At 38.9% G+C, this 288,358-nt stretch overlaps 11 protein-coding genes across 14 annotated transcripts; 3 read left to right on the top strand and 8 right to left on the bottom strand.

Moving 5' to 3' along the window:
- Nucleotides 1–4,148: 4,148 nt before the first annotated feature.
- pnx (posterior neuron-specific homeobox) lies at nt 4,149–6,086 on the bottom strand. Its single transcript, XM_063014754.1, has 2 exons — nt 5,948–6,086; nt 4,149–4,555 (listed from the first exon to the last, which is right to left on the bottom strand). Exons 1-2 carry the CDS (start codon nt 6,084–6,086, stop codon nt 4,149–4,151), a joined length of 546 nt encoding a protein of 181 aa, XP_062870824.1.
- A 15,797-nt stretch (nt 6,087–21,883) lies between these two features.
- ash2l (ash2 like, histone lysine methyltransferase complex subunit) lies at nt 21,884–37,135 on the top strand. Of its 2 annotated transcripts, XM_063014399.1 has the most exons (17): nt 21,884–21,942; nt 22,254–22,320; nt 23,465–23,610; nt 24,140–24,228; nt 25,116–25,210; nt 26,052–26,147; nt 26,232–26,327; nt 26,413–26,488; nt 26,667–26,684; nt 28,577–28,679; nt 28,773–28,990; nt 30,228–30,395; nt 31,411–31,604; nt 31,714–31,806; nt 31,908–32,006; nt 35,252–35,311; nt 36,465–37,135. In XM_063014399.1, the coding sequence occupies exons 1-17, from the start codon at nt 21,884–21,886 to the stop codon at nt 36,570–36,572; spliced, it is 1,785 nt and encodes a 594-aa protein (XP_062870469.1). In that variant the 3' UTR covers nt 36,573–37,135. The 2 variants fall into 2 exon arrangements, with proteins under 2 accessions (XP_062870469.1, XP_062870470.1); XM_063014400.1 differs by lacking the exon at nt 26,667–26,684.
- Nucleotides 37,136–39,077: 1,942 nt separating this feature from the next.
- Nucleotides 39,078–57,794, bottom strand: grk5 (G protein-coupled receptor kinase 5). The gene is made up of 17 exons (XM_063013604.1): nt 57,723–57,794; nt 57,429–57,581; nt 52,713–52,808; nt 52,508–52,620; nt 51,511–51,588; nt 51,302–51,402; nt 51,118–51,210; nt 49,976–50,039; nt 49,734–49,874; nt 48,863–49,053; nt 47,720–47,757; nt 46,521–46,610; nt 43,814–44,022; nt 41,286–41,423; nt 40,411–40,548; nt 40,159–40,332; nt 39,078–39,370 (listed from the first exon to the last, which is right to left on the bottom strand). Exons 2-17 carry the CDS (start codon nt 57,478–57,480, stop codon nt 39,278–39,280), a joined length of 1,809 nt encoding a protein of 602 aa, XP_062869674.1. The 5' UTR covers nt 57,481–57,581; nt 57,723–57,794; the 3' UTR covers nt 39,078–39,277.
- Nucleotides 57,795–61,164: 3,370 nt separating this feature from the next.
- On the top strand, nt 61,165–73,828 carry mier3a (mesoderm induction early response 1, family member 3 a). Its single transcript, XM_063014358.1, has 14 exons — nt 61,165–61,218; nt 62,160–62,184; nt 63,070–63,215; nt 63,296–63,430; nt 63,540–63,660; nt 67,382–67,455; nt 67,595–67,664; nt 68,564–68,703; nt 69,706–69,787; nt 69,869–69,963; nt 70,812–70,939; nt 71,081–71,226; nt 71,580–71,964; nt 73,521–73,828. The coding sequence occupies exons 1-13, from the start codon at nt 61,210–61,212 to the stop codon at nt 71,957–71,959; spliced, it is 1,551 nt and encodes a 516-aa protein (XP_062870428.1). The 5' UTR covers nt 61,165–61,209; the 3' UTR covers nt 71,960–71,964; nt 73,521–73,828.
- Nucleotides 73,829–78,395: 4,567 nt separating this feature from the next.
- Nucleotides 78,396–94,797, bottom strand: setd9 (SET domain containing 9). Its single transcript, XM_063014318.1, has 6 exons — nt 94,700–94,797; nt 93,446–93,780; nt 92,424–92,547; nt 79,965–80,080; nt 78,611–78,716; nt 78,396–78,508 (listed from the first exon to the last, which is right to left on the bottom strand). Exons 1-6 carry the CDS (start codon nt 94,795–94,797, stop codon nt 78,412–78,414), a joined length of 876 nt encoding a protein of 291 aa, XP_062870388.1. The 3' UTR covers nt 78,396–78,411.
- A 1,502-nt stretch (nt 94,798–96,299) lies between these two features.
- pdxp (pyridoxal (pyridoxine, vitamin B6) phosphatase) lies at nt 96,300–112,866 on the top strand. The gene is made up of 2 exons (XM_063014562.1): nt 96,300–97,006; nt 111,909–112,866. The coding sequence occupies exons 1-2, from the start codon at nt 96,403–96,405 to the stop codon at nt 112,232–112,234; spliced, it is 930 nt and encodes a 309-aa protein (XP_062870632.1). The 5' UTR covers nt 96,300–96,402; the 3' UTR covers nt 112,235–112,866.
- Nucleotides 112,867–132,876: 20,010 nt separating this feature from the next.
- LOC134332750 (myosin-IIIb) lies at nt 132,877–236,272 on the bottom strand. The gene is made up of 30 exons (XM_063014542.1): nt 235,879–236,272; nt 233,506–233,571; nt 219,150–219,280; nt 208,101–208,203; nt 195,691–195,793; nt 193,267–193,423; nt 191,462–191,564; nt 191,248–191,373; nt 180,330–180,438; nt 178,894–179,010; nt 176,380–176,480; nt 166,714–166,800; nt 164,767–164,832; nt 163,691–163,804; nt 162,647–162,758; nt 152,940–152,983; nt 152,346–152,411; nt 152,129–152,248; nt 150,663–150,748; nt 150,525–150,572; nt 149,496–149,543; nt 149,208–149,299; nt 144,416–144,580; nt 144,197–144,315; nt 141,916–142,112; nt 140,946–141,035; nt 140,657–140,822; nt 134,839–135,165; nt 133,194–133,260; nt 132,877–133,083 (listed from the first exon to the last, which is right to left on the bottom strand). Exons 1-30 carry the CDS (start codon nt 235,978–235,980, stop codon nt 133,076–133,078), a joined length of 3,240 nt encoding a protein of 1,079 aa, XP_062870612.1. The 5' UTR covers nt 235,981–236,272; the 3' UTR covers nt 132,877–133,075.
- A 2,092-nt stretch (nt 236,273–238,364) lies between these two features.
- Nucleotides 238,365–239,757, bottom strand: LOC134332722 (piggyBac transposable element-derived protein 4-like). Its single transcript, XM_063014476.1, has 2 exons — nt 238,738–239,757; nt 238,365–238,572 (listed from the first exon to the last, which is right to left on the bottom strand). The coding sequence occupies exon 1, from the start codon at nt 239,703–239,705 to the stop codon at nt 238,746–238,748; it is 960 nt and encodes a 319-aa protein (XP_062870546.1). The 5' UTR covers nt 239,706–239,757; the 3' UTR covers nt 238,365–238,572; nt 238,738–238,745.
- A 13,553-nt stretch (nt 239,758–253,310) lies between these two features.
- On the bottom strand, nt 253,311–261,000 carry wu:fb59d01 (uncharacterized protein LOC322379 homolog). The gene is made up of 7 exons (XM_063014803.1): nt 260,934–261,000; nt 260,642–260,656; nt 260,240–260,434; nt 259,979–260,143; nt 258,649–258,708; nt 253,578–253,656; nt 253,311–253,463 (listed from the first exon to the last, which is right to left on the bottom strand). Exons 1-7 carry the CDS (start codon nt 260,998–261,000, stop codon nt 253,406–253,408), a joined length of 639 nt encoding a protein of 212 aa, XP_062870873.1. The 3' UTR covers nt 253,311–253,405.
- Nucleotides 261,001–266,630: 5,630 nt separating this feature from the next.
- Nucleotides 266,631–269,327, bottom strand: nxnl2 (nucleoredoxin like 2). Its single transcript, XM_063014013.1, has 2 exons — nt 268,925–269,327; nt 266,631–267,090 (listed from the first exon to the last, which is right to left on the bottom strand). The coding sequence occupies exons 1-2, from the start codon at nt 269,224–269,226 to the stop codon at nt 266,922–266,924; spliced, it is 471 nt and encodes a 156-aa protein (XP_062870083.1). The 5' UTR covers nt 269,227–269,327; the 3' UTR covers nt 266,631–266,921.
- Nucleotides 269,328–275,106: 5,779 nt separating this feature from the next.
- On the bottom strand, nt 275,107–287,112 carry LOC134332408 (spindlin-Z). 3 transcript variants are annotated; one of them, XM_063014046.1, is made up of 6 exons: nt 287,012–287,112; nt 280,105–280,379; nt 279,967–280,015; nt 278,999–279,249; nt 278,299–278,532; nt 275,107–275,807 (listed from the first exon to the last, which is right to left on the bottom strand). In XM_063014046.1, exons 2-6 carry the CDS (start codon nt 280,154–280,156, stop codon nt 275,608–275,610), a joined length of 786 nt encoding a protein of 261 aa, XP_062870116.1. In that variant the 5' UTR covers nt 280,157–280,379; nt 287,012–287,112; the 3' UTR covers nt 275,107–275,607. The 3 variants fall into 3 exon arrangements, with proteins under 3 accessions (XP_062870116.1, XP_062870117.1, XP_062870118.1); XM_063014047.1 differs by lacking the exon at nt 287,012–287,112 and adding an exon at nt 286,927–286,973; XM_063014048.1 differs by lacking the exon at nt 287,012–287,112 and adding an exon at nt 286,704–286,768.
- Between the last annotated feature and the right edge of the window lie 1,246 nt (nt 287,113–288,358).

Genomic DNA, 288,358 nt, shown 5'->3' with positions numbered 1-288,358 from the left:
GTGGAGTGGTGAATCACACTTCTCTAGCTGGCAGTCTGATGAAAGAGTCTGGGTTTGGTGAATGCCAGGAGTTACCTGCCTGACTGTATTTTGCCAACTATAAAGTTTGTTAAAAGAGAGATAATGCTATGGGGTTGTTATGGGCGCCCTTAATCTTAATGCTTCAGCATATCAGGACATTTTGGACAATTTTATACTTCCAACTTGTGTGAACAGTTTGGGGAAGTCCCTTTTCTGTTCCTGTGCCCAAGTGCACAAAGCAAAGCCCATAAGGGCATGGTTGGGTGAGTTTGGTGTTAAAGAACTTGACTGGCCTTCACAGAGCCCTGACCTCAGTGTCATAAAGGCTCCAGTAATGTAATGTATAGGTGTGCCAATACTTTTGTCCATACAGTGTACTTTGAAGACAAAAATTGGCTCCTTATTAGATAATTGTGGGTTTCCTTAAAATATAATGGACCAAAAATACATGGCCGAATGCATGTGGATATTCCTTCTACAAACAGAGTTCAGGTTTTTGTGAAAGACCTTTTCCCTGTGCACAAAGTGGAGTCCATAAGGACCTGTTTTGATGAGTTAGGTGTGAATGAGCTTCAGTGGCCTTCGTAGAGCCCCAACCTCAACCTAAGTGAAGACTTTTGGGATGAATTGGAGCACTGATTAAAAGTCAGGCCTTTTTGTCTAACCTTACATATGCATTTTTGACCCAATGAGCACAGCTCTCCACAGACCCACACATCTCGTGGAAGGCCTTCTGAGAAGAGTGGAGGCTGTTAGAGCTACATTTTAGAATAGCATGTCTAACAAACTTATGGTCACATACTTCTGGCAATGTAGTGTAATAAAACCAACTGTACTTTTAATGATGATGGCAAGAAAGTGTGGTAGGTTCTGTGGTATTGGGTTGGAACCTCACCACCAGTCACTGTATGTGAGAAATTTGGTATGTTCTTCATGTGTGTGCAGGATTTACCTCTGAGTACTCCAGTTTGCATTCACCTTTCAAAAACGTACAGAGAGTAGATTTGCTGCTGTAAATGTGTGAGTTGGTGAATGGTTTAGTAAATGCTGAAGAGGTTGAAATGGTTACCAAAGAAAAAAGAAGTGATAAATGCTTGTGATGCTACCTACACCATGCTTCACTGTTAGTATGAAGTTTGGTTTTGGTGTGAAGTAACTTCACCAATAGTAACCCACATCTTTAGTTTTATTTCATAAAGTTTAACCCTTTACTTTTAAAGAATGCTGTTGGCTAAGACTGGGCTGTAAATATTTGAATGTAATGTAATTAGTAAAGACGGAGTCTATTCCAATTATATAAGAAATTAATTATGAAATTAATTAATTAGAAGAATTCATAAACTTTTGCTTCAACTCTTACTTTTTACACTGTCAGCAGCTTACCACAGCTGCAAACTACAAATCACTGCACAGAACATTGCCAGTTAAATCACCACAGACACTAAATATGCCTGTCACAATAAAATGAAAACTTCAAAACCCTGATGGCTTCTGCTAGAAAGTTTTTTTACTAAGATATTATTCAGGTTTTGAGGTCAGACTTAAAATGTTTAAATTTGATGTTTTTTTCTCTAGTGAGTGTTCCTAGTTATTAACAGTGTTTTATAAGCTCAAATGTGACATAACCCATAATGCAATTCATGGACTGTGGGAGGAAACCGGAGTGCCCAGAGAAAACCCATGCAGACACGGGGAGAACATGCAAACTCCACACCTGGGAATCAAACCCAGGACCTTCTTGCTGTGAGGCGACAGTGCTACTTAGCCACTGTGCCGCCCCCTTACCCCAACTGCTTTCACTATATACAATCACAATTGTAAGTCTCATGGGATACAGCATTTGCTAAATGCCATACATGTAAATATATTTGACTAATGAATAAAATACCACATCAAGCAGTACCAGCACTTTGGGTCAATAGTAAATTATTCATTCTCATTGTGAATATTTGTGCTTGGTATGGGAAAAGAAGCACATTATTGCTTTACTGGCACACAGTAAATTGACCAATATTCAATCCTTATGGTATTCTTTGGACTATGGAACTATGGAAAGTTGTGCAAAGATATGTCACTGGTGCTGGCAGACATCTGAATGTAATTTAAACCACATGCCAGATTGAAGACAGATGTGGCCCTTCTGGATTTATTTCAGACTTGCTTTATTGTAATTCTGTCTCTGTTTCACTAAAACACGGACAAGGGTAATGGCTGGACTCTTATTTGCAATTCTGTTTTCATGTATATGAGCTTTACAGCAGTATTTTCTGATGATCTTTCATGCAGATTATGTTTTTGCAAACAATGCTGCACAGTGAAAGTGTGCACCACCAGTCATGACTCAGCTTAACCTTCCTGCAGATCCTTTACTGTCTTTGGGAATTTTGTTTTGCCTTCATGGACAGCATACAAACAGTTAGTTCTGGGAGTTTTATTAGTATTTTAGGTCTTGCTGTGATTATTATAGTTTTCTCTAACTGCCAGTTTTTAAGGAGACATTTTAGATAGAAGAATTTACATTCAAGAAAAGCTCTAATATATTTAAATAGATTACCCTATCAATTGGCTTCATTTTCATATTATTAGACAGTTGCTTAAAGTAGCTCATGGCTGTTGAGTTTTAGCACAAGGTTTAAAAACTCAGTGCTGAGAGCTTACAAGTAAGTATCCAAAATTTTGCACGACACGACTTTGCTGATCTAAACTTTTGTTTTAATATGAACTAACGTTGCATTTGCCGAAAACATCTGTAACAGCTTGCTGCAGAGGCTGTGTTTACATCTTACTAGTTATAAGAACAAATTATATCATTTCATGGTGCACAATCTTTTTTTTGCATACAGCTGCTTGTTACTCTCACCGTTAATCACATCTGACTAATAGTTGTAACTTACCAAAACTGAAAAGCTAGACAGGAAAAATTGTTGCAATTCTTAATACAATACTTAATACATACTACTATTTTTATATTATTTTCATAATACTTAATACATAATACTATTTTTAATACCAAATTAAAATTTATTTCTATTTTATTTACTTTAATTACTGTACTTACACTGTACTGGAGCTTCTTTAACGCTCGAATTTCCCTCATAAAGTAATCTTTAAATTCTTAATACTATTTTACTAATATTATTTAAAAACTTACATTATTTTATTTATCTGGATTTGAAGGGAGCCAGAATGATTTATGATGGAAGATTTAAAAAAAAATAATAAAAACTTGATTCATTGTAAAAATAAACCTTTATTAAACATAGAAAAACTCAATATTAAAATATAGAAAATAGTTAACGTGACATAAAATATTAAATGATAAATATGAAGCATATTTAAATACATGATTTCAGTGTTAAATTATTGTAAAGAAAAACAAGTTTTTGTTTCTCACACTTGCAAGTTTGTAAAAGAGTACATCACTTAATCTGTACAAAAGAAATACAAGCAGTTCAAGTTAACATTACAGTTGTGCTGGCATTACAAATAAATGTTCATTATTTCCAAATTAATTAAAAAAGTTATAATTACATCTGAATTATATCAACTTGGATTAAACCCTCTAAACGGTATTTGCAAAATGTTGTGTTTTGTACTCCTACAACAACCCACTTTATGGAATAATGCTGCTCACAAAAACTTATTTTCCTAAGGAAAACGACAATAATTCATATGAACGTATATAATATGAGGCACCACAATTACAGTTAGCATTTAGGTGTTGTATATGTGTTTTAATGTTTTTTAAAAGAGCCGAAACTCCTTCGAAAAGATTAGATTCAGAGTGTCGAGTCTTAAACCACTGGATTTGCCGAACTTTAAATCGCATGAACAATATTTTTAAAAGAATACATTTAAGTAACCTCCAGACCACCCAAGAAGGATTGGACCTGCTGAGTCTGGTTCCTCTCAAGGTTTCTTCCTGTAATTTTCAGGGAGTTTTTCCTTGCCATAGTCGCCCTCGGCTTGCTCAACAGGGGTTTTTGTATCTGTTGGTCCTGGATTTTGTAAAGTTGCTTTGAGACAATGTCTATTGTAAAAAGCGCTATATAAATAAAGTTGACTTGACTTCACTTGATTTATATAAGGTGATTTAAATGGCATTATTTGTTTATGGATTTGTTTGATCAGAAGAGTGCGAGTGAGTGATAATCGTGAGTGGGCAGGAAAGTCTGCGATGGGTAGAAATGCAACGGACTCGGTCTGTGGCACGAAACGGTAGTGAATTGCAGTGTTGGCGGCACCATCAAAGGCTGCATCGGGCCGCAGTGATATTGCTCTTCCATTCCTCGACCCTCTTGCTCTTTTTTCCACTTGGTGCGGCGATTCTGAAACCAGATCTTGACCTGGGTCTCAGAAAGCCGAAGAGCTGTGGCGATGACGTGGCGCTCAAACACTGACAGATAGTGACTGTTCTTGAAACTCAGCTCCAGGACACGCAGCTGGTCCAGTGTGAAGGCAGTGCGCATGCGCCGCGTCTTAATGCTTTTCTTACTGGCAGTGCGCGGGCTCGTTGCGGCTGACTGTGTAGAAACTTCTCCAGAGTAAACGTCCACTATTTCTGCACACGCATCACCCGATGATTCATCTAAAATCAGCACAACATAACATTAATGCAAAGTAAACAAATGTTCAATTCTATGTAGCCATAGATGTCTACTAAAAGTTATGTTAGGGACCAAAGGCCCCTGACTACACTGACTACACCACACAAAGGCCCCTGACTAACCCAGATGTTCCCCAACTACTGGCTGTAGGAGGATGTGCATAAGAACGAAGTTGAAGTTGTTTAAAAAAAGCACTGCTCTGTGTCCTGTTGTAATAATGCTAAATGTTTAAACAATAATATTAAAATTAATATCCAGTAGTTTTTTCCTCATTATATGATGCTTTAATCACATTGTTTTAACAATTAATTAATTGTGTTCTCCTGTTCTTCAGACACTTCCTCCCCAATACAAAGGGTAAGACCAATAAAGTATTGACCTGTGCAATCTTAATGAGACACACAATGAATATATAAAAAGTACCATATAGGACAATAAATTAAGTAACCCAAAATATTATATTTAAATATTTTAATGTTATATAAAATATTACATTTAGACAGGAAGGAAGCAAATATAGTCTGAGATAAGGTTATTCTGAATTACACCTTCACTTATCCAATACTCAAAGAAGTATTTCATTTTCATTATTTCCATATTAAATACAGTAATATGATTAGGTTGGTAATGCCTAAAGCAACATGATTGACAACATGTACATAATTTTACTCTGAATTTTTTATTAATTTTTTATTTTTGTATTTAGCCAATTTCACAGGTCCTGCCAACAAAGTCAACCAAAAAGCAGTTATAGAACAAATGGTAAGCTGTTTTAATGTCTTTTTCTTTTTTACAAAAACTGTCTAGTATATAACCTGTGCCGTAAAAGCATTGTGTTTAAATGTAGGCAAAGTTTGCCATCTTGTGGCATCTTGTAAACTAAAATAATATAATTAAATTAAACTAATGTAAACACACGTAACTGTAGAAATGGCTATATATGGACTATTTGCTAAATGTAGGCCTCATGTTAATAATGAAAGCATGATAGGCGTCATGTGCATGTTTAAAAATGTAGGCCTACATAAAATGATTGCAAAACGTCTTACTTTAAGTCTATTGACAAAATCAAAATATGACAGAAATTCAGAATAACTCTGTGGAGAAAAACAGTGTAGCACATCAAGCCTTGTGGAGCACTGTAGGGAAAAGTGCTGCTCTGTAAAAGTGTGATATTTAAGTTTCTTTTTCTTTTTAAATTATTCTATTATCTTTTGTTCCTCTAAAGCTGTATTGTGAATCATAGACAATACAAATATACAGAATATCTAATGATGCTTTACTTTTTTATATGCAACATATTATAAACAAATACTCACCAAATGTTCCTTTGCATTTGCAGTCCGTATAGTCTGTATTTTGTGCATCTCGATGTCTTCCTGTAAATTTTTTCGGATCTAGTATATTTTCTACAGTAAAAGAAGAAATTTGAGAAGGTTTTCTGTTTTCCTGCTGCATGTTTTAAGTCACAGCACGTCTGAAGCGCAGAAAGCTCAAGTTTTAAGTGACAGCACCAGTGAAGCTCGACTGAACAGGACTGGGTTTTATACTGGAGGACCACACGACCCTCTCATGAATACAATTACCATGTTAAAGGAGTGAATTTAAACAAAACCACCCCAAAAATCCTGTTTTCCGATGGCATAACCCCCTGTCAGTGTCATTATTTTAAGCCCTTTCCCCCTCAACACACACAGAGTTGGACTTTAACATGCAAATGCTGCCTCTCAGCGGGTAACACAGCGCCCTGGCTATTTATTGCCATGCATCTGGGTAAAACGTGCCCCTTTCTTAACCAACGTGTACTTGTTTTGTAGAGACACATGTCCTTATTTGCAACTGTGTGATTTTATGACAGTAGGACGCGTGAGTGCAGGTTGTCATGGTAATTAATGGACTATGCGTAACTGCAATAAAGGAGAATTGTGGATTTCGTTGCATTCTGCATGTATCCTATTGTATGATTATATAACATCCAGAGTTTGGATATATAGGCCCAGAATCAGCCCCGGTTCTGGACTGCTTTGCTTGGGGGGGCAGTAAAACCTAATGAGGGGGCATGTTGATAGTCATGTTTTTGAAGCCAGAAATATATTCAAGGCTTGATTTGTGCATGAATGATGACAGCCAAGCTATTGATACTGGCTTAAAGTGATGTAGCCTATAAGGTAAAGAAATAAAAATGCATGTTTTCGAACTTAAACTTAAAACCCAATGATTAAAAAATACATGTTGATTATGTAAATGGAGAAAAAAGATTATCTAATTGTATTTCATTTTAATACGCCCCCTTAATTAAATTGCCATTACTAATAGAACAACTCTATTTCTTGAAAGGCTTTAATACAAATTTAAGTCAAAGCTGACAAATGTACCTACACACAGACTGAGAATATTCAAACGTGGAAATAGGAATGAGTGAGAATATTTATATTATTGGGAAATTAAAATATAAAGAAAACAAAAGAATACTAATTCTGTAAAAAAAAAGTGTTTACCAGTATACCTGCCTCTCGCTCACACTAACAGAACATATACTGCCGAACTGAACTGTTTGGGGCAGTCTGCCGATTTTTATATGACTCAAAGAGCCAATCAGGAATAAGCAAGGAAATATCTTCACACTGTAAAACAAAATGCATTTTTGTGATTGGTTCAGAGATAATTTTAAAAATAGCCGTTGCTTGCATTGTGCTTGGGGGGGCAAAGACACAATTTGGGGGGGCAATGCCCCCCTCAGCCCCCCCCCCCCTAGCGCCGGCCCTGCCCAGAATACATTCACTAACTGCTGCTTCCTGAAACTCTGGGTGAGCTGGGCCCCAGACAAGCTACCAAACTGTACCAAGTGCCAGCACACACCTGTAGCACCTTTTGGGAAGTCAAAACTAAAGGAAACCCTTGTCGACACAGATAGTGACCAAAGGTGGGCTGAAGACTAATGTTGCTGCACAGCATCCACTTTACCAGCTTAATCACCATCCAAAGTAAAACAAACAACCTCTTTTAAATTGCCTTGTTTTCTTGTGATTACTTTTTTTTGTTAGTTTCTTTATTTATAAACCCGAATTATTCATGTCATACTCACACAGCAATTGGGTTTTTTGAGATCGTGGAATAATTGTTTTTAGGTCTTGAAAAACAGAAACTGATCAGTTTACAGTTTACTGATCATGGTAACAAAATTTCTAAATATAATATTAATTTTAAAAGAATGCTTTCTGAATAGGCTACTGTATGCATAAAATGTGTATATAATAAAGAAATGTTATATTACAAAAATACAGTGTCTAAGGTTAATAATCTAAGGGAAAGTACATTTTTAAGTAGTTTAATAATACACCTGCACTTACTTGTCCCTGTAGATACATTTTGCCACAAAGCTGGCTTTTCCCCAAAAAACGTTTAATGTTTCTTGAACTTTTTTGTTTATACGCTGAAAGTTGCATGTTGTAATAGAATCTCATTTCAAATGCCAATAATGTTGCCATTTGTATCATTAGGTATAATACCTTGTGCATCAGAACTAGCCTACTTATTCACATTGCTGTTTTTTGTGTTCATTTTGAATGGTCTACAGGAAAACATCTATTATTTTACAGGACAAAATGTTCCTTACATTTACTTTGACTTTTATTTGATTGCAGACAGTTTGAACCCAAGATATTTCATGTTCTGTCTGCTCAACTTCATTTCATTTGTTAATATAAAACTTGCATAGTAAAACTTTACTATGCAAAAAAAAGCCGTATGTTAACTATGTCCAGAAGCGGCGTTGACTTCTCTGGGCTCAGAGGCATCTAGGACCATCACACAATGGAAACGTGTATTGTGGTCAGATGAATCAGCATTCCAGGTCTTTTTTGAAAAATTAAATCATCACCGTGTGCTCCGGACCAAAGACAAAAAGGACCATCCGGACTGTGTGAGGCTGGGTCAATGCCATTGGCAAAGGTAATTTAAACTTCTGTGACGGCAGCATTAATGCAGAAAAGTACATTGAGATCACTGAGAACACGTCATCTTTTCCAGGGACGTCCATTCATTTTTTAACTAGACAATGCAAAACCACATGCTGCACACATTACTAAGGCATGGTTGCGGAAGAAGAGGGTACGGGTACTGAACTGACCTGCCTGCAGTCTTGACCTGTCCCCAATAGATAATTTTTAAAAATGCGACAACAACGACCCTGTACTGTTGCACATGCTAAGATGTGTTTGCAGGAAGAATGGGACAGAATAAAACCTGAAACACTAAATCGCTTGGTATCCTCAGTGCCAAAACATATTTTATGTGTGGTGAAAAGGAATGGCAACACTACAAAGTGGTAAATGCTTTACTGTTCCAAATTTTTTTGGAATGTGTTGCAGGTCTGAAATGCAGGAATTAATGTACTTCCTCATGTTAAAATATACAAATATGCAAATATATGGTCATTTCTAAAACCAAGAGCATTAATATGGATTTGTACCCCACCCTACCCAGAGGTCTTAACAGTCTTCACTTTTTTAAAAGAATTTTTTACAAGATTTTGGAGTGTGCCTGCTGGAATTTTTGCCCATTCAGTTAAAAGAACATTCTTGAGGTCCCGGATTGACACTGAACAAGAATGCATGGCTTGCAATTAATTGACCTATTAACTTCAAAGATGTTGACTAGAGTGATAAGGTCAGTGTCACTTTGCACAATAAACTTGCCAAGCGATGTCTTCATAGTTTTTGCTTTGTGCACAGGGTTTTTTAAAGAGTTTTTTGCAAACTGCTGCCACAAAGCATATAATTTAGAGGAATATAATCAATTTAACATCCATGCATTAACTGTCTGTTTTTACCACTGTCCGTTTTATTGGGCTAAAAGCAGGAAACACTCAAGTCGCCAGTCCATCACAGGGCAGACACACACACACTCTTGGGGCAATTTTTAGTAGCTCCATTTGGCCTGACTGCTTGTCTTTGGACTTGTGAAAGGAAACTGGAGAACCCAGAAAAAACCCACATGGACACAGGGAGAACATGCAAACTCCACACAGAATGGACCCTGGCCACTCAGCCAGGGAATCAAACCCAGGCCTTTCTTGCCACCGTGCCACCCATTTATTTAACATACATTCATTTTTAGGGTTGTGGTGGGTCTGGTGCCATACAGAATCACTGGTTGCAAGGCAGGAATACACTCTGGGACAGGTGCAAATCAAATGCACAGCAACACACAATTACACATTTACTTACCTACTGACACTTTACTTACTTACTGACACTGACACTTGAAAGCCAGTTCACACTATGCAGGTTTATGAGAGATAAAAAAAATTAAAAAAAATCACAAAAAAAACCCCAAGTGGACACAAAAAAATATGCAAAACTTCTCACAGTAAGTGACCAAAGGCATGGATGTAACCAGAGTCCATTATGGTTACCCACCTGCACTCTTTGCGCTCTAAAAGGTAGCCAGGCTTGCGAATGAAATTCCGATTTCTTTTAATGGTGTTCAGTGAGGTGTTACCATAGTGTTAAAAGCATATAATTTATTTCCTATAATTAATTGAACACACCTATTAGCAGTAGGTGTGGCTGAAACACCTCAGCTCATTAATTAGTGAAGGTGTCAACATGCTAGAGGTCAGACCTCTGTGAGACCAAAATAAATGTTCATTATGTTAAATAACATACAACAAATTTGGATGAGTGAGTGAGTGTGTGATGCTTTCCAATAGACTGGCGCCCATTCTGTCTAGAATTTATTGCTACCCCACTGCTACTCCAACCAGATTATAGAGTAAAAGTGTTACTACAAATGAAAAAGTGATCAGGTGGCACAGCGCTAAATTGCACTAGCCCACTACTGCTGGGCTCCAAGGTCTGAATTCCGTTGCTAACGGACGGTCGGCATTTACATACACACACACACACCTCAGGCATAGCCAATCATATCTGATTGGCTATGCCTGAGGTGTGTGTGTGGCCAAGGATTCGCAATAGACTGAAGTCCTCTTCTTGGTGTGGTCCCAGGGAAACTGTACCCACTTCAACCCTGACCAGGATAAAGTGGTGGTAAAACATGAAAATTAATTAATGACTAAAGGTTAATGAATGGTCCAAAATATATTGTGGTACATGTAACAGATTTAAACACATAACTCTTTTTTATCACTGAATTGAGTGACTACATTTTTTTTCATTAATGATGGAGGTCCAATGTTTACATACATCATTTATTAGCAAGTCGCCCTATTCATTGCTGTTTAACAGACAGAGGATTGTCGCCAACACAGGGGGTGTTGAGTTTGCTCTAGTGTTGTAAATAATCCGTAAAGCCTCCAGAGGTGGTCTTCTGTGGCAGCTGCCACAGTCCTCCCTGATGTCAAAACCAAGTGAAGTACTGGTATTCAGGGCTCGAGGCTAAGCCGGCCCACCAGGACAATTAGCAGATGTCACCAGTGCTGCTGACCCTCTCTGACCTCCCTCATTGTTCAACAAGATGATTATTTGGAGCTTCACCAGCAAGGGGCCAGTCATGAGAAGTGTGCCTGAAGATCCCTGGTTTAAGGTGCAATTGAATTCTCCCTAGGAGAGATGGGCTCCTTGAGTTAAACCTCAAAGTTGATTAACCTTATTAACCTTTGTGGGTAAATGATCTTTCAGCTTTGATCTTTTTGAGCTGAATATGCTATGATCATGTCTTCATTGTGTTAGGGGTTTAGAAAGTACAGTTGATTCGATACATAAATTACCAAAAAAATTCTAGTTTGTTTGATGTATGGAACTCTTATTCTGTATGAATAGCTTGTAGAAGACAAAACAAGAAATGTCAGTACAGTGGTTTACCATGGTAAAGAAATCTAAACTACAGTTGAAGTCATAGGTTTACATACACATCTAAAGGACATAAACTATAAGGCCAAAATTATACGTACACCCCTTCTAATTATTGAGTTTAGGTGTTTCAGAAACACCTATTGCCAGGCCTGCACAGTGCCCTAACCTAAACCCTATTAAACATGTTTTGAATTAATCATAATGGTGATTGCTTGACAGGCTCTCACGTCCAGCATGTCTCCATTAAGATGAGCTAAGCAAAAACAAGAATCTGGGATATGTTCATTCTCCTGAACCTTTAACCTAAAACCCCAAATCAGAAATAGTTGGGACAGCATGGATAATGCAAATAATAAAAAAAACCACATTCTTACATTCACTTTGACTATTTTTTATTTTTTTTTTCCCCCTTTTTCTCCCCCTTTAGCGCATCCAATTGTTCAATTTGCATCGTGCTTCCTCACTGTCTATGCCAAACCCTGCCCCGACAGAGGAGATCAAAGCTAACCCATATCCCCTCCGAAACATGGGCAGCAGCCGGATGCATTTTTGCCACCCGCACATTGATGAGTTTGGCGCCACCTAGCGTTGCATGCGGAGAGACACACCCTAAGGGCACTCTTCCTCATATCTGTGCAGGCGCCTCTAATCAGCCGGCAGAGGTCGTAATCGCATTCTGACAGAGAGACCCACATCCGGTTCTTTGTCCCACCCCCCAACTGAGCAACTGGCCAATCGTTGCTCATACAGCCACTCAGCCTCGAACCGGGGAGGCAGAGCTGGATTCGATACGATGTACTCAGAATCCAGCTCTGGTTGCAGCGTGTCTTTTTACCGCTGCGCCACCTAAACTGCCTTTAACTATTATTTTATTGCAGACAGTATGGACCTGAGATATTTCATGTTTTGTCTGGTCAACTTCATTTCATTTATTAATAAACATCCATTCCTGCATTTCAGGCCTGCAACACATTCCAGTAAAAGTTGGGACAGTAAAGCATTAACCACTTTGTAATGTTGCCAATCCTTTTCACCACACTTAAAAGATGTTTTGGCACTGAGGATACCAAGTGATTTAGTGTTTCAGGTTTTATTTTGTCCCATTCTTCCTGCAAACACGTCTTAAGATGTGCAGCAGTACGGGGTCGTTGTTGTCACATTTTTTGTTTCAAAATTCATCACACATTCTCTATTGGGGACTGGTCAGGACTGCAGGCAGGCCAATCCAGTACCCGTACCCTCTTCTTCCGCAGCCATGCCTTTGTAATGTGTGCAGCATGTGGTTTTGCATTGTCTTGTTAAATATTGCATGGACGTCCCTGGAAAAGATGACGTCTTGAGGGCAGAATATGTTGCTCTTAGATCTCTATATACTTTTTTTGCATTAATGCTGCCATCACAGAAGTGTAAATGACCTTTGCCAAGGGCACTGACACAGCCCCATACCATGACAGACTCTGGCTTTTGGACTTGTTGCATATAACAGTCTGGATGGTCCTGGATGGAAACGTGTATTGTAATCAGATAAATAGTATTTCAGATCATGTTTGGAAGAAATGGACGCTGTGTGGTCTTCCGGACCAAAGACGAACACAAACATCCAACTTCCATGTATTTTTCAACAAGACAATGCAAAAACACATGCTGCACACATTACAAAGGCATGGCTGAGGAAGAAGAGGGTATGAGTACTGAGCTGTCTGCAGTAGAGAATGTGTGGAAAACAAAATATGAAAATACTAAAACGTGACAATATTTGCAGTTGTGAGAAGCAATGGCAACATTATGAAGTGGTAAATGCTTTACCACCCTAACTTTTTTGGGATCTCTTGGGTTCATAATGTCTGCAGTGAAATAAAAGACAAAGTAAATGTAAAAGACAAAGTAAATATATATATATATATATATATATATATATATATATATATATATATATATATATATATATATATATACAGTGTATCACAAAAGTGAGTACACCCCTCACATTTCTGCAAATATTTCATTATATCTTTTCATGGGACAACACTATAGACATGAAACTTGGATATAACTTAGAGTAGTCAGTGTACAGCTTGTATAGCAGTGTAGATTTACTGTCTTATGAAAATAACTCAACACACAGCCATTAATGTCTAAATAGCTGGCAACATAAGTGAGTACACCCCACAGTGAACATGTCCAAATTGTGCCCAAATGTGTCGTTGTCCCTCCCTGGTGTCATGTGTCAAGGTCCCAGGTGTAAATGGGGAGCAGGGCTGTTAAATTTGGTGTTTTGGGTACAATTCTCTCATACTGGCCACTGGATATTCAACATGGCACCTCATGGCAAAGAACTCTCTGAGGATGTGAGAAATAGAATTGTTGCTCTCCACAAAGATGGCCTGGGCTATAAGAAGATTGCTAACACCCTGAAACTGAGCTACAGCATGGTGGCCAAGGTCATACAGCGGTTTTCCAGGACAGGTTCCACTCGGAACAGGCTTCGCCAGGGTCGACCAAAGAAGTTGAGTCCACGTGTTCGGCGTCATATCCAGAGGTTGGCTTTAAAAAATAGACACATGAGTGCTGCCAGCATTGCTGCAGAGGTTGAAGACGTGGGAGGTCAGCCTGTCAGTGCTCAGACCATACGCCGCACACTGCATCAACTCGGTCTGCATGGTCGTCATCCCAGAAGGAAGCTGACGCACAAGAAAGCCCGCAAACAGTTTGCTGAAGACAAGCAGTCCAAGAACATGGATTACTGGAATGCCCTGTGGTCTGACGAGACCAAGATAAACTTGTTTGGCTCAGATGGTGTCCAGCATGTGTGGCGGCGCCCTGGTGAGAAGTACCAACACAACTGTATCTTGCCTACAGTCAAGCATGGTGGTGGTAGCATCATGGTCTTGGGCTGCATGAGTGTTGCTGGCACTGGGGAGCTGCAGTTCATTGAGGGAAACATGAATTCCAACATGTACTGTGACATTCTGAAACAGAGCATGATCCCCTCCCTTCGAAAACTCATGGCAGTTTTCCAACAGGATAACGACCCCAAACACAACCTCCAAGATGACAACTGCCTTGCTGAGGAAGCTGAAGGTAAAGGTGATGGACTAAACCCAATTGAGCACCTGTGGCGCATCCTCAAGTGGAAGGTGGAGGAGTTCAAGGTGTCTAACATCCACCAGCTCCGTGATGTCATCATGGAGGAGTGGAAGAGGATTCCAGTAGCAACCTGTGCAGCTCTGGTGAATTCCATGCCCAGGAGGGTTAAGGCAGTGCTGGATAATAATGGTGGTCACACAAAATATTGACACTTTGGGCACAATTTGGACATGTTCACTGTGGGGTGTACTCACTTATGTTGCCAGCCATTTAGACATTAATGGCTGTGTGTTGAGTTATTTTCAGAAGACAGTAAATCTACACTGCTATACAAGTTGTACACTGACTACTCTAAGTTATATCCAAGTTTTATTTCTATAGTGTTGTCCCATGAAAATTACAATGACTGCAATTCATATAGGTAATTTTGGAAAATCTGAGAAAATATTATTTGCATAATAATTTGGAACACAGTGTATATACTGTATTTATACAGTGTATCACAAAAGTGAGTACACCCCTCACATTTCTGCAAATAATAAAATATTTGCAGAAATGTGAGGGGTGTACTCACTTTTGTGATACACTGTATAAATACAGTATATTTTTCCAGTCATCAACTATTAGAGTACAATTGAAAGGTTTTTGAACAAACTGCCAATGATAACAGTATATTTAAAAAAAAATAAAACTCAAAATGCATGTTCCAAATTATTATGCACAGCAGAGTTTTCAACCTTTTCATTTTTATAAAGAACAAAAAAATGGTCATTTGTGAAATTATAAGCATTAGCAGGTTATTACAAACTGAAATCAAACAGTTTTCAAGTCAAAACTTTATTCTAGGTGATGTTACATTTGCACATAGGACCCCTTGTTCGAAACGAGCTTCTGAACTCTCTCGTCCATTGAATTTGTCAGGTTTTGGATGGTATCTGCTTCAATTGTTTTGCATGAGGACAGAATACCCTCCCAGAGCTGTTGCTTAGATGTGAACTGCCTCCCGCCATCATAGACACTCCTTTTGATGATGCTCCAGAGGTTCTCAATGGGGTTGAGGTCAGGGGAGCATGGGGGCCACACCATAAGTTTGTCCCCTTTTATGCCCATAGCAGCCAGAGATGCAGATGTGTTCTTTGCAGCATGAGACGGTGCATTATCATGCATGAAAATGATCTTGCTGCGGAATGCACGGTTCTTCTTCTTGAACCATGGCAGGAAGTGCTGTTTGAGAAACTCCACATACATTATGGAGGTCATCTTTACCCCTTCAGGGATCCTAAAGGGGCCGACAATCTCTCTCCCCATGATTCCAGCCCAAAACATTACTCCACCTCCTCCTTGTTGGCGCCGTAGCCTTGTTTGCATGGGGTGTCCATCAACCAGCCATCCTCCACTCCATCCATCTGGACCATCTAGCGTTGCACGGCACTCATCGGTGAACAAAACAGTTTTGAAGTCAGTCTTCATGTATTGTTTGGCCCACTGGAGCTGTTTCTGCTTGTGTGCAGTGGATAGAGGAGGTCGACAGGATGGCTTACGCACAGCTGCAAACCTCTGAAGGACCCTGCATCTTGTTGTTCGGGGGACGTTGGAGGCACCAGCAGTTTCAAAAACTTGTCTGCTGCTATGACAAGGCATTTTTGCAGCTGCTCTTTTAACCTGACGTAATTGCCTGTTGGAAAGAGTCCTCAATTTTCCCTTATCAGCACGCACACGTGTGTGCTCTGAATCAGCTACATACTTCTTGATTGTGCGATGATCACGATGAAGTGTCTTGGCAATGTTGATTGTAGTCATGCCTTGACCTAAACACTCCACAATTTGTTGCTTCTCAGCAGCCGACACATCCTTTTTCTTTCCCATTTTGGCTGAAAATGTAGGCTGCTTAATAATGTGGGACAGCCTTCTTAAGTAGTCTTGCCTTTAATTGGACACACCTGCCAAACTAATTAGCACAGGTGTCTGCAATTGCTTTCAGTGATATAAAGAGCCCTGACACACATCACCATCAATGAGTTTAACTGACAAACAAAAAAATTCTTACCTTATCACTCCTAAACACTTTTTGCATAATAATTTGGAACACAGTGTATATATATATACAGTGTATCACAAAAGTGAGTACACCCTTCACATTTCTGCAAATATTTTATTATATCTTTTCATGGGACAACACTATAGAACTAAAACTTGGATATAACTTAGAGTAGTCAGTGTACAACTTGTATAGCAGTGTAGATTTACTGTCTTCTGAAAATAACTCAACACACAGCCATTAATGTCTAAATGGCTGGCAACATAAGTGAGTACACCCCACAGTGAACATGTCCAAATTGTGCCCAAAGTGTCAATATTTTGTGTGACCACCATTATTATCCAGCACTGCCTTAACCCTCCTGGGCATGGAATTCACCAGAGCTGCACAGGTTGCTACTGGAATCCTCTTCCACTCCTCCATGATGACATCACGGAGCTGGTGGATGTTAGACACCTTGAACTCCTCCACCTTCCACTTGAGGATGCGCCACAGGTGCTCAATTGGGTTTAGTCCATCACCTTTACCTTCAGCTTCCTCAGCAAGGCAGTTGTCATCTTGGAGGTTGTGTTTGGGGTCGTTATCCTGTTGGAAAACTGCTATGAGGCCCAGTTTTCGAAGGGAGGGGATCATGCTCTGTTTCAGAATGTCACAGTACATGTTGGAATTCATGTTTCCCTCAATGAACTGCAGCTCCCCAGTGCCAGCAACACTCATGCAGCCCAAGACCATGATGCTACCACCACCATGCTTGACTGTAGGCAAGATACAGTTGTCTTGGTACTTCTCACCAGGGCGCCGCCACACATGCTGGACACCATCTGAGCCAAACAAGTTTATCTTGGTCTCGTCAGACCACAGGGCATTCCAGTAATCCATGTTCTTGGACTGCTTGTCTTCAGCAAACTGTTTGCGCGCTTTCTTACGCGTCAGCTTCCTTCTGGGATGACGACCATGCAGACCGAGTTGATGCAGTGTGCGGCGTATGGTCTGAGCACTGACAGGCTGACCTCCCACGTCTTCAACCTCTGCAGCAATGCTGGCAGCACTCATGTGTCTATTTTTTAAAGCCAACCTCTGGATATGACGCCGAACACGTGGACTCAACTTCTTTGGTCGACCCTGGCTAAGCCTGTTCCGAGTGGAACCTGTCCTGGAAAACCGCTGTATGACCTTGGCCACCATGCTGTAGCTCAGTTTCAGGGTGTTAGCAATCTTCTTATAGCCCAGGCCATCTTTGTGGAGAGCAACAATTCTATTTCTCACATCCTCAGAGAGTTCTTTGCCATGAGGTGCCATGTTGAATATCCAGTGGCCAGTATGAGAGAATTGTACCCAAAACACCAAATTTAACAGCCCTGCTCCCCATTTACACCTGGGACCTTGACACATGACACCAGGGAGGGACAACGACACATTTGGGCACAATTTGGACATGTTCACTGTGGGGTGTACTCACTTATGTTGCCAGCTATTTAGACATTAATGGCTGTGTGTTGAGTTATTTTCAGAAGACAGTAAATCTACACTGCTATACAAGTTGTACACTGACTACTCTAAGTTATATCCAAGTTTCATGTCTATAGTGTTGTCCCATGAAAAGATATAATGAAATATTTGCAGAAATGTGAGGGGTGTACTCACTTTTGTGATACACTGTATATATACAGTATATATATATATATATATATATGTTCTAATTTTCTTGGAACAAGTGTAATCCAAAGGATACATTAATTCTATTGTGTGAAATTAAGCCTCTTAACTACAAGGTTTTTAATATTTTTTAATTAAGGGTGCCAATAATTCTAGATTTAACTGTTCTATGTCCTATGAATGTGATAGTTTCACTTAAGCAGCTATTACTCTGGAAATGACAGGACATGCTTATTTACTATTATCTTCCAGTTTCCCTGTGGATTTATAGCTCCAAATGTCACTGACCCTTAAGCGCATCATAAACTTGTTGTACATGCCTCAAACATCTATTACCACTAAAAGTGTCATTGTCTTTCTAAAAGTACATGACAATTATTACTCACACTATTGTTAATTGTGGCACCCAGACGACCAACGAGGGAATTACACTATTTGCAGAGTGTAAAAAGTGGCCAAATGAATACAGGAGAGGAGTTGAAATACACGATTGCTTGCATGTCTTCCTTTGTGACCTATTGTTGGCCATCTGTGAAATGTTGACAATGCTGGGAGGCCAAAGGGGAGGGTGACTCATGTTATAGTCTGTAATGAAATACCCCCTGCATATTTTTTCTGAATGAACACTTCAAAAGGCACTGCTTAACCACTCAGCATGGCACAATTGTGTCATTTTATCCTCCGTTTTACTTTAAGAGCAAGAATGCATCACTATTATAGACTGTTTTAAGAATGGTTTTACTTCAATCTGCTTAATAGTAAATCATTTCCTAAGTCATTCAAGCTGGATAATCAGCTTTAAAGGTTATAATTTTAGATTGTATGTTGAATTGAAGAAAATGAATAAATTCAAGTTGGAAAAGGCAATTAAAGCATTTCTAAAAATCTGGGTGTTCGTCAATCCCCACCAACACCAATTAATTACATTTGGAGAAAATTGAGAATTGCTGCTCTCCATAGGTGGATGTCCTGCAGAACCACACATAGAGTACAGCATGCAGTAGTTTTGAAGGTAAAAGACCTGCAGCAATCTCAAAAAATTTGCAAAAAGTCTTTGTCTTTCTGTCCGTTCGTACAAGACGAACCGGCTCATTAAGAAAACCGCTGCTCTATTTGTCACTGTAATTATAATTATAAATACGTTTAGTCAACAATTGTATTTGTTAAAACAATTTAAAGAAGTATTGATTTCCTAAACACCAACAATACAATTACAGATCAAAATAATGTATTACAGTATGTGTCAGTAATACAGATATTACTAGACAAGTAATACATTAGGCGTATAAGTTACATACTACTGTGCAAATGTATGCAGTAATTTTGCCCATATAATGGGAGTTTTTACACACTCTTGGTTGATAACAAGACTTTACCTGCATAGTCTATGATCTGAGATAAACAGGACCAGAGAACTCAGTTTCTATAAAGAAGTATGACTTTCTCTTTGCTTAATAGATTTTCGGGTTGCATTTACTGATGCAGCAGCATGGGCCATCCCAGATGTCTCACACCCCAGAAAACTTGATGGTTGCTTCTGGACATCTGGACATTCCATTCTGCTTGCTTACTACTGGTTATTGGTTTGTGACCAGTGCACTGTTTTGCCATTTGTTGGTTATGTTCAGAATGGATAGAAATGACAGCCCTAATGGTGCTAGTAATTAGAACTAGCCCTAACATATTAACTTATAGTAGAGAATGCCTTTATTTGTCATATATACATATACAAATGTGCAGCACAACGAAATTCTTTCTTCGCGTATCCCGGCTTGTTTGGAAGCTGTGGTCAGAGTGCAGAATCAGCTATTGTACGGCACCCCTGGAGCAGAGAGGGTTAAGAGCCTTGCTCAAGGGCCCAACAGTGGCTGCATGGCAGAGCTTTGATTTGAACTCTCAACTTTCAAACGTTTTTTCATCTGCCCGAACATACCAATAGAAATTACTTGTTTTTCATTGGTTTAAAGCTGCCACTTTCCATGAGGACATCCACACATTTTTTAGTTCATTTGGTTGCATCACAATTCTATCAGTTGATGTTTTAATTTTGTGTGCTGTAGACACTTCTTAACAACCTACTGTTATAACTTCCTTTTAGGGGTCTGATGTCCTCTGTTATGGGGTTATGGAATTGGCCACACTAATGCTCAAACATTTACATTGACATTTTCGGCATTTAGCAGACGCTTTTATCCAAAGCGACTTACATTACTGTGACAGTATACTGTCTAAGCAATTGAGGGTTAAGGGCCTTACTCAAGAGCCCAACAGGAATAACCTGGCATTGGTGGGGCTTGAACCAGTGACATTTTGATTACTAGTTCAGTACCCTAATAATTAGGCTACAACTACCCTAGTTTTCAACCTGTGGGGCGCGAGTACTTGTCTGGGGGGGGCGCGAGTGCCTGACTAGGGGGTGTGGCATTACGAGATTTTTTTTACTTCTAAAACTAAAGCAATTCATTTTTCACCCACATATTTGATTAGTCTCACTGACCACTCACGCACGCACGCACGCACGTTTAATGTTATTCATTAACAGTGAAGATAAACCGTTTAGCTAAAACGTGTGTGTGTGTCTTTAAGAGAGACGCTCTGTTCACAGTATCGATATAAGTGATTCAGGAGTCGATTCATTTTAAGCGCAGCGTAAGTTTCTCTTCTCAGACATCTCTCTGTTTTTACTGTTATTAATGAATGTTGCAGTTTTAAATAAACACCAACTACTACAGGACATTTTGTGTGACTCGCTTACCTTAAAAAGCTCAGGCTTAATTAAACTGCTATTATCACAGAGCGGTAACCGAGTCAGACTCGTTTTGTCTGTGGCTCTGTGAAGTAACGTTTTTGCTCTTATCTACATGAGAAGCAAGAACCGTTTACGATTTACAAAAGTGAACCACAAATTTATATAATGCGCTCATAGAATCGACTCAGATCGGGCTGTATTATCTTTTTGAAGTAATATTTTCAATTAGCAAAATCGGCATTTAGCAGACGTGTTTTTATCTAAAGCGACTTTTAGAACTGTGACAGTACACAATCTAAGCAACTGAAAGTTAAGGGCCTTGCTCAAGGGCCCAACAGTGGCAACCTGGCAGTGGTGGGATTTGAACCAGTAACCTTCTGATGACTCCAGTACCTCCAGTACCTTAACCGCTAGGCTACAACCACCACATTTCTAACGTTTAAAGCAAGTGAAGCACCTTGTGTGTGTGTGTGTGTGTGTGTGTGTGTGTGTGTGTGTGTGTGTGTGTGTGTGTGTGTGTGTGTGTGTGTGTGTGTGTGTGTGTGTGTGTACGTACAATGTAAATGGCAGAAAAAATGTGTGTACGTACAATGTAAATGGCAGAAAAAATGTATCACTGCCAGCCTGGATTAGGCTGGTTTTTAGATACTGCTTCTTGACTATGATATACTTGCTTGGATTGAATTGTTTTAAAAGTTCTGTTCCTTATGCCTAGTTCACACTAAACGATTTTTGCCCTGATTTTCGTTCGCCAAATGTAGAAATACAGACGTTCCCTGAGTGTTTACAAACTTTAACCAACAGGCTGTTTAATTCTGTTGTTTCAGTCGCATGGTGGCGGTATGCACCTGATAGACCGCGTGCCTATTCTCGCGAGACTTTTATTTCGAGATTTCTTTTTCAAACAAACATGGCTTCCGAAGCTGAGGCGGGCAGTGGAGCTGTTGTTGAGGGAGATTTAGGCGATGGGTGAGTAAAATAATACATTTTAATACTAATGTTGTCTGTTTTATCTTTTATTATTATTTATACATACATTATAAATAAATTATTTAGCGGACTTTACTAAATTAAAGTATTTAATGCTGTTCTGTTTTGACTGGTACCTTTGTGCTAACTGGCAATTCTGTTAAGGCAGAATACAGCCTTCTAAAATTATTTAGTTTTGCTTTTTATATAAATAAAATATTTATAAAAGCACGAATACTTATGTTGATATGCCTTAGATTTAATATAGCTGCTGTTGGGTTGAATCGTTCTTTTTGTGTCCACAAATATAGAGATGCATCATTAGGAGAGCTACCAACAAACATGGAGACTGAATCCTCCAGTGGTAAAGAGACTGCAGTAAGTCACAGTGTTTATCAGTACTGTTCTTTTCTAAAAACCTATATGCAACGTTTTATTCAAGTTGTGCATAGGTTGGCATCAAGATCATGCAACGCACTTATTCACAGGGTTGTAAATATGATACATTCAGGTTGGTAACAACATAACATTGTGCCTACTTCACATGAACTTGTAAAGCAAAGTTGCACCTCTGTATTCTGCATGTTGGTGCCAATATAACCCGATGCCCGAAACATATTCATGATTTTTATATTCAGTGAGCACAATCAAATTTTAAGCTTTTGTAAGTTAGTGAGTGGTGGCTTGGTGGTTAGCACTATCGCCTCACGGCAAGAAGGTCCTAGGTTCAGTTTCCAGGTGGAGCGGTCCTGATCCTGTGTAGAGTTTGCATGTTCTCCCCATGTCTGCGTGGGTTTCCTCCGGGAGCTCTGGTTTCCTCCCACAGTCCAAAGACATGCAGTCATGTTAATTGGAGATACAAAATTGTCCATAAATGTGTTTGGCATTAAAGACTTGAACTGATAAATCTTGTGTAACCAGTAACTACCTGTCCTGTCATGAATGTAACCAAAGTGTGTAAGACATGACGTTAAAATCCTAATTAATAATAAATTTGTCAGTTAGTGATAACTGTTTGGCTGCCTTCTTAATTTTTTTTAAACTTAATTGTTTAATGTAAACTTAATTACCATCTCAATTGAAAACTTATAATGCTATTTCAATACACAATGTGTTTATTAAGAACTTGCTATTATTCTCCATTGCACTCTAACGTCCTCATCCTTATATGCGGTTATCCCTTTACAATTGCACAAAGATAGCTGCAATTGTAGAAGGAGTTAGATAAAGGTGAGCAATCCATAAATGTGGAACCACTGATTTAAAAACCTACCCTACCATAAAGTACCATGCAGTGGAAAAAGAGCATTTATGTGTATATTAATGCCAACATTTTTGGAATGGAATGCCCAATGCTAAATGACAGGTGTCCACATACTTTAGTTAGTGTAGTGTATCATTATTAAAATTTGTTCACTATTTATTTTACTTTAAATGCAAGATTAGAAAAAGAGAACCGTTCCACATAAAAACGGCTTACCTAGACACTGATTCTATTGCTTAACCTTTTGCTGTTTGTCAGGTGGCAGCTGATGAAGGTGCTGAGACTGCAGACACAAACACAGGCTCAGGAGATGAGGAAAATGGTCGACAGCTGGGTAAAGTGGAGCTGCAATGCGCGCTGTGCATGAAGTGGTTCACAGCCAACACATTCAGCATTGATACTGCGTAAGACCACACCTTTTAATTTACTTTTACATTTCTAATACAGTCTGTAGCAGGCCTGGGTAATTTTGAACACTAACTAAAATGTCTAATCAAAAAAATAGAGATGCTGCTGGTATCTCAAAACTCTTTGTGACAACATTAGTTCAGTTATTACAAGATGATAAGCAGTGTTCTTCATTTATACAGGGACATGATGCAAAGTATCCACATAATTTTACTAAGCATATTTTGTAAAACAGTGAAAATCAGTTATCTTTATTGGAGGGAAGAAAATGCTATTAATGCAGCCAACTCTGCTTGCTATGCTTATCGATTAAACCCTCTGCTGTGCTTTGCCGATATGCGTATAGGCATCTATACAGATACACACATCCTTCACAGAGGTTCCGTGGCAGTATCCCTAGGGTTAAAACTCACGCCCATTAGTTATCCGCACAGAACCATAAACTTTCTTGATGCTTGATTTGTTTTTCAGTGTTGTAGAACTATAAATTTTCAATGAACAAATTTTTGTCTCTTTCTCTTATAGTACTTGCCTACCATTTATGACCAACTACGTATTTCACTGCAACGTGTGTCATCACAGTGGAAATACATATTTCTTGAGGAAACAAGCAAGTAAGTGTGTTTTTTTTTCTTTCTTTTTAATACATACAAATAAAATATAATTTAGTTGTGCATGAGTTAATCAAGCCATTATTGTATTAAAATAATTAAATAATTGCTTAAAATATTTGACTAATTTAAATGCTACAATTATAACCACAGCAATACAGATGACCTCAGTTTAATAAATACAGTGGCTATTAGTAACTAACTAGCTGGCTTTATGCTTACCAATATCTCAGTCTCGAACTGCTTTCTCATAATATGCTGCAAAACCGCTTTTGTGCTGGCTGTGCCATTGTGTTGTATGACACCTGTTTTTTCCTGACTGAATTTTGACTCAGTTTGCTGTTGACCTTTTTAAAGCATTACCAATAGTTAATTGCTTATATGACATAGAAGAGAAGCACAGACAGGTCTGAGTGAAACTGACTCTCACTGTTTCACATATTTCATTCAACCTTAAATCCAGGATGACATTTGAAGGAAAAAAACGGTATGCCGACTAGTGAGCTGTGAAATGTGAAGACCGTATTTGCTTTTTACACAGCAAATGTTCTAATTTGGAATTGGATTTGCTCTTAGATTAATGAAACAATGTGGGTTTTTAATCTTCTAACTTTTCTAAATGACAATCGTTCCAGTGTTACTGAATAAACTAAAGTACATTTCATACTAACAAGACTGCATGTGAACAAACTGTCAATCAATTTTGTCAGTAGTGTTTATTATTAGAGTTTGAAGCTCTGTGGCACACCCAGCAGGTGAAAGGCTAAACAGCATGATAAGCAGCAAATGTGCCCAACCACACAGTTAACGAAGCTCAAAACACCAAAAGTCTCTGTCCTGCATCGAATAATTTTTTGTTAAACTTTCTGTGAAATGTGGACATTTTCCAGACTTGAAAGAAATGTGCCTCACAGCCTTGGCTAATCTAACCTGGAGGTCAAGGACACGAGAAGAGCACCCAAAGACCATGTTTTCTAAAGACAAGGTAACACTGGAAATGTTGTAATCTTTAACAAACAAAGTCTTTAACAAAATCTTTAAACAAACTGTTTCAAGATCTTGTTTACGTTGCGCTAATTAGAAACACTAGTAATGTAGGATTTGCAATTTTACGTCACTTTGTGTGGCTTGTGAACGTCTGAGTTCTGCCTGTCATAATGAGACTTTCTTTTCACTTTAAATGGCTTTCCAGATTCTCATTATAGAGAAGTCTGGTCCATTCAGACTATTCATAGTTTTGCTGCAATGGATGGTTTCGTGTGTGTGGAGCAGAAGCATTAAACTACAGTAATAACTTATGTTATTTGTGTTCAAACATGTGAAACGAATGTGAATACTCTTCTTTTTGCATGTTAAGTCTTATTCTTAAATTTACACACTCTTTAACCAGACCTGATTTGTCTTTTTTTTTCTATTTTATTTATGCATTTTCTCCCAATTTAGCGTAGTCAGTTTGTCTTCCGCTACTGGGGGATCCCTGATTGCAGTCGAGGTGGGTATATTGCTGCTCATGCCTTCTCCGACCCGCGTGCAGCCCCTTGCAAAATCCTTTTTCAGTCAGGTCATCCCTCCCTAGCAGAACCGTGTCTGCTGCAGACACTGCCAATTATACCCGCTAGATGGTGCCCAGCCATCTGGTGGCAACGCCAAGTTTCAAACCGAGGAGTTCTGAATCTCGATGCTGATCCCGCTGCGCCACCTGGGTGCCACAAGGCCTGATTTTGATCATCATCTGTGCCAAAAGAGAAGAGGAACAGCAACTAAAATAAGTATTCACTTATTTTGCTGTATTTTAGGGTCAACCTTATTATATGGTGTCTTTTCAGGATATCATCCCCTTTATCGACAAATACTGGGAGTGCATGACAACTCGTCAGAGACCAGGAAAACTAACATGGCCGAATAACATAGTGAAAACCATGGTAAATATAAACAAATAGAATATGTTACTTTTAACTGTGAATTATTTCTAGCTAATGCTCACTGCTGGTTTCTGGTGCTTTTAGAGTAAAGAGCGGGATGTGTTCTTGGTGAAGGAACATCCAGACCCTGGCAGTAAAGATCCTGAGGAGGACTATCCCAAATTTGGCCTCCTTGATCAGGTATTTTGACCTGTATTGTTTGATTTTGTGTGTATGGTTTTAGACAACATGTTTCTTTATTTTATTTTTATTGTGTTTATTGAAGGACTTGGCCAACATTGGACCATCATATGACAGCCAGAAACAGACTACTACTGTAACAGCTGCTGGTGGTCTTAATGGTAAGTGAAATTTCACTCGATAAATTTCAGGTGTTAGAATATAAAAACACGGATAAGAAAGGTTATAAATGTATTTTTAGAACCAGCTACTTAATGCATTTATTACACTGCTATAGTAAGAACTGTTTTAATGAATGTTGTTAAGCTTTCCTCTTGACGGTTTTATATTATATTCTAGGTGGATCGTCATTTTCAGGTGAATATGTAGCCTAATGTCTGTGGCATTTGGAACAGTTCTGATCTTTGTTTTATTTTAATCATTTGGCTTCCTGCCTTTTGTTTTAATTATCCAAAGCTTTGCTATATGGTTTGTGCTAACATCTATTCCACACAAACTACAATGTGATGGATCAAAACGGTGAACAAAAAAGACTGCCACAGCCAATCATGTTTACTCATAGATGTAAAAGTTACCCAGTCAGTAAAAATGAAAAAGAGTAAAACAAATACTGAAGCTGTCAACTATTATGTGATTGACCCATAGCTTTTTTTATTTTTAATGGCAAAATAGCAGAACAAGTTTGAATAAGTTTCAATGCACATTCAGAATCGTTTTTGTTTGCTCACAGCGTGTGTGGAAAAGATGTAAAAGCTTGTTGTTTGGCCTCTTCCTTTGGGACATTTACTCCTCAACCCTTACCCTGATCTCGCTGCAAAATTCTGCTTATTTGTGCTTGCTCTTGTCCTCTTTTCTGTGGAACAAATGGAAATTTGGGTGCCATTGCCTTTGGTGTGAGGGCTTACAGAATTTCTTTGTATGAATTTATTTGTAAAAAAAGATCTTAATTATTGTTTTATGTAAAAGCAAACTTAGTCAGACCTCAGCCTTTGGTTGTGGCATTTGAATAATAAAGCAGCTTTTGTGAGCCTTTTAGTCATGTGGGGTTTTCTTATTGTAGCTGGTATAATGTTATTAAATAATTGTTGCACTCTTGTGATTGTGTTGTGTTCATAATGTGAATGATTATCACGAGATTCTAACACTTTGTAATTGTGCTATAATGACAGTGATTTTTGTACTATGTTGGAACTGGCCCCTTTGTAAAAAATCCCCCTCTTTTTTTTAATTCCACATAGTTTTGCCTGTAAAAAAAGTGCTAGGATGGGTGTCAAACACAGGTTTTGTCTGGGTCATATTGGCATTTTTTCAGTTTATCATATGTTAATGATATATAAAATGTCTGTTTGTGTTATACAGTTTTTTTCAAATTTTGAAAGAAGCTCACAGTGATCACGCTTTCTGTGTTGTTGCTTTTATAAATAGTTACATGTACTTTTTATTAACTAATTAAACTAGAATTGTGCTACATTAAGTGGTTTCTGGCTGAGATTCAGTTTATATTTGGAACTTTATTGCATTGGTCAGGTAAATATTCTTTAGTTATGCCTGAATCAGTTACCTGACATTGCACCAGCCTGTCTAAGCTAAAAATGTGTGTAGGGTGGTGTTTTTTGTTTAGTTCAAAAGGCTGCCACAGCTACTGGTACTGATTTGTAAAAATGGTCCTTTTCCTGGATATTTCCACCTTTCATCTCCCAATCTAGTCAGTTTCAATTTGTGAATCCGCTGTCGTGCGAACAACCCTTGGAAGTTATCAAGGATAGCCAGACCATCACACTCCCACTTAAACATGTGTCCAAGCTTTGGCCTTTAGTGCCAGTGCTGGATTCCCACCTTAGAGTCGTATCTGCGTACGGAGAGCCACGCTAAGCTCTATGTGATCCCCCAATTATGACTTGTGCAGGTGCCCAGACCAGTTTCAGGCATTGCATACAGCAGGAAGAGACCCCCATCGTTAATCCCTTTCACAAACCTATTTTTTAAATTTTTTATAAATTTTCACACCTAAAGTATTAAGCTGTATTTGACACCTTAAGGATAGGGATTTTTTGAATGCTATTATAACAGCAAAATCTACTGTTTCTAATCGTCGTAGTAAAACATTTAAAAAATACTTATGCTATTTTAACATTTAAAAAATGAAACAGCATATATATTGCTATGATTTTAATTTTAAGGGTGTGTGTATGTATAGGAAAACTATGTGTATTGAGAACTGTATTTTAAATCTGCTTTTCCCATCAAAGGTGGCCTTCCTCCTCCTGGCACGGGCAAAGGTCGAGGAGCCAAACGCAAGCAGCAGCAACTGCAGGATGGATCCACTGCTGGAGCAGCAAAGAGGACCCGCAGGTAGCGCCATATCTGTAATCAAGTGATTGGATCCAATGTGTGTGTGCTGTTTGGTTGTAACCCGGCTGTAATCTGTGTTTTGGCACTCCACAGTGACCCTCTGTTTGCTGCACAGCGACTGCCTCCTCACGGTTACCCTCTTGAGCACCCATTCAACAAAGATGGCTACCGATACATCCTGGCTGAGCCAGACCCGCACGCTCCTGACCCGGAAAAGCTGGAGCTGGACTGCTGGGCGGGAAAGCCCATCCCTGGAGACTTGTACAGAGCATGTCTCTATGAGAAAGTGCTACTCGCCTTGCATGATAGAGGTACCTTAATGTTTTATACTCCAAGATTAATTAAAAAAAATTCACTCTGAACAATAATTTGTGTTGTTGAAAGTTTTTTTTATTATTATTATTTTTTTTATTTTAGCCTGAATAATGTATAAAATGAATGGCTCTCATAACTTGCTTAATTTCATCTGAAATATTCTTGAATTATAAGAACTAGAAGCTCCTATTTATTCAACAGTGATTGCTCAGTCATCTTAAGAAAGTTCAGGTCATGGGTTGAGCCATTGTTTGTATATTTGATTAAGACACGACAGAGTTAAGATGGCAATGGCAAACATTTTTCTGAGTCCAAGAGAGCATAATTGATGTTGCTGTAGTTTGGGGGAAAAGGCATGCAGACCAACACTAGCCAGGTATTGATAAACTTGTGTACTAAAGAGGGCACTTAGCATCTTCCTCCAAATGTGTCTCCATGACATTGCATAAACTGCAGTTTAAAAAAATGGTGGTAGCTGGCATCATATACCTAAAGCCCTTAATCTTTAAGCTTGGTGGTTGTCTTGTAAAAATGGAGCCTTGAATAGTTAATTAATAGTTAGTGCCATGAGCTTACATCTTACTTTAAATAAAGGTGTATTAATATAGTGTCCATGCTTGCAGCTTTAACAGTCTCCACTCATGTGGGAAGGCTTTTTCAGAATTTTGGTCTGGCTTGCTGTTCACATTACAATGAATCACGAAAGTTCAGTGGGGTTGAATTCAAGGCTCATGTCTATGGGCCTCACTTTGTGCACATGGTTCAAAAGAAAATGGCTCTTTAATGACACAGGGGTAAACTGTGCTCACTTCTGCTGTTATCCAGAGTTTGAATGCCTAGCAGTGCTATGAGAGTGTTGGGCGTGCAGACATGATTGGCTATGTTTGGGGTGGGTATCTGAGGCCCCGCCATGAATTGTCGTCCTGTCTGGGGAGTGTTACTGCATTGCATGCAGTGATTATGAGAAAATCATACCCACTGCAACCTTGACCAGGATAATGTGGTGGTAAAACATGAAATAAAAATACTGTATTTGTTTACATATGGTAGCGATAGATAAAACACCTGAGCTTTATAATTAGAAAGAGGTGTCCACTTACTTTTGGCCATAATGTGTGTATGTTTAAAAGGAGGGTGGTAAATTATATCAAGACCTGTTATTCTTCAGCCCAACAAATGGAGCTCCTCTTCCGATATTTGACATTGTATTTAATTATTTCTTTATTTTTTAAGCTCCTCAGCTAAAGATCTCTGACAACCGTCTAACAGTGACTGGAGAGAAGGGTTACTCGATGGTGCGAGCATCTCACGGGGTACGAAAGGGGGCCTGGTATTTTGAGGTGTTCATAAGTGAAATGCCCCCTGACACTGCTGCCCGCCTTGGCTGGTCCCAGCCTTTAGGTAAGTTTTCCACTTCCAACAACAACTTGGGCCTGCTTGTCTACATTAATACATAAGCATCCACTTACAAATGAAATACATAAAAACATGAGTAAGATCACTGTCAAAAAATGGTCCAGTTGCTTGAGGGCTAAAATGATAGATTTTTATTTGCATTACACAGCTAGACCTTCCCTTCTTTTTATTTGTTTGTAGTTACAGTCCCTTAGTTATGTCAGTGTGAAAGATTAAGAAAATGTAGCAAAGGTTGCAAGCCGTTGTACACATTACACTAAGCCTTTTTCACCCGTCTTGGATTTGTCCAGACTGTAGTCTCCTATTTGTTTTTTTTGTTTGTTTTTATGGATGTAAATCTGAAAAATTATAAGATTGTAAGATTATTGGATAGCAAAGAAGACAGTTAAGTGGATACTCAACCAAATCAATCCGGACCTCTAACTCGAAGCCCAGATCAACTAAAGCTCTGTTATTTTTGGCACATTATGAGACCATTTCATTTGAAAAGACAATTATGCTTGGACGAGAGATCAAAAAAAGGGGACGGTCAGCATCAAGATGGATGGATTCTATAGAAAGAATAATGTATGAGCCAGTAAGAAGACTGAAGAACCAAACAGAAGTCACAATGTTTTGGAGAAACACTATTTTGCCAGCAGCAGGAATTAACTTGGTGGCACTTAGTATTAATAATAATTTATCTTAGAGCTGGACTCGGAGAAGCTTTTTGGAATTGGATGCTTTTCTGAAATATTTACTTAAATGGATGTGTAAACATTTCACATACTCTTTTTATTATTTTTTTTAATATTTTTGACATTTAGTGGGTGATTTATCCAAAGCAACTTAGTCATGACCGAATGCAATCCGAGTAATTTAGGGTTAAGAGCATCTTAAGCCATTTGTGATTATGATCTAGTCACTGTAGAATAATCTTTTTATCTATGTTTGTCCACCACCCTTATTGTTTTCAGTCGTAGTTGAATCAAACAGCAGTGTCCATGTTGCTGTGTTTTAGGTAACCTTCAAGCTCCTCTGGGCTATGATAAGTTTAGCTACTCTTGGCGCAGTAAGAAAGGTACCCGCTTTCATCAGTCCATTGGAAAACATTATTCTGAGAGCTACGGTCAGGGGGACATCCTGGGCTTCTACATCGAGTTACCAGATAATACAGAGACAGCAAGGTCCCTACCGGACACATATAAGGACAAAGTAGGAGGAGCTTTTTTGTTTCTTGTGCTGCAAATGAAAATGTCATTTTTTATGGTATTTTAAATGAGTGTAATATAATGCTGTCTTAGCATCTTACCTTTTCTTACAGGCACTGATCAAATTCAAAAGCTACCTCTACTTTGAAGAGAAGGATTATGTGGACAAGGCAGAGAAGAGCTTGAAGCCAGTTAATAACAGTCGAGTGGGTAGCAAACACTCTTTTTATTTTTGTGTTGTCTTGCTTTAGCAATGTTTAGCAATTCTTTTATTTATTTATTTATTGATTTGTTTATTGGATTCTAGATGATTTTCTATAAAAATGGAGTGAATCAAGGTGTGGCTTTCGAGAACCTCTTTGAGGGGATGTATTTTCCTGCCATCTCTCTGTACAAAAACTGCACGGTATGCAACTTTTTATTTTTACTGTTAATTTATCTAACAACTGGCTTGTACTAATATTTTCAGCAGTTGGTTTCCAGCAGAAAAAAATGTTGCTGTTCCAGTATTTTTTTATTTTTATAAATACAAGTTTGTAAGAAAAAAAATTTGCTTGCAAGTGATGACAAAACACTATAATGCCATCGTGGCATGACCAGCAAAACTAGGTTTTCGCTACAAATTGTTGTGTTGACCTAAAGCTACGAAGGCCCGCTGAGTCAAAACACAACATTTACAAAACAAACAAAAGCTGACAACACAACAACAATAAGGAAAAACCCGAAAACAATAAAGACAACACAACAACAATAAGGAAAAACGTGAAAACAATAAAGACAACAAAACAACAATAAGGAAAAACGCGAATACAATAAAGACAACACAACAACAATAAGAAAAACGCGAATACAACAAGGACAACACGAAAAAATTAAGGGAGAACGAGAATATATTAAGAGACAACACAAATGCTTTAAGGTGAAACGCAATTACATTAAGGGAGAACACAACGAAATTAAGGAAACACGAATACAATTCTACAACGGAAATGCTCCCGGTCACTAGAGGGCATCTGTCATTTTTTATCTGTATAAACATTGCAGCAAAAGAAGCAAGAAGCAGAGCAGCGTAGTGCAGAGCATCTGGCTTCGGTTTTACTTTAACGTTCAGTGATATAAATCTAAATAAAACTCAGCTTTTGATAAATTTATGTCAAACCATTTTTATACAAACACATCAGTTTCTCACCTACTACAAATCATTTTTTATATTAATTTTAAATAAAGACCAATAAATCTGATCTTTTTATATTGGAGATGAATTATTCAATGCAGGTCTCCTAATTTCATTTATTAGTACAAACATCAATGTTTCCCATTTACTACAAACTTTTTTAGTTACATTTTTAGTTGTATTTTATTTACATTTATAGTTAAGATAAAAAAAAAGTATGATCATTGTACTGTACATTTGTATATGTATATATCATGACAAAAAACGGACGGATATATTACCTTATTTCATATAGGATAATTGTAAATTATAGAATTATTTGATATAATTTGATTTATTAATGTAAACTGTTTTATATTTACACATACAGTACATACCCCTCACCTACAAACTTCTTTACATTATTAAATCATTTATTTAAATTTCTAGTTAAGATCAATAATTGTATAATAATTATATTTTACAGTTGTGTCCATTTATGTGTCTATATAAAAAGTTTGACATTAATCTAATCAAATAATACAAGACTTAGATGTATTTATTTATTTACACAACAAAATTATTGTAAAGGAAATACAATTTTTTTATTGTTTTGTACAAGGTCTGTAATAGGTGAGAGACACTGATGTGTGTATATAAAGATTAGTTTGACATTAATACATCAAATTATATGACACTTCAATGGATTCCTTTTTCTGAAAAAAAAAATGCACAAAATGTTATGGGTTTTTTTAAATAAATAAACGTAATCTTAAAATTAAAATGAAATTGCTTTTTTAATTATGTTGCCTATTTTCATGTGTAAGAATTCATAAAATAAGTCTTAGGTGTTTTTTCAAGCACTTATTTAAACCAGAATGCCAAATGTCAAACGAATGCTGAATATTAAACTGATGGGCATGAATATGTACACTTAAAATGGTTAATGATAACTAACTAATACATTGTAAATATACTGTTAAATGGTTTATGAAATTAAACATGTGAAACTGTAAGTCTGTTTAAAGCTGAAGTTAGTTGATTTTGCAAATATGTTAGAAATTTGGCAAGCTAATAGCTGCCTGATGTTTATAAAACAAAAAGGCGCTATACAGTAAAACCGCTGACACTAAAAAGCAGACTTTTATTTAGATTTATATCACTGAATGTTAAAGTAAAACCGAAGCCAGATGCTCTGCACTACGCTGCTCTGCTTCTTGCTTCTTTTGCTGCAATGTTTATACAGATAAAAAATGATAGAGATGCCCTCTAGTGACCGGGAGCATTTCCGTTGTAGAATTGTATTAGTTTCCTTAATTTCGTTGTGTTCCCCCTTAATGTAATTGCGTTCCACCTTAAAGCATTTGTGTTGTCTCTTAATATATTCGCGTTCTCCCTTAATTTTTTCGTGTTGTCCTTATTGTATTCGCGTTTTTCCTTATTGTTGTTGTGTTGTCTTTATTGTATTCGCGTTTTTCCTTATTGTTCTTGTGTTGTCTTTATTGTTTTCACGTTCTTGCTTATTGTTGTGTTGTCTTTATTGTTTTCGCGTTTTTCCTTATTGTTGTTGTGTTGTCTATTGTTTTCGCGTTTTTCCTTATAAACTTTTCCTTATAAAGTTGTGTTGTCAGCTTTTGTTTGTTTTGTAAATGTTATTGTGTTTTGACTCAGCGGGCCACCGTATAAAGCTGATTAAAAAAGCTAAGCTACTGTCAACATATTAGTTAAATAAAGCAAATCAATTGACAAACCAACTTGAAGCCTCTGTTTAAAGCTTTTTCCATATTTGCCTTATTTGTCATTTTGTAATGCATTAAGCTCGATTTAGGACTGTTTGATTTGTGCCTCGTCTAACCCGGATAATTGTGTGTTATGGTGTCTGGATTAGTGCTAAGCTCAATAATATTTTATAGATTTAATTACTTGTAATGGTTAAAGTTTACCTTATGAATAGGAATGCTGACTTTAAACAGAAGCCCAAAACAGTTTCTCACCAGGATCTGGCCTGGGCTGCTGTGGAATGCACCTCAGCATCTCTTTACTGCAGCCTTGTGGTAAGATCCTGATCCTTGGGTCAGCCCAAGCATGGATTTTGATATTCATTCAGGTTTTAAGCAAAATAGGAGCAAGGAAAAGCAACAGTGCCTTAGTGGATAAGAAATGAAACTCATTCTTATACAAAATAGATTTTCTCCTTTTTTTCCAACCGATGAGAGCTTATTAGGGCTAAAATGCTTAGTAACAGACACTTGAATAAGATAATGGTTCCTGTGTTGTGGTAGAAATGCAAAACATGCCCTCCTCTGTTAACTGTTATCCTTAAATAACGCTGGTCCATCTGTGTAAATGTGCCATTATGTGATTGTTTAAGTCTGTTACTGTTTGTGAGAAACAATACAAACTGACACAGCATATAAACTGTCAGTACATGTGATCAATCTGTGCATCTTATTTAGAGTTGTTCTAAGTCTTGGAATTATTTCTTGTCCTTTTCACAGGTATCTGTTAATTTTGGACCACATTTCAAACACCCGCCAAAGGATATCAAGTATCAGCCAGTGAGTACACACTTAGGAGTAAGGCTTCATTCACATTATATACCACAAAACAGCTTTCACGCTGGCTGTGTCATTGTTTGGTGACTGTCTAGCCAGGGGAAGAACAGGGAAGCGAAACCCAGACCTCAAACTCCCATCAACAGGTGTTATACCCTTAATAACCGTGTACATGCTAAGCAGCAGGCAGGCAGAATGACACTCCCTATCCAATGACAAGCTTTACGAATTATGCCCTGATGTCAAAATTAACTGAAAAGATGCAAAGCTCAAGTACTGTATTCTAGATGTTGCATTGGAGACACCCGTCTTAGTCACTCATACCTGATAAGGGAGAGGACACCCCACATTGTGATTACTGCTCGTTTCAATCACCATCAAACACATACTGAATGTATGCCCTCAGAATTAAAGAGATACAGTCACAGTCCAAAACAGTAAGACATTTTGAGCTCGAATAAAACCGAAATGGTATTAACAATGTGAAACTGAAAGTCATCTAACATAACCGAAGAGCTCAAACACAACCCTACCTTGCCGTATATGTAACTCATTGTAAGTGTTAGAATGTACCCACAGGTTAGATTCTTGTTTCTAGCCATTAAGGCTCTAAATTTACATTGCAATAAAAAACATTAATCCGACTTTTTTTACACAAGTAAACAACGCTCTAGAATTTTAGGGCTTTTTGTAGAATGTCATGTCTGTTTAATTGCTTAATCTCTACCCCCACACCAGCCTCCTAACCTTGTTGAGTAAAGCAGAAATGAAGGTAAATTTGTTTAGAGAGACACACTATGCCCCATGTGACTTCTCTTCCAGTCATGCGATTACATAAACCACTCCGGGCAATCGCATATTGCAGCAGTAGTAAGGCGAAACCCCATCCGACACCACAAACCCCCGTTCCCAACTTTCAGACATGACCTATTGTGTCTGTCGGACCCCTCGCCAGGTCGGTAACACTGCTGAGATTCCAGCCTGTGAGCTCAAACAGTCCGCAGTGGTGTGCTAGACCGTTGTGCCACCCGATTGCGCTTCATCTCCAGCTTTTAATGAAAAGAAATCATTTCAGGCTGCTTTGTTACCAAACTGTTACTAAACATAATTATAACTGTGATAGATCTGTTTCTGATCCTCTCTGTTGTGTGTTTAGATGAGTGATATGGGCTGGGGTGCAGTGATTGAGCACACTCTAGCAGACATCCTTTACCATGTGGAGACGGACGTGGATGGCCGGCGCAGTCCTCCTTGGGAAGGTTAACTGCTGTTTAAAACACACCCTGCAGTGATTCCATACCCATGATGCTAATACAGTTATAAACACCCAGCTCACAACTTCCAACACACATAAACCAGACCATATTCTGTCCATATTCACTGCTTTAACACAGCTGTGTATTGCATTTTTCAAAGGCTCAGATCGGGTTGAGGTGAGTGCCACAGTTGTAATTTTACACTGCATTTCATGGTGCACATCTGGTTTTTTATTAGATGTACTGAATACCACACTGAATTGTGAATTATTGAACATAGTATTCAGAAAAGGTGTATACTGTACACACAAAAGGTAGTATACAAAAAGGTGTATCAGCACACAGTTGTGTACAGGAATGTATTACAAGATAAACATGGGTTAACACATCCGAAATCACATATTTGTTAATACTGTGTGTCTTAACAGCCTGTAGTTTTAGCCTTTTGAGACCTGTATTGCTTGTGATGTTTGCATTAGTTCCCTAGTTGTAAAGAATAATTGTTTTCATATTCATAGGCTTTGTTATCTACTGAGGTTTGTTTTAATAAAGGTAATCTACATACTGTAAACAGCACTAGTAATAGTTTATTCGTTTTTAAAGTTATTTTAAATACCAGATATAACATTTGCTATGTCACATTTACACCAAAACTATATTTAACATTGAATTCAACACCCCCACAAATACAGACCAACACTTAGAGACGGACTGATGTACACAGAATAGACCAACAGGCAAGAACATACACAGATCAGCCATTAAAAAAACCAACATTAAAACCACCTCCTTGTTTCTACACTCACTGTCCATTTTATCAGCTCCACTTACCATATAGAAGCACTTTGTAGTTTTACAATTACTGACTGTAGTCCATCTGTTTCTCTGCATACTGTTTTAGCCTGCTTTCACCCTGTTATTCAGTGATCAGTACCCACAGCACCACCACAAAGCAGGTATTATTTAGGTGGTGGATGATTCTCAGCACTGCAGTGACACTGACATGGTGGTGGTGTGTTAGTGTGTGTTGTGCTGGTATGAGTGGATCAGACACAGCAGCGCTGCTGGAGTTTTTAAATACCGTGTCCACTCACTGTCCACTCTATTAGACACTCCTACCTAGTTGGTCCACCTTGTAGATGTAAAGTCAGAGACGATCGCTCATCTATTGCTGCTGTTTGATTTGGTTATCTTCTAGACCTTCATCAGTGGTCACAGAACGCTGCCCACGGGGTGCTGTTGGCTGGATATTTTTGGTTGGTGGACTATTCTCAGTCCAGCAGTGACAGTGAGGTGTTTAATAACTCCATCAGCATTGCTGTGTCTTATCCACTCATACCAGCACAACACACACTAACACACCACCATGTCAGTGTCACTGCAGTGCTGAGAATGATCCACCACCTAAATAATACCTGCTCTGTAGTGGTCCTGGGAGAGTCCTGACCATTGAAGAACAGAGTGAAAGGGGGCTAACAAAGCATGCAGAGAAACAGATGGTAATTGTAGAACTACAAAGTGCTTCTATATGGTAAGTGGAGCTGATAAAATGGACAGTGAGTGTAGAAACAAGGAGGTGTGGTTATAATGTTATGCCTGATTGGTGTATATAGTGACACTGGTCTTTCTCTGTGTGCACCTGTGTGATGGTCAATGTACACAGGACAGACCACCAGGCATGGACACATACAGCGACACAGACCAGCACAGGTGCACGCAGAGGCAGACCAATGTACTCAGAACAGACCGGCGCACACAAATCCAGACCAACGTACAGAGACTGATGTGCACAGGATAGACTGACAGGCATGGACACATACAGGGTGTGTTCGAAAACCTAGTGTGCTCTCTACATAGACAGCATTTTACGTCATCCTATGCACGCTCCCTAAAAGGAGGCTGTTTGAAATCCTAGATGCCTTAATATCTCCCTGCTAAGGTATCTTAAAATATTAACAGTATTTTGAGCAGAGAACGAGGGAGCATCCGATGCTTCCTTAGCGGTGAAGGCAATCCCAGCATTCAGTGCGGCACGACTTTTTTCACAAAAAAAGATAACATATATGGCGGACGATGCAGGGCAAAAAACTTTTTTTTCAAATGTAAATAATTTATCACTGGTTTTTAATTTGTATAAATGTGTACCAGTGTATTTATTTGCAAGATGGGGCTTGTCAATTTAACCGTTTTCAGTACATGGAGGGAGATGTAAGTTGACATGCTAGCGTGTTTTGCCACCGCATCCCATTGGTTTGAATGGCGTGATGCTAACATGTTAGCAGACCGGCGCATACATGAGTCATCATGTATCTACAGTATGTACATCAGTGAGTAATGTTCTGGAATCTACAGAAAAGCCTTTTAAGAATGGAGACTTCTACAGCAGCGAAAACAAGGACAAACTTATCCAGTGACCTGTAAGATACTTGTGGATACAGAACACATGGGCGTTATGTGTGAACATTGTCCATGCAGTGTAGCTTGATCTGACTGAATCAGTAAAGAGTAAATCATTTCAAATGACACAAATTATCATTTATTTACATGTCAGAACATTATAAAAATAAAAATGAAGTAAAGCACATGTATTTTATAGCAACACTGCATACAATGACCAACTTTAAAATGCAGCACCACACAGATATGATTCAGCTCTTCATAAGAGTGAAGAACAGTGCTTTAAACTGTACAAGATTTCATTTTTTTAAATTATTTACAACTCATCGGCAGAATCCAGTAATTTCATTTGAAGCTCATCTGATGTGCGTCTAGAACTGCTTGTCTGATCTGCAGACTCGTCCCGCTGCTGAGAAACAAAAATTTAAAATCATGAATGATGGCTTGTATGTGCTTGTAATTTTACAGCAGGCTTATGGGAATGAACGTTTTCAAATGAAGAAATGCTGTGACACATCGAGAGTGGAGTATTTAACACAAATGTGGAATTCTACACTTTTTTTCTCAAACTATTTAAATATACTAAATGGCTGAAAGTGTGCCTGCCTCACACTTGCTAATTGATTTAAAAGTAATCATATTAATTAATTAATTCTAGGCTTCTGATATTGTAGCAACAGCTTGGTGAAGGCCTTTTCTTGTTCCAGCATGTGAGTGCACCTGTACACCGTAGAGGTCCATAAAGGTGTGGTTTGACAAGTTTGGAGTGGAGGAATTCCAGTGGGCTGCACAAGATTCCTGATTGACCCCTTTAAACACCAATGTTTAATTGAGATGCCGATTGCAAACCAGAGCGGTGCCTGACCCTTAAAATGCTCATGTGAAAAAATCCCTCGGAAACAAAAAGTCTAGTGAAAAGTATTCCCAGATGAAATAAAGACAGTTATAGCTGGATACACCCATATTGTTAGCCACTAATTAATATAGGATGTCTAACAATCTGGTGGTCTGGTTTCATGTTATTCCACCGATTTATCATGGTCAGGGTAGCTGTGGGTTCGGTTCCCTGGACGCAATGCAGTAACACACTTTGTACAGCATGCCAATCCATTGCGGGGCCTAGCCAAATTTTTGCCCTGACATTAGTTTAAAAAATGTTGGTGTATTATTTAAATTTGTAAAGTGTTCATCCCTTACATGTCTCTTAAAGATTCTACTAATCAGTTTGCTCCGATAAGGATCCTGTTGGCTCGGGCTCTTTTGACGTGATCCGGGGCTTTTCTGTGGTTCAAATGCACGATCAAGGTCAGGCAGACGTGTGCCTTTGGGCTCAAATACGTTCAGATCCTTAAAGCACTCTGTCTCAATCATCTGCACAAAGAATAAAAAGAATCTTCAGCACAATAAAGTAAGAAACAATATTTGCTGTGTTTCTGTGGCTTTAAATACCTCATTCTGCCATGGGATGGGCATGCTTCCCGTGTTGAACTTAGTATAGAAGTCTTTGTCTGTTATATCAATGTTAACTCCTTTAACTGTGGAGAACTGGTCAATGTCCAGGACATCTTGACAGTACACTGCCTTTGGCTGTTGGCAAAGAAAAACACTGGTTTTAAGGATCTGTTACTTCCATGGATAATAAATAAAATGGTTTCTTGCCTTCTTAAGCATTAAATGCTATTTTTATTGTCCAACCCACATATTCATAGTGTCTAAAATAAATACAGTGTATTTTATTATTTTTGGTATGATCTCATTTTAGAAAAGCTTATTGGTTTAACAGTCCTCTGCATGTCATCAAACTTCAAAATGCTGCCTAAATGAGCATTCCTGCCTGCCCAAAAAAACAAATGTAATTAATGTGTTTAATAATGATGATTGCAGTATTGGGGTGCAGCCAAAAATATAATTTCTTTAGAATGTTGGAAGACTCATGGAAAATCTGTTGGGTAATTATTTATGGGATCTCCTTTCTGTGTGGAGTTTTCATGTTCTCCCCGTGCCTGTGTGGGTTTACTCCGGGTGCTCCGGTTTCCTCCCACAGTCCAAAAACATGCAAGTGAGGTGAATTGGAGATACTAAATTGTCCATGACTGTTCAATATAACCTTGTGAAGTGATGAATCTTGTGTAATGAGTAACTACCGTTTCCTGTCATGAATGTAACCAAAAAGTGAGCCTGTGGCCAGCTAGGGCATCATGTAGTGCACAGAGGCATTGAGCATATCCAAACTGAGTACAAAGAAAAGAAAAATCCAAAAGGAGCAAGTATACCAGTATGGCATTACAATTTATTTGTTTCCCTTTGATTCACTATTTACTTACATTTGGTACGAAAGGTGGCGGTAACATTCCAGCCTCTAGCCTCCTGAAGTTGAGGTCCTTGAAGAATATGTGGTTCTTGATTTCTGATACACTATCAGCCTTGCACCCCAGTCTGTGCTTTGGGTTTTTGGCCAGGAGCTAAATTAAATACAAGTCCATTAAAATCAATGAAACAGTTACTCATTGCATACTTTCAGTGAGCTCGCCAACTACACATTACCCTGAATAAATGGAGAAAATATGTTGCAGTAGTAGTTTTATATATTAATTTTATTTTTAAAAAGTCATATACAGCCATGTGAAAAAGTTAGGACACCCCATGTCTTTTTGAACATTTTTAAACATAGGGACATGTGAACTTAATTTGAACAGTATTGAGAGATGGAGCTTATATAACTAAACAAATAAAACTGAAAAAATTACTTTTAAACTCAAGTTGTAAAATGTAATGAACAAAAATGGAAATTTATTGTGAGGAAAAAGTTAGGACACCCTATGCCTTAATAGCTTGTATTTCCCCCTTTGGCTGAAATAACCTCAATTAGATGTTTCCTATAACCATCTACCAGTCTCTGACATCGACTGGGAGAAAGTTTTTCCCACTACTCCATGCAGAATTTCTTCAGCTGTGTGAGGTTTGAGGGGTTTCTTGCATGCACAGCCCGTTTCAAATCACCCCACAGTATCTTAATGGCATTAAGATCCAGGCTTTAACTTGGCAATTCCAGAACTCTCCATTTCTTTCTTTTGAGCCATTCCTTGGTGGATTTACTGGAATGTTTTGGGTCATTGCATGGTCCATTTCTGCTGGAATTGGTTTGCCCCAAACATGTCTTCTGTTACTGTGCCCAAATAATTCAACTTTGGTTTAATCTGTCTGAAGCACATTGTTCCAGAAGTCCTGGTCTTTGTCAAGGTTTTCTCTGGCAAACTTGACTCTTGCCCTGATGGTTTTTTTGGGTTTCCTCCCTGCACACCTCCCATTAAAATCAAACTTGTGCAGTCTCTTTCTGATAGTAGATGCATGTACCTTGTTATCAACTGTGGCAAGAGCTACCTGTAGGTCCCATGATGACATTGTAGGATTATTGGAGACTTTTTTACGCATCTTGCAGTCTGCTCTTGGGCTGAACTTGCTAGGAAGGCCTGACCTGGCCATCTTGGCCATGCTGGCAGTTGTTTTAAATGTTCAACACTTGTAAATTATTTTCCGGACAGTAAAGTGGCTGATTTCTAATAGTTTTGAGATCTTTTTAAATCCTTTCCCAGACTCATATGCATCTACAACCTTCTTCCTGAAGGCCTCAGAGAGCTCTTTAGGTCTCACCATGGTGATACCACTCACTTCAACAATTAAGAGCAAACCAAACTAACCTCTGAGGTTTAAATAAAACTCCAATGTCCTCTAACGATGGTCTAATCATTGCAGCTGATGTGCACTGGATTCTAATTTTAGACATTTTAAGTGGTAATAAATGTGGGGGTGTCCTAACTTTTTCCTCACAATAAATTTCAATTTTTGTTCATTACATTTTACAACTTGTGTTTAAATGTAATTTTTAACATGTTTTTTTTTTTTAGTTATATAAGCTGTTTAGTTACATAAGCTCCATCTATCAAACAAAGCTCAAATGTCTATGTTTAAATATGTGCAAAAAGACAAAGGTTTTAATGGGGTGTCCTAATGTTTTCACATTACTGTATATTCATTTCAGTTCCATCAACCAGTTAGTGCTCGTCAGGGTCATGGGAAATAGGAATACCCTGGGTAGGGTGTCAGCCCATCGCATGGGCTTCGACCAACCCTCCCAACATAGCCAATAGCACAGCTGAGATTCAAACCAACATTTCAGTGGTGGTTTCAGACTGCTGCACCACCTCAGCATCCTAAAATATTTTTTTAGACATTATTCAACTGGTTCCAGTCATTAAGTATAACAAAGTTTGTCACTAAGCTGTTTTTCTGTTTAAACATTTTTGACATACACAAAAGGAAAACTAAAGAATGGCATAATACATACACTGATGAGCCAAAACATATAAACCACCACAAACAAATGAACAATTAGACAATTTTTCTTGTCTTACTCTGGGATTTATCAATAGTTCGGCTGATCAAGTAAACACCTGAGTGACTTTGATAAGGTCAAAATTGAGAAATGTTTTTTTTTTACTGATTAATAATTATTTCATGAAGTCTGGAACAGTGGTGAGCCACGACCCATCATTGCTTGTACAGACTGAGACTTTGGTGGTTCTTCCTTTTATATCAGTCTTGATTCCTTCACCTGTTACCAGTTCACCAGCTTATTGTGGAATGTTTCAAAACTGCATTCTATCAACATTTTCTCTTATTTTGTTCCTGTCCCAACATATTTAGAGTGTGTTGCAAGTATTAAATTATAAATGTGTTTATATTTATATACTCTGGACAGGGCGCCAATCCATTAAAAAGCTTAAACCGCCCCCATTAGACATAGCCAATCATGTCAGCATAGACATAGTTTTGGTACGCAAGATGATTATACCGCTTGGCAGATGTCTTTGGTGTCCATGTTGAACTTGACCCCGTAGCGCTCAGTGGTCTCCAGTACTCTTTTCTCAAGATCCTTCCTGTGTAGTCGTTCAGTGCGATCACGGAACGGAAGACGACCAGCTGTCATCTCATAGATGAGACAACCCAGTCCCCACCAGTCAACACTGAAATTGTAGTACTCATCCTTAATGACCTCTGGTGCTACAGGCACAAATACACAGATATTCAATCAAGGTCAAATATTTACACACATGAATAAGGGACAATTTAATGAGTTTTGCAACTGTTTGTTCTTTGAGACTAAATGACTAAAATGCCAAGGAATTTAAAATTGTATTGTGGATTTTCTAAACATCAGTTGGGTCAAAAATATACATACAGCAACTTGGATTATTTAATAGATGATGTAGAAAGTTCTATAATGTCTTTAGTTCTTGTATGGCCTCCTAATTTTATGTTGGCAGTTGACTAGAGCAGGTGACCCTTTAAAAAGTACGGGCACCCTGGTGGATATTCCGCTAGCACACCAGCACTGAGATTCTGAACACCCCTGTTTGAATCTCAGCTCGGCTATTGGTCGGCTGGGCACCATCTAACGGGCACAATTGGCAGTGCCTGCAGCAGACAAAATTGGCCATCGAGTCTCCTGGGTGAGAAAAGACCAGACTAAGTGGGTGGGGTCTTCAAATGCTGTGTCAGGTTATGCCAAGTTTACACTACACGACTTTTCAAGTCTTCAGGTTGCTGTACAGTTCACACTACACAACTAGATCTCTTGTAATCAGGAGTCTTTCAAGTCGGTGTGGCTTTCACACTACACGGCTGATCGGCGATAGGGGGTTTCACACTACACAATCTATCACCAACTGAAATTGCAGGTGAGCTTCTCTGGTCTCCCAAACTACGTTTTGTCACATGAGAAGTGACGAGGGTTTATTGATACCACGTCCAAAAATGCACGTCAAAATATATGGAGCGATCAAAGTTTGTGCGCTGATGTGCAGCGTAAAAGCAAGAAGGAACAATAAATGAATCCGAGTGGACTGGGCCATGTGGCCAGCAGGAATTGTTTGTTCTATAGTGAGTTGGAGGTTAATAAATATTTTTTGCAATGCAATGTTGGTGTTATATTTTGTAGAGAACGATAAGGTCAGAAATACTGTAAAACCTGAGTGTCTGCCCCTTTTCCACCTCCCCTGCATTTTCCCTCACCCCGTATTTTGCGTTCTCATTGCGTTCTCATACCCTTTTCGAACGCAGTTGGGATTCCCAGCAACGGAAGACTAATTAGCTATGCTAAATCGGGAGAAAAAGAGAGAAAATGCATAAATAAATAGAAAAGAAGTACATGGAAGCTCACTTGACTGAAGACAGTGTCATTGGCATTCCAGGAGCTGGATTTAAGTGAATTTTGTTTTGTTTTATTAACAATGGACATGTTTAAACTAGAGTTTCTCTTAAGATGTGTCATCTAGCAAGTAGCTTTTAGTCCATACATATTGTTCCCACATAGTTACAAGCATACAATTGTCCAAAATATCTTATGCTGAAGCATTAAGTTTTCTCTTCACTCAAACTAAGGGGCCTTGGCCAACTTCTGAGAACCAACCCCATAGCATTATTTCTTCTCCACCAAACTTTACAGTTGGCACAGTGCAGTCGGGCAACCACCTTAACACAACAGATGAATTTAAATGAATGAAGAAAACTAAATTGATTAGCTTGGCTGGTTTTGAAGGGGGTAACCAGGGGGTAACCAGAGGTAACCTGTCTAAATATTTGAGTGTTGAGTGCTTTAAGAAACTAAATATTTTAAACAAATTGAAATTTAAATATTGACTGGCTTAAGTGAATTTCGTTAATTTTAAAGTGTGAGCACTAAAACCAATGATTTTATTGATAATAATTTGTATACTATTTTACTTTGATAGTCACATATGTATAATATAAATACTGTAGATAGAAAAGAAAACCTAAAATACTTCAAAACACTACCTCAGGTGTTTAAATGTGACCTAGTTCTTCAGATATGATATACTGTAAAAATGCAATTCAAAGTGAAGTTCAGTTGGCTAAAGTAGCTTATTTTTGTTTACCACATAAATCTTACTAATGTTATACTACAGTCATGTTCAGGTGGAGAAAGTACTGGGTTTATAGAGAAAATATAATAAATCAACTGCATATCCAAAAAATAAAGATTCAGGATGTGTTACTAGGGCATGGTAAAGTAGAAAAACACCAGTTTTGGCAGTTTAATGCCAGTAGCACAGTAAGGCTAGCAGCACAACACTAAAACAGCCAAGAAAACTTAAATCTCTGTCTCCAAAAGTAACTTATCAACTGTTAAGTTTGTCTGAAATTTGTCTGAATGCAATTGATGTACATTATGCCTACAAAAAGACAGTCAGCTGCTCACCTTTAGTCAGAAAGAAAGCAAAGGTAAAAACATGTTGGACAGCTGACAGTATATGTTATGGTGCAGTAACACCTGCATGAGTGTTTAATTCCTGCTTTCTATTTTTAGCTTCCTCCTTTTTTTTAAAGAATGCAGTAAAACCACTGACACTGAGCAGTGAACAATCGCTCTTTGTCCAGTCTACAAGGCATCAAATACTTGTTTGATGAAAATATAAAATGTCTGTGTACTTCACCCAAAAGTCAAGTGTGTGTGGTTTATTTTAGAGAATGTGACATACCCATGTATCCTGATGTTCCCACCTGGCCACGAACAACCTGTCCTTCTGGCAAGATGACTGCCAAACCCAGGTCAGATATCCTTATGTGCCCTGAAGAATAATAAGAATAATGATACAGTAACACTGTCAATAGATTCCATTGTCTGTTTTGGATTTTTTTTAGCAAACTGTATTGTGGGTATTGTTAAACAATTATATTTAACTGCACACCATTTTTCTACAACAAAAGGTTGAGGTAATATACACTACATGATAAAAACCAAATTGTTGCCACCTGGCACCTACACATTCACCTTGGGATTTGAGCTTCCACTCTTCTACGAAAGCTTTCCACTAGATGTTAGGTGATCACACTTGGTTTTTTAAACATATTTTCCTTTTTTACCACACTTTACATTTGGCACTAAAGAAGCCAACTTTAGTGTAAACCAGACCCCAGCCAAACCCAGATTTATCTGTCAGACACTAAATCCCTATTCATTGTTCCAAAGAATTTATACTTCCTAATAGTACAGTACAATGACACTGTACTTTTTCTGTCAAAATTTTTGTCAGGCTTAGGCAAGACTTGGTTTAGGCAAGTTAAACTTGTGCAATGGGACTGATGTTTATGTGCAGGAGCCACAAGTGGTCGCTGCACATAAAGGTTATAAACTGGCCAAAACAAATGGATAATGGAGTTTGTGAATTATTAATTCTCTGGCTAATACCAGGAATCTTACCAAAAACAGTGTCCTATTTCAATATTCCTTAAAGACTTATACGGATGATTCTTGAGTAACCAGTAATTACCTGTCCTGTCATGAAAGTAACCAAAGTGTGTTAAAACATGACATTAAAATTCTAATAAATAAATGCTTTTCTCATTAAGTTTTACTGTGCAATATGGATGTAATAAATGTTAAGTGTTAAAACAACCTGTCCTACAGGAACAAACTATGCCAGAGCGTACATGTGCATTCCTAAATGGTTTCCTTGTGTAAGTTTGTTTTGATTCCTAGTTTTGAAATGTGTTTTGATTCCTAAAATGTAAATAATTTTCCTTGGTGTGACATATATAGAAACAATTATTTATGCACAACTAATGCTACTCATTTGTTTACTTCGTTTTTCACATGCCAAGTAACCTCTTTCTGAGGTCTAAATCTATTACATTAGGGCATAATGAGTGCAGTGTTTCCATGTATGATTGCACTTACCATTATCATCCAAAAGGATATTTTCAGGCTTTAAATCCCTGGAATGGAATAGAAAATAAGTTAAATTTTTGTTATGTCTTAGGATTGAAACTGCCAATATTGAGGTTGTGCAGCAGTCTAATGAGCTAACCCACCACTGCTGACATCCGAGTTTGAATCTCAGCTGTGCTATTGACCACCCTTGTGCCTACACAGACATGATTGGCTGTCAGGAGGTAAGGTCAAAGGCATTCCTCATTATTGCTGTAATTGTGCCCTTTTGCTGGCTGGTCGAAGGCACTTGCACATGATGGTAAATAATACTAAATAGTATTGCACGTACACAATAGGATTTGTGAAGGCCAATGTAGTGATTAAGAGGGGGCTGAGGGGTAGTTGACAGTCCTTGCATTAACCCTATGAGGCATGATGGTCACTGTAAGAAACCACTTTGTTTTTTCTTATTTCTGAATTTCCACTGTTGTTTAAAGAGGTAACATTTACATTTTCTAAAAATGTTTAATGCTGCTATGGGGAGAGTTCAAAAAGAACACGCTAGCACACCAAAGCTGTCATTTCGAACTTGACGGTTAAAAACTCAGCTCTAGCAGGTTGGGCGCCTACACGAACATCGATTGGCTGTTGTTCAAGAAGGGTGCCTGAGGGGACCTCATAACTGATGCAATTGCGACCTGACCTCTGCTGACTGATTGATAGTGCCTGCACAGAGTCGAGGGATAATGAGGATCAGGGTGTCTCTCCGTACACAAAGCTGATCCACATATGAACTCGCCTCGTGCAGGTGAAAATATGCAGTTGACTACTGCACATGTCAGAGGGGGTGTGTGTTTGAATTAAAATAGTGATAAAACACAAGGCATTGACCAGTCAACAAAAGTGGAAAAGTTGAAGTATGGCAATGGGGAAATAAAGCTGTGACTGTTCTTATCCTTGAATGTTGTGGACACACATATTGACACATATGGAGTGAGTTGTGAGTCCTAAATTGAATTTTTTTTAATAAACATGACAATAACTTCAAATTGGCCCAATGAACATGGCAAAAAGTTAAAAAAAAAGGTCCTACCCACTGTGGCTTTTAAAGTGATCAGTGAGTGTGTACGACAGTGCAGTTAATGTATGTCTCAGCTGAAAACTACCTACCTGTAAATAATAGAGTTTTGGTGGAGGTGGTCCAGTCCACAAAGGACCTGAGCCGCATAAAACTGCACTCTTGTCTTGTGAAATCCTGAGTTTCCCATGTTATATATGTGAAACTTCAGGTCTCCTCCGTTCATTAGTGTCAGCACCAAACAAAGGGCCTCCTTGGTCTCATATGCATACGCTAAACTGACCTGCACATAAACACAGCACATGTTAGCAGCAGTAATGCTTCCTATAGATGCTAACACAACAATAAGGAGAAATATTATGCAATTTTTGGGATTTCTTGCATGAACTGTTCTTCATGCCTCTCAGGTGGCCATTCCTAACCATGCATCACCATGTTTCTGATTAGCTTTTTGGTTTTGAGTATGTCTATTCATATATCAATATTCTGTTAAGTTTTAGGTGATGAACTTTCTATTGTACATTTTTCAGCTACGAATTTACATTTATTGTTCCTTCAGTGCTTGCAAGCTTTGCATCATTAGGCATCAAAGCAGACCCAAACCATGATGCACCATTACCATGCTTCCCAGTTTGGAGTGGGGTTATTTTTCACCTGTCAGTCTTGTATTTTGTTCTCTTAGTGAGATCTTTCCAGAATGCCCATTCCTATGGAGGGTTCACAGAACTGAAATTTGTCTTTTTGGCAATTGATACACACTCATATCTTTGGAAATGCTTTTTTATTTTCCTATTGTTTTTATCCATGATTTAGATAATTAATACCCTCTTTCTAAGTCTCCCTCTCTATCACACAACAGCAAATAAATTTGCAAGGTAAAGGCTAGCACAGGCATTCCTTTCAGACACATGCAGCCAGTTTTATGGACCACCATGCTGAAACAGTAAAGGTTGTTATTCTTACCACAAATCTACTGTTAACTTTCTCCAGGATCTGTTTCTCATTGAGGGTCAGAGCTTCAGCCTTCTGCTTCTTGATGCGTTTCTTCTCCAGTTTTTTACAGGCATACATTTTCCCAGATGCACGAGCCTGACACGCACACACCTGAGGCAAGATTTGTCACGTGCATGGTTTCATTTTAGAAGCTTAAGGTTTAGTGCAGACTTTTTTCTGTTTTTGACAGTAGCTCTTAACCAAATACTCACCTCCCCAAATCCTCCCTTTCCCAAAATTCGATATTCTCTAAATGTGTTCCTTGTGACTGGATATCTGTGTGGAAAAATGTTACATATACATTCCAGGCATTTATAACAATATAACATGGTGTACGAAATACACATATGTGAACATCAGAATATATATTGGGTTTTTTTTTATTCTATTTTTTTGCATTTCCTCAACCCTAGTCCAATTCCCAGATTATAACTTCCTATACCACTGCACACCATTTGCTGACTGAAGAGAGCCACAGATTATTACATGCCCTCTTTGACACGCGAGCAGTTGCTGGCTACTTCTTTTTACCTGCCAGAGCTGGGATCTCATAGATAGCCGTATCGCAAATCGACAGTCACATGCTCCTAGCCATAAATTAATCATCTTTTAAACGCATCAACTGAAGACTGAAGAATGACTGTTTTAGCACTTGGGGTCCTTTTTTCTAATCACTGCTGGCATAGCATTTAGCATAGCAATTGGTTATTTTGATTCACAGTAAAAGTTGACCAGGCAGCGCTGGGATTCTGAACTCCCCAAGTTCAAATCTCAGCTCTGTTACTGGTCGGCTGTGCGCCCCCTAGTACGCACAATTGGCAGTGTCTGCAGCAGACAACCTTGGTTACCTTGGTTAGCAGCCCGAGGCGCCTGTAGAGAGGTGGAGGTGACTCTTTGTATGCAATATCCAGCCTCACTTGGAATCCACCGAAGTATAGGCGAATAGGAAGGGGTCGGGGGACTGCACAAGCATCGGAGGGAGTGTGGGGCAGGCAAATATACCCCCCTCGGATGCGATCGGGAATCCCTAGCAGCGGAAGACTAATTTGCTATGCTACAATCGGAAGAAAAGGAGAGAAGATGCATAAATATAAAAAAAAATTGACCAGGGATGCACTTATTTATTTTATAAACTCATTTAAAAATGTGGCATTCTGTGCTGGTGCCATGTTGTTGACCTATTTCAACAAACAGGGTTTGTCTGTTAGGAAATTGCATTGTGCTTGTTTTATGTGTTAGCAGTGGTTGTTGATAAAATAGCTAAATCTACATACATAAAACGGGTGTCCACATATTACTTACCCAATGTCAGGATTTAAAAAAAAAACTTAATTTACACCATTAAGTTGTTTACCTTTCAACCATCTTCCACTGCAGAAATCGGTCAAAATACATGCTGTTCTGATAGTCTTTGAAAGGTTCTCCACTTAGATACTCATGTACCACACTGGATCAACAAATACCAAAAAGAAAAGATGCTCAGATCATCATTAATATTTCTGTTCAGAGTTCATAAGCCACAAATTCCTCAATCTTACTTGCGACAGTCACTAAAAACACTGTTGTAGATGTTGAACTTTAGGTTCTGGTAGCACAACTTCTGGTCCTTGTCTGGTATCTCCTGCAGAAATGTAGGAGACTGAACAGATACATGAGCAAGCAAAAACAAATGCAATAGAAAGAGATGCAAGACACATATTCAAATGCATTTCTTTCAGTTTTTTTCCTGATTTATATGGATCCTTACCCCTGGGTTGAGATACTTTTCAAGTATGTCAATGCCATAACTCTCCCACTTTTTATCTGGTATCACTTCATGCTCTTCCTAAAAGAAGAAAATGGACAGAAGAGCACAAAAGCTAGGTAAATGCAGAATTCTTTAATTTTGTTAAGATCTGAGTCATCACAAGGGCAAAGAAAAGAAACTTAGTATACAAGGGAATATATCTGTAATACATATTTTAAGAGATTTTTATCCCAGTATATTGTAACAGGCCTACCTGCCAGGCAGAACGGCATGGGGGGCACGGGTTACAGAATCATGCACATCTGCCAGGCCATTTATGAAAGCATGGAGGTGCAGATGATTGATACTGCCAGTTTTTCTTTATCTGGCAGTAACCTGCCCCTCATTGAACATTACTTGCTCCAGATAACGAGATGCGGGATAGTGGTAGCCTAGTGGGTGGAGCTTTGGGCTTTCAACTGAAAGTATGAGAGTTTGAATGACAGCTCTGCTGTATAGCCACTGTTGGGCAAGGTCCTTAACCCTCTCTGCTCCAGGGGCGCTGTACAATGGCTAACCCTGCATTCTAACCCTAGCTTCCAAACAAGCTGGAATACGTGAAGAAAGGATATCAGCTGCCGTTGCTGCACTTTTTAGTCACGACACTTTTTCGGCCATCACACTTTTTAGCCACAGATTTGTTCTACCCTGGTTAAGCATTATGCAAACTTCAACCTAGTGCCTCAATGATGATATTTTCAGAAAACAGATGTATATATGAACATATAAAAGAAATAAAATTCATGAGAATATACTTTTTAATCATTCAATTACAAAAAATAATGTTTCTTGCTGAAAATATTGAAATAATTTGCCTGTAGTGTATGTAAGCTTTGAATTTTATATGGTACATGGTGTCTGTGTATAAACGATAGGTAACAGTATTAGGCATGTAAACTTAATTAACTCGCAAGATATTTTATACCAGCTCCTAATTGTGATTAAGCAAAAGTAATACCGTTGCATTCAAGAAGTCAGTGCAGCGTTTGAGCTCAGGTCTCGTCTCACAGTATTGGTGGAATAATGCCTTTCCAATGGGTTGCTCTACACACAGGTTATAATAGTCCCGTTCTGTAACACGGAAGAGTTCACTTAGATGATTCCTAATGGCAAATGAAGACAACCTGATAGATTAATGTTTTTTCTGTTATTCTAAATCTCACCGATACTTTTTTCCAGCTCAGCACATTCATTAATGTGAGGAAAGCGCAGCAGTTCTTTCCATCTTCTACTTCTTCCTTTGTTTTTTCCTCCACAGCCTGCAAAGACATTAACAATAAGAAAATATAAGAATAACATCAATACAGTGTAAATTATGGTAGACAGTGGATTATAGACAATGCTAGACCGGAATCTACTTCAACCATTCTAATAGTCTTTCATGCTTGTACAAATTGAAAACTGCAGGGTGACATCACATAATGTTTGGTTTTCTGTAAATATTAAAAATCATTTCTGTATTACTTTACTGATATTTATTAATATAACTGGCCCCGGCAGTTTAAGAAAATTGCCATCACATATGCCTTACCTAGATGCATTGTGGAAGTCCATCAAGGCTTTGTGCATGTTTAATTGGATAAAAGATTATTTTATCACGTTATTTACCTGACCCAATTATATAAGCTTTACAGACGTAAACAATGCTTGTTCTGATCAGAAAGTATAATAATAACTGAAAATGAAGTTCCTGCATAAGTCCGGTTCTTCTGGTTTATCTACTGCATGGAATTGGTTTTGCTACTGAGAGGTGTGGTAACTCTTTGTGTCCTTATATGTATCTTTTGCTTGCTATTAACTTGAATGGTTCATTATGTCATTATGAGTGAGTTATATCAGGCCACTGCTGCTTGGTTATTTTTTTTTTTTTTACAGCTTTAACAGGTTTAGCACAGAGGTTACTCCAGATTTTACCATGATGTCTGATGTGCGTCTTGTGGTATTCTTATGTAGTACATTTACTGATGTCCTTATACATTTCCTGCTCAAAATTAAAGGTATAGTGAATAGCTAAAGTAAATAGATTGTGGAAAAAATCTGTAATCACTTCCTGAGGATGTGCTAAAAATAAAATGGATAAGAAAGGAAAGTGTATTCAGAGATTTAAAAAACATTGCCTACGTGTAAAGCTATCAAGCTCTTCTTTTTACCCACCAGCAACAGACTCCTACTCAGAATCAGAACATGTACAGAGGAACATGCTAGACAAGTACCTGACTGTAGTGGGCTTGTGAAATAAAGTGCTGCACCACCAGAGTGCAAAATACTTGTTTTAACACGACCACATCTATCACAACAATTGGCAGCTGTGTATTTTGTTTACCCTATCTTTACCAACATAACAGCACTAAACCTTTTTCTATCATGCTTGATCAGATGAACCAATTTACTGCGAGCAATCTGAGAACACTCCTCAATACAAAATCTCTTCATGTGCCAATTTACAAGATGCAAGAAGTAAACTTGAAGTCAATACTATAAGGATCTTTTTGATTCAAATAAATTGTTCACTGATTAACATAAATGAATATGAATTTTTAAAAACATATTTCAATAGTAATTATTAGCAGAATTAAGTACCGTTACTGCAAGGTCAATTTTAAACTGTAAAGCACATATGATATTCTCTACTACCATTTATGTTTTCCTGCACACTAGTGTTTATAATTGACCAATGTCTGAATAGTAATAATAATAATAATAATAATAATAATACGATAAGCATATAGCACCAATGTTGCTTAACAATGATCAGACATGAAATCAAACACAAAAAAGAGCACTTACTGTATGGTGCAGATGTACAGGGAAAATACATTGTGATTATGGTGACGGACAGCACTGGGCTAAAAGTTCATTTTGTAGAATACAAATCTCCTTAATTCTTAACTTTACAATCAAAGTCAAGCACTTGCTTTAAAGTTTTTACAAAAACACTATGCAATCTAACAATCTAAGAACGGAAAAAGATGATGTATTTGTCTAAAAAGGGTTAGAAAGGCTCTGGGATTATAGTGTGAGACATTATGTTTAAATGGAGGTAACTTGTAACAACAGTGAATCCAGCCTGCTGACATTTAGCAAGGTCTTAGTGACATCACAGGAATAAGATCCCCCTTTCCAAACTTATTTAGCTAAGATCAGGGCTAATAACAACAAAACACGAACAAGACTAGGCAAAAATCTGATTTATGTGAGGATAGACAACCAGTGCTAAGCGAAAACAATTTGGTAGTGTTTTGAAGACCTAGATGAATGAGATCACCAAGAATGTAAGTAATGAATTCCACTTTTCCTTACTGATACCATAATATTGAACTCACCTGAAAGACTTATATTCAAACTGTTTAATTACTATCAGTGCCATATGCACTTAAAATAAAATAAAAGTTATATTATACAAGTATTATAAGGCCTTGTGCATATAACCAAAAGGTTTTTTGTTTTAAAAATGGACTGGCTTTTATTGTTTTTGACTCTTAGCTTACATGTTAGTACTGGAGTTGGTTATGGGTTAATTTAATTAAATATAAATTCAATCAAATCTGTCAATTTAACAAAAGTAAGAAATTAATATAAAGTACTGATTGCTACCATACAAACAATAAATAAAGTATTGAAAAAATAAAGAACAAATGTTGTTACTGCAATAGTTTTACTGTATTTTAAGTTTATTTCTTGATTTTTATTTATTTATTTATTTATTTATCCATCTTCCATCTTCCCGAAGTTTCCAATTCACCCTTTGGCCTGTTTTAAAGGGAAGAATAACCAAAGTTGTTTAGAACTTGTTTAGAAAGAGAATAAGACAAAATTCACACACAGAGGACTCTGGACCTGTGCACCAACCACACTAACTGCTGTGCCACTGTGTTGATGTGCCATCAAGTGCCTAAACCGGTCAGTTGGTTAACATCACTGTACTTAACTTAGTTACTGTAAAAAGAAAACAAACCTATAAATGAAATTTCCAAAAATAACTACAGTACAATTGTTTGCCCTTTAAAGGTAAGTAGTTAGATAGTTAGATTTATACCAGGTGTCTGTTTAATATAAGCAGGCAACAGTCAAATATCTTTGGTATCTTTTATCATGCAAACAGTGGTGAGGTTAAAAATAGATGCAGGAAATTAGTGATGAAAGTGAAATAACGCAACACCTGCATTTCTGCTTATCACCTGCACTATGTTCACCTGAGTAACCTGAGAACAAGAGATATGTAAATTGATCAAGAGATACATTTATTACATTATTGGCTATTGTTTACCATACTTTTGGAAAAGTATTCATAACACTTTGACTGGCCAGTTTATTAGTAACACCTATACACCTGTTTGTTTATGTAACTATCCAATCAGCACAATAATAAAATAATAGATTAAAACATACAAACTTGCATAAACACTGTAATAATGCTTGTCTGGAGTGTGTACTTTATATGGTATAATGGTATAAAGTCCAATATATTTCTAAGACATACATAATAATGACTAACACCTGCACACTCTTCTAACAAAACTCAATGAATTTTATAAAAACTATCTACAATCTATTTTTTTCAGTAAAACAACATTGTTTTAATGTTGTTATTTTTTGGTTTTAGATGACATCTTAATTGGAAAAAAAAAAAAAACACATTAGAAAACATTTTGACAAAATATACACAGGTCCTACATACACTAAAGTATTGAATGTAAGACCTGTAAGTATTGTATGTATTGTATGTAGAGACAAAAGTATTGGGACACTGAATTTATGTGTTTTAGCCACAACAACTGCTAACGTGTAATAAATCACTTATAAAAATACTTCCATTTGCTTTAAACAATGGAAGCCCTGACTTCAGTCCCACTAAACAGATTTGGAATAAACTGGAACATCAGTTGGGCTTTCTTGACCAACATCAGTGTCCAGCCATACAAACATTCCTTTGACTGAATGGGCCAAAAGTTCTGAATTGTTCCCCCACTCTTTGCAACTCCACCAACTGGTTTACTATTTAGTGTTCTAATTTTAGCTCTGGTACAAATGAATGCATGAGTTTAAGGAACATAAAAGGAGCCAAACCTGTTTTGTGCTTCAGGGCATCAGATTTTACCTGTTTCCTAACCCCCTATACACTCTGCTTATGACGTGCATTGTTTGGGCATGGACCAAGAAAAAATGTAGATTGTATGTGCTGATTCCTATTTAACACAATGAACCAGAATGGGGAGATATTAGTATGAGTCAAATACAGAGGGAGAAAAACGTCAGTGTCTTCATTTAGAAATATGGCATAACTTAACTTAGATCAATAGCCCATGTAGTACATTTTAAACAATTTTGTGACAATTTTGAATGTTTTTTATTAATTAGATAAGGCAATTGAACCTATAATATTTATATGTTTGGAACTTACATACAGATGTCTAGACTAGGGCAAAGGTAACTCAGTGTTAAAGGTACTTGACTAGTAATCTGCCAGGTTCTTAACTTTGCTTGTACTGTATTTGGTCACAAGAAATCAATTGTCAGTACAGTACTAGTCGTAAACCAATGTCAAATTAGATTCAAGTTTAATCCTGATCAAATTTTGCACCTTGCAACTATTGTGTGCACTTTCAGATCAAATTTGGCTACCGAAAAAAAATCATAAATATTTGAAAACCACTGGCATAGACTATTACGAGTTAAAAATGACAAGCAAACTTGATCTGATATCACCACTCCTAAATTAAGAAAGTAAATGCTTTAAATTCTAGATGAGATTAAGAATTTCCAATCCCTTTTTTTTTTTTAGAAAACCAATTTAAACATAACTATCCTTAATGTTTTTAAAATAAGGGTGCACTTTCCATGGTTTTGTTAAGAATAAAATGAAAACAAGCTCATATTACCTTCTCTAGCCTTGATCAGAGCAGTGTTTGCTACCATGGATTCGATCTCCATCCCTGCAGTGTCATTAATTAACAGAACTAATAAATCACGGCTGTCCTCTCTTGAGTGATGCGTGATGTGTAATGATGAACTTCTTCCTTTGATGTTAATGTCTAAAAAATAATAACACAATAATACAATCTTAACAAGTTATCTCATTTGGTTGCATGCATGCTGCCAGGGCTGGTATGCTTCTCAAAAGTGTCTAACTGCAAATGAACTAAAACAGTCAAACCTGTTAGTACTGCATTTACCTACGTCATGTTTTAAACAGAAGGCGGATCAAAAACATGACACCGTCCCAGCTGGTCGTGCTCTGTGCTTTGTTGACGTCACTTAAATTGTTGAACAGCTTTACCTTCTGGGAAAAAGGAGGTAGGTAGGAGAATCTGGTTAAGATAGCAGTCGGGTGTGTGCATGTAAGTACTGTACAGTACTATAATTCCAGTAGAGCATTGCGCAAGTTATTAAATTGGTAAATAAAGTGCCTAAATGCAAAAACATTTTGTTCAACAGTCCTGACTTTAACACTATTAACACTTCTTAAGGATGAACTTATATAATGAGAAACATTACTTGCCAAAAAACATGGTATCCTGCCATCCTTGCCATCCTGAACATGGTAGAATAGTGCAGTATGCAGTATACAGTATGTAGTAAGCAATTTTAAAGACAAAAACTATACCCAGCAATTTCCTTTTCCCAACAATGGCTACTAATTAATAAAAAAAATGCTGGAGAGAGGTGACATCTAAAGAATTTGAAATACAGTGTATCACAAAAGTGAGTACACCCCTCACATTTCTGCAAATATTTCATTATATCTTTTCATGGGACAACACTATAGACATGAAACTTGGATATAACTTAGAGTAGTCAGTGTACAACTTGTATAGCAGTGTAGATTTACTGTCTTCTGAAAATAACTCAACACACAGCCATTAATGTCTAAATGGCTGGCAACATAAGTGAGTACACCCCACAGTGAACATGTCCAAATTGTGCCCAAAGTGTCAATATTTTGTGTGACCACCATTATTATCCAGCACTGCCTTAACCCTCCTGGGCATGGAATTCAGCAGAGCTGCACAGGTTGCTACTGGAATCCTCTTCCACTCCTCCATGATGACATCACGGAGCTGGTGGATGTTAGACACCTTGAACTCCTCCACCTTCCACTTGAGGATGCGCCACAGGTGCTCAATTGGTTTTAGTCTATCACCTTTACCTTCAGCTTCCTCAGCAAGGCAGTTGTCATCTTGGAGGTTGTGTTTGGGGTCGTTATCCTGTTGGAAAACTGCCATGAGGCCCAGTTTTCGAAGGGAGGGGATCATGCTCTGTTTCAGAATGTCACAGTACATGTTGGAATTCATGTTTCCCTCAGTGAACTGCAGCTCCCCAGTGCCAGCAACACTCATGCAGCCCAAGACCATGATGCTACCACCACCATGCTTGACTGTAGGCAAGATACAGTTGTCTTGGTACTTCTCACCAGGGCGCCGCCACACATGCTGGACACCATCTGAGCCAAACAAGTTTATCTTGGTCTCTTCAAACCACAGGGCATTCCAGTAATCCATGTTCTTGGACTGCTTGTCTTCAGCAAACTGTTTGCGGGCTTTCTTGTGCGTCAGCTTCCTTCTGGGATGACGACCATGCAGACCGAGTTGATGCAGTGTGCGGCGTATGGTCTGAGCACTGACAGGCTGACCTCCCACGTCTTCAACCTCTGCAGCAATGCTGGCAGCACTCATGTGTCTATTTTTTAAAGCCAACCTTTGGATATGACGCCGAACACGTGGACTCAACTTCTTTGGTCGACCCTGGCGAAGCCTGTTCCGAGTGGAACCTGTCCTGGAAAACCGCTGTATGACCTTGGCCACCATGCTGTAGCTCAGTTTCAGGGTGTTAGCAATCTTCTTATAGCCCAGGCCATCTTTGTGGAGAGCAACAATTCTATTTCTCACATCCTCAGAGAGTTCTTTGCCATGAGGTGCCATGTTGAATATCCAGTGGCCAGTATGAGAAAATTGTACCCAAAACACCAAATTTAACAGCCCTGCTCCCCATTTACACCTGGGACCTTGACACATGACACCAGGGAGGGACAACGACACATTTGGGCACAATTTGGACATGTTCACTGTGGGGTGTACTCACTTATGTTGCCAGCTATTTAGACATTAATGGCTGTGTGTTGAGTTATTTTCAGAAGACAGTAAATCTACACTGCTATACAAGTTGTACACTGACTACTCTAAGTTATATCCAAGTTTCATGTCTATAGTGTTGTCCCATGAAAAGATATAATGAAATATTTGCAGAAATGTGAGGGGTGTACTCACTTTTGTGATACACTGTACATGATAAAGCTTCATTTGCTTCTTCTTCACATGTAATGATTTTGTATTATATGTTCCGCTGTAATTTGTTATACACCACAAACTGATCTTATTAAACTTTTAAATTTTGCATCAAGATATACAGTATATTATATGGGTTATGTGAATAGATGATATGACATGGCATTAAAGTAGCATAGAAAAGTGCATTTTTGGATGCAGACTTTTGGAATACCATTACTAAATAATTTTATACTTATTTAGCCGATCCCATTTTTGTCTTCCTTTCTCATTATTTAATCCACCTTCTGCAATGCACCAATCCTATTGGCAGCAAAAAAGCCTTATACACCCCAAATCAAAAAAGCTGGGACAGTATGGAAAATGCAGATTTAAAAAATGCATCGATTCCTACATTAAATTTGACTTTATTTTATTGCAGACTGTATAAACCCAAAATATAAGATATGTTTTGTTTGGTCAACTTTATAACATTTGTTAATATACATCCCTTCTTGCATATCAGGCCTGCAACACATTCCAAAAAAAGTTTGGACAGTAAAGCATTTACCCCTTTGTAATGTTGCCATTCTTTCTCACATAGGATACCAAGTGATTAAGTGTTTAATGTGTTATTTTGTCCCATTCCTCCTGTATGTCTTAAAGTGACATTTCTGAATAAAACGCTGTATTGTAGAGCTTGACAAATGTTTGCCAAAGTAATTCCTTGCCCATGTGGTTATATCAGCTACTGATGAATGATGGTTCTTGATGCACTGCTGTGTCGTGGATCTGAGATCAAGGGTGTTCAGCTTAAGCTTGTGTCCTTGTCCTTTAGACACTGAAATTTCTTGAACTGTTTCATAATATTATGCAGGAATGGAGGAATATGCAAATCCCTTCCAATATTTCGTTGAGGAACATTGTTTTTAAACATTTCAATAATTTTCTCATGCATTAGTGGAAAAACTGGAGATGATCTGCCCTTATTTGCTCTTCAAGTACTCTCGTGCATACTGCATTTGTACCACAAATTACAATCACCTGTTGACATAACTTGTTTGAAATCACATTTTTAGTTTTTTGGTTTTTTTACCCCATTACTCGCCCCAAATTGGCCCAACTTTTTTGGAATGTGTTGCAGGCCTGAAATGCAGGAATGGTTGTATTTTAACAAATAAAATTAAGAATGAAATAAACACACACATTAAATACCATTGAGTCCATATATGTTTACATTATAGTGATGTATACAGTAGCGTCGGGCTCTGTGTGCGCGCGTGTGAGTGATTGTGTGTCAAAGCTTTTAGCCAATCAAAAACGAACACAGGAATACCTTCATTCTATTGGTCGGAAGCTTCGGTGTAAAGAGCCCGTTTAGTATCCGAGAGGTAGCAATATGGCGGAGGTAAGCTTGAAAAAAAATGGGCTAGGCTACATGTATATAATGTAGATTTTTCTTTTTGATAAACACTATATTTAACATTTTTCGCTAGAAATGTTTCGATTAATATCTGATGTTAAAGGAATACTTTTTTTATTTGAGAAAGGGCGACATTTAATGGCGAGAAAATCGCTACATGCTGAACGGGTTTTCTATCGTCGGGTTGTTAGGCCGGGCTAGCTGTATCGGTTGTGTTCTGAATCACGTACTAGCGTACTAAACAGTGTCCTGAATAAGTACACCAGTTCTGTCTCTTGAGACGGTTTCTAACATACTGTTTAGTAAAATAGTTTGCGGTTTTGGACTCTGCACTGATCTGTTAAATGGTTAGTTTTCGACTCTATAGTTAGCGGTGCTTGTTAAATTTTGTTTTACATTAAATTATATTTACATTTTATTTTGCCCTTTCATTGCAGTGTAACGTTATGGGCATACCTTTGGCTCTTATTATCGTTTTTATTATTAATATTGTATTTTTTAAATCCGAATCCGTAGCTAGTTTACCTCAGCGAAGTGACATCAGATAGCGAACTCGTTTATCGTAATTATGTTATAATGAATGATCGGATGCTCATAAGACTCTCTTAGTTCTTGACCGTTTTGTCTTATGGTACAATACAATAAATCGATAAAAATGGTAAACTGACTTGGTCTTCACGAACTTGGAAGCTAGTTTTCTGTAAGCAGACATCAACATTAAAATGCCCGCCATCCACTTTCATCCGAAAGCGGACTGACAGTTTAATATTCGGTTCTCTGAGTATTGTTCTTTTTTTTCATTTCATGTACATACACAACACTGAATAATTATTGTATCCTTTTAAAACATGTTTGGCAGATTTGTTTATTTCGAGTCGCTTGGTGATTTACTTATAACTCAGCCTGTTTGATTTTTGCTTTTTCAGGCTTCCTTGGGAAGTACAAGTCCAGGTAAGCTCTATTTAAAACTGTTTAAAATCTTGCTTTGTACTTTGGTTCATTTGTTGATGTACAGTGGTTTTGGTTACGTAGTTATGAAGTGTGGAGTGTTTAATTATTTAAAACTCTTACTTTATGATATTTACTTATGTCTGCACCTCCTCGTATGTAAATATTGGAAGTTTTGAAGAGCTGCTGTAGCTTCATTATGCAAAATATTCCATCATGCTAAATTCCAATTTTTATTGGCACTTTATTTGATTGTATGTTTTTTTTTCTTTCATTTTTTAAATTTTATTTAATTGACTGGCCTGCTGATAGCACCGCTGAGGTTTGAACCAGTGTATCAGTGGTGGTGGGCTAGCATAATAATTTACTGTTCCACCTGAGCTTTCTCATGTTATTCTGTTAAGTAGGATTTTAAGTTTAGTCTTTTAAAGCACACATATTTTCAGTACTTTCCTGCAGCTAGCAATCCAGCAAAGCTTTACATATACATCTTTGGGCTAAGTCTGATGCCATAAACTGAAAACATGCACCAAAAATGACAATGTTATAGATCCCATACATTCATCTTAATGTAAGCACTTTATTAATGTTGTCAAGATTCGACTTGTACAGGGACATAAGGGTGCTAGAGCTTACTAACAAGAAGTATTTGGGCTCTGCTTAATAGTTCAGAGGGCCACTGAGGCAGGCCATACTAACTATATCTGATTTGAAGTGCATATTATTCTCAATCACAATTATTCTAGAATAATCAGTCTCAGAATAAGTGCTTCTCTTACTGTCCTTTAGTTAGTTTTTAAGTAAACTTTTTGCACTTATTGACAGTCTAAAATCAAATATTTTGTATTTTATTTAACAATATCCTAAATGTATTACTTCTTTATTCAGTTGACTCTTTGTCATCGGAAGATCACGACTTTGACCCAACTGTGGACATGCTGGTCCATGACTATGACGACGAGCATACTTTAGAGGAAGAGGAGATGCGGGAAGGAGCTTTAAACGTGAGTTCTGAGATAGCAGATCTGGAGAAGGTAAGTTGTTTTGGTTTAATGTTACCAATTCATTTTATATGTTGGTTTTGCATCTAAATAACCATATTTTTATGTAACAGGAGGGAAACATGCCATTGGAGGAACTGCTCGCCTTGTACAGGTATGAGCCTTCTGTCAGCATCGTTGGTGGTTCAAGTGGTGACAGCTCCTCAGTTGAGCTGACAGATGAGTTACCTGACATGACTTTAGACAAAGTAAGTTACAAGCCGCTTTATCAAAAGCTTAGATGAGTTACTGTGTACCTGAACTTTGTTTTGTTTAAGGTTTTTTTTTTTTTATTTTTATTTTTTTTTATTTTAACAGGAGGAGATTGCCAAAGATCTGCTGTCTGGAGATGATGAAGAAACCCAATCTTCAGCTGATGATCTCATGCCTTCAGTGACATCTCATGAAACCACTGATTTTTTCCCTAGGACTCTTCGATGTAAGTATTACATCTGTTAAAAGGATTAGTAATGTTTTAAATTAGGTTTTTGATGATTAGGCTGATTACGATTACAGCCTATATGAAGAACAGGGATAATGGAAATTGGTTGATTATGTGCTAGGTACTTGAATAGTGTCTTTGGAACTATGTTGTACATAGGGCTGGGCGATATGGATCAAAAATTATATCTCGATATTTTTTTCTGAATGGCGATATACGATATATATCTCGATATTTTTTTATTCCATAAGGTAATAACAAAAAGACACTTCTGAGACAAAGCTACATGTTCCAATTTTTTTACAGGCACTTTTATTAATATTCATGCTGGGGAAGCTTCACACAAGAATTATTTTTGCTTTAAAAAAAAAAAAAAAAAGAGCTATTCTAAGAAAAAAAAAAAGTTGTTTTCTAAGGCATCTCCTGTTGTCTAACGTGAATTACAAATATATTGTCTGGCCCTTTAAGAATGTTAAGTGTACTATAGGGCGCAGGGAGCGAGTGTGTAGGGAAGATGTTGGAATGACACGGTTTCCGGCTGAGCTTGTGTGACATTAAAAGTAAAACCCCGTTAAAGTAAACGGGGTCCACCCCCCCATGTTTGGACTTTATACATTATTTTATGTATATGTCGCCACAACATTAACATTTACATTAATATTTTCTTTTACTGTATAGAACTCAGTTCTGTAATACAGGCAGAACTAATCGTTCATGTTACTGTGTAACTATTACAACATTTAATGCATTTTAATCAGCGTTCTTCTTCATGCACTTTATTATTATTTAATAGTTTTATTTGCTGTTTAATTGCTGTTTGCTCCTTGTTTACTGCAGAGTTAGTTCATGCAATTTAATAATGTTTGGTTGTTTATTGGCCGACAACAAGAAATACTATAATAGAAGATAAATAAATAAATGACGTGTCGGACGTCGGGCGATCGTCCAGTATAAACTAACACGACCACGTACAACATCCAGTACAGAAATCCCCATAATGTTTGTATTTACAGATAGAGCAAATATATGCACATCACATATACAAACACAAGAGTCAGAACAACAGGAGACGCACCGTTACGTTATTATTACTTTCTCAACACTTAATGTGAAGTAAATACGTGCATGTCAGCGCGTGCATGCGCTTGTGTTGGTTTTTGAAACGAATAACGACTCGTTTTCTTGTTTTTTAACTTTGGGATTTGAAGTGAAAAACGAATGAAGGTACATGGAGCTGGAACCTTTTGTCTGGACTTGTTTTCGGCATTCTCTACAGAATACATTATTCTGCTGCTCATCTGACACTTTGAATTCGAACCATCTCCAAATAATTACAAAATTAGTCATTATTTTTCTTTTTAGTAAACAGCTCCTCTTCGATAGCTTCTGTCATGTCTTTATCCGTCTCCATGCTATCGCTGCCTGCAGGAATTACTGGTGAAGCGGTGGGGAGGGGGGAGTTGTGTTCAGTGAGGGAGAGGGGCGGGGCAGGTGAACATGTGCAGAGACAAACTGGGAGAAGAGAAAGACGAACTGTCTGATCTAACTGGAACACAACATTTATATCGATATATGCGATATTGTCTTATCTTATATCGCGTATGAAAATATATCGATATTTTATAAATATCGATATATCGCCCAGCCCTAGTTGTACATATGTTGCACTATGTGTTGCTGGTGCCAGTCTCTACTGATTTGTCAAGTGTAGCAGTGTTGGAGAGCTTTTTTACTCCAATTTCATGGCAGGGGTAAACATTGTCTGCCAGCCAAAAATCTTAATTTGAAAGCGACGGTCCAGTGGTCAAGACCTAAAAAAGCCTACAAAGAATTAGATGCATAACATACTGTACATGGTAAATAAAATATTTTAATTTTTTAAATAATTTTTTTAGTCATATGTGATTTACTTTTTTACTGATGAATGGTAGAGGGACTAATACATGATGGGGCACAGTAGGTATTTGAATACCTATAACGCACACATGTCTAGCAGGTGGTACAATATTACTTATAATATTATAATAATATAATAATAGTATCCCAGTGTTGCTGCGAAACATCCAACCAAATACCTTTTGCCAAGCGCGATCGTCAAGACCAAACTAACAGTGCATATACTACAATAATATGCTTATACCAGCAAAACCCAAACTACCATAAGACATACCACACACAGTGTTGTGCTTGTACCAGCAATACACATCATCATGATTCATTTTACCGGTACTACACACATTACCACAATATAATGATGAGCCTAAACAATGTGCATGGCAATGTCTGTTTTAAAACAAGAATGCATGTTAAAACCAGGGATATATGGTGGTTATTATTGCTATCGAAATCTACATTCTGAATGCTGAACTGTTTTTGCTCATGGTGTTCTACATCAGCCTTTCTCAACCGGGGTGCTGTCTGGCTTCATCAGGGGTGCCGTCAAAAATATTCTGATAGTGATGGGTCGTTTGCGAATGATCCGATTCTATTGAACGGCTCTTTAAAAGGAACCGAGTCGCGCTTCTGGGAGCCGCTACATATATGTTTATTTCTGCGCAGTTCGGCTGTAATTCACCCAGTCCGCTTCCATTTTTATTTATTAATCAGTCATAATAAGAGCTGTTTATTGTCGAAATTCTAATCTGAAAACGGAGAGTGAGCGAGCGACACACACACACACACACACAGACAGAGCTCGAGAGAGAGAGAGAGACACTCAAACTCAAAAGAAGCTTTATTGGCATGACAAAGACATTCATATTTCCAAAGCAAGTTACAGAGAAATAATAAAAATAACAATAAGAAAGAACAAATATATACAAAACAGTTACATGTGCAAAAAATATGAAATAGAATAAAATATTAATAATTTAATATTTAAATTATTAATATATAAAACACACACACAAAAAGAGAGACACGCACGCACACACACAAACTGATCGTTATTACTACCTCTAATGTAAATATTATAATTTTTATTGTTATTATTTTGCACTGTTGTTATAAATATTTTATTCTATTTTATATTTTTGCACATGTAACTGTTTTGTATATATTTGTTCTTTCTTATTGTTATTTATTATTATTTCTCTCTAACTTGCTTTGGCAATACGAATGTCCTTATTTGTCATGCCAGTAAAGCTTCTTTTGAGTTAAGAGAGCCGTTGCCGAGCTACAGAGAGAACATGCAGAAAAGAAGCAGTACTCTTAGTATAATGACAAATAATTGAGAAATAAACTATAAACTCATTTAATTATGTTAAATCCGATTCGTTCATGGCGCGGACTGAGCTTTTCGAAGTACAGGGAGCGACTGAGGGCTCTGGACCAGGAGCTCCATTTCTGCTTCTAATCCATCCCTGCCAGAATAGGGCTATTGTGTGCATCATCCCAGGCTCAGGTTTCCCATTAAAAGTAAGTCACGTTTACCCCTCCCTCCCTAAATGACACCTTATGGTGTGTGTGCGTGTGTGTTAGCAGTCCGAGGGATGCAGAGTGTACGTTTTTTGATACATTTTAGACTGGGGTGACTTGAGATTTTGCATACTTTTAAAGGGTGCCGTGACTGAAAAAAGGTTGAGAAACACTGTTCTACATGACTGTCCTGCTCATTGCATTATGCTGTTTATTAATCAGTACAGCATGTGTGAGTTGTTGAAAGTCATTGTCCAAAAATCTAACCTTATACTTCTATTCTTTCCATCTGTTTTTGCAGCCAGCACTGTTTATGATGGGGACAAAGAATCTGAAGGCGAGGACGAGGGTCTGAATTCAGAAGATTCTCGAAAGGTAAGCGTCAGTATTTTCAGTGGTATATTCAACCCTAGTGTTGATTAAAAATGGACATTAGTGCAATGTTTGATAGAAACGATTGAATTTTTATGCTGGTTGCCATAAACATGCTGCATATTTTAACTTATTTTGACAGGAAATCATGGTTGGATGTCAGTATCAAGCTGAAATTCCCCCTCTTTCCTGCTATGATGAAAATAAAAAGGGTAAGTTTCTAACTTTTGTAATGGTATAACTGTCTTAATCTTGGATCATTTGGTATCATTAGAATTTGTGTGCAGTTGTGTTTCGTTTTAAGTAAATCATGTAAATATATTGAATCATGTCCCAGGATAACTGTAGAACTCCACTGATCATGTTGCTGTAAGGCTGCATTTACATGATGCACAGCAAATCCTCTTGCACTGTCTGTGCAGCTGTCTGTAGAACTTCACTGATCATGTTGCTGTAAGGCTGCATTTACATGATGCACAGCAAATCCTTTTGCATTGAATCATTAGAGTTCATCCTTCAGTTCAGTCTGTGTTAGAATAGCGGATCATGGTTTCTATACATTGTGACAGTCACTGCAGATTTCTATCAAACAAATCAGTTTCGGCCTCAGGTGAGCAAAAAAGTACCAAATACCATATGAGATACTCCTACTCTTTATGAAGCTTTCTAGATACCCATTATTATATCCTAAATGAGTGCCCAACATATAACAGAGAAAGACAAAAATTGCATATGCCTGGTACAATTAAAGAGACCCTCAATCAGGATAATATGAAAACAGTTTTCAGATTTCTACTCTTACAAATATAAGAGTGAATACACAAATATAAAACAGACCCTTATAAAATATCAAGCACTACTCCTGTCATGATTATCACAACAATGTGCGAACATGGCATTAAACAAACAAACAAAAAATATTATATGAACAGAATCATTCATTCATTCATCAATTACAGCATAACTAAAAGCAAGAGGAAATACCCAAGCCATGAGGGCTCTCTTGAGACCTCCTCCCCACCAACAAACCTGAGCAATCGCATGTAACAGGTTTAATACAGATGAAATTGAACGATTGTGCTATGTTCAACACACTTTTTAAAATCCCTAGTTTATGAAGATGAAGATCAGTTACTGTGGCAGCCAGAAGTCTTACCGGAGTCAAACGTGAAAGCATTCCTGCTTGATGCCGCTGAAGGTTCTGATGGCACTGTGAGAACTCTGGAGAGTCTTGTTAGAGATAATGAACAGGTATGATTTAAAGAGTCCTATTTTGGAGTTTAATTTTAAATTAAAAGAACAGAATATGCTAGGGATGGATATATTGTGCATTCAGACAGATGAAGTGGATGAGGTCTCTTATTGGAGGTTTGGGTTTTGATATGATGGGACATCCTTTCAGTCTTTAACCCAACTTTAGGCTATACACACTAGCAGTAATAATATGTAGGGTTGAATTTTCTTTTCATATGCTTTATTATTCAGCTGGTAAAGACTGAAAAGTTTACAGTTTAAATCTGTATGTTGTCAAGTGTAAATGTATTTAGTAATTTCAATCGTCATTAACTATGTCTATTTTACAACCAACACTTGGGTATCTAGTTGGCTAAGGACAAACTTGACGTCAAAGGGTCTGTCTGAAAACCTAGTGAACTGCTTTGCTGCCTACCTAGGCAGTTGCCTATGTAGAGAGGATTTTAATAAGGCATTGATGGCAGGTTATTCAGATGTACTACCTTGACAGCAATAACTGTGATTGTCACAAGCTAACACAGTTAGCCTCAGACCATTTAAACCAATAGGCTGAGGCATCACAACCTGCTAGCATGCCAGCTAACATCTTTCTTCCGTGTACAGAAAACTGTTATTGTCACTGATGAGCCTGAATTTACAAATAAATGACACTTTTTAAAATTTTTTTTTGCTCTGCATTCATTTGCCACATTTGTCATTTTTTTGTGAGAAAAGTTGTGCTGCACTGAATGCTGGGATTGCCTTCACTGCTAAGGATGCATTGAATAACAAGGAAGCATCCACTTTATAGCTTCGAAATAAGGCACCTTAGTAGGCAGCATTTTAAGGTATCTTGGGAGCACAAGCAGGATGATGTAAAATGCTGTCTATGTAGAGAGCTTACTGGGTTTTCAGACAGACCCAAAGTCTAACATTCTGTACTCCACTGAACAGCATTGCAACAAACCATTTTCACACTACTAAAAACATACGGGTTTCTGTTGTGATTATTTCCTGTAGGCATTATATGAGCTTGTTAAGTGCAACTACAGTGCCCATGAGGCTCTTGAAAGGTATCGCAGCAGTGAGAAATCATCAAAAGGTATGTCCTCATGCATTTTTTTTTGTAAAGTCATTGGGTGTGTTTTTGTACAATAAAACCACCTCTGATGTTTTCTTTTAGATGAAATGCTCCCGTGGACTGAAGAAGAATGCAGAAACTTTGAACATGCTCTTCTTTTGTATGAAAAGAATTTCCACCTGATTCAAAAGCACAAAGTAAGAGACTTTACTATTAAGTTTTTTCCAGCTGTGTCAGCCTGTATTCCCTAGGCAAGTGTTTATTCAGGAAAATGTTAAGGGCAGTGTCAAGCTTTCACTGAAATAATGGTCATGAACAAAGGATTTGTGGCTTTTATTACTTAGTTTATTTAAAATTCTTAAATAATGCAGTGTCCTCATTTTATCCATCCATCCATCACTACAATACAATTATAATGCAGTTATTCACCGATAGTAAAAGAATGTTGCACACAAGCATTTATACATAGGGAAAACTATTTATACACTCAATTGTAACATTGTCTACATTTTTATGCCCACCAATGTATTACATTTATAAATAAATAAATAAAATCTGTTTTGAAGTGGGAATTGTTTGTCAGGCAGATTGTTTTGGCCAAAAAATATATGAGAACTTGGTTATACATGGTTTTAGATAAATTAACTGAAGTATTTTCTGATCTCGTTCAAAACTAGACCTAGTACCCGGAGGTAATAACAGTGGTGCACTGAAAGATTGCACATCCACAGCACACTTGTATTGGCAACTAGAAAAATAATTTTGACCTGAATTATTGGTCATATTTTAATGATTTTGTTTATTTGATGCAATGTTTTTGCAAACCTGTTTCACTCCTTCACCTTTTTCTTCTGAGTATTTGACATAAAGGCTGATAATTTTTTCTAAATATATTATTTATCTGAGCATCTGCTTTTTGTATGTATTTTACCAATCACATGACCACACATGCACACTTCCATACTGATGCTAGGCTTAGAAATGAGACAGTCACATTCTCAACACTGTATTTTTCTCTTACAAGTTTACCCCTGTTTTCCTAAAGGTGTGTACGCGTACTGTGGCAGAATGTGTTGCATTTTACTACATGTGGAAAAAATCAGAGCGGTTTGACTTCTTTGTCCAACAAAACCGGTTTGGAAAGAAAAAATACAGCAGCTATCCTGGTGTAACGTGAGTTGCGTGTTTTGTAACTTTTTTGTTTCACTCTGATTTGGAAAGTTGGAAGATGCTCATAACCTGCTGAAATACCATGCGTTTCATACAAACATAAACAACTGATGTGTCCATGTGTATTGCCTTTTGGCCTCATAGGGACCTGATGGACCGGTTAGTGGATGAAGCTGAGGGCCTGGTGGACAGTTCGGGCTCTGTGTGCTCAAGCAGCAGCGGCAGGCTAGAGTCCTCAGCTGATCAGCAGATCAACATCCTTAACTCCATTACTGCCAGTGACCTTTCTGGTGAGTTGATTTTAGCCATTTTAACAGGCCAGGCTTGGTTTTAAACCCCAGTTGTATATATGCCACTTTAGAGGCTTTTTACAATTTTAAGATGTTGAAATAAATCAATTTGTTCCGTCAATTGCATTTTTATAAGAACTGTAGCAGATTAGTACATACATTCACACACATACTTTCATTAACCGCTTTAGCCTGGTCAGGGTCATGGCAGGTCTGGTTTGCCCGGAAAGCACTGGGCTTTAGACTGAAATACCCTGGACACCTGTAGTATAATTATTTTTTTGTCCTTTTGGCTGCTCTCGTATTTAGAAACAGAACTGCACTAATGTAATTATGGTTTTCTTTTTACACAGCATTAACCAGTAGTGTGGCATCAGTTTGCAACCCCAGCGACGTGACCTGCCTGGACTCCTACAGCTTCTCAACGTTGGATGGCCTTCACCGTGACTCCATCAGCTTTCCCACTAATGGAGACGGAGACTGTCTCAACCTGCTGGACGCCGGCTTCTACCATTCGGACCTTGGCCAGCTGAACACGTGCGGTGAGGACTGTGAACGGCCCCCAACCAAGAGGCTCAAGATGGGACTGTCTGAGCCCTTCCTCAATGATCGAGGCCTGGCCGTGGACTTCACCAGCACAAAAATGGCTGTTTCCGTTACTGACTTCAGTGATTCTGGCAGTTACATTCCAAGCCATGCACTACACCAACACACAGCTCTGCCGTCTGAGTGAAAAACGTTTTTTTTCTGGGGGTTTTTTTTGGGGGGGAGGGGGGGGGGGTATTTTTCTTTAATAATTATGTACATTTGTGTATACAGAATCTTTTTTACTATGACATCAGTGATGTCTTATTGTATAGATCTTGAGTTCTCAAGAATTAATAACAGTCATTTATTTTCAGTCTGGAATACTTTAAGAAGTGTTGCATATCCTGTTAATACTGTGGAAGCTAAACCCATGGTAGAATATGAACAATTTCACATCAAACCAGTAGTTCTAATATGAATTGCAGAAACGTCTTTTGTACCGATAAGCAAAGGTTTCTGCTGGTACTTGCCTAGCTTGGCTTAGTAAAAGCTTTATCTTTTACACAAAGGCTCCAAAATCCGTTTTGAACATGGTTTATTTGTAATTAAAAAAGAGAGATGGAGCAAGTGTGTATCTTGAACATATGTTCACACTGGGTGCATTTAAAATAATGAAATGCTGCCTGGAATACTAATGCATAAAAACTGCTTCATGTTCTACACTTTGCATAGAAACCCTGTGGACACAATGTTAACCATTAAAAAAAGGCAGTTGATGCCTTTTCCTAACACCCCCCCCCCCTTTTCGTACTCGTCATTGATGGAAAAAGAACCAAAAGCAAAGCTTGTGCATACTGTTGTGCTACAACTTTGTAATGTATATTTTTTTATTTTCATGTTTTACCACATCTTGGGGGGTCTCAGGGTTGTGGCAGGTCTGGTATCACTGAGCACACTTATCCCCTTAGACATAGCCATCATGTCTATATGTAGATGCCTAATAGCACCGCTGTCCATTTGAACCCTGGATCTTAGCGGTAGTGTAACTTACCACTGTGCCACCCAAGCACCCTATTCAGTAATTTTAAAAAATATATATTATAAAAACTATATAGTGCTGGCAGTTGGGAAAAGGTGCCCAGTGTGAACATAGTCTAAACAGCAGCTACCATTAAAATGATATTGCAATGGAGAGGTTAGGCACTCCAATTTACCATGAATACAATATTTTAGCTAATCATAAATGGCCCTTTTTGTATAGTAAGCTTTATTAAAATTTCTAATATTTGTAAAGTTCTATAAGTAATATGAACATTTTTCTGCCATCATATTTGGGTGCTTCAGTAGAATATATATAGGTTGGACTGAAGGAAAAGACTGCGCCATAGTGTGCAATACACATGCTCCCTTTTACTTTTTTGTGTCACATTGTGTGAAATCCAGGAGATATTTATTACTACAGAATAGTTTTTTTTTCCTGTTTGAAATTTGCTGGCGCGTGTTCTTTTCTGTTTTGATGTGTTCCTTCCCTGTTCCGTTGCCTTGTCTGACTGCGTTTTTAAAGTTGAAATGTTTGCATGGGTATGTTGAGTACGCCTGTGATAAATAGTTGCAGATGTTGATTTCAGACATTTGTTTTTGTAAGGAATTCATTCATACCTACTCGGTAGCCAGTGATGTGTATATAATTCATATTGTGTGTTTTGTGGCCCCATCTCCTCTTGTTCTCACTGCCTAATTTTGTTGCATGAAGTGGAGGGTCATAGCTCTAAATTATTATCAAATCTATGCATTTATTACAGTCAACTGTGCATGGATGTTAATCTGCCTTAATTGAGTTGATAGTAGGAGAAAATCATGAGAACATCAATGTTTAGGCTAACCATGTAACCATACATAGATCGTTCTTGTTATGCGCATTTTAACCCTGCTCTTTCTTCCCCTTACGTCACATTTATTTACCTCAATGTTATGTTTTTTTGTGAATTCTTGCGTACTCTCACACGGCAATAATTTGTAAATATGTACAAATGCAAATATAAACCTTCCCAAATTCTCTTCCTTGGCAAACAGACTTGAACTTGAAGACTTCTGTGCTTTTGCATCTGTAACTTAAGTATTCCACAGAAATGCCTTTATTTGCTTTATAGTTTAGCCAATTATGAATATATATATTTTTTATTTTCACCGGATTTGCTTTACAAGAGATTTGCTTAAGAAGAAGAGTTATTTATTTATTTATTTACTTACTTACACTGCAAGTGAGTGTAATACGTTTGCTCAGTACATGGTGTGCAAAGCTTTCAGACTTCACTGATCCGATACAGTGGTCCTTGCTCAGCACGGGAGGAAGACGAAGCCTAGGCTCAGTTTTCATGCAAAAATTAGTGAAGTAGTTGAATGTACAGTATTATTACGTCTTAAAGGTTTACCAAACTGGTCTGAAAAGAAGAATGTCCCGCTGGTTAAGGCATGACCCTCGTTTGCAGTTTTGCCTTAACGTTTGTTGTTCATTCAAAAACCTTGCATGTTTAATCTACCTGGAAAAAACTTGTAAACATACAGTGGTATCTAGGAGAAAGTGGATGGTTTTATGGACTACAAATGTCCTAAAGAATATTTAGACTGACAAAGGATGGTTTGTGCTAATGTAACATTTTGTTTCCTGTACCTAAAGCCAGGCACATTTTGGGGTTTTTTTTTCGTTGTTTTCGTTTTTCAGGACATACTTGAAGGATGTGCATCAATGCCATTATTTAACACTCAAAAACAAGATCAGTGCTGTAGGTTGTGCAATTTATTTCTTCTGAGCTTTAGGAAATTGTGTTGAAGTAATTTCATGTCCAAAATTTGTAAGAAAAAAGTTCGAGCTTTAAAGTTGTTGTAAATGTGGTAATGTTGGTTCACTTCCAGGAACATACAAATTTTATTGTACTTTTAAAAACCCTCCTTATCAAAATGGTTTGTTACTGTTTAGTAAGCAAAAAGCTGTTTTCTGTTAAATTTGTGCTGGGGAAAAGCAAGCATTACAGTCAACAATTTGGTGTAAAGACATTCAATAGACAATCAAACTGCAATTATTCATTAATTTGTGTCATTCATAATGTTTGTACATAGATATTGTTTCTGTTTTGTTGATTTTTGTTTTGTATTTTATGTTATACTTAAATAACTGGCAAACAGTTCCAGGAATAAAGTTCTGGAAGTATAAATAGCTATTGTTTTTTTTGCTTTATTTATTTTTTACATAAATAAAATGGCTTCAAATACTTGGTTAGTTGTATCAGGTGAACCTGCTGTGTGGTTGATCTTAAAACCTGACCACACCTGCTCTGTGTAGCCAAGATTGGCCCTACTGCTTCCATTGTGTGTATGTAGGGCTGGGCGATATGGATCAAAAATAATATCTCGATATATTTTAGCTGAATGGCGATATACGATATATATCTCGATATTTTTTCATCCCATAAGGTAATAACAAAAAGACACTTCTGCGACGAAGCTACATGTTCCAAATTTTTTACAGGCACTTTTATTAATATTCATGCTGGGAAAGCTTCACACAAGAACTATTTTTCCTTAAGAAAAAAAATTACTATTGTAAGAAAAAGTTTGTAGTTTTCTAACGTCTCACCTGTCGTGTAATGTGAATTACAAATATATTGTCTGGCCCTTTAAGAATGTTAAGTGTACTATAGGGCGCAGGGAGCGAGTGTGTAGGGAAGATAACAGAAATTGACCGTTTCCGGCTGTGCTTGTGTGAACTTGCGTGTTTTGCACTGAGCTTGTGTGACATTAAATATAGCGTTCTCGTTAAACCCCCCCCCTCACATGTTTGGACTTTATACATTGTTTTACATCAGTCGCCACAACATTAACATTTACATTAATATATTTTTTTACCGTATAGAACTCAGTTCTGTAATACAGGCAGAACTAATCGTACATGTTACTGTGTAAATATTACAATATATAATGCATTTTAATCAGCGTTCTGCTTCATGCACTTTATCATTATTTAACAGATTTATTTGTTGTTTAATTGCTGTTTGCTCCTTGTTTACTGCAGAGTTAGTTCATGCAATTTTATAAATTTTTGGATGTTTATTGGCCGAGAACAAGAAATACTATAATAGAAGATAAATAAATAAATGAGTCTCGGACATCGGGATATCCTCCAGTATAAACTAACGTGCATGTCAGCCCGTGCATGCGCTTGTATGTTTATATTGGTTTTTGAAACGAATAACGACTTTGGTATTTGAAGTGAAAAACGAAAGGTACACGGAGCTGGAACCTTTTGTCTGCACTCGTTTTCGGCATTCTCTACAGAATACATTATTCTGCTGCTCATCTGACACTTTGAATCCGAACCATCTCCAAATAATTGAGCCGTTATTATTCTTTGTACTAAGCAGCTCCTCTTCGATAGCTTCTGTCATGTCTTTATCCGTCTCCATGCTATCGCTGCCTGCAGGAATTACTGGTGAAGCGGAGGGGCGGGGCAGGTGAACATGTGCAGAGACAAACTGGGAGAAGAGAAAGTCGAACTGTCGGATCTAATTGGAACGCAACATCTATATCGATATACGCGATATTGTCTTATCTTATATCGCGTATGAAAATTTATCGATATATTATAAAATCTCGATATATCGCCCAGCCCTATGTGTATGGATATATATGTACACACACAACATATATATAATAAACACATACCCCATCCAACATGCGCGCAGCCACATGATGTTTCCACCTGTCTGAGGGCGCATTCACACGAGAAGTGGCAAAACCGTTTTTGCACAGGCTGTGCCATTGTTTCTTATGAAGTGTGGTGGTGCCACTTTTATAAGTGGTGCATTCATTGGGCTTGCAATTTATTTATTTTTTTGTGCTCACCTCAGTACACAAAGTTCACCTGATAAGGCTTTGCCCCAGTTTCCACTGACCCTTTCAAAGGGGCTCCAATGAGACGAACTGTTTGATATGACATGGTAAAAGTGACTTAGGCAGTACAAACAATTAACGTGACTTATTGTACTAAAGCAATAACCGAGGAATTTCATTAGTTGAGAGAACTTATGACCAGTAATAATTGAGAGATGTTTAGCGTTCTTATGTTGTTAATGTAGTACATTAAGCCAGATTTTTTCCCCACAATAAGTGTTTTAGAATCTGATTCTTGCCATTTCTTAGCATCCTGAGCTATAACACAAGTTTAAAAGTGAAACTAAAACACAGTAAGGAAATTACAGCTAAACACAGATACCCTTCACCTATACAGATACCTATATTGCCAAAAGTATTCACTCACCCATCCAAATCATTAAATTCAGGTGTTCCAATCACTTTAATGGCCACAGGGATATAAAACCAAGCACCTAGGCATGCAGACTGCTTCTACAAACATTTGTGAAAAAATGGGTTGCTCTCAGGAGCTCAGTGAATTCCAGCGTGGTACCGTGATAAGATGCAGTTGTGCAACACGTCCAGTCATGAAATTTCCTCGCTACTAAATATTCCACAGTCAACTGTCAGTAAAATTATAACAAAGTGGAAGCGGAACGACAGCAACTCAGCCACAAAGTAGTAGGCCACGTAAAATGACGCGGGGTCAGTGGATTGCTTTCTGCAACTTTTCCGCTACAGCCCTCCAAACTTCATGCAGTGGTGTAAAGCACGCCGCCACTGGACTCTAGAGCAGTGGAGACATGTTCTCTGGAGTGCCGAATCACACTTCTCTATCTGGCAATATGAAGGATTTGGCGGTTGCCAGGAGAACGGTACTTGTCTGACTGCATTGTGCCAAGTGTAAAGTTTGGTGGAGGGGGGATAATGGGGGGATAACGGTGTGGGCTCGCCCCCTTAGTTCCAGTGAAAGGAACTCTTAATGCTTCAGCATACCAAGAGATTTTGGACAATTTCATGCTCCCAACTTTGTGGGAACAGTTTAAGGATGGCCCCTTCCTGTTCCAACATGACTGTGCACCAGTGCACAAAGCAAGGTCCATAAAAACATGGATGAGCAAGTTTGGTGTGGAAGAACTTGACTGGCCTGTACAGAGTCCTGACCTTAACCCGATAGAACACCTTTGGGATGAATTAAAGCAGAGACTGCAAGCCAGGCCTTCTTGTCCCACATCAGTGTCTGACCTCACAAATGCGCTTCTGGAAGAATGGTCAAAAATTCCCATAAACACACTCCTAACCCTTGTGGAAAGCACTTCCAGAAGAGTTAAAGCTGTTATAGCTGCAAGAGGTAGGCCGACATCATATTAAACCCTATGGATTAAGAATGGGATGTCACTCAAGCTCATGTGCGTATGAAGGCAGACAAGCGAATACTTTTGGCAATATAGTCTATGTAAATGCGTTCAGAGTGGATTTGCTGCACTGCTCATGAAGAGACATACTATGCTGCTACATGATTTCCCCACTGCTTGTGCAGCCAACACAGGTCGCATTTACAGCAGCAATGACGAACCTATTTGACTGCCCTTTCTTAGACACAGTCAGCTGAGTTTGGTGGACGCCCAGCCCAGTTTGAGATTTCAGCTATGGTGGGCTGGTGCATTAGTCGCCTGCATCGTGCAAGCTCTCCAAACGCAGAGAGGACGGGGAGCAAAGAAAAACAAGAAATGTCAAATGTTTTCATTTTTATAATACATTTTTTACAATTGTGTAATAGTTTGATAACAGTTCTTCACCCTTGTTAATTGCTCTTAATGAAACGAGGACGACGCATCGTAGCTTCCTAAAAAAAGAAACAAGAACACGGTTAGTGACAAATATTGTTTCAGCATCACGGCAGAAATCATAATCACAGGTTAGAAAGTAGTGCAGTCTTGAATCTTACCTTTGTATTGTTATGCTGTAATTGGCATTAGGAAGATACTGACGAAGCTCTAGAGGGAAATCATTAGGCACATCAAATTCCTGATAGCACACATTGGCAGCTTTCTCTGAAGATAAAATAAGAGCAGGATAGTTACAAACCCCATTTTTGAAAAAAGTTGCGACGTTCTGGTTTATTTGTGTGACGTATCCGATTTATTTTATTTTAATCTTTAAACTGACAAAAGTAGAAGAAAAGATTTTCAGTGTTTTCACTGATCAACTTCATTGTATTTTGTAAATAGAAACAAATTTAGAATTTATTGCCTGTAACACACTCCAAAAAATTTGGGACAGAGGTAAAATAAAAATTAAACGTTTATAGACTATTTAAGTTACAGTTTTCCACAATAAGCTTGGTAACAGGTGAGGGAATCATGATTGGGTAAAAAATAAAGAGATAACAAAGAATCAAAGAGTCTTTACAAACAGTGATGGCCCGAGGCTTACCACTTTGCATGCCATTATGGTGCCAATAAAATACCAGCCAGTGAGGATGTGAAGCATGAGATGGACGTTAACAAGGCAGTGGGAAGCCAAGTGTGGTGTCATTGTTAATTACATTATACAGTGCTGCACATTATGATATTTTCTTAATCAATCTATCTCCAGTTCCCCCACTGCACTGTCAACCTCCGCGTAGCACAACAACTATGCTGGCCTAGAAAGACTGCAGCCTACATGCAAAACATTCAGGCTCTTCTTTTCACCAGTCTGTGACTCCTACATATAGCCATAGTACACAGAGGAGCACGCTATAGTCAAGTATTCCTCTGCTGTTTTTGATATATTATTTTCTATTTTGCATTGTCCTCCTTTTTCAGCCTTCTTGTTGTATCCAATTCCTTATAACTTTCTCAGACCACCCACTGCTTCTTTTCACCGGTCACCCTTCACAGAGAGCAGTATTATGTACAAAGATACATGCACTACTGTCTGTAAATCAACAATCTCTGGTGCAGGCGCCTCAAGCTGCCAGCAAAGGACGCATTTGCACCAGCAAAGAGGAACTCTTTCAACCATTTGCTCACTCAATTGATTATTCCCTCCCTCAAGACGCAGCCAACTGTGTTTTGCTTGGCCCCCTGCTGGTCAATTACAAAGCTAAGTTCAGAACATAAGAGTTCGTGATCTCAACGCTAGCACATTAAATTGCTACACCACCTGAGCACCTGTATTTATTTGGAACCATGCCTAGCTGTTAATTTCCATTCATTTTAATTTGCCAAGGCTTCAAATAAGAAAAGAGGGAGCAATTACAGCTGCAATTGCTTGCCAGTAACACTGGAACATTGGGAATTCATGTAGTCCCTTACCATTGGAGCAGTTGTTGACATACTGCCCCATTGCCAGAGGATTTTCTGGATGGGAGGTTAACCACGAACTGTCACATAAACAGAAGGGGCCAAGCTGGTCCCGCCCACTACATGACCTAAAGCAGATAAAAAGTGTTAGCAAATGACAAATGAACACTCTGATGCTCGTTCATAGGGCCAATAAATATACGGGAAAATGTGATTAATTTCACAGACCTTGTTTTTCAAAAATCACAGATTTCACTGATTTTTAAAGAAAAAGTACCACATTTCACAGCAAACATTAAATATTTATTTATTTATTTGGGTTTTTTATGTAATGTTAAACACATGTGTCATTTAATGGCAGAACTGGGTATTATATATCTGTCTTCTTTATTTTGTCTTTATCCTTTGGTCAATTTTATATTTTCATTTTTATGGCTGCGAGGTAGGTTAATACTGTTCTTGTGTTGTCTTGTGTAAGGATTTCTTTTATGATTTCAGGCATGTGCACTTGTCTTTCCTTTGTGTATTTACGGCATTCTATTAAAATGTGTTTTATTGTTATAAGTGTTTGGCAAGTTTCACAGGTTGGTGAGTTTTCTCCTTTTACCAGGTATTGGTGGGTTACTGGTGTGGCCAATTCTGCATCTTGTGTATATGGCTTGGTCTATGCATTGTCCCTGGTGAGTTCTTAATTTAGCATTGATGTTTGGGTGTATTTCTTGGAGTTTGTTGGTGGCCTGAGCGTTCCATTCATTTTGCCATTTTTCCTTGATGTAGAAATGTATTAATGGTTTTAAGTCTGTTGATGGGATTTTGATGTTTGTCGTATTTTGGTTTGTTTTTCCTCTACCCAGTGGTGTATAGTAACGAAGTAATAATACTTCGTTACAGTACTTAAGTAGTTTTTTGGAGTATCTGTACTTTACTGGAGTATAAAAAATATTGTTAACTTTCACTTTTACTTTACTACATTTCCTAAAGGAATTGTGTACTTTTACTCCGATACATTTGACGTATGCAAATTCGTTACTCGTTACTACAAAATAAAACGACAGGAATTTTTTTAGCTAAATGATGTAAGATGTGTGACAAACTGCACGCAGGTTTGGTGAATCTGCGCTTGTAAATTAGATCAGCGGTTAAACACATTACTGCGCATGTGTAAACAAACCGAGTGAAGCGCATCGTTCACCGAAAGATTCGGAAATATCAGCATTTCAGAATCTCCCCGTCCAACACACTGATGTAAGTTAAGAATGATTAACAAAGTAAATCCGCAGCATCATTGTTTATTATTATTATTATTATTAGCATTAACATTGTTCAAATATCTAGCTACCATTTTCGATTACATACGTTTCACTAAATTTGTTTGTAATTACTTCAGTGCAGACATGAAGACGTGTCCATCATTTATAAAAACTCACTTCCGGACAAATATTTCCTCAGATAACTTCTGTATTACACCGGCAGAGGAAACATTTATGGTGCTGAGGAAAATGCACATCTTTAACCCTTTAATGCTCTCAACAAGAACTCAACTTATCCAACTTATTATGGATGATTTTTCAGCTGCTGACTTCAAGTTGACATATAAGTTAGAAATGTTGTTTACTTAAAGTAAGAATACCAATATTTTTTAAGTTTAACATGTCAATCAGGGAGTAGATACAGCTTATTTTACCCATATATTTCGATTTAAACTAATGGTTGAGCAGATCATTGAAGTGCTAAAAGTGCCACATGTTTTGTTAAAATTTTGCTTTAAATTAATTCTGTCAAAATTCAGTTGTTTTTGGTTATTGGGATGTATACAGTATCTATGACCTGAATGTACAACCTAAATAAAAAAATGTAACAGTATAAAAAATGCAAATAAAATAGATGCAGTGTTTTCATGTTTTGTCTGGTCAACTTCATTACAATTCTTAACATACATAAACATGCATTTTAAGCCCACAACGCATTCTTAAAAAGTTGGAACAGGACAGTTTAGGGCTAGTAATAAAACAACTAAATAATGATGTGATTTCAAATAGGGGATGTGAACAGCTGATTATAATTATGAATTGGCACAAATCATGTTCAGATGGAGGAAAGAAAATAGGTTGTTAAGGTAGTTTACAGACTTAAAAGAACAATCTTTATATTTTTCAAAATGACCGCTTCAGTTTATACTAACAGCATTTACTTTTACTTCTACTTTTAATACTTAAGTACATTTAATATCAAATTACTTTTGATACTTAAGTACATTAAACATCAGATACTTTTAGACTTTTACTCAAGTAATATACTAAAAGGTGACTTTTACTTCTATCAAAGTAAATTTCTGGTAAGATACTTGTATTTTTACTCAAGTATGGACTTCAGGCACTTTATACACCACTGCCTCTACCTAGCTGATCTGTTTTTCGTTCCCTTCTATTCCGCTGTGTCCTGGTACCCAGCATAGCTTTATGTCATATTCCAGTTCTGTTAGCTTGTTGATTGTCCTTTGTACATTGATGTAATTAGGGTGGTCTGATGTGCATGATTCCAGTGCTTTACAGTGCCTTCCCTGCACTACAGGACATTTATCAGACCAGGGTGGTCAGGAGAGCCCATCACATAATCAAGGACAGCACACACCCCCAAAACTACCCCTTTACTCTTTTGCCATCAGGCAAACGCTTTAGAAGCATTAAGGCCAGAACAACAAGACTGACCAACAGTGAACAAACATGGACTAACACACACACAACCTACCTCATGAACATTAAACCTCATAATACAATACACAATTGTATATCCAATGACTGCTGATATGCATATTTGCACCTTAAAACTTAAACAACTTAAGTCACTTAAAATAACTTGCTGCTATATTCTTAAACATTGCACAATTTTTTCTGCACCTTAAACAACTGCTGCTATGTGCCTTTTTCACTACCTTAGTTTACTTTCTATCTCTATTTTTACTCATTGTATATAAAAGTTTTTATAGTTTAGGTTTATATTTAAAAAAGTTTTTAAACTAAGTTTTCTATTGTGTTAGTTTAATTTTTGTTTTTATGTATAATACTTTGACGTTTGGAGGACGAACAAAGTAAGAATTTCATTGTACAGTGTAACTGCTGGTTTTTCTGTGCATATGACAATAAAACTCTTGAATCTCTTGAATCTTGAATCTCTTGAATCTCTTGAATCTTGAATGGGATTTCTGGAGGGAGTGATGCAGTTCGTCAAGTGTAAAGGCTTGGTTGTATGGTTCTTTGTTATCCATCCTAAAATCTGTTTAGTTTCTTTCCCTTTGTATTCTGATCCTTTGAAATTCTGGGGTGTAGTTCCTGTTAGATGATATGTTTTTGAATGTTTTTGCTAGTAGCTCTGCAATTTCATTTTCATTTCTGGCTGTTTTTGAGGTACTGGATTCAGTGTTGTGTGTTCCCATTCTCCATGTTTCGAATGAGGTTCCAAATTTTATTGGTTGGTGTGTTTGTGTTAATGTTGTTTGTAAAGAATTTCCAGCTCTGTCTTTTAGCTGTGTTTATTATTTTTTCTGGGTTGTGCTCTGGTGTTTCGTAGGTTATTAAGGTTGTCTGTTGTGGGGTGTTTGTTGAAATTTCTTTCAACTCGTTTTCGTATCTTGACTGCTTGTCTGCATTCTTCATTGAACCAGGGGTTTCTTTTCTTTTTTGTTTTTTTGGGACATCTTGGATATGTTTTTTTCCGCAATTTCATTTAAATTTGTTGTGAACCATTTTACGAGGTCTTTATTTCTTGCAGGTATTTCCTTTAATTTTTCTTTACAGAGGTTCTGAAAGGCAGGCCAGTTGGCTCTGTTTAATCTCCATCTTTGTGGTGTGAGTATTGGATGGGGTCTATCTGGGCTTATAAGAATAGGAAAGTGGTCACTGCCACAGAGGTCACCCCATATTTCCAAGAAAATTCCAAATATAGTTCTGGTCTGCATATTGTTAAGTCGATTGTAGTGTATGTCCCATGTCCTGGGTGTATATACAGTCATGTGAAAAGGTAGGACACCCCATGAAAACTTTTGTCTGTTTGAACATATTTAAACATATGGACATTTGAGCTTCATTTGAACAGTAGAGGTGGAGCTTATATAACTAAACAATAAAAATGTTAAAAATTACTTTTAAACAAAAGTTGTAAAATGTAATGAACCAAAATGGAAATTTATCGTGAGGAAAAAGTTAGGACACCCAAACATTTATTAGTACTTAAAATGTCTCAAATTAGAATCCGGTGGACCACATCAATTCCACTGTCCGGAAAATTATTTACAAGTGGAGAACATTTAAAACAACTGCCAACATGGCCAGGTAAGGCGGTCCTAGCAAGTTCAGCCCAAGAGCAGACCACAAGATGCTTAATGAAGTCTCCAATAATCCTACAATGTCATCACAGGACCTACAGGTAGCTCTTGCCACAGTTGATAGCAAGGTACATGCATCTACCATCAGAAAGAGACTGCACAAGTTTGATTTTCATGGGATGTGCAAGGAGGAAACCCTTGCTGTCAAAAAGCATCAGGGCAAGACTAAAGTTTACCAGAGAACACTTAGACAAAGACCAGGACTTCTGGAACAATGTGCTTTGGACAGATGAATCCAAAGTTGAATTATTTGGGCACAGTAACAAAAGACATGTTTGGCGCAAACCAACACAGCATTTGAGCACATTTGAGTGCATCCCTTAATGTTGGGCATGTACCTAAATTGTTTAAACATGCTGTTATTAAACCCCTTGATTAAAAAAACCAAATCTTGATCCACACGTTCTGTCTAATTATAGGCCAATTTCAAACCTTCCTTTAGTCTCCAAGATTCAAGAAAAAGTAATTTCTAAGCAGTTATGTTCTTATTTACATGAAAACAGTATTCATGAAAACTTTCAATCAGGATTTAGGTCCAACCATAGTACCGAAACCGCATTAATTAGGGTAGTTAATGATTTATGTCCTCTGATAATGGATGCGTCTCTTTTCTTGTTCTATTAGATCTTAGTGCAGCGTTTGATACTGTCGATCATAACATTTTACTGGATAGGCTAGAAAATACAGTAGGTGTTAAATGACTCACATTCTCTTGGTTTAAATCCTATTTAACTGACCGCTCTCAATTTGTTTATGTAAATAATAAATGCTCGGAAATTACAAAAGTAAAGTATGGTCTTCCACAGGGGTCAGTACTGGGACCTCTATTATTTACACTATATAAGCTTCCATTAGAAGAAATTATTCAGAAACATGGCATCAATTTTCACTTCTATGCAAATGACACACAGCTGTATATATCAGCCAAACCCAATGACACGAACACAATCAGTAAGATTGAAGATTGTGTAAACAACATAAAAAAACGGATGTCGTGTAACTGTCTTTTACTCAATTCAGATAAAACAGAGGTCTTACTTGTTGGATCTAAGGCTGCGAAAGACAAGTTGTCTAACCTAATGCTAAACCTAATCACTTTCTCTGTAACTCCCAGCTCAGATGTAAAAAACTTGGGTGTCACAAAAGATAATATTACTTGAGTTGCTTTCTTTCACTTGTGTAATATCTCTAAAATAAGAAATATAATATCTGTAAATGACGCTAAACTGATCCATGCGTTTATAACTTCACAGTTTGATTATTGTAATGCTTTTCTAACTGGATGCTCTGGTAGATCCAGAAACAAACTCCAGTTGGTTCAAAATGCAGCCGTTCGAGTGTTAACCAGAACTAGAAAGTTTGATTATATTAGTCCTGTTCTATCATCTCTACACTGGCTGCCAGTTAAATTCCGCATTGATTACAAAATACTTCTACTAACTTATAAAGCACTACATGGTCTGGCTTCACAGTATCTGAGTGAACTTATTGAGCACTACAGCCCAGCACGTTCACAAGATGCAGGGTTACTTATAGTTCCCAGAATTAAAAAGATCACGGCTGGTGGAAAAGCATTTTCTTACAAAGCTCCACAAACTCCCTGCCTCTGTCTGGGACTCGGACACAGTCTCGATGTTCAAGTCTAGATTGAAAACATATTTATTTGTCAAACTAAACAAGCAATCTTAGCTATGCTGTAATAATTAGGGGTGCAGTTCTGTAAAACGGACATTTTACTCTTAACGATTTCACGTTGTAACTACCTTCTGTTTGTTTGCAGTGCCAACAATGCTGCTCATACTAGATGTGTACTAGGCGTGTTTGCACCAAAAATTTCCAGGACTTACAACAGACTTTATCACCGACTAGACCGAACAATGAAGAACTCGTTTGTGTTTGTATGATATTGTGTAAATCCTATTTATTTGAAGTATCCTCCAGGCCACTCAAAGAGGATGGGTCCCTGCTGAGTCTGGTTCCTCTCAAGGTTTCTTCCTGTAATTTTAAGGGTGTTTTTCCTTGCCACTGTCGCCCTCGCCTTGCTCAATAGGGGTTTTTTGTCTGTTGGTCCTGGATTCTGTAAAGTTGCTTCAAAACAATGGTTATTGTAAAAAGTGCTATATAAATAAATTTGACTTGACAAGAACCTCATACCAACTGTGAAGCATGGAGGTGGAAATGTCATGGTTTGGGGCTTTTTTTGCAGCAGCAGAGCCTGGCAAGCTCTCCATTATAGTATCCACAAAATAAATTCTTCACTGTATCAGAGGGTGCTTGAGGAAAGACCATCTGTCCAAAAACTGAAGCTGAAGAGGAAGTGGACCATGTAGCATGACAACGACCCAAAACATTCCAGTAAATCCACCAAGGAATGGCTTAAAAGAATGAAACTGAGAGTTCTGGAATAGCCAAGTCAAAGCTCGGATCTTAATCCTATTGAGATGCTGTGGGGTGATTTGAAGCGGCCTGTGCATGCAAGAAACTTTCTCCCAGTCGATGTCAGAGACTGGTAGATGGTTATAGGAAATGTCTAATTGAGGTTATTTCAGCCAAAGGGGGAAATACCAGCTATTAGGGCACAGGGTGTCCTAACTTTTTCCTTGTTCATTACATTTTACAACTTGAGTTTAAAAGTTATTTTTTCAGTTTTATTTGTTTAGTTATATAAGATCCATCTCTCAAAGCTGTTCAAATGATGCTCAAATGTTCATATATTTAAATATGTTCAAAAGAACAAAGGCTCTCATAGGGTGTCCTAACTTTTTCACGATTGTATGTATGTCCAGGTGTGTTCATTAAACAGGTTATTTGTGTTTATAAATTCTTCCACTGTTTTTCCTTTGCTGTTGGTATTTCGGCTCCATCACATTGTGTTGTGGCTGTTAAAATCTCCTAATAGAATGTATGGAAGTGGAAGTTGTTCGGTTAGATTGTTTAGATCCGTTAGCTTTAAAGTAGTATTCGGGGGAATGTAAATGGTGCATATGGTAATGTTTTTATGGATGATGATTGATGTTCTAATCACAGTAGTCTGTAAGTGGGTGTTGAGGAGGATATGGCTATGGGGAATGTAATTCTTTATGTATATTGTCAAGTCAAGTTAAACTTATTTATATAGCGCTTTTTACAATGAACATTGTCTCAAAGCAACTTTACAGAATCCAGGGCCAACAGATACAAAAACAAAAACCTCTGTTGAGCAAGCCGAGGGCAACAGTGGCAAGGAAAAACTCCCTTAAAATTACAGGAAGAAACCTTGAGAGGAACCAGACTCAGCAGGGACCCTTCCTTATTGGGTGGCCTGGAGAATAATTTGAATAAATAGGATTTACACAATATCATACACACACAAATTAAATGAACTAAAAGTTATAACTAACAAAAATAATTGGAGTTATTATTCAGTCCAGTCTGTGATAAAGTCTGTAGTGAGTTATTGACATTCTTGGTGCAAACATGCCAGGTTCCCGTCACATCTGGCAGGAGCAGCATTGCTGGCACGGCAGTCTCAAATTTATTCCTTAACCTCGGGCGGGTAAACAGGTTTCCGTCAGAACCACCTCGGGGTTAAACAACAGAGGATGTAGTTAAAAATGTAAAATGTGAATTAAGTAAAATATCAGTTTTTCAGAGAGTAGCTTTAGACTCCGGCACCCGCAATTATTACAGCATAACTAAAAGGGAGAGCGAGCAGGTAACAAGGTCATGAAGGCTTTCGCAGGACATCAGCACCCACCTCCCCACCGCCATCAAACCTGAGTGATCGGACAAGAGAGGCAGAACGACAGCAACCCAACATCCCTGATCACCACAAGTTTCTATGACCAAGAACCCCCAAGCTCTGCGCCTTTGTCTATATTCGGGGTGAACAGCTCCTATCCCATAGTCCAGAAGCTGGACGCAACCAGAAGCCAACATGCAGCGCCAGCAAATCTGACAAAACATGCGAGCACCAGACTGTCCAGACCCCAGATTTCCAGGTCCAGAGATACACACCCCTAGTCTGAAAAAAGTAAATAAATATGTTTTCAGTCTAGACTTAAACATTGAGACTGTGTCCGAATCCCGAACAGAGGCAGGGAGATTATTCCAAAGTTGTGGAGCTTTGTAAGGAAATGCTTTTCCACCAGCCGTGATCTTTTTAATTCTAGGAAGTAACCCTGCATCTTGTGAGCAAAGTGGACGTGCTGGGTTGTAGTGATCAGTAAGTTCACTCAGATACTGTGGAGCTAGATCATGTAGCGCTTTATAAGTTAGTAAAAGTATTTTGTAATCAATGCAAAATTTAACTGGCAGCCAGTGTAGAAATGATAGAACAGGAGTAATATGGTCAAATTTTCTAGTTAGCACTCGAACTGCTGCATTTTGAACCAACTGGAGTTTGAAAGAAAGCAACTCGAGTAATATTATTAACGTGTGTATCAAAGGAGAGATCTGAATATATTGTGACACCCAAGTTTTTTACATCTGACCTGTGAGTAACAGAGAAAGTGTTTAGGTTTAGCACCAGGTTAGACAACTTGTCTAGTGAAAATTGATGCCACGTTTATGCATAATTCTCCTAGTGGTAGCATATAGAGTGTAAATAATAGAGGTCCCAGTACTGACTCCTGTGGAACACCAGACTTTACTTTTGTAGTTTCTGAGCATTTGTTATCTACATAAACGAATTGAGAGCGGTCAGTCAAATAGGATTTAAACCAAGAGAGAGCGAGTCCTGTAACACCTACTGTATTTTCTAGCCTATCCAGTAAAATGTTATGATCGACAGTATCAAACGCTGCACTAAGATCTAATAGAACAAGAAAAGAGACGCATCCATTATCAGAGTACATTAATAAACCATTAACTACCCTAATTAATGCAGTTTCGGTACTATGGTTGGGCCTAAATCCTGATTAAAATTTTTCATTAATACAGTTTTCATTCAAATAAGAACATAATTGTTTAGGAATTACTTTTTCCAGTATCTTAGAGACATAAGGAAGATTTGAAATTGGCCTATAATTAGATGGAACGTGTGGATCAAGATTAGGTTTTTTAATTAGGGGCTTAATAACAGCACTTTTGAACAATTTAGGTACGTACCCAAGGCTAAGGGATGTATTTATTAACATAAGCAGGGGCTCTACAATGCTCTACAATGGAAGTAAATCTTAACGAGTTGGAACAGGATCGAGTATACACAATGATGACTTTGATGATTTAATCAACGCAGTTAGTTCATTTTGGGAGATTGGATTAAAGGAATTTAGTTGGATTACCTTGTTAGATAAGTCACTATTATCACCAATGCTGCTCAGAGTGAGTTCATACTTAACATTGGCAAGTGACACACTCTGACCTTGAAGTCGTATGGTTGTGCGAAATACGGTCTCTAAATGTTGAGTTGCCTGATCTAGATCTTTAGGCTCTGATGGTGATATAGTTGGTAATTCTGGTAGGCTGTTTATGAACGCTGCTGCAGTTGCAAATGTAATAGTGTGCTTACATTTAAAACGATGTAGTTGCTGTATATTATTGGATAGGGACACTTCATACATTAGGAGGGAGTGATCAGAAATCATGTCATTCTGTGGCAGAACTACCAGGCTGTCTATGTTCACACCATAAGTTAGTATTAAGTCTAAGGTGTGTTTACTCCCATTATACCTTTTTGAACTGTAAAATGTGATAGTTTAGTCAGTATCATGTCAGTGTGGGTGGATTCCATAACCACATATCTGGGCCAGTTGTCTACTGGTCCTTGAGAGCTCAAACTAGTCATTTCTGTTTCGTTCTCATAATCCAAGAGTTTTCGTTTTGGGGTTTTAGTATTCATATTTGTATGAGTTTCATTTCATTATCCTTACTCCCCACCCACCTCGGAGCCCCAATCAGGGGTACACAGAGCCGTAGAGTTCTAGCTTGCATACCAGGGCTGTAAGGATAAAATACTTAACTTCTTGGATGTTCTTGGCATTCGATTGACTCTGGGCCAGCGCCTTCTAGGGATCTCATAGGAGATACAACCTAGGGCATATCCTGACCAGCCGATTGATTGGAGCAGGCCTCTCCAACCTCCCGTCTATGCGAAGTCGGGGCCAAAGTGCTTTGTTGGGGAGGTGGTAGCCGCAACCACCACTCCCCTAAGCACCAGGATCCCTTTCTCTGCAGACACGGGTCGCATCTCACAGCAAACAAGGTGCCTCATTTGCTCGCCTCTTACGAGCAGCATGAGGGGTCTGGAACCTATTCTATCCCGGGTCCCCACAGGGGTTAAATAACACTCATAAATTGAATGACAGAATAAATGGAAGCTACACTCAAGCCGGAAAGTCTGCACACCCTCTTCACCTTCTCCATGTTTTATTATGTTACAGACTCATTCTATAATATATTGAGTTCTTTTTTGCCCTAAACATCTACACACAATCGCCAATAATTACGAAGTAAAAACAGGATTTAGAACAAAAATAGTTTATTTATGGGTTACATATCTGTACACACCCTTATACTTGGTTGATGCACCTTTGGCAGCAATTACAGCTGCAAAGCATCTTGGGAAAGAAGCTACGAGCTTGGCACACTTCTGGACATTTTTGCCCATTCCTCTTGGCATATCCTTGCAAGCTCTGTCAGGTTGGATGGGAAGCGTCGGTACACAGCCATTTTTAGCTCCTTCCACAGATGTTCCATTGGATTCAGGATTACAGACTTTCTCCGAAGCCACTCCTTTGTTCTCTTGGCTGTGTGCTTCAGGTCGTTGTCATGTTGGAAGGTAAACCTTCACCCCAGTCTGAGGTCCAAAGCACTCTGAAGCAGGTTTTCTTCAGGGATCTCGGTGTACTTAGCTGCATTCATCTTTCCCTTTATCAGGACTAGTCGCCCCGGTCCCGCTGCTGAAAAACATCCCCACATTATGATGCTGCCACCGCCATGCTTCACTGTAGGGATGGCATTAGCCAGATTTGTGATTTGTGGAGTGCTGCCTGGATGGTTGATCTTCTGATAGGTTCTCCCATCTTCAGTCAGAGTGACCCTCGGGTTCCTGCTCACCTCCCTGGCCAAGGCCCGTCTTCCCCGATCGCTCAGTTTGGCTGGGCGGCGAGGTCTAGGAAATTTTTGGTGGTTCCAAATTACCTCCATTTATGAATGATGGTGGCCACTGTGATCTTTGGGACCTGTAAAGCTGCAGCAATTTTTCTGTACCCTTCTCCAGATCTATGCCTTGACAAAATCCTGTTTCTGAGGTCTGCCCACAATTCCTATGACCCCTTGGCTTGGAGTTTGCTCTGATATGCACTGTTAACTGTGGGACCTTATATAGGCAGGCGTGGGCAATCCCCAACCATGTCCAACCAATTGGATTTACCACAGGTTGAATTGTAGAAACATCTCACTTTTGGGTGTCATATCAAAGGGTATGCACACTTGGTATACATATAATATTTTACATTTTGATTTTTAATAAATTAGCACAAATGTCTAAAAACCTGCTTTCACTTTGTCATTGTGGGCTATTTTGTGTAGAATTTTGTGACAAAAAATGAACTCAGTCTGTAATGTAATAAAACGTGGAGAAGGTGAAAGAGGTGTGCAAACTTGTCGGCTTGACTGTACAACACACAGCACAACCTACCTTAATAGATGAATGTAAACATAGTTAATGTTGAGGCTCCATCTCTAATGCAAAAACAATTGATTTTATGTTTTTACACGGCCCTCTCAGCATCCACAAAATTGAAACTCCAAACTCAGTTACCCAAATAGTGTTTTCAGCTGCTGTAGATTTCTACGTACATCTCGGCCATTTTGACTAATTGATTACTAACTGAATTGCTGTAGGATTGCTAGGACTGCCTCATAGAGCAGACTAACCAGTAAATGTGAGGCACTTGAACACTACATGAAAGAAAAATGTTAAATCACTAAACACAAACCTTAAAATTTGAATTTCACAGCAAACTGCATTTCACGGTCTATGACACAATTGAGTGAGTAGGGCCTTATTAATTCAGTAAACATTCAGATATTTTAACGACTGTAAATTGCAAGCTCACCTCGTCCTATAACTTACTTTTCTTTAGTTAAAGTAATGCTGAACTTACCTAAATACTAGTTTGGAGAGTCCTTTGTCATTGCCATCTATTAAAACACCATCTATGCATCTAAATACAAAAGGGTTTCGAATAGACTGGATGAGAATCGGATTGTCAGCCTGATAAACAGTTCCTGCAAAAAAGCAAAAAAAATGTAATGTTACCAATAACGATCGAGCCAAAAAAATTAACACAATTTACCTTTTACCTCAAATGTAGCTGCTCTGCAAAGTGTTTGGTTTTAATTTTCCACTGCAGCTACAAGACTAATATAGCTAACACATAACAGACCGTCATAAACTATACTATCTAAACTATGCGGTCACCACAATAGATTGTCCATCAAGCTCGTAGGCAGGTGTTCACATATTTTTGCCATGTGGCATAGTTAGATTGCAGCAATACTGCATGACACAGGTTGTTGTGCAACATCTTGCGGTGCAGCCCAGCAAAATAGAATAATTGTAATAGTTAAATATCCAATGACATAAATTAATTAATGTTGAGAGGAAGAACCTGAAACAATGGGGCCACTTGAAGCACATGCCAAACTCTTCACAGACGAGGTGCTCAGGACCCTTGAGCTGTGTGACAGCCTCACCCATCATTAAGCATGACACCGGAACTGAATATAGTATTAAAATGATCAGTGGGATTTATTTGCTCTTTTGCTAGAGTGCAGCAGTGGTGCACTGGGTAGTGTTGGTGCTACAGTTGCAGGTGAAGTTTGGCATTTTGTCCAGGTGTCTGTATGGATTCCCAATGCATACTCTAGTTTCCCTCCACTTCCAAAAACATGACAGGAGGTTAATCAATCACTCTAAATGGCACCACATGTGAGTAAGTTAAAACAGGTGTGTAATGCCCTGCAATAGACCAGTACCCAGTCCAGGGTGTATTGCTGCTTTGCTCCAGACACATCAAGACTAATTAAGCGCAGAATTAAGCGCTTACTGAAAAAAAAATTGATGGGACACTTTTCAGGTCCATTCGGGTACAGAATGTCACAGGTGTGTGCATGTGTGAGGTACCTGGATACATGGCAACTGTGACACCTTTTGGCACCAGTCCTTGTGTGACAAAGACTCCAGTCCCAGCAGATTCCAATGAACTGGGCATCTTCTCCACACAGAAGCCCAGCACCTGCAGCATTGTGTCAGTAGGAGGCACTTTCAGTCCCTGTGCCTCAGCATTGTGGGTAATATGGTTCATGGGCTGATAAGAGGTAGGCAGCAGACGAAGCTTTTTACTTTGATTACTGGCATCGTTTTTAAGCAATGCTGTAAAAAGGTGCACGAGGGTTGCAAGCACCTGGTCATCACTGATCCGCTTGTCTTCAGATTGGTGCTTCACCTGACGAAGGGTCCTGCAAAAAAGAGGATATGGCATAATTAAAAGAAATCAGAATGCAGTAAACTATACAGCTAGTTGACTACACATAATAGTTGTAATGCAAAACAAATTAATAGCCAAACTAGGTATTAGAAAAAGTTAATTGCAACATATGTACTGTTAAATAGCTGGGTTTAAAATCAAGCAGAGCTGCCTCATTTAACAGTGCAGTAATTTAGTGGTAGGTCACAGAATCTCACAGAATCGGACCACCAAGTGCATAGCACAGCAGTTCTCAACCTAGGGGTCAGGACCCAATGTGGGTTTGCCTAAAAGGCAGGTGGGGGATCACCGAAGTACTAGGCAATAAATAATAATAATATTGGCACTCTAAAGTTACAACTAAAAAGTGTATTAATTGATCCAGATCCAGTGTTATAATGGTGTATCATGTACTTACATATTTTATTTTACAAATGTTCATCTTTCTTTGTAATTAAAAGCAACTGATTGCTGAATCGATTCACTGAGTCGAGCAAATCGATTCTTTCTACATGGAACGACAATTTTGGACTAGACTACCAGCATTTCTGGAATCGAACAGCTCCGGTTTCTTAAATACACTCTGTATAGGTGCTATAAACATAGTAAGACATGAAGTTTGACCATTTTCTGCCATTCTGCCAAACAGTATACCCTGTCAATAGTAATGTATGTAGAGAATGAGGCGTTGCATTTTGCACGTTTTTCTTTGCTCCATACTTTTTGTATTATTTACAGTGAAACTATGCCAACTCTTTTTTTTTTGTAGCTGTCTTTGTTAGTTTATTGACCTCTATTATATTACAGCAACGTACAAAATACAGTGACCCCACTTTACAAAGTTACTAGGAATATGTTTTAATCATTGCCTTAATATTTGTCATTCATCTAGCCAAAAAAGGAAACAATACCGCTGGTTTTTCTGTAGATTCAATGCGATCCAGGGAACAAATCTGTGTCTGTAAGATTTCCATTTTTGCGCCAACAATTCTACAAGGTTTTTGCTCATAATTCTCCACCAGGAGAACCAGACCAGTAAATGTATTACTGAACCGAGAGCAATCACATCAGATCACATAAAACATATCGCCCCCTCCTGGTCTGGAGAGGGACCACTACTTTCATTCATTCTGTTTTACAAGCTGGTGCTCCCGGAGAAAACCCAGGTAGACGGGGAGAACATGCAAACTCAACATAGAAAAGACCGAGACCTTCCTGCTAGTATGTCTAATTATTGCATTTCAAATAGTATAATTATCCACTATGCAGAAAAAAATATATATAAACTGTATAAACTGCAGACTGTACTGTAGAATTAGCTCTATATGAGGTAAAAGTAATAAATGGTTAAATGATACGCTGATACCCAGAATAAAAGATGCAAAAAAATACAACAGTGCATTCAAGAGAGCTAATTCATTTTAAGACTTGGCTTGTTTGACAAGGTTTGAGAGGGGAGCCTAAAAAAGAACACACTGGCCACAGTAGACTGATACATTCTTAGCAGGACTGGCAGCTCATTCCGGGCTGTTTTCTGCCTATTTGCCCATTAAATCTAAGCTGTAGCCTGGTGGTTAAGGTACTGGACCAGTAATCAGAATGTTGTGGGTTCAAGCCCCACCACTGCCAGGTTGCCACTGTTGGGCCCTTGAGCAAGGTCCTTAATACTCAACTGTACTCAACTGTATACTGTCACAACTGTAAGTCGCTTTGTATAAAAGCATCTGCTAAATGCCGAAAATGTAAATAAATCAGACCCACCACGACGCTGCCCAGGATAAAGCAGTGGTAAAACAGACAATAATGAATATAATGAGAATTTATGTTAAAAAAAATATTGGCATGTTTTTAAATTAGATGTTTAACAAGCACATATTGGCGTCCATAGTAATCAATACTATGTATAGTTTTGAACTCTTGTTGTTTATTGCTCTTTTGGACTGGCACAGTGGCTTAGTGGGTAGCACTGTCGCTTCACAACAAGAACATCCTGGGTTTGATCCCCAAGTGGGGTGGTCCGGGTCATTTTTGTGTGGAATTTCATCCGGGACCTCCGGTTTCCTCCCACAGTCCAAAAACATTGGAACAGAATTCGAGATGAATTGTCCATGACTGTTTGACATTAAACTTGTAAACTGATGAATCTTGTGTAACCAGTGATTACCTGTCAAAACATGACGTTAAAATCCTAATTAATTAATAATGCTCTTTTGCTAATGGCGACATTAAAAGCTGCAGTTGTGTAGCCGAGTTGCAAAACCATAATAATCGATTACACTGTCACGCTGCCTCAGCTCGTTCTGTGATTGGTGGGTGACGGAGAGGGCGGTGATTGTGACTGTGCGTCGACCGGTAAAATGAATCGGATTGGCTGTATGAGCAGGCCACGCCCATACCGGATAGCTCCATTGCAGGAGGAATGGACGGGCTGATGAATGTCGGTGCTGTGTGACTGTTCGGATACGATTCGATGTTACGATTTTCATGCGCGCGCATCGGCGGATGAATTACCAGGTGCGCTGCAGCTTATTAAAATACGAATTGACGCAATTCCCTGAGCGGTGCAATCATAGGAGCGCAGGCGAGCTCGCTGCAGCATCACAGATCGATCAGGATGGCCGGAGCCACAGTGATGAGCGGCGACTGTCAGAAAATCGGCGGCGCTCAGCTGCGGGATTTACTCGAGTCCACACGCAGCGTGCTGTTCGACTGTGACGGCGTGATCTGGAACGGAGAGACCGCGGTCACTGGCGCTCCCGAGGCCGTTCGTGCGCTTAAACAGCGGGGCAAGCGGGTGTTCTTCGTTACCAATAACTGTACCAGGCCGCGCCAGAGCTACGTGCAGAAGTTCGCGCGCCTCGGGTTCGCCGATGTAGCCGAACAGGAGATCTTCAGCTCGGCCTACTGCTCCGCCTCGTACCTGCGTGATGTGGCCGGCATCACGGGGAAAGTGTTCGCCATCGGCTGCCCCGGTGTGCACGAGGAGCTGCAGCATGCCGGTATTTCCGTGGTTCAGGACGAAGACGATGGACCTGACGTCAACATTTCCAACTGCGCACTGGATCCAGATGTGCGCGCTGTGCTCGTGGGCTACGACGAGAAGTTTAGCTTCATCAAGTTGGCCAAAGCCTGCTGCTACTTGCGGGACTTGAGCTGTCTGTTTCTGGCCACTGATCCTGACCCCTGGCACCCACTGCGAGGGGGCAGAATCACACCAGGTAACACGTTATTAACTGCACCTGACATACCTACAGTAACGTGACATAATAGCACCTATTATAACTACACTGCACTTGTCAACCTACCCAGAACATGCACTACTACTGTAGCTACTAATGTCAATAGTAATAATAACAACAATAATAATGGTAATTATATTATACATTTTAACAAAAGCTAATAAATAACAAGTACAACAATAATAATAATGAAAAAAATACATTATTACTAGCACTATTATCAAATCATTAAAATGACAACAAAACAATAATAATAATAATAATTATTATTTTAGTTTTTATCACCGATTTCTTCTGGTCAGTGTTGGTCAATAGGACCAATCAATAGCGGTGCCTCTGCCACCCCCTCAGAAATATAACCCCCAGCCAATAACGCCACTGGAGATTCGAACCCGCAATCCCAGCGGTAGTGGGCTAGCATAATTTACCGCTGTGCCACTTGTAGTGCCTAGTAGTAATAATAATGAAACAATCTATTAATAATAATTTTGAATTTAATTTTTTTATTCCATCTTCATCAACCACTTTGTCATGGTCAGGGGGGTGGCATGGTCGCTTGGTGGGTAGCACTGTCGCCTCACAGCAAGAAGGTCCTGGGTTCGATCCCCAGGTGGAGCGGTCCAGGTCCTTTCTGTGTGGAGTTTGCATGTTCTCCCCATGTCTACGTGGGTTTCCTCTGGAAGCTCTGGTTTCCTCCCACAGTACAAAGACATGCAGATGAGGTTAATTGGAGATACTAAATTGTGATTGTTTTTACCATGACTGTGTTTGATATTTAAAAAAAAGACTTGAATTGATGAATCTTGTGTAACCAGTTACTACCGTTTCTGTCATGAATGTAACCGAAGTGTGTAAAACATGATGTTAAAATCCTAATAAATAAATAAATATATTGTCATGGTCAGGGTCGTGGCACGTTGGTTTCACCAGAAAACTCTTGGTGCAAGGTAGAAATACTCTGGACAGGGCAATACTTGAACCTCAAAAGAACAACAATGATAAAACAACAACAAAGCAATAATGGTTATTAAACAACTATTAATGATAGTAATAAAAATATAACAATAACAAAACAATATACAATCATAATGATTAATAATGATAATTATCACAAAACAACAGCATGTAGTGTGGGTGCAACACATCCAAAGTCCTAAAGACCTTTTTTCGAACCTGACCTCTAGTCACTGTAGGTGGGTTAGCTGCTCCAAGTTGCACCTCCGTTTGAGAAGCTGTGTATGTGTGCAATGCACTGTGCCCAGTGTTTTCAGGTATGCTTTTTGAAGAAAAAGAATTTCATCATCTGCAGTCCATAACATTATTAAAAGATTCAGTTTCCAATCGATTACAAAATGGTGATGTTTCAAACAAGGTGAGACAGGGGCATGTTTACATGTTGCAACCATTAAATGTAGAATTATTATATGAAGTTGGTTAGAGTAAACATAAAATATTTTGTATTTGTAATGTTTTCTACAGAGCCCCTTAGGTGTCACTAAGGAGAAAAAAATTTGTGAAGACAAAATCCGTACCCTCGGTTTAGTAATCCGTACCCTCGGTTTAGTAAACAGTACGCACGGTTTAGTAATCCGTACCCTCGGTTTAGTAAACTGTACTCTTAGTTTAAAGTCCGTCCGCGGTCACGCTATCTGCGCTACAAGTTTTACTGTGCACCTTAACCCCGTTTTACGGTAATACAGTTGCGAAGCATTGATCAGGATAAAGCATCTTTTTACAGCTTAATATACTATATATATATACAGGTCCTTCTCAAAAAATTAGCATATTGTGATAAAGTTCATTATTTTCCATAATGTAATGATAAAAATTAAACTTTCATATATTTTAGATTCATTGCACACCAACTGAAATATTTCAGGTCTTTTATTGTTTTAATACTGATGATTTTGGCATACAGCTCATGAAAACCTCTCAAAAAATTAGCATATCATGAAAAGGTTCTCTAAACGAGCTATTAACCTAATCATCTGAATCAACGAATTAACTCTAAACACCTGCAAAAGATTCCTGAGGCTTTTAAAAACTCCCAGCCTGGTTCATTACTCAAAACTGCAATCATGGGTAAGACTGCCGACCTGACTGCTGTCCAGAAGGCCATCATTGACACCCTCAAGCAAGAGGGTAAGACACAGAAAGAAATTTCTGAACGAATAGGCTGTTCCCAGAGTGCTGTATCAAGGCACCTCAGTGGGAAGTCTGTGGGAAGGAAAAAGTGTGGCAGAAAACGCTGCACAATGAGAAGAGGTGACCGGACCCTGAGGAAGATTGTGGAGAAGGGCCGATTCCAGACCTTGGGGGACCTGCGGAAGCAGTGGACTGAGTCTGGAGTAGAAACATCCAGAGCCACCGTGCACAGGCGTGTGCAGGAAATGGGCTACAGGTGCCGCATTCCCCAGGTCAAGCCACTTTTGAACCAGAAACAGCGGCAGAAGCGCCTGACCTGGGCTACAGAGAAGCAGCACTGGACTGTTGCTCAGTGGTCCAAAGTACTGTTTTCGGAAATCAAGGTGCCAGAGTCTGGAGGAAGACTGGGGAGAAGGAAATGCCAAAATGCCTGAAGTCCAGTGTCAAGTACCCACAGTCAGTGATGGTCTGGGGTGCCATGTCAGCTGCTGGTGTTGGTCCACTGTGTTTTATCAAGAGCAGGGTCAATGCAGATTTTGGAGCACTTCATGCTTCCATCTGCTGAAAAGCTTTATGGAGATGAAGATTTCATTTTTCAGCACGACCTGGCACCTGCTTACAGTGCCAAAACCACTGGTGAATGGTTTACTGACCATGGTATTACTGTGCTCAATTGGCCTGCCAACTCTCCTGACCTGAACCCCATAGAGAATCTGTGGGATATTGTGAAGAGAAAGTTGAGAGACACAAGACCCAACACTCTGGATGAGCTTAAGGCCGCTATCGAAGCATCCTGGGCCTCCATAACACCTCAGCAGTGCCACAGGCTGATTGCCTCCATGCCACGCCGCATTGAAGCAGTCATTTCTGCAAAAGGATTCCCGACCAAGTATTGAGTGCATAACTGAACATAATTATTTGAAGGTTGACTTTTTTTTGTATTAAAAACACTTTTCTTTTATTGGTCGGATGAAATATGCTAATTTTTTGAGATAGGAATTTTGGGTTTTCATGAGCTGTATGCCAAAATCATCAGTATTAAAACAATAAAAGACCTGAAATATTTCAGTTGGTGTGCAATGAATCTAAAATATATGAAAGTTTAATTTTTATCATTACATTATGGAAAATAATGAACTTTATCACAATATGCTAATTTTTTGAGAAGGACCTGTGTATATATATATATATATATATATATATATATATATATATATATATATACAGGGGTTGGACAAAATAACTGCAACACCTGTCATTTTAGTGTGGGAGGTTTCATGGCTAAATTGGACCAGTCTGGTGGCCAATCTTCATTAATTGCACATTGCACCAGTAAGAGCAGAGTGTGAAGGTTCAATTAGCAGGGTAAGAGCACAGTTTTGCTCAAAATATTGCAATGCACACAACATTATGGGTGACATACCAGAGTTCAAAAGAGGACAAATTGTTGGTGCACGTGTTGCTGGCGCATCTGTGACCAAGACAGCAAGTCTTTGTGATGTATCAAGAGCCACGGTATCCAGGGTAATGTCAGCATACCACCAAGAAGGACAAACCACATCCAACAGGATTAACTGTGGACGCAAGAGGAAGCTGTCTGAAAGGGATGTTCGGGTGCTAACCCGGATTGTATCCAAAAAACATAAAACCACGGCTGCCCAAATCACGGCAGAATTAAATGTGCACCTCAACTCTCCTGTTTCCACCAGAACTGTCCGTCGGGAGCTCCACAGGGTCAATATACACGGCCGGGCTGCTATAGCCAAACCTTTGGTCACTCGTGCCAATGCCAAACGTTTCAATGGTGCAAGGAGCGCAAATCTTGGGCTGTGGACAATGTGAAACATGTATTGTTCTCTGATGAGTCCACCTTTACTGTTTTCCCCACATCCGGGAGAGTTACGGTGTGGAGAAGCCCCAAAGAAGCGTACCACCCAGACTGTTGCATGCCCAGAGTGAAGCATGGGGGTGGATCAGTGATGGTTTGGGCTGCCATATCATGGCATTCCCTTGGCCCAATACTTGTGCTAGATGGGCGCGTCACTGCCAAGGACTACCGAACCATTCTGGAGGACCATGTGCATCCAATGGCGGTGCCGTGTATCAGGATGACAATGCACCAATACACACAGCAAGACTGGTGAAAGATTGGTTTGATGAACATGAAAGTGAAGTTGAACATCTCCCATGGCCTGCACAGTCACCAGTAAATATTATTGAGCCACTTTGGGGTGTTTTGGAGAAGCGAGTCAGGAAACGTTTTCCTCCCCCAGCATCACGTAGTGACCTGGCCACTATCCTGCAAGAAGAATGGCTTAAAATCCCTCTGACCACTGTGCAGGACTTGTATATGTCATTTCCAAGACGAATTGACGCTGTATTGGCCGCAAAAGGAGGCCCTACACCATACTAATAAATTATTGTGGTCTAAAACCAGGTGTTTCAGTTATTTTGTCCAACCCCTGTATATATATATATATATATATAGTTTACATGTTGCAACATGTAAACATGTATATGGATACACCTAAATAAAATATACACCTGTTTGTGTGTGTATATATATATATATATATATATATATACAGTGTATCACAAAAGTGAGTACACCCCTCACATTTCTGCAAATATTTTATTATATATTTTCATGGGACAACACTATAGAAATAAAACTTGGATATAACTTAGAGTAGTCAGTGTACAACTTGTATAGCAGTGTAGATTTACTGTCTTCTGAAAATAACTCAACACACAGCCATTAATGTCTAAATGGCTGGCAACATAAGTGAGTACACCCCACAGTGAACATGTCCAAATTGTGCCCGAAGTGTCAATATTTTGTGTGACCACCATTATTATCCAGCACTGCCTTAACCCTCCTGGGCATGGAATTCACCAGAGCTGCACAGGTTGCTACTGGAATCCTCTTCCACTCCTCCATGATGACATCACGGAGCTGGTGGATGTTAGACACCTTGAACTCCTCCACCTTCCACTTGAGGATGCGCCACAGGTGCTCAATTGGGTTTAGTCCATCACCTTTACCTTCAGCTTCCTCAGCAAGGCAGTTGTCATCTTGGAGGTTGTGTTTGGGGTCGTTATCCTGTTGGAAAACTGCCATGAGGCCCAGTTTTTCGAAGGGAGGGGATCTTGCTCTGTTTCAGAATGTCACAGTACATGTTGGAATTCATGTTTCCCTCAATGAACTGCAGCTCCCCAGTGCCAGCAACACTCATGCAGCCCAAGACCATGATGCTACCACCACCATGCTTGACTGTAGGCAAGATACAGTTGTCTTGGTACTTCTCACCAGGGCGCCGCCACACATGCTGGACACCATCTGAGCCAAACAAGTTTATCTTGGTCTCGTCAGACAACAGGGCATTCCAGTAATCCATGTTCTTGGACTGCTTGTCTTCAGCAAACTGTTTGCGGGCTTTCTTGTGCGTCAGCTTCCTTCTGGGATGACGACCATGCAGACCGAGTTGATGCAGTGTGCGGCGTATGGTCTGAGCACTGACAGGCTGACCTCCCACGTCTTCAACCTCTGCAGCAATGCTGGCAGCACTCATGTGTCTATTTTTTAAAGCCAACCTCTGGATATGACGCCGAACACGTGGACTCAACTTCTTTGGTCGACCCTGGCGAAGCCTGTTCCGAGTGGAACCTGTCCTGGAAAACCGCTGTATGACCTTGGCCACCATGCTGTAGCTCAGTTTCAGGGTGTTAGCAATCTTCTTATAGCCCAGGCCATCTTTGTGGAGAGCAACAATTCTATTTCTCACATCCTCAGATAGTTCTTTGCCATGAGGTGCCATGTTGAATATCCAGTGGCCAGTATGAGAGAATTGTACCCAAAACACCAAATTTAACAGCCCTGCTCCCCATTTACACCTGGGACCTTGACACATGACACCAGGGAGGGACAACGACACATTTGGGCACAATTTGGACATGTTCACTGTGGGGTGTACTCACTTATGTTGCCAGCTATTTAGACATTAATGGCTGTGTGTTGAGTTATTTTCAGAGGACAGTAAATCTACACTGCTATACAAGCTGTACACTGACTACTCTAAGTTATATCCAAGTTTCATGTCTATAGTGTTGTCCCATGAAAAGATATAATGAAATATTTGCAGAAATGTGAGGGGTGTACTCACTTTTGTGATACACTGTATATATATATATATATATATATATATATACAGGGGTTGGACAATGAAACTGAAACACCTGTCATTTTAGTGTGGGAGGTTTCATGGCTAAATTGGACCAGTCTGGTGGCCAATCTTCATTAATTGCACATTGCACCAGTAAGAGCAGAGTGTGAAGGTTCAATTAGCAGGGTAAGAGCACAGTTTTGCTCAAAATATTGCAATGCACACAACATTATGGGTGACATACCAGAGTTCAAAAGAAGACAAATTGTTGGTGCACGTCTTGCTGGCGCATCTGTGACCAAGACAGCAAGTCTTTGTGATGTATCAAGAGCCACGGTATCCAGGGTAATGTCAGCATACCACCAAGAAGGACAAACCACATCCAACAGGATTAACTGTGGACGCAAGAGGAAGCTGTCTGAAAGGGATGTTCGGGTGCTAACCCGGATTGTATCCAAAAAACATAAAACCACGGCTGCCCAAATCACGGCAGAATTAAATGTGCACCTCGACTCTCCTGTTTCCACCAGAACTGTCCGTCGGGAGCTCCACAGGGTCAATATACACGGCCGGGCTGCTATAGCCAAACCTTTGGTCACTCGTGCCAATGCCAAACGTCGGTTTCAATGGTGCAAGGAGCGCAAATCTTGGGCTGTGGACAATGTGAAACATGTATTGTTCTCTGATCAGTCCACCTTTACTGTTTTCCCCACATCCGGGAGAGTTACGGTGTGGAGAAGCCCCAAAGAGGCGTACCACCCAGACTGTTGCATGCCCAGAGTGAAGCATGGGGGTGGATCAGTGATGGTTTGGGCTGCCATATCATGGCATTCCCTTGGCCCAATACTTGTGCTAGATGGGCGCGTCACTGCCAAGGACTACCGAACCATTCTGGAGGACCATGTGCATCCAATGGCGGTGCCGTGTATCAGGATGACAATGCACCAATACACACAGCAAGACTGGTGAAAGATTGGTTTGATGAACATGAAAGTGAAGTTGAACATCTCCCATGGCCTGTCACCAGATCTAAATATTATTGAGCCACTTTGGGGTGTTTTGGAGAAGCGAGTCAGGAAACGTTTTCCTCCACCAGCATCACGTAGTGACCTGGCCACTATCCTGCAAGAAGAATGGCTTAAAATCCCTCTGACCACTGTGCAGGACTTGTATATGTCATTTCCAAGACGAATTGACGCTGTATTGGCCGCAAAAGGAGGCCCTACACCATACTAATAAATTATTGTGGTCTAAAACCAGGTGTTTCAGTTATTTTGTCCAACCCCTGTGTATATATATATATATATATACAAACCGACGTTTGGCATTGGCACGAGTGGCCAAAGGTTTGGCTATAGCAGCCCGGCCGTGTATATTGACCCTGTGGAGCTTCCGACGGACAGTTCTGGTGGAAACAGGAGAGTTGAGGTGCACATTTAATTCTGCCGTGATTTGGGCAGCCGTGGTTTTATGTTTTTTGGATACAATCCGGGTTAGCACCCGAACATCCCTTTCAGACAGCTTCCTCTTGCGTCCACAGTTAATCCTGTTGGATGTGGTTTGTCCTTCTTGGTGGTATGCTGACATTACCCTGGATACCGTGGCTCTTGATACATCACAAAGACTTGCTGTCTTGGTCACAGATGCGCCAGCAAGACGTGCACCAACAATTTGTCCTCTTTTGAACTCTGGTATGTCACCCATAATGTTGTGTGCATTGCAATATTTTGAGCAAAACTGTGCTCTTACCCTGCTAATTAAACCTTCACACTCTGCTCTTACTGGTGCAATGTGCAATTAATGAATATTGGCCACCAGACTGGTCCAAATTAGCCATGAATCCTCCCACACTAAAATGACAGGTGTTTCAGTTATTTTGTCCAACCCCTGTATATACAGGGTGGGCCATTTATATGGATACACCTAAATAAAATGGGAATGGTTGGTGATATTAACTTCCTGTTTGTGGCACATTAGTATATGGGAGGGGGAAAACTTTTCAAGAAGGGTGGTGACCATGGCGGCCATTTTGAAGTCGGCCATTTTGTCTCCAACTTTAGTTTTTTCAATGGGAAGAGGGTCATGTGACAAATCAAACTTATTGAGAATTTCACAAGAAAAACAATGGTGTGCTTGGTTGTAACGTAACTTTATTCTTTCATGAGTTATTTACAAGTTTCTGACCACTTATAAAATGTGTTCAAAGTGCTGCCCATTGTGTTGGATTGTCAATGCAACCCTCTTCTCCCACTCTTCACACACTGATAGCAACACCGCAGAAGAAATGCTAGCACAGGCTTCCAGTATCCGTAGTTTCAGGTGCTGCACATTTCGTATCTTCACAGCATAGACAATTGCCTTCAGAGAATTTCACAAGAAAAACAATGGTGTGCTTGGTTTTAACGTAACTTTATTCTTTCATGAGCTATTTACAAGCTTCTCTTTGTTTACAGCCATTGACATGTCGCAGAGGTTAACACGTGAGGAGCGGATAGAAATTGTGTTGATGTCTGGTGAACGCAGTACCCAGGTCATTGCAGCAGATTTCAATGCAAGACACCCTACGAGACCACCCATCTCCCATGCTACAGTTAGCAAACTGCTTGCCAAGTTTCGTGAAACTGGTTCAGTGTTGGATTTGCCAAAATGTGGACGCATGAAAACTGTCACTAATGAAGAAACATCAGTGGCTGTCCTAGCTTCATTCAGCAAGAGCCCACAGCGTAGCACTCGCCGCATGTCACTGAAGAGTGGCATCAGTCGAACATCCCTTCGGTGGATATTAGCTACTCACAAATGGCACCCTTACAAACTCCAGCTGCTGCAGCATCTCAACGAGGATGACCCAGATCGGCGGCGCACTGAATTTGCAGAATGGGCAAAACAAAAATTGGAACAGGACCCTCAGTTTACACAGAACATTTTGTTCAGTGATGAGGCAAACTTTTATGTGAATGGTGAAGTTAACAAACAAAACCACCGCTATTGGTCTGACACTAACCCACATTGGATAGATCCCTCCAAGACTGTTGGAACACAAAAATTTATGGTATGGTGTGGTATATGGGGTACAAAGATAGTGGGGCCATTCTTCATCAATGGAAACCTCAAGGCCACTGGATATTTAAAATTGTTACATGATGATGTGTTTCCCTCTTTATGCACTGAAGCTGGCACGTTCCCTGAGTTTTTCCAGCAAGATGGTGCACCACCACATTATGGGTGTCAGGTCCAAGCATTCCTAGATGAACAGTTTCCTGGAAAGTGGATTGGTCGTCGTGGGCCAGTTGAATGGCCCCCAAGGTCTCCCGATCTGACCCCCTTAGACTTTTATCTTTGCGGTCATCTGAAGGCAATTGTCTATGCTGTGAAGATACGAAATGTGCAGCACCTGAAACTACGGATACTGGAAGCCTGTGCTAGCATTTCTTCTGCGGTGTTGCTATCAGTGTGTGAAGAGTGGGAGAAGAGGGTTGCATTGACAATCCAACACAATGGGCAGCACTTTGAACACATTTTATAAGTGGTCAGAAACTTGTAAATAACTCATGAGAGAATAAAGTTACGTTAAAACCACCATTGTTTTTCTTGTGAAATTCTCAATAAGTTTGATGTGTCACATGACCCTCTTCCCATTGAAAAAACTAAAGTTGGATCCAAAATGGCCGACTTCAAAATGGCCGCCATGGTCACCACCCATCTTAAAAAGTTTTCCCCCTCCCATATACTAATGTGCCACAAACAGGAAGTTAATATCACCAACCATTCCCATTTTATTTAGGTGTATCCATATAAGTGGCCCACCCTGTATATATATATATATATATATATATATATATATATATATATATATACAGGGGTTGGACAAAATAACTGAAACACCTGGTTTTAGACCACAATAATTTATTAGTATGGTGTAGGGCCTCCTTTTGCGGCCAATACAGCGTCAATTCGTCTTGGAAATGACATATACAAGTCCTGCACAGTGGTCAGAGGGATTTTAAGCCATTCTTCTTGCAGGATAGTGGCCAGGTCACTACGTGATGCTGGTGGAGGAAAACGTTTCCTGACTCGCTTCTCCAAAACACCCCAAAGTGGCTCAATAATATTTAGATCTGGTGACAGGCCATGGGAGATGTTCAACTTCACTTTCATGTTCATCAAACCAATCTTTCACCAGTCTTGCTGTGTGTATTGGTGCATTGTCATCCTGATACACGGCACCGCCATTGGATGCACATGGTCCTCCAGAATGGTTCGGTAGTCCTTGGCAGCCCATCTAGCACAAGTATTGGGCCAAGGGAATGCCATGATATGGCAGCCCAAACCATCACTGATCCACCCCCATGCTTCACTCTGGGCATGCAACAGTCTGGGTGGTACGCTTCTTTGGTGCTTCTCCACACCGTAACTCTCCCGGATGTGGGGAAAACAGTAAAGGTGGACTCATCAGAGAACAATACATGTTTCACATTGTCCACAGCCCAAGATTTGCGCTCCTTGCACCATTGAAACCGACGTTTGGCATTGGCACGAGTGACCAAAGGTTTGGCTATAGCAGCCCGGCCGTGTATATTGACCCTGTGGAGCTCCCGACGGACAGTTCTGGTGGAAACAGGAGAGTTGAGGTGCACATTTAATTCTGCCGTGGTTTTATGTTTTTTGGATACAATCCGGGTTAGCACCCGAACATCCCTTTCAGACAGCTTCCTCTTGCGTCCACAGTTAATCCTGTTGGATGTGGTTTGTCCTTCTTGGTGGTATGCTGACATTACCCTGGATACCGTGGCTCTTGATACATCACAAAGACTTGCTGTCTTGGTCACAGATGCGCCAGCAAGACGTGCACCAACAATTTGTCCTCTTTTGAACTCTGGTATGTCACCCATAATGTTGTGTGCATTGCAATATTTTGAGCAAAACTGTGCTCTTACCCTGCTAATTGAACCTTCACACTCTGCTCTTACTGGTGCAATGTGCAATTAATGAAGATTGGCCACCAGACTGGTCCAATTTAGCCATGAAACCTCCCACACTAAAATGACAGGTGTTTCAGTTATTTTGTCCAACCCCTGTATATATATATATATATATATATATATATATATATATATAATATATATTATATTAAGCTGCAGGCACGTGCACAGACATTTTTGGGGGCAGGTGCTCAAGCAAAAAAAAAAGGGCACCCATCGCCAAAATTATTAATAAAATTAAAAAAAAAACACAGTAGGATATTTAACTTATATGTTTATTTTTGTTAACACAATCAATACACATCTAATCAAATAACTTAAATTATCAAATTGAATAAATAAATAAAAAACAGGCAAAAACAAGGCCATATTGTGCGCTTTTTAATAACCAAACAATATATTAAATTATCATCAAAAAATAGCTCAACTTAAGACCTACCTTTGATTTCAAATCAGAAACCCACTTTGGGTATTTAATGTTAACAATGGGCCTATTATTATGCAATAAAATCACAGACAGTTAAATAACATTTTCCTATTTATTCATCATTTTTGTATGCTGTTCTATATCATAGAGCAGTGGTTCTCAAACTTTTTAGACCGAGTACCACCCATTGTCAAACCAAAACTTCCAAGTACCACCTATGTCTCATCACAGAACCACATATAGCACACATTAATTAGGTATATATATATATACTCTCTCCCTCCCTCTCTCCCTCTCTCTCTGTCCCTCTCTCCCCCTCTCTCTCTCTCTCTCTCTCTCTCTCTCTGTGTGTGTATATGTGTGTGTGTCGCTCGCTCATTCTCCGCGATACTGAAAGTGTTTTCGGATTTGAGTGAGTGCGCGTGTTTAGCGGAGCAGCCTGGTGATGTCAGGAACGAGATCAGTGAGATTCAAACACAGATCTGCTCTGACAAAAGCGAGAGAGCTACTGATAACTTTACTGATAACTTTACTAATAACGTGTCGGAAATTTCGAGATGGAAACTGCGAACGTGAAGTATAGACTTAATGAAGTACGGTGTCTGCGTAGCCCCGAATATTTTTAAAAACACATTAGTTTAAATACAACTTGTTTTAATTAAACTGATTTTATTACATATTTTATTTATAAACAGAATTATAAGAACTTTGAAACAGATTTTATTAGTAATTTACACATTTTGTTTCATATTATTTTTTATTTATAATTATTAAATGATTTATTTTTTCGGTGCATGTAATTACTTTTCCGAGATTATCTGGCGTACCACCTCATGCTGCTTCACGTACCACCAGTGGTACGCGTACCACAGTTTGAGAACCACTGTCATAGAGCATTACATTTAGCCTTCTACATATAATAGTTTGTAATGTTAATTACCTAGCAAAATTATTCCTCATTTGTAAACCTTAACTGTTGAAGTATAAATGCTTGCATGAAAATAACTCCTTGACTAAAGGTGACTTTTCCTACACAGCGTTTTGGCCAGGATGCTTTAATTATAAAATATTGTATGTTTGTATCTATTTTCAACACTTTACTGTGAGAGCTACTTGACATTTTCCTGCAAAATGTTTGTGCTCATGTTTTTTTTTTTTTTCACACTTTCACATCAAAATAATTTTAAATTAAAAAAAACTAGTGAAACACTTTTGGGGGAATTGATGACAGAAAGGGTAATATTTATTTTTAAATATTGATAAATGCAGAAAAAAATTGGGCTCCAGCAGAAAGGGCACTTTTCTCATCCAGGGCAAACGGGCAGGTGCCTGAGCACCACTAGGGGTCTATCTGTGCACGTGACTGTTAAGCTGTAAAAAGATGATTTATCCTCTGCAATGCTTTGCAACTGTATTACCGTAAAACGTGGTTTAGGCGCACAGTAAAACTTGTAGCGCAGATAGCGTGACCGCGGACGGACTTTAAACTAAGAGTACAGTTTACAAATACGTGCGTACGGATTACTAAACCGAGGGTACGGATTTTGCTCTTCACATATTTTTTTCCTTAGTGACCCCTAAGGGGCTCCGTAGTTTTCAGTTAAATACTGGTTAAAAAGATTTGCAGATCATTGCTGTCTGTTTGTCTACTGTAAATCTTTTTGGGAATTGGGCTTGTATGACAAATCTCGCGTTAGACTGACAAAAAAGTCATGAATTCTGATGTGGCAGTTTTTTCCTGTGATTACAATTGGGGCACAGCAACATTGTTATTAATGCTAGACACTATATCTGTACATTACATTGTTGAAATGTTGAACTAAAAACCAAAGTTGTGCAAATGAATGGAAGTGGCATTTTTCAGCCACTTGCCGTTAAATTACAATAGAAAATGGCAAAAGAATTAAACATTTCTTGGTATGGTATAGTTCTACAAATCCAATTTCTGAAAAAAATTTGAACATTTTGTAAAATGCAGTAATAAGAACCTGTCAATTGTTAATTATATAGAATTTTTATTTAACTGACAGAATTACAAGATTTTCAATGTTTTCAATGACCAGCTTTGATGTATTACAATATACTGGGACAGAGCCACGGTTACTACTGTGATACAACACCTGTCTCGTTAATTACACTATTTATTCATTTGGAATTGACAATATTAATTTTTGCAGTTTTGGAATTTTGCCCATTCCTGCTTGATACAAGACTTTGGCTGCTCAACAGTTCTTGGTCACTATGGTCTGATTCTCCTCTTCATGATGCACCATCCATTTTTAATAGGAGACAGATCTGGACTGCAGGCAGGCCAATCAAACACATACACGCTCTGTAACTACAAATCTGTGATGTTGTAACATGCAGAATGATGCGTGTTACTGTTTTAATTAATTAACCAAAAAGTCTCCAAAAAGGTTTAGCCTTGATGGTAGCATGTGTCTCTTTTAAATCTTCCTGGGAAAAAAAGCTGAAATGTGGAACCTTGCGGTCCATCTGAGATTGGGCCCAGAGAACTTGGTGGCGTTTTTGCACAGAATTGATATGGCTTTCTTTGTGTAATAGAGATGTACAGTAGGTTGCAGTTCTTAATGCGGCTGCGGACTGTGTTAGCTGACAATGGTTTTGTCACTGCCGGCTGAAGGCTCAAAGTAAGGCTGGGTGATATGACTAAAAAATTCATTTCTTGAAATGCTTTTGAGAAGTTGCGATATATGATACGGTATAATGTAAACTTAACAAAGTACAGCGGTGGGCTACTGCCATTTAACTTCAAATAAATAAGCATAAAACAAATTCTAAAAAAGTTAAATATTTGGTAATGCCATTACATAATACTATCATTGCAAAATGAAAGCGCACGGTAAACAGCAGCACCGCGACCCAGATCAACCACACAGCAGCATAAAATCATTACCGCTGCTCACCTGAGCTTCTCTTCCTCAAATTAAGACAAATCTATACCCGTGTGTTTAATTATGGATATTTTCCTTTTTTTGTAAATGTTTTCCAGAATATTTCCAAAATATATATGTCCATATCCAACGCATAATTTATTCTTCAAATAAGTCAGGGTCTGCTCTAGCACAATCTGTTGACTTGAATGATGAATACTGGTAAAATAACTTTCTGTTGTGACCTTTGACTCTATGTTTATGTCTTTACAGGTTCTGGAAGTCTCACTGCAGCTTTGGAGACGGCCAGCAGCCGGAAGGCCACAGTGATTGGCAAGCCGAGCCGCTTCATGTTTGAGTGCATCGCGAGCCAGTTCGATTTAGACCCAGCTAGCGCTTTGATGGTGGGAGATCGTTTAGAGACTGATATAGTCTTTGGTGTCAACTGTGGCCTCTCCACAGTGCTCACGCTGACGGGAGTCTCAACCATGGAGCAGGCACAGGAGTACAAGGACAGTAACTTGCCTGAAAAGAAAGACTTTGTGCCTGATTATGTGGTGGAAAGCATTGCAGATTTCTGGGAGGCTTTAGAGGAGTAAAAAGATTGGACAGGGTGTTTATAAACTCTGACAAGCCTCCCTGAGTGCACAAGAAACTACACATTACTGTATGTCCAGTCTAAAATCCCAGGGCTGTTGCTCATGGGTGTTCAGTATATTATGTGTCATCATAGTTCAGGTATGGGCATAGTTCGGGTAACTCATCATTTGTGTATTTGATGACATAAAGTGTAACACCATGGGCTAATGAAACACCACAACTTTACCAGTTGAGGGACATTCGGAGGATGGTCATGCACAGTTGTGTAACAAATACTGGGAGTTCCAGGGAAAGTACTGTTCATCAAACATTGCCAAGCTGTAGTTGTTAGAAAAAATGGCAGATGTGTTCTTTAGGGCGATAAAGAAATGGCATGCCATGCACTTATAAAAAAACAAACTGTATATTTGTTGATAACTTGTGTCTATTGTGTACTATTTTCACCAAAATCATATTGCCCACTAAGGAATTGCTCATTCAAAATCAAACTACTGAAGTGTAACTTTTTCCAAAGAATGTATTGTACACAATGGAAATGGAAGAACCATGTGACATTGCTAAGTCCCCATTAACACACACACCATGTCACCACTATGACATAGCTGCTCTGCCATGCATGGTTTATATTCCTTATTGTGGTCAGAGGTTTTCTTGTGATGTCCCCATTTCATTAATAGAAGGGTGGACCGGAGATGTCTGACAAATTGTGACCTTTGTGCACTATGTGGCCTGACTACAAGCCTATTTTTGAACCATGGTCATTAATATGGTGTAGCTCCACCCCCCTTCCATCTTTAATAGTCCCTACTCCTCTGGGATGGCTTTCCAAAATATAGACACTGTGTATGTTGGACAGGAAGGCCTGGTTGCAATGAGCATTCCAATTTATCATGCCAAAGGAGGAGAAGTCCAAACTAATTACACCCTACATAGACTAGAGGTGCAAATCTTGACATAATCTTTTGTCTGTTATTGGGTTAATCATTTACATCCCTGTTTAAAACACATTTTAAGTGCAGATTATGGCCACACTAACACCTTGTTGTATAAAGCCCTTAATGATTTCTGATGTCAGTGTGGGTTTTGCAAACAATCTAATACGGACAGTGGTGGTAACAACTGTCTAATCACAGGATATTGTGCCAGTGTAATACTGTCTGTGACATCTAGCAAGCATTCCAGGTCTTTTTGCTAGGTTTTAGCACAGTGTGTTTATTTGTCTTTGACAAATTGATTATCTACTGATGCAGTATCTGCTATCCCAATGACTTGACTGATACCCTGCATAGTATTTCTTCAAGCTAGTGTTTGGCCCAGGTTGCAGTTTCTACAACACCACTAGTCTGGTTGGGTGCTTTGCAGACACAATCTGTCTCTAGCAGGCAGAAGGTTGTACCCACTACTACAGCTGCTACTGTCTTGTCAAGGCAACTACATAAGCTATGGAGAAATACTTGAAGTAAAGCTTGTTCAAGGTCTATATTGAAATCCACTGTTGGCTGGTGAAAAGAATAGCCTAAGTGCCTCCCATGTTGTACCGGGTGTGTGCTAGTCTGCAGGCCTCTTAGATCAGCTTGGATGGCATGTTTGAGCTAAAGTTTGATGCTATTACAGGGAAAAAGGGGGATTGTTTGCAAGTGTAGCCCCAGTATTTAAATAATGGTGTAAAAGGCATCAGAGAAATTTTAAGGTGGAAGAACTTCTAACTTCCCTGAAGTTCTTGGCCGGCTTATTCTTCATGTTAGAAAATCATAGCTCATAGTTGAAGGAGATGTTAAATAGTGTAGCTTTATGCAAAATAGAAAAGTAAGTATATTTTGGTTGTTTGAAGTACATCTCCCAAACAGTTATTTTTTTAATACTTTTAATCTCACTAATTTATTAATTTTATCAAATGCTTTATGGCTTAGTGAGACATATTTATAATTTCTTGTCTAGACATTTTTTTAACGTCAGCTGCAACTTGCTCATGTCCTCATGGATAGACATCCTTTCAAAAATGCTGTCATATTTCATTAGAAGACATTCTGCTGTCTTGCAATACATTCTTTGGGTGAAATTTAAGTAAATTTTGTGATTGCAGTCATTCAGTAAAATGTGTGCATCTCCTTAAAAAATGTATCAACCTGTGTGTGTTATATTTTCAAGAAATATTTATTATAAAACCACTGAATGTTTGACCTTTGCATGAATGATGAGTGAATGAAGTGGTTAGGCCAGTAAATTTGTTATTAAATTGCCTGTTGTTGTTATTATGGTTTACAATTAGTGGTAGGTGTCCACAAAAAATTGGACATGTGTGGTTTACTTTTCTGCAACCTAAAGCTTGGGTGACTTTTAGTCTCTGTCTAAATGTGTTTAGCTAGAAAGGTTGTTGTGTACCTAATGGAATATACTTTTTTTTTAAATGCCAAACACCTCTGTGTGAATACTGTGTACATACTGTGACCTGGTTTGGTATTTCTGTTAGTGATGTAACATTTTGGGTTTATTTTTAATGACAATTTTTCTTGAAGTGATCCTATAAACTTTTTAGTTTTTACATGGAAACAATGGTCAAACATAATTAAAACTATTATAATACAGAATAAGGTTAAAGCCTCATATTTACATTTTACATTTACATTTTCGGCATTTAGCAGATGCTTTTATCCAAAGCAACTTACAGTACTGTGACAGTATACAGTCTAAGCAATTGAAGGTTAAGGGCCTTGCTTAAGGACCCAACAGTGGCAACCTGGCAGTGGAGGGGCTTGAACCAGTGACCTTTCGATTACTAGTTTTTAAATACTGTGTCCACTCACTGTCCACTCTATTAGACACTCCTACCTAGCTGGTCCACCTTGTAGATGTAAAGTCAGAGACGATCACTCATCTATTGCTGCTGTTTGAGTTGGTCATCTTCTAGACCTTCATCAGTGGTCACAGGGGTGCTGTTGGCTAGATGTTTTTGGTTGGTGGACTATTCTCAGTCCAGCAGTGACAGTGAGATGTTTAAAAACTCCAGCTGTGTTGCTGTGTCTTATCCACTCATACCAGCACAACACACACTAACACACTACCACCATGTCAGTGTCACTGCAGTGCTAAGAATGATCCACCACCCAAATAATACCTGCTCTGTGGTGGTCCTCTGGGGGTCCTGACCATTGAAGAACAGCATGAAAGCAGGCTAACAAAGCATGCAGAGAAATAGATAGACTACAGTTAGCAATTGTAGAACTACAAAGTGCTTTTATATGGTAAGTGGAAGTAAGTGATAAAATGAACAGTGAGTGTAGAAACAAGGTGGTTTTAATGTTATGGTTGATCGGTATATATATACAGTGTATCACAAAAGTGAGTACACCCCTCACATTTCTGCAGATATTTAAGTATATCTTTTCATGGGACAACACTGACAAAATGACACTTTGACACAATGAAAAGTAGTCTGTGTGCAGCTTATATAACAGTGTAAATTTATTCTTCCCTCAAAATAACTCAATATACAGCCATTAATGTCTAAACCACCGGCAACAAAAGTGAGTACACCCCTAAGAGACTACACCCCTAAATGTCCAAATTGAGCACTGCTTGTCTTAAAAGGATCTTAAAAGACGAATTGTTGCGCTACATGAAGATTGCCAACATCCAACAAGATCATCCAGCGTTTTAAAAGAGCAGGGTCCACTCAGAACAGACCTCGCGTTGGTCGTCCAAAGAAGCTGAGTGCACGTGCTCAGCGTCACATCCAACTGCTGTCTTTGAAAGATAGGCGCAGGAGTGCTGTCAGCATTGCTGCAGAGATTGAAAAGGTGGGGGGTCAGCCTGTCAGTGCTCAGACCATACGCCGCACACTACATCAAATTGGTCTGCATGGCTGTCACCCCAGAAGGAAGCCTCTTCTAAAGTGTCTACACAAGAAAGCCCGCAAACAGTTTGCTGAAGACATGTCAACAAAGGACATGGATTACTGGAACCATGTCCTATGGTCTGATGAGACCAAGATTAATTTGTTTGGTTCAGATGGTCTCAAGCATGTGTGGCGGCAATCAGGTGAGGAGTACAAAGATAAGTGTGTCATGCCTACAGTCAAGCATGGTGGTGGGAATTCCATGGTCTGGGGCTGCATGAGTGCAGCAGGTGTTGGGGAGTTACATTTCATTGAGGGACACATGAACTCCAATATGTACTGTGAAATACTGAAGCAGAGCATGATCCCCTCCCTCCAGAAACTGGGTCGCAGGGCAGTGTTCCAGCATGATAATGACCCCAAACACACCTCTAAGACGACCACTGCTTTATTGAAGAGGCTGAGGGTAAAGGTGATGGACTGGCCAAGCATGTCTCCAGACCTAAACCCAATAGAACATCTTTGGGGCATCCTCAAGCGGAAGGTGGAGGAGCGCAAAGTCTCGAATATCCGCCAGCTCCGTGATGTCGTCATGGAGGAGTGGAAAAGCATTCCAGTGGCAACCTGTGAAGCTCTGGTAAACTCCATGCCCAGGAGAGTTAAGGCAGTTCTGGGAAATAATGGTGGCCACACAAAATATTGACACTTCAGGAACTTTCACTAAGGGGTGTACTCACTTTTGTTGCCGGTGGTTTAGACATTAATGGCTGTATATTGAGTTATTTTGAGGGAAGAATAAATTTACACTGTTATATAAGCTGCACACAGACTACTTTTCATTGTGTCAAAGTGTCATTTTGTCAGTGTTGTCCCATGAAAAGATATACTTAAATATCTGCAGAAATGTGAGGGGTGTACTCACTTTTGTGATACACTGTATATATACTGTATATATACAGTGTATCACAAAAGTGAGTACACCCCTCACATTTCTGCAAATATTTTATTATATCTTTTCATGGGACAACACTATAGAAATAAAACTTGGATATAACTTAGAGTAGTCAGTGTACAACTTGTATAGCAGTATAGATTTACTGTCTTCTGAAAATAACTCAACACACAGCCATTAATGTCTAAATGGCTGGCAACATAAGTGAGTACACCCCACAGTGAACATGTCCAAAGTGTCAATATTTTGTGTGACCACCATTATTATCCAGCACTGCCTTAACCCTCCTGGGCATGGAATTCACCAGAGCTGCACAGGTTGCTACTGGAATCCTCTTCCACTCCTCCATGATGACATCACGGAGCTGGTGGATGTTAGACACCTTGAACTCCTCCACCTTCTACTTGAGGATGCGCCACAGGTGCTCAATTGGGTTTAGTCCATCACCTTTACCTTCAGCTTCCTCAGCAAGGCAGTTGTCATCTTGGAGGTTGTGTTTGGGGTCGTTATCCTGTTGGAAAACTGCCATGAGGCCCAGTTTTCGAAGGGAGGGGATCATACTCTGTTTCAGAATGTCACAGTACATGTTGGAATTCATGTTTCCCTCAATGAACTGCAGCTCCCCAGTGCCAGCAACACTCATGCAGCCCAAGACCATGATGCTACCACCACCATGCTTGACTGTAGGCAAGATACAGTTGTCTTGGTACTTCTCACCAGGGCGCCGCCACACATGCTGGACACCATCTGAGCCAAACAAGTTTATCTTGGTCTCGTCAGACCACAGGGCATTCCAGTAATCCATGTTCTTGGACTGCTTGTCTTCAGCAAACTGTTTGCGGGCTTTCTTGTGCGTCAGCTTCCTTCTGGGATGACGACCATGCAGACCGAGTTGATGCAGTGTGCGGCGTATGGTCTGAGCACTGACAGGCTGACCTCCCACGTCTTCAACCTCTGCAGCAATGCTGGCAGCACTCATGTGTCTATTTTTTAAAGCCGACCTCTGGATATGACGCCGAACACGTGGACTCAACTTCTTTGGTCAACGCTGGCGAAGCCTGTTCCGAGTGGAACCTGTCCTGGAAAACCGCTGTATGACCTTGGCCACCATGCTGTAGCTCAGTTTCAGGGTGTTAGCAATCTTCTTATAGCCCAGGCCATCTTTGTGGAGAGCAACAATTCTATTTCTCACATCCTCAGAGAGTTCTTTGCCATGAGGTGCCATGTTGAATATCCAGTGGCCAGTATGAGAGAATTGTACCCAAAACACCAAATTTAACAGCCCTGCTCCCCATTTACACCTGGGACCATGAAAAGATATAATGATATAACCATGAAAAGATATAATGAAATATTTGCAGAAATGTGAGGGGTATACTATACACTGTAAATATACAGTATATTATATATTATATATATATATTAGGGCTGTCAAACGATTAAAATTTTTAATCGCGATTAATCTCAGAATTTCATATAGTTAATCGCGATTAATCGCATTAAAAAAAATCTGTGTAAATGTTATAGAAAACAAGGATTTTTAAGTGAAATGTTACAATTAAAATGGTGAACACATTTTATGCTAAATGTACTTATGTTAAAAACTGCTGGGACAAGAGAAAACTGTAAGGGAGTTTATTCACTCACATACTAGGCAGTAAATGTCAGATTGTAGGTTAGAATTTCTCCATCAGCAAACATTGTAGATCAGCGGTGCTTTAGGTGGGATAAGGCGTAGTTATTGTAACAGACTTGTCTGTGGTTGTATCGTGACGATGGTTTGATGGACGTTTCTACACGAAGTGAGTGTGTTTTGACCCTTTGGGGCTTCCATAGTTCATGAACTAACGTGCTCGACTCAGCTTTCCGGTATTCGGTACAGAAGAAGAAGTTAATTAAGTGTAATAAAGTGTTCTGCTCCCGACAACTTGTGAATATAGCGTGTATTTATTTCTTTATTATGCAAGTGCATCACTACCACGATCGGTTACATTATGTTAACAAACCGCAAATGAAAAACGGTGGCAAGTCCGACATTAAAACGTTTGTTCTACCAGTCAAGTGTCAACATGAAATAGAATTTGCGTTAATGGCACTAATTTTTTTAATCGCGTTAAATTGAGGTCGCGTTAATGCGTTATTATCGCGTTAACTTCGACAGCCCTAATATATATATCTATATCTATATATCTATATATATTATCTATATATATTATATATATATATATATATATATATATATATACAGTGTATCACAAAAGTGAGTACACCCCTTACATTTCTGCAAATATTTTATTATATCTTTTCATGGGACAACACTATAGACATGAAACTTGGATATAACTTAGAGTAGTCAGTGTACAACTTGTATAGCAGTGTAGATTTACTGTCTTCTGAAAATAACTCAACACAGCCATTAATGTCTAAATGGCTGGCAACATAAGTGAGTACACCCCACAGTGAACATGTCCAAATTGTGCCCAAAGTGTCAATATTTTGTGTGACCACCATTATTATCCAGCACTGCCTTAACCCTCCTGGGCATGGAATTCACCAGAGCTGCACAGGTTGCTACTGGAATCCTCTTCCACTCCTCCATGATGACATCGCGGAGCTGGTGGATGTTAGACACCTTGAACTCCTCCACCTTCCACTTGAGGATGCGCCACAGGTGCTCAATTGGGTTTAGTCCATCACCTTTACCTTCAGCTTCCTCAGCAAGGCAGTTGTCATCTTGGAGGTTGTGTTTGGGGTCATTATCCTGTTGGAAAACTGCCATGAGGCCCAGTTTTCGAAGGGAGGGGATCATGCTCTATGTTTCAGAATGTCACAGTACATGTTGGAATTCATGTTTCCCTCAATGAACTGCAGCTCCCCAGTGCCAGCAACACTCATGCAGCCCAAGACCATGATGCTACCACCACCATGCTTGACTGTAGGCAAGATACAGTTGTCTTGGTACTTCTCACCAGGGCGCCGCCACACATGCTGGACACCATCTGAGCCAAACAAGTTTATCTTGGTCTCGTCAGACCACAGGGCATTCCAGTAATCCATGTTCTTGGACTGCTTGTCTTCAGCAAACTGTTTGCGGGCTTTCTTGTGCGTCAGCTTCCTTCTGGGATGACGACCATGCAGACCGAGTTGATGCAGTGTGCGGCGTATGGTCTGAGCACTGACAGGCTGACCTCCCACGTCTTCAACCTCTGCAGCAATGCTGGCAGCACTCATGTGTCTATTTTTTAAAGCCAACCTCTGGATATGACGCCGAACACGTGGACTCAACTTCTTTGGTCGACCCTGGCGAAGCCTGTTCCGAGTGGAACCTGTCCTGGAAAACCGCTGTATGACCTTGGCCACCATGCTGTAGCTCAGTTTCAGGGTGTTAGCAATCTTCTTATAGCCCAGGCCATCTTTGTGGAGAGCAACAATTCTATTTCTCACATCCTCAGAGAGTTCTTTGCCATGAGGTGCCATGTTGAATATCCAGTGGCCAGTATGAGAGAATTGTACCCAAAACACCAAATTTAACAGCCCTGCTCCTCATTTACACCTGGGACCTTGACACATGACACCAGGGAGGGACAACGACACATTTGGGCACAATTTGGACATGTTCACTGTGGGGTGTACTCACTTATGTTGCCAGCTATTTAGACATTAATGGCTGTGTGTTGAGTTATTTTCAGAAGACAGTAAATCTACACTGCTATACAAGCTGTACACTGACTACTCTAAGTTATATCCAAGTTTCATGTCTATAGTGTTGTCCCATGAAAAGATATAATGAAATATTTGCAGAAATGTGAGGGGTGTACTCACTTTTGTGATACACTGTATATATATACAGTGAGGAAAATAAGTATTTGATCCCCTGCTGATTTTGTAAGTTTACCCCCTTACAAAGACTTGAACAGTCTATAATTTTTATGGAAGGTTTATTTTAACATAAAGAGGGAGAGAGAGACAGAATATCAACAAAAAATCCAGAAAAAAACATTAAATAAAAGTTATAAATTAATTTGTATTTAATTAAGGGAAATAAGTATTTGATCCCCTACCAACCAGCAAGAATTCTGACCCTCACAGACCGGTTATGTGCACAAAAGGCACACAAATTAGTCCTGTCCCTGTATAAAAGACACCTGTCACAGAATCAGTTTCTTCCATTCAAATCTCTCGACCACCATGGGCAAGACCAAAGAGCCATCAAAGGACGTCAGGGACAAGATTGTAGACCTGCACAAGGCTGGAATGGGCTATAAGACCATCAGCAAGAAGCTTGGTGAGAAAGAGACCACTGTTGGCACGATAATTCGAAAATGGAAGAAATACAAGATCACAGTCAATCACCCTCGCTCTGGAGCTCCATGCAAGATCTCACCTGGTGGGGTAAGAATGATTCTGAGAAAGGTGAGGTCAGCCCAGAATTACACGGGAGGAGCTTGTCAATGATCTCAAGGGAGCTGGGAGCAGATAAATGCTGGATATGACCGCAAGAACACCATCCCCACTGGGCATTTCTTTGCCTCCAAACACGGCGAGTGGAGTTGATGCCAAAGAGCTCAATTTTGGTCTCATCTGACCATATCACATTCTCCCAAGCTTTCTCTGAATCATTCAGGTGTTCATTGGCAAACTTCAGACGGGCCTGTACATGAGCCTTCTTGAGCAAAGGGACTTTGCGGGCACTGCAGGATCTCAATCCATTACGGCGAAGTGTGTTACTAATGGTTTTCTTGGTGACTGTGTTCCCAGCTCCCTTGAGATCATTGACAAGCTCCTCCCGTGTAATTCTGGGCTGACCTCACCTTTCTTACCCCACGAGGTGAGATCTTGCATGGAGCTCTCTCTGTTAAAATAAACCTTCCATGCCGCTCAGGTGGCGCAGCGGTAAAAAGAAACGCGCTGCAACCAGGGCTGGATTCTGAGAAGCGTCGTATCGAATCCAGCCTTGCTTTACCGGTTCGAAGCTGAGTGGCTATATGAGCAACGATTGGCCGGTAGCTCATGTGGGGGGTGGGACAAAGAACCGGATGTGGGTCTCTCTCTGTCAGAATGCGATTGCGTTCTCTGCCGGCTGATTGGAGGCGCTTACACAGAGATGGGAGGGGGTGCCCTTAGGGTGTGTCTCTCCGCATGCAACGCTAGGTGGCGCCAAACTCGTCCATGTGTGGGTGGCAAAGATGCATCTGGCTGCTGCTCGTGTTTCGGAGGGGATACGGGTTAGCTTCAATCACCTCCGTCAGGGCAGGGTTCGGCATAGACAGAGAGGAAGCACGATGCTAATTGAACAATTGGATGCCCTAAAAGGGGAGAAAAAGGGGTAAAAAAACAAAAAAAAACCTTCCATAAAAATTATAGACTGTTCAAGTCTTTGTAAGGGAGTAAACTTACAAAATCAGCAGGGGATCAAATACTTATTACCAAGCGATTTAGTGTTTCAGGTTTTATTTTGTCCCATTCTTCCTGCAAACACGTCTTAAGATGTGCAACAGTATTGGGTCGTCGTTGTCGCATTTCTTAGTTCCAAATTTTCCACACATTCTCTATTGGGGACAGGTCAGGACTGCAGGCAGGCCAGTCCAGTACCCTCTTCCTCTTCAGCCATGCCTTTGTAATGTGTTTAACATGTGGTTTTGCATTGTCTTGTTGAAATATGCATGGGCATCCGTGGAAAAGATGATTAAATCAAATCAAGGTTTATTTGTCACATACATAGTCATACACAATACAACTGAAATGCTTTTGTGACTGCTCAGCCACAGTAGTTACAAAAAGTAAACAAAGTAGACAAAAATATATATTATACAAAAAATAGAAATGTTTAAAATCTAAAGTGTAAAGAATACAGAAATGTAAAAGTTGAAATTAAGAAAGCTTAAATATAATTTAAAAATAAAAGTAATTTAAAAAAGTGACAGCAGTTGTGCAAGAACTTTACATAATATTGATCTACGTATTATTGTGGAACATAATAAGTGTGAATATCGTACACAAATACAAATCCATATACACATATATATACATACATATACACATATATATACATACATATACATAGAACCTGCATACACGCATATACATATATACACACATACATATATATCTATATATATATGATTGCTATTTTGGTTGAGGACTCAAATAGCTTGTGGAAAAAAGCTCCAAAGCAACTTACAGTACAGTGACAGTATATTGTCTACACAATTGAGAGTTAAGGGCCTTGCTCAAGGGCCCAACAGTGGCAACCTGGCAGTGGTGGGGCTTGAACCAACAACCTTTGGATTACTAGTCCAGTACCTTAACCACTAGGCCACAACTGTCCCACAATGAGCATATGTTGCTCTAAGATCTCTATGTACTTTTCTGCATTAATGCTGCCATCACAGAAGTGTAAATTACCTTTGCCAAGGGCACTGACACAGCCCCATATTATGACAAGCCCTGGCTTTTGGACTTGCAGTCTGGATGGTCCTTTTGTCTTTGGATGGTCCTTTTTGTCTTTGGTCCAGATCACACAGCATCCATTTTTTCCAAAAAAGACCTGGAATGCTGATTCATCAGACCACAATACACATTTCCACTGTGTGATGGTCCATCCTAGATGCCTCCGAGCCCAGAGAAGTCGATGTTGCTTCTGGACATGGTTAACATAAGGCTTTTTTTTGTTTTAAGTGGCATTTGTGCATGTAACTTTGGACTTTGGACTTTGGACAGCTTTGGACTGCTTTGGACAGATGAATCCAAAGTTAAATTATTTGGGCACAGTAACAGAAGACATGTTTGGCGCAAACCAAACACAGCATTATACCTACTGTGAAGCATGGAGGGGAAAATGTCATGGTTTGGGACTGCTTTGCAGCAGCAGGGCCTGGCAAGCTCTCCATTATAGAATCCACGATGAATTCTTCACTGTATCAGAGGGTGCTTGAGGAAAATGTAAAACCATCTGTCCAAAAACTGAAGCTGAAGCGGAAGTAGACCATGCAGCATGACAACGACCCAAAACATTTCAGTAAATCCCCCTAGGAATGGCTCAAAAGAAAGAACTTTACTTACTTTAACGATCCCTTTCTATAATATTTAGGAATATAGAAGAACATAATGACTAACACGGAACTTCTATGATAAAGTGATTATGGAGGATTTTTTTTGTTCAGGTGTTAACATCGGAAAAAAAATATTTTCTGTCACAGCAGCACCAGTATGTTATAAGAACACTGAAACGGCTTTGGAAGAAACTGCGTTTACAACTTTATTCCCCAAAAATGAGTTAATTCTTGAAATAATATGTCTTTATTCTCGAAGTCCGAAATTAAAATTTGTGGCCCTAAGAAGCCATGGTTGGACTCTAGGCCTACTAAACTAGGCTGTGTTTTTCCAGACTTGGGGTATCAGGGGGTGTCACCGTTTGCTGAAAGGCAATGTGGCAAAATTAAACCCCAATGCTTCGAAAAGCTAATTATTTTATTACCACAGAGGTCTTACTGTCAACATCAGCTTTGCGGCTTCTTTTCTAATGCTTATTAATAAATACGTTCCAGCTATGAGCATTAAACTGCCAGATGAGCAGATGGGTACTCTATATGTTCTATCTAATAAAGGCCAGCAGGGGGCAGTACAGACACGCAAATCAATATAAAGGTACAGAAGTGAAGACTTAGAGACACAAAATTGTCCATGACTGCGTTTGACGTTAAACTTGTGAACTGATGAATCTTGTGTAACAAGTAACTACCGTTTCTGTCATGTAACAAAAGTTACTTTAAAATCCTAATAAATACATATTAACTTACTAACTTACACCTAGGAGCAATTAACAGCAGTAATTCTACTGTCCTGCTGTGTGACAGTGATGTCCCAATACTATTTTCTCTTGGAATATGTGTGCATTTTATATTTGCATTTGTGTGGGCTACTACTGTTTACTATTGTTTCCTCTCACCTGTAGAAATACGCAGGTAAATTGCTTTCAATTGGCTCCTTAAATATGTTCACTTCAAATTATTTATAACACTGAACAAACAAACACACAAGAAGTCATTAAGACAAAGTTGTTTTACAAAATCTTTACTTAAACACTTCAATGCCTTTACAAAACTGTCATTAGCCTGTGTCCAGTGTAATATGTTGTCATAAGTGATCCAAGTGAACTCGTATTATAACAATGTTTAAAGTATTAATTATAATTATATGTGATGTCATAACAGAATTTGGCACTTAAGAAGAAGCTGTAATGACAGAGGTACTGGTAATTGCTGATAATTTATATTTCTTTGCTTTTGTTTTTCCAAATCATTCATTTGTTTGATTTTAGCAACGTGGTCCGATTTTGGTCAGGGTTGCAGTGGGTCTAGTGCAGAGTGGACACAAGGCAGGATGCCAGACAGGGTGCCAGTCAATCGCCCGACAACACACACTCACCCATTTAGTAACTTAGTCACCTACCCAGACATAGGCTATATCCAATTTAAAGCAGCCGATTTGCCCACTGAACACAATGAGAACTTTGAAAACTTTTCAAAGATTAACTAGAAACAAGGATCAAACCCATGTCCTCAGGACTTATGTTGCTTTGCAACACTCAATCTGCCTTTGTGCCACCTGTTCTTCTTCCAGCCTTCCATAACTTTCTTGACTCTCATGTTTCCGCAGTATCTCCTTCCCTTGTAGTACAGTCTAAAAACAAAGAGTTTTTGTTTTTTAAAGATTACACCCAACTGGTTTAGCTGTAACCGGTACTGGAATTTAGAGTCATATTTAAACTCACACAATGGCATCAACATGACAGGACCCAAAGCGATTTTGTATCTCGTAACTCTGCACCTTCCTCAGTTTGGTGATGGGAAACCAAGAGGTTTTAACACAGCATCGTGGAATAGCACCTGTAAGTAAAGCTAGTTCACTCATGAGGATCCATAATGCACTCACTGAATCACATAAATAATCACAGAAAGTCTGATTTACACTTTATTGCCAAAAGTATGTGGACACCTGTCACAGGGGACCGACCAGTCATGCTAGAACAGCAAAGGGTGTTCCCTAACTGTTGCCTTAAATTTTAAAGCAAACAAGTTATTTTATATGATTGACTTTGTTAGCAAAAGGTGTGACTTGAACATCTAGATAATTAGAAGGGGTTTCCACAGCTGGTCCTCACTGTTAAATAGGATGTGGTGTGTCTGTGTTGGAATTCAACAGACTCTGAAATGGAGCCATTCCTTTACAGATGCTGATTTTGGAAAAAAAAAAAAAAAAGGGGTGATTCTTAATTTGTTGCATGCCAAAACAATGTTTAGTAATTATTATTTTAATATTCAAAAACTAAAGACAACCACAAAATTTATATACTTTGAATGGATATAATTGCCACCAATTTACACTTAATGACAAATTAAAAATGTTTTTAGAAAAAAATAAATAAACGGAATCTCTTATTCACAAATGTTTTTAGACACTCCAAATTGTGGTCAGTAGCATTGTGTTTGTTTTAATTTTTCTGGTGACGTGTCTAGAATGTAATTGGAGTCTGTCTGAAATTTTTTCTTAACCATTTTTGCATAAAAGGGCATCTTTACATTTATTCATTCATTAATTGTCTGTTTATACCACACACACACACACACACACACACACACACACACACACACACACACACACACACACACACACACACACACACACACACACACACGGCAATTAAGTAGTTCCAAATGGCCTGACTGCATGGCCAACACATGAATAACAAGCCAAGGCATCGAACTGAGGCCCTTCTTGTTGTGATACAACATCACTGTCCACTGCACCATTGTGAAAAACTACAACCCAAAATCAGAAAAAGTTGGGACAGTATGGAAAATGCAAATAAAATTAAAATGCAGTGTTCCTCACATTTACTTTGACTTTTATTTGATTGCAGACAGTTTGAACCCAATATATTTTATGTTTGATCTGCTTAACTTAATTTCATTTGTTAATAAACATCCATTCATGCATTTCAGGCCTGCCACACATTCCAAAAAAAGTTTGGACGGGGGCAATTTAGGTCTAGTAATGAGGTAAAAAAACTAAATAATGATGTGATTCCAAACAGGTGATGTAATGATTGTAATTATGGTTTGGTACAAAAGCAGCATCCAGTAAAGGAAGAGTCTTTGATAAGCAAAGATGGCCAGAGGATGTACAGTTGTGTTCAAAATAATAGTAGTCCAATATCACTAACCAGATCAATCACTGTTTTTGGTAGAAATTATATTTATACATGGCAAATTTACTAGTAGGTGTAGTAGAGTAATAAAAAACCAACAGACCCAACCATCATGACATGCATGCTGCTGATTCTGTGTAATTGAATAAGTAACTAAAAGGGGCGTGTTCAAAATAATAGCAGTGTAAAGTTCAATTTGTGAGGTCATTCATTCAGTGAAAAAATGGGTGTCAAACAGGTGGCCCTTATTAAAGTATAAAAGCAGCAGATGTTGTACATGCTGGTTATGGTGCATTTCTCTCTAAAAAACAGAGTGAAATGGGTCGTTACAGACATCGTTCAGAAGAACAGCGTACTTTGATTAAAAAGTCGATTGGAGAGGGAGAAACATAAAAAAGTGCAGAAAATTATAGGCTGCTCAGCTAAAATGATTTTAAATGCTTTAAAATGGCAACCAAAACCAGAAAGACGTGGAAGAAAATGGAAAACTACTATTCGGATGGATTGAAGAATAGCCAAAATGGCAAAGACTCAGCCAATGATCAGCTCCAGGGAGATCAAAGAAGGTCTAAAGTTACCTAAGAGTACTGTGACGGTTAGAAGACGCCTGTGTGAAGCCGAGCTATCGGCAAGAAGCCCCCGCAAAGTACCATTGTCGCAAAAACGACATGTGCTGAAGAGGTTACAATTTGCCAAAGAACACATTCACTGGCCTAAAGAGAAATGGCGCAACATTTTGTGGACTGATGAAAGCAAGATTGTTCTTTTTGGGTCTAGTGGCCGCAGACAGTTTGTCAGACGACCCCCGAACACTGAATTCAAGCCACAGTACACTGTGAAGACAGTGAAGCATGGTGGCGCAAGCATCATGATATGGGGATGTTTCTCATACTATGGTGTCAGGCCTATTTATCGCAGACCAGGGATCATGGATCAGTTTGAATACATCCAAATACTTGAAGAGGTCATGTTGCCTCATGCCAAAGAGGAAATGCCCTTGAAATGGATGTTTCAACAAGATAATGACCCCAAACACACCAGTAAGCATGCAACATCTTGGTTTCAGACCAACAAGATTAATGTTATGGACTGGCCAGCCCAATCTCCGGACCTTAAACCAATAGAAAACTTGTGGGGTGACATCAAAAATGCTGTGTCTGAGGCAAAACCAAGAAATGCAGAGGAATTGTGGAATGTGGTCCAATCGTCCTGGGCTGGAATACCTGTTCACAGGTGCCAGAAGTTGGTTGACTCCATGAAACAGATGTGAAGCAATTCTCAGAAACAGTGGTTATACAACTGATTATTAGTTTAGTGGTTTACAGGAAAGCTAAATATTGAAGCATTTTTCAGTTTAAACAGTAAATGTTTGAGTTTGTAAAGAAAAATGCAGACACTGCTATTTTTTAGAACAGCCTAATATTCCCTTTTCTTCACTTTCTGTAAAGTAATAACACATTTGATCAATTTTAATTCATGTTTTGATTTGGAAAAGAATGTGCAGTGTTGTCAATGCATTTGTGTGTATGAAAATAAAAGCTATTATAAGAATTCTGAGCTTTATTCACTTTTTTAAACACACTGCTATTATTTTGAACACAACTGTACCTCAAAGAAATATTGGAAGGGATTTGCATATTTCTCCCTCTACAGTGCATAATATCATTAAAGCATTCAAAGAATCGGGAGGAATTTTAGTGCGTAAAGGCAGAGGACGCAATTAAGCTGAACGCCCATGATCTTCAATTCCTCAGACAGCACTGCATCAAGAACCGCCACTCAACAATAGCTGATATAACCACATGGTTGAGGGATTACTTTGGCAAACCTTTGTCAAGCACTACAATATGGAGTTACATGCACAGATGCCACTTAAAACTTTATTGTGCAAAAAAAAGCCAGAAGTGGCGTCGACTTCTCTGGGCTCTGAGGCATCTAGAATGGACCATCAAACAGTGGAAACGTGTATTGTGGTCAAATGTATCAGCAGTCCAGGTCTTTTTTTTTTGGGAAAAATGGATGCTGTGTGATCTGGACCAAAGACGAAAAGGACCATTCAGACTGTTATTAGCAACAAGTCCAAAAGCTAGAGTCTGTCATGGTATGGGGCTGTGTCAGTGCCTTTGGCAAAGGTCATTTACACTTCTGTGATGGCAGCATTAATGTAGAAAAGTACATCTTAGAGCAACATATGCTGCCTTTAAGACATCATCTTTTCCAGGGATGTCCATGCATTTTTCAACAAGACAATGCAAAACCACATGCTGCACACATTACAAAGGCATGGCCGAGGAAAAAGAGGGTACGGTACTGGACTGGCCTGCCTGTCCCCAATAGAGTATGTGTGGAAAATTTGGAATTAAAAAATGCGACAACGACATACTTTTGCACATCTTAAGACATGTTTGCAGGAAGAATGGGACAAAATAAAACCTGAAACACTAAATCGCTTGGTATCCTGGGTGCCAAAACATCTTTTAAGTGTGGTGAAAAGGAATGGCAATGCTTTACTATCCCAACTTTTTTTGGAATGCGTTGCAGGCCTGAAATGCAGGAATGGATGTTTATTTATAAATGAAATGAAGTTGACCAAACAAAACATGAAATATCTCAGGTTCATACTGTCTGCAATAAAATAAAAGTCAAAGTAAATGTAAGAAACTCTGTTTTTATTATTTGCATTATCCATGCTGTCCCAACTTTTTCTGATTTGGGGTTGTAAAAGTAGGCTATATCATATTTTGTCAGAACATCATATGCATGTTAGCCAGCCTTTTTTCTGAGTAAATACAAGTATAAAAAGTTCAAACATCCATTTTAAGAACAGCATTTTTGTCTATTTTTTATTTTATTTTCATTAACCACCTCCTTCAAGGTCTCTGTGGGTCCAGCACCACCTAGTAAAAAACTAGGCATGAGGCATGCATGTACACATCCTGAACAGGTCACCAGTCCAACACAGAGACATACTCATTCTCCCATCTAAATTTACTCTCACATGGGGGAAAAACTGGCACATAATTTTGGTTTGGGAGTGAGGAATGGAGAAACTGGGAGAAAACAACTCCTTACAGTCAATGAACAGATGTAAAAAATTAACCATAAACCCTGGAATTGTGCTGTATGACATCCACTTTAGCTGGATCTTTGCTTAGTTTTAGCCTTTCAATTTAGTTTCGAACAAATGCCTCCAACACACCATATCTGCAATTTTCTTTTTTGTCCATAGATGACACAACTGTCAAAATACTGTGGGCCACCTGTAGATGTACAACAAAGACTATGGTCAGAAAAAAGCTAGATTTGCCCCCCTGGGTGAAATTTGGACATACCTTAAGTTCAACCAGGGACTGAAGAATTTTGTAATTTAGCAGCAATGAGATAGTAGCATATTCACTTAATTCATAAAATATAAAACATGCTATAACATTTGCATGTGCAACATATTTGATGAACAAATAATAATTATTATAATTTCACTTTGAAAATCTACTAAACATGTACTTCTACCAGGGCTGTTGTATATATATAAAATAAGGAATTTTGTCTTTTTAGACTGTTAAAATATAAGTTTGGGTGTCCACACTGAGTAAATGCATGAATGTTATAGTGAGGTGAAAGCCATTATGTTTCTTTTTTCTTCATTTTTTCATTCTGGTCAGAGTGAGGATGGGTCCAGTTTCTTCTGAATTACTAATCGCAAAGCTGTAACCCCTGACCCCAGACAGGACAACATTATGGCCAATTGTTTTTGAATATGTATGTGCATATGAGTACAGCCAGTGATTGTAAAGAAATATGAAGTATGTCTAGAAAACCAAATAGCTGAACACAACACCATGACCTTGTTGGACATTCAGTTCCAACACCATGGCCATTAATATGTAGGTGCCTTTATGTCAATAACAAATCTATGTAATTATGAAAGATTAACAGATACGCCTACTAGTTCTTATTTTCAGTGTTTTGTCTATTATCCATAGTGGAGACATACCTTGCACAGGGGTGATGCTGATGGTGATGCACAAGACCAGCAGAAGCACTTTGAGATCCATTTGCATGTAAAGTTGTTCTAAATTTCAACCCAGTGAGTCAGTGTTTTCCTAAAGAGTCCTGACAGTTGATGGATTTACACAGCTTATATACATGAGCAGTGGGAACAAAAGCCACACCTCTCATAAAAAGCAAAACATCTTTGCAGTACTCATGTTACTCAAAACATGTTCTTTCAAAGTTTTCCACAAAATTTTGAAGCGTGTCTGTCTATTCAGTCAAAACATTTGTGAGGTCAGGTACTAATGTTGAACAAGAAGTCCTGACATAATCAATGTTTTAATACCTCCCAAAGGTGTTCTGTGTTCGGGCAGATCACTAATGTTCCTTTTCAGCAAACTCGACAAACCTCATCATATCCTTCAGGAACTGGCTTTGTGCACTGCTAAATTTACAGACAGCATCTTTTCATGGGTTCAAGTCAATTTCACATCAGTAGCTAAAAAGAAACACTGTCCTGGTGCAAACCCAATTATAACTTAGTTTCAGCTCATGGACAGATGACCTTACACCTTTCTCACACATTGTAGGTTGTAAGTATACAGTTAAAACAGACTAGAGCTATTTTTAATTCATGCACACAATGTGTGTTAATTATGAGGGATGTTCAAAAAGTTTCCACACTTATATTTTGAATGGAAATGGTGAGGGTGGGAGGAGTAGTAATTGGTCAGGTCTTAGAGACAGAGAGAGCTTATAGTCAGTATTTAAAACCATCTGATTTCCACCTTTTTTAACCTCTCAAAGAAGCTTTGAGGGGAAGAAGATTTTCATGTGATGATAATGTGAAAGCAGAGGTGCATCAGTGGCTACATGCTCAACCAAAAACATTTTTGCTAATGGCATTAAAAAGTTGGTACAACGCTGGTAAAAATGCATCGGAAGGTGACTATGTAGTAAAGTGTTTTTGAAATTCTTGATAAATAGAGTTTTAAAAAGTGCAGAAACTTTTTGAAGAACCCTTGTACCTTTTTCCAGCAGACACTTACATTTCACTGGAGCACTAGTTTCCTTCCAGCACTGATGCTGACATTTTTAGAAATTCTAACACGCAGCACTTATATAATCCCAACACACACTACCATGTCATTATGAGAATGGGCCACCACCCAAATAATCTGGACAGTTCCTATGAGGATCCTTTTTTGATTGATGAATGGGGTGCAGGGGGTGACAAAGTGTACAAAGCAAAATATATTTACCACAGTCAGTAACTGTATACACACAAAGTTCATCTGTATGGTAGGTGAAGCTTATGAAATAATCAATGATTGTACATACCAGATAGGTGAACCTAAAAGTGCTCTCTGACTGTACATTCAGCCATGTAGTACAATTCATGCACCATGGGTTACTAAGTAAACTTAAATTCTTGAATCTCAAGAACCAGAGTTCCAACCTCACCTGTGGTCAATGTTTCTGGTCAACATCTGAAGTTTTACATGCTTCCCTCACATCCAAATTGGTTTTCTTACCCAAAACATGTAGAAGGTGAATTGGGAGCTAGTGAATTAGAGTGTGATTGAGTTCTGTCTTGCAATGGATTATTTCAGCATTAAATGATAAATGAATTAAAGAAATGAGAGATGGATATATATAAAATCAGCTATTTATTAAGCCTCCTAGTCAGCAGATCATAATTTACAAATTAAATAACTATTTAAAAATACAATGAATAGACTAAAACACAAAGTAAAAAAAAAAAGACATCCCATTATGAGGACGTTTATTTGTTCAGGTCTTTTGCAGTTCACATTTCAACAAAAACGTCTACTCCGTTTGTCTGTCAGTTAGGGATCTGAAAAAAAGCACATGAGACGAGCAGTTTAAATAAAAGAGGCATGTACACACATGCGCAATGAATAGAGTCAGTCAGACAGATGTTCTGAAAACTCGAGTAAAAATCACCTTTCTTTTTCCGTGGTGCTCGGGGAGTGCTGGAAGTTGTAGAGGTTTGTACATTGCCAGGAGGGAACTGCATGCATTCATGCCAAAAAAAAACATTGAACATGTTATTACAAAGACCATCATGTTTTATATCCTCACTGCAGCGTTCTGGGAAAAACAATCCACGAGCACGCCTGAACAGGAGAGTTCTTCAACAGTTCTCAGACCTGACAGGGTGAGCTGGATAATGAATGAGAAATGTTTGTTTTGCATATTAAGGTGATTACAAAGACTGCATAGTGCGACTTTAATGGCTTGTTATACATTGGCACTGTATGTAAATTTTCATCATCCGGGTTATTCTGGTCAGGGTCACTGGGTGCAAAGCAGGAATAACCTGGACAGTGTGGCAATCTCTTGAGGATTGAGGGACCCCACCCTCCCCCACCCTCCCAAAGCATCAATCCATCCTGAGCCCCCCCTCCACCCAAAACCAGAATCTTAACAGTGGTAGGCTAGTGTAATAGACTAACAAAATAGAAAAGTACAAAATATAAAAAAGTAAAAATCAGGATATTAAGTATAATAACAAACTTATTTATAATCTATTTTAATAAAAACTAATTTATTTTAATATATTATACTGGGTGTAATGCAGAAACAGCCTGGACAGGGAATCCACTGCAGGACACCACCCTCCCGGGACACAAATCCATCCTGAGCCCTCCCCTCCCCTCAATACCCCCCAAAAGTCTCAACAGTGGTAGACTAGTGTAATAGACTAACAAAACAGAATAGTACAAAATATTAAAAACAAATCAGGAGATGAAATATATTAGCAATTTTTTTTTATAATGTATTAAAAGTTATTTTTTATTAAAATATATAAAATATATTTTTTGTAAATTAAGTGTAGATTATAAATTTTGGTTGTTTTGGCATAGATGGGGGATGTTTAAGTACTGCAGGGTGAAAACAGTAAAAGTGCCAGAGCATGTGCACTTACCTACTTATACTAAGAGGTATCTAGATTTTAAATATATACATTTTTAAGTATAATTATTATTTTCTTTTAATAGCTCTATGTACATCCCAGATAGCAGTTTATTTGCAATTTAGGGCTTTCTCTATAATATTTATTTATTTATTTAATATATTTTATATAATAATGCCACCCTGTAATATGTTGAACTAAAAAAGGATGATTAATTCCTGCATAAGGACTGACTACTTACTTGTGTGACTTCCTATTATTAATCAGGTTTTATTATTTTAATTATTATTTTACATTTTTGTGGGATTTTTTCACAGCTGCACTACTATCTCTAATCTCTCTGAATGTTGAATTGTTTAAGCAAATTCTTCCTCATCCTTTGGGGGTCACCACAGTGAATCATTTGTCATCCCAACCACCTTCATGCCCTTCATCATTCACAAACCCCCTCTCTTCTTTCTTTCTGGCGGCTCCATCCACAGAACCCTTCTCCCGATAAAGCAAATTAAACTGTTTATTTGTAATTTTATTTAATTATTGCATCATAGTAATACTACAACCCAAATTTTTGTTCACCAGTGACCTTTGTAAACATTATAAATGTCTCACTAAGTTTTAGTCATGGTTAGCCCTACAAATAGATGTGTATAAATAATAGGAGTAGAGTTGTACCTGTTGGACCTGCTGGAGCTCCTTCATAGCCAAGCGGATAGAGGGATAAAGACGGGGGGTTGGCTTGCGCTCTGCATTCTCCTCCTCTTTGCTTTCTAGCTCACCAGATTCCAGACGCCTGTACCTGTCTGAAAGTCGCCTCAGGACAGGTGCTTTGGTGAAATCCAGGTCCTGGTTTGGTCCAGGTGGCTGGAAAAGCCTCTGCAGGTCCAAATGCACATGGTTTGGGTCTTTGTGGTTATCTCCACTGGGTTCTGTGCTGCTGGTAAACACGCCAGATGCCATGATTGCCTTTAGCTCTTCATAGTCTGGTTCGTGGTCACATGTCTGTTTAAAAGAGTAGGACAGACACCGAGCATTATCATCATCATCATCACTGTATTAAACAGCCATCCTACAGAAATATTTTTAATGTATTTTGGCAAATATTCAGATGGGGTGCATTTTTACTGGGAATCTGGACTCAAAACAAGTTTTGCAGAGGAACACAAAGAGCATAGCATTTTCCTCCATGCATGGAAAGCTTTCTGTAGAAACTGACCACTGTCATCTGCTTTTTCTCAATTTTAGTCTGCTGTCTTCTTTGGACAGCATAGACTTCGTTGCAAGTCAAGAGAATTAAACATGAGGTAAGGAGCAAAAAGGGAAAAAACTTTTCCTTATGTTTTATGATACAAACACAACACAAACTATTATTTTATTTATTTATTTGATTTTTGTTATGCCACTTTATACACCTAATTGTGTTATTTATGGCATGATCTGTCCTACTGGGCCAGTGATAGCTCAGTGATTAAGGTACTAGACTAGTAAGCAGAAGGTTGCCGGTTCAAGCCCCGCCACCACCAAGTTGCCACTGTTGGGTCCCTGAGCAAGGCCCTTAACCCTCAATTGCTCATCGTGTTCCGCTCATTGTGTAAGTCGCTTTGGATAAAAGCGTCTGCTAAATGCTGAAAATGTAAATCTGTGTTATGTCATCAGTATTTAAGTCATTTTCTATTTTCATTCTTGTTTCTATTTGGCCATTTATATTTTTGTTTCTGCCAGGAAGTTTAGGATTGTTCTTGTGTTTTCTTAGTTGAGGGTTTCTTTAACAGTTCCAGGTTTGTGTAGTTGTTGTCTCTCTGGTGTATTTGGGGCATTCGATTAAAATATGTTTAATTGTGAGCTGAGTTTGACATCTTTCACATGCTGGGGGATTGTCCCCTCTTATTAAGTATTGGTGAGTGATTTTTGTATGACCTATTCTGCATCTTGTGTATACTGGTGCTGGTCATAAAATTAGAATATCATGAAAAAGTTGATTTATTTCAGTAATTCCATTCAAAAAGTGAAACTTGTATATTATATTCATTCATTACACACAGACTGATATATTTCAAATGTTTATTTCTTTTAATGTTGATGATTATAACTGACAACTAATGAAAACCCCAAATTCAGTATTTCAGAAAATTAGAATATTACTTGAGACCAATACAAAAAAAGGATTTTTAGAAAAGTATGAGCATGAAAAGTATGAGCATGTACAGCACTCAATACTTAGTTGGGGCTCCTTATGCCTGGATTACTGCAGCAATGCGGCGTGGCATGGAGTCCATCAGTCTGTGGCACTGCTCAGGTGTTATGAGAGCCCAGGTTGCTCTGATAGTGGCCTTCAGCTCTTCTGAATTGTTGGGTCTGGCGTATCGCATCTTCCTCTTCACAATACCCCATAGATTTTCTATGGGGTTAAGGTCAGGCGAGTTTGCTGGCCAATTAAGAACAGGGATACCATGGTCCTTAAACCAGGTACTGGTAGCTTTGGCACTGTGTGCAGGTGCCAAGTCCTGTTGGAAAATGAAATCTGCATCTCCATAAAGTTGGTCAGCAGCAGGAAGCATGAAGTGCTCTAAAACTTCCTGGTAGACGGCTGCGTTGACCTTGGACCTCAGAAAACACAGTGGACCAACACCAGCAGATGACATGGCACTCCAAACCATCACTGACTGTGGAAACTTTACACTGGACCTCAAGCAACGTGGATTCTGTGCCTCTCCTCTCTTCCTCCAGACTCTGGGACCTTGATTTCCAAAGGTAATGCAAAATTTACTTTCATCAGAGAACATAACTTTGGACCACTCAGCAGCCCTTTTTGTCTTTAGCCCAGGTGAGACGCTTCTGATGCTGTCTCTTGTTCAAGAGTGGCTTGACACAAGGAATGTGACAGCTGAAACCCATGTCTTGCATACGTCTGTGCGTGGTGGTTCTTGAAGCACTGACTCCAGCTGCAGTCCACTCTTTGTGAATCTCCCCCACATTTTTGTAGAGATGGAACGATCGATCGGCTATGAATCGGTATCGGCCGATTTTTAATCAAAACATGCTATCGGCGATCGGCCGATATTTCCTAAATGTAGCCGATCCGATCGTGTGATATATAAAGATCACGTTAAGTTAACAGCTCAGTGGATTGATCCAGACTTTGAGCTACGAAGCACCAACCATCACATCACCATTTATCAACCATCGCACAGAAACCATCGTGAAAGCTCTTCATGACCTAAAATAACATCATTAACGTTGTGCATCATACATACGATGTAATTTTGCTGATTGTAATATTTACTTTAAAAAGATAAATTCAACCCGGTCACATCTGAGTCGATTCTATCAGCACGTTATATAAACTCCTGGTTCACTTTGGTAAATCGGAAGCAGTTCTTGCTTGTGATGTAGATGAGAACAGAAAACGTTACAGAACCAATCGGAGGCAAAAGTTTATTCATTACCAAATTCGTTAGTTCAGGATCATCAGCTGAACTTTTAGGACCATCAGAAAACTTTTAGCTGCTTAGACGGAACGAGTCTGACTCGGTTACAGATCTGTGGTAATAGCAGTTTAATTAAGCTTTTTAATTAAGCTTTTTAATGTAGGAGAGTCACACAACATGTTCTGTATTAGTTGGTGTTTATTTAAAACCACGACATTAATTAATAACAGTAAACACGGAGAGATGACTGAGAAGAGAAACTTACGCTTCGCGGAAAATGAATCGACTCGTGAATCACTTTAAGCGATACAGTGAACAGATCATTTCTCTTAAAGGCACAAACACACACACACACGCACACTGCTCCGGTTTATCTTCACTGTGAGGCTCTTTTTAAGGTTTTTTCAGACTGAACTGGATAACATTAAACCTGTGTGTGTGTGTGGTCAGTTAGACTAATGAAATATGTCTCCTGTGGGTAAAAAAAATTATTGTTTGATGTCTTTTGGACAACTGTCAAGTCAGCAGTCTTCCCCATGATTGTGTAGCCTACAGAACTAGACTGAGAGACCATTTAAAGGCCTTTGCAGGTGTTTTGAGTTAATTAGCTGATTATAGTGTGGCACCAGGTGTCTTCAATATTGTACCTTGTCACAATATTCTAATTTTCTGAGATACTGAATTTGGGGTTTTCATTAGTTGTCAGTTATAATCATCAACATTAAAAGAAATGAACATTTGAAATATATCAGTCTGTGTGTAATGAATGAATATAATATACAAGTTTCACTTTTTGAATGGAATTACTGAAATAAATCAACTTTTTCATGATATTCTAATTTTATGACCAGCACCAGTATAACTTGGTCCACTCATCTTCCTTGGTGTGTTCTTGGCTTATTGCTTATATTTGGATGTATCTCGTGTAGTTTGTTTGTTGTCTGTGTGTCCCACTCAGTTTGCCATTTTTCCTTGATGTATTTATTTATTGTTGGCTTAATATCTGTAGCAGCTGTAGTCTAGTTTTGTTCTGATGATTCTCCTGTATATGTGCAAAAGTATGGACAATTCTGCTCCCCATTTGGTACTGGCTATGACTTTTAGTACAGTAGACCCTTGACTTACGAATTTAATTGGTTCCGAAGGGCTGTTCTTAAGTCAAAATGTTCGTAAGTTAAACCTATTTTTCCCATAAGAAATAATGTAAATAGAATTAATCTGTGCCAGACCTCCCAACTCACCCCCTTATCTAACCTTTCTATGTGTTAAATAGTCTTTTTTGTTACAAATACAAGTATATTTTCCCTTAAATCTTAAAATTATAGAAGACATTCCTGTAATAAACATAATAAACAATACACAGTAGTACTGTACATAAAAAATACACATCACATTTTAGTACATGTACCATGCACCATAATAAATTTCCTTTTTTATAAAATGTATCTACCAGAAACAACAATAACTCTCATATTTCTCTATTATTTCCTTCTTTATTTCAATAGTGTTGTATTTTGTAATTGCACGAAAGAAAGACTACTTTACTGAGCCCACTCCCTTCTTCTCCCTCACTCACGGTCCCCTCTGTCTTATACACAGTGACATATACTGGCAGGAGTAATTATACAACAACAAATGTAATAGATTTTTTCATTACTATACTTTCTCTGCACCTTCTTTGGGGCCATTTCATTATTGAATTTAACAAAATATAAAGAAAACACCAAAAAAAAAAAAAAAAAAAACACTTCTTCGTACGTTAAGTTGAAAAAGATCGCTCCTAACCCGAAATGTTTGTATAGTAGACGGTTCGTAACTCAAGGGTCTACTGTATTTTTAGTTTTTGGAGAAATTTTTCCCTTAATGTGAGGAATGGAAGTGAGTTTTTGGTCTAGTATTAGACCAAGGTATCTTGTGTTTTCTGTTATTTTGATGCGTTCTCCATCAAGATAGAGTTCGGGGTCTGGGTGTAGGGCTCTTTTTTGGCAGAAATGGATGTATGTCGTTTTGCTTTTTGAGATTCTGAAACCATTTGCAACACAAATTATTAAGATAATTTCTTAATTTAAATTTTTTTAATTTTACCCATATTTTCCCCAATGTAACCATTGACAATTCCCCTGTTGCAATTTTTTTGCTGCTTGTACATCCCCACGCTGGCTTAGGAGAGCTGAGTCGAGACATGCAGGCAGTCACCGGCCGCATCTTTTCACCTGCAGTGACAGAGCCGTGCTAGTGCCTCAACTAGAGGTCAGAATTGCACAAATCAGACCCATTCGGCCAGCAGTGGGGTGATGTGACAGCACTTAGGTAGATAGAAAATAATGATAGACATGATGCACAACTTCAGTCAAAGTCTTATAAGTCTTATACAGGTCGAGTTCATTCAGCGATTCCCCTAGCGGGTACAATTGGCAGTGCCCGCAGCAGACAAAATTAGCCACTAAAGTCTGCTTGGGTAAGAAAAGACACGACTATAAAGGGGGCGGGGTCTTCAACACTGTGTGTGAACCCTGGTTAGTACCCTGAGACGCCTGGGGGTCAGTGCGCAAAACTAGCCTAACGCGTGGACTGCGTACGCGTCAGATGGAGTGCATGGGAGGCAAACGTACCCTCCTCAGATGTGACCGGGGTCTCCAGCAGCGGAAGATGGAAGAAGAAATTTGCTAAACTAATCGGGAGAAAATGCATAAATAAAATAGCAAAAAAAGTCACATGTATTATGGGTGACAGAAATGAAGACAAGTGGAACAGAGTATGTGGTCTGCTAAAGGGGTATTAAAATGTCTTTACGTATTTTATTTATTTATTTAAATGTTTTACGCCGTGTTTACACAATTTTTATATCAGTCTATAGTCTTGTCAAACGTGGTTTTAGTATGCTGTTTTATATGCATTCTCTTAGACCAATTATTTTTAAGAAATTTAGAATTGTTTTAATTTTGGCTTGGTTAAAATTTTTTTCTTCTCAGAAGTATTTAGGGCATTCAGTCAGTATATGTTTTATAGAGATAGGTATTTGGCAAATATCACAGAATGGGGTTCTTAAGGTATTTAAAGCTTACTTGTCCACATGAAACGGTAAGTAGCTCCATGAAGGGCTTTATTCCCACTTGAGTGTGATACTGAATCAAATCAGTCAGGGAAGAGTGCACCCGGTCCTCACCAAGAATCACATACTTTCCATTACTCTGCATTTCAATCATGTAGTGTCGAGGACGGTCTGCAGCCCTGTGTTTCAGAATCGCAAAGGCCAAAGAAAAAAACAATTGCATTAGGTTGAAAGTGAATGCAGTTAATGAAGAACATGAACCTTTATTATCATTTAATTGGTGTAGACATTTCTAGGTTTACTTGTATGTCAGAGTGTATCCTTCTCGGCTCTGTCCAACTCTAATCAAAAAGCAGCCAACAGGCTTGTCGATCAGCAGATCCTCAGCTTGCCTAAAAAACACAAATCAATCAATAGTTTGAAGGTACTGTGTAATTCCTAATAAGGCAATAATCCTTAAAATCAATACTTTTGGCACTCAGGTGGCACAGAGGTCTAAGGTGTTAGTCCACCACGATGAGACCACAAGCTTATGAGTGCTATGGACCTTGCCAGTTGCCCAAACAGACATAAGTGGATGTGCCTTGGGATTGACTAAGCTTTAATGCTGCTGTACAATTGCAGTCTCTGCTGTCTGTTTGAAGCATTTGCACTAGTGGTTGAGTATTCACACTGTTCATAGCGTGGGTCTATGAACTTGTACGCGAGTCTGACTATCTGTGAGAGTGCATGATAAGGTCAGCTTTCCTCAGCCAGCGCAATTCTCTATGGCCAAAAGTATTGGACACCTGACCATGAGTTTGCTGGACATCCCATTAAAAAAAAACTAATGTTACTAATGAGTGGCCTCTATCTGATCTTTTCAGCTATTACAGAATCTTTTCTGGAAGACTTCTCACAAGACTTTGAAGTATGTCTGTTGGAGTTTGGACCCATTCATTCAAAAGAGGATTTTTATGGCTGGGCAGTGATGTTGGCCAAGAAAGCCTCAATTTATGTCCTAGTTTATTCCAAAGCTGTTCAGTGGGGCTGAAGTTAGGACTCTGAGCAGGCCACTTCAGTTTCTTTGAACTAAGCTTGTCTTCATCTTTATCAACCTTGCATTGTGCCCTCTATCTGATCTGGTAGAGGCCTTTAACATGCTAGAACAGGAAAGGAAGCATATAATTTCCTTTATATAATTGATTTATTAAACCTGTCAGAAACCGTTGTGACTAAAAACACATGATACACACACATATACACTACCGCAAAAAAACCCAAGAAACAAACCTGCGTGTGATCATGCCATGAAACCAGCAAGGGAAGGTTCCATTTTGCACCACCTTGCGGGCCTGCGTTTCTTTGAACCAGCGAATAGTGTTCGTCCTCTTTTTTTGTTTTTCCTGGATCCACTCTTCATCTTCCACATTACCCAACAGGCTCATCAAATCAGTGTGCTCCTGCAGGTCATTATCAAAAGGTGTCGCCTGTCCAACAGAAAGGGTCAGGCAGGTTTAAGGTTCAAGCTGTAGGAGTATTGTCATTTATCACAAAACTGCTCAAACAGGAATGTGAACACACCCTGTAAAGTGAAGCTGTTAGAACCTGCAAACCATTTTGATTTTAGCCATCTGCTATTAGGGTGGGGTGCCCACAAACTAGTCATTTGAAACAATTAAAAAAGAGGTGGAATTATAATTATAGTTTTTATGTATATGAATAATAAGAATGCTCCAGAGGCTATGATATGCATAGTCTGAATGCCTCTAAGAGCATAGTTTATTAGAATAGCAGAACATTTTCAGCTGTCAATAAAACAAGGGGTAAAAAGTAATGAGGCAGTAGTGATGAATGAAAACACACCCAAGTACTTTAAAACTACCTAATAATTTTAAAACCTAATTAAAAAGAAAGAGAATTTAAACAAACTCATTTCTTTTGTACTTCATTGTAACTCAGAGTTTCTGGGATGAAACCCCATGTCTGAGATGTTTGTAAGATGCTTGTCTAAGATGCTTGTTTGCCGATGGGGCTTTAGTAGATTTATCCAAACTCAATACTATTAATTGTTATCCATATGGATAAAAAAATCTTTTGAAAATCCATAATTTTATTAAAGAGGAGGCGCAGTAAATTGTGCTAGTTCACTACTGCTGGGATCCAGGCTTTTAATCCACAGTTTATTGGCATCCTGTCACAGTGTCCAGCTACAACCCTGACCAAGATGAAGTGGTGATAATCCAGGAAAATAAGATGCAATAGTAAAGAAATCATTACTGACTAATTATTAAATTCAAAGCTCCTCTCACACTTATCACAATGACAGCTATGGACAATGGATCATTTTTCTTTATTACTGGTTGACCTTCAAATGCTAGAATACAACAAGAGTAAACACTGTAAAAGATATGTTAAAATAACTGTATTTTTTTTCTCCTTGTCAGTGCACTTTCAGTCCCAAGCCTGGATAAAATAAGAAGGGATGAATTAGAAAAGGCAATCCAATGTAATTTACAATAAAACTGCCAGTTCAGGTATGCAGAATAACATGATCTGCTATGGAAACCCCTTATATGAGAGAAGCCGAAAAAAAAAAACACCTAAAGTTAGGAATTAGAAGTGCTGTCCACCTACTTTTGGCCATATAATGCATATTTTATGTACAAACCCCATTTTGAAAAAAAAGTACAGACATTTTGTAAAATGCACCAAAAAGAAAAGCCTGTGATTTGTTAATTCTTTTGAATTTATTTAACTGACAGCCGTACAAAAAAAATGATTTACCATGTTTTCACTAATCAACACTCCAAAAAAGTTTGGACAAAGGCTACATAAAAGTGAAAAGCTAATAGAATTTTTTAATACAGTGTTTTGAAACAATCCACAATAAGCAGGTAAATTGGTAACAGGTGAGGGAATTATAATTGAGCATTTGTTGGATCCTCCTTTCATACCCAGTCTGAACAAGCAATGATGGGTCGTGGCTCACCACTGTGTTTCAAACATTATTAGAGAATTGTCAGTTGCAGGATTGCAAATAATTTAAGTCTTTCACCATCTACCTTACAATATTGTAAAAAGATTCAGGAGAAATCTCAGTCTGTGTAGGACAATAATAGAAACCTCTAATGAATGCAGGTTGACTGTCCTGCAGTCCAGATCTGTCTCCTATTTAAAATGTATGGGGCGTCATGAAGAGGCGGATCAGATGACAGCAACCAGACTGTTGCGCAGCTGAAGTCTTATATTAAGCAAAAAGTAAGAAAAAAATCCACTTGCAAAACTGCAACAATTATTGTCCACAGTTGCCAAAACATTAAAAAGTGTTATTAATAAGAAAGGTGATGAAACATGGTGCTGTCCCAACTCGCAGGCATCTCCAAATGTTTTTACGTAATCATTCTCAAAATACAATAATAAGTGAATTACATCTTTATTACATTGTACAAAACTTTTTTTTGAAAATAGAGTTTGTAAGTGACATTTAATCACTTTGGATCAAAGCGTCTGCTAAATGCAATGAATGAAACTGGAAATGTAAGTGGAATTAATAACGAATAGAGAATCTCACCTCAAACTGCTTGCTGCGTGGCCGGGGTACAGGTGCTAGGGCAAGGGCAGCAAGTATAGCCCGGGGTCTGGGGGTGGGCTTTTTCTTTCTAGGCAGAGGAACTGGTGGAGAAACTGGTCCTAAAGGGGCATCCATACAAACCAGACTTGAGTTCTTCACAGAATTTAATAAAAATATGAATGAAAAGAAAAGCACAGAATACTGTAAAGCATTTCTTACTTTTGTTCTCTTGCTCCACAACCAATCGCTTCTTTCTCTCCTCTTCTTCCAACCTCCTCCTCTCTGCTTCCTCTCGTTCCTCCTTCTCTCGCTGTGCCTGCTCTTGCCTCCTGACCTCAGCCAGCAGGACCAGGTACTTTCTCCTGCAGCTGACTGCTCGGTAATCTTTAACAGAGGACACAAGAGACATATTCAAATGACTGCATGCTTTTTGTATGTCTCCTCTTATGGTCTGTTGTCATTTTTATGTAGTTTTTTTTCTCATAATGTTCCTTTAGCCTGAGATCCAAAGTGGAGGAAGTGCTAACTGTATCTCTATAAAATTCTTTATCTGTGAAAGTAAAAGCATGTACAGTCACACACTGTAAAAAAGCTTTACCTTAATTCCTTTGCCAGTCAAATTTTTTGGGGGCATGTAAAGCATTAGAAACCTATTTTAAATGTCACATGGCTTTTACATCAGCCCTCGTCAAAAAATATTTATGCTTCATGCTAAGGCTGGGCGGTAAACATTTGTATCACGAAATGTTTTATTTTTTTGTATGTCTGAGACTTTTTATTTGTCTGTGGCAAATTTTACTGTCATAAGTACATAAAATATAAAAAAAGTTTTAATTTCACAATGTATATAATGAAGGTTTTGAGTACTATAAAGTTGGCCCCACAAAATAACACAATATATGATGGAATCAGTAGGTGTGAAACAGGTGCAATATATATGATGTTTATTATTAATATAATATTTAAGTATTACACAATTACCGTTAGCTCTCCTTCAACAAATAATACAATGTTTGCAGTCTCCCAGTCACCACTGATGAGGTGCAGAGTTATACTGAGGTGTGACACCACTGTACAACTTGATCACAGGTCTGTTTAGAAAAGTGGACTACTTTATATATCTACGCTTCCAGCTTGCTTTGGTGTTGTTGGTATAACATTGGTATAGCAATTAAACTAAAATTTTTTCACTCCGGTAGTAACGTCGCTTAACTGTTTTCTTTTTTGCAACAACTGTGCCCCGACAGACCGTACAGTATATATTGTTTTAAATTGTGTCGGAACAAAAACAAACCTCTAAACTGCTGACGCAGCTCATTTCTTTGCTGTTTTTGTTTATTTTTTCCCACCATATCAAGAAAACCTCTCACCTGTTAACACTGTTATGCTAACGCTACCTGATTAACAAGTGAGCTGTATCCAATCTGCACAGTGCTCCATAGCGCTTTTAGCGGCAAACAATATTATATGATTTGCCTACAGCTGTTGTACTAACTGTGCTACGGAATGGAGGTATATAAAAAATCCATACTGTACAAGGAATCAAAGCCAGTATACCGAATGTATCATCATACCGCCCAGCTCTACTTCACACTACTATTTTTCTGTCTGGAATAGTAATTGTTAATACTGATTTTTGACCTACTGTGGCTATCGGACTACGCAGCGGTCTATTGCACTAGCCCACCACAGCTGAGATCCTGGTTTGAAATGATGAGTACAGGTCACAAAACGTTTTTTAAAAACAGCAAAACAAATATTTAGCCCTTGTTTTTTTTATTGTGACATTAAAATAAGAGCATGTGTATGAGGATTCAAGTTTGATTATGGATGATTCCATGGATCAACGGCGAGGTGCGTTCCCTGCTGAGAACCCGTGATGCCGCATTCAGAGACGGTGATGAAGCTGCACTTAAAACTGCCAGAAGAAACCTGTCTGCTGGAATAAAGAGAGCAAAAGCCACATATGCTCTAAAGATTCAGGGTCATTTCACATCAAACGACCCACAGAGCATGTGGAAGGGCATTAGGTGCATCACAGACTACAAGAGGGCACACAGTGCCCTGAGGACCCAGCTCTCCCAGACACACTCAACACCTTTGAGGTCTCCAACACCACCACCCCCTCCCGGCTCGCACCCTCCTTGGACAAACTCCCAGCCATCAGCATAACAATAGCAGAGGTGAGAAGAACACTGCTGAAAGTCAACCCCCGAAAGGCCCCCGGCCCTGATGGAATTCCAGGTAGAGTTCTGAGGGAATGTGCATATCAACTGTCTGAGGTCCTGATGGATATATTTAACATCTCACTGTCACAGGCCAGAGTTCCAGTATGTCTCAAAACATCCACTATCATCCCTGTACCAAAGTCCTCTTCAGCGACGTGTCTCAACGATTACCGACCTATTGCACTCACTCCTGTCACCATGAAGTGCTTCGAGAGGTTGGTAATGAGGCACCTGAAACAGACCATCAACGTAGCGGAGGACGTACACCAGTTTGCATATAGGCAGAACCGGTCCACAGCTGACGCCATTGCTACCCTGACCCACCAGGCCCTCACCCACCTGGAAAACAAGGACTCCTACATGAGGCTGTTGTTTCTGGACTTCAGTTCTGCATTTAATACCATCATCCCGCAGAAACTGGTGTCCAAGCTGGAATCATTGGGAACCTCCTCTTCCCTGTGTAACTGAGTCCTGGATTTCCTGACCTGCAGGCCTCAAAATGTCAGGATAAACAACGTCACATCCTCCACCATCATCCTGAACACTGGCTCCCCCCAGGGCTGTGTGCTCAGCCCACTACTGTACACACTCATGACCTATGACTGCAGAGCACACCACAAGAACAACCTCGTGGTTAAGTTCGCGGATGATACAGTGGTGGTCGGACTCATCACCCACGGAGACGAGTCGCCGTACAGGAAAACCAAGGAGATGGTTGTGGATTTCCGCAGGACTGGTACAACCCCTCCTCCTCTACTCATTGATGGATTAGCTGTGGAGATGGTCCCCTCCGTCAAGTACCTTGGGGGTTCACCTGACTGACACGCTCACCTGGCATACCAACACAGGGCTCTAGACTAACTTTTTGTACTGGTTGCACTGGTGCGCCTAACTTTTTTTCTTGGGTGCACCAGCACAAAAGTTAGGTGCATCCAAATTTTCAACCGCATCACATTGAACGCCTGTTTTACAGGTTCACTTTTTTTTTTACATTGACTGATTGATATTGATTAACTAACAATCTGGTCAACATAAAGTTCTTTATTTGAAGCACAATTCTACAAGAAAGATAACTTAATTGCTTAAAGTGCTTCACTGAGCTGAAATTTAAACTCAAGATAAATGAAATAAGAAGAAAATCTAAATTAAAAGTGCAAGTGTTTTAGAGGCTTCAAACTGAACATCGCATTTAATTATAAGAATATTATGGTTAATGCAGTAACGAGACGCATCTTATTGACATAGGCTACATGACATGACATTATTACATTTTGAGTCAGTTTGCTGCTGATATGTTTAAAGTGCCTTAAAAAAAGATGAATTGTGTGATATGAGGTGGTAAAAGTAACCCGCACAGAACGAACAACGTTTAACGTGAAATATAACCAGTACACGTGAAGTAAATCCAGCTAAACACAGATACATGTGGAGCTGTTAGACTGGGTTTGATGGTTATTTCACACACGTGTTTGAACTTTAATGATGTTTTATCTCTCGAGTCGAGCGCTGAGCAAATCGGTTATTTACGCCGATAGTCGCGGTGAAAGCGAAGCGCAAAACGCTTCTCACGTCAATGAACTAAAGAAAACAACAACTGAGACAAACACTTCTTATCACCGATATTTGATTGATGTTTTCACATAAAAACCAACATCTGTAACAGCAGCACAGATGCTCACACATATCTTACACACTCCGCAATGCTATTACTACTCTTAACTTCCGCTGTGTAACGCCCGACCTCAGATTTTTTTCAGTCGCACCATTGAGAAATTAGGTCGCATGTGCGTCCAAATTGGTCGCACTCTAGAGCCCTGCAACACCATGGCTGTCATAAAGAAGGCCAAGCAACGCCTGTATTTCCTGAGGAAGCTGAGGAGGGCAGGTCTTCACACAGACATCCTCAGGTCCTTCTACAGCTGTGTGGTGGAGAGCACCCTGACCACCTGCCTCACTGTGTGGTATGCTGGCTGCACTGTGGCAGAAAAGGAGGCGCTGCAGAGAGTGGTAAAGTCTGCACAGAGGACCATCGGATGCAGCTTACTACCCATCGGGGACATATACACTACCAGGTGTAAGGAAAGAGCCGCCTGCATCTTCCGTGACCCCACCCACCTTGCACATGGACTTTTCACCCCCCTTCCCTCTGGTAGGAGGCTGCGCTGCATCCGAGCAAAAACAACAAGACTGAAAAACAGCTTCTTTCCGGATGCAGTCAGACTGCTAAATTGCTCCACCCCTCCTGTACTGTCTATGCACCAGTTACTTTAATTTAAACACCTGTGACCTGGTGCTGCCTTTTTCTGCTGCTGCCTTTTTCTGCTGCTATACTTTGAATCGTGCACTTTAGATCCGCATAAAGCTGCTGTAGTTCCTGTGCAATACTTGAATGTAAATATTTAAAATTCCTATCTTAGTTATTTCTTCTAGTTTTTAAGTCTTAAGTTTTATTTTTACTAAACATAGTTTCTCTTGTTATTTATATTTTATATTTTATTATGTTTACACACACCGAGACCTAAGTAACTGCATTTTGTTCTAATCATGTACATGGTTTTGAATGACAATAAAGCTGAGTCTGAGCATGCCCTTTTGATTTGGACAAAATCCTCCTTGAGGTTCAGCTCTGTATCAGTGCAAGTCTTAAATTTTTACATAAAACCTTTATTTAAAATAAATCTTAAGGGTATCAGGGAAGTTTTAGTTAGATTTAATGAGAACCAAGCACAGGTACCAATTTTCATGCACTTCACAAATCATACAGTGAGTTAATTGCAACCTACTTTTCTGAATGACGACAGCGGCTTTTCCCAACCTGTCCTGGAGACACGCCAACTCATCCTGGTGCCAGTATTTGAAAAATAATCGGGATGATCTAAAACAGAAGTTAAAGGATTAAATGGTGGTGCAATGGTAAAGTAGTTTACATGGTTACATTCAATAAAAAATGTAGTGTTCGATATGATTGTAAAGCTATAAATCAACAATCCAATCAACTTAATTTACTGTAACCTGCAATGTATACTGGTATGTGATCAGTGTAAATAAGGAATGTGTGTATGTTAACCTACCCACACTTCCAGCCACGCAGCTCTGTTGTATTGAGGATAGACATGCAGCTGATGAAACAAAACAAAGGTATATACAACACGTTCATATAACAGGGAAAAAATAACACACACACACACAGTATGTACTTGCAGTAGGAGTACACTCAAAAAACCCAGCAGCTTTTTTATAGTCTGCATAAAAGGCAACAGTCTTAATAGTCAATTTACATTATATCAGAGGTCACAAAAATGCAGGCTGCTAATTATAATTTTTTATTTCATTTTCCTCAACCACTTTATCCTGGTCTGGGTTGCGTTGGGTCCGGTGTACCCTGAAACACTGGATGCAAGGCAGGAACACCCTGGACAGGACTTCAATACATAGCAGGGCCATTCAAGCCATCACACACACACATACACACACACATACATACACACACATACACAAACCCAACAATTCCAAACATATCGGCCGCTAAGATTTAAACCTGGATTTAAACCTGGAGTAATAAACCGCTGAACCACTTCAGTGCTCTAATTAGCATTAAGAGCCATTAAGTTGTCATGATTTATCCAATCACAGCTGACATTTTATTCACTTTACATGATTCTGATTTGAATCTCAGTGGTGTTATTGGCCGGCCGGGCATCTACACAGACATGGATTGCTACATCACTTGCGGGTAATGGCCGAAGCCCTGCTATGGATTGGTGCACTGTCCAGGGTGTTTCTGCCTTGCACCCAGTGTTTTCCAGTGAAACTGGACCCGCTGTGACCTTCACCAGAAAAAAGTTGTTGATGAAAATGGAAAGTAAATAAAAATCAAATTTTTTACAAATTCTTTTTTTAGTATTTTGTGCTGTTAGAAAGTATTGACTGTATCCAGATTGGACGTGAAACTAAATTATACTTTTGCTGAATACAAAGTATGTAAACTGGCTAGCCACTGCACAGAAATTCTCTACAGATACAAATACCATAAATATATTATGTCTGAATTACAAAGATTGTGTGTTTAATTTATAGTGTTTGTAAGGTTTTATCTGCACCTTTCTTTGTCCAAAGGCATCCCTGGTTTAAGCAGCAGGATGTTGTACCTATTAAACAACAAAAAGATTTAAAAAGTCTTAAAGAACCTCTGAGGTGAAAAACTAAATTTAGAAGTGAACATGTGGATTCTGACTCACCTCTGTGAAAACTCTTTAAAAGTTGGTCGCCATGAGAACCCTTCTCTTCGAATTCGGATGGTCTCCAGAAGACCATTGTACCTCAGCTAAGTGGGAGGGAAAAAAATACATGCCTTGATGTTAAGCAGCAAAATGGTTTTACTTTCAAAAATGCAATAATTCAGTTTACTATTTCTTGAAAAAAAAGTTCTATGACCTCATTTGCATCTCAGGTGACCCCAGTTTAACCAGGATTTGCCTTTTGGATAAAAGTTTCTGTATTTTGCATCTGAACCCGAAGATCTGAACCTGTACCAAACTGCACTTTCATAGTTGTTCAAAGGCGGCGCTGTTGTAAAGGAGATGCAAATGTCCAGACAACCTGTTTGGTCTTGTGTGACTTCAGAAATGTATCTAAAATAATTAATTCATGGTTGGCAAACTAGTTTGTTTGTTTGTTTGTTTATTAGGATTTTAACGTCATGTTTTACACTTTGGTTACATTCATGACAGGAACGGTAGTTACTCATTACACAAGGTTCATCAGTTCACAAGGTTATATCGAACACAGTCATGGACAATTTAGTATTTCCAATTCACCTCACTTGCATGTCTTTGGACTGTGGGAAGAAACCAGAACACCCGGAGGAAACCCACGCAGACACGGGGAGAACATGCAAACTCCACACAGAAAGGACCCAGACCGCTCCACTTGGGGATCGAACCCAGGACCTTCTTGCTGTGAGGCGACAGTTCTACACACTTAGCCACCGTGCCGCCTGGCAAACTAGTTTAAAAGCGTGCATGAGCAGTAGTGTATAAAGTATAAAAGTACAAGTATCTTACCAGAAATTAGGTATATTTTTAGCGAAAACTGTAATGTTCTCTTGCTTTCTGTTTTTTAGAAATGTTTTAAATATGATCCCAGAATGTCAGAAATTAAGGTTTGTTAAATTGATTTAACATTTTTAGGTTTAAACCTTTGTTTTTCTAAACTTGCAAGCTGTCAGTTCAGTTCACATATGTGAACTAAGTTCATGCCGTGTCAGTTTAGCAGTGAAGTCACCCCATAATGCTAAGTGGTATTACAAATAAAATGTTTACTTTTACAATATTGTCACAGTAATTACTAATTATAAGCCATCAAGATTCGAAAAATCCCACTGTGTAGGACTATTCGTGAGCAGAGGGTAGTTTTAGGCGTGCTAACTGTTAAGCTCTAACACAGGCTACAGTGAAAACCAGCATTCACAGCACACATTGGGATTGAATTTCTCATTCATCTAACACCACAGACAATGACTGTTTAAGTCTAGCAAGCAGCACTCTTCTTCTGGAAACCTGAGTGCAAGAACAAAATCACCAGGGAAGCAAGTGAGCCAGGAAAAGAATTTAATGACTAAGCTTTGTTCATGTGCTGCCAGGATAGTCTGAGGAGTCGACAATACTGGTACTGATTGGATGACTTCAAAGTGCATGTGACTCACCTGATCCATAATTAGTTTACTGTCCACCTGACCAGCCAACTTATTGCCGTTGGGTTTGATGCATCGTACAAAGTGCGGGCTGGCTGCAAACATCTTCTCCATTAGGACAGTCAGAGAATGCTGCACAACACATTACCATGAAAATGAGTTAAAATGTTGAGTAATTATGATTGTAAAGGTAATTAATAAAGATTTGTATAATAGGAAAAACATTTACTTTGAACTGTGTGCCTACGGACTGCTTTCTTGTTGAGTTAAAGTTGTCATCAACAAAGTTTACCACCTTAAAAAAAAAAGAAAGAAAGAAACATAAAATTATCTGATTTTCTGCATTTTAAAGACCAAGTTGGTAGACAGTGCAGTTGAAAGAAATAAGTTGAAAGAATAAGTATTTAAATAAATCCTACTTAAATTTTTTAAAGTAGGATTTATTTAAATACTTATTCTTTCAACTTATTTCTATCCTTTACGGAAGTGGTGCTCGATGGTGCAGTGGTTTATTATGCTAGCCCAATACTGCCAAGATTCTGGTCCAAATCTTAGTGATGCTATCTATCAGCCAGTGGGGCATCTACACCGACATGATTGGCTATGTCTGAGGGTGGAGGATGGCCGAAGTCCTTCGATGGAATGGCATCCTGTCCAAGGTATTCCTGACTTGAGACTATTGTTTCCTGGTAAACCAGACCTGCCATGTTTCTGACCAGGATAAACCATTCAATGAAAACGAAACTAAAATGTAAAAGGAACTTTAGGTGTCAGTGGTGACAAGTGACACAAACACAGAACATCACACATTTATAAGGTTTACCTTTGCTCTCCGTGGCATCAACGTCCCAGTTCTGGAAATTGTGGCTAAAAAAAAATATAAGGAGAAAGTTGTGCTAAAAGAACATTTAATATGTGCTCCACAAACATTTGTTTAATTCTTAACGCCATGTCAGCTGCTATGACTAATAGATTCAGTTAATAGATTCAGTCTTTAAATGTCAAAGTGGTGTTTCGATTTGCTTTCTCTACTTGTACGTATGGTGGTTAGTGTTTGTGTAACTATGAGGGTGTAGAGTTTTAATTGTTTTCTTCGTAACTTATATGGCATTTTTAAGTGTTTCCAAGAATTAAAGCAGTTTTTGGGTGGGTACTGAGGTTGATATTTCCTTATTGTTGTCTGTATGGTAGAACTTTGTTTTGATGGTGTTCATCTGTTGGCATGAATAGAGAACGTGTTTAATAGAAGTTCTTGATCCACAGAAAGGGCCTGGTCTCTTTTTAGCAAGTAGGTATTGGCCAATTTGGTGTGTCCTATGCGGCATCTTGTGTTGATACTTTGTTCCCATCGTTTTTGGTGTATTACACTCTACATTGTATAGTAAATCCAAAATCAGGGGTTCACAGACAGATTTGACTCTTGTAAACATTTATCGACTGGCTACAAGTGATAAGTAGCGAGCGCATATTGGACACATCTCAGACTGGGCGTGTGGTGATTCGGCTCACTTGATCATATCGGGGGTTGTGCAAGCCACAGCGGATTTACAATCGTGAATTTGAAATGGCAAGACTGGGAGATAAAAGGGAAAAATCTACGGGAAAAAGTAACATTAAGGACAGTAACAAATTGCTTTAAGATCAGATTGAGGTGGTAATATAATAATATAAATAATGATCTGGACAGTATCCGATATTCATCTGATTATAGCCACATTCCATTCAGTAATCTGAAGAAGCTACCTGAATTCCTGAGCAGTAATTAGGTTGTTAGGCTCATGTATGCGGTTAATCTGATCACTATTGGTTTTCCACAAGTGCTTAAGTGCGAGATAACACGTCTGTATGGCACCAGGCTGCATTCTAACACATTTCTTTAAGTTCCTAGTAGAGCAGCATAATGTAAATACTGTATAAAACAGTGCTAACCTACATAGTGCACTACTATGTCATCTAGTACACTAGGCTGGTCAAGCAGTTTAAAACTTACACACTGCTTTCACCCTAAAGATAAAAATAAACATTTAAATAACAGAGGGGCTTGAGAGTGGGCTCATTAGAAATAAATAAACCAGGGTGCTCAGGTAGCAGAATGATCTAATGAGACACCACATCATTGCCAATACTCAGTTGTGCCACCAGCCAGGCCGGGCGTCCAAAAAACACAAACGGTCATGTCTGTGGGTAAGAGGCCGACCGGTGTTTCTCCCCCCTGCTGTTGCATACTGCCACCCCTTTTACTGGCTGAGGTGCCAGTGGAATGATAGAGAGACTCACATAATTATTAGATTTCTAAATCTTAGTACCACTGGCATACAGTGGGGTAAAAAAGTATTTAGTCAGCCACTGATTGTGCAAGTTCTCCTACTTAGAAAGATGAGAGAGATCTGTAATTTTCATCATAGGTACACTTCAACTATGAGAGACAAAATGAGAAAAAAAAAATCCAGGAAATCACATTGTAGGATTTTAAAAGAATTTATTTGTAAATTATGGTGGAAAATAAGTATTTGGTCAATAACAAACAAGCAAGATTTCTGGCTCTCACAGACCTGTAACTTATTCTTTAAGAAGCTCTTCTGTCCCCCACTCGTTACCTGTACAGTCCCTGACAGAAGTTCTGTCGCTTATCCATGTTGTGGAAACAAAAGCTTATAACCGGACTTTAAATTCATCCATTGGTTTTAGAAATGACTCATATGAAAGCTGAAACCCTCCCAAATGAGGTTTAATTTACAAAAATAAATTTGCTTCACTGCAGAAATATTGATCATTTAATGAACACAGAAAGGTCAGATTTTGGCAAGACAAAAGTTTTGTCGCCCACAGAAAGTAATGTGAAAATCAAACAAATAATTTACTTCAAATACAAAGATATGTTTCATAACATTGGTGAATGAAGTTGTGGTGCTATTAGAGCCATATTTAATATTTTGTGTGACTTCCATGAGCTTTAAGGACTGCATCCATGCGGTTCGACAATGATTCATACAATTTATTGATGAAGTCATCAGGAATAGCAAAGAATGCAGTCTTACATGCCTCCCAGAGTTCATCAAGATTCTTTGGTTTTGTCTTCCAAGCTTCCTCTTTCATCCTACCCCAAACATGCTCAATGATGTTCATGTCTGGTGACTGGGCTGGCCAGTCCTGGAGCACCTTGATCTTCTTCGCCTTGAGGAACTTTGATGTAGAGATGGATGTATGAGATGGAGCACCATCCTGCTGCAAAATTTGACCCCTTTTATGATTGGGAATGTAAGAGGTAGCTAATACTTCTTGATATTTTAGGCTATTGATATTGCATTCCACCTTGCAAATGTTTCGCACACCCCCATACTGAATGTAACTCCAGACCATGATCTTTCCACCACCAAACTTTACAGTTTTCTGGGTGAATCTTGGATCCATACGGGCTCCAGTAGGTCTCCTGCAGTATTTGCGGCGGCTGTGGTGTAATTCAACTGAAGATTCATCTGAGAAATCCACCTTCTGCCACTTTTCCAGCGTCCATCCGTTTAGCAGGCTGTGGGCCTTGGCAAATGCCACACGGTTTTTTAATTGCCTTTTGTTTAGTGCTGGCTTCTGGGCACTGATTCGACCATGGAGGCCATTTCGAGACAGAATCCTACAAACTGTTCTAGTTGACACAGGGACTTGAGGTGACCAGGCCTGGTGGAGCTCTGCTGCAGTGGAAGAGGGGCTGGCTTTGGATTTTCTAACCAACAAACGTTCCTCCTTAGCAGTTGTCTTGCGGGGTCTGCCGGACCTGGGCTTGTCAAAAACATCTCCAGTCTCTTCAAATCTTTTTTTAATTCTTTGTACTTGACGCTGAGACACATTAAAGGTGCCAGCCACCTCTGCAGTGGATCTGGTCTTCAGCCTCTTGATAATCAAGGCTTTGGTCGCAGGGTGGATTTTTGGCATGTTGTCAGAGGTGAAGTTGCAGTTCAAGTGAAGGTCTGGGGTGCTGGGGTTCTTTTTATACACACCCACTAATTAACCGATCAATTAGTGAGCACAGGTGAGGCTGTAAACTAGGATTGGGTGCATTATATGACAAGGCGACAAAACTTTTGTCTTGCCAAAATCTGACCTTTCTGTGTTCATTAAATGATCAATATTTCTGCAGTGAAGCAAATTTATTTTCGTAAATTAAACCTCATTTGGGAGGGTTTCAGCTTTCATATGAGTCATTTCTAAAACCAATGGATGAATTTAAAGTCAGGTTATAAGCTTTTGTTTCCACAACATGGATAAGCGACAGAACTTCTGTCAGGGACTGTATTAATGGCACCTGTTTGACCTCGTTATCTGTATAAAAGGAACCTGTCCACAGCCTCAAACAGTCAGACTCCAAACTCAACCATGGCCAAGACCAAAGAGCTGTCGAAGGACACCAGGAAGAAAATTGTAGACCTGCACCAGGCTGGGAAGAGTGAATCTACAATAGGCAAGCAGGTTGGTGTGAATAAATCAACTGTGGAAGCAATTGTAAGAAAATGGAAGACATACCATTGATAATCTCCCTTGGGGTCAAGATCTCATCCCGTGGGGTCAAAATGATCATGAGAACGGTGAGCAAAAATCCCAGAACTACACAGAGGGACCTGATGAATGACCTGCAGAGAGCTGGGACCAAAGTAACAAAGGCTACCATCAGTAACACACTATGCTGAGAGGGACTCAAATCCTGCAGTGCCAGGCGTGTCCCCCTGCTTAAGCCAGTACATGTCCAGGCCCATCTGAAGTTTGCCAGAGAGCATATGGATGATCCAGAAGAGGATTGGGAGAATATCATGTGGTCAGATGAAACCAAAATGGAACTTTTTGGTAAAAAATCAACTCATCGTGTTTGGAGGAAGAAGAAAAACCCAAGAACACCATACCTACTGTGAAGCATGGGGGTGGAAACATCATGCTTTGGGGCTGTTTTTCTGCAAAGGGGACAGGACGACTGATCCGTGTTAAGGGAAGAATGAACGGGGCCATGTATCGTGAGATTTTAAGCCAAAACCTCCTTCCATTAGTGAGAGCATTGAAGATGGAACGTGGCTAGGTCTTACAGCATGACAGTGATCCCAAACACACCGCTCGGGCAACGAAGGAGTGGCTCCGTAAAAAGCATTTCAAGGTCCTGGAGTGGCCTAGCCAGTCTCCAGACCTCAACCCCATAGAAAATTTGTGGAGCCCCAAAACATCACTGCTCTAGAGGAGATCTGCATGGAGGAATGGGCCAAAATACCAGCTACAGTGTGTGCAAACCTGGTGAAGACTTACAGGAAACGTTTGACCTCTGTCATTGCCAACAAAGGTTATGTTACAAAGTATTGAGTTGAACTTTTGTTATTGACCAAATACTTATTTCCACCATAATTTACAAATAAATTCTTAAAAAATCCTACAATGTGATTTTCTGGATTTTTTCCCCTCATTTTGTCTCCCATAGTTGAAGTGTACCTATGATGAAAATTACAGACCTCTCTTATCTTTCTAAGTAGGAGAACCTGCACAATCAGTGGCTGACTAAATACTTTTTGGCCCCACTGTATGTGTATATGTAGGATATTTTATTAAGAACTACTACTAAGTCAAATTCCAAAAATATGTGGCCAACATTACATGAGGTTGTTAAAACATCCCATTTTAAAATCAAGGGCATTAATATCGAGTTGCGTTGATGCCAGTTTGTGTCCATTTATTCAAAAGACCATTGGTGACAGGCACTGATGTTATATTAGAGGACTGGCTTGCAATCATCTTGTCAAAAAAAAGAATAACCTGTAAGTGAAAGCAAACTGCAACAACCCACCCTAACCTTAAAGTTTCTGACTGTGTTGTATAGCTTAGAGAAAACTTTTGAAGTTGCCTCATGTGTTGGGCCCTTCAAATGGTAAACATTTTATATTCTGGCCCCCACTTAATAACAACTGAATGGCATCCATAAAGACCTGCCCAGAGCCCTGATCTCAACCCAAGAAAACAACTTTGGGATGAATTAGAACATCGACTGCAAGCCAGGCCTTTTTGTAACAACAGAGCCTGACCTCATAAATATGCTATGAACTGAACAGGCACAAATTACCCCATATTCACTATGAAATCTTGAGAAAAGCCCATTTTACTGTTTTAAGAGGAGTGGAAGCTCTTGAAACAGTTAAAATGGGGGATGGGGTAACTTTATATTAATGCTTATGGTTTTAATATGGGACTAATTAATGGTCAGGCGTCCACATATTTTTGGCCATATAGTGCAATTAGTCTTGTGATTGCAGGAAAAACATACCAACATATCAACCTAGCAAATTTCAGTGTTTCACTAAAAAAGGGAACCACTCGAGTGGCATAGTGGACTAATGCGCTGGCCCAACACCACTGAATTCTCTCTTTCGAGTTATAATCCCAGCTGTACTATAGATTGGCTTTGTGTCTGCAAGGGGGAGGGCAATGGTTGAATAAGCGTTCCTTGCTGCTGCTGCAACCTCTGCCGGCTGATTGAGGTGCCTATAAGGGGGGAGGCTGATCACGGATGGCAGTGCATGGCTCTCTGCACAGGATACTGCACTCTTTGAGATCCTGCACCTGACAGGTGATGAGAAGTAATTGGCAGCTGCATATGCGTAGGGGAGGGTGGCGGCAACAATGGCTTTCATATTGCTATTGCAGTTTTCAAGTACAAACACCAAATGGCAAAGACACATCATGGTAGATCTATGGCTGTCTAGCTTATATCATTTACAGTCTGCTTGCTGGGATGCATCATTATTTATTTGGATTGTTATTGCAATTTAACTCAATAAAATCAATCTGAGAAGCAGCATACCTGTATCTGCAATTCACTGCTACTGAAGAACCAAATAGCTGGTGTTTTTCCACTGTGGTTGCTCTGCCATGTCTCAAGTGTGAACACCACTAAAAAGTGTTAATATTAAAACCACAACTATTTGCAAAAGGTGTGAAAGCAATGACTGATTCACATTAAACTTGTTTATCTGTGTTAACTGGCAATCTAATTGAAGTCAACTGACAATTGCCGGGTATGTGTGAAATGAATTGAATAAAGTTGAATTGAATTGAAATGTTGTAACTGATATATTGAATGGCATGCATTACGTACAATACATTACAGGAGTAAGTAGTCTCACAAGCCAGCTATCATTCTCTACAAGACCTGCGTCTAGGTAATGTCTTAGCACAGTTCGGTTTTGAACGGCACTGAACCAGTGTGACCACGCCCACAGTTCTTCTGTAACATTTACATTTCTGGCATTTTAGAAGAGGCTTTTATCCAAAGCAACTTAAAATTGCAACTGATACAATGCAAGCAATTGAGAGTTAAGGTCTTAGTTAGAGATTTAACCAGCGTAACTCGGCCATGGTGGGGCTTGAACCAATGACTTTCTGATCACTAGTCACTAGACCACTGAACTACCACTGTCCCAAAATCCACCCCAACACACACAAAAAGGTTTTATTTTTAGTACATGCAAATAAGTACTTCACTTACTATTTGAATTTGTTCTCTTTTAGGGGTTTCAATGCACTGCGCTTCCTTCACTTTTACATCCTATACAGAGTTTTTTTAATGTTACAAACCAGTGTTTATATTTCAACAAAAAATAGCTTTAAAGCATTGTTCTTCTCACTTGCAAGATGTGATGCACTTGTCTCCTTGATGCATCCCAAACTGCATTTTATGCCCTACATCATATTAGTGTCTAACTAATGTACACATTTCATTGTGAAAGTTAAAAATTAGCAACTTCGAGCTCTGCCTTTAGAATTTCCCCTTCCTGCTATGTCTTCGTTTTCACTTTGTTTCAACTTTTAAAGTCAAAATCAGTATCAGAGACCTACTAAGACTAGTAAACATTAACATGAAAAAAGACAAAAGAAAAGAGTTAAAGTCAGTGTGTCAATCAGAGCAATGATACCTTGACCTCGTCATTTCTGACGTGCACTTTGTCATGACAATAAATATGCAAAACAGCGCTAAAACGCTCTAGGTTAACAAGTCCTGTTGGCAGTGTGTGACGGCAGAGCTCCAGAGCTCATTCATTGGCTGGTCAGGCATCTAAACAGACATGAATGGTACAGAGTAGGGGGGAGGCCAAAGCCCTGCGATGGATTGGTGCCCCGGCCAGGGTTTTCTGCCTTGCACCCAGTGTTTCACTGTGGAATCAGACCTGCCGTGACCTTGACCAGGATAAAGCGCTTAAGTAAAATGAACTGAAAAATAGTTCTAACTTTTCAACTTTTGTTCTTTTATGTTTTTAATTTACTGGTCCATGTGTGAAACTTGGCCAAGTTTGGTTTCTTTGTGAAAAGACTGGAAGCGTCTACAGATTTTAATTCAGCCTATGTGACATACAGTGTATCACAAAAGTGAGTACACCCCTCACATTTCTGCAAATATTTTATTATATCTTTTCATGGGACAACACTATAGAAATAAAACTTGGATATAACTTAGAGTAGTCAGTGTACAACTTGTATAGCAGTGTAGATTTACTGTCTTCTGAAAATAACTCAACACACAGCCATTAATGTCTAAATGGCTGGCAACATAAGTGAGTACACCCCACAGTGAACATGTCCAAATTGTGCCCAAAGTGATAATATTTTGTGTGACCACCATTATTATCCAGCACTGCCTTAACCCTCCTGGGCATGGAATTCACCAGAGCTGCACAGGTTGCTACTGGAATCCTCTTCCACTCCTCCATGATGACATCACGGAGCTGGTGGATGTTAGACACCTTGAACTCCTCCACCTTCCACTTGAGGATGCGCCACAGGTGCTCAATTGGGTTTAGTCCATCACCTTTACCTTCAGCTTCCTCAGCAAGGCAGTTGTCATCTTGGAGGTTGTGTTTGGGGTCGTTATCCTGTTGGAAAACTGCCATGAGGCCCAGTTTTCGAAGGGAGGAGATCATGCTCTGTTTCAGAATGTCACAGTACATGTTGGAATTCATGTTTCCCTCAATAAACTGCAGCTCCCCAGTGCCAGCAACACTCATGCAGCCCAAGACCATGATGCTACCACCACCATGCTTGACTGTAGGCAAGATACAGTTGTCTTGGTACTTCTCACCAGGGCGCCGCCACACATGCTGGACACCATCTGAGCCAAACAAGTTTATCTTGGTCTCGTCAGACCACAGGGCATTCCAGTAATCCATGTTCTTGGACTGCTTGTCTTCAGCAAACTGTTTGCGGGCTTTCTTGTGCGTCAGCTTCCTTCTGGGATGACGACCATGCAGACCGAGTTGATGCAGTGAGCGGCGTATGGTCTGAGCACTGACAGGCTGACCTCCCACGTCTTCAACCTCTGCAGCAATGCTGGCAGCACTCATGTGTCTATTTTTTAAAGCCAACCTCTGGATATGACGCCGAACACGTGGACTCAACTTCTTTGGTCGACCCTGGCGAAGCCTGTTCCGAGTGGAACCTGTCCTGGAAAACCGCTGTATGACCTTGGCCACCATGCTGTAGCTCAGTTTCAGGGTGTTAGCAATCTTCTTATAGCCCAGGGCATCTTTGTGGAGAGCAACAATTCTATTTCTTACATCCTCAGAGAGTTCTTTGCCATGAGGTGCCATGTTGAATATCCAGTGGCCAGTATGAGAGAATTGTACCCAAAACACCAAATTTAACAGCCCTGCTCCCCATTTACACCTGGGACCTTGACACATGACACCAGGGAGGGACAACGACACATTTGGGCACAATTTGGACATGTTCACTGTGGGGTGTACTCACTTATGTTGCCAGCTATTTAGACATTAATGGCTGTGTGTTGAGTTATTTTCAGAAGACAGTAAATCCACACTGCTATACAAGCTGTACACTGACTACTCTAAGTTATATCCAAGTTTCATGTCTATAGTGTTGTCCCATGAAAAGATATAATGAAATATTTGCAGAAATGTGAGGGGTGTACTCACTTTTGTGATACACTGTAAATGTATTTCTGCACATTTGTATCTATTTGTAGCACAAATGATGCAGTTTGGGATGCAGCCAAGAAATCCTTTGTAAATGATATCAACACAAGAAAGAATCACCAGGTAACATGTCAAGTTAAGCAGAAAGTCGTGTCCAGTAAAAAAGTAAAAAAACAAGAACAGTGCAAGTAAAATATTTCTTTGTCCTGTACATCAAGATTTCACTACAAGGGTTCTTCAAAACGTTTCCGCACTTTAAAAAAAAAAAAAAAAAGAAGCTATTAAGGAATTTAAAAAACAAATTACACTTACTACATAGTTACCTTCCGATGCATTTTTCCCAGCATCATACCAACTTTTTAATGCCATCAACAAAAAATGTTTTTGGTTGAGCGAGTAGCCACTGATGCACCGCTGCTTTCACATCATCATCACATGAAAATCTTCTACCCCTTAAAGCTTCTTTGAGCGGTCCAAAAAGGTGGAAAACAGATGGTGCTAAATCTGGACTATAAGCTCTCTCTCAGTCTCTTGGACATGACCAATTACTACTCCTCCCACCCTCACCGTTTACGTGTCTTACCGGCGAAAAGGACGCTGAGTAGAGGTGTAACACTGTTGATAAAGAGAGTGCGGATATTAGCTGGAATATTATCCCTGTTCTTTTCCAGGAAGCCACTGGCATTATACTGCACCTGAAGAGACAAGAGTTAATGAATTTAACTTGCATTACATTACCAAAAGGCCACCTGAGCTTACTGGACATCCCACTCTACCCCCCTCCCTGTCTCTCCTCTGGGTCAGGCAATAACGTTGGACAGTAAAGATTTGCTGATCCAATTTTCTTCAAAGGTGTTTAGTGGGGTTGGGCTTTGTGCATGCCACACTAGTTCCTAAATACCGAACTTTTAAAGCTGTGTCTTTGTTGAACTTGACATGAAGGCACAGTCAAGATCTTTTCCCAAAGTTGACATTTTAAAATTGAATTTATTTCATGCACCTGTAAACAATGGGTGTAGCTAAAACACCTCAATTCAGTAACTGGGAAGTGTGTCCACATAATTTTTGTCATTTAGTATATGTTTCTACAGACACATTTAATTCAACCATTAAAATTTTTTATTTTTCTTGTACGACACCAGTGCTTGATGCTACAAATGCTGATTTGACTAAATGGCCACACATTTCCGTAAACACACTACTCTTGTACAACAATAGAGGCTGGTATAGCCTCAAAGTAGAGTGGGGGTCAACTTTAAAATAATACCTATGGTTTTGGAATAGAATGTCCAACAAGCACGGTTAGGTGTCCACAAAGTGGGCAGAAAAAAGATTGCCATACTTTATGATTTTATGTATACACATTGGTTTTAATTGCTTGAAGCACAAGGTCTCGTTTGCTGGCTTAAAAAGAAGTAAAACATGTCACAGTGTAGTAGAAATTCAGATGTTACTAAATGCTCATATCATTAGGACTTTCTGAACTTTTAAAAAACGCTGCATCCCCTAATGCTTTCTTTATGCAACGAGTTTAAGCTACCTACATCAGTCCAATGAAAGGGGCTACAAATGAAACCAGTAAATCAACTCTTTTTATTCAGTGACAAGCTGTGAAATTAGTACTAACCTTGCCAGCGTAGTGTACAATTGTGAAGAGAGGGCTGTGGCTCCGTACCACTTCAAAGTGTGCATTGCCTTTAAATTTGCTGTTCAGCTTGTCCACAAAGTTTCCATCTGTGGCCTGCAGTTTAAAAAAAAACATAACACCTACCAATTATTGAACATAATTATGTATTGCACATCTCCAGACTTACTGCTAAACATGTGAGTTTTTTAAGCAGCTTTTTTATTAGACATACTATTAGGCAATAGTCATAGTAACAAGGCTCTCTCACATGTACATTGACTTGAATGAAGTACGTAGACACCCCTTCTAATTGTTAAGTTCAGATCTTTCAGCCACACCCAGCCTGTAAAGTGGCGCTGTAAAGTGTAGAAAATCAGTGATATGTTTCCAATTTTGTAGCAACAGATTGAAAAAGGCACTTTCCTCTTTCTCTTATGACTATGCAATTGTGCACAAAACAAAATCCATAAAGACATGGTTTGACCAGTTTGGTGTAGATAAACTTCACTGTAAATGGGCATTAAATCTCAAAAGACATTTTCCCAAATGTTGAATGCAGCAGGGACTGGGATAAGGTCTTTTCCAAAAATGCAATGTTTTCACAGGCAATCGGGGCGAGTACCAACCAATAGTATTCCATGAAGGGACAAACCACCAACAGGTTGTTGGATAACCAAGATGTTAGAAGACATGAAGGCTTTGGTGCCTGGTATAAACCAACAGAAGGGCTACTGTGGCTCAAAATGTGGATAATTTTATTGCTTGTAATATGGTGAATGTGTCAACACACAGTACATCCAAGTCCAGAGTCTCTACAATAGGTACACAGGAATCAGAACTGGAAATCAAAGCAATAGAAGAAGGGAAACTGGTCCAACAAATCATATTTTCCAGCAAATTCGAGGTAAAAATACCTGCTGGTAATACCACAGGACTAATTATTTTTCATTATGACTCCATACAGGATCATAGTTGTTTTGACAGCATATTAGACGAGTGGTCCTAAAGTGTGTAAACAAAAGCATGATGCTCTTTACCTATGTTAATGATGCATAGTTCTAACCGTATTCACTTACCTGAGGGAAGGCACTCTGCTCATCCAGCAGAGACAAAATCCCAATAGGCTTCGTTAGGAACAGGTCCTGAAAGAGACAACACTGAGTCATGAATATTGTTGCTGTTGCATAGCAACCATTAGTACCTGCTTAAGCCTGAGCAACATATATGTAATGATAATTAGGAATACCCTAAACAGGGTGCCAATCAGGGCTTTGGTCACCCCAACCTCAGGCATAGACAGTCCCAGATCTGTAGGTGGTGGGCTAGCGTAATAGGCTGCTGTAGAATTTACCTATTTTTCATAATCAGATGTCGCATGGAAAAAGGTTTGTTTGCAAACCTTCAGATTATGTCAACCTTCATGCATAGTCTCAGTAGCAGCTTCCAGGCCATTTAATTAATTAATTTATTTTTAAACAGTGTTGGAACAGTGTTAAACTTCAGGTAAATAGGAAGTCTAGTAAGGAGGTGATAACCAATGGGAATTAGGCACAATACAAATATCCATCGTTTGCTTTGCATCTGGTATGTGTTTCTTGTTGAGATGGTGGAGCAGCTTAATGTAGAAGTTTTCAGCTTCAAAAACAGTGAGGTAACAAATGAAAAAAAACCCTGCTGAAGGAATCAAACCTTGTTTAAATGATGTAACCTCAAACAGCACTGCATTAAAAGCTGGCAAGCTCCTATAATAGATATTACCACATGAGTTTCAGAATGCTTTAACAAACTACTGTGAGTCAACACGTGGTTGACTTTGCTGGGAGATGTTCACTTGATCTTTAATGACTTGATGACCTGATGACTTGATCTTTAAAAACACTGAACATAATTGACATTAAGGAAAAAAGGCCCAACCAAATTGTTAACAGCAGATTTTGTTAAGATTTTACATGCTGTCCTGTTTCCTTTTTCATTCAAATCAAAGAGGATGCAATCACTTGCACTTAACTTTAGATAATATACATGCTTTTCAATTCTAATAAAGAAGTACAGTTTGAATGTATTATTAATCGAATTTATTACGTTCTATATAATGAATATAAATATTGCAGGGTCTAGTGCCTAATAAGGGGAAAAATCACTTTTTCACCCAAACTAAATTTGTTTTTGCAGAGAGTGGCAGCTCCTTTCAAAACCATAATTACAAACCAGAGTTCATATTTGCAAGCCAGTCCAGACCACCTACAGTTCTGCATATAAATGTAAGAACTAAGCCACAAACCTAGACTTAAACTCTTTTATGTTGCCGTTTTGTTAGCTGACCTTCTCTTATCTGATGAAAGCTGAGAGGATTTATACAGTGCCTTGCATAAATATCCACACCCTTCAACTTTTACAAAACACATTCAAAGTAAAAAAAAAAAAAACCCACAGAATTTAAATGAAATAATAGAATATAGCATTAATCTTTATTGCTTTTTACCAACTTTACTACTGTGGGCTATTTTGTAAAGAGAGCTTCACATAATTAGTGGAATATGGTCCACCTATGCATAACCGCTGAGGGTAAGTGTCATGTCATTTTAGTATTAATATACATGGTTTGAAAGACCCCAGCATTGGTTTGAGAATAGTCACAAACATAACTAACCAAACACCAAAAATCATGAACACCAAAAAGCTCTCAAAAGTAATTAATCAGACTTTGGTTTTAGACTTTCCAGACACTCCACAAAACTGAGTTTTATGATTTTTTTAATTAAACTGTCACAATAAAAATATTTAAAAACCTAAAAACAAAATCCAAATATTCAATTTTAATTCCAAGTGGTCACACTACAAAAAAAAAAAAAAAAGGTTTGGGGATGGGGGTGGTGTTTAAAATACTTATGAGGCCAATGCAGACACGACCTGCACACTCGGCATTTCCTGTTAACCAAACTTCCTGCCTGCCAAACTCTGTCCTGAGAGCCACTGCTCATACCCACAAGAAGAAAAATAAGAGTAATTTAAGGAAAACGTACAAGAATTGGTTTGTTATCCTTGAAAGTGATGGTCTCCCATTGGATTCCCTCCTCTTTGTACTCATTCTGCTCCATTAGAAAAATGTGCTGTGGAAAGTGGGGAGAAGAAAATTATAATTAATTTCTTTACAAGCCCTATACAATTTTATACCCTGCCTTAAGCCTAGCATTAACTCCCATTTACCACCGGTATTAATTCTGAGAAAAATGAATTTTGAACTAAATGATGTGCATTAAAATGGCTATGTACAGTAGTGTTCAAAAAAATAGCAGTGATTTTAAAAAAGTGAATAAAGCACAAAATCATTATAATAACTTTTATTTCCGTAAATGCAAATGCACTGAAAATACTACACTTTTAATTCTAAATCAAAACATTAACAACATTTAGCCAATTTGTGTTAATCCTTTACAGAAAGTTAAGAAAAATGAATATTAGGCTGTTCAAAAAAATAGCAGTGCCAGCATTTTTCTTTAAAAACTCAAAAAATTTATCTATAAACTGAAAATGTTTGAGGTTTCACTTTACTTTAAATTACTGAACTAATATTTAGTGGCATAACAATTGTTTCCAAGATCTGTGTTGCATGGAGTCGACCAACTTCTGGCACCTCTGAACAGGTATTCCAGTCCAGGATGATTACACTACATTCCACAGTTCTTCTGCAATTTTGGGTTTTGCCTCAAAAAAACGTGTTTCAGACGTCAGCCCACAAGTTCTCTCTGGGATTGAAGTCAGGGGATTGGGCTGGCCACTCTATTACCTCAATCTTGTTTGTCTGTAACCAAGATGTTTTGGGTCATTGTCATGTTAAAACACCCATTTTAAGGGCATTTCTTCTTCGACATAGGGCAACATGATCTCCTCAAGTATTCTGATATATTTAAACTGATCCATGATCCCTCGTATGTGATAAATAGACGTAACACCATGGTATGAAAAACATCCTCATATCATAGTTTTGTACCACCATGCTTCACTGTCTTCACAGTGTACTTTGGCTCGAATTCAGTGCTCGAGGGTCATCTGACATACTGTCTATGGCCACTTGACCCAAAAAGAACAATTTTGCTTTCACCAGTCCACAAAATGTTGAGCCATTTCTCTTTGGACCAGTCAATGTGTTCTTTGGGAAATTTGAACCCATTCAGGACATGTCTTTTTCTTAACAACGGGACTTTGCAAGGAGTTCTTGCTGGTAAATTGGCTTCACTTAATCATCTTCTGTACTCACTGGGAACTTCAGATGTTCCTTGATCTTTCTGGAGGTGATCACTGGCTGAACCTTTGCCATTCTGGCTATTCTTTGATCCATTCAAACAGTAGTTCCACGCTTCCTTCTGCATCTTTCAGGTTTTGGTTGTCACTTTAAAGCATTTGAGATCATTTTAGCTGAGCAGCCTATCATTTGCTGCACTTCTCTGTATGTTTTTAATCAAAGTACGCTGTTCATCAGAACAATGTCTGGAACAACCCATTTTACCCAGTATTTCAGAAGGAAATGCGCTATGACCAACCTGTGCAACATTTGCCACCCTCCTACCTTAAATAAGGGCCAAAATTGACACCCATTCTTCTGCAGAATGAATGACTTCACCAATTGAACTCCTCACTGCTATTATTTTGAACAACCCCCTTTCAATCAATGCTTCGATTACTCAGAATGAATGGCATGCATGTCCTATTTGTTGGGTTTGTTTTGTTTTCAATACTCTACTACACTTTCAAGTAAATTTTTTGCTATGTAGAAATAGCATTTCTACTAAAAACTTTGATTTATCAAGTTAATGGTGTTGGACTGCTATTTTTTTGAACACCACTGTACATAGTTCAATAAAACTTCAATAATACTTTTTAAAAATTATAATGTGATAAAATAGTCTGTAGCCAAGTATCATGTGGTGTACTTTTAAATTAGCTTGCAAATATTTGGTGATAAATAAAGCACAATTGAACGTAGCTCAGAACAGTCCTTAAGTAACCACAGCAAATTGTTTCTGGTATTTATTTCTTTTTTTTAATAGTTTTTCCATTTTTCCTCTGAATCCAGTCATATCCAGTTCCACAGTTGTAGCTTCTTCAGTCGCTGTACCACCCCTGCCAAGGAGAGCTACACTTTTGCAAGCCTTTTCCAAATGCTTCTTTTCACCTAGCAGAGATGAAGTCACGCAGAGAGCCATACTACATACGGAAAGACCCACTTTGCCGTCTGCATCGTCCATATGCAGACGCCTTGACCAGCAAGTAGTTGCTAAAATTTAGGGACTTTGGGGATTGCTTTTGTTCAAATTTTATTGTTTTGTTCAATTGAACATAATTTCTCTGCAAGTTTACTGTTGATACATTTACTATGGAATGGAGGCCAAAAGTCTGAGAACATTAATTAAACTGCTTCTAATTTGCATTTTTCTTTTAATTAAGTACACTGATTTCATTAAAATCATATATAATCAGCATAAAAATTTGAGTGAAAAGTTAAATCTTAAAAAAATACATTGATTTCAGAATTTCTTAGAGCAGGGAGTAAAATGTGTATTGTGCAAAAGATACAGCAGATTTATTATTTTATACTTTTTTTCTTTACTTTCAACGAAGTTTGGCAAATAAATAATTTTTGCATTTAAAAATTTGCACTATTTTAAAATTTTCAGCAAGATGTTCCATGAAGAGAATGTCTTGTAAAGATACAGGTGGGATTTCAATATCAAAGTCTCACCTAATTAGATAAAAGTCAAAATGTTTTTTAATGAGGAAGCTCTGGTATGTGGTCTTCACGATCTTTATATGGAATGCTAAGATTAAATATTTAGTTAGTTAGTTAGTGTTTAGTTTTTAATGCCATGTTTGCCCTTTGGGCCATGTTCATGACAGGAAAGGTTGTGATCTGTCTTTTATTTACTTATTTCGTTTGACTTAGAGAAGTTATGTCTGTTGTCTATGTATGTTCATTTATATGTGTTGCTTCAGTTTTGTTAATGACAGGAATTTTAGGAGTGTTGTTGCTTTTGTCTTGGTAAAGAGTTCTTTTATGGTTTTTGCTGATAAGATCTGTTGTCTTTCATGGTTATAGATGATACATTCCAGCATTAAATGTTTTATTGTAATCTGTGTTTGGCATGTTGCGCAATATGGGACAGTTTCGCCTTTTATCAGGTACATGTGTGTTAATCTAGTATGTCCAATATGGCATCTTGTGTATACTGTCTGGTCCCAATGGTTTTCGAGCTAGGTCTTCATTTTTTCCCTAATAGTGGGATTAGCTTCATACAATTTATTAATCTGGTGTGTGTTCCAGTCGTTTTGCCATTTGTCCTTGATATATCAGTTTATTGTAGATTTGATGTCCATTGGTGGGATTTGGTACACTGGATCCGGTATGCATGTGGCCTTTTTTGCTGCTTGATCTGCTCTCTCGTTGCCCAGGAGAGCCTTGATCTTATTGGGGTTCTGTATATTCTTAATAGTAGTTGCTGGTCTGCTCCACATTTGGTTCCTGCTAGGACTTTTATAACATCCAATCTTTTGAGGCATCTGTTTTTCAAAAGTTTAAGATGTGGAATAAAGGTCAGTTTACTATCTAATGTAAGTCCCAGAAACTTTGTTTCCTTGGTAACAGTGATGGGATCTCCATTTAAGAATATCTTTGGTTCTGGATGTAGGGTTCGGAGAAGGCTGAAGTGCATGCATACTGTTTTGGTCTTAGAGAATTTGAATCCATTAAGAACCGACCATTTGTAGATCTTATTTATGCTCAGCTGTAACTGACATTCCATGATGTTTATGTTCTTCCCTTTGTATCCAACACAGATGTCGTCTACATGGAGACTGCAAAAGGTATTTGCTGGGATTATTTGTGTGACACTGTTTATCTGTATATGGAAAAGAGTAACTGATAAAATGCTTCCTTGTGGGACTCCCATTTCTTGGGTATGTGTTTTAGACATTGTATTATTGATTTTTACATTGTAAAGTCTGGTCTCTAAGGTTGGTAACCTTCCTCTAAAGCCCATTAAATGAAGGTCTTTTAAAATTCCATACCTCCAGGTTGTATCATATGCCTTTTCTAAATCAAAGAATACGGTTATGACATGTTCTTTTTTTACAAAGGCGTTTCTGATAAAAGACTGACCAGGCTATCACTTGTACTCCTTCCTTCTCGGAATCCACTCTGCACTCTACTTAAGTGTTTTCCTTTTTCCAGTAGCCAGACAAGGCGGTAGTTTGGATGAACTCACTGACACTGTGACATCGTACATTAGCTTTTGCGAGGACGTTTGTGTGCCCACCAAAACCTTCTGCAAATACAACAACGACAAACCATGGTTTACAGCAAAATTAAGAAAACTTCGTCAAGCAAAGGAGGATGCCTACAGAAGTGGGGACAGATCCCTGTACACACAGGCCAGGAACATGCTGAACAAAGAGATCAGAGTTGCCAAAAACAGCTACACTGAAAAGCTGAAAAACAGGTTTTCAGCCAACGACTCTACATCAGTATGGAGAGGCCTGCAAGAGATAACCAACTACAGGAGATCACCCAACCCCATTGAGGCAAACAAAGACCTGGCTGATGACCTTAATGTTTTCTATTGTAGGTTTGAGAAGGACACATTCACACCCACCCTTCACCCCTGCACATCAACAGATTATATCACACCATCAGCTATCACCACACATTCCCCCATGGATACACAATCTGCATTACAAATAGGTGAGATGGACGTGAGACGACTCTTCCAAAGACAAAAAACCAGGAAGGCACCAGGCCCAGATGGAGTCTCACCGTCATGTCTCAAAGCCTGTGCGGACCAACTGGCTCCTATTTTTACAAAGATCTTCAACGAGTCACTGGAGCTGTGTGAAGTCCCATCCTGCTTCAAACGCTCCACCATCATCCCAATTCCCAAGAAACCCTCCATCACAGGACTTAATGACTACAGACCCGTTGCTTTAACATCTGTGGTCATGAAATCCTTCGAACGACTGGTTATGACACATCTGAAGAACATCACTGCCCCCCTGCTGGACCCTCTGCAGTTTGCCTACCCCGGGCAAACAGGTCGGTGGATGATGCAGTCAACATGGGATTGCACTACATCTTAGAACATCTGGACAGCCCACAGACTTATGTAAGAATCCTTTTTGTGGATTTTACCTCAGCGTTTAATACACCATCATACCAGAACTCCTCCACCTCAAACTGTCTCAGCTCAGTGTGTCCCCCGCCATCTGTCAGTGAATCACCAGCTTTCTGACAGACCGGACACAACAGGTGAGGCTGGGAGATATTACATCTACCATAAGAACAGTCAGCACTGGTGCACCACAGGGCTGTGTCCTCTCTACACTGCTATTTTCTCTCTACTCTAATGACTGTACCTCTACAGACCCAACAGTGAAACTTCTAAAGTTTGCAGATGGCACTACGGTCATTGGACTAATCCAGGATGGAGATGAGTCTGCATATCGGCAGGAGATTGATCGGCTTGTGCTCTGGTGCAGTGAGAACAACCTAGAGCTGAACACACTAAAGACTGTAGAGATGACAGTGGATTTTAAAAAGAAACCTTCGACACTGCTCCCCATCACCATATTCAACAGCACTGTGTCTACCGTGGAGACCTTCAGGTTCTTGGGAACTACTATTTCCAATGACCTAAAGTGGGAGGCCAACACCAACTCCATCCTCAAAAAGGCCCAGCAAAGGATGTACTTTCTGCGTCAACTGAGGAAACACGGTTTGCCACAGGAGCTGATGAAACAGTTCTACACTGCAGTCATTGAATCTGTCCTGTGCACATCCATCACAGTGTGGTTCAGTTCAGCCACAAAACAGGACAGATGCAGATTGCAAAGAGTGGTGGATAGAGCGGCAAAAATCATCGGTGCTCCTTTGCCCACCCTCCAGGACTTATACACAACAAGGACCAGAAACCGGGCAGAAAAAATTATCACAGACTTCTCACACCCTGGACACGAACTCTTTAACCTCCTACCCTCTGGCAGGCGCTACAGAGCCCTGAACACAAAATCAGACAGACACTGTAACAGTTTCTTTCCAAATGCCATCAAACTCATCAATAACAAAAACTGAACTGCTGTTTACTGTTGTTTACATGCCACACTGCACTTTATACATGCTGTATAATACCGTAACTGCATCTTACCTTACTCAACTATTTATTTTACACTATTTTTATATTTTCTGTACATATGCAAATTCTGCTGAACATGTAAATTTGTACATTGTCTACATAGTCTTGTCTGTATATTGTATTGTTTGTAAATTGTAGAGAGTCTACATAGTCTTGTCTGTATATTGTGTTGTTTGTAAATTGTAGAGAGCTAACAACAGCCGGAAACAAATTCCTTGTGTGTGTAAACATACTTGGCGAATAAAGCTGATTCTGATCTGATTCTGATTTACCATTCTCTCCAATGTTTTACAGAGGCAACTAGTCAAAGCTATTGGTCTGTAGTTGTTAGGATTGCCATGGTATTTTCCTGGCTTAGGAATTGGAATTATAGTTGCTTTTTTCCATGCTGTTGGTATCTTCCCTGTTGCCAGATTTGGTTAGATATTTTAAGGAGAAGAGTTAGGGAGCCGTGTGGAAGGTGCTTTAGGAATTGGTAGTGGATTTGGTCTGGTCCGACTGCTGTATCATTTGATTTCCTTAAGGAGCTTTGAAGTTCTTCCATTGAGAAGTCTTGATTGTATGGTTCAGAGTTGTCAGACTGGAAATTTAATTTTTTTGATTCCTGTTGTAGTCGGAAAGTTTGAAATTCTGGTATGTGATTCTGTATGGAAGAGTTTCTTTCAAAAACCTCTGCCAGTAGGTTTGCTATGTCCGTTTCACTGATGTATGTTTTATCTTGTTGTCTAATGTGTTGTATCTGGTTATTATTTTCTTTACCTTTCCTTTTGCGTATTAGATTCCACACTTTTGTTGCTGTTGTATTTACGGTCAGTTTTGAGACATATTCTCTCCAGCTTTGCTTTTTAGCTGAATTAATGATTCTTCTGGCTTTTGCTCTGTTTGCTTTGAGATTATTTAGATTGTCTGTCGTTGGGTGGCTGTTAAAGAGCCTTTCTGCTTTTTTGCGCCTGTTAATTGCTTTCTTGCAATCTTCATTAAACCAAGGGTTGTGTCTTTTATTTGGTTTTTTGGAGGTTTTTGGGATTGTTTTATCTGCAATTGATTTTAGGGTGCTTGTAAACCAATCAGCCAGTTCTTGGGTGTAGTTTGGTTCCTTACACAGCTTTTCCCAGCAGCAGGTCTGGAAGGCATACCAGTCAGCCCTTTTTAGTTGCCATAGTTGGGTTCTCTGTTGTGGTTGTATTTTTTCTGGTGTTATAATAACTGGAAAATGGTCACTTCCACAGAGATCGTCCCAGACCTTCCATGATAAATCAAGCAGCAGTTTAGGTTTGCATATAGTCAAGTCTATTGCAGAGTATGTTCCATGTCCAGGGTGTAGATAAGTATTTGCTTGGTTATTAAGTAGACTGAGGTCGTTTTTGATGATGAAATCTTCCATTACCTTTCCTGTGATGTTTGTATGTTGACTGCCCCATAGTGGATTATGGCTATTGAAGTCCCCCATAAGTATGTATGGGGTGGGAAGTTGGTCTACCAGGTTGTCCAAATCTTTTAATGTTAGCTTGGTATTAGGCGGGATGTATATAGAGCAGAGGGTAATGGACTTCATTGCTGGAATTGTTATGTGTATTGTATTGTATTATGTTGCTTGTAGGCTTGTATTTATTGTGATTTGGCTGTGTAGTATTCCCTGTTTTATTAGAATGGCTGTTCCTCCAGAAGGTCTGTGCACATATGGACTGCAGTTACTGTACATTGTGAAGTCTTTTAGTGTAATACTTTGGTGTGGTGCGAGTTGAGTTTCTTGGAGGCAGAAAGCTATTGGATTCAGTGTTGCCGCCAGGTGCTGCAGTTCGGCCAGATTAGCTTTCATGCCCCGACAATTCCATTGAATAAAAGGGTTCTCTTCCATTAGGTTACTGATGAAGGGGTGCGAGACTTGCTTCTGTTTTTAGGTGATAAGCTCCTATTGCGAGGATGGGTTGCATCTTTCATTTCTATATCCTTTACATGCTCTGGTTTGTTTGGGTTGGTTTCTTGGTCTGTTCGTGTTATGAGTATACTGGTTTTCTTTTTCATCTTGCTGTTAGTTTGTTCTTGTTCTGTTTTTAAAATTTGTGCTTTATTTGACGGAGTTTGGGTTATCATCTGTGTACTCTGTGTACTGATGCTCTTTGATTTGTTTGGACTTGGGTTTTTCTGATAAGTAATCTGCTGTGGTTTGTCTTTCTCTAGCCAAGTTATGTCGGTTTGGCAAGCTATAGTTTTCGTTGACTTTACTACTGAGGCAAATGATTTCTCTAGTTTAAATTTAGGTAGTTCATCAACTATTCTTCGTGCCTCTGGGTAGCTTATTTTCCTGGTGTTTTTCACATTCTGGATTTCTTTCTCCTTTATCCAAGTTGGGCATATCTTTGATGCGGCATTATGTGATCCTTCACAGTTTTTACATTTCGGTGATTTCTGGCACGGTAAATCATGCTCCTCTTCTCCGCAGTTTGAGCAAATTGCTTTGTTTTTGCATGTGGCTGATCCATGACCAAATTTCTGGCATTTGAAGCATCTTATTGGATTAGGGATATATAAGTCAACATTCACTTTTTGGTATCCAATCAAAATCTTCGCTGGTGGTTGGGTTTTATTGAAGGTTAGAATATATGTATTTGTTTTTATCAATTGACCTTCTTTTCTTATTTGTATTCGTTTAACGTTTGTAACATCTTGAGATGCTAGTTCCAGTGCTATTTCCGTTTCATCCATATCCATGAGATCCCTAGTACGGATCACTCCTTTGATGGTGTTTAAGGTTGGATGCAGGAAGGCTTTTATGTGGATGCCTGCTAGCTCTTTCGTGCTTAACAGGTTATCAGCTTGCATCTTTTTTACGCACTCTACTAAGATTTGTCCAGATCTCAGCTTCTTTGCATCTTTTACAGACCCAGCAATCCCCACAACGCCTTTCTGAATGGCAAAAGGTGAGAGTTTAGTAAGCTGTATCTCTTCTGGTTGGGACTCTAGTAGAATACATTTATGCCAGTTTTCATTTGGTAAGGAGAAGTTAGCCATCAGGTCTCGTTCCAGGTCGGTATCGATCATTTTTCGTTTGGGGTTTTTGATATCCATGGTTTAAAGTTATGTACTTCAACATTCCTACTCCCCACCCGCCCAACAAGGGGGTGCACAGAGCCGCGGATCTCCAGAGGATGTGCACCAGGGCTATAGGAATGGTATACTCGAGCAACAGATGTTATTGTCACTCGATTTACCCTGAGCCAGCGCCTTCTAGGAATCTCAGAAGAGATACAACCTAGGGCATGTCCTGACCAGTCGATTGATTGGAGCGGGCCACTCCAACCTCCCGTCTATGTGAAGTCGGGGCCAAAGTGCTGTGTTGGGAAAATGGTAGCCGCAGCCACCACTCCCCTCAAACACCTCACGGCAAACAAGGCGCCTCATTCGCTCGCCTCTTACGAACAGCCAGAGGGGGCTGAGGACCTATTCTACCCTGGGTCCCCACAGGGTTGCTAAGATTAAATCATAGTTTTAGTGTTAGTAGGTACTTACATGGTTAAAGAAATACTGTAATTGCTCGTTTGCAAGATTGATGCAGAGCTGCTCAAATCGGTTCACAGCAAAGTTCTCAAACCCAAAGATGTCAAGAATACCTGCAATAAAAAAACAAAAGCTAAAATTAAAGTTCACATGCTGCTGATTACAAACATGATTTCCAAAAACTTGACAGTCCATGATAGGAAAATGAAAACACAATGCAGACCGTTATGTGCAACTGTCATTTCTACAGAAAACATAAACGTACACTTTACATGTCAAACTCTCAAGACTCTTTCGTGTTTTTACTCTAAATAAAAAATAAGGCAGCAACAAACAAGTTTACATAGAATTGAAGTAGAGGCACTAAACATACAGTTTGAATATACTAGATTTCTCTGTGCACTCCAGGACCTCTGCAGGTTGCACAACACCCACACTGGCTCACTGGGGTCGCAGGCTAGCAGATGCACATGTAAAGCTGTTGGCCACTTCTTTCACACTGACCAGCAGCAGATTCTTATGGTAAGCCTTAGCATGTACAAAAGACCATGCTACTCTTTCTGCATTCCTCCTCTGCCTTTGCCTCAACCAAGCATAGAGTAACTGTGTCCATTAAATGAACCTAATCCCCGGTCAGACTGGCTATTATTTTCATTCCCCCTACAGATGTACCCTTCTGAGGGGTTAAAGTGTTCACTTCAAAATGAACCTAAATCAGCTGCAAGGCTGATTGCTTCCAGCCACCCTTTAAAAATGATTTGGTCTTAAGGGTCCTCTAGACTACACCTCAATTGTTTTGGGTTTGAGAGCTGCTTTTAGGACTAAAATGTTATGAGGATTGATCTTAAAAATTGTAATATACAAAAATAGGAAAAATAAAAACAACACACCCATTTTGGTAAATCAGACAGCTCTTTTTAGCCTGAAATTGCATGTCAAATGTTTAACAAAAGCACACCAGATGATACAGTGCTTGTATTTAAGGTGCAGAAAATTACAGGGGAAATCACTTTAGCGATTTACATTAGACTAGCAAAATGTAGCCACTTTATTAGAAACATCTGTATACTTGCCTGTTCACATAGCAGCAAAGCATTGCAGACAATCATACACTCTCTACACACCAATGCCAATGATTTTACCATCAACAAACTCTCAAATGTGCACTTTTTAACAAGGAGTTTATGCACTGCAACCCTACAACTTTTTTCAAGCGACCCACATTTTGTCCATGATTTTTTACGTGACCAGGCAACACAAACAACGCATCCTACTCTCTCTTCTATGCTCTGTACAATCTGCTCCCCATGTGGTTTACAAGATATAACATACAGCCTCTACAAGGGGTGTTTGGATTGAGTTCATTTATTTTTTCTCTGCGACCCATTTTTTGGCTCATGACCCTACAATATCTGTCTGTGTATAGTTGTGGATGGACTGTTGGCCAGGCCACGCTAGATGTTTGGATGTAAAATTCTGTGTGCAGAATTAAATTTATTTAAATATGATTTACACTGCCAATTACAAGTGAACAAAATTTGCCAGAGAAATCAGGTGAATTTCAAGCAAAGTTTAAACTAGTGGGACTATGATCTTCTAACTTGTGTCTACAACCAATAGGAAAACTTCTCAGCTATGCTGACTTTTGATTGGCCGGTGCGTCATTTTAATACACAGTTAATATAAAATGTTTAGTGTTTACTACTGCAGGGCATAGCCTAAGATTAATAGAATATTCCTCAACATGACAACATATGATTCATTAAAAATATAATGGACAGGGTTAGCAAATAGTCGCGAGTTTTGATGGAGTGGAAATACATTTTATGGCTTTGTTTTTGTTCCTGGGGCAGGTAGCTTAGCTTGCTAACTGCAACTCACCAAGGCAAGGCAGATTACCAACAAACTAAATAATAAAGCTTTGTGTTCCAGCAAACCCAATTTTGTAACTCAGGTTAATTTTAGGACATTAAGTTTATATTTATAAAACCAAAATAAATTTAAATAATTGGTAAATAAGGTATAGGTAAAATGCGGTCATGGCTAAATTGCTCATTTACATTTTCAGCATTTAGGAGACGCTTTTTTATCCAAAGCAACTTACAGTACTATGACTCTGAATTCAGTGTTAAGAGCCTTGCTCAAGGGCCCAACTGTGGCAACTAGGCAGTGGTGGGACTTGAAACAGCGACCTTTCGATTACTAGTCCAATACCTTAACCGCTAGGCTACAACTTCCCTGCTCAACAAACAACAATGCTGGACCATTTCCAGCAAAAGTCTCATGTTGACCACAGTGACATTTTCTGGTATAACCAAGCCCTTAGTCAACCTGTTATTTTTTTCCTACACATTGCACCAACACATGAGCGTCTGGGATTGCTTAGGATTATTATACATTCCACAAAGCATCATATAGGGCATCATGCAGAACATATGTCTAATAATTGCTTTACCTACTCATTAATTTATGACTTCCTTATGGTTGGTAAGCCTATCAGTATATAACAGTCCATTTAATTTTTACCTATTTCACTTAGTTCAACCTCTGAATCCAGTTTGTGTGTCAGCAGCTCGTTGATTTTGCTAACGATCCAGCCGAAAACCCTGCCATAGACCACTTTGGCGATTGAATCCCTGGCGTCTGGGAAAAGAAAAAACAGCAGTTGTACGTCATTAGGAAAAGCATGTAAAAGCAAAGGCATAGGTCACTCTCTTGTAACCACTTGCCTTTCAGTGAAGCATTTGCCTGTCAAAACTGATTTGCATTATTCAGGTTTTAGTATTCACACTGGGCTAGCCCATCTGTGCTAGCTTTGTCTGGAGAACCAGGGTCAAGGATTTCAAAGACAGTTATTTATAGTCTAGTCTCGCAGGGCCAGACTTAAACTGACATGATAAAAGTCTGAATAATCTGCACACTACTGTAATCAAAAGTGTGTCAAATCTGTGAACTTTGAATGGCTTACTTGGACACTTTTTGGCATGTACAAGGGAGAGTTTTCGCACTCATATTTTTGTTGGAAATGGTAAGGGTAGAAGGTAAAAGGGTAGTAATTGGTTGTGTCTGAGAGACAGAGAGAGCTTATAGTCCGGATTTAGCACCATCTGATTTCCACCTTTTTGGACCCCTCAAAGAAGCTTTAAGGGGAAGAAGATTTTCATGTGATGATGATGTGAAAGTAGCGGTGCATCAGTGGTACAACGCTGGAAATGTTGGTATGATGCCGGGATAAATGCATCAGGAGGTGACTATGTATAAAAAAGATATATTTTGTTTTTGAAATTCTTAATAAATATAGTGTGGAAACTTTCTGAAGAACACTCGTAGTATAACCTTGCCAGCATAACGGCACTGACCACTGCATTCAAAGTATGACTTAATTTGGCATTATTTTAAACGAATCTAAAATTGAAATAAAGTTAATTACCTACAAAGATATTTTCTCATGACCTTTTTGTAGCCATCTATATTATAGTAGGTAAATCTTGTCTGAGCAGTAGAAGCTAAGACAGCAAAACTAAGCGACAAAATCCATTATCAAAATATTTGGCAACAAATTTTATTATCGGTTAGCTGGTCTTTTGTTTAGTACATACTACCATGGCTAAATCTAAAACTGATGCTGATGAACTGTCTTGCCCTTGCTAATGTAAGCTGACTCCCAAATACACTCCTATTTTGTACTAATGTGCACTATGTAGGGTACAACAGTTATTACTTCTCCACACTATGTAGCCAAGTAAAGTAATTTTGACTTTGTCTTGGTGGCTACTGGCATCATTCAGAAGGTGAAGGAGTGCAAGTTTGTAAAGTTTAACTCAAACAAACAAAACAATTAAAAATATTGCTGCTTTATGGTCTTGCTTGTTGTATGATGTGAGCAATAATTCAGGTCAGAATTTAATTCTTTCTTTCTCTGTAGATGTGTGATGTTTCTCACTGCACTTAATAAACACTACCTTCAGCTTGCTGCTGGTTGTGGAAGCGGCGGATGGATTCTCCTCGTGTTACTGACATGGTGCATATGAGACACCTCAGCAGCTCCTCCTGATCAACCCCAAACTGACCCTAAAAAGGAAAATCATGATTAATTGACAATAATGTTAAAAGTTTATATATTAATTTAAAAATCATATACTCTGAGAGCAATAGATATCTTTCAATTTATGGACACACAAACAAAACACTCTTAATGGCCCAATACATTAAAGAGTATTATATCTGAAATTATAGAAAAATGAAGAAAAATCATGCAGACAGGTAGTGTTGATATCACAGAGCTTTTTTCCTAGGTTTAATCCTCAGCTCAAGTTACTGTCTCTGTATTGTGCAAAGTCTGACTGGTGTGTGACAGCATGGGATAGAATGGCTCCCTGTTTAAGGGGAATTTCTTCTGTCTTGAGGGCAGGCTTTAGGTTTTTGTCCCAGCATTCAAGAGTGTGTTGCAGACATCAATTTCTAAATTTATTTAAGTTTAACAGACAGAATTAGGTTTATCCTTAAAAGCAGCGAAAATTTTACTTTGTCCTTTGTTAAATCAAGGTTCAAGTAGGGCTGGACGATATGGCTAAAATTTATATCACGATATAACTCCTAATTTCGGTCGACACGATATAATTCTGATATCGATATAAATAATACAAATGTCAGAAAAACTGCCAGGAACACCAACATTGAAAGGCTGTACCTGCAAACCTCTGAAAAATTTATTTGCAAAGTCTATGAAATCTCACCCTTTACAACTACAGGGGTTGGACAATGAAACTGAAACACCTGTCATTTTAGTGTGGGAGGTTTCATGGCTAAATTGGACCAGTCTGGTGGCCAATCTTCATTAATTGCACATTGCACCAGTAAGAGCAGAGTGTGAAGGTTCAATTAGCAGGGTAAGAGCACAGTTTTGCTCAAAATATTGCAATGCACACAACATTATGGGTGACATACCAGAGTTCAAAAGAGGACAAATTGTTGGTGCACGTCTTGCTGGCGCATCTGTGACCAAGACAGCAAGTCTTTGTGATGTATCAAGAGCCACGGTATCCAGGGTAATGTCAGCATACCACCAAGAAGGACAAACCACATCCAACAGGATTAACTGTGGACGCAAGAGGAAGCTGTCTGAAAGGGATGTTCGGGTGCTAACCCGGATTGTATCCAAAAAACATAAAACCACGGCTGCCCAAATCACGGCAGAATTAAATGTGCACCTCAACTCTCCTGTTTCCACCAGAACTGTCCATCGGGAGCTCCACAGGGTCAATATACACGGCCGGGCTGCTATAGCCAAACCTTTGGTCACTCGTGCCAATGCCAAACGTCGGTTTCAATGGTGCAAGGAGCGCAAATCTTGGGCTGTGGACAATGTGAAACATGTATTGTTCTCTGATGAGTCCACCTTTACTGTTTTCCCCACATCCGGGAGAGTTACGGTGTGGAGAAGCCCCAAAGCGTACCACCCAGACTGTTGCATGCCCAGAGTGAAGCATGGGGGTGGATCAGTGATGGTTTGGGCTGCCATATCATGGCATTCCCTTGGCCCAATACTTGTGCTAGATGGGCGCGTCACTGCCAAGGACTACCGAACCATTCTGGAGGACCATGTGCATCCAATGGTTCAAACATTGTATCCTGAAGGCGGTGCCGTGTATCAGGATGACAATGCACCAATACACACAGCAAGACTGGTGAAAGATTGGTTTGATGAACATGAAAGTGAAGTTGAACATCTCCCATGGCCTGCACAGTCACCAGATCAAAAAATTATTGAGCCACTTTGGGGTGTTTTGGAGAAGCGAGTCAGGAAACGTTTTCCTCCACCAGCATCACGTAGTGACCTGGCCACTATCCTGCAAGAAGAATGGCTTAAAATCCCTCTGACCACTGTGCAGGACTTTGTATATGTCATTTCCAAGACGAATTGACGCTGTATTGGCCGCAAAAGGACGCCCTACACCATACTAATAAATTATTGTGGTCTAAAACCAGGTGTTTCAGTTTCATTGTCCAACCCCTGTACATAATACTTTAGAAATAATTATAATAATAATAATACAAATAAATTAGCTTTCACCTTTTACTTGTATTCAGCATTTGTATACAGACAAAAACACGACATCATTCTCAAATAAACATAAGCTTTGACAATATATAATATAATATATTAACATATGTCTTAACCAGAGGTGGAAAGAGTACTAAAATATTGTACTCAAGTAAAAGTACTATTACTTTAATTAATTTTTACTTAAGTACGAGTAAAATTACTAGTCTAAAAATCTACTCAAGTAAAAAGTAACTCATTTAAAATGCAAACAGGACAAGTGGATATAAATCTCACAATAGTTGTTTTTAATTCAAATATAATAGAAGAAACATGTTGATACAACATTTAAAACATTTAGGGATGTGTAATGTGTCATTTTAGTCCCATAAAACTTTTTAAACTGTATAACCACTAGTGATGTGTCGTAGAATTATTTGAATCTATTGAACGGCCCTATAAACTGAAATAAAGGAATCGATTCGCGCTTCTGGGAGTCGTTATGTATATATACGGCTCTTTAAAAGGCAAAAGATCCGACTCCCGTCGCAGAATTCACTGCAGCAGTTTCCCAGACGCGACTTCTTTAGCGTTTATTATTTTACTCAGTAACGGATCTTATTTAAAATGTAGCGAATTACAATTCTTAATACAAAACATACTTAAGTAAAAGTAAAATTACAGGCTGTGAAATCTACTTTAAAAAGTATAAGTACACAAAAAACAAAAAAGTACACTCAATTACAGTAACGCGAGTAAATGTAATTCGTTACTTTCCACCTCTGGTCTTAACTAACTTTAATCCACAACATGGACTGATTATTATTTGTATGTAAACATTTTCAAACAAAAGTGCTCAACCAGGATAAAAATATAAAAAATGCTTAAGAGTTGCTGCAGAATTTGCTGCAGCAGATGTTGTGCTTAAAGAATACAGAAAAAAAAAGAGTCTAGTCTTTCCTCTCTTATCAACTATTTCTACTCCTTTTTTAACTGTGGATGCTCGTTCACTCTCAGCTGTTGAACTCATTTAGCCGCTAATATCCACCGTGTTGTAGCGGAGTGTAATCAGAGCGGTAACGCTGAGCACTGGCTTCGTGCCTGTGGCGTACATCATCACGCACTGACGTATGCATATCGATCGAATTTGTTTAAAAATCATATCACCGTTATTGAAACATTTTCTATCGCGATATATATCGATATCAAATTATTGTCCAGCACTAGGTTCAAGTAAATGAAATTACAGATTTCCGTTTTTATTGTGATATCAACTTTTCTGGAAATAGAGGTTGTACTTTTGAAGGTATTATTAATTTATCATTACTTAGGATTTTAGCATTATGTTTTACACACTTTGGTTAAATTCATGACAGAACAGGTAATTACTGGTTACACAAGATTCATCAGTTGAAGTCTTTAAATGCCAAAAAAGTCATGGACGATTTTGTATCTCCAATAAACCTGACTGCATGCCTTTGGGCTGTGGGAGGAAACTGGAGCTCCCGGAGGAAACCCCCGCAGACACGGGGAGAACATGCAAACTCCACACAGAAAGGACCTGAACTGCTCTACCTGAGAATCTAACCCAGTCTAACGGTGGCTCAGTGGGTAACACTGTTGCCTCACAGTAAGAAGGTCTTTTTACTGTGAGGCGACAGTGTTACCCACTGAGCCACCGTGCCACCTGTACATTTGAAGGTAATAAAAGGTGCATAGTGGCGTATCGAAACTGTATACTGTTTATGCCTTGGTTGTATACACACTATATGGATAAAATTATGTGTACACCTGACAGTGAGTTTGTTGGACCATTCCAAAACTATGGACATGAATACAAAGAATATGAAGTTGATCCCTTCATGTGGCAATGGCACTCCACTTTACTCATCTGGGAAGGCTTTTCACAAGATTTCGGACACTTGCGTCCAGTCAGTAGAGCACTTGCAGGGTCAGGCACTGATGTTGGATGAGATGGTTTGGCTCACAGTTGATACCAACATACCAATTAAATTCATGTTCAGTGGGGTCAGGGCTCTGTGCAGGCTCTGATCAGAACACTGGAGTTCCACTTTGCCACAATGTTGAAGGCATGTCATTAATTTGATATACTTAATTGAATACACCTGTTTGCAATGAGTATGATTGACAAAATTAATCATAAAAAGGGGTGTCCATATATTTTTGAAAAACTACTTAACAGAAAAATGAATATAAATACAATTATGTCAAAATGACAAACTAATTCAAACTAACAAAATAACCAAAACCAGATTGAACTAAGAGTATGTACTGCATAGTAGCAGTGTTCAAGGAACCTGGGTTCAATTTTCACCGTCTGTGAGAGGTCTGAGTGTCCTCCAAGACCTTTGGTTTCCTGTCAAATGCCAAAAACATGCCAAAGGCAGGTTGGCTGATGTTAGGTGTAAATGTGTCCTGCCCTGGAATAAATATGTACCCTATCCAGAATGAAATGGCTAGTCAAAATAAATAAATGCATTACATTAACCTCAAATGACCGATGGCAAATAATTCAAAACTAACAAAAAAGGCTGTAACTGTATTGTTAATAAATCCAAAAACAAAAGGTATATTCGGGACCCTACAAAATAGCAAAAAAAAGTCATGTATTAATCATGCTAATATATGGCCATTTTCTTTCTCTCCTTGTTGGTTGACCAAACCAAAATAATTATCTAAATGCAGCTGCAGTTAGCATTCTCTGATGTGTGAGGGACCACTGACAATAAAAAGATAAGGTATGCTATTTAAATGCAACCAGAAGCTAGAAATCAGTCACAACAGTAAAAAAAAAAAAAAAAAAAAAAAACTAGTCTTGCTAAAATAATCTAAATTTAGCAACTCATGACCTTTAATTGTCTCACCTATGTTATCACAAGCAGCCAGATGTAGCCAGCGCTAACAGCTGCACCCCTGCTCCAAGGAGCTTAATGGTGCTAAAGTAGGCAATAATTCTTCTGTTTGATTAGCAGGCATTGAGTAGAGGCACCAGTTTTCCAGAGACTGCCAAGTGTTCATTTACGTAGGCCAAATGCAATAACACAGGCCAAATGTCAGTGCGTGACCTGGAGTGTTTGGATGAACAATTGGCCCGTTTATTGCACTATGCATGTTCAGGGCAGATAATCCCCTTTCTTTTCCCACTCCTGAAATTTGGAAGACATCATTTGTCTCAACTGGTCACGTACAATTAAAAATGTGTCTTTAAATTTAATAGCCAGACTTAGTCTACTTTCAACAAAAATGAATAAAAAACCATTGTTTTAACAATTTACATTTTTATGTATGCCTGTATACCGTTTGGAGACAATTTTTCTAGTTTCGCCGTGAATGTCCAACTCTGCACTAACAAATGCACTGAACACCTTTGGGAGGAATTGGAGCATCTATCGCAAGCCATTCTTAAAAAGTACAGGCTGTAATAGCTGAAGGGTAAGGATAGGGGATGGGAGTATATGGTTTTGAAATGAGATTTTCAATAAGCAGCACTTGGGCAGCGCAATGCTCTATTATGCTCATATATTGATTATTTTATTAGCTACATCTACCACAAAGATGAACATTGTGGGTATACAATTACTGACTGTAGTCCACATTTGCTGTGTACATTTTATCATCCACCTGTACCAATCAAAAGAGACCCTCACAGAACCATTCTCAGAAACTGCATTGACACCAACATGGTAATTTAATGGTAGTGTGTGTTGTTCTGGTCTTGTATGAGTACATTAGGTTCAGTAGTGTTGTTAGGATTTAACTACTGTTTAAACAGGCCTCTTTATCAGGAACACATACCCTGATAGCACACATACCCTGACAGCACATAGTAGGTGTACAAAATGTTATTTTCCCACTAGTCTTTAATCAATTGATACTTTCCAATCACAGGACACAACTGCCTTAATGTTTTGGTTGGAGCTCTATTCCCCTACCAGCATTGACACTGAGGTCTTTGAAAATCCCAGCAACACTGCTGCACCTGCTACACCCATACAAGTACAACATGAGAATCAACATCGTGTACGGAGAGACACACCCTGACAGCACTCTTTTCTCGTCTCTGTGCAGGTGCCATCAATCAGCCAGAAGAGGTCATAATTGCATTAGTTAGGAGAGAGTCTCTATCCGGCTTTAATATCCCACCCCTATCTGAACAACAGGCCAATAATTGTTCATGTGGTTGCTCAGCCCAACCAACAGGAAGAGCCGAGACACGATACGATGTATTCGAGATCCCAGATCTGGCGTACCAGCATGTGTTTTTACCACTGCGCCACCTGAGCGGCGATAAAATGAGTGCTTGTTTACTTGAGCAGTTAACTAGCCAGCCTGCTATTATGGGGTGGCAGGAGTGCATTGAGCACCTTTTCTCTTTTTTGACAATCAGATTTTAAATCATTGCTTAGATTGAAATACTGCACATGGTTTATTGACAGCTTCAGTGGAATTTTATTGTATTATATGTGAGCATACATTGGTGTCAGCAAATGTCTGAAAGGAAGTTCACACTTCATTGCATTGGTTCCTTTTTTAGAAGAAGTTAAACCGGAAACCAACACTGGATGTCAGCTTGCCAAATAAGTGTGGCCATGTGTAGACAAACCTTCAAGTTGATGTTTCACCTAATAAAGCTCAGTTAGGGGGTTCTTTTTGTTTGTTTAATTGGTTTTTGTTTTTGGAAACACACTTATTTGATGCATTTTACCACTGTGTTACATTCCTGTTCATTTAATTAATAACCATTTTTCTATTATGCAAATATTCATCTGCGCAGCCATACAGGTTACAGTCATCGTGTTATGTACTTTATAATGCACCACATGTTCAATAAGAGTCAGATCTAGACTGCAGGCAGGCCAGTTGAGCAGCTCTACCAGTCAAGTTGCTGTATGAGTTGCGCAGCAAGCAGCCTTACTACAAGGATTCTTCAAAAAGTTTCCGCACTTTTTTAAAACTTTATTTATTTAAAATTTCAAAAACAAATTATATCACTTTTCTACAGTCACCTTCCAATGCATTTTTCCCACCGTCGTACCAACTTTTTAATGCCATCAGCAAAAAATGTTTTGGTTGAGCACGTAGCCACTGACGCACCGCTGCTTTCACATCATCATCACATGAAAATCTTCTTCCCCTTAAAGTTTCTTTGAGCTGTCCAAAAAGGTGGAAACCAGATGGCACTAAATCCGGACTATAAGCTCTCTCTCAGTGTCTCAGATATGACCAGTTACTACTCCTCCTCACCATTTCCAACAAAAATATAAAAGTGCGAAAACTTTTTGAAGATCCCTCGTATATGACCATAGGTATGGGTCAGAACAAACACTACATTCATACTCAACTCCAGCAATGAATAATCAAAAAATCCATTCATCTTTCGGCCTGGATCTGTGTTCCAATTCCTCATAAAAGTTTTTAAAAGGATTTAGGTCATATTTGATTATCTAGATTCTCTAAATCTTTTGACAGTTTTTTGCACTGTAGAAGGTGAACTAGCTTGATTTTGTTTGTTTGTTTATTAGGATTTTAACGTCATGTTTTACACTTTGGTTACATTCATGACAGGAACGGTAGTTACTCATTACACAAGGTTCATCAGTTCACAAGGTTATATTGAACGCAGTTTTGGACAATTTTGTATCTCCAATTCACCTGGACTGTGGGAGGAAACCGGAGCACCCGGAGGAAACCCACGCAGACACGGGGAGAACATGCAAACTCCACACAAAAAGGACCCGGACCGCCCCACCTGGGGATCGAACCCAGGACCTTCTTGCTGTGAGGCGACAGTGCTACCCACTTAGCCACCGTGCCGCCGAACTAGCTTGAATCCTTGCAATTGCTTGTTGAGAAAAGCTCCTTATTTTTATTTTATTTTGTGGCACCAGCACTACCCAGTGCATCACCCATTGTCACATATTGTCTTTATTAATATTTCTCAGTCAAGGCTAAACAATTTTTGTGCAAACTTACAGCTGTGGCTTAAAGTCATCCCTGAATAAATTAAGAACCATTGTTTCAGTATTTTACATGTTTACACATGCATGCATTTGAGGACAATTTCCAATTCCACCGTAATTGTGCCCCTCCACACTGAGAGAGGTCTATAACAACCCCACTGAACACCTCTGGGAGAAATTGGAACATCTACTGCAAGCCAATCTTATATAGTACAGGCTGTTATAGCTGAAGGGTAAGGATGGGAAATGGTAGTGTAATAATTACATACTAATGCCCATGGTTTTAAAATGAGATTTTTAATAACTGACGCTCAGATGCCACAATGGTCTGTTATGCTAATATATTAAATGATTAGTTTCTTACCTTTACTTTGACTTTTATTTGATTGCAGACAGAATAAACCTGAGATATTTCATGTTTTATCTGCTCAACTTCATTTCATTCATTAATAAACTTAGATTTCTGCATTTCAGGCCTGCAACACATTCCAAAAAAAGGTGGGACAGTAAAGCATTTACCACTTTGTAATGTTGCTATTCCTTTTCACTACACTTAAAAGACGTTTTGGCACCAAGGATACCAAGCGGTTTAGTGTTTCAGCTTTTATTTTGTCTCATTCTTCATGCAAACACGTCTTAAGATGTGCAACAGTACGGGGTCGTCGTTGTCACATTTTTCTTTTCAAAATTCTCTATAGGGGGCAGGTCAGGACTGCAGGCAGGCCTTTGGACTTGTTGCTGATAACAGTCTGGATGGTCCTTTTCGTCTTTGTTCCGGAGCATACAGCGTCCATTTTTTTCCAAAAAAGGAATGGAATGCTGATTCATCTGACCACGATACACGTTTCCACTGTGTGATGGTCCATCCTAGATGTCTCTGAGCCCAGAGAAGTAGACGCCGCATCTGGACATGGTTAACAGAAAGCTTCCTTTTTTGCACAGTAAAGTTTTAAGTGGCATTTGTGCATGTAACTCCATATTGTAGTGCTTGACAAAGGTTTGCTAAAGTAATCCCTCACCCATGTGGTTGTATCAGCTATTGTTGAGTGGCGGTTCTTGATGCAGTGCTGTCTGAGTGATCGAAGCTCACAGGCGTTCATCTTCAGCTTGCACCTTTGGCCTTTATGCACTGAAATTCCTCCTGATTCCTTGCATGGTTTAATGATATTATGCACTGTAGAGGGAAAAATATGCAAATCCCTTCTAATCTTTGTTGAGGTACATTGTTTATAAATATTTCAATCATTTTCTTACACATTTGTTGACAAACTGGAGATCCTCTGGAGATTGCTCATTACAGACTGGATGCTGCTTTTATACCAAACCATGATTACAATCACCTGCTGACATCAACTGTTTAAAATCGCATCATTATTTAGTTTTTTCACCTCATTACTAGCCCTAAATTGCCCCCATCCCAACTTTTTTTGGAATGTGTTGCAGGCCTGAAATGCAGGAATGAAGGTTTATTAATAAATGAAATGAAGTTGAGCAGATGAAACATGAAATAACATGAAAGGTTCATCTTGCAATCAAATAAAAGTCAAAGTAAATGTAAGGAACACTGCATTATTTTATTTGCGTTTTCCATACTGTCCCAACCTTTTCTGATTTGGGGTTGTAAATTAATTTATATATTTTATATGCTACAACTACCATAAGGATGAACGTTGTGGGTATACAATTACTGACTGTAGTAGGGCTGGCTCGATACCACTTTTTTATGTCTGATACCGATACCGCAAATTGAGTATCTGCCGATACCATCATTTCTCCTCTCAAACTAAGCAGTAATAATATGTCTCAATGCACCATGGTTAAACTAGCTATGTAATTAACAATGCTCAGACTGTGAAACAAATATTCTAAAGGAATAAATACAGAACCGACACCATCACACTGGTCTGCTGTTTTTATTTTCACTTTTACACAGAACATTTAGCAGCATTTTTGGTTTCACTTAAGTTCGAGCTGCTGTTCACGTGACACTTCTCGCTTTACGGCGTGTCATCCAAAGTATCTACAACTGGAAGATGTGGATGTCAATCAAACGCAATGGACCAATTAGAATTGACGCAGAGTTGAGATTTTCCGTTAAAGTTCTGTCACGTTTTTAGATTATTAAACCCTGCTGGATTTTGAAGAGGACATCTGTGGCTAAATGAAAAACGGTGTAGTTTGTTTTATTTCATAACACTAATGGATTAATCGTTGAGGATGTGAGATATCTCCAAGGCGGGACAAGATAAGTTTTCTTTATCTCAGGTGAGCGATTTATCATTTATAAAGCTTTTTTTATTGTGTTTAAACAGTGTTTTTAGATGTGGCAGTAGTAGATGATTTTTTAAAAATGCTAAAAGTTTAAGTAGATCAGTGTGTTTTAATTTCTGAATGGCTGTTGCAGATGAGTTGTAGATCAGTGGCACATGTTAATGATGTCATCAAGCTGCACCTTGTTAGGGCAGTTGCCAAGTGAGCTGGCAAAAAAAGGCACTCTGCTGGAACGTATCTTCGTGTGTTATTTGCTTTACACACAAACAATGGCCTTATTAACATTAAGTGTTATTTACATTAAGCAACAGCATCGGATCAGATTACACATTTTTTTTCCTTCCGATATCCGATCCAGTGAGTTGGGCCAATATTGGACCGATACAGAGTATCGGATCGGTGCCAGCCCTAGACTGTAGTCCACCTTTTGCTCTGTACATTTTGTCATGCCCCTGTACCCCATTTACCAATCAAAAGAAACCCCATAGAATGTTTTGAGCAGTGGACCATTCCCACCCACACTTATCACATATTGTCTTCACTGATATTTCTCAGTCAAGGCTAAACATTTTTGTGCAAACTTACTGCTGTGGCTTTAAGCCAGCCCTGAGACTTCTCTGTTACTTTCAGGGCATCGCTGTCCGACATCTCAAATGTGATATTCCCCAGAGAGAGGACCCCAGCCAAGATAGTCATCATGTCAACTTTTTCCTGGGATTTAAATACGAGAATGTTGCAAATTATTATCAGTTCGAGAACAGGCTGTATTTGATTTTATTTAGGAAAAGGAAGCACATACCTGCTCCTCAAACCCCACCATGTCCATAGCATTGCACAATTCACTGTACTTTTCACTACAGTGTTGCACTATATCATCAGGAACAAATCGCCCATTCAGATACCTACATTCAGATTCACGATAACAGTCACAACAATGCACTGCGAATCACAATTAACTAATCATATAATAAAACTCATTCTATTAATCTAAAGCCACACTTGCATCAATGCTAAAACAGACAGTGACAAAATCCCAAAATATATGGTCTAAAGTATGTGGACACCATTCTTATTATTGAGTTCAGGTGTTTTAGCCATGCTTATTGTTTACAACTTAAATTTTTGAAACTCGATACACTTAGTGGAGACCCTTAAACTTTTGTACCCTTAAACTAAAGTGTGAATATGAGACGACTCTGCATCTATGTGGAATTTTAGGCAAATCTACTCTGAAAGCGAACACATGTATCTGTGTTTAGCTGGATTTTCCTTCAGTTTCGCTTTACTTGTGTTATAGCTCCGGGTGCTGAGAAACCATGAGAACGCTATGCTGCTAACTGCATATCAGAATATGTATTCTACCTCACCTACCATTTACTCAGTACCATGTACTGACCAACACTTGTCTCTAGTCTTGTCTCCCTTAATTACTTTTTAGGTAAGAAATGTCCTTTTGTGTTTATTGTAGGCCTTTTTGTATTTATTTTACTGTTGTTTACCTGCACTGTGTATTGTATTGTCTTGCACTTTTTTGTTCTGTGTTGCACCCTGGTCCTGGAGGAACGTTGTTTCATTTCAATATGTACTTGTATATAGCTGGAATGACAATAATGCCTCTCTTGAATCAGCTTTTTCAAGAGTATCTAAAACACATATCGTAAAAAAAAAAAGCTTGATGTGACTTAATGTATTAAAACAATGCCATAGGAACACTCAACCTCTCTTACTTATTACTGCTCATAAATTCTCTACACTAATGAAATTCTTCTCTCGTTGTTTTAAGTCACGTTAAACTTTGTGCACCACCACTATATAGGAAATAACAGCATAGCCAGCACAAAAGTGGTTTTGACACTTTTCATGTGAATGCGTCTTTACTGAACGAAATACAGTATTTCAAGATCAAGCATCTCCACGATTAAGAAGCGTAAGGAAAAAATAAAAAAGTAAAGGTAAACAGCAGGTTTTATTGTATTTTTATATTTTATTAATTTTTCAATTGTAGTTCAGTTTTTATATTATATTTGTGCTATTTTCAGTGCATAAGTGTCAAAAACAACCACATTATTTTACATTAGCCTAAAATATATGCAGTTCCACAGACCCATGGAACCCATTAACAGGTTTCCCATACATCCTCTTGGGAAAAAAAATACCCTGAAACTCAACGCCTTCAAAACTCAGAACAAATTGGCGCCGAGTTTCAAGGTACCACTGTACTTACTTGTGGTAACAATTGTGCTGGCCTTGAAAAAGCAAAAAGCAAGATCCAGAAAGAAATGGTTTGATGACTGTAGGTGTCGAGAAACCCCTGTACTAATCCCTGACCTCAACCTTATGTAAACCCTGTAGAATGAATTCGAATGTGGATTGCAAGCCAGACCTTTCTCAGCAAACATACACACAAATTGCTCTTTTGACTGAACATGCACTAAGATCCCATAGACACTGCAAATCAAAGAAGCAAGTCTATTTTAATGTCTACAGTTTTGTTATTAGACAAGCTTAATTTTAGATGTCCACATATTTTCGCCCATAAAGTGTAGACTACACCCCCCAAGTCATTCTGAATGCAACAAAATTATGCATCAATAAAAGACTCACCGGTACTGAGTCGGGTCAAGGAGGCCGTACATCTCCTTGTCCTGGGGAGAAATGCCAGCCAGCATGCAATAGAAGATGTGGAAGTTCCTTTCACCTTCATCTTGATGGACCACGCGGGATTTTTCCAAAAGGTATTCATTGATTTTGGCACCTTTTACTACAACAGAAATTACCACACAATAAAAGCTTCAAAAAGTTCTGACATGTATATCAGTAGATGGATAAATGACGTAATAAATTGTAAATTGTCTTCATGTGCAATATTCCAACATACAGTTCTAAATATCAGAAATCAACAACCCCACAGAAAGCTTATGAAATAATTTGAACTTGAGGTGTTTTGAACGGAGAAGTGTGTTTCAACCAATCACTGAAACAGACCAGTTGCAGAAAACACTGAAATTCCAAGTCCATCATAAACTAGAGTCCTTATTAGTGTATATACAGATATATGCAGATTAAAACTATTTAAACTATTTTTATAGTTAAATCAATGCACAGGTGCCCAGCCGTCCACATTGTTCTGATGTCCAGTTCCAATGCCTGAATGCTTTTGTAGGGGCCTTCAGGAGTTAGCATTGGACACACTGCCTGACCTACGACTACGCAACCCCATACACCAAAAAGTTTGATGCACTGTGTTGTGACACAATCACCAGCACAGTATCAAAATGTCCCAAGTAGCCACTATTGTGGTCCATACCAGGCACCACAGGTTTCATGTCTTCTGCTGCCCATAGCTGCTGCATTCAACACCGTCTACTTAGAGGAACTAACATCAGCCTAGGGCTGGACGATATGGCTAAGATCTATATCACGATATAACTCCTAATTTTGGTCGATACAATATAATTCCGATATCGATATGAATAATACAAATGTCAGAAAAACTGCCAGGAACACCAACATTGAAAGGCTGTACCTGCAAACCTCTGAACCCTGCAAAAGTCTATGAAATCTCACCCTTTACAACTACATAATATTTTAGAAATAATAATAATAATAATACAAATTAATTAGCTTTTACCTTTTACTTGTATTCAGCATTTGTATACAGACAAAAACACGACATCATTCTCAAATAAACATAAGCTTTGACAATATATAATATAATATATTAACATATGTCTTAACCAGAGGTGGAAAGAGTACTAAAATATTGTACTCAAGTAAAAGTACTATTACTTTAATTAATTTTTACTTAAGTACGAGTAAAGTTACTAGTCTAAAAATCTACTCAAGTAAAAATTTTAAATGTACATTTAAAATGTACTCAAGAGTAAACTTCACTTCGTTACTTTTGTAACAGGAGGGCGTGTCTCTTCTGTGTAATGCAAACAGGACAAGTGGATATAAATCTCACAATAGTTGTTTTTCATTCAAATATAATACAAGAAACATGTTGATACAACATTTAAAACATTTAGGGATGTGTAATGTGTCATTTTAGTCCCATAAAACTTTTTCAAACTGTATAACCACTAGTGATGTGTCGTAGAATGATTCGAATCTATTGAACGGCCCTATAAACTGAAATAAAGGAACCGCTTCTGGGAGTCGTTATGTATGTATACGGCTCTTTAAAGGACCCGAGACAAAAGATTCGACTCCCCGTCGCAGAATTCACTGCAGCAGTTTCCCAGACGCGATATCTTTAGCGTTTTTATTTTACTCAGTAACGGATCTTATTTAAAATGTAGCGAATTACAATTCCTAATACAAAACATACCTAAGTAAAAGTCAAATTACAGGCTGTGAAATCTACTTTAAAAAGTATAAGTACACAAAAAAACTACTCAATTACAGTAACTGTAATTCCACCTCTGTAAATGTTACTTTCCACCTCTGGTCCCAACTTTAATCCACAACATGGACTGATTAAGCACTTTTGTTCGAAAATGTTTACATACAAATAATAGAGTTGCTGCAGAATTTGCTATATCAGGTATTGTGCTTGAAGACTACAGACAAAAAAGAGTAGTCTTTCCTCTCTTATCAACTATTTCTACTGCTTCTTTTTTAACTGTGGATGCTCGTTCACTCACAGCTGTTGAACTCATTTTGTCGCTAATATCCACCGTGTTGTAGCGGAGTGTAATCAGAGCGGTAACTCTGAGCACTGGCTTCGTGCCTGTGGCGTACGTCATCACGCACTGACGTATGCATATCGATCGAATTTGTTTAAAAATCATATCACCATTATTGAAACATTTTCTATCGCGATATATATCGATATCGAATTATTGTCCAGCACTACATCAGCCTAATATTTAATATATCCCTGATTGTGACATGCACAACTGTCATGGCATAGGCCTTGATATGAACATTTTTAGAGGCTGGTCCTAATGTTTTGGCTAACTGGTGCATATTATAAACTGGTAACAACTATAAAAAGTCTTATCTGTAAGGTACAAAACTTACCTGAGGAGTTCTGAAAGCGCAGTTGTATGTATTTCCCAAATCGACTACTGTTGTCATTCATGACTGTCTGGGCATTACCAAAGGCCTCCAGAAGAGGATTCACCTGTTAAAAAAATCCAATTTTTGCACTGTTTAGAAGAGAAGTACTAGTAAACAGTGAGTTAATTTTCTACTGGACTCGATAAACAATAAAGGAAAACTGCTGTGTTTTAACTTGTAACCAGAATTCACAAATACAAGAATTCACAAGTAAGCTGGTCGCTGAATCTCATGAGGGTTTTTTTTTAATGAACAGCTTATTCAGATAGTAATCAGACCCCTTGAGGTTTTGCACATTTTACTGTGTTGTGGATTAAATGGAGATTATTAATTTAAAATGAATTTTAAAATGAATTGAAAATCATGAAATCTCATCTCTTGTTCACAAAAGCATTCAGACCCTTTGCTTTGACATTGCAAATTGTGGTTAGGGTATATATTAGGGCCGACATCGATTCATATAAACGCGAGATCGATCTTTTAAATGAGCCCCTTTTTACGGTGTACACGGAAATCTGTTACCTTCTTTAATCTCGCGTGACCAGCTGCAGTTTTTTCGTGCAACGAGATCTGACCTGCACATCAGTTCAACATGGCAGAAGCTCCAGTAATGCCTGGTTCACACTACATGATTTCTGCCCTGATTTTCGGCGACTGGTCTGTGCTAGATTTGCCGGCTCGGGAGCAACTCGGCTCTTAATCAATATGAAACAGCGAGGGGAAACAGCGAGGGGAAACACACGGGAGAGGTTGTAAACAAGTGGAGCAGGGGCGTAATATAGTTATCATTCTCTACAAAACAAAATATTTATTAACCTCCAACTTCACAACAATCCCTGTTGGTCGTGTTGCCAAATCCACTCAGATTCCTTTATTTTTTTCTCTTTGATATTACGCTGCTCATCAGCGCACAAACTTTGATCGCTCGCTACTTGTTGGAGTGTATTTTAGGACGTGGTATCATTAAACCCCTCGTCACTTCTCACGTGTGTTTTTGTGACAAAACGTAGTTTGGGAGACCAGACAGACTCATCTGAGATTCCTCCTGGTGATAGATGGTGTAGATGTGAAACCCCCCCATCACCCATCAGTCGTGCAGTGTGAACTGTACAGCGACCTGGCAAATCAGAAAGTTGAGTAGTGTGAACTTGGCATAAGCTGTGCAACAGCCAGGTGTATGTTTACATATACACATACAGCGTGTCAGACATATAAAATAATAATAATAAAAAAATGTATGTTACTGTTTTTTGTTGTGGATTACTTATTTTTGTAAAAACAAATAATTTTAATAATGAGTGTTCTTTGTACAATTATCACATTCGTTCTCTGTACATCTGTACATATTTAAACAAAACCTGTTAATGTAACTCAAATATGCCTAAATGTGTTGAATCGAAATTGAATCGAAAATCGAAGATCGAATCGAATCGGGACCTTGTAAATCGGAATCGAATCGATCCAGGAAATTAGTGGCGATACCCAGCCCTAGTATACAGTGGGGGAAATAAGTATTTGATCCCCTGCTGATTTTGTAAGTTTACCCCCTTACAAAGACTTAAACAGTCTATAATTTTTATGGAAGGTTTATTTTAACAGAGAGAGACAGAATATCAACAAAAAAATCCAGAAAAAAACCATTAAATAAAAGTTATAAATTAATTTGTATTTAATTAAGGGAAATAAGTATTTGATCCCCTACCAACCAGCAAGAATTCTGACCGCCACATACCGGTTATGTGCCCATGAGGCACACAAATTAGTCCTGTCCCTGTATAAAAGACTCCTGTCACAGAATCAGTTTCTTCCGTTCAAATCTCTCGACCACCATGGGCAAGACCAAAGAGCTATCAAAGGACGTCAGGGACAAGATTGTAGACCTGCACAAGGCTGGAATGGGCTACAAGACCATCAGCAAGAAGCTTGGTGAGAAAGAGACAACTGTTGGTGCGATAATTCGAAAATGGAAGAAATACAAGATCACAGTCAATCACCCTCACTCTGGAGCTCCATGCAAGATCTCACCTCGTGGGGTAAGAATAATTCTGAGAAAGGTGAGGTCAGTCCAGAATTACACGGGAGGAGCTTGTCAATGATCTCAAGGGAGCTGATATATATACTGTATATACAGTATATACTGTACATATATATATATATATATATATATATATATATATATATATATATATATATATATATATATATATATATATATATATATATATATATATACACATATATACTGTATATATATATATATACACTGATCAGCCATAACATTAAAACCACCTTCTTGTTTCTACACTTACTGTCCATTTTTTCAGCTCCACTTACCATATAGAAGCACTTTGTAGTTCTACAATTAGAGTGTATGTAGTCCATCTATTTCTGTGCATGCTTTGTTAGCCCCCTTTCATGCTGTTCTTCAATGGTCAAGACTCTCCCAGGACCACCACAGAGTAGGTATTATTTGGGTGTTGGATCATTCTTAGCACTATAGTGACACTGACATGGTGGTGGTGTGTTAGTGTGAGTTGTGCTGGTATGAGTGGATAAGACACAGCAATGCTGATGGAGTTTTTAAACACCTCATTGTCCCTGCTGGACTGAGAATAGTACACCAACCAAAAATATCCAGCCAACAGAACCCCAATCACTGATGAGTCTAGAAGATGACCAACTTTAACAGCAGCAATTGATAAGCGATTGTCTCTGACTTTACATCAACAAGGTGGACCAACTAGGTAGGAGTGTCTAATAGAGTGGACAGTAAGTGGACACGGTATTTTAAAAACTCCAGCAGCGCTGCTGTGTCTGATTCACTCATACCAGCACAACACACACTAACATACCACCACCATGTTCATTGTCCCTGCAGTGCTGAGAATGATCCACCACTTAAATAATACCTGCTCTGTGCTGGTCTTGACCATTGAAGAACCGGGTGAAAGCAGGTTAAAAAAGTATGTAGAGGAATAGATGGACTAGTCAAGGCCAGCTCTGTGATAACTAGAAACAACATCCAAAAAAACAATGGACTAAAAACAGAAAATAAGGTAATTAGACTGCAAACAAACAGTTTGTGTGAAGTTTAAAACCTGCACATTTTGTTCAAAACTGTTTTAGTGGATGTTGATTAAATAGTTAAATGATGTTGATGTTTTTACTCTGCCTGCTTAAAATTTTTATTGCTGACTGTAACATCTATTCTTTCAGTAACATCTTATCAAAAACATACAATTTACTGCCTTTATACAGAGATAAAATTAATATTGAGCAGAATTAAGATCAGCCCATTAATCCAGCCCACCACAACAATCCCAAAATTCTCTTGAGGCGCCTTAAAAAATTTAATTGCTGTTTTCAACCTTTTTGGACATGCGCCCCCCTTCGTGTGCCAACCGCGAACTCGCGCCACCCGCCACCCCCCTACTGGAACTTGCACCTAAACACCCCCACCTTCGTCAACCACCGCACAGAAACCATTGCGAAAGCTCTTGACAAGCTAAAATAACATAATTAACATTGTGCACATCTTACATACAATGCAATTTTGCTGATTGAAAATATTACTTCAAAAGGATAATACAGCCCGATCCCATCTGAGCCGATTCTATGAGCACATTATATAAATTCGTGGTTCATTTTTGTAAATCGTAAGCGGTTCTTGCTTTTGATGTAGATAAGAGCAGAAAACGTTACTTCACAGAGCCAAGCAGAGGCAAGAGTTCATCAGTTACTAAGTTCGTTAGCACAGGATCATCTGCTCTGACTGACAGAAAACTTTTAACTCCACAGACAGAACGAGTCCGACTCGGTTACCGCTCTGTGGTAATAGCAGTTTAATTAAGCCTGAGCTTTTTAATGTAAGCGAGTCACACAAAAAGTTCCAGTAGCGGGTGTTTATTTAAAACCACAACATTAATTAATAGTAAAAACGGAGAGATGTCTGAGAAAAGAAACTTACGCTTCGTTTAAAATGAATCGACTCATAAATCACTTATTTCGATACTGTGAACAGAGTGTCTCTCTTAAAGACACACACGTCCTAAAAACAGCGGTCGTTGCTTTTGTCACCGGTTTATCTTCACTGTTAGCTCTATTTTGAAGGTTTTTTCAGACTGAACTGAATAACATTAAACGTGCATGTGTGCGTGGTCAGTAGGACTAATCAAACATGTCTCTTGTGGGTGAAAAATGAATTGCTTTAGTTTTAGAAGTAAAAAAATCTCGTAATGTCACTCCCCCTCGTCAGGCACTCGCACCCCCCCAGACAGGTACTCGCGCCCCCCCCTCACAGGTTGAAAACCCCTGCTTTCAGCCCATTAATCCAGCCCACCACAACAATCCCAAAATTCTCTTGAGGTGCCTTGCAAAATTTAATTGCTCACCCCTGCTCTAGAGAATGTAGCTGCTACCACCATTTTTGCCAGACAGTGCTGGTTGCACTTGTTCATGTTTTGTCTTATCAGGTCAAAACATCTTTCCTTCACAGGCCATTTAACAAATTTCAAGCTGGACATCATATGCCTTTTACTCAACAGTGGCCTCCGTCTTGCCACTCTGCCATGAAGGCCTGATTTATGGAGTGCTGTGGAGATGGTTACATGGCCAACAGGTTCTCCAATGTCTTGGACACTTGGAGCCCTTTTAGAGTGTTCATTACCTAACTAACCAAGGACCTTTATATCTTAGGTAGGTTTAAATGATCACAACCCACTATGGCCATAAGTACACTTAAAGCCTGGATATTGTTTTAAATTCTTGTCCGATTTATGGCTTGCTAGTTTTCTTTGGGCTTTTTGGTGTATCTGAACTACATGTTCAATCAATTTAAATTGCAACAAATAGACATCAGCTGAACTCGACACATCTAAACACGCCACAGTTTGGAGAGCCACAGCAAAAGATCTAAACACTTTTGTAAATGAATTGTTTTTTGTTCAGATTATAATTTTAATTACATTTGACGACTGCAAACACAGACTGTTGAGCAGCTGAATTCTAGTATCAGTGAAAACTTTAAAAATATTTTTTATATGGGTGTCATATTAATACTTCTACTTCATTTTATTCCCACAAAGGTTTAGCTAGTGTATTTAAATATTGTTAAATGTGCTGTGTAAAGCACTGAATATAGCATTGTTATAACCAAATTCACCAATACATGTAAATACACATGGCCAACAAGCATTGTACTTGTTCAAAAAGAGAGAGATTTCATTCTGGCTGATGAGAAAATCTTCAGCTTCCTTGTTTCGACACATATCTTTTCCTGCCAGAGAATACAGAAAGAATGGGTGAGTTAAAGGCATGAAACTAGAAAAGTAGCCCTGTCTGGAATAAGAGTATGCCACGTTGTCAAAAGACATCTCTTATAACAAGCCAATAAGAATGTGCTGTATGAGCAGCTTTTTCTAAAGTCAGCAGTTTACAAACCGGTGTTTCCCTCAAGCAGTCACATACCCAAAACCAAGGACCTCCCATCATACGACAGACAATGCACTCCGCTTACAAAGCAAGTTATGAACGGTTGAGTGGTATCAAAGTTCATTAACAGGAAGTGGTCTCTTTCAAAGAGTCCAGGCAGACGTGCATACTAATAAAGCTGATGTAGTTCCCTAACAGATAATGTTTCCAACACTTACTGGAATTACGGTGTTTCTGAAGTCTCCCAGACATCCTGTCCAGCTAAGCCAGCTGTGAGTTTGTAGAAAATACTAAAGCGGCTATGGCTAAATGTACAGCAAAGTAAATTTCCAGATGTAATGGGAAACCTACAGATTTAAAAATACCTGACCATAAGCTTGTTGGACAGCCAATTCCAAAACTATAAGCATTAAAAAAAAACTTTCCTCCCCCCCACTTTGTGGCTCCAAGACTTTTTACAAGATTTGGAATTGTCAGTGGAAAAATATTCCATTTTAATAAAAAAACAAACAAACAAAAAAAAACATTGGCCTGGCTGGTTTAAAAAGTTTTAATTAACCCTAAAGGTTGAGATCCCCCCCCCCCCCCCCACCAGAACTGAAGATCCTTTCCTAAATCTTTCCTAAAAGGTTGGAAGCATATAATTGATAGTACACATCTGTTAGCAACTGGGTGTGTCTGAAACTGCTGAACTCAATAATTAGGAAGGGTGTCCACATACTTTTGGTCATGTGTATTTTGAATACAATGCAATATCAATGCAATCCTACTCTTTATGTGTATCCTCCACTAGTTATGCTGGTGCCTCGACCACACTGCAGAGGACACATTTGTCACATTTGCAGCAGCAATTATAGGAAAACCCCCATCCTACAGGTGTATGAAAACTTTTGACGTCAAGTGTATTTACAACTTCTCTACAGTCTAAAGACTGCTGCCAAAAAGATCAAACCTGCACTTTGCTATGAGATCACACAGAAGTTCTCAAACAAGTGGAGACAAGTCTGTCATTCTGTACAGTTTTAACAAGAAAAACATGCAAGTACAGCCAATGAGGAGCACATTTCTTGTGATTACTAACATAAAAAGGCATTTGTATCACATGCTGCTGAACTACTGTAGATTTTGCTGCCTTCAAAATGAAATTTTTTTCAAGGACGTCCATGCATTTTTGAACAAGAAGGCGCAAAATCCCATGCTGCACACATTACAAAGGCATGGCAACTGAATAAGAGGGTACGGGTACTAGACTGGCCTGCCTGCAGTCCTGACCTGTCCCTAATAGAGAATGTGAGGAGAATTTTCAAACAAAAATAAGACAATGACAACCCCGAACTGTTGCACACCTTAAAACGTGTTTGCAAGAAGAACAGGAAAAAACTTTTTCGCTTGGTGTCCTCTGTGTCAAAATGTCTTTTAAGTGTTATGAGAAAAAATGTCAACATTACAGAGTAAATGCTTTGCTCTCCCAACTTTTTTTTGGAATGTGTTGCAGGCCTGAAATGCAGGACTGGATGTACGTATATTACAATTGAGATGAAGTGGATCAGACAAAACATGAAATATCTTGGGTTTGTATGGTATGCAATTAAAATAGGTCAGCAAATAATTGTTTACAGGTAATAAAGCATACACAATGTTAGGTAAAAAACTTTTGGTAACTTGTCCTCCTCCTCTGACTTCTTAATGCACTTAATACAGTAGTAGACATTAAAAAGCTTAATTAAAAAGCTTAATTAAACTGCTATTACCACAGATCTGTAACCGAGTCAGACTCGTTCCGTCTAAGGAGCTAAAAGTTTTCTAAAAGTTCAGCAGATGATCCTGAACTAACGAATTTGGTAATGAATAAACTTTTGCCTCTGATTGGCTCTGTAACGTGTTCTGTTCTCATCTACATCACAAGTAAGAACCTCTTACGATTTACCAAAGTGAATCAGGAGTTTATATAACGTGCTGATAGAATCGACTCCGATGTGACCAGGTTGAATTATCTTTTTAAAGTAAATATTACAATCAGCAAAATTACATCGTAAGAGCTTTCACGATGGTTTCTGTACGATTGTTGATGAATGGTGATGTGATGGTTGGTGCTTCGTAGCTCAAAGTCTGGATCAATCCACTGAGCTGTTAACTTAACATGGTCTTTATATATCACACGATCGGATCGGCTACTTTTAGGAAATATCGCCGATAGCATATTTTGATTAAAAATCGGCCGATACCGATTCGTAGCCGATCGATCGTCCCATCTCTAATATATATACTGTATATACAGTATATATATACAGTGTATCACAAAAGTGAGTACACCCCTCACATTTCTGCAGATATTTAAGTATATCTTTTCATGGGACAACACTGACAAAATGACACTTTGACACAATGAAAAGTAGTCTGTGTGCAGCTTATATAACAGTGTAAATTTATTCTTCCCTCAAAAAAACTCAATATACAGCCATTAATGTCTAAACCACCGGCAACAAAAGTGAGTACACCCCTTAGTGAAAGTTCCTGAAGTGTCAATATTTTGTGTGACCACCATTATTTCCCAGAACTGCCTTAACTCTCCTGGGCATGGAGTTTACCAGAGCTTCACAGGTTGCCACTGGAATGCTTTTCCACTCCTCCATGACGACATCACGGAGCTGGCGGATATTCGAGACTTTGCGCTCTTCCACCTTCCGCTTGAGGATGCCCCAAAGATGTTCTATTGGGTTTAGGTCTGGAGACATGCTTGGCCAGTCCATCACCTTTACCCTCAGCCTCTTCAATAAAGCAGTGGTCGTCTTAGAGGTGTGTTTGGGGTCATTATCATGCTGGAACACTGCCCTGCGACCCAGTTTCTGGAGGGAGGGGATCATGCTCTGCTTCTGTATTTCACAGTACATATTGGAGTTCATGTGTCCCTCAATGAAATGTAACTCCCCAACACCTGCTGCACTCATGCAGCCCCAGACCATGGAATTCCCACCACCATGCTTGACTGTAGGCATGACACACTTATCTTTGTACTCCTCACCTGATTGCCGCCACACATGCTAGAGACCATCTGAACCAAAGAAATTAATCTTGGTCTCATCAGACCATAGGACATGGTTCCAGTAATCCATGTCCTTTGTTGACATGTCTTCAGCAAACTGTTTGCGGGCTTTCTTGTGTAGAGACTTCAGAAGAGGCTTCCTTCTGGGGTGACAGCCATGCAGACCAATTTGATGTAGTGTGCGGCGTATGGTCTGAGCACTGACAGGCTGACCCCCCACCTTTTCAATCTCTGCAGCAATGCTGACAGCACTCCTGCGCCTATCTTTCAAAGACAGCAGTTGGATGTGACGCTGAGCACGTGCACTCAGCTTCTTTGGACGACCAACGCGAGGTCTGTTCTGAGTGGACCCTGCTCTTTTAAAACACTGGATGATCTTGGCCACTGTGCTGCAGCCTAGTTTCAGGGTGTTGGCCATCTTCTTGTAGCCTTGGCCATCTTCATGTAGCGCAACAATTCGTCTTTTAGGATCCTCAGAGAGTTCTTTGCCATGAGGTGCCATGTTGGAACTTTCAGTGACCAGTATGAGAGAGTGTAAGAGCTGTACTACTAAATTGAACACACCTGCTCCCTATGCACACCTGAGACCTAGTAACACTAACAAATCACATGACATTTTGGAGGGAAAATGACAAGCAGTGCTCAATTTGGACATTTAGGGGTGTAGTCTCTTAGGGGTGTACTCACTTTTGTTGCCGGTGGTTTAGACATTAATGGCTGTATATTGAGTTATTTTGAGGGAAGAATAAATTTACACTGTTATATAAGCTGCACACGGACTACTTTTCATTGTGTCAAAGTGTCATTTTGTCAGTGTTGTCCCATGAAAAGATATACTTAAATATCTGCAGAAATGTGAGGGGTGTACTCACTTTTGTGATACACTGTATATATATATATATATACTGTATATATATATATATATATATATATATACACAGTGAAGCCCGAAATTATTCATACCCCTGGCAAATTTTGACTTAAAGTTACTTTTATTCAACCAGCAATTTTTTTTTTTGGACCGGAAATGACACAGGCGTCTCCCAGAAGATAATAAGACGATGTACAAGAGGCATCATTATGGAAAAAAATATTTTTTTGTGGCATGTCCAAAATTATTCATACCCTTCTCAATAATTAATAGAAAAGCCTTTATTGGCTATTACAGCAATCAAACGCTTCCTATAATTGCTGACCAGCTTTTTGCATGTCTCCACTGGTATTTTTGCCCATTCATCTTTAGCGATGAGCTCCAACTCTTTCAGGTTGGAGGGTCTCCTTGCCATCACCCTGATCTTTAGCTCCCTCCACAGATTCTCAATTGGATTCAAGTCAGGACTCTGGCTGGGCCACTGCAAAATGTTAATGTTTTTGTCCGCTAACCATTTCTTCACCACTTTTGCTGTGTGTTTTGGGTCGTTGTCGTGCTGAAATGTCCACTGGTGCCCAAGGCCAAGTTTCTCTGCAGACTGCCTGATGTTGTTGTTGAGAATCTTGATGTATTGATCTTTTTTCATGATGCCGTTTACTGTGATTAGGTTCCCTGGTCCATTGGCTGAAAAACACCCCCAAATCATTAGGTTCCCACCACCATGTTTGACAGTGGGGATGGTGTTCTTAGGGTTGAAGGCTTCTCCTTTTTTTACGCCAAATGAAGGATACATCATTGTGGCCAAACAATTCAATTTTTGTTTCATCTGACCATAAAACAGAAGACCAGAAGTCTTCTTCTTTGTCCAGATGAGCATTTGCAAAGGCCAAGCGAGCTTTTGTGTGCCTTTTCTGGAGAAGTGGCGTCCTCCTTGGTCTGCGTCCGTGGAACCCAGCAGTGTGCAGTGTCCGTTGGACTGTCTGCCTTGAGACGTTGCCACCAGCAGAGCCCAGATTCACCAGGATGGCCTTGGTGGTGATCCTTGGATTCTTTTTCACCTCTCTCACTATCCTCCTGGCCAGCACAGGTGTCACTTTTGGCTTCCGACCACGTCCTCTGAGATTTTCCACAGTGCGGAATGTCTTGTATTTTTTAATAATACTTTGCACTGTAGCCACTGGAACTTGAAAACATTTAGATATGGCCTTATAGCCCTTTCCTGACTTGTGAGCTGCCACAATGCACAGCCGCAGGTCCTTAGTGAGCTCCTTTGTCTTAGCCATGACTGTCCACAAACCAACTGCAGAGAGTTGCTGTTTTTCACCTGTTGAGTTGATTAAAACAGCTGTTCCCAATGAATCAGGGTAATTAGGATGCTTTAGAACAGCTTGGACTATTTGGAATGGTATAGAACTTTGGATTTTCCCATAGACTGTGACAGTTTGCAAAGGGTATGAATAATTTTGGACATGCCACTTTTTGTTCAAATGTAAATAAAAGCTGGGAAATATTTTTTTCCATAATGATGCCTCTTGTACATCGTCTTATTATCTTCTGGAAGACACCTGTGTCATTTCTGGTCAAAAAAAAAATTGCTGGTTGAATAAAAGTAACTTCAAGTCAAAATTTGCCAGGGGTATGAATAATTTCGGGCTTCACTGTATATATATATATATATATATATATACACACACACATATATACTCATATATACACATACATATATATGTATATATACACATACACAATATATATAACAAAACAGCATTAATATATATATATATATATATATATATATATATATATATATATATATATATATATATATATACACTCAGTGAGCACTGGTACATAAATTGATTATGTTACAAGTTAATCTGTGTGGTAGGTATAGCTTATATGGTAGCTCATCAGTTGCTCTGTACACTTTGTCACTCCCTTGCACCTTATATAACAATTAAAAGAGACCTCTATATCATTCCAACAGAGTACATTATTTAGGTGGTGGACCATTCTCAGCACTTTCATGGTAATAATAAGTTAGTGTGTGTTGTTGGGATTTTAGTACACCTCATTGTCAATCCTTGGAGGAGACTAGTGATCCAGCCCAAAATATAAAGCCAACAGCATCCTGTGATCAGAAAGTGTCCACTGATAAAACACTAGTGACGATCTAGTAGCACAGATTGACAGTTGCTAACAGGGTGTTTTTAAAAAGGTCAGTAATTTAAAACAGTATTTAAAAATTCCAACAACACTGCTGCACCTAAAACACTTATGTAAAAAATACACACTTCAATGTCATTACTACTTCACTGCAGTGCTGAGAATGGTCCACCGCCCAAAAAGTGTCTGGTCACTGGGGTTCCTATCAATATATAAGTGGGGTACAGACAAACAGTTTAACAGATTGGCTACAGTCAGTAGTTGTATACCCACAAAGCACATCTGGATGGTAGATGCAGCTTTAAAAAGATTAATGAATGTATGTTCCAGGCAGGTGAGCCTAAAGTTCCTGGTGGGTGAAATTATAATATCTAAAAACAAGTGAACAAGCCATTGTTTTTATTGTTGTTTCGCAGTATCACATCTTTCTCATCACAAAGTAAAGATAATAACGTGACATCATTTCTGTCACTAAATTTTACTAAGCGTGATGCAATTGTGACAGTAATTTGCTGTTTCACTTAAGTCACTTGGTAACTTTGTTGCACATGCCAACTAAAAAAAACAAGACAAAACAATATCATCATTCTTTAAAGAACTGATAAGCTACCACATTGGAACGGGTACATTACTACTCTATCATGTCTAAATTTTCAGATGTCACAGCCAACTTCCTGCTGAACTTCAGACATGACGCAGCACAGACTGGAACAGGAGGAACAGGTGGCTAACAACTCAGCAAAAAGAAATCCTGTCTATGCCAACTAAACTACCCACAATCTCCGGCATGGCTTTGGCTCGGCTTTGGCTTTCAAACGAGGAGGATCTATTCAAACGAGATCCACAAAGGGAATCACCTACCTGAAGGATTTGCTGCTCCAGTTGCGAGTTGGCTCGACAAAGCTCCATAAGCTGTCTCAGCAAAAGCTTTGTGCTCTCTGTCTTTCCAGCACCACTTTCACCACTATGGGGAAAAAGAAATAAAACAGGACTGGATGTTAGATCAAGGAGCCAAAAATATTTCTTTTGGTTGTTTATTATTGTTATTTTAAATGTATACACGCTTCTAATAATTGTATCAAGGTAATGATATTTGTTGTTTCAGAGATAGATACATTTCAACTACTTAAAACTTAAAAATATGACTAAAAATATTACATTATTTTTGTGATGATTATTTATTTATTAGGATTTTAACATTAAGTTTTATACACTTTGGTTACATTCATGACAGGACAAGTAGTTACTGGTTACAAGAGTCGTCAGTTGTCAAACACAGTCATGGACAATTTTGTATCTCCAATTCACCTCACTTGCATGTCTTTGGACTGTGGACGAAGGAACCCACACAGACATGGGGAAAAACATGCAAACTCCACACAGAACCGCTCCACCTGGGGATCGAACCCAGTACTTTCTTGTTGTGAGGCGACAATGCTTCCCACCGAGCTACTGTGCTGCCCTTGTGATGATTAATTAGACCTAAACCCTACTTTATTTAATCATAATTCTTAGTTCCTGAGTTTGAGCCTGGCTGGACACTTAACAGACACAATTAGCTTTGCCTTAGGTGTAGAATGACAAATGAAGCATCACCTCATTGCAATGGCAAAAACAACTCCTTGCTTGAGGCGTACAAGCACCAGAAAAATACAGAGCAGAATGGTCCTATGTATGTACTAAGACTCTCTAGAAGAACACTCAGCTTATCAATGAAAAGAGATGTCAAAAAAGCTTTTGCTATCCTCAACCAGCATTGGTGGCTTGTCAGATTCACCAGAGTGCACCAGGAATGAAATGTGTTTGTATCCAATAAGGTTTATTCCTCCTGGGTGGTCGATTTAGATACAGGTGATTTACTGAATGTCATTACACTGACACAAATGTAAGCCTGAAACATCTGATAAGCAAGATATTTTTTTGATTACACTCAGTTTCTATCAGGCTGCTACAATGATGCTATGCTACTGAAGGCTACCTTTCAGCATTTGCCATTATTCACCAGCATTATCTACAGTGCAGTGAAAATGTCTAATTTAGGGATGTCAAGGCATTTTTTAATTGATCGGAATCGGCTTTACTAAACCCGATCTTAATCCCGATCTTTTGTGTTACGTCAGCATGTCCGCTGTGTGGAAATACTTTAAATTGAAAAGTAAAACAAGTCCAACAGTGAAGTGTAACGTCTGCAGTGTGAGCGTTTCATGAGGCGGTGGGAGCAGAGCTGCGTTCATGTGTGAGTGTGTGTGAGTTAAGGATCACACCGGTTTACAAAACAACGTAGTGATGCACTCGTTTAATAAAAGAAATAAATGCACAGTATATTCACATATTGTCGGGAGCAGAACACTTTATTAACTTCTTCCGTTACAGTACCGAATAGCCCACAGTTGAGTCAAGCACGCTATTTCATGTTCTATGGAAGGCCTAAAGGGTCAAAACACACTCACTTCGTGTACAAACGTCCATCAAACCATTGTCACAATACAAGCACTTTAAGAACTTCCTTCATAACAAAAGAGCCTTTCCATTTAATTTTGGTATTCAGGTTTTACTGTAATGCTTTTAAGTAACTTTTTTTCTTATATTCAAGTTAAGCTGCTACACAGATTTCTGTTCATTTTTAGTGTATCACTGCATTAAACATTTTTTTTCTTTGAATGTAAAGTTTAAAGTAAAACTAATTATCTCACTCATTTTGATTGATTTTGTAAAAATACAAAAACATTAAGCAATAGCTTGGATGCAGCATTTTTCCCTTCAGCACTGCAGAGCTATTTAGTTGTTAAATATATACACTGGATTAATTTGAATAATTGTAATGTACTTGAAGTGTGCACTGTGTGAACAGTATTATCTAGACAATATCTAGAAAATACAAGTATCGGTTTGAGAATCGGTATCGGATCGGGATCAAAATTAATAATCGGGATCGGTATCGGGGACAAAAAAACGTGATCAGGACATCCCTAGTCTAATTAAATTTTTTTGTTTGCATATTCATAACTTAATTAAACAAAAGACTTTCATTAAATAACAAACACTCTTGAATTACTGTCTTGTCAAATCTAAACATCAATCAAATAAAACCTTTTTAACAATGTAAGGTAGGCTAGAAAAGTAGGTTTTAATAGGTGCAGCACACTGTCATTATCAACAGAAATCCTATAAGGTACAAAAATAGAAATTGAATAACATGTAAAAAGCCAACATGGTAAAACTTTTGATGCAAATTCTTCAAGGTTTTGAGATCAGGGTGGGGGTGGCACGACAAGTTTTTTGTAAACAAGGTTTTGAATAATTTTTAGATTTTATTTAACAAATAATTAATAATAAATTAAATAATTCTTGCTTTATGCTGTTTTCCTTGTCTTATATGACATTTTGTATGGGAATCTGAAACCATATGATGTTCAAACATAGAAGAAACCAAATTTTTTTTCCAAAAAGGTGTCCAGACAATATTGGTCATCTAGAGTACATAAACAACAAAAACTAATACATAATTATTTGTCTTTACTGCATAATTATCTTTTACTCCTTATATGATGGCTGTGTTCACCAGTAAAAAAATCATCTTCTATAGACTGTGTATGGCAGTTGAGACTGGGCATGATTTTTTTTTTTTTTTTTTTTTTTAGAACAGACTAAATGCACTATTAAAGAAATCAAAAGCCAACAGCTGGTAAAAATAAAAAAATGCTATTTGATAAGCAAATACGCCAAGCCTGATGGCACTTTGGACCACTTGGTCTGTAAATGCAAAGGGTTAAGGCCAATTTTAACAGATTTGCATGTGCAATGGAACTTGCAAATAAATGCTTGTGGCCACAATCTATTTCCTGACACACTTTTAGCAAGGTCCTGATTTTAAAGTTGAGAGAAATTAAACCATGACTACCACTAATTGCTAGTTTAAATTTAAAAAGCCATCAGAATCCCTTTAACTGGGCATGGCTTAAGACTATCCAAAATTAGATATAAACAACAGGGTGCCAATGATGGCATCCTCTCACTGGTTTATTAACAAATATTTGTTTATTAAATTACATAACCATCAGCTGACAGGTAAAAGATGGCACGCCATCTCATCCTAAACCAGCTAATATTTAAAAACAAACCTCATGTTTACATCCGCCACCCAGCTCATGTAAATGTGTGCAAACAAGTGTGTTTTGTCATGCTGTCACAGAGTACACTGAGTACATTCTTGGCCTGTCGTCAGAACGATTATCAGACTTCAACCTTCCTCGCTCCCACCCCTCAACACACGCATGTCCTCATTCATCCCCAGCTGCATGCTAACTAGGAAAGATGGCACCTCGCTACATTGTTCGTAGATGTGTTTAATACTAAAGCAGAGCAGGGGGACTGCTAGTGGATAAAGAATGTGGACACTGTTATAATTATACTTACAATTATATAAAAAAAAATTTGCATTATAAGGCCGTTGTGCATGAAGCAGGGGAATAAAATCATCTGACGGCTTTGGTCTGAATGAACTAGGATAGAGTCCCCATCAAGCCCACTGAATGCCTATGAAATTAATTGGAACGTCGACTGCAAGCCAGGCCTTCTCTAAACTTGCAAATGCTCTTTTGACTGGAGCACAAATTTCCACAGACACTTTAAATTCTTATACAAAGTCTTCCCAAAGGTTTGGTTTGGGAATTGGATGTCCAACAAGGTCAGGCTCAGATATCCATATACCTTTGGCAAAAATAGTGTATAGTAAAGAAAAAGACAAGACATTCTACATGTTCGGTATTTGCTATTTTTTAGTTCTGTACCAGACCTGATTTTGGCAAAGCCATTTGATAGTCTTCCTTATGAGGAGAAAGTTAGAATTAAACAGCAGGGCAGATCAACATCTAAGATTGATTTGGTGCAAAAAGTAGGGAAAGGTAACAGGTCTTTTCAGCTCTCCTGGTATGACAAAGTTAGCTGGCTGACTGGAAGTGCTGTGACAAAGAAAATGTACTGTTGGCCATGCCTCTTGATGAAATCATCTCAGGGATCATGTCTTGTCTGGCCAAAATTGGGTTTTGGGGATCTGTCTAACTTTGACTGGGCATATAAAAGGCATGAAAAGAGCAATGAACATGTGAGTGCATGTGCAAGGTTAAGTTGCCTGGGCAGGGTCAGGGTTGAACATGCAATTAATGAAGGTGCTCGCATTCAAGTGAAAAAAACGTAATGAAACAGTCAAACAAAACAGGGCCAGCAGGAGCTATCATTTAGGGAGCATGATGAGAGTAGTGAATCATCCAACAAGGGGAATTACAGGGAGTTCACAGAAACATTATCTAAATATGACTCTGTCCTGGCCACACAATTCCAGTCATCAGCTGTGTTTTCTGGTATGTCTCATTCTATCCAAAATGACTTGATCTCTGCTCTTTCAGCCACTGTTTCTGATGAGATCAGAGATGAAATTCAGGCTGCTCCCTTTTTTGGATGGCAGATGGATGAAACAACTGATATTGCTTGCCGTGCCCAACTTTCTGTCATTGTTCACTATAATTTAGGAGCGCTTTATTGGTTTGTTTGATGTTTCAGAGGGGCGAGATGCTCAGTCTGTTTTTGAAGTATTCAATGAAAACATGCAGGGCTACAATTTTAGGGATAAACTTGTGGCACAGACATACGATGGGGCTGCTGTCATGGCTTCAGCCCTCAATGGTCTGCAGGCCAAAGTGAAGGCAATTGCCCCCAGTGCAATGTTTGTGCATTGCTATGCACATAGACTTAATCGGGTGCGGTCACAGGGGGCTAAATGCTTGTCTGAGTGCAGAATATTTTTTGCATCACTCTCTGGGTTTGCCACATTTTTCTCCAAATCCACAAAGAGGACATCTTTTCTTGAGTCTGCAGGCTGTTCAAGGTTGCCCAGAAATGCTCCTACTCGATGGAATTTCACATCACGGATAGTGAGAACTGTGGCAAACAACTATGATGGCCTCCTGCAGACTTTTTATAACATCATTGCAGATAAGACACTGGATGATGACACATTGGATTGTGCCAAGGGTTTTGTAATAAAACTGGAGGATTTTGAATTTGTGTTCATGTTGTACACATGAACAAATCTTTTCAGAGACTGATGTGGTCTTTGATATCATCCAGCAGAGGGCCATGGATGTTCTCTACTGCAAGAAAATAATTGAGTCTCTTCTTGCTTTTGTCAAAGAGAAGAGTTCGGAGGTGGCTTTCCAAGCTGTTTACGCCAAAGCAGCAGGTCTCACATCAGACCCACAAGATGAGCCCATGAGAAAGCATCGTCTCTCCCTATTCCAGGATCCCCAGGAGCGCTACAGAAATCTGTACATGGCCATCCTTGATAATCTCATGAAGCAGATTCCTCTGCGTTTTTCAAATTTGGAAAGTTTGCGCTTCTTAGAATTAGTAAATCCAGAGAAGTTTGATGACATGAGAGAAGTGTTTCCAGAGGAGGCATTCCAGAGTGTCCTGAAAAGTTATGGCCAGTACTTAGATTCATGGAGACTGAGGTCTGAACTTCAAGTCCTGTAATTAAATCAGGACTTACATGGTAACAGGGGAAAGCTGTGTGATTTCTTGGTTTTTGTAAAAGACATGGAGTTGGACAGTGCAATGCCTCAGCTGTACAAGCTGTTATTGTTAGTGGCAACAATTGGAGCTACATCTGCGGGTGTAGAAAGGAGCTTCTCCTGTTTAAAAAGGCTTAAGTCTTACACCCGCAACACAATGGGCCAAGGCCATCTAAGCAGCCTAGCTCTGCTGGCCATTGAAAGGACACTGGTCAAGTCCCTGGAAAAGACGCCTACTTGTTACGATAGGATCACAGGCCATTTTCTTGAAATGGGCAGAATTTATGTATAAATAAATTGACAAATTTTATGATGTAAGCCGACAATGAACTTCCCCTCTTTGAAAGACCAGCAGCCGCCACTGGAGGACATACAGGGGTTGGACAATGAAACTGAAACACCTTGTTTTAGACCACAATAATTTATTAGTATGGTGTAGGGCCTCCTTTTGCAGCCAATACAGCGTCAATTCGTCTTGGAAATGACATATACAAGTCCTGCACAGTGGTCAGAGGGATTTTAAGCCATTCTTCTTGCAGGATAGTGGCCAGGTCACTACGTGATGCTGGTGGAGGAAAACGTTTCCTGACTCGCTTCTCCAAAACACCCCAAAGTGGCTCAATAATATTTAGATCTGGTGACTGTGCAGGCCATGGGAGATGTTCAACTTCACTTTCATGTTCATCAAACCAATCTTTCACCAGTCTTGCTGTGTGTATTGGTGCATTGTCATCCTGATACACGGCACCGCCTTCAGGATACAATGTTTGAACCATTGGATGCACATGGTCCTCCAGAATGGTTCGGTAGTCCTTGGCAGTGACGCGCCCATCTAGCACAAGTATTGGGCCAAGGGAATGCCATGATATGGCAGCCCAAACCATCACTGATCCACCCCCATGCTTCACTCTGGGCATGCAACAGTCTGGGTGGTACGCCTCTTTGGGGCTTCTCCACACCGTAACTCTCCCGGATGTGGGGAAAACAGTAAAGGTGGACTCATCAGAGAACAATACATGTTTCACATTGTCCACAGCCCAAGATTTGCGCTCCTTGCACCATTGAAACCGACGTTTGGCATTGGCACGAGTGACCAAAGGTTTGGCTATAGCAGCCCGGCCGTGTATATTGACCCTGTGGAGCTCCCGACGGACAGTTCTGGTGGAAACAGGAGAGTTGAGGTGCACATTTAATTCTGCCGTGATTTGGGCAGCCGTGGTTTTATGTTTTTTGGATACAATCTGGGTTAGCACCCGAACATCCCTTTCAGACAGCTTCCTCTTGCGTCCACAGTTAATCCTGTTGGATGTGGTTTGTCCTTCTTGGTGGTATGCTGACATTACCCTGGATACCGTGGCTCTTGATACATCACAAAGACTTGCTGTCTTGGTCACAGATGCGCCAGCAAGACGTGCACCAACAATTTGTCCTCTTTTGAACTCTGGTATGTCACCCATAATGTTGTGTGCATTGCAATATTTTGAGCAAAACTGTGCTCTTACCCTGCTTATTGAACCTTCACACTCTGCTCTTACTGGTGCAATTAATGAAGATTGGCCACCAGACTGGTCCAATTTAGCCATGAAACCTCCCACACTAAAATGACAGGTGTTTCAGTTTCATTGTCCAACCCCTGTATATGCAGTGGCAATGAGGAGGAACCCCATCAGGCCATCCAAGCTCTCTGGAGTGGTATTCTAGTGTATTAGACCACTGTGCCACAAATAGTTCCAACACTTTCATTTCTGGAAGTACTTTAATAAAGTGTCATCTCACAAAACACAGTGACTGCTTCATTCTGGTCAAGGTCATGGGTGGTCTGGCTCCCCCTGACAACACTAGGGCTAAGACAGGAATACATCCTTTACCAATTACAGGGCAAAAGAAGCATGTTTTGTGTGATGGAAGGATACTGGAGTACCTAAAAGATACTTACATTAATAGGGCAAAAACGTGTAAAACTTCTCAGACAATGACTAGAGATGATAACTGAACCTTGAATCCCCAAAACTCATGTTTGCTGTGCAGAGTGGTGGTGATTCCTGGTAAGTGGTGAGTTTAAAACTTTTTATTCAAGTTTACTTGGGTTATAGTATTACTTGACAGCTGCACACAATAATTTAAATATAAAAACTGGTTACTAAAGAGCAAAAATAAGCAGAAATTCCCATAGAAACAATCCAAAATTGTGTGGAAAAGAAGAGGCTGCTATAGCTACAAAGGGCAAAGGGGAAAGTCTTTAACTTTTAAGTCCTGGTTTTGAAAAGAGATTTTCAACAAGCTCATGAATAAGCATCCACATACTTTTGGGTAAATAACGTATATGTACGCACACAAACATGCATGTGCACAAACATTGACTTCATGAGAGTTTGTTTTGACAGGTAATTAATTAATTAAAGAGAACATGTGTTTTTAATCGTTTGGAACTGGCAATTGGTCAATCGTGCTAAAAAAACATAATTGTTTGAACCTCTAGTAAGAATTGTCTGTCCACTTACTACTGACAATTACTAGCCTTTTACTCGACTGTGGTTTCCTGATTGACTACAACACATTTGCTTCCAAAATTTGCAAATACTATATAGTAAAAGCCATTCTTTCATCAATTCACCCATGCAATATTTTCAGTGCCACTGGCTTCCACACATCCCTAAAGCATAATAAATCCACAAGTTGTCAAGATGTTATATTTATTTAATGCTAATCAGGTTTTCCCCCAAATATACCTTTGGTAGCTGTGGTTCTAGTTTTATCTCACCAGTTCACAGCACAATCTAGTATAGATGCATTTGCTTCTTTGGAAAGTTGACTTTTGATAAGGTCACAGATAAGGTTACCTTATGTGACTCTACTATGCAGATTATGTTAGTTCATAACCTGCATAGAATGACCACCATTTTACACCAGCACTCTTGCGTCAGGTAAATCTACCGGCAGGTCATTTGTTGTCGTACTGGATTTTTGCTTCCTGGCCAGAATATGAGAATTATATATAGAATTATATTCTAATTATTAGGCATCAGCCCATTGTTGAAATTGTTAAGTGTTAGCACAGTGTTTGACAATTCATAGAATTTATTATGCTTTGAAATTGTCATCAGCAGACAGACCCTAAAGAAAAACGTTGACAACTGACAATCGTAATAGATCAAATCAGTTAAAAAGAGTTTTTAATTGGAATGGTGTCCAAACCTCTTCCAAGCATTTTGTTGCAAAGGTTAATTCTTAACAAATCTCAATAAATTATTTTACCTGAATATATATTGTGCCCAGGGAAGCATAAACTTATAGTATACAATACAATAGTCATAGCAGTTTTCACAGAGCAATCTGGATTTTTTTTTGTTATTTAAAGTCAGTTAAGCTTTGTGCCTCCTTTGAGAAGATAACCTATTATTATGAAGATGGACACAGTATGATGCAGCCCTTCCAAGCCAAGTTGTGCAGTGTTATAGTCATCATGGCTAAAGAAACGATATGATCAGGACATGCTATTGTGATTAGTTTACCTGGTAGACGCTCCACAACCCAAAACCTCAGTCCACCATGTTCCAAGAACAAGCAGCCCATCATTTTCCCTTGCAATTTTGCATTAGTGATAACTTCATCAGCCAATACCATGACCTCTAAACCTTGGCCCTCTGCTCTCTTATACTCTTAATAAACAGAACAGGTAAAATAATTGTCTTTAATTACCTTATATTTATTCACTACATATAAGAACAGCCATAACTACTGCACCGTCTTTCACCTCACTGTACTGAAAATTGTGTTACACTTAAACAAGTCTGTATGGAAACCATTGCCATCAACAATTCTACATTACACCCATGTCCTCACAATGAATGGATTTTGTCATGACGTTAGCAGTGACGAAGTCCACCCCATTTAGAGGGAAGATGTGATTGGTCATTTTTACTGTCATTTGAAATTGGTCTCTTATTGAATTAAATTGCTCTGGACGTATGAAGACGTACAGATCAGTGTTCCAATTCAACCCAAATTTGTTTACCAGTATTAAGATCATGGTTCTGTGCAGGAAACTTAAATTTCTTCAAACCGGACTATGTCTTTATAGACCTTGTTTTTGCACTGAAGCAAACTTATACTAGAATAGGTAAGAGCCCTTCCCAAACTTAACAATTACAACTTAAACATAATGATAAAATGTATGACTGATATTATACTCCTTTTAGCAATGAGTGTAGCTGAAACACCTTAACTAATTAGTGGGGCTGACATACTATTTGGATTAAGCAGTGGACATTCCACCACCTGTAATATTAATATTATTTTTTTCCCAGGAACAAGCAGTACATTATTTTCCCTAGCAATTCCTCATCTGTCAAAACTTGCAATGAAGGAATGTTCAGACTGACTGCCTCAACATGTTCACACAAAGAATCAAACCCGATCTACATGGGGGACTGATTCTTATTATTTAATTATTAAATATTAAATATTTAATAACAAAATAATGAATTGTTTAATAAGGTGTGTGAAAATAAACAATGCATTTAGTCTGACCCTTTTCAGGAATCATTCATTCAATAACTTTAGAAAGCTTCAACATTTAATGCACACTACATGGCCACAAGTATGTATGTGACCATTTTATATAATATATAAAATGTATGCCTCATATTAAGCTCATTCTTCCAGATGATTCTTTCCACAAGATTTTGCAGTGTGACTATGGAAATGTGTGCTCCAAATGGAAGAAAAGCCTTCACAAGGTATAGATGTTCTATTTCATCCTAAACCTGTCCAATGGGGTTGAGTTCCTCTGCACCAAACTAGTCAATCTATGTCTTTATGAATCTTGCTTTTTGCAAAGAAATGGCCTTTTAACTGTTGCTCTTAAACTGTAAGCATAGAACCTATTTATATCATTAATTTTATACTGTGAGAAACTTTTATTAACAACAAACACTCAAACACAATTTTTTGACCATATGGTGTAGGTTTGACTTTAACTAAAAACTGAATCTTAAAAAAAAAATTTCCAGGTTTTTTTGCTTCAGGCAGAACAGTTTATAACTAAGGCCCTACTTAATTCACGGCCATGAAAATCGTCTCACAGACCGTGAAATGAGCAGTTTCCCGTGTAATATGTAATTTGATGTGAAATTCAAAAATCAGGTAAAAAATAAGCACATTTTCCTGTAAATTTAGTAGGAAGGAAATAAGGCCCCATTCATAAGTGTTGGTTATTCAAACCCACATTTAAAGACATACTTCACACCTTAAAAGATTTAGGCGAAATCTTGAAACAAAAAACAAAACAAAAGAAACATTGTAAAACAGCCTACTTCATACAAGACATAAAGCTACTCACCTAATTACGATACACTGGTTTTTCGGCCCTGTAGCCAGACGGCCCAACATGGACTGGTATGCTCTGTCTGCTACAGCGAATATATGTGGAGGTAAAGTGCTTTTCTCATGACATTTGTACCGCTCAGACACCTGAAAAGACATTTTTGTGTTATTGATAAATTAGAAATCTTAAAAATGCACAAACATAGTTTGATGAATATGGTGTGGAGAAACTTCAGTGGCCTGAAGACCTGACCTCAACCCCACTGAGCACTACTGGGATGAATTGAAAAACAAATCGATCCAACATCACTGCCCAACCAACTTTGACTTAATATGTACAAATTTCAAGAGACACACTTAAAAATCTTTCCTTAACTTAATCACAAATTTTAACTTAATATTTTATTTTCCCTAATTGATTTTAAACACCTTTTGGAAGGAGGCTGTACATACTTTTAGTTATAAAGTGTATTATTATTCACTTCTTCTATTTTAAAACAGTTTATATTGAATAGTCACGCCTAATGCTTCAACTACAAAAAAAAAAACATTTAAGGTGGAATGCTAGTACTATGGGTGAGGTCAGATTTATGAGGAACCATCTACTTGTCATCTTCTTTTGTGACCGGACTGACCATTTTTTAGCTGTTTGCAACATTTTTTGAACAGTTATTGGTAGTCTTACCCATTCTATGTCAGTTGAAATTAAACTGATAAATTCTTAAGATTTGCCCTGTACCCAATACTGATCTGCTAATGTTGTCAGCTAAGTGAAAGAGCTGATTTACTGTAAGCAAGGGGTGTGAAAGGTCATACAGGTATGATGGTTTCATTCATTGTATTTGTACTTGTTCTGTGTTACCATAAATAACCAGTGTTGCCAGTCAACATTCCATGCATTCTGTGCATACAGTACATTATCTGTAAACACTACATAATGTTTTACCTAACTACATAACACATGACTTAGTCTAGGTGTTTCTTCAACACTCACTGTTAACATGTATTAAAATAAATTCTATAAAATAGATGTAGTTAAATTCTAAATTTAGGTTTGTGAAAACACTTGAACTGAAGAATTCAAGTCCACAAAGGGATGGTTTAACAAGTTTGGTCTAGAGGACGTTCAGTGGCCTTCAAAGAGCCCTGACCTCAACCCTACTGAACACCTTTGGTATAAACTAGAATGCTGATGCGAGCCAGGCCATCAACATCACAAATGCTCTTGGGCTAAATAGGCACAAATATTAAATAAGCCGAAATAGTAGAGACTGTTAATTCCCATCTTAATGCCCATGGTTTTGGAATGGTCTCCTAGTCAGGTGTACACATACATATAACGTATATAATGTGAGGAGATCAATGAGATAATGTCTCACATACATTTTAATACTGGATGGCAGTATCAGTACTAATATCAATGCTCAGTAATAAATCAGGACATCCCTAATCATCAGGCTTGTTGTTAACAGAAAAACAGAAGCCAACGATTGCTTTCTGGTTGTGGTCTACAACAACACAGATCCCCCAGGTTTTATTTTAAATGCTATTTTATTTGGATTTAATGGCATGTTTAGCACGTCTTTGTGTGCCATTATAGCATTTTCGGCATTTAAGGAAACAACATAAACCAGCTATTTAACTGGTTAACTAAGTCAACCCATAAAATAATAGTCTAGCAAATGTATCACAGTTTCATATCTATACCATTTAAATATTCAAATATCCACATTATTTAAAAATACTTGTTTAGCATTTAAACAAAACCGTAAATAATGATTTAATTAAATGTTGACCACTACTAAAACAAATAGCAAAGCCTATTTTACAACAATCATGCATGTGAGGTTAAGGCTTATAATACATGTTGGGCTGATGGTAGTTGTAGTTATCATAATAGATGTGTTGACTGCAGTAGATATGATAAGGCAAAATAACCTTAGTGACTTCAAAAAGGGCCAAATTATTATGGCCGGACAACTGGGTTGAAGTATCTACAAAACATCAAGGGATGCTAACAGGCAGTCATGGTGAGCATCCACAGAACGGTGGTCCAATAAGGGACAAACCACAAACCACCAATAGTTGGGTGGTCAGGACTCATTAATGCCACATTGATGTGTTTTGATGTGTTTATTGTGTCACAACACAGTGCATCCAACCCTTCTGTGTATGGGGCTGTGAAGTCACCTAATGGGCATGCAGGCATTAAAACTAAACACATTAAGTGGGTGGTCATGATGATTAGGCTTACCAGTGTGTAGAAATAATGCTCAAGGCATTTCATATAAATGCAGTGTATTTACACGACTTAAAATAGCATAGTCTATAAACACCAAATGAATTCTGAATATCTACGTATATTCAGGCATAATAAATATAAACCAATATTGTGACATCCCAATGCATTTCCCCTTATGTACAGTTTTGTCATACCTCACAAACTGTGTAATGTGCATTAATTTGAAACCTAGGTGTAGCTAGCCAACTGAGAACAATACCTTCTTTTACACCTGCTGGTAAGTGTGGATCCTCCTCTGGCCAATAAATTATTCATATAAACCTTCCATGACATTTCAAGTCGTTATTCGCCTTTCTTTTGTTTATTTTCAGGACTGCTAGTCTGAAGCCATTCAGTACTGCAGTCTGCATGCTACATCTTAATCACTTTAGTCAAGTCAAGTCAAGTCAACTTAATTTATATAGCGCTTTTTACAATATACATTGTCTCAAAGCAACTTTACAAAATCCAGGACCAACAGATACAAAAAACCCCTGTTGAGCAAGCCGAGGGCGACTGTGGCAAGGAAAAACTCCCTGAAAATTACAGGAAGAAACCTTGAGAGGAACCAGACTCAGCAGGGCCCATCCTTCTTGGGTGGCCTGGAGGATACTTTAAATAAATACACTTAGCTACATATATATATACAGTGTATCACAAAAGTGAGTACACCCCTCACATTTCTGCAAATATTTCATTATATCTTTTCATGGGACAACACTATAGACATGAAACTTGGATATAACTTAGAGTAGTCAGTGTACAGCTTGTATAGCAGTGTAGATTTACTGTCTTCTGAAAATAACTTAACACACATCCATTAATGTCTAAATAGCTGGCAACATAAGTGAGTACACCCCACAGTGAACATGTCCAAATTGTGCCCAAATGTGTCGTTGTCCCTCCCTGGTGTCATGTGTCAAGGTCCCAGGTGTAAATGGGGAGCAGGGCTGTTAAATTTGGTGTTTTGGGTACAATTCTCTCATAGTGGCCACTGGATATTGAACATGGCACCTCATGGCAAAGAACTCTCTGAGGATGTGAGAAATAGAATTGTTGCTCTCCACAAAGATGGCCTGGGCTATAAGAAGATTGCTAACACCCTGAAACTGAGCTACAGCATGGTGGCCAAGGTCATACAGCGGTTTTCCAGGACAGGTTCCACTCGGAACAGGCTTCGCCAGGGTCGACCAAAGAAGTTGAGTCCACATGTTCGGCGTCATATCCAGAGGTTGGCTTTAAAAAATAGACACATGAGTGCTGCCAGCATTGCTGCAGAGGTTGAAGACGTGGGAGGTCAGCCTGTCAGTGCTCAGACCATACGCCGCACACTGCATCAACTCGGTCTGCATGGTCGTCATCCCAGAAGGAAGCTGACGCACAAGAAAGCCAGCAAACAGTTTGCTGAAAACAAGCAGTCCAAGAACATGGATTACTGGAATGCCCTGTGGTCTGACGAGACCAAGATAAACTTGTTTGGCTCAGATGGTGTCCAGCATGTGTGGCGGCGCCCTGGTGAGAAGTACCAAGACAACTGTATTTTGCCTACAGTCAAGCATGGTGGTGGTAGCATCATGGTCTTGGGCTGCATGAGTGTTGCTGGCACTGGGGAGCTGCAGTTAATTGAGGGAAACATGAATTCCAACATGTACTGTGACATTCTGAAACAGAGCATGATCCCCTCCCTTCGAAAACTGGGCCTCATGGCAGTTTTCCAACAGGATAACGACCCCAAACACAACCTCCAAGATGACAACTGCCTTGCTGAGGAAGCTGAAGGTAAAGGTGATGGACTAAACCCAATTGAGCACCTGTGGCGCATCCTCAAGTGGAAGGTGGAGGAGTTCAAGGTGTCTAACATCCACCAGCTCCGTGATGTCATCATGGAGGAGTGGAAGAGGATTCCAGTAGCAACCTGTGCAGCTCTGGTGAATTCCATGCCCAGGAGGGTTAAGGCAGTGCTGGATAATAATGGTGGTCACACAAAATATTGACACTTTGGGCACAATTTGGACATGTTCACTGTGGGGTGTACTCACTTATGTTGCCAGCCATTTAGACATTAATGGCTGTGTGTTGAGTTATTTTCAGAAGACAGTAAATCTACACTGCTATACAAGTTGTACACTGACTACTCTAAGTCATATCCAAGTTTTATTTCTATAGTGTTGTCCCATGAAAAGATATAATAAAATATTTGCAGAAATGTGAGGGGTGTACTCACTTTTGTGATACACTGTATATATATATACACATATACACTACCGCTCAAAAGTTTGGGATCACTTGCAAATTTCCCTCTTTTCCAAAGAAAAACACATTTTCATGCAATTCACAAACAATTTAGTCCATAACACAATTATTTTAAATGTATCAGATGATTTTTGAAGAATGAAAATGTTTGCATTAAAGCCTATTTTTGTATAGAGGCCTATTTTGCATATAGTCCTATTATCAGCCATTCTTAGTCCTCTGCCTCAATCTCCTGGTTTGGCTGCCAATCCAAGTTAAGAATGTTATTAGGCTAATTGATTGTTAGGAAACCCTTTTTTAATTTTGTTGCACAGCTGAAAAACGTTATACTAATAAGGGAGCATAAAAGGGAGCACAACATTCTAGGTTAGTTTAGTATCTGAAGCATCAGCAGTTGTTGGCTTGCTTACTGGCTCAAAATGGCCAGAAAGAAACAATTTACTTTAGAGACTCGTCAGTCTATTGTTGTGTTAAGAATGGAAGGCTACTCAATGCGAGATATTGCAAAGAAACTTAAAATATCTTACCATGCTGTTAACTACTCCCTTCAGAGAGTAGCACAAACTGGCTCTAATAAGGACAGAAAAAAGAGTGGGAGGCCCCGATGCACAACTGTACAAGAAAATAAACGTCTTAGACTGTGCAGTTTGAGACAAAGACACCTCACAGGTTGTCAACTGACAGCTGCACTAAATGGAGCCCGTCAAACACCAGTGTCAGCATCAACGGTGACGAGGTGACTTCAGGATGCTGGACTTCATGGCAGAATTGGCAAGAAAAAGCCATACCTTACACTGGCCAATAAAAAGAAAAGACTGCGATGGGCCAAAGAGAAAAGACATTGGACACTGGAAGATTGGAAGAAGGTGTTGTGGACAGATGAGTCCAAGTTTGAGGTCTTTGGATCAAACAGAATAACATTTGTGAGGCACAGTAACAATGAAAAGATGCAAGACCAATGCTTAATGCCAGCTGTCAAGCATGGTGGAGGCAACGCGTGATGGTCTGGGGATGCTTTGAAGGTGGTAAAATAGGAGATTTATATAGAGTGAATGGGATTTTGAAGAAGGAAGGCTACCACAAGACATTGCAACGCCATGCCATACCCTGTGGACAGCACTTGATTGGGGCCAATTTCATCCTACAACAGGATAATTACCCCAAACACACCTCCAAAATGTGTCAGCAATATTTAAGAAATAAGAAGTCAGCCAGAATTTAGACTGTAATGGAGTGGCCAGCACAGTCTCCGGATCTGAACCCTATTGAGCTGTTGTGGGAGCAGCTGGACTGTATGGTACGGAGGAAGACTGCATCAAGCCAATCCATGTCATGGGAGATGCACCAGGAAGTATGGGGTGAAATCACATCAGATTACCTCGAAAATTGACAGCTAGAATGCCTAAGGTCTGCCAGGCTGTAATTGCTGCAAAAGGTGGCTTTTGTTGATAAAGGCTAAATTTGAAGTACACAGTTATCATTTCCATCAAAATAATTTTTTTTTTACTCAATCAGACAATGTCTGCATGTCCTGTTTATTAGCTATATTTCCTAATCTCATGTGTGTTTTCATTGAAAACAAGAAAATTTCACAGTGATCCCAAACTTTTGAGCGGTAGTGTGTACATACAGGGGTTGGACAAAATAACTGAAACACCTGGTTTTAGACCACAATAATTTATTAGTATGGTGTAGGGCCTCCTTTTGCGGCCAATACAGCGTCAATTCGTCTTGGAAATGACATATACAAGTCCTGCACAGTGGTCAGAGGGATTTTAAGCCATTCTTCTTGCAGGATAGTCACTACGTGATGCTGGTAGAGGAAAACGTTTCCTGACTCGCTTCTCCAAAACACCCCAAAGTGGCTCAATAATATTTAGATCTGGTGACTGTGCAGGCCATGGGAGATGTTCAACTTCACTTTCATGTTCATCAAACCAATCTTTCACCAGTCTTGCTGTGTGTATTGGTGCATTGTCATCCTGATACACGGCACCGCCTTCAGGATACAATGTTTGAACCATTGGATGCACATGGTCCTCCAGAATGGTTCGGTAGTCCTTGGCAGTGACGCGCCCATCTAGCACAAGTATTGGGCCAAGGGAATGCCATGATATGGCAGCCCAAACCATCACTGATCCACCCCCATGCTTCACTCTGGGCATGCAACAGTCTAGGTGGTACGCCTCTTTGGGGCTTCTCCACACCGTAACTCTCCCGGATGTGGGGAAAACAGTAAAGGTGGACTCATCAGAGAACAATACATGTTTCACATTGTCCACAGCCCAAGATTTGCGCTCCTTGCACCATTGAAACCGACGTTTGGCATTGGCACAAGTGACCAAAGGTTTGGCTATAGCAGCCCGGCCGTGTATATTGACCCTGTGGAGCTCCCGACGGACAGTTCTGGTGGAAACAGGAGAGTTGAGGTGCACATTTAATTCTGCCGTGATTTGGGCAGCCGTGGTTTTATGTTTTTTGGATACAATCCGGGTTAGCACCCGAACATCCCTTTCAGACAGCTTCCTCTTGCGTCCACAGTTAATCCTGTTGGATGTGGTTTGTCCTTCTTGGTGGTATGCTGACATTACCCTGGATACCTTGTCTTGGTCACAGATGCGCCAGCAAGACGTTCACCAACAATTTGTCCTCTTTTGAACTCTGGTATGTCACCCATAATGTTGTGTGCATTGCAATATTTTGAGCAAAACTGTGCTCTTACCCTGCTAATTGAACCTTCACACTCGTGCTCTTACTGGTGCAATGTGCAATTAATGAAGATTGGCCACCAGACTGGTCCAATTTAGCCATGAAACCTCCCACACTAAAATGACAGGTGTTTCAGTTATTTTGTCCAACCCCTGTATATACAGTGTATCACAAAAGTGAGTACACCCCTCACATTTCTGCAAATATTTCATTATATCTTTTCATGGGACAACACTATAGACATGAAACTTGGATATAACTTAGAGTAGTCAGTGTACAACTTGTATAGCAGTGTAGATTTACAGTCTTCTGAAAATAACTCAACACACAGCCATTAATGTCTAAATAGCTGGCAACATAAGTGAGTACACCCCACAGTGAACATGTCCAAATTGTGCCCAAATGTGTCGTTGTCCCTCCCTGGTGTCATGTGTCAAGGTCCCAGGTGTAAATGGGGAGCAGGGCTGTTAAATTTGGTGTTTTGGGTACAATTCTCTCATACTGGCCACTGGATATTCAACATGGCACCTCATGGCAAAGAACTCTCTGAGGATGTGAGAAATAGAATTGTTGCTCTCCACAAAGATGGCCTGGGCTATAAGAAGATTGCTAACACCCTGAAACTGAGCTACAGCATGGTGGCCAAGGTCATACAGCGGTTTTCCAGGACAGGTTCCACTCGGAACAGGCTTCGCCAGGGTCGACCAAAGAAGTTGACTCCACGTGTTCGGCGTCATATCCAGAGGTTGGCTTTAAAAAATAGACACATGAGTGCTGCCAGCATTGCTGTAGAGGTTGAAGACGTGGGAGGTCAGCCTGTCAGTGCTCAGACCATACGCCGCACACTGCATCAACTCGGTCTGCATGGTCGTCATCCCAGAAGGAAGCTGACGCACAAGAAAGCCCGCAAACAGTTTGCTGAAGACAAGCAGTCCAAGAACATGGATTACTGGAATGCCCTGTGGTCTGACGAGACCAAGATAAACTTGATTGGCTCAGATGGTGTCCAGCATGTGTGGCGGCACCCTGGTGAGAAGTACCAAGACAACTGTATCTTGCCTACAGTCAAGCATGGTGGTGGTAGCATCACGGTCTTGGGCTGCATGAGTGTTGCTGGCACTGGGGAGCTGCGGTTCATTGAGGGAAACATGAATTCCAACATGTACTGTGACATTCTGAAACAGAGCATGATCCCCTCCCTTCGAAAACTGGGCCTCATGGCAGTTTTCCAACAGGATAACGACCCCAAACACAACCTTCAAGATGACAACTGCCTTGCTGAGGAAGCTGAAGGTAAAGGTGATGGACTAAACCCAATTGAGCACCTGTGGCGCATCCTCAAGTGGAAGGTGGAGGAGTTCAAGGTGTCTAACATCCACCAGCTCCGTGATGTCATCATGGAGGAGTGGAAGAGGATTCCAGTAGCGACCTGTGCAGCTCTGGTGAATTCCATGCCCAGGAGGGTTAAGGCAGTGCTGGATAATAATGGTGGTCACACAAAATATTGACACTTTGGGCACAATTTGGACATGTTCACTGTGGGGTGTACTCACTTATGTTGCCAGCCATTTAGACATTAATGGCTGTGTGTTGAGTTATTTTCAGAAGACAGTAAATCTACACTGCTATACAAGTTGTACACTGACTACTCTAAGTTATATCCAAGTTTTATTTCTATAGTGTTGTCCCATGAAAAGATATAATGAAATATTTTCAGAAATGTGAGGGGTGTACTCACTTTTGTGATACACTGTATATATACTGTATATATTACATTACTCACAAAAAGTTAGGGATATTTGGCTTTCGAATGAAATTTATGGAGTTCACGCTACAGTGATATTATATCATGAAATATCATGAAAGTAGGGTATTTAAGTAGAAGCATGCAATAGTGATTTCCTCATCTCAAACAATTTATTGAAACAAAAGCCAACAGTGGTGGGTATACTCCAACAAAAATGTCTCAATAACTTGTCATGTGCCCTTGAGCATCAATTACAGCTTGACAACAACGTCTCATGCTGTTCACAAGTTGACTTATTGTCTGGAGCATTGTCGTCCATGAAGATGAAATTAGGCCTGTGTTGTTCATGCAGAGGTACAATGACTGGATTAATGATGTTATTCAAGTAGTATGGGCTTGTCACAAAGTGTAGGGCAGTTCTGTATTGACTAGACACACCTGCCCACACTGTAACACCACCATCACCAAAGGCTCGTCTGGTGACAACAGTGGCTGATGCATAGCGCACTCCTTGACGTCTCCAACATAGTCGGCAGCCATCATTTCTGCTCAGCGTGAATCGACTTACATCAGTGAACAGCACTGAGGCCCACTGGTCCCTTGTCCGCCGTAAATGCTCCCGTAAATGACGCCTGTGCCTGGTGGTGTGGTCAGGTACCCTTGCAGGTCATCTAGCATGCAGACCACGCTGATGTAAACAGTTTCGAATGGTCTGACGTGACACTTGGGTGCCTCTCACCTCCCTTAAATGTGCCTGGAATTGTGTGGCATTCATCATCCGGTTCCGCAGGGCACTGTTCACAATGAAGCGGTCATCAGTGTGGGATGTGGCCAAAGGACGTCCACTCCTATGCCTTTCTGTGACTTCCAGTCTCTCTGTATCTCTGTTGCAACCTGCTGATGACACTCTGTGACACTCTAAGCTCAGTGGCCACTTCCGTCTGAGAACATCCTGTTTGAAGCCTCGCAATGGCGAGGTACTGTTGATCAATTGTTAGGTGTCGTCTTGGTGTCATAATGTCAAAATCTGAACAGCATGATGAGGAGGACTGTTTAAATACCAATGTTAATTGAACCAGGAAATTTATTGGTTGATTCGTAGATCAAACACCTGTTGTGAATTTTGCCGTTAAGCTCCTTGTTAAAGAACAGCAAGTTGTGCAAAAAGTACTGAAACACTGAACAGTTGGACATGTGCATTCAAAAGTTTAGAGAAGGTCACATTAAGTTCACCTGTAAAGGTTAGAGTGCATTTTAGGTTCATCCTGAAATTTAATCCGAAATCCAAATATCCCTAACTTTTTGTGAGTAGTGTGTGTGTGTGTGTGTGTGTGTGTGTGTATATACAGTATATATAAATATATACACAACAGGATTAACTACAACATCGGTGCCTAAACTTACAAATAAACTAAATGGGCACAAAACACCACAGATTGACACAAAAATAAGCATGGAGAAGCCTTCTCAGAAAATCTGTGCTGTTACAGCTATAAACTGGAGGCCAACTTCATATAAATTCCAATGACTTGGAATGAGATGTCCAACAAGCTCAGGTGTCCACATACATTCTAAAAGTATTTAAATAATACGAGTATAAAAAAAACATTTTCAGTGCTTTTACTGAAACATCTGTTTGTATTTTGTAAACATAAAAAACAATAGAATGTGTCACCAACAACACACTCAAAAAAAGGATGAAGGCAAAATAAGACTAAGGTTATATAAGTAACACCATTTTGGGCGGTTAACTGGTATCAGGTGAGGTCATCAACATTAAGGAATGGAAAGGCTGTTATAGCTATAAACTGGAGGCCAACTCCATACAAATTCCAATGTTGTGAAATGAGATGTCCAACAAGCTCAGGTGTCCACATACATTTGGCCATATAGTGTATTATTTGACTCAAATAAAGGAAACACTGCGTTCTCAACATTCTAAAACAACTTAAAAACATAAATATGACCAACTCTTTCTTCTTTTTAAACAATAATTATGCTAATGGAATTATGCCACATCATGAATCATGTTATTATATGAATGAGGGTTTACTGTAAATGTAACAGGGTTGAGAAAAAAATCCATGACTGTAAAATAAGCACCTCTTCCTGCTGGCATATTTATTGCATTACGGTTTCATGTGATGCAGATAGGGATGGGCATTTATTGTATGAGCAAAGCTGACTAATTTAACATCATTTGTTTTATTTTTAGAGCATCCAACAAAGGTCACTAAGAACATATAAACATATAAAACCACTGAATACATTCCAGAAAAGTTGGAACACATTCTAAAAATATTTAAATAATAAAAGTACAAAGAAAACAATTTTTGTGCTTTTACTGACACATCTGTTTGTATTTTGTAAACATAAAAAACACTCAAACAAGTTGGGACGATGGCAAAATAAGACTAAGCATAAACAAGTACCACTGATCTGGGAGGTTTCACATTTAGCAGTTTAACGGTTGTTTTTATTTGTTTTATTTCTAGAGCATCCAACAAGGGTCATTAATAACATATAAAAGCACTGAAAAATATATAAAAACTATACACTCAATATAGTCAAATGTTTCTGTATAGCAAGAACATGTTTATATGTTTAATGTCCCCCAGACACTTGTACAAACAAAGTACATGTACATGTTAAGTACATGTAAATGGGACAGTGGTCTGTCAACCTCTGCAGTGTGTTTACCAAGGCTGGAAAGTAAAGCCAAATCTTATGACAAAAGAAAATCTGTCCAGATAATTACATTCGACACACTTTGGTTACATTAATGACAGGACAGGTAGTTACTGGCTACACAAGATTCATCAGTTAAAGTCTTCATAACCAAATACAGGCATGGACAATTTCATATCTCCAGTTCACCTAACTGCATGTCTTTGGACTGTGGGAAGAAACCGGAGCTCCCGAAGGAAACCCACGCAGACACGGGGAGAACATGCATACTCCACACAGAAAGGAGCTGGACCGTTCCACTTGTGAATCTAACCCAGGACCTTCTTGCTTTGTGGCGACATTGCTACTCACCGAGCCACCCAAATAATACAAGTACGAAGAAAACATTTTCAGTACTTTACCGACACATCTGTTTGTATTTTGTGAACATGAAAAAAAGAATGTGTCACCAACAACACACTCAAAAAGGTTGGGACGGAGGCAAAAAAAGATGAAGGTTATAGAAGTAACACTGTTTTGGGAGATTACCTGGTAAACTGGTTAACTTTTAATTGAGGAACAGAGGAAGAAGTGTTCTTATGTTGTATCTTGAGCTGAGACTTTCTGTATGAATCCACCAATGGTCAACCCCCAAAAATGAAATGGTTTCGTAAGCGGTAACCACAGACAATTACTCTCACCTTATCCTTCCTCACTGATTCTTTAAAATTTTTACATTTTTGCAAAATGACCTCCAGTGGGCTACTGGTGTGCAGGGGCGGCTCGTTCATTAGGGCGATCAGGCGACGCACCACCAAAGTGCGAAAGGGAAGAAATGTTTCTATCACATTCAACCAGTGTTAAACTATCTGTGACTGTTCTGGAGTCTGTCTTGTCTCTGAATATCGCAGTCCAATCAGCGTGGAGTTGTGTTCCGTACAGTACCGCCCCTTTCGGGGCGATCAGGCTCGGATTCAGAATCGCCCCAATGTTAAAGCACTTTTTTTCGTATTGCAGGAGCTGTAATGCATTTTGAACGACTTTCGGAGGGGCTCGCACTTACGTGCCTGCGTCACACGTAATCGTTCCTTATTTGGAAACTGAACGAGGTGTACCGCATTTTTATCAATGGGAGAGAAATGCTGCAGATTAGACTGAGACCGGGCGATGTGTATGAAACAGAAGGAAACTGCTGCTACCGCGGGAATTAAAAAGTTCGGTTCGGGTTCGGTTATTATTGTAAGTAGTATTCACTTTTAGTCTTAGTAACGCCGTGTGTAGTGCAAAAGTAAAGTAACAGGGTCGGTACTTTTCTCACTGCCCCCCTAAGCAACGCAGTCCAGAACCGGGGCTGCATGTCAGTGTGATGGATCATGTAAAAACATTGTTTACACTATTGAGAAAAAATGTTACATGATGTTGTTTTGCCTAAAATATGGTTTTGATTTATTATTATAAAGAATAAAAATAATAAATGTTAAACAGCCTAAATAAAACTGTTATATTTTGGGTTGCACAGTTCTGAGAGTTGGCAACCCTAGTTGGAGCAGCTAGCACTTAAAATAAAATGCTGATGAGGACTGAATTAAATTGTTAGTGTGAAGGCTTTACTTAATTTTATTATTAAATGGTAAAGCTGGTCTCTCTCCATGTTCAAAGTTATTTGTGAGGGCAAACTGACAGATGACTTAAGATGTTAATTATTTAAGCATTAATTTACCCCTTAAACGGGTCACCTTGGCCATCATCGCAACAATTGCCCCCCCTAAGAGATTTGGCAGGAGCCGCCACTGCTGGTGTGTATGTTTCTTACCAAACTGTCATGGTGGCATGAGGGTGTGACATTCTCTAGTGGGACCAGTGCTCACAACCCAGCACAGTGCAGCTTGACTGGCATTCACCAGAAAACACCAGAATTGCAGGTCCGCCACTGGTGCCCCATTCCCTTTACAGGTGAGTTCAGGTCACTGAGCACATGCGACAGATGTGAAAGAGTCTGGAGACACTGTGGCAAACGTTATGCTGCAACATCATCCAGCATGACCAGTTTGGTGGTGAATTAGTGATGGGAGGCATAGCCTTGGAGGGTCTTACAAACCTTCATGTAATAGCCAGCTGTACCCTGACTGCTGTTAGGTACCGAGCTGATATCCGCAGAGGTATCGTCAGACCTTACACTGGTGCAGTGGGTCCTATAAATTCCTCCTGGTGCAAGACAATGACTGGCCTTATGTGGCCAAAGTGTGTAGGCAGGGTTTAATAGCAAACACAAAGCAGCTTTACCTGGTTCCAGTAATCATTTTATCATCAACCGCTTTGTCCTTGTCAGGACCGCGGCAGGTCCAGTTCCACCCGGAAACACTGGTTCAAGGCAAGAATACCCTGGACAGAGTGCCAAACCATTGAAAAGCTTTGGCCATCCCCACCTCTCAGACATAACCAAACATGTCTGTGTAAACACCCAGCCAGCCTATGGGCCAGGGTAATAGACTACTTTACAACCCAACTGCCTTCCACTAATCAAAAGCGCAACTGATGCTGCAAGTGGAACCAGGTGTAGATCCTGCTTGGTTTGTATAAAAAGTTGCAGCCCAAAGCTCTTTCTGGATAAGAATAAAATCACTGTGCTCACTGATTTGCTTGCTCTGTCTGGTGAAACAGAAGTAAACAGAGGCTTTCCTGGTGACATATAAAGCCATTAAAGTGATATCTTACCGCTTTGCCGTACAGTGGAAGGTGCTTAAACGGGTTTACTGCAACCAATATGTCTCCAATGTATGTCTGTAAAATAGAAAACAAAAACGGTCAGGAAGTCATTGTGTTTCTAAAGCCACCTTTAGGTATGAATTTTGATTTGGTCTAGAACCAAATGAATTGGATTGAATTCATTTTCAGCATTTAGCAGACACTCCAAAAGCGACTTACAGTACTGTGACAGTATTCTGTCTAAACAATTAGGTTAAGGGCCTTGCTCAAGGGCCCAGCAGGGAGAACCTGGCAGTGGTGGGGGTTGAACCTGCGACCTTTAGATTACGAGTCCAGTACCTTACAACTACAACTGCCCTTCATACAAGACTATTGTGTAACCAAAAGTGTATGATATGCTATATGGTCGAAAGTATGTGGACACCACTTCTGATTGAATTCAGGTATTTAAGCCACAGCTATAGCTTAAAACTGTAAATATATATATGAATGGAATGACTTGGAACATTCAATATACCTTTGAAGTAAAACAGACAAGCCCAAGAAAAAAATCTACACAAATATGGAAAGAACAAACAAAACTTCTCAGTAACCAAAAGACCTACTCTAACCAGCTGAGTCATAGTTACACACTAACATTGTGCAATATGTCCTTTTTTCTAATTTTTCTTATTTTTGTTGTTGCATCACCTAACAGTCTTTGGGTGTGATGTGATGGCATGGCAGGTTTTCAAACACTGAACACCTTTGGGATTAATTAAGATGTTGATTGTAAGCCAGACCTTCTCATTTACGGACAACCCTTAATATTGCATGGAAAGCCAGTGAAATCTCTCTGGTTGTATAGCACTGTAAATATAGATTTTTCCATGAAGAATGATTTCCTTAAACACCATGTGATACAACTACAGTCAGAGAACAACTCAAATGACCTTAAGATTGATATTGCTGACTTTAAATATGTCAGAATGATTTAAGATAAGCACACCTGGACAACACCACAATCTTATAATTAGTAGTGGGGAAATGATGTGGCAGCCGCATGGAAAAGAATGTTGCATTGACTGTAGAAGTCATTCAGTTCACATCTACACTGTCTTACCTGACCCACTTGAACAGGTTGTAAACACAACTTCATCTGTCATGTGGGAAACTCCAAGAACTTGAAGGAAGCATTGGAGGCCACTAGTCCTTCAAATTTAATTTTGGTTAGGCTTGTTCAGTTTACCACTCTGTTTGTAATGACCCAAGTAAAACCATGAAAGTTCATTCAATTATTCACTATCCCAATTAGAATCCTACTGCATCGTATATTTTAGTGTCTAAGTAGTTCTGGCTCCAACCGAAAACATTGCATGCAAAGCAAAAATCCATGCTGGATAAGGCGCCAAAACATCTCAGGGCAAATTAGAGTAGGAAGAAAGAAAGAAGGAAAGCCATGTGAACATTGCAAGAATGTGCAAAGTTTCACAGAGACAGTAAATTGGAAAACACTTGCTGCTGAGTAGCAGACGCTCTACCAACTGTGCCACTATGCCACCCATAAATTATTTCTTTTGTTTGGTAAATATTCCTGTTGGATGATTGCAAGACACAAAAATATCTCAAGATTGCACTGGTTTATGTCAGTTTGTACTCCAGATAAAAAACCTAAAACACTAAACAGCGGAATACTTACTTAAGCTTACTTAAGGTATGTGGACACTGGACTACAAACCTGTTAAATGTCTTATTCTAAAATTGCAGGCATTAATAATGAGTAGCTCCCACTTTTACAGCTTTAACAGTCTTCTGGAGTGTGTCTGTGAGTATTTGTGCCCATCCAGTCAAAAGAGCATTTGGTCCAATTCATCCCAAAGGTTTTCAGAAAGGTTACATTAAAGCTAGAGTTCCTTGGCACCAAACTTGTCACTCAAATCTTTACAGACCTTGTTTTGTGCATGAGGCACAGTCATGCTGGAACAGAAAATCTTCTTCAAACTGTTGCCTCTAAGTTGTAGGCATAAAATTAGTTTGATATCAAATTTTAATACAGCTGTTAGCAATGGGTGTGAATGAAACGTTAAAAGAATTCCCACATAAATCCAGGCTTTTTAGTCCATCATTGCCTGACTTTAATTGCCTGAATGTATTTAAAGTAAAACAATGGTCCTAATAGAGTTTAAATTCAAATTTATTGCAGACGGTACACATGAAGGTGAAGGTACACATACTCGGCATATAAACGTAGATTACCAAACGCAGTGACAAGTACAGGTAGGTACACAGGTACAGGTTTTAGAACTACTGGTTGACTCTTCTTGACTGACTCAAGCAACATATACACAAGTTGAATAAAGTTATGTATTAAAAAGTAATTAAACATGTGGGCATTGTACTTACATAGATGTGGTTATGTCTGAAACGAGAAGTGAGTGATTCAAGCAAACTCTTTTCATCCAGTTCTGACAGACTGGCCAGGTCTTCTATCAAATGTTCATCCATGATTGCTTTAGCTCGCCTTGCTTATTCTTTTACATGAACTATTTCCACTCCAGCTTTTCCTAGGTTATTAAATCATGTCGAGTTTTCTTGAAAGTTTGGTAACGCCAACAGTTCAACGTGGAGCCCCGTACTGACTGATCTGACTCAATTCATATCCCTACGCTAGTAAACTACACCTTCAATAAGAGCACCTCCTCCTCCACAGGCACGCACACTGTTTAACCCTTACCAACCCACCGCAGCAACGACTAATATGACGTCAGAATTTTTTTCTAAAGGGAGCGGAAACGAGCCAAAAGTTCAAGTGCTTTAGCCACAACCATTGCTAACGAGTGTATACAATTAGTTTTATCAAACAATGTGTTTCAGTTAAGTCTCTTAACAGTCAAATTAACTATATTTGTATATACATACAGTAACAGACGACACAATTTTCCACATTTCTAGCTATTTTAACAGTAGTGATACAACAAAACACAATTTTGAATGCTGGAAGTTCCACCGATTTTCATTTCATTTTCTAAACTCTGTTATGCTCAAAAGTGTGTGGCCAGGGCTGGACTGGGAACAAAATTCAGCCCTGGACTTTTTTCTTGACCAGCCCACTACAAGCACATCGCGCCACACATATCACCCCCTAATCAAATGTTAGATGATTGATATTAATAGTTTTCATCTATCTTACCACTAAAGTTAAAACTCACTATAATAAAAATTAAAATAATAAAAAAATAACCACAAACAAATATATACATTTCCAAAACTTTCCTTTGGGATTAATAGTTCTATCCATCTATCATAAAATTTACAATTTCTTAAACGGTTCTATTGGATTTTCCCATCCTGTCTCATTAAACCGCAAGAAATAAAAATAAACCTTTCTTTCATTAAACCTTTAACACTGGTAAATATGCTTTTTTCGCACTTTTATTCACACGTGATTCACGTTTATTCCAAATTAGCACATTGCTCCGATGAGCAAAGAAATAAGTCGCATGTGTAAATACTTTATATGTTGACAAGGGAAATTAACCATGTGAGCTATGCACATAATCACTCAAAACATTTCCTGAACAACTGCATTTTCCTTTCTGTATTACAGAGGACAAGATAGTGTTTACTTTTTCTGAAGAGAAGAGACTAATGGTACCATCTCAAATTATATCCACCGCCCTATGCAGTGCACCATGTTGGACATGACATAATAGAACTTTTACAAAAATCGTCCTTAAAACGGCTGGTTTAAAGCCCCTGGTATCCAACAGTAGCTTAGATAACTACTTATTAATCATTCAGTGACTGTTAAAAGAAATGTTTTGTACTGTTAGAAAATACCCTAAGTAGGGCATAGGCGACATTTGAGATAGTCCCACAGTCTCTTCTTAACCCTAGAACACCATACCTGTCAAGTCTCCCGTTTTGGCCGGGAAACTACCGTATTTTACCCCTCTTTCCCGCCGTCTTCCCGTATTAGTATTTTCCCGTAAATTTCCCGTATTATTTTATTGTGGTATCTTCAATCATCACATCCAAATATAATATATTTTAGTGTCTTTATTATTAACCAACAAATCTCAGATAAGCAATAAAGTCATGTGCAAACTCTCAGAACGGTAACTTTCTTCTGACCCTCCTTTAACCGCACCACAACAATAACAAAAGGTAACAGTGCCTCCCACAGGTTCAGCTCCCCATTACAGGTAAGTATTTTTATGTTTCCTTTACACAATACTACAATTATAATTTAAAAAACATTCCTGTGCCTCTTCAAACTGAAATGTCACTAACCTCGTGAGAACTGCCACCCAGGCTGCTGCAAGTGGCAGTTCTCACGAGGTTAGTGCGGACAGCGGGAACAAACCTGGAACAGGGAGAGATGGATGGATGCAAGGAGAGGGCATTCCTGCCAAAAAAGTAAAGACTGCATGTAAATATCTAAATGGGACATCGAATTTACCTTTCTAAAGAGGAGCAGGATGGGGCAGAGTTATGCATTCTGTAAGGTTTGTAACTGTGTTTTCATTTAGGCTGTATTATAAGAATTACATATGTAGGAATGTCCACAGCATTTCAGTGTCAACAAAGGTAGGCCTATCAGATTCTGATCATCTAATTGTAGTTTGTAAGTGGTTCACAGGTGGTTATTTTAGATTTCTTGTAAACCTGTCTTAAAATGTAAGGGATACTGAACCTCGGTTGGGCTGGTGGGACGGCTCGAAGCGCGCGGCGGAAAATTTCCCTTATTTTTAAATCCAAAACTTGACAGGTATGAAGAACACTAACGTTATAATTAGTAACACCATCACTAAAGTTGGGTATATTTTACCCGGTATAAAATTCCAGATAAAATATAGTTTTCATCAAGTACAACACTGTATGACAAGTTTTGGAACCCTTCTTTAATTTTACAACATACAACATCACATAAAATAAAAAAAAGATACCATGGATGACCCTATAAAAAAGCAGAAAAATTATTGGAAAATCAGGTAATCCTTAACAGGTAATGTCCTAACAAAAAAAATAATGCTGCTGGGAACTTGGTCTTTGGTCCACCCATTCCTGGGACATGTCTTCCTGCATCACTGATAACTGTGGGAGAGATAGACAAAAAATGGCATTTTTTGAGAAGGGGAAAAATTACCAAATTCTTTTGATTATATGAATTTTCTTGGAAATTACCATTAAGTGATATTTATTCATTGCCATTATACTAATTAAGGATTATATGCAAATTCTGGGACAACTCTAACTTACCTTATGCCTTACATGCAGTCAGTACAGGCAGGGTAGTAATGGCGAGGGCACACTGGTCGACGGCAGACATGACACCTGTGTCGTGTCTTCCTGTCCGAGCCTGTGGGGCAGTCAGCACACCTCACTAAGGGACCTCCGCTTTCTGCTGCCACCGGTCCAACCTCGCTAGCAGTAGTGCCAGGTGTAGGGATGTTGCACACACTGCAGATGAGGATTCTTAGCTGATGGGACAGACTTGAAGAGGGGAGCCTCTGCTCTGCCCATGGCTTGATGAGTGCCATTGCCAAAGCCTGCATATACTGCCTCCTCTTCATTGGTGTGTCACCTCTCTTCAAGGCATTCTCCTTGTGAATGATCCATGAGTTTATCACACCAGCGCTCATCATGCCATATAGTACACACAGTGGCCACCTCTTGGTTTTTCTTGCACAGCTGTAGTGAGCACACATCTGGTCGAACGTATCAACACCTCCCTTCGTTTGGTTGTAAAATTCAATCACTTCAGGCTTGTGAGTGGATCCAATACTTGGTTGTGTGTGCATGGATGACAAGAGTAGGACAAGCTTCTTTTTTGAAGCTGTGTCAGGGAGGAAGGACACCAAAGTTAGTTCTTTGGTGAAAAGAAAAGCAATGGAGCCTGGCGTGCGATTTTCTTTATCTTTCATCACATGTGGGATCTCTCTTTTGTTTGCTTTCACCGTCCCCACAATGGTCATGCCACAGTTCTCCAGCAGGTCGATCGCCAGTGGCACAGAGGTGAACCAATTATCAGTGGTCACATTCCTGTTTGTCTGGTGATATTGCTTGGTCAGCTCCTTGGTGAAATAATGGCCAAGACTTTGACCACCCTGTGGTTGTGTCACCTGCTTCCCCAGGTATGGTATCCCTGCCAAGAGGTACTTGCTGTGGACATCATTGGCAAGGACAAGCTTGATTCCATATTTGGCAGGTTTGTTGGGGATGTACATCCTAAATGGACACCTCCCTCTGAATGCCAGCAGCTGTTCATCCACAGTTATGTTTTCCCCAGGCACATACAACTTTTTACAGTTGTTGATAAATATGTCCCATATTTTTCTAATGGGAGCAAATTTGTCCATGGCCTTTCTTTCCTGCCTTGTGTCAGGGTCATCAAATCACAGACAGGCAAGGAGGAATGAAAAGCGACCCTCAGACATAGCAGCACGGTACACAGGTGCCCCAATACTAGGGTTCCACATCTCTTTAGTTGACAGATGGTTGTCCTTCTGACAGCCACTAAATATAAAAATCCCCAGCATTGCACGCACCTCTGCTGCTGTTGTTCTCTGAATTGTAGCTGTTCTCTTCAAATATTTTGCAGCAACAGCATCAATATGGATGTTTGTCCATGTCACGATTTCGTCAATGATTTGGTCCTCAACAAATAATGTGAAGCTCTTCTCAGGGGTGTCAGCATTTGATGCTTCGGGTGTTGGACCTGGTGTAAAAGCAGGCATAATGTTCCGTGCCGCTGTCCTGGTTGTAGCTAATGTCTGAGGCCGACAACTCCACTGGAAACCAGAGGTACTCCTGTAGGAGCTGTTTTCAAATCTCACAACAGGTGACATGCCATCATCCTTATCCTCATGACGTCGTCTTCTTCCTCTGCGACCAGCATGAGGTGTGGCAGGGACAGCTTGAGTTGCAGCAGGGACAGGTTGAGGTGCGGCAAGGATAGCTTGAGGTGTGGCAGGGAAAGTAGGATGGGCGGTAGAGGTAGAGGCAACAGGTCCTGGGGTGGCCATTTGTCTGGTGGTAGGGCTACCACAATCACGGTGTCGTATTTTTTTTCTCTTATGACTTGAAGTGCTAGGCTCAGTGCCATCACTATCATCCTCATCATCATCATCACTTGGTTCTGGTATGTAGTCTTTATCACTGTCATCGTCATACATCACTTCTGCTTCCACATGATCAACATCTTCATCACTGCTTTCCCTGAACAGAAGCTCTTGTATTTCCTTCTCAGTCAGGTATTTCACTGATTTTCTGGACAGTTTTTCCTCTCTCTGAGTGCTACACCTTCACTTGTAGCTAGCTAGCTAAAAGCTTAGCTTTAGTAGAAAAAAGAAATCTCCGTAGCTAATGATTGCAGATGTAAATTAACATTAGCTACATGTTACTCACTTGTTAGCATGCCATAGTAAAAACGCCTGTTACAGGATGACAGCTGTGGATGAAATGGGGCAGAGAATGTGGCAGGCCTGAATGTTGTTTCCCTTGAAAAGTGCAAAGAGCGCCTGATTTAAACACACAAACACTAACATCGGGTAAATTCCACCCATAAAATATGTTACTCTCTATCACTAACGTCGGGTGAAAATCACCCGAACGCATGCCTCTTGAAAAAACCATAGATGGGAGGAGGGAATCAACCATACCATTAATGACATCAATGAGCGCCCTGAAGCTACCCAAAGTCCCATGCAACTCAGACAGCAGCAACACAATGAAAATCACATGACAAAAATTGTGTGGGTGAAAATCACCCGGTGTTAGCGTTCTAGGGTTAAACGGCGTTACTAACGCAGCAGAGTCACTGAACACTAACTTTTCCTTTTCTGCTCTCTGGCTATGCTGTAGTTCCTCACTTCCAAACAGGTTGTCCAGTTTCCTGCACTTTTCTGCATCTGCTTGCAGCTTTTTCTGTTTTTTATCACGGGCTTTTTTTCTGCACCTCCTTTACGCTTTTTCGACCCTTTCTCCAGCTCGCAATGTACTGTATTTGTACCGGTGGTTTTGATTACGGTTTGTCCTGGGGGAGGGACATTTCTGTGATTGGCCAATGGACATGCAGTGAGGATACTGTGGTGGGCCAATGCACACTTCAGGATTATTATTTAGGAATATTTAAAACAGAATTTATTTTTCACTCCCTCAGCGGCCCACATACAGAGCGGCCCACCGGGAAAACTCCCGACCCTCCCGATGACCAGTCCATCCCTGTGTGTGGCCAATTCTACCTATTCTAAGTTTTGGTATTTCTGTCCGAATATACAGTCATGTGAAAAAGTTAGGACACCCCATGTCTTTTTGAACATATTTAAACATATGGACATTTAAGCTTCTTTTGAACAGTATTGAGCGATGAAGCTTACATGTAAAATGTAATGAACAAAAATGGAAATTTATTGTGAGGAAAAAGTTAGGACACCTGTGGTGGAAAAAAACCCTTTTAATAAATACCTTGAAGACTGGATTATAAGTAGAAAAAGAGATTTATTCTTGTCTGCAGAGAAGGAACACACTGACAAGCCTCACATAGTAAACTGGGCAGTGTGCTCCGGAACAAAGATACAGTATCTCTTATATACATGGTGACAAAGGTTATGGTGTGTGGGAAAGATCAGATATTTCTTAGGTGGGGAGTAGTAACTGTTTGAAGTCAGCGGGAACAGGATTCGTAAACCTCTTGATTGCAGGCGACAGTCTTTTGTTATATATGGCAATTGTTGCAAGATAGGATCTGGGCGTCATCACAGGATCTGGGAGTAGGAGCAAACCATGCACCTTTTGTCTTTGTTCTTTTACAATCCCTCCTTTTGTCATTTTATGACAACCAAATTAACTCAACAAAGTTAGCATAACAAAAAAATTTGTATAGGCATAAGGCATATGAAACAAAATATTAAGGAACAAGAAAATAAAAAGGAAACAAAAGGAAAAAGAGAAAAGAGAAAAAAAGAAAATGACATAGGATACATCCACAATAACACTCCATTCGGGTTTAAGTTATTGCTTCATTAATATGCCATGTAACATCACAAATAATCCACGTCCATATAAAACATGTCATTATGTGTTTCTGGTTTGCAGTCCTGATTTCTGTCCAGATGTTATTGATGTAGTCGTGCATATGCTGGAGCAGCAAGATTTTGCATGGATCTAGAAATTAAAGACTGTAAACAGTGTATTAGGCAAGGTCCAAGTAAAAAAATTTTTATAATCACAACTAAACCTGGAATTAGCATTGATAGATGTGGAGCCAAACATCCAAACATTCCATACCACATGCCCCAAGTGCCTTTCAGTGTTTCTTCCTTGGTTAAACTATTGGTTAGCTGCTTAATGTTATTCAAAGCTTTAGTTATGTTTCCATCTGTGGCATCGTTTGGGGGAACATAAGTACAGCATTTATCTCCTACAACCTGACATACCCCTCCTTCCTTAGCCAAAATCATGTCTAAAGCCATTCTATTTTGCATAGCAGTCATCCTCAAAGCTGTAAGCTCTACTTTCACTCCATCTAAGGCTTGCAAAGTGAAATTAGTAAACGACACTAGCTTATAATGTATGTCCTCAATAGCGTGCCACTGTTTAACTGTCCCAAACGGAGACAGTACAGATGTCCAAAACCTATGCCATTTGCTAGTTGTTTGATGCTCTATTGGTACTTCATCATATGATCGTCTGTGTCTAATATTGGTTACGTGTACTTGAGCTGCTCGAATAATTGTCATTTGTGCCCTAAGGGGTAAGAAAGCACAGAGACCACTCCACTCAGCCGGCAAATATATTCGTACAGTGTTTCCACAAATCCAAAACCAATCTACCAAGCCATTAGCCGTTAGCATTGGAGCAGTTACTATCTGTACATTCAACATAGATGACTGAGCAAGTTGACCTTGGCAGTTGCCCTACATGTACCCTGCCTTTTCGAAGGAAACATACCGGAAACTTTAGTTCATCAGGTAAGATTACAGGTTGTTCAAAATCTACTTGAGGTATAGCCGTCACCTCACCATAGTACTGACAGGCATCTATACTTTGTGTGCTGTTTGGTAGGTGATCTACTCTTAGATTGTTATGAAGATATGGTTGTCGAACAAACCCAGTTATAGTTTCATGGCCTTCTAATGGTGATTGATTAGAAATTTTACTAAAAGAGGCAGCACAGATCGTCTGATTTATAGATACCTTAGCTGGCTTATAGCTTCCTACTTGCTCAGTACTGTGAGGGAAAGCCGAACAAACATAACATCCGTATGGTGTGTGCAATTTAAGGCCTACCGCAGTGAAATTAGCAAACTGCCAGTACGCATTCAAAGAATAGGGAATTGTGTTAGCTATCGATTTTCTAACACGTGTAGCATTGTGGGTGTCATTGAATCCTAGACCAGGAGCAGAACACTTTGCTTCAACCTGTGATTGGGTAAACCGCACAATTGGCAGCACTATTAGACATACCCACATTAAGACACAAAGAGGTTTTCTCAACCCACACCATCCTGGGTTGCAGAACAAATGGCATGGTCTTTCCATATAGAACTACCTGGTAATTTCAAAACAATAATAAAAGCTGAAGTGTATTTGATGTCTCACTATGTGAAGGTCAGTCTCTACTCACTCCCTTCCACTATTTGTCAGCTATGAGAAACAAAGAATAAAAAAAAAACTAAAAGCTGTCAAACCTGGGGTTACCAGGCTATTTTGAATCAGGGGTTACCAGGCTATTTTGAATCAGGGGTTACCAGGCTATTTTGATTTGTTTAAATTATCATGCAAGTGCGGACAACAATGTAATGCAGTCGATTAGTATCTGGAATAAGCTACAAGTCTACTGGCTGTGGCTGTTGTTCTTCTGGCTCCGAGATTCTTCTACAGTGGCTAGCGTGTACCCAGGTGGCTCTCCCTGTCACTTTCACAGCTGTGTAGGTTGTCAGTTGTATTTGAAACGGTCCAGTCCACCTCTGTTTATTCCATTTCGTCCTTCTGAAGTCTTTGATCACTACCCAATTCCCTGGTTTTAAGTCATGTAGCGGCCCCGTCGCTGGTGTTGGAGGGGCTTCTTTCACTTGTCTATGGATCATATTCAGAGCAGAGGACAGGTTTACGCAATAATCAAGCATTTCATCATCACATTGGTTTGCGTCTGATGGTGTGGGTTTATTTGGCCCAATTCCTATATTTGGAGCTCTCCCGAACAGAATCTCAAATGGACTTAATCCATGTTTTGACCTTTCTCTCATTCTCATTTGCATGAGAACCAGAGGTAATGCTTTAGTCCAAGACATTTTTGTTTCGGCACAGTACTTGGCGAGCTTGTTTTTTAGTGTGCCATTTTCCCTTTCCACAGCTCCACCGCTGGCTGGGTGATAAGCACAGTGCTGTCTCAGATCAATACCCAAGTATCGGCTGATCTGTTTCAATGCTACACTTATGAACGGAGTACCATTATCACTAGAGATTTTACCTGGAATTCCCCATCGAGGGATGATTTCTTTAGTTTAGATTTCAGTACCTTTGCTACAGCCTTTGAATCTTGTTGGGCTGTTGGAAATGCTTCAATCCATTTTGAGAACATGTTCACAATTACCAAGCAGTACTACAAATACAACATTTTTGTGAATAAGAAATAAAGGCTCTAGTGAACCAATGTTTTATAAGGAATGCACATGGTGCTTCCCATGGGTCAATTCTGAACAAATATTTTGGGCGATACTGTTTACCATCAGCGCTAGACCACACACCACCAGAGACAACACCACCTGCTTTTCCGCCTCTCCACTCCTCATCAGAATTAGCCCATCATTGGATTTTAGGAACCTGAAAAATAGTTTGGTGTTAGAATCATGTACAACAGACAAAACATTCTTATATGGTATTTTAGCTTTCACTTTGCCTCTACCCTGTAAAACAGAATCAAACATGTTAGTATAAGCTCCACACTTATGAACAGCAACCTGTTTTGGAAGTAGATAGCATCACGCAACTGTGAAGCCAAAGAGTTGTGGGCAGTGTGGTTATCAGAACTAAATAATAAAAAAAACATTTTATAACAATAATAAAACAATAATAAAAAAAACACACAAGGTTTTGCCTTCCACAAAATTTACATACTTCAATTAGAATAATATGATATTAAGGAACCACATCATGAATGTAACAACATCATGAACGATGACCACTGTAATGCCCACTTGTCTCTTGCCAGTTTCAGGGTTGCGAGAAGCTGATACAGCAACAATCAATTCCAGTTTAAGATTAAGGGGTGAGGTTTCCAGCAGATCTGGCCTGGGGGAGGAAAGCTTATTAGTTATTAAGACAGTCATGTGGTTCATCATCCTCTTCTGCGTACAACCTAGTAGCTGGATTCAAGACAGTGTACCAATTTATGGTAATGTTAATCATTCCAAGAAAAACATTAATTTTAACAATTGAAAATAAAAAATAAAATAAAATAGTCCAGAGGTCTCCGTCTGTCACTGTACTTCTGGAGCAAAACTGAAACCATAGAGTCATGTTTCTCGTCCACAGTCTGAGTAAAGGTCTAGATGGGTCAGACAGTCCAAGTGTAGGTGTAGTCTGCAAGCATAATTTTAAGTCAACAAAAGCTTACACAGTCCATCTTCTGTCCACTTGACTCACTGTGTGCAGTGAGGCCTTGTCCATGAGCAATTTCTCTCAGTGGTGCCTCCAACATCTAATAATTAGGGGATAAAGGTTCTACGGCACAGGTGTCAAACTCAAGGCCCGCGGGCCAGATCCAGCCCGCCGCGTCATTTGATCCGGCCTGCGAGAGCTTAAACGGCTGTTGTGATGGTTCGAGTCGTTACAGAGACGCGCTTATAATTTAATGCGCTCCTGCGCCTTTAAGAGACAACGTGACATCGTAGTCATGGCAACTAACTTTAACCTTCGCTAAGAAGCCATGTGACTTTTACGGCAAAAGAACGCAGGGTAGCGTAGTCAGTAATGTAAACAATAATAAGTAAATACAAATAATTATATTGCAATATAATACCCAAGCATTGTCTGTAAGTAGTGGCGTTTATATTCTCAGTTGTTAGTAAAGAGTATATGTAGTAAGAGTATATCACAGCGTTTTAGTTACAAATTTACCGTAATTAAATACTGTTGTTACGTTACTATAGCAATTAGTAACTTTACACAAAATTTTAACTCGTTATTTTACGTTTGGTTAAATCTCATATTGTACCAGATGTAACACTTGACTACAGCTGTGTGCTTTTTACTGTATTAGGTTCTTTATTGTTTTTATTGTTTGTATTTTTACTTCATTTTGATGCACACAGTGTATCACACAGCTGGGAAGCAAATAAACCGACTGTATTCTGAAGAGAGCTGTTTGTCTGTCTGTCTAGCTGAGAAAGGGGGATAAACTATTAGTGAGGGCTGAATTGAATGATTGTCTTAAAAATACACTGTAAAATCCTTTTTGTGACCTGCGAAGTGACACATCCCGCCAGTAGATGATGTTACACATATTTACACATGATCCTAAAATGTACAAGAAGATAAGTAAGAAAATTAAGCATAAGGAGGAAATTTAATGAAAGTGAAAACAAGTTTGTGCTTCAGGAAGAGAAACCGGTGCGTCTCTTGTGTTATGAGGCTGTGTCTGTGGTAAAGTAGAACAATATAAATGCAGAATTTAGCCTCCAAGAAAAACAGCAATGTGACTGCAATCACAGCAGGATACGTTACAATCGGCCCTTCGAGGGCCACCATAATGCTGATGTGGCCCTCGGTGAAAATGAGTTTGACACCCCTGTTCTACGGTATGACATGCCCAAAAAGATAGCGCTTGCTTGTTAGTAACATGTTTAGGAATATGCATGTTTAGGAATCTTCTTAATGGCAGCAATGTGATCAGGTAAAATAGTCTTATCTGATGCTGAAATATCATGCCAATACCCCATGACCATTACCTGCTTTTTGACTAATTATAATTTAGACAAACTAGCTTTGTGGCCCTCTTTAATGAGGTGCTGCAGCTGTACCACTATGTCATCCTAGCACTGTTATTTATTTATTCATTTATTTATTATGACTTTCTCAAGGCACAATGACACTTGGCTATAAAAGAAACTTAAACCTTGGTGTGATCCCTTTGAATACTTTAGTCTTTAATAGGTACTGTGTTTGAAAAGAACAATATTTAGGCTAATTCAGAGGCTTAATTCTCACAGCCTCCGGCCCCTTTTACCAACCCAACATAATTTTTCCCTTAGCCCACAAATGGCTTGGCACCTCTGCCAACCTTGGTTGTATGTCTGTAGACAACAGACCTATCGAGGCGGTGAAGGTGAGAATCCCCACAGTCCTTAACTTAAACTGTTCTAATTGCATGCACAGTAATTAAAAGCCTTTTTTTTTTATAACTCTTGTTGGATTCTTTACCCACTCTGATTAATAAATTAAACAAATGTAGGATTGCTGGTTAATTCCCAATTGTTTGACTTGTTGGCCCTACAAAACTCAGGGCCTAATTCTTGCTTGCCATTTGCCATGCCCAGGCCTTGCTAATAAAACATGCGGTACGAAACCTAGTACATCAAACAAATGACCAGGACAGAGCAAAAAACATTGGACAAGCTACATTAGTTTTAGATCAATAGATATTTTCTAGAAAGAAAAAACAATTCTGTTAAAACATTTTTTTTTTCTGTACCATATTGCCTCGAAATCTACATATGATCCATATGAACGTGCTGTAAAATGTAGCTCATCTGGTGATATGAAAACTACTTCCTCACTCCTGACTTGTTCTTTAGCCAAACCTACAAGATATGTAGTGACCTTGGTTACTGCATCAGGGCTGATTCTCCATTTATCACATGAGAAATCAGACACAGATGCAGTAAGTGTCATACTCTCAATTCTATTCATTCAAGTGGCTATAAGCAATGTTCTATATTTGGGTCTATAAGTGAGTAAAATACAAAATAGAATATTAAACAGACTTATGAAATACACTAAGATAGTTTTAGGTGGTGTGTGTGTAGAACTATACTCATCTGCTCAATCAGTCGGCTGCTTCCCCAGACTCCACCCTCCAGTCTGCCTTTAGAACCTTCAGTTGGTTGGTCTCTTCATCACCGCTGAAACAGTTCTTGGCTGTGTGTCCCTTCTTCTCACAGCTATAGCATGTGACTGATATTATTTGGGCAGTTCTTTGAAAAGTGTCCAGTCTTCCCGCGTTGTAACACTGTATCCAGACAGGCAGTGGATCTACTGTCAGTATGTTCACCATGACCCCATCCTAATCCATGGTAACGCCCACTGGCTGCATGCAGGTTCCTGCTCCTCTTTCTTTTTTTCTCTCTTCTCTCTTCTTTTTTTAAATTTTATTATTATTATTATTTTAACACAGTCTTTTTAGCATAGACTGTATCTTCAATCAGGCAAAATCCCAGGTAATGCAAGTGTTTTTATCGTGTTTCAAATCTCAGGACTCAGTTCATTTTAGATGTGTCTTTCATGAGATGATATCAGCAGGATTGCAACTGTCTCTTGGTGTCAAGCTTGGGCGGAGTCATCGTTGATGTCTGGTGGCTTTGTCTGTTGACACCTCTTGTGTGAGCAGATGACATGAGGCCTTTGGTTGTGGTGGCCAGTGGTGGAGGTGTTGGAAGATCTGGGTATAGAGTCTTTGTGCACTGGAAGTGTCTGCCTTTCCGTTGTCTTTTGCTGCTCCTCCCTCTTTAATGTGGTCGTCTGAATGCATGTCTTGTACTTCCTGTTGCTGGTGATGCTGTTGAGCAGAACGTCTCTGTTGCATGCGTGTTGGGGTGGAGTCCAGGTCAGCGTTGGCCTGCATTTTAACAAACAGAGAGACAGATTAATTTTGCCCTGCCTGTCTTACCTTCTTTTCCTTTCCCTACCTGCAAATTCTCTTTCCCTAAAATGCTTTTTAATTCAGCATTTTTTTCTTTACATACAATTGTCACTTTAACATTTCTAACTTTCACTAAAACTTCCCTTGTTCTATCCAATAACTTATTTGTCTTACACTGTCTGATCAATTTTTAACATGCATTAATCATATATTAGGGTAATCACAAGTGTTATCACAGAATGTTTTTTGCTCATGTTCTGGCCCATATTTTAGCGGAAAAGTGTCAAATTTCAACAAGAAAAATTTATAATTATTTAGTTTTTACATACCTACTTACATACGTACTACAGCTTTGTAATAGCGGCTCAGAAGTTTTAATGATATTAAAACAAATGATAATGTACCACTAGAAATAATATACGAAATAATATATCCAAGAATGGCAAATGGCAAGTCACAAAAGTTGCAAAACACATACAACTACAACATACAACATTTAAATCCTCAAATCTACTAAGAATCCAGTCTTTTAGTTTGTGCAAGTGCTGTCTATACGCCCCGAGCTAACGCGCACGCCTTGCAGCCACAACACGTCACAAATACTACTTGCCAACCCGTTCACAAGTTGCAGGTCCCAGACCATGCATTCAATTAAACACCCAGTGTTTAACTTATTCGCCGTTGCCCCGCTAAGTTACATTCGTCAATGTAAATCCATGTTTTATCGAAAAACTTTGGTCAAAAATCCCATTTAGTCGAGAGACGGGAGGTCTCGACCCCGAAAACCCAGTTTTCAGTCAGCTTCTAGGGGACAACGTATACACACAGTTCCACAGAACTAATTGAATCACTGTTTCATTACAGAATTACTACTTAAAACAAAGAAGGGTTCTTTCTCACCTGTATGAGTACGGACAGTAGCGCAGGGCAGACCACTGACGATCAGACAATGCTTCCTTTCATCTCCAAAAAATGAGGTAAATGATGAAGATAAATTTCAGATCTCCACGAGCGTCCTCAAGCTTGTCAGGCCAAACCCAAACGAACTGGTCATCTGGGGTGCCAAATTGTGGTGGAAAAAAACCCTTTTAATAAATACCTTGAAGACTGGATTATAAGTAGAAAAAGAGATTTATTCTTGTCTGCAGAGAAAGAACCGGAACAAAGATACAGTATCTCTTATATACATGGTGACAAAGGTTATGGTGTGTGGGATAGATCAGATATTTCTTAGGTGGGGAGTAGTAACTGTTTGAAGTCAGCGGGAACAGGATTCGTAAACAGGATTGCAGGCGACAGTCTTTTGTTATGTATGGCAATTGTTGCAAGATAGGATCTGGGCGTCATCACAGGATCTGGGAGTAGGAGCAAACCATGCACCTTTTGCCTTTGTTCTTTTACACACCCTATGCCCTAATAGCTGGTATTTCCCCCTTTGGCTGAAATAATCGCAATGAGATGTTTCCTATAACCATCTACCAGTCTCCGATATCAACTGGGAGAAAGTTTTTCCCACCCCTCCAATCCAGAATTTCTTCAGCTGTGTGAGGTTTGAGGGGTTTCTTGCATGCACAGCCCGTTTCAAATCACCCCACAGAATCTCAAAAGAATTAAGATCTGGGCTTTGGCTGGGCCATTCCAGAACTCTCCATTTCTTTTTTTTTTTAGCCATTCCTTGGTGTATTTACTGGAATGTTTTGGGTCGTTGTCATGCTGCATGGTCCATCTCCGCTTCAGCTTCAGTTTTTGGACAGATGGTCTTACATTTTCCTCAAGAACCCTCTGATACAGTAAATAATTAATTGTGGATTCTATAATGGAGAGCTTGCCAGGCCCTGCTGCTGCAAAGCATCCCCAAACCATGACATTTCCACCTCCATGCTTCACAGTTGGTATGAGGTTCTTGTGCTCAAATGCTGTGTTTGGTTTGCGCCAAACATGTCTGTTGTTACTGTGCCCAAATAATTCAGCTTTAGATCCATCTGTCCAAAGCACATTGTTCCAGAAGTCCTGGTCTTTGTCTAGGTGTTCTCTGGCAAAATTTAGTCTTGCCCTGATGTTTTTTTTGACAGCAAGGGTTTCCTCCTTGCACACCTTCCATGAAAATCAAACTTGTGCAGTCTTTTTTCTGATGGTAGATGCATGTACCTTGGTATCAACTGTGTTGCTATGTTCACCACTTGTAAATTATTTTCCAGACAGTGAAGTGGCTGATTTCTAATTGTTTTGAGATCTTTTTAAATCCCTTCCCAGACTCATATGCATCTACAACCTTCTTTCTGAAGGCCTCAGAGAGCTCTTTAAATGTCACCATGGTGATACCACTCACTTCAACAATCAAGAGCAAACCAAACTGTCTGAGGTTTAAATAGAACTCCAATGTCCTCTAACAATGGTCTAATCATTGCAGCTGATGTGGTGCACCGGATTCTAATTTTTGACATTTTAAGTAGTAATAATTGTGGGGGTGTTCTTACTTTTTCCTCACAATAAATTTCCACTGAGTTTAAAAGTAATTTTTTCGGGTTTTTTTGTTTAGTTACTTGGACTTCCACGTTTATGTGGGTAAATTTATTTAAGAAGCATATTGGGTTTTTTAATGCAATAAAGTTTGTGGGATTAAAGATCTTGGAAATTCATTAATGATTCTCTGAATCTTTTAATAATATTATAGACTGTAAATGGTAATAGCTTGTTTAGTGGTGTTTATAGCAATTGTGACAACAGCACCAGTTTAATATATTTTTTTCACAGCATTTAGGGTCTTAACATGCCCCTGTCCCAACTTTTTTTGGAATGTTTTGCAGTCATCAAATTATCATATTCATTGTAAAACCAACCAAATTTATATATTTATGTTTCCTATTTCATGCATTCAATTTTGTTTAATGTTCACTTTATTTAAAGATACAGGACACAGTACACAAAAACTTTGTTGTTACATGATGGAACCAGAGGAACCAATGACCGGAGGATCTGAGCATTCCAGTGTATGGGTCAATTAAGCCATCAATCAAATGAAGAAATCTTTACATTTTTAAGGGATAAGCATGTAAACCAATAAGCTGTTCCAACAGTTAAAAAGCACCAAATTAAAGGAATGTGAAAACAGTAAAGCTGCCAGGTAAAATAAAGAAATCTGCAAAGATAGTACCTTTTAAAATGTTGGTAAAGAGTGTTATAGAAAGGTATGTTTTGTGGTATCTCCGTAGAAATTATTTGGTTTTGGATGATGTAGGCATGGGTGTGAGATTACAGATTACAGTGTGAGTCATCAGTTTGATTAACTTCAGAAAGCTGTGAGATATTAAGTCTAATTGTTGCAGGGTTAAAATAGAACTTGGTTGCAGATTCACGAATATAAATCACGAAGGCTTCAGCAAAAAAAAAAAAAATTAATTTGTTTTTCTGATGTTGGTCAAGAAAGCTTAAAATTGATGCTCCAGGTTGTTCCAAAGCTTTTTAGTGAGGCTGAGGTCAAGGCTCTGTGCAGGCCAATGGAGTTTTTATAAACCAAGCTTTTCGTCATGTCTTTATATACTTTGCTGTGTGCACTGTTGCTGCAAAGTTGGAAGCATATAATTTTCTTTATAATTATATAATTTATTTATTACACCTAAATTACATGAATTTAGTGATTAGAAGGGGTGTCCCAGTACCCAATATAGTGTTTATTAATGCTTATGGCTTGGATTTCCAACAAGTTAATTGTCAAGTGTTTACACAGTTTAAGTCATATCATATATATTGGCAAAGAATACATTGATATTTATTTTTACACACATCTTTATTGAAAGTGCTAAACAAAACAGTATGAAATATAATATATGACCAGCATTTAATTTGCCAAATTACATTATTTGAAAATTAGGTTACTGGATTTTCAGTCACTTATCTTCGATGACTGATTTTTAACTAAAGTCCCAGCATTATCAGATAAAGGATACATGATTTAAGCCAAAATATTTTAATTACAGATCAGAAATAATAAAAACTGTAAAACAAACAAAAAAACACCTAAAAAAACAAACAAAAAACAACACAGCAATTTGACCGTTTATTTTCTTAGCTCAACTCAACATCCGTTGTTGGCATTTTCTTCCTGTCAGTTTGCTTCCTCTTTCTAATAAAAAAAAAAAAAAAGGTTTCCTGTTAACCATCCAGTTGAAATAGATGTTACATGAAATGTAACAGTTTATCATCTTTAATAATTTATTAATATGTAATAAAATCTCACCTTTGGACTACAAGAAGTGCAATCGTTGCGATTACCGCTACTGCAAAAACAACGCCACCCAGAATGCCCACAATTAAACCTGGCATAAAAATAAGCACACACACAATTAAAGTGTTATAGTTAAAGTTACATATAACACTTAATAGTTTCAGATCCTCATGATTAATGAACTGCATGTAATTTGTTTAGCATAAGACAAGAAAATGGAAAAACACAATTACCATTTTTGAGTAATCCATTTAAGTGAAATGAATTAAATACTAATATTTTATGTAAAAAATGCAAAGAACTAACTGCAATAACACAGTAACTGTAAATATATACTGTATATATACATTATATACTGTGTGTATATATATATATATATATATATATATATATATATATATATATATATATATACATATATATATATATATATATATATATATGTATATATATATATAGGCCTATATTAGGGCTGTCGAAGTTAACGCGATAATAACGCATTAACGCGATTTCAATTTAACGCGATTAAAAATAATAGTGCCGTTAACGCAAATTCTAGTTAATGTTGAGACTTGACTGGTAGAACTACAACGCTCGGTTACATTATGTTAACATTATGTTAAAACAAACGTTTTAATGTCGGACTTGCCACCGTTTTTCATTTGCGGTTTGTTAGCATAATGTAACCGAGCGTTGTAGTGATGCACTTATAAAGAAATAAATACACGCTATATTCACAAGTTGTCGGGAGCAGAACACTTTTATTAACTTATTCTGTTACGTACCAAATACCGGAAAGCTGAGTCAAGCACGTTAGTCCATGAACTATGGAAGCCCCAAAGGGTCAAAACACACTCACTTCGTGTAGAAACGGCCATCAAACCATTGTCACAATACAACCACAGAAAAGTCTGTTACAATAACTACGCCTTATCCCACCTAAAGCACCGCTGATCTACAATGTTTGCTGATGGAGAAATTCTAAACTACAATCTGACATTTACTGCCTAGTATGTGAGTGAATAAACTCCCTTACAGTTTTCTCTTGTCCCAGCAGTTTTTAACATCAGTACATTTAGCATAAAATGTGTTCACCATTTTAATTGTAACATTTCACATAAAAATCCTTGTTTTCTATAACATTTACACAGATTTTTTTTTAATGCGATTAATCGCGATTAACTATATGAAATTCTGAGATTAATCGCGATTAAAAATTTTAATCGTTTGACAGCCCTAATATATATATATATATACACACAACACACACACACACACAACTTCTTTTCATTTATTAATAAACACCCATTCCTGCATTCCAAAAAAAGTTGGGACGGTAAAGCATTTACCACTTTGTAATGTTGCCATTCCTTTTTTACCACACTTAAAAGATGTTTTGGCGCAGAGGATACCAAGTGATTTAGTGTTTCAGCTTTTATTTTGTCTCATTCTTCCTGCAAACATATCTTAAGATGTGCAACAGTATGGGGTCGTCAATGTCGCATTTTTCCTTTTATAATCCTCTATTGGGGACAGGTCATGACTGCATTCAGGCCAGTCCAGTACCCGTACCATCTTCTTCCGCAGCCATGCCTTTGTAATATGCATGTGGTTTTGCATTGTCTTGTTGCAAAATGCATGGACGACCCTGGAAAAGATGATGTCTTGAAGGCAGCATGTATGAGAAGTCGACGCCGCTTCTGGACATAGTTAACATAAGGCTTCTTTTTTGCACACTAAAGTTTTAAGTGGCATTTGTGCATGTAACTCCATATTGTAGTGCTTGACAAAGGTTTGCCAAAGTAATCCCTTGCCCATGTGGTTATATTAGCTATTGTTGAGTGGCGGTTCTTAATGCAGTGGCGTCTGAGGGATCAAAGATCACAGGCGTTCAGCTTAAGCTTGCGCCTTTGGCCTTTACGCACTGAAATTCCTCCCGATTCCTTGAATCATTTAATTATATTATGCACTGTAGAGGGAGAAATATGCAAATCCCTTCCAATCTTTCTTTGAGGTTCATTGTTTGTAAACATTTCAATCATTTTCTCACACATTTGTTGACAAACTGGAGATCCTCTGATCATCTTTGCTCATCAAAGACTCAGCCTCTCCTGGATGCTGCTTTCGTACCAAACCATGATTACAATTACCTGTTGACATCACCTGTTTGGAATCACATCATTATTTAGTTTTTTCACCTCATTACTAACCCTAAATTGCCCCTGTCCCAATTTTTTTGGAATGTGTTGCAGGCCTGAAATGCAGGAATGAAGGTTTATTAATAAATGAAATGAAGTTGAGCAGATAAAACATGAAATATTTCAGGTTCTTCCTGTCTGCAATCAAATAAAAGTAAAAAAAAGCCTTCATTCAACTCTGTAGAGCCACTAAAGACTGAGCATTTCATTGCCATGTCATCAGTTTGAAGTAAAACAAAAAACAATCTGCATTTCTGGCCTTTGATTTCATAAAAATAACTCGGAATTCGGAAGCTAAGATTGGCTTATACAGTCATCTTTCAACCCTTAGAGCCATCTGCATCTCTCCCAGCACCATTTTCATAAAATGTAATCAGACAATGTGAATCCTGTGGACCTATTACGAACAACGATTCCCTTCTGAAAGTGGGAAAAATACAGCGTGTGATTCAGTTCCAGAGAGTGATTCATTTTAACTCACAATAACTTCATTTTAACTTCAATAACTGTAGAATTTGTTAGAAGCTAAAATTTGGTATGGTTATAGTACTCCAACCCCATGGGCATTAATATGGAGTTACTGCATCAACGTGCTTTTGTAACTATAATAGCTTTTACAATGCTGGAAAAGCTTTTACAAGACCTGGGAGTGTGTCTCTGAGAACTTTTAGTCAAAAGAACATTTGTGGGTCCAAGACTCATAATAGACAAGAAGCATTGGCTTCTAAACACAAAAAAATGCAAATCGGGCAGTTAGGTACGATTGGGTTAGGAGGAAAATTGTGTAGAGGATGCAAAAAAGATACACCTCCTAAATCATGCTAATTTTCGCTACAGCTAGTTTCCATCTATTTTAGTAAAAAATAGGTAATTTTCCCCACTGTCTCCCTAGTGTTAAATGTCAGCGATGTCAGATAGTGTATATGACTATGGTTCTCAGTCTTTTGATCATTTGTGCTGCAGCAATCTGGTCTTGCAGGCCCCACACATGCATTTATGTTTAGTGACAAAAAACAAAAGGGTATTAAACAGAAAACCACACCTACATGTACCAGCCCACAGGTTAAAAATCAGTTTTTTATGGCCTAAATGATAAAATGATAAAGTTATTAACAGAAAGTAGACATCAAACAGAAGTAGGGCATCAAACACACACTATATTGCCAAAAGTATTCGCTCGTCTGCCTTCACACACATATGAACTTGAGTGACATCCCATTCTTAATCCATAGGGTTTAATATGATGTGGGCCACCCTTTGCAGCTATTACAGCTTTAACTCTTGTGGGAAGGCTTTCCACAAGGTTTAGTGTGTTTATTGGAATTCTTGACCATTCTTCCAGAAGCGCATTTGTGAGGTCAGACACCCATGTTGGACGAGAAGGCTTGGCTTGCAGTCTCCACTCTAATTCATCCCAAAGGTGTTCTATCGGGTTAAGGTCAGAACTCTGTACAGGCCAGTCAAGTTCTTCCACACCAAACTCGCTCATCCATGTCTTTATGGACCTTGCTTTGTGCAGTCATGTTGGAACAGGAATGGGCCATCCCCAAACTGTTCCCACAAAGTTGGGAGTATGAAATTATCCAAAATCTCTTGGTATACAGAAGCATTAAGAGTTCCTTTCACTGGAACTAAGGGGCCGAGCCCAACTCCTGAAAAACAAGCCCACACCATAATCCCCCCTCCACCAAAGTTTACACTTGGCACAATGCAGTCAGACAAGTACCGTTCTCCTGGCAACCGCCAAACCCAGACTCATCCATCAGATTGCCAGAAGGAGAAGCGTGATTCGCCACTCCAGAGAACATGTCTTCACTGCTCTAGAGTCCAGTGGTGGTGTGCTTTACACCACTGCATCCGACGCTTTGCATTGCGCTTGGTGATGTAAGGCTTGGATGCAGCTGCTCGGCCATGGAAACCCATTTCATGAAGCTCTCTACGCACTGTTCTTGAGCTAATCTGAAGGTCACATGAAGTTTGGAGGTCTGTAGCGATTGACTCTGCAGAAAGTTGGCGACCTCTGCGCACTATGCGCCTCAGCATCCACTGACCCCGCTCTGTCATTTTACATGACCTACCACTTGTTGGCTGAGTTGCTGTCGTTCCCAATCACTTCCACTTTGTTATAATACCACTGACAGTTGACTGTGGAATATTTAGTAGTGAGGAAATTTATTAACCGGACTTATTGCACAGGTGGCATCCTATCACGGTAACATGCTGGAATTCACTGAGCTCCTGAGAGCAACCCATTCTTTCACATATGTTTGTAGAAGCAGTCTGCATGCCTAGGTGCTTGGTTTTATACACCTGTGGCCATGGAAGTGATTGAAACACCTGAATTCAATGATTTGAATGGGTGAGTGAATACTTTTGGCAATATAGTGTATTTCTAAATCTCTGAGTAGTATCTACAAAAATATTAGGTTATTAGAGGCATCTATTAGGTTTAAAATACCTGTGGCTACAAAATAATGCTATTGAGAGTGGTGTGGTTAAGCATAGCTGAGTTTAGTTACACCTCTTACCTAAACAGATCACACAGAGCTGCAGAAAAGTTAAATGGGGTGGACACACTACCACACCATAGTTACAGGGGAAAACAATTATGATGACAGTAAAATATCCTGGACAATAGGGAATAATGATGGATCAATAGCTCCATCCTGTTTAGGGTCATGGCAGGTCTGATTCCATCCGGAATCACTGGGCGCAAGGCATAAACACAACCTGGACAGGGAGCAACTCATCACAGGCTTTGGCCATCCACTTCAGACACAGCCACTCGTGTCTGTGTAGACACTCAGTCAGCTAATAGCACTGCTGAGATTTGAACCCAAGCACCAAAGATCAATAATGAAATATGAATTTATTTGTCCACTTACCCACATCCACTGTTTGCTCATCAGGGTTAGGAGCTGATCCCAACATCCTTCCAGACTTAGCTATAAAATAATCAAACAAGTATTTGTATTAAAACTTTATTATTATTAAGTGAGCTGCATTTCAAGTACACCCTGATAGCCAAATATGGTTACAGTACAGTATAGGTGTGTAGGGTTCTTTTAGTAGACCTTAACATAAGCTATATGGCCAAAAGTATGTGAACAACTCAACTTATTATTGGGTTTAGGTGTTTTAGCAAAAATTTTTGCTAACAAGTTTTTTATATTGATCAGATAAAAGAGGTTATATGCAGAGAGCCCTGACCTTAACCCATTAAACATTACTAGGAACTGAACTGAAATGTCAATTGCAAATCAGGCTCTGTGGTTCAACAAGTGTACTGGACCTCACAAATGTTGTTTTGACTGAATGGGCTCAAATTTTCACAGCCACAATTCAACATCCAAACATCCACAGGAGTGGAGGCTGATATAGCAGCTTTATAATAAATGTCTATGTTTTTGGAATGGGATGTCCATTGGGCTCAAGGTGAGGTGTGTACATACTGTACTTTGGGCCACATATGTACCTATCCAAAATCTGTTTATTCATACCACACATATAAAACATTAAATCCGTGTTTGTATAAGCATGTTAGGACGTTTTTTAAATCTAAACTTTTTATCCTGTTGGCTACTTCAGCACATAAAATAAATGTTTCCCAAAAGCTCTAATTCACAGCTTATAATTCCATATAATTGTTTACCTTAATGTTGATGCTGTCTAAAGCACTGAAAAATAATAATTGATAACACATATAATGAAAAATAAAGAGCAAAAAACTAAGAAAACTAAATAAAAAACTAAAAAAGAAAACTCAAGGAACAAAATAGAGAAGAAAGGGAACAACTACAGAGATCATATGAGGAAAAATGAAGATATTGGAAAAGAGAAAACAAATCATAGAAAGCATGGAACAAGATGAGACCAGAGGAGAAGACATGTTTCCAGAGCAGGAGACACAAAATGAAATTATAAGACAAAACATTAAGAGAACTGAGAGATTAAGAGCAAACAGGAATAAGATACAAGACCCTAAAGAGTAAATAAGATCTAATAAAAACATAAGATTATATGAGAAGTTATGAGATGACAAAAAGCAAAGAAATGATTTGAAAAGAAACCAAAAGACATAAGATGAGGCATGAAATTACAAAATTAAGTCATGAGAAGATACAAGAAAAGAAGAGACGAAATATGAGAAGAGATGAGACGAGGCAGAAACGATCCAATAATAGATGATATGCAATAAAATGAGACAATACGTACCTTGACACATTTTTTGACACTCCTCTCTGGTCTCAAAACGGTTGCCATTACCTTGGCAGCCACCGTAAAGGAACATCCGGCAGTTTTTCTCAGTGCTGTCATAGTAATACATGGCAATGTTGGCATAACAACTGCCATGGTCCATCTTTAAGGTGCACACTGAATCTGCAAAGCAGAAACAAGCAAATTGTCTCTGAATGGTCAAAGCATAAAAATCTAAATATAATATTTGGACCAAAGATTTTTAGAGCTGTGTTTTACCTCCTTCTGGATAGAGCTTCAAATAACCAGTGGAACATGATGCCAGACAGTCCTTATCAGATGAGAAGCGGTTGTTGTTGCCCCCCTCTCCTTTGTAGAAGAAAGGGACGCAAAAACCCAATGGCTGGTTGTAGTAGAATTGCAGATTTTTTTCCTGCCCAGTTCCTTCATTCAAGATTTCACTGCACCTTGGATCTACAAAATACACATAAATCATAGTTTCATATTTCAGATTCCACAAATTCACTCACGGGTCCAAAATTATTAATATTTTTATGAAACAAGGTACATTTGTGGTTTTTAGTCTAATGTAGACTAAATGTAGACTTCACAAAAGACCTCAAAAATGAATTTGTGGGAATTTCCTATTTAGCAGAAAAAGCATTTGTATATGGCACTGACGTTGGACAAACAGGCCTGGCTCACAATGGACATTTCAGTTCATCTTAAGTTTGTTCAGTGTGGTTGAGATCAGGGCTCTGTGCAGACTACTAGAGTTCCTCTATACCAAAGTGGTCAAACCATGTCTAAATAATTAGAGCAGAGGGGTCCATATTGACATATATTTAGGAATACAGTTATATTTAGTAAAATAAAATAACAGGATTTCCAAGCCATATTTTCAATGTAAAAAAAAACGACCAATAAGCACAGACTATAATTACAAAACAAACCCTGAATCACTGCAACTCACCTGATGCCAGTGTACCAGCACACATGATCCCCATCAGACAAAAAGGCCATGAAAGTTTAAAAATCATTTTGGATCCGAAAGCTGTTTTTCGCTTAATGCTCCAGTAACAATGGTATATCCTGAATTTTTTTAACTACTGTCTAAGCGATGGCCTTTAGACTCTTTTATCAGCACTGCAGGTTTTATGGCCAGGGTGTGTGTGCTCTGTCAGTGAGAATGACCATTCAGTTTCAGTAATAAAGTAAGAAACCCACTGTCATAGCAACACCTTTGTACTACAGCAGCTCATGAGGAAGTGGTATTGTATCCTTCGCTTTCTGATGGAAAAGTTAGGATTTTTACATTAGAGTTTTTTAATTGCTGACAACTGTAGTTTGTCAGGAAGCTTTAATTAATGCTGGAATAATGTGATAAATGAACTAATCCTGGGATTTATTGGCTGAAAGTGAATTTTGGTCAGTTTTGAAGCATGATGTCATAAAAGTCCTAAGCACGCCCATAATTACCCAACCGAAACTGAACTGAGACACATTAAAAGCAAAAATACATCATTGGTCAGAATAGTCCATAAAATCACAACAAAGGCCAAATAAGGCTAATACTGTATTTATGAGTACATAAAGGTGTCACCACCTTTTAGTTGAACAAACCAATGTATTTAGAGCAGTTCTCCTTTTAAACACTTCAGTACACTATTGTGGTCACCAAGGGTTCTGCCATTTGGCTTGGCAAAAAGGTATTGTTAACCAAAACACAATGTCCAGTAAGACTTGTAAAGTAAGATTGCTGTATTTTAGGGAAGAAAACTTCTTGTCTGAACACAGTATTGAAATGTGCAGTGCTTATTTAAAAAGTGTTAGTACTTTACCCCCATTCCTTACTAAACATTACTGAAGACTGAATTTGTGCAGAGCACCCAAACATGGTTACGTTTGAGTTCCTTTAGTAGAACTCAAAATTGACATTGACAGTGAATACTGGGGAGGCATGGTGGCTAGCAGTGTTGCAACACAATAAGGTTCAATTCCTAGGTGAAGCGATTTGGGTCTCTTCTGTGTGGAGTTTGCTTATTATTCTTGTGTCTGTGTGGGTTTCCTCCGGGAGCTCCAGTTTCCTTTCACAGTTCAAAGACTGTGAACTTGAGGAAACTTTAAATCATGTGTAACCTGTAACTACCTGTCCTGTCATGAATGCAACACAAGTGTAAAACGTCATTAAAAAATAACATAATAATAATAATAATTGATGGATGATCCACTAAGCTAAAAATATCCCAATTGATTAAATATATCAGATTAATTAGATAAAATCAGAACAAGCAGAAACTAGATAAATTTCTTCCACTAATGCCCCCCAATGTGAGAATGTAGGCTTTAGGTAAATATGTAATTACTTATATAATTAATTACATAATTACATGTACCTGTAATATGTAATTATGTATGACTACTTATTTTAAGAGACCATAGTCTGGTCTAACATAACGGACAGCAACTTGAATGAAATTTGAAAAGCTCTTATAATCATTAATGAAACCAATACAATCCTGCCAGAAAAAATCCTTAATTAAAAGGATTAAATTCAAAATTGTTATAACTGAAAAGATCACACAGAGGTCTGTCTATTTTAATACTGTTTGTTTTTAAAATGAGATGTCTAACAAGTGAGGTGTAAAAATAATTTTGGCCATATAGTGCCAAAATATTCATATTCTTATATTCATCCAAGAAATAGAATTCACCGTCCCTGAGACATGGGAAAACCTTAAGTGTATGATTAATAAAGACAGTGTAAAGCATATACAATTATTTTTGAGAGTAGAAAACATTGTGCTGAACATAAAAAGTTAGAAAGACTTTATAGTGTTCTAATTTTTACATTATAAATATATTTATCTGCTGGTGATGCAAAAGATGCCGAATTATGAGATGGATACCATTTAAAAAAAGTTAAAAGTACAGTTTCTTTTAATGTAATAAGTAAAAGTAAAACTTAATAAGTTACAGAAGTAATCAAGTAAAGTAGAGATTTCTAAAAATACTCATGTTTACTTAAGTAACTTAGTGGGTTACTTGTACTTAGTAACTTATCACCTCTGGTACCATGTTAGTGTTCTTGAGGTGCTGAAAACCCACCACACAAACATCATCGGGTTAGTGGGGGACCTCAGGAGGTTCCTTTTGACTGATAAAATAGGTTTAGCGTGATGGCAAAGTTTACAGAGAAACATATGGACAACGGTCCGTAATTGTATACCCACAAAGTACATCAGTACGTTAAGTGTACCCTAATGCTCAGTGAGTGTATGCGGGTGTGGTCAAGTTGTGGTAGTCACCACATTGCACTGCTTTGCTGCCATCCTGTGGAGAAAAAGCAAAAAAATAATAGCTGCTGTGCAAAATCATGCATTGTCTATTGTCTATATACGGTATTCAGCTGCAAATGTATTTCAAACAAGCAGAACGTATAACAGCTTCAATATTAAAACCATAGGCATTAATATGAAGTGTATTTGTTTGGGTTTGTGCTTTTTTAGACAAAAGAGCACTCGTGTGGCGCACAGCAGTTCTAACGTATACTGCCCCACCAGCGCCGCAAGTCGACTTTGGGTTCAAGTATCTGCTCATACTGTTTATGCTGTTAAGTTATTTTACTGGAACTAAGAGGCTGAATTGTTGACAGACAATATGACATTACTGACAGATTATCGGGGCAGAGTCATGCTGGAACTGACAAAAACCTGCTGCCATAACGTTTCATTTTATACCCCTTTGTTTATTTTTTGCACTTTGGCGACATCTGTTGGTTGAACGACACTCAATCCAATTCAAAGAGCTTTATTAGCATGACTGTTGAAGAGGTTACAGTATTGCTAAAGCATTGGAAAGATGTTTATATAATTATACAAAACTAAAGAACTTTATGGAAAATATTAAATTAAAAAAAAAAAAGAAAAAGAAACATAAAAAGGAAATTAGAATAATGGCAGATGTAGAAAAATAAAGATTAAACATTGTCTCTGTGTGGGTCCATCAGGGTTGTTCCTGTGTTTGGTTGTAACAGTCCGTGTCTCTCAGATTGTGGCAGGTAGATACATACTGAGCTGCTACTGTGCTGCTCTTCTTCTCCTCTCCCAACATGATGAAGAGTTTCTGGGTGTTGGTGAGGGAGTAGAATTCAGGGTGAAGTTTTTGAAATTTTTTTGTAGTACACCTCTCGTATGTGAGTGTATTTTGGACACTCAGTTAAGAAGTGCAGCTCAGTCTCTGTGGTGTTGGTGTTGCACTGTGTACACACTCTTTGTTCTGTGGGGAGCCAGGAGTTTCTGTAGCGTCCGGTCTCGATGGCCAGCTTTTGAGCACTGAGTCTGTACTTTGTCAGTGTGGTTCTGAGTTTGGTGTCAGTCACTGTACTCAGGTAATCAGCTACAGTGTACTGTCGATTTAGGGTGGAATAGCACTGCATTTTACTCCGTGCTTGTGTTTGGCTTCTCCAATAACTCAGGTACTTTTCTTTTTGAAGGTACAATTTTTCTAATGTTGATTGATTTCAGGGGAGGCTGGTCCTGATGCGGTGCGGTGCCTGTGTGTGTTTGTGCAGTGTTTGTGTGTGTTTGTGTAGTGTGTGTCCGTTTAGAGTCTGTGTGTGTCTGTGTGATGTGTGTTTGTGTACAGTCTGTGTGTTTGTGTAGAGTCTGTGTGTGTTTGTCTAGTGTCTGTGTGTGTTTGTGTAGTGTGTGTTTGTGTAGAGTCTGTGTGTGTTTGTATAGTCTGTGTGTTTCTGTAGTGTGTTTGTGTAGAGTCTGTGTGTTTGTATAGAGTCTGTGTGTTTGTGTAGTCTCTGTGTGTTTGTGTAGTCTGTGTGTGTTTGTGTAGTCTGTGTATGTTTGTGTAGTGTGTGTTTGCGTAGAGTCTGTGTGTGTTTGTATAGGGTCTGTGTGTTTCTGTAGTGTGTGTTAGTGTAGAGTCTATGTGTGTTTGTGTAGAGTCTGTGTGTGTTTGTGTACTGTGTATTTGTGTAGTGTGCATGTGTGTAGAGTGTGTGTGTGTAGTGAGATTCAGCACCAGTTTGATGAGAGGACTCTTCTCTGTGTTCACCTCTTGGCATTGCAGGGCTTTGCTGTGGTACGTTTGGGGGTCGCTGCTCTTTAAATGGAACCAGTTTTAACGGCTCTTTTTTGGATTTTGATTATTAGCGGGTATCGGCCCAGTTCTGCTCTGCAGCCGTTGTGCGTCGTGTTTCTGTGCACTTGAAGAATACTTTTACAGAATTCAGTATGTATAATTTCGGCTGGGTGTTTGTCCCATTGATTAAAGTTTTGGTTGGTGAGTGGGCCCCATACCTCACTGCCGTATAGGATAATGGGTTCTATGACTGAGTCGAATATTTTAAGCCAAATTCGGATGGGGATTTTAACGGGAATTTGTCGCTTGATTGCGTAGAATGCCCGACGTGCTTTGTTAAGCACAACACTCATTCTAGCTAAGACCCTGACTAGTAGTTGAATTCGCCTTCCCTTCTTCAGACATGGTCAATTGTTTGTTTGGAGTCCCATTGAGTCCTGGCCTCAAGAAATTTGTCTCTGCGTTGGTGGGAATGATGACCTAATTGATCAAAGCACTATTTAATTGTTTACTTCACAAGTTTGTGTAATTAAAATAATCTATTCTATTCTATCATGTGGGACAACACAGAAACACTTGCCCAAGACTGGAAGCAATTAAAAATGTTGCTGCCAGTTATGCTAGCTAGCATAGGAGAATATAAGTCTAAGTATTCTAGAAAGGTTAGTCATCTGAAATATTATTTTTGAGAGAACTATTTAGTGATGCCACATTTAACTAAGACAATCTGGGATGCTTTGGTGGTGCCGCACTCTTTTATGCTAGCCCTTAACCACAGAGTTTGTGCTCTTGAGTTCAAATATTAGCAGTGCTAATAGCCTAGCCCCATGCTTATCAGACACAATCAGCCATGTCTAAGGAAACGTAGACATGGCTCACAGGGTTTATCAACCTTGTGGTTGTCTAGTCTGCTTAACAACTGTCTGGTTGAGGTGGTGGCACAACAGGTCTTCGTTCTTGGTACAGCTCTCTGTAATAACTCAATGCTGACTATTGTCAGGAAGCAGCCGGTGACTTTGGGAATGTCAAAAGGACCGGGTGCTAGTCTGTAACCCTCCTCGGCCAGTTTGAGAGTGGTGCAGTCTGTTGTGGAATTTTATTCAATTTAATGTTTTTACCACTTTTTTCCTGGCCAGTGTCAAGGTGGGTCACGTTTCCATGGAATCACTGGGCGCAATGCAGTAACACAACCCCAACAGGACACCAATCCATCTAGAGACCCGGGCCAAATCATGTCTGTATGTAGAACGCTTTGGATTCGAACCCTGGATCCCAACAGTAGTGGACTAGCCTAATTGACCGCTGCACCACCCGAGCGTGTGGTGGAATTGTAACATGGAACTGGAAATGCAATTTTAAAAAGTGGACGCAATTTTGTAGGAAAAAGTATTTAGGGAAAGCAGGCCATTGTCTTGCTCATCCATTTACCTACAAGCTAGTTGTGATGTATTTAGCCTGGAAAAGCACCAACACCAACAGTACCTAATTATACCCTGGAGGCTCTCTGGGCTTAAGTATGTGTAATCAAAGCAGAGGCATCCTGGGAGCAACTCACAGTGGAAAAAAAAGAGTCTTTCAGGATTAAATCACAGTGCTTTAATGAAACGCTGGGGAATGTGTAGCACCATGACAGTGTTAGACACAACAAATGGTCCCTGAGTAGCAGTAAAGCTTCATTCTTCAACACAACACACAGTCATTATTTTTCCTAAAACTGAGAATACATTAAAAAGAACAAAGACAGGAGCATAAATACGTAGCAAAAGCATTAAAAACATTGTTTCTAAACCAACTTCTGGCCCCCCTCTTAAAGTGCGAGTTGCTACATTTCTTCATCAGCCCTTCGAACAAGCTAATGCACTAGCTAGCATTTAAAGTTTTGGAAGATTTCAGCCACCTCCAACCAACTCCTAAAGCAGGCCAGGCCTTGATCTCGGATCTGCTTCCGGCCTTTGTCAGTGATCACCTGCCCATTCTCCTTCACAATCACCAGCTTGGGGACAGCTGTGATGTTGTACCTCTTTTTCAATTCACTGAAAGGAAAAGATAAGCAAAGAAACAGCAAAAAAGTGAGTACTGACAAGGGTTGGTATGATCTACTGACAATAAATATATAAATAGCTGCAATTAATATAATTTCCTGCTAACCATAAATCACTTGTAAAAGACATACCTGACAGTAAACTAATAATGTACACCAAACGACCAAATGTATGTGGACAACTGACCATGGGCTTGTTAAACTTTCCAGTGTAAAACCATGAGCAACAAGGTGGATTGTGTCTCCCCTCCCCCGAAAATATTTCAAATAATCTCAAAGGGATTTGATGGGGTTGATTTCAGTTTCTAACAGATCTTGCTGTGTACACAAAGCTTCAAAAACACCATTTAGACAAAAGTATGTGGACACCTGTTCCACTGTTCCAAAAGCATGGACATTATTAGAAACTTGCCTGAGAATCTTCTGAGAAGGATTTCCACTAAATATTGAAATGTGTCTTTGGGTTTATTTAGTAAAATACCATGTCGAGCTCAGAAACTGACATTGGACAAGAAGGCCTGGCTCAAAGTCAATGTTCCATTTCATCCCAAAGCTGTCCAGGAGTTGAGGTCAGGGTTCTGTACACTCTACTAGAGATTTTTCACACCAAACTTTTTAAGCAATGCCTTTACAAACCTTGCATTGTTCACAGGGGCACAGCCATGCTTGAGTAGGAAAGAATATTTGCCAAACTGTAACCACAAAATTATAACCATGCTTGTTTTATCTTATTAATATAATATAATGGGTAAAGTCATATACTTTGGGTCTGTGGGTCTTCACATATTTTAGGCCACATAGTGTATTACTAATGTAATAAAAATGATACAGCAAGATAAAAGATTTTGGCTGCATTGCCCAACTCTAATTTACAGTCAAACCAGCTTTACCTGGCCATGGACTTAAAGTATAACACTTTTTTTGTTCATGTGATAAACATAATAACTTAAGTTCAGCATTAAGGTGCAAGTTTTAAAGCAGGAGTCTCACAAAAAGAAAAACAAAACAGTTGGGGACATTAAAATTCCAAGTCTTCCAGACATACGTGTCCCTTGCAAGTCTATGAAAACATTTCACTTTTATTGAATCATAACTTTGTCAATAAAATATCTAGATAGCTACAGGGAAACATGTTGAAATGATGCTTTGTGATAATTGTGGTGTATTTTAGGCGAAAAAATGCTGAAGTCCTCCTCAAACATCCAGCACAGAAGACAAAATATAAGCCGCCTATTTATAACTCTAATCCAGCACTGGGTGTTAGCTAAATCTCTTAGAGGGGACAGACATGCAGCTTAATACAGCATCACAAGGCATTTATTAAGACTGGACAAAAGTATGTGGACACCTGACCAAGCTTGTTAAAAATCCAATCACTATCCACACTGCCAGGCTATAAAAGAGTCCACTCTTGTAGGAGGGATTTTAAAATATTTAAATAGTGTGACAATGGGAATTTGTGTATATTTAATCAGAAGAAAGACCTATGTTGCAGACAAGGTTACGGTTAGGGTTATGTGCAGGCCACTGAAGTTCCGTCACACCAATCTGGTCAAACACAGCCATGCTGGAACAGAAATGGGTCTACTACAAAAGTTGTAAGCATATAATTTGTTTAATTTAATAATTAACTTCAATGTGTTTTCCACTATTTGTAATACAATATGTATGTGTGTGTATTTTAGTAAACATATAGTTAGTTATAGTTAGTGACATTTCCTATGTGTCCAGACTTTACGGACACCCTGTATAGTCAGGAGAAGTGTCCACATACTTTGTTGAAGATTAATGTATTTTACACCAGTGACAGAGCTGTCAGTACTCACTGTTTGTACTGGTCATTCCAGGGCAGAGAAAGCCAGTCTCCATGCATTTCATGATAATATTCCACCATGTCTTCAGTGGATTTATCAGATGAAATAAAGACTATCTCGAACTGAGCAGGAGGTTCACTTTCTTCCACCAGCTCTGTATAGAAGTCACACAGAAGCGGGGTGAAGTCTCGACAAGGCGGGCACCAGCCAGCGGAGAAATACAAACCCACTACTTTATTCCGGAGAGCCTCTTCAGGGTCCACCAGGTCTCCGTCTTTATTTACAAGTAAGCGGCCCGCAAAAACTTCAGCCATAACCGCAAGCAGCACAGTTCAAGCCCTATCTACTTTCTTTCTTTTTAACAGCAGCGTCTGGTATTCTTAGCACAACTGTCAACAACTCAGGTGCAACGAGACACACGTCAACCTGGCAACCCCCAATAGTTTATCCTGAATAAACCCCGCCCCTTATACATCATAATCAGCGCTCGCCATGAGCTTCCCGAGACGGCGGTTAATACGTAAGTTGCCAGGTGAGTAATAATCCTTCAAAAGATATTGAAAGCACTTATAGCCAGACAATACACTTATGTATGGCTGAATGACTGATATGACTATGAATGATCTGTTTATTCTTTTATACATACATATCTACAAAAATGCTCCCAAACATGCATCAATTTAGCCAGCCAGAATACAAGGATGTTCACTGGGCATTGAGAGCTTGTAACATGGATGCAAGTGAGAAAAAAAAAACTACTGAACAGGAGAGACCCAGAGAGGAGATGGCAGTGAAGGAAAAGGTGCAGAGCAGAGAAGAAAGGAGATGACAAAAAATAGACATAAGACCAAAGGAGAAGAGGAGAGAGGGCTGGGAAAGAGAGGATAAGTTTAGAGGACAGCAGAACAGAGCAAATGTCCCTGCTGCACACCCAGGTTTTCTTTTTGGACACCCCATTCCAAAAGTATGGACAGTAAAATAGAGCCTTGAGCCTCAGCTCCAATCAGAATCTTTGAGATACACCAGAATGTTGATTGTGAGCCAGGTCTATTTAGCCAACACCGTTGTCTGACCATATGGGCACAAATTCACACAGACACATTCCAAAATATTGTTAAAAAAAAATTACCTAGAAGAGTTGAGGCGGTTATTGCCACCAGTGGGGGGTTGGGATGTTGCAAGTTTATATTAATGCCTTTAGGCTTGGAATCAGGGGTCCACATCAATTTGGGCCTATAGTAATTTTATCTAAATCCACACATCTTATCATAAATGCATTGACAGTTAAATAACTACTTTATCAAGAATTATATAACGAATTAAATAACGAGCTTCTGCAAGATGATTGGAGGATCAGTCGAAAGGCTGAATCCCGTTTTGATTGACAGCTGTCACTGGGAGCTTCAGTACCATCGCGGATTTTGCGAGTGAAGTCGGAAGACAAACTGCAACCCATTTCATGCCATTTTCTTGAAAACTAACAAAGGGGAGAATTTATACATTTATATATAAATAAATTGACAAATTTTATGATGTAAGCCGACAATGAGCTTCCCCTCTTTGTCGGCATTGTGCCGGTTTGAATATAGTAGTGCATTTACCTGTGAACTCTGGCGACCTCTGCTGGTTGATTAACACCTTAACTGTCCGAAAAAAAGCTGAAGGTTGGCACACGCCTTCTCCGACCGTGTGAACCACATAAACAATAAAGTTTCACTTAAAATGAGTCCATTCAGAATCATATTCATTAAACGAAAGTACATTTTTATTCATTAAACAAGCTCTGAAGCGAACTTTATTAAAACAATTTTATTTTAACGAGCTTTAAAAATAAGTAGGCTAGTGATAGTGACGTGAAAAAAATGTACACACTAATGTCAGTAACAGAAAAAAAGCTGTTTGCAATAACTTTTTGTAGCCAGGTAGACATTTATTGCTAATGCTAACAGTTGGCAAGATCTTTTAAGAATTTTATCATTTAGCAGCTTTTATCTGAACTGACTTACATTTATGACAGAATAAGCAATTGAGGGTTAGGACCCCGCTCAGGTATCCAAGTCTGGCAGCCTAGCATGAGGTTGCGCAAACCAGCATCCATCCACCTACCAATCCAGAACTTTAACTGCAGAGCTACTAATTCCCCCACCGCACTTTATTAGTTAATAGCTCTTTTCCCCCAAAATGTATTTGGCCTGACTGTTGTGCATATTTCAAAAAATGACTTTTGTGATATGATGGCAGGTAAGTTTCCCTTTCATGCAGATGTTTGTACAAGCAATGCTGCAAAATCTTCCTGCACATTTTTGCTGTAATATAAGGGTTTTGCTTTGCCTTTCTGGCCAGTAAACAAGAGTTTCTGGGTTTTCAGTCATCACCACCACTTTTTCCGTTGACTGCCATTTCTTAATGACATTTGAGGCAGAAAAAACAAGCAGGAAGAAGCTTTGATATTGCTTTTGTTGCTCTTTATCTCCTGTGAGGTTAATGAATTAGATTCTTTTTGAGATACTCTGACAGCTGCCCATACTCTGTCAGGAGTATTTTAAGGGATAGCACAAGGTTGTAAAGAATAAAAAAAATATGTGTTGTGGTTTGAAATTGTCATCAGCTTACACCTCTTCACCTGACTACATAATAGTTCCATCGAGTCAAGTAAAAACTAATTAGAAGTACACTGGTACATTAAATAAAACCACAAACGAATAAAATGACAAGAATGTAGGTTCAAAAAAGACCAATTATGGCATATTTCACATGAAGTTTAATTTTTTTAATCGTATAAGGATAGACTTACATAATAATTATAAAAATTACTTACAGAATTAAGTAACAGATTTTAAAATGTGTTTATACTTCTAAATGCAAAGAAAATGAACTATCTACAATGTTTAAAAAAAAAAAAGCGGTCCAAAAGAAGCCACTGAGCTATAAGTGAAGAGCATGAAATATATACACATATTTGTCAAATTGCACTGTTTTTTTTTTTTGTTTTTTTTTTTGAAAAAATGAATGAAAGAGCAACAGCATCTCAAAGGGATCATTTTTCTGCTTAACATCCTGCAGTTTAAAATGTGCTCTATGCAAAACAAAAGACAAAACTTTACTATCAAATGTACAAAGTTAAATCAGATATGTACTGTAAATACTACAAGTATCATCAGACACACAGCCATACACATATACAGTTCATAAGTAGAATCTTGACATTTTTAATTTTGTCTTATTCATGTAAGGCCTTTTTTCTTGATTACAGCTTTTATGATCCCTCAAACGCTGTGTAACACTTGTACCTTGCTCTTCAGTTGGCACTTTACATAAAAACACCAGTGCATTTGATCTGGAGCGTCGTAGAAAATAAAACACTCTTCTTTTAGAAATGGGTAGTAATAAAAACAAGATATTCACAATCAGCAACACAATAAGCTTTTCCAACAATAACAAAAGGAAAAGACAGGCACACATGCATCACACTGACGTACAATTACAACTTTAATCATAGCATGCAAAAAGAATGGCCTAGCGGTTGTATTTATTTTCTTTCTTTTTTTTTTATTTGTTTGAATTTCCAACGTCGACCGACATCAAACACGGTACAACACTACAGTAGGTAAGTGTAAAGTAAAGGCTGATCTGTCCAACTGAGTGTCCATTTGCATATTGACACATCTGTATGCCACTTAAAACAATCGCGCCAAACAAAAGCTATAGATGAATGTTAAGCTGCAACAGTTACTGAAGGTGCATAAGATTTTTTTTTTTTTTTACAGTTTTCCCAACTGTTTACAGATCATAGGGCTTTACTGGGCGGCGTTTTGCTGTGTCTTTTTTTAGCATTCATCAGGGCACAGAGTCAAACAAATATGACAATTTCCACAGTCTAGGGTTAAAATAAAGTCAGTTTGTGCAAAAATTGAGATCTAGCAGTTCTGTGCATAGCCACAGTGATGCATTCTCCTCAGAGAGAAAACAGCTTAAAAAAGGGAAGTGTGCTGCAGTAAACAAAAAGGCTCAAAGTAATGAAAAACACATGTGGCTGCAAGTGTGTGTATACTCTAAACGTTGTAACATTCCAGAGGAGGGGCCTCCTCAAATACTTCCATACATACAGAACTTTTGGAAAGGTACCAAAAAAAAAGACTTTTAATATGAGAAGCAGACCGTCGTTTACTGTGAGGCACATATCGTTAGACAAACTAAAAACTCTGAGAAGGCTAATTGTGTAAGAATCTAACCATGGGACCCATATTAGAATTGGTCACTAGCATTGAAATTAAATTAAAACAATTTACTTTGTGAAAAATAATGGAACAGGGCTGATTTCGCTTGCTTATTTAAATAAAAAATAACTACATATGTAGAGCATTTGGGTTTTTGAAGGACAATCCCAAAATCAAGGTGACACACCACAGATTAGCAATTATGCCGCTCCACCACCAGATGGCACCTATATAAAAATAGGTATACATTTTAACTTGAATTCTGGTAGTTTGTAAAAAAAAAATAGAAAATTATGTTCTAATTATATTTTTCTGTGTGTGTTAAAAGGCTAATCTTTACACAAGCTACACTGGTAGTTTGGGACATCCAATGCCATTGTGTTTTTAAATTGCATTTTCTTGTCCCTGTTGCACAGAAGGGTTGCCAAGCTTGTTGAGTGGCGTAATTTGTTTTAACAAAATATGTAATACTGAGACAAAACAAAAAATGTGTGCAGTTATTTATATATCTACAGTTTGAAAAATGAGCTGTGTCCTAAATTACATACTATTCTATTATAGTAGAATCCTAAGATAGCACTTTAATGGCTATTTTAATATGCAATGTGGAGTAGGCCAATATTAGCCAGGTGCTCAGAAAAGTATTTCCATTAATTTTTTTTATTTGATCTTACACTTCTGGTAGAAATATTCTTTTACCACTTGCTTCCCATAGCATTTTTAGGACTAATGTCATAACTTGCATTCAAGCTTTAATGCATCCAATTATTAAAACTTAAGCATCATTGCAGACTTGCACCTGTAGCTATAACCATGTCCATTTTGCTAAAACTTTAAAAATGTAAAAATTACAAGGGCATTCAGGTGGCCGGTATTTTAATATACTCTCAAGTTACAATTCTAAGTGGTGCTGTCGACCTGGCTGGGTGTCCAAAACAGGCACCCAGCAAGCGAAAAGATGCGGCCGGCGATTGTGTGCATGATGGAGGGGCACATAATACTCTCGGCCCTCCTTGACCAGCATGGGGTGGTACGAGGGGCACGTGAATTGTAAAGGGGAACTGGCAATGATTAGATTAAGAAATATGGAAAAAATTGCAAACTTCCAAAACTAAATCAATACCTTACACAAGGTTGAAAGAGTAGCATTACTAACCTTTTCAACCATGTATTACAAAAAACAACCTGGTGTAAGTATGGAGGCATAGTTACTACCACCACCTCCAACAATACTGCTACTATGGAGCCAAGAGTTAAACCGTATTTTCCTCCCAGCCATACTGTTGACCTTGCAGCTCTTAGAAATTTTCTATAATGCAAGTAAAAGCGCTGAATCCTTCGAAAACAGAAGAGCAAACATTACGGCTATTTATTTAATGCTGAATGTAACCTATTGCCCCAAGTGTCAAATACTTTAAAAAAAAAAACATTAATAAAAAAAAAATTAATAAAAAAAGCGCTTAGACCGAACTGTAGCATCAACGAAATATAAACACTCGCCCATTAATCAATATTCTATTCTCAGTTCACAGAATTAGAAGTGCTCCATGTAATCAATTATTCCAAATGCTCTACACATGAAGTGTGAATCCAAGAGCTGTAGTGAAGAAAACTGCTCTGGCTAGTAAAACTTTAAGACCATTTCCAAAGTTATCCACAAATGTCACTAAATACAAACTGCAAATACATTAAACAATACGAAGATATAGCTCAGCAATAAGTGAAAGATTTCACCAGCACTATGTAATGTCAGCCCAACAATGCTTGAGAATACCTCTGTAAATAGCTTTTAATATAGGAACTGAATTTCCCAAGTTGCAGTATATCTTTCCCAAATAAAAAAAAGAGGCAAGTGCTTCAAGATTTCAGATAGCATTAGTGCTTAAGATAATCGATTGATAAGCTGCATTTGCATTGAAGGAGTAATATATTGTTAAAAAAATACACAACAAAAAAAACAATGAAACAAAACAGGATGAAAGAAGCTGGTGAGCACACTATAAATACGAATCATCTAACAAACAGATGAGTAAAATTCGTAAAAAGTGTGGTTCAAAGATAGTAACTAAGCTGCTGTGTTTTAGCCTAGATTAAATCAACTTAACCGATATTCTGTCAGTCAACAAACCGTCTAATTTAAAACAGAGAACAATAGGCTGAATGGATTCATCTATTCACTAGTGGAAATCATGTTCACTTACTGCTAATCAACATGAATGAACAATACTAAAAGACAATACAAATATGTAGCTACTTTTGTTTAGGGAACATGTTGAACACAGCTATCCCCTTGATGTGCGAAAACAGGACACTTAACTAGTGGCAATCCAAGGCTCAGGTGAAGTATCCATCACAGCGTCTCCATACGATGGCGCAAAAGAAACGTTCCGTGAGGACTTTTGGCAGAGTTTATGGATCGTGTCCCAAGTCAATCGTATCCTCGGCTACATTGACTTACTCTCGCCCTCATTCGGCCACCTATGACGTTTTCACCAAGTCGTACACATAAATGTGAAAGTCGTCGTCGAACTTGATAAAATACACGGAGGGCTTGGCCTCCACCTGGTGGATTACCATGCCAGTCCGTTTGGAGCCATCCTCTTTGGCATACTCCACCTGCTTGCCCACCAGGCTGTCCACCACCTCTCCTGGTTCACGCTCTGCCGGAGGGGAGTCGTCTGGAAATGGGAACAAACAGGAAAGGCAAAACAGTTTAGAAAGATTTAAAAAAATGGCAGTTCAGTTCTGAATACAAAGCTCATCTTGAGGAGAGGTTAGTGCTCCTGGATTGGTAAGTCTTCATACACTGGCTATGTTTAAATGAAAAGACTTGTCAATCTTAATCATTTAATCCCAATATCAGATCACAAATAAGCTGTTTTATTATTTACTGTTATTTTTAATTATACTGTATTAATATTCCATAACAGATTGTACATAAAAAAACAAACAATATACAGTCAAGCCGGAAAGTCTGCACACCCCTTTCACCTTCTCCACATTTTATTACATTACAGACTCATTTTGAAATAGATTGAATTCATTTTTTGTCACAAAATTCTACACAAAATAGCTCACAATGACAAAGTGAAAGCAGGTTTTTAGACATTTGTGCTTATTTATTAAAAATCTAAATGTAAAATATCATATGTACATAAGTGTCCACACCCTTTGATATGACACCCAAAAGTGAGCTGAGGTGCATTTTGTTTTCACTGATCCTGCTTGAGATGTTTCTACAATTTAATTGGAGGCCACCTGTGGTAAACTCAACTGGACATGATTGGGAATTGCCAACACCTGCCTAAATAAGGTCCCACAGTTGACAGTGCACATCAGAGCAAACTCCAAACCATGGGGTCAAAGGAATTATCTGCAGACCTCAGAAAAGGCATAGATCTGGAGAAGGGTACAGAAAAGTTGCTGCAACTTTACAGGTCCCAAAGAGCACAGTAGCCACCATCATTCGTAAATGGAGTTTGGAACCACCAAAAATCTTCCTAGACCTGGAAGATGAGTGATCAGAGAAGACGGGTCTTGGCCAGGGAGGTGAGGAGGAACCCGAGGGTCACTCTGACAGAGCTCCAGCATATCCTTGTGGAGATGGGAGAACCTATCAGAAGATCAACCATCCAGGCAGCACTTCACAAATCACGACTTTATGGTAGCGTGGCCAGAAGGCACATGACAGCCCACTTGGAGTTTGCCAAAAGGCCCTAGAGCAGGGGTTTTCAACCTTTTTAGGCGAAACAGCGCTCAGTCGCGTATAACAAGCGCTGCTTTCGCCACGGCCCCCTCCCCTTGGTGAACCACGGCTTAAGCGCGTGGACCTCAGACTGGGGCGAAGGTTTACCTTCCAACATGACAATGACCCGAAGCACACAGCCAAGAGAACAAAGGAGTGGCTTCGGAGAAAGTCTGTGAATGTCTTTGAGAGGCCCAGCCAGAGCCCAGACCTGAATCCAATCGAACATCTGTGGAAGGAGCTGAAAATGGCTGTGTAACGACGCTCTCCATCCAACCTGACGGAGCTTGCAAGGATATGCCAAGAGGAATGGGCAAACATGTCCAGAAACAAGTGTGCCAAGCTCGTAGCTTCTTTCCAAAGACGTCTTGAAGCTGTTATTGCAGCCAAAGGTGCTTCAACCAAGTATTAGGCTAAGGGTGTGTACAGATATGTACGGAATTATTGGCGATTGTGTGTAGATGTTTGAGGCAAAAAAAGAACTCAATCTAGTATAGAATGTGTCTGTAATGTAATAAAACCTGGAGAAGGTGAAAGTGGTGCAGACTTTCCGGCTTGACTGTACATATGTATTATGAGCCCACATTTTTAATACAAGGGTTCTTTAAAAGGTTTTCGCACTTTTTTTTTTTAGCTCTAAAAAAAGAAAAGAAATTACATCACTTTTCTACCTTCACCTTCCGATGCATTTTTCCCAGCACCGTACCAACTTTTAATGCCATCAGCAAAAAATGTTTTTGGTTGAGCGTGTAGCCACTGATGCACCGCTGCTTTCACATCATCCATCCAAAAAGGTGGAAATCAGTTTGTGCTAAAGTCTCTCGGACACGACCCATTACTACTTCTCCCGGCCTCACCGTTTCACTGATCTCACATTTTAAGCACTGTTAAGGTGATCTATTTATTACAAGTGAGGTGAACTGGAGATACAAAATTGTCCATGACTGTGTATGACAATAAAACTTGTGAACTGATCAATCTTGTGTAACGAATAACTACCGTTTCTGTCATGAATGTAACCAAAGTGTGTAAAACATGACGTTGAAATCCTAATAAATAAATAAATACATAAATAAGTAGCTTTTAGCCCCAAAGCCCGATAATGCTTGTGGCACTGGCGTCAAACCACAGGTAAGTCAGTAAACAGTCTTTTACTAAGAACATCTTTGGCTAAGATAGCAATTAATTAGGCTGGAGCAGTTTGAAATTAGTAGTACTGTTCAGAAATACACAGTGTGACGTCACTTTTGGCCATTAAGCATCTTGTTTTATTAAAATAGACTACAAATAAAGCTGAACAAATGCAAAAATTACTCTCCGCTTATGACCTTAAAGCTTGGGCAAGAAAACCAATCCCATCCAGAAGAAGTAAATAATTTCAATGTGCACTGTGGCCTGGAAACCAGGACATAAAACAGACTTACTCGAGTCTGGCATGATCCTCAAGTCTCCATCTTTGTAGTCGTCGAGCAGCTGATACATGTATAGTACCGGGTCCTTTTCATAAGTGATATAAAACCACGTGGTCATGATTGGTGCTCGGGCTAGTACCATTCCCCGCCACTCGTCCTTTGAGCCTTCTTCTGTCTCGAACATGTGCTCGACTGCCTTGCCTATCATCGTGTCTGCCAGGTGGGCATCGCTGATGCGCGTGGAAGCTGGAGCAAAAAATTAGAACAGGGCATGAACATTGACCTCAGTCCACAAAATCATCATCACAGATCAAAAGCGTTTAGACATTTTTTATCAGTAGTACAAGCTCAAAGTAATTTTACTTTGAAACGTCTAGCATTAGTGTAGATGACAATTTTAAAGCCCCAATTTTGGGTTTCCTCAATCATTGCAACATAAATGACTGTGATGCTTGCCAGCTAAAAGAAAGCTAACTGGCTAGTATTAGATTTTTATAATTTCGTGGCATTAAATCATTAACCTTTTATTATGACATTCCTGTCTCTGGTGCTTGAGTGGCGCAGTGGTCTATTACTCTAGCTCACCACCACTGAGATCTGAGTTTGAATCTCATTATGTCATAATAAAATGTTAATGATGCCCAGCAAATGCGTTGTGCCCAGCGATGATGCTTGGCAAAAATCTGACAAAAAAAATAACAACAAGGCCTACCTACACGGTCCGGCAGGACTTCCAGTCCCTGAACTCGCTCGTCTTTGTGCAGCTCCAGGCCATACACGCAGTCAAACCCATCATACTTGATCAGATAGAGGGACGGGTTGACTGGAACTTGGTCTAATACTGTGCCCTTCCACTGCGACGCTGCTCCGCTGCCCTCCTTCCAGATATGCTGAATGCGGCAGCCGACGATATTTCGGCGGGGTTGGGACACTTTGGTGGGCCCAACGGTGGTCTTGTGTTTTCTGCAGAAATACACATCTCTCAATTCCATTTGTATTTTTGTCAATAGAACTGGACAGAGGTTATAATGCTGGTAGCGTTTTGCCTTTTATCAGTCAGGCTGTTGTGTAAACCTATATTCATTACAACCTTGAGCGACTCTGTTGGTAGTCAAAACAACTGAATAATGCCAATAAAACAATAAAATATTTTAGTATGGCACCTGATTTCTGCAACACTGACGGCCAACACACACACACGCACACAATCTATAGAGACTCAAAGCTGTTCTTACATTCAGCAATGGCCTTAAACCAGCTTCTCTTGACCTGGGTACTGACCAACAATCAAGTTACACAACTTGTTATGAAAATGCAGAGTATTAGCTGCCTCGTTCTTTGTAAAAATTGTTGAATTTCTTTTCTCTGGCATATGGCTAGCATAAACCATGCAATGCATTTCAAAAGTGTTGCATGAAGCACAAAAAGTAGCATGAAGTGGTTGTGTTCAATGTCTCAGGTTTCCCAATGATAGTACGTCACATTTAACGCACCCCCTTTTTAGTGTGTGTGTTGCAGAGTGTACATTTTTAATACATTTCAGACTGGGGTGACTAAAGAGTTTGCATAATTTTGAAAAGTGTCATGACTAAAAAAATCTTGAGAAACGCTTCCCTAAACAATGATCAACTGAAACTAAAAACTGGCAGAATCTATTGTTATCTAATTTCAAAAACTCACTTGTGGGAATTCTTTTTCTTCATCATATTTGCAGAGACTCCAGGAGGTCCTTAAATTAAAGAAGTACGCAAAGTCAGCAATTTCGTATTTTGAAAGCACTCTTAGCAGAATAGCAGGCTGTTTAAAAAAATATTTTACCTGCATCAGCTCTGGATCGCTGGGATGCGTTCTTCCCGAATGGGGTCTTCATTCATCTGCATGTAGGGGAGCAGCCTCGCTGCCGGACTAGGGTGAAAATATCAACTTCAACCTTTCAAATGAAGTAATGTGGGTGAAGTCTTTAAACTGATGGTAGGAAAATGAATGGAATATTATCCAGTTAGGATGGGTGATTCTTGCATTAACAGCAGCCCACTTGGGGCTCTGTCAGCAGATGGCTCTCCAGTCTTTACTATTGGGTAAGGTTTTAAAACCTAGAAAGAAAAAAAACAAGAGGCAAATTTACTATTTCTGATCACGGATGAATCCTGAAAGACACCTGAGGTTGGATATCAGTGCTACTTTTCATATGGTAAGCAAATGTGTTGACTAAAACCCACAAAGTCAAATTAAGCTTCATTTGAGCTACAGAGAATTTATCCAAGATTTTCAGCCATAAATCAGCCTAAAAGATGCCTCACAGAATGCATCATGAAAAACAGAAAGCATTTACAATGTCAATATGATTATCACTATAATCCAGACATATGGGTGCTGTATGTATGAGGGGTGTGTACATATAATGATGCTAAGCAACCACTTTCATTTTATTTCATCAACTGCTTTATCCTGGTCAGAGTTAAAAGATCTTGCAAAATAAAAAGAAATCTATGAACAGTTCAGAAAGTATTCAAACCCTTTGATGTTTTCAGTACACTTTGTATTAAGGCTTTGATTTGGCATTTACACCAATCAATCTACAATTAATCAACCATGATGACGAGAATTTGATTTGAGACACACGTTTGTGAACCCTTGCAAAAACACAGCACTATACTAGATTAGGTCTGATCAAACATTTTCCCTCTAAAACTGTATCTTACTATTACCTTAAGCATGCTGTAAATTGGAGAAAACAAAAATCAGTTAAACTTACTAGGGATGCACCGATCCAACTTTTTCAGTTCTGATACCGATCCGATACATATACTTTGCATATCGGTCGATACCCGATACCGATCCGATACCATTGTTAAATTAATAAACCGTATACTTTATCATGTGGGAAAGACTTAAGGCATCAGGATTGACTTAAACATTACTAAGTTTGCAAAACAAAATATAATTAACACAGATATAAATGTACTGAACTGCTATTTATTTGTCAATAAAATAATCAACAATTGTGCAGGACCTTGGCACAGCATTCAAATTCTAAATAAAAAAGTTAAAATATTTTCTTAAATATTTCTTCTTAAAATACTTTAAAATAAATTAAATGTATCAGCTGAAACTGAAGTAGTTACACAAACAGTAATCAATCTTATTTTTTAAATATGTAGTGTAAACAGTAATTCAAAATAAAATCTAGCAGCGGAAGAACCCGAGAATAAACAAATACCTTGGTACAATACAATCAGTAATCAAACACTGTAAACAAGCAAACATCTAGTGCAATTCAACATAAAGGTTGTGTTGGAGAAGCTAGCGATCTCTCTACATATACAGCATTTTACGTCATCCTGTGCGCACTCCCGATAAGGAGACTGTTAGAAATCCTAGATGCCTTAAATTCCTCACTTCTGAGGCATCTTAATATTTCAATGTTATTTTGGCTCAAGAACGAGTGAGCATCCGACCCTGCCTTAGTGATCAAGGCAATCCCAGAATTCATTGCGGGTCGGATGCTCTTCTCTCACAGAAAAATAAACATGGCTGACAGGGCGGAGAAACGAATGGAGTTATTTTCAAACGTAAATAAAATATTACTGATTTTTAACCTGTATAAACTTGTACCGAGTGTTTTTATTTGCAAGTTCGAGCTTGTCAGGAAATGTAACCGTTATCGGTACATGAAGGGAGGTGTTATATTGACGTTAGCGTGCTGTGCTACCTCAATTCATTGGTTTTAATGGCAAGATGCTAAATGCTAAACCCGACGGAAGCGTTGTCTAAGTAGCGCGTTCGAATAATATTGACTTATTAGAATCCTCTCTACTGAGGAAGCGTATCGGCCCCATGGATCGGCCTAATTATCCGATACCCGATCTATCTCATTTTGGTAATATCGGGACTGATATCCGATCTTAATATCGGATCGGTGCATCCCTAAAACTTACACAGCTAAAACTAGATTTCTTGATACAACGCTTCTTAAAAAGAGCTTTTTAAAAAATTATTACCGGTATTCTATTTCTGCATTTTTAGTTGTATCCAAATACCCAGATTTATCGTGGAGGATGATGACACAGCCCCTTGTCCTACCCCTTGTTCAGATTATTTTTTTCTAATTAAATGTACACATATGATAAATAAAATATGCAACATTGTGACCTTAGCCCCAGTCTTTAGTAACCTACGCATAATCACAACCAAGGATGATGAAATATGTGCACCAGTACCAGTTGCTGAGCAACCAGTGATTTCTAATTATAAAAAGTCTGCACAAAAGCATTATAAAAATAATAAAGCACAAAGAGATAAAGAGTGGGATGTTTTACGGGAAAAAGTACATCTACACTCAAGAAGGAGAGAGTCCAAACCACCAGGCCATGGGTTGTTTGGTACCAGACCTCAATAATGCAGCAGTGAGAGCTTTAGTCTTCCAGCAGAAGGCAAACCATATTTCCAAATATAAGTTACTTATATAAATATAAGTGTCGCTCCATCACTGTCAATATAGAAGTAAATCAACACAACACCCATAAAATTTGACTGTATCGTCCACAATTACCAGCAAATCTTCATTCGTTATCATGGTCAGTGCAGCATTTCATACCATCCATTTTTTTTACCTGACTTTAGACGCACATACACACATACAGTCAAAAATATTTTTTAAAAATTAAACCCAAATGTCAAAGAAAAAAAAATTACTAAGAACTGCATTTTACCTTACATTGTTACCTACATACATCATATGACCTAATTATTTGGTTCAGGTGACATACCCATTATATAGCCAAGTGACAATTTCAAGCACAAATTAGCCCAATTCCTAAAGAATGGACACAGAAGCACTAAATTGGACAATCCTTGTTTGCATAACATTATCTTGCATGTTATGCACATCAACTAGGGTGCAATAAGAATTTTGTCTCTACAACATATGGGGTAAGAGATATGGACCTCAAAATTTAGTAGTATGTTATAGTGCCACCATTAGGCCAATCGGGCTGAGCTTGAATGCCTGAGTGGAAGGGGGGGTTAAGACTACTACCTGTTGACTCATGTCAGTTTTGGTCTGTGCACTTCGTTTGATCAAAGGAAAATAATAATGATGAGAAGAAAAAGAAGAAATCATAGCAAAAACTAAAGGCATCCAAGCATCTAATTATCTATATAAAAGGGAGGCCTTATATTAATGTTCATGGGTTTAAAATAAAAAGTCCAGAACGGGATCATATTTTAAACAGCTAAACATTAGAGATGTCACCTAATGGCTACTCCTGACTGTGAATAAAAATGAGTAGGGAAACTCCTTTGATCTGCCAAATGACATTGCATGGGCCATAGCTTATTAGGATGCAGGAAGCTAGCCATCCTCATCCCAGATCAGTGACAACACAACAGGAGATTTGCATTGTTCTAACTTTGAAAATGAAAAGAAAAAAAGCAATACAGCTGGGTTTAATAACATGATATTGCTACTAGGTTGCTCAGCTTTAACCCAGGTTTATTACAAAATCCATTATATTTATTAGCTGCTATAGTAACAAGTTGTGATGTGTGGCTATTAGGTATTAGGCTAAATTAAAGAATGCTGGAATGACAAATTCTTTTTTTAAATTTTTTATTTTGCCACAGCAAATCTGGTCCACATACCAGACTTTCTTTCCAGGCTTTTCTGTCCTGGCCATCCCCCAGACAATAGCCAATCATTTCCGTGCAGACACCCAACAGACGAAACAACAATCAATTACAAGATAACTAATTTAATTATCTGTTATGAAAACAAAGACACCGTGGTACTGATGCAAAGCACCAGTGTGACTCCTCCCAGCACACAACAAAACAGTATCCAATAGCTCCCCCTTGTGGGGAAACTTTAACCTGCTAAACATAAGTAAATAAGTGAGTTACACATCAGGTCCACAGTGTGCTTTGCATCTAAAAGGGACCGAAAACTGTCATGTTCTTAATAAACTGCAAAGAATAAAGAACTCAGTTTGGATGAATGAATGAACTAGCTATGGATTATAGTATGCAAACTACCGACCTTGTTCCACATATCAGTTCAGGCACAAAAAAATTACTACACAAGCTCTTGTGAAAAAGCAAGCTAGTAAAAATGACCTCTATACAGTGATAAATGGATAAGTTCAAACTAAGTAGTGGTAATCAATAATAGACCTTACAGCTCAGCTATTAAGGACAACAATGTCCAAGATGAATTCATTTAATTAGTAAAAAAATGTTCCTTCCTGATTTTTAAGTGTGTGTGCATTAAATAAAAAACAACAATCAACATAAATGAGTCCTGGCAGGTGTGGACTAAAGTATTAAATTGCTGCACCACCCGAACACTTAAGAATTAAATTTTCTCACCAGTAATTACAGCATCGTGGTGGTTTGTAAATGTCCTTATTACTGTGTTTCTGACAAGACAAGCAAAATCTCATGCCCACTAATTCAGTCATGCCCCCTAATTAAACTCTACTGCATCATACAGCTGCACCACATTCCAGTAGAAGAATCCACACAAGAAACATTTTAAGACTCGGCCTTGACACGATCTCACTTTCATTTGGACTGCATTTTCCTAATGCAAAGTCAACATCAGCCCCAGGCTCAACATCAATGCTAGCAAGGAGGACCCTAGACTAGCACACACCCCCTCCAACACTATTTCTTTAGCCAGTGGAAGTCTCCTACTGCAAGATGTAACATTTCCTCTGCTACTCGTGCTGGTGCCTCAGCAAAACAGGAGTCGCTGGTGCATTGACAATGAAGAGCAATGACCCCATCCTGCATTCCCTCCCTTATACAAGACTGACCAGTTGTGACAGTAGAGTGCCTGACCAGGCTGCTGGCACCACTGAAACCCAAGTCTAAACAGGTGTGGGCTAATGTAATAGTCTGAGGCCTAGGTTATTTATCGGCTTGTCTCGGACTCAACAAAGGTAGTCTAAACTTCAGACTTATTATCACAGAAATAACACATACAACACTATACAAACCCGTAGTAAATGCAACCACAAAATGGTAAAACTGCAAGAGAAATTGAACCACCAAAACAATACCACCAAAACACAAAATGCTGTTTTTTTTACTTTAACAAGACAAGAACCAGTTAGTAAAGTATGCATTTAAAGAAATATTGAACTATCTGACTACTAAATACAACACTATGATTGGTGTTCATGTGTGCACAGTCCCAAAAGCTATCGGTACAAAATACCATCAATTGTCATACATCAGATAATTTACTTGGAAATGAACAAACATGCTTCTGTTATGTTTGCCTAAAAATTAACTTCTGTAAAAAGGGCTCAGTAATATACAAATAAAAAACTAAATAATCGCAGAGTAATAAAAATACAGCAGAAATGACAGAACTACCAAAACACCAACAATAAAAAAAAAAAACTACCAGTGGTTACTTACCCTAAAACCTGACACACCACTAGTTCGTTAAGTCTGGGTTTATAGAAAAATTTACGTTTCTGACCAGTAAACAACATTGTGGTGGCTTTTGTAGCTAGTTTATTTTTGATGGCACTTAACAACAATACTATTTGTTTACCAGCTATTTTCAAATCAGAATTCGGTCATTTTGGCCTCAGAAGTGGGTGTTTCAAGATTTATGGTTATGGTTATCTAGCCATACGTTTTTAAAGGTGTAGAAACTAACTTCAGATTTACGTTAAGGCAGTTGTAGCCTTGTGGTTAAGGTACTGGATTAGCAATCATAAGGTCGCTGGTTCAAGCTGCTGTTGGGCCCTTAAGTAAGGCCCTTAACACTCAACTGCTCAGACTGTATACTGTCCCAGTACTGCAAGTCGCTTTGGATAGTCATCTGCTAAATACCATAAATGTCAAAATGTCCACTTTTGTCCTGCAAATCCCAAACTCCTGCATTCTCAACCTGGAAATCTGAAAGTCTTTTTATCTATACAGATAAATAGTTAATTATTATATAACAGATATAGTCTATTTATAATTCAATGATTTGATCATGTAAAGGAATATAAGCACGTAACAGACTATCTGTTAACCTGTTTCTTGTTCATTAGAATTGTTCAAATTACACAGTGCAACCAAACTGTTTTGTTTCTGAATTGGGTAAATAATCGTGGTTTTAATATAAACCAAAACAATCGTGATAATCAGTATCGACAGTATCATCTATCGTGCAACTGTAAGCTGCATGAAAGGTAGTAGGCGTTTCAAATCTTATACTAGCATACTATATAGTAGGCCCAATTAGCACAACATTAATCGTCACACCATTAATTAATTTACATAGTATTTAGTATGTGTTTTGAAACGTTGCCAGAAACTGGTTGCCAGAATGCCGAGCTGTCACTGGCTGGCTAAATATACGCCGAGTTTTTACCTCAGCTAACCTTTATTGACTGCAGAGGTCGTAATTATACCTAAAAACGATGCATTTCTTTTCAAAAAGCTATCAAACATAAACCTAAAATGCCAGACGTTAGCCAGCTAGCTATGCAAGCAGTTAGCGATGTCAGCCATATTTGCTTGGCTATTATTTACAATCCGCGAACAAAGGAGGGACTGTAAAAATCTGCCCGCCTGACAAACATTTCAAATAAAAACACAAAAATGTCTTTAGACCAAAATGCTTCACAGTCTTACGGTACTACAGGAAAGCATATTGCAGCTGTTTCACGCATCAAACGAAGCAATGACCGTGTTCAGTGTTGGTTTCATTTCTGCTTACCGCGTTTTTAATGTGAATTTATAGAATGCTACGGAAAAATTCCTCACGTCTGCTTCTCTTAATCCTCCGTTCAGATGAGCTCAACTGCGGCCGACACGTCCCCCTCCTCCCGCCTGTCTGCCATATACTGCTGCAAGACTAGAGACAGGCTGTGTTCCAATCCGCACACTACTTCCCTAAACAGTACGCTTAAACAGTAATACTGGCGTTTATTTTTTGCAATATTTTGTGTTACTATTCAGTGTACTTCAGTGTATGATGAAACACAGCCAGTCTGGCGCACCAAAACTGGTTTTCCTGCAAAAGCCTGGGCTCTTATACATTTACATCGTTTTCTCTCCTCTGTTCTAACTTCAGGCCGAAAAGATTTGGCGACACTGCGACAGAAATCTTGTGAATAATGCTCGAATGGTTTCATTTACGTTCTACACACGTTTGTTAACAAAAATGACATTTAAAGTTTGGACCGCGCTGGTAATTTGTCTTCGGTTGGGTTTTCACGCCCACCTCAACAGCACAGAATTCTTTGGATGGGTTCCACTTACAAAAATGGCATGTTGTATTACGGCTGGAGCGTTTCTGAGGTGAAAGGAAAAGGTTATGAATATGACAGAATCAACAAAGCGTTATCGTAGACTCAAGAAATTGTTCTGTTTGTTTTGCAGACCTGATGTAAGTTACCATAAGAGTAAAATGCAGCAGGATTTGATCAAATAACCACCTCATCCTCACATAATGTTTTGGCCTTGTGAATATATTGTACTTAGACTTAGTCCAAGTCTCAGATGTTGGTCACAAAAGATGCTGTGTACGATTTTATTCAAGACACGCTATTGTTTTCATAATTTATTTATTACTTTTTCTTTATCTACTTTATCCATTGCACCCACTGTTTCTTCAAAATGCATGCACTGTTTCTTTAACACATTTAATAAAAATACTTTTTTTTTTTTTGCAAAGAACTAGTCACAGGACCTATATTGAATTAAACAAATCCATGTTGACTTCTAAATTAGCTGGATAGATTAAATAGACACAAAACACCTTTATCTGGATTTTTTCTTGTTGATGATTTTAGGAACAATATAATGCAATTTTTAAAGCTTTGTTATTACACAGCCTTTTCTAAAATGAAAAATAGCCAAATGTGACTATTTCCTTTTCTAGAAAACTTCAGCTTGTGCAGATGCCGTCATTTCTGCCTGTAGATGCAGTGCAGATGCATTTCTCTTTATGAGTGTGTAATTAACAGTGAGGCATATGTAGCTGCTTGTGCTCCTGGGGTTTGAATCTCAGCAGTGTTATTGGCTGGTTGGGTGTCTACATAGACATGATCTATTTTTTTTT

This window comes from Trichomycterus rosablanca, chromosome 18 (assembly GCF_030014385.1).
Source record: "Trichomycterus rosablanca isolate fTriRos1 chromosome 18, fTriRos1.hap1, whole genome shotgun sequence".
Classification (NCBI taxonomy): Eukaryota; Metazoa; Chordata; class Actinopteri; order Siluriformes; family Trichomycteridae; genus Trichomycterus; species Trichomycterus rosablanca.
The sequence above is the reverse complement of the archived record's forward strand: the minus strand, read 5'-3'. Positions and strand labels throughout refer to the sequence as shown.

Coding starts and splice junctions, on each gene's coding strand:
- pnx (XM_063014754.1), bottom strand. CDS start 6,086: ATGCAGCAGGAAAACAGAAAACCTTCTCAAATTTCTTCTTTTACTGTA. Junction 4,556..5,947: donor CAAATGCAAAGGAACATTTG/GTGAGTATTTGT, acceptor ACTCTGGAGAAG/TTTCTACACAGTCAGCCGCA.
- ash2l (XM_063014399.1), top strand. CDS start 21,884: ATGGCTTCCGAAGCTGAGGCGGGCAGTGGAGCTGTTGTTGAGGGAGAT. Junction 26,328..26,412: donor AATTTGGCCTCCTTGATCAG/GTATTTTGACCT, acceptor TGTTTATTGAAG/GACTTGGCCAACATTGGACC. Junction 32,007..35,251: donor CTCTGTACAAAAACTGCACG/GTATGCAACTTT, acceptor TCCTTTTCACAG/GTATCTGTTAATTTTGGACC.
- grk5 (XM_063013604.1), bottom strand. CDS start 57,480: ATGGAGATCGAATCCATGGTAGCAAACACTGCTCTGATCAAGGCTAGA. Junction 50,040..51,117: donor CAGTGGAAGATGGTTGAAAG/GTAAACAACTTA, acceptor TTTTCCACACAG/ATATCCAGTCACAAGGAACA. Junction 39,371..40,158: donor GTAGAATCTTTAAGAGACAT/GTAAGGGATGAA, acceptor TTTGTTTCTCAG/CAGCGGGACGAGTCTGCAGA.
- mier3a (XM_063014358.1), top strand. Junction 69,788..69,868: donor CAGTGAGAAATCATCAAAAG/GTATGTCCTCAT, acceptor GTTTTCTTTTAG/ATGAAATGCTCCCGTGGACT. Junction 71,227..71,579: donor TACTGCCAGTGACCTTTCTG/GTGAGTTGATTT, acceptor CTTTTTACACAG/CATTAACCAGTAGTGTGGCA.
- setd9 (XM_063014318.1), bottom strand. CDS start 94,797: ATGAGCAAAAACCTTGTAGAATTGTTGGCGCAAAAATGGAAATCTTAC. Junction 80,081..92,423: donor CTCTCCAAACTAGTATTTAG/GTAAGTTCAGCA, acceptor TATCTGCTTTAG/GTCATGTAGTGGGCGGGACC. Junction 78,717..79,964: donor TGTCAACAACTGCTCCAATG/GTAAGGGACTAC, acceptor TTTTATCTTCAG/AGAAAGCTGCCAATGTGTGC.
- pdxp (XM_063014562.1), top strand. CDS start 96,403: ATGGCCGGAGCCACAGTGATGAGCGGCGACTGTCAGAAAATCGGCGGC. Junction 97,007..111,908: donor AGGGGGCAGAATCACACCAG/GTAACACGTTAT, acceptor ATGTCTTTACAG/GTTCTGGAAGTCTCACTGCA.
- LOC134332750 (XM_063014542.1), bottom strand. CDS start 235,980: ATGGATGAACATTTGATAGAAGACCTGGCCAGTCTGTCAGAACTGGAT. Junction 152,412..152,939: donor TGATGCCACGGAGAGCAAAG/GTAAACCTTATA, acceptor TTTTTTTTTAAG/GTGGTAAACTTTGTTGATGA. Junction 149,300..149,495: donor CTGCGTGGCTGGAAGTGTGG/GTAGGTTAACAT, acceptor CTTCTGTTTTAG/ATCATCCCGATTATTTTTCA.
- LOC134332722 (XM_063014476.1), bottom strand. CDS start 239,705: ATGTACATCCCCAACAAACCTGCCAAATATGGAATCAAGCTTGTCCTT.
- wu:fb59d01 (XM_063014803.1), bottom strand. CDS start 261,000: ATGATTTTTAAACTTTCATGGCCTTTTTGTCTGATGGGGATCATGTGT. Junction 258,709..259,978: donor GTGTCAAAAAATGTGTCAAG/GTACGTATTGTC, acceptor ATTATTTTATAG/CTAAGTCTGGAAGGATGTTG. Junction 253,464..253,577: donor GCACTTCTTGTAGTCCAAAG/GTGAGATTTTAT, acceptor TTTTTTTATTAG/AAAGAGGAAGCAAACTGACA.
- nxnl2 (XM_063014013.1), bottom strand. CDS start 269,226: ATGGCTGAAGTTTTTGCGGGCCGCTTACTTGTAAATAAAGACGGAGAC. Junction 267,091..268,924: donor TGGAATGACCAGTACAAACA/GTGAGTACTGAC, acceptor TTTTCCTTTCAG/TGAATTGAAAAAGAGGTACA.
- LOC134332408 (XM_063014046.1), bottom strand. CDS start 280,156: ATGAAGACCCCATTCGGGAAGAACGCATCCCAGCGATCCAGAGCTGAT. Junction 278,533..278,998: donor AGTCCTGCCGGACCGTGTAG/GTAGGCCTTGTT, acceptor TTTTTGCTCCAG/CTTCCACGCGCATCAGCGAT. Junction 275,808..278,298: donor GAGGATCATGCCAGACTCGA/GTAAGTCTGTTT, acceptor TCCCATTTCCAG/ACGACTCCCCTCCGGCAGAG.